This window comes from Hippocampus guttulatus, chromosome 3, assembly GCF_054856545.1.
Source record: "Hippocampus guttulatus isolate MCC_2025c chromosome 3, RoL_Hgut_1.0, whole genome shotgun sequence".
NCBI classification, from domain to species: domain Eukaryota; kingdom Metazoa; phylum Chordata; class Actinopteri; order Syngnathiformes; family Syngnathidae; genus Hippocampus; species Hippocampus guttulatus.
This window is the reverse complement of record NC_141263.1, coordinates 9,020,974-9,309,331: the sequence shown is the minus strand read 5'-3', so window position 1 is coordinate 9,309,331 and position 288,358 is coordinate 9,020,974. Positions and strand designations below refer to the sequence as shown.

General features: G+C 41.2%; 10 protein-coding genes and 1 pseudogene across 19 annotated transcripts in view; 5 read left to right on the top strand and 6 right to left on the bottom strand.

Moving 5' to 3' along the window:
- Positions 1-13,826: 13,826 nt before the first annotated feature.
- On the bottom strand, positions 13,827-31,094 carry LOC147207384 (CD151 antigen-like). The gene is made up of 8 exons (XM_086107276.1): positions 30,943-31,094; positions 28,548-28,632; positions 25,536-25,727; positions 20,796-20,870; positions 16,785-16,889; positions 15,304-15,462; positions 15,093-15,179; positions 13,827-15,007 (listed from the first exon to the last, which is right to left on the bottom strand). Exons 2-8 carry the CDS (start codon positions 28,629-28,631, stop codon positions 14,948-14,950), a joined length of 762 nt encoding a protein of 253 aa, XP_085963402.1. The 5' UTR covers position 28,632; positions 30,943-31,094; the 3' UTR covers positions 13,827-14,947.
- A 1,833-nt stretch (positions 31,095-32,927) lies between these two features.
- On the top strand, positions 32,928-37,113 carry LOC147207383 (transmembrane protein 138-like). Its single transcript, XM_086106565.1, has 5 exons — positions 32,928-33,103; positions 34,309-34,790; positions 34,924-35,095; positions 35,668-35,743; positions 36,590-37,113. The coding sequence occupies exons 3-5, from the start codon at positions 34,970-34,972 to the stop codon at positions 36,700-36,702; spliced, it is 315 nt and encodes a 104-aa protein (XP_085962691.1). The 5' UTR covers positions 32,928-33,103; positions 34,309-34,790; positions 34,924-34,969; the 3' UTR covers positions 36,703-37,113.
- On the bottom strand, positions 36,473-53,769 carry cfap70 (cilia and flagella associated protein 70). 6 transcript variants are annotated; one of them, XM_086106559.1, is made up of 27 exons: positions 53,676-53,769; positions 52,561-52,654; positions 52,098-52,284; positions 50,776-50,871; positions 50,436-50,521; positions 49,445-49,636; positions 48,706-48,888; positions 47,801-47,895; positions 47,283-47,373; positions 46,656-46,793; positions 45,682-45,816; positions 45,314-45,388; positions 45,141-45,232; positions 44,890-44,950; positions 43,372-43,554; positions 43,120-43,251; positions 42,376-42,504; positions 42,044-42,215; positions 41,863-41,952; positions 41,584-41,790; positions 40,875-40,981; positions 40,523-40,660; positions 40,216-40,377; positions 40,008-40,097; positions 38,346-38,447; positions 38,124-38,171; positions 36,473-38,013 (listed from the first exon to the last, which is right to left on the bottom strand). In XM_086106559.1, exons 2-27 carry the CDS (start codon positions 52,630-52,632, stop codon positions 37,915-37,917), a joined length of 3,162 nt encoding a protein of 1,053 aa, XP_085962685.1. In that variant the 5' UTR covers positions 52,633-52,654; positions 53,676-53,769; the 3' UTR covers positions 36,473-37,914. The 6 variants fall into 6 exon arrangements, with proteins under 6 accessions (XP_085962685.1, XP_085962686.1, XP_085962687.1 ...); XM_086106560.1 differs by having other exon boundaries at positions 53,609-53,747; XM_086106561.1 differs by having other exon boundaries at positions 41,863-41,978; positions 42,082-42,215; positions 52,561-53,756.
- Positions 53,770-55,286: 1,517 nt separating this feature from the next.
- ddb1 (damage-specific DNA binding protein 1) lies at positions 55,287-93,212 on the top strand. The gene is made up of 27 exons (XM_086106715.1): positions 55,287-55,433; positions 56,411-56,559; positions 56,869-56,985; positions 57,682-57,903; positions 58,231-58,345; positions 60,109-60,206; positions 60,988-61,146; positions 65,289-65,372; positions 65,559-65,675; positions 71,924-72,026; positions 73,972-74,047; positions 74,130-74,238; positions 75,202-75,380; positions 75,854-76,017; positions 76,921-77,028; positions 78,696-78,903; positions 79,085-79,180; positions 79,605-79,716; positions 81,852-81,975; positions 84,190-84,354; positions 84,840-84,934; positions 86,434-86,604; positions 87,867-87,976; positions 88,543-88,712; positions 90,275-90,377; positions 91,253-91,376; positions 92,626-93,212. The coding sequence occupies exons 1-27, from the start codon at positions 55,373-55,375 to the stop codon at positions 92,707-92,709; spliced, it is 3,423 nt and encodes a 1,140-aa protein (XP_085962841.1). The 5' UTR covers positions 55,287-55,372; the 3' UTR covers positions 92,710-93,212.
- A 19,162-nt stretch (positions 93,213-112,374) lies between these two features.
- Positions 112,375-231,488, bottom strand: tspan4a (tetraspanin 4a). Of its 3 annotated transcripts, none has more exons than XM_086106553.1 (8): positions 231,351-231,488; positions 208,849-208,928; positions 162,549-162,740; positions 146,974-147,048; positions 127,424-127,525; positions 122,511-122,642; positions 115,733-115,816; positions 112,375-112,840 (listed from the first exon to the last, which is right to left on the bottom strand). In XM_086106553.1, the coding sequence occupies exons 1-8, from the start codon at positions 231,472-231,474 to the stop codon at positions 112,772-112,774; spliced, it is 858 nt and encodes a 285-aa protein (XP_085962679.1). In that variant the 5' UTR covers positions 231,475-231,488; the 3' UTR covers positions 112,375-112,771. The 3 variants fall into 3 exon arrangements, with proteins under 3 accessions (XP_085962679.1, XP_085962680.1, XP_085962678.1); XM_086106554.1 differs by lacking the exon at positions 231,351-231,488 and adding an exon at positions 210,092-210,340; XM_086106552.1 differs by lacking the exon at positions 231,351-231,488 and having other exon boundaries at positions 208,849-210,342.
- A 3,062-nt stretch (positions 231,489-234,550) lies between these two features.
- On the bottom strand, positions 234,551-237,302 carry LOC147207379 (uncharacterized; annotated as a pseudogene).
- Positions 237,303-238,460: 1,158 nt separating this feature from the next.
- On the top strand, positions 238,461-247,328 carry taldo1 (transaldolase 1). The gene is made up of 8 exons (XM_086106577.1): positions 238,461-238,575; positions 241,881-242,004; positions 242,155-242,262; positions 244,404-244,535; positions 244,701-244,876; positions 246,401-246,598; positions 246,679-246,824; positions 246,892-247,328. The coding sequence occupies exons 1-8, from the start codon at positions 238,476-238,478 to the stop codon at positions 246,922-246,924; spliced, it is 1,017 nt and encodes a 338-aa protein (XP_085962703.1). The 5' UTR covers positions 238,461-238,475; the 3' UTR covers positions 246,925-247,328.
- A 3,316-nt stretch (positions 247,329-250,644) lies between these two features.
- On the top strand, positions 250,645-260,952 carry LOC147207377 (uncharacterized). 2 transcript variants are annotated; one of them, XM_086106546.1, is made up of 14 exons: positions 250,645-250,785; positions 251,284-251,474; positions 251,593-251,697; positions 251,841-251,979; positions 252,938-253,088; positions 253,632-253,764; positions 255,798-255,950; positions 256,373-256,410; positions 256,494-256,523; positions 256,622-256,788; positions 256,884-257,323; positions 257,465-257,561; positions 260,014-260,141; positions 260,656-260,952. In XM_086106546.1, the coding sequence occupies exons 1-14, from the start codon at positions 250,654-250,656 to the stop codon at positions 260,927-260,929; spliced, it is 2,178 nt and encodes a 725-aa protein (XP_085962672.1). In that variant the 5' UTR covers positions 250,645-250,653; the 3' UTR covers positions 260,930-260,952. The 2 variants fall into 2 exon arrangements, with proteins under 2 accessions (XP_085962672.1, XP_085962673.1); XM_086106547.1 differs by having other exon boundaries at positions 260,014-260,266.
- Positions 260,953-261,109: 157 nt separating this feature from the next.
- Positions 261,110-279,593, top strand: LOC147207376 (paired amphipathic helix protein Sin3a-like). The gene is made up of 22 exons (XM_086106545.1): positions 261,110-261,549; positions 261,670-262,716; positions 265,064-265,274; positions 266,050-266,229; positions 266,860-266,966; positions 267,088-267,406; positions 267,528-267,779; positions 267,859-268,011; positions 268,228-268,383; positions 268,501-268,587; positions 268,673-268,791; positions 268,978-269,203; positions 269,302-269,418; positions 270,090-270,328; positions 270,434-270,617; positions 270,703-271,288; positions 271,385-271,554; positions 273,094-273,267; positions 273,339-273,425; positions 273,588-273,682; positions 275,728-275,935; positions 276,222-279,593. Exons 3-22 carry the CDS (start codon positions 265,086-265,088, stop codon positions 276,435-276,437), a joined length of 3,864 nt encoding a protein of 1,287 aa, XP_085962671.1. The 5' UTR covers positions 261,110-261,549; positions 261,670-262,716; positions 265,064-265,085; the 3' UTR covers positions 276,438-279,593.
- A 94-nt stretch (positions 279,594-279,687) lies between these two features.
- Positions 279,688-286,345, bottom strand: LOC147207375 (cellular retinoic acid-binding protein 1). Of its 2 annotated transcripts, none has more exons than XM_086106548.1 (4): positions 285,953-286,345; positions 284,478-284,656; positions 284,206-284,319; positions 279,688-279,957 (listed from the first exon to the last, which is right to left on the bottom strand). In XM_086106548.1, exons 1-4 carry the CDS (start codon positions 286,020-286,022, stop codon positions 279,907-279,909), a joined length of 414 nt encoding a protein of 137 aa, XP_085962674.1. In that variant the 5' UTR covers positions 286,023-286,345; the 3' UTR covers positions 279,688-279,906. The 2 variants fall into 2 exon arrangements, with proteins under 2 accessions (XP_085962674.1, XP_085962675.1); XM_086106549.1 differs by lacking the exon at positions 285,953-286,345 and adding an exon at positions 284,772-284,915.
- A 1,307-nt stretch (positions 286,346-287,652) lies between these two features.
- The window catches only part of LOC147207374 (solute carrier family 25 member 44-like), a 3,850-nt gene continuing 3,144 nt past the window's right edge, over positions 287,653-288,358 (bottom strand). Inside the window, exon 4 of the mRNA XM_086107637.1 lies at positions 287,653-288,358. This exon is cut by the window's right edge and continues 1,125 nt beyond it. The gene's annotated coding sequence lies outside the window, so the exon portion shown is untranslated.

Here is a 288,358-nt window from a genome sequence, read left to right as displayed (position 1 = left end):
AGAGGGTTCAGTCAGGTACCTGTCACTTGGTGTCTGCAACATAACAACATTACGGTGTCAAAATATTCAGCATTCTTCATTCTGACCAGTTAAGAAATGAATAAACATTATTTCTCATTGAACATTGCTCACAGGAGAGTTTGGGATTAATATACCACACTATAGAAAGTTAACACTGTTCAGTTCCGCGGAACAGCAATATGGGGACATTCTAAAACAGGCTCTCCAGAGTTAGGTTAAGACAAAAGTCATGTCACCTGAAACACACTCAGGTTTTTCAGGTCTAAAGAAATATGAGGACATGACGACTGAAATCATGGCGAGTCCATGTTTCTGATTTATAACTTCTCCTGTGTTTGTCAAAGAAAGCTGAAAACTCAAACCTAGTATATCATGATAAGAAGTAGTAACCTGTTGTAAGGAAGAAGTGGATCTCTCATTCCATTCTTGGTCTCCAGAGGGTTCAGTCAGGTACCTGTCACTTGGCGTCTGCAACATAACATTACGGTGTCAAAATATTCAGCATTCTTCATTCTGACCAGTTAAGAAATGAATAAACATTATTTCTCATTGAACATTGCTCACAGGAGAGTTTGGGATTAATATACCACACTATAGAAAGTTAACACTGTTCAGTTCCGTGGAACAGCAATATGGGGACATTCTAAAACAGGCTCTCCAGAGTTAGGTTAAGACAAAAGTCATGTCACCTGAAACACACTCAGGTTTTTCAGGTCTAAAGAAATATGAGGACATGACGACTGAAATCATGGAGAGTCCATGTTTCTGATTTATAACTTCTCCTGTGTTTGTCAAAGAAAGCTGAAAACTCAAACCTAGTATATCATGATAAGAAGTAGTAACCTGTTGTAAGGAAGAAGTGGATCTCTCATTCCATTCTTGGTCTCCAGAGGGTTCAGTCAGGTACCTGTCACTTGGCGTCTGCAACATAACATTACGGTGTCAAAATATTCAGCATTCTTCATTCTGACCAGTTAAGAAATGAATAAACATTATTTCTCATTGAACATTGCTCACAGGAGAGTTTGGGATTAATATACCACACTGTAGAAAGTTAACACTGTTCAGTTCTGTGGAACAGCAATATGGGGACATTCAAACACAGGCTCTCCAGAGTTAGGTTAAGACAAAAGTCATGTCACCTGAAACACACTCAGGTTTTTCAGGTCTAAAGAAATATGAGGACATGACGACTGAAATCATGGAGAGTCCATGTTTCTGATTTATAACTTCTGCTGTGTTTGTCAAAGAAAGCTGAAAACTCAAACCTAGTATATCATGATAAGAAGTAGTAACCTGTTGTAAGGATGAAGTGGATCTCTCATTCCATTCTTGGTCTCCAGAGGGTTCAGTCAGGTACCTGTCACTTGGTGTCTGCAACATAACAACATTACGGTGTCAAAATATTCAGCATTCTTCATTCTGACCAGTTAAGAAATGAATAAACATTATTTCTCATTGAACATTGCTCACAGGAGAGTTTGGGATTAATATACCACACTATAGAAAGTTAACACTGTTCAGTTCCGCGGAACAGCAATATGGGGACATTCTAAAACAGGCTCTCCAGAGTTAGGTTAAGACAAAAGTCATGTCACCTGAAACACACTCAGGTTTTTCAGGTCTAAAGAAATATGAGGACATGACGACTGAAATCATGGCGAGTCCATGTTTCTGATTTATAACTTCTCCTGTGTTTGTCAAAGAAAGCTGAAAACTCAAACCTAGTATATCATGATAAGAAGTAGTAACCTGTTGTAAGGAAGAAGTGGATCTCTCATTCCATTCTTGGTCTCCAGAGGGTTCAGTCAGGTACCTGTCACTTGGCGTCTGCAACATAACATTACGGTGTCAAAATATTCAGCATTCTTCATTCTGACCAGTTAAGAAATGAATAAACATTATTTCTCATTGAACATTGCTCACAGGAGAGTTTGGGATTAATATACCACACTATAGAAAGTTAACACTGTTCAGTTCCGTGGAACAGCAATATGGGGACATTCTAAAACAGGCTCTCCAGAGTTAGGTTAAGACAAAAGTCATGTCACCTGAAACACACTCAGGTTTTTCAGGTCTAAAGAAATATGAGGACATGACGACTGAAATCATGGAGAGTCCATGTTTCTGATTTATAACTTCTCCTGTGTTTGTCAAAGAAAGCTGTAAACTCAAAACTGGTATACACTGATAAAATGCAATGACCTGTTGTAAGGATGAAGTGAATCTTCCACTCTTTTCTTGATCTTCAGAAGGTTTCATCAGGATCCGAACACCTGGTGTCTGCAACAAAGCAACATTGCAGTGTCAGAAATATTCAAATTTATTCATCCTAATTAGTTAATAAATTAATAAACATTGTTTTTCATTGAACATCGCTCACAGGAGGGTTTGGGATTAATATACCACACTATAGAAAACTAACACTGTTCAGCTCTGTGGAACAGCAATATGGGGACATTTGAACACAGGTTCTCCAGAGTTAGGTCCAGACAAAAGTCATGTCACCCGAAACACACTGAGGTTTTTCAGGTCTAAAGAAATGTGAGGACATGACGACTGAAATCATGGAGAGTCCATGTTTCTGATTTATAACTTCTCCTTTGTTTGTCAAAGAAAGCTGTAAACTCAAAACTGGTATATAATGATAAAATGCAATGACCTGTTGTAAGGATGAAGTGGATCTCCCAATCCTTTCTTGATCTTCAGAAGGTTTCATCGGGATCCGAACACCTGGTGTCTGCAACATAGCAACAGTGCAGTGTCAGAAATATTCTAATTTATTCATCCTGATTAGTTAATAAATGAATAAACATTGTTTTTCATTGAACATCGCTCACAGGAGGGTTTGGGATTAATATACCACACTATAGAAAGTTAACACTGTTCAGTTCTGTGGAACAGCAATATGGGGACATTCGAACACAGGCTCTCCAGAGTTAGATTAAGACAAAAGTCATGTCACCTGAAACACACTCAGGTTTTTCAGGTCTAAAGAAATATGAGGACATGACGACTGAAATCATGGAGAGTCCACGTTTCTGATTTATAACTTCTCCTGCGTTTATCAAAAAAAAGCTGTAAACTCAAAACTGGTATGTAATGATAAAACGTAGTAACCTGTTGTAAGGATGAAGTGGATCTCTCACTTCCTTCTTGGTCTCCAGAAGGTTCAGTCAGGATCCCGTCACTTGGTATCTGCAACATAACAACATTACGGTGTCAAAATATTCAGCATTCTTCATTCTGACCAGTTAAGAAATGAATAAACATTATTTCTCATTGAACATTGCTCACAGGAGAGTTTGGGATCAATGTACCACACTATAGAAAGTTAACACTGTTCAGCTCTGTGGAACAGCAATATGGGGACATTCAGACACAACCTCTCCAGAGTTAGGTTAAGACAAGTCATGTCACCTGAAACACACTCAGGTTTTTCAGGTCTAAAGAAATATGAGGACATGACGACTGAAATCATGGAGAGTCCACGTTTCTGATTTATAACTTCTCCTGCGTTTGTCAAAGAAAGCTGTAAACTCAAAACTGGTATATAATGATAAGACGTAGTAACCTGTTGTAAGGATGAAGCGGATCTCTCACTCCCTTCTTGGTCTCCAGAAGGTTCAGTCAGGATCCCGTCACTTGGTATCTGCAACATAACAACATTACGGTGTCAAAATATTCAGCATTCTTCATTCTGACCAATTAAGAAATGAATAAACATTATTTCTCATTGAACATAGCTCACAGGAGAGTTTGGGATTAATATACCACACTGTAGAAAGTTAACACTGTTCAGTTCTGTGGAACAGCAATATGGGGACATTCGAACACAGGCTCTCCAGAGTTAGGTTAAGACAAAAGTCATGTCACCTGAAACACACTCAGGTTTTTCAGGTCTAAAGAAATATGAGGACATGACGACTGAAATCATGGCGAGTCCATGTTTCTGATTTATAACTTCTCCTGTGTTTGTCAAAGAAAGCTGAAAACTCAAACCTAGTATATCATGATAAGAAGTAGTAACCTGTTGTAAGGAAGAAGTGGATCTCTCATTCCATTCTTGGTCTCCAGAGGGTTCAGTCAGGTACCTGTCACTTGGTGTCTGCAACATAACAACATTACGGTGTCAAAATATTCAGCATTCTTCATTCTGACCAGTTAAGAAATGAATAAACATTATCTCTCATTGAACATAGCTCACAGGAGAGTTTGGGATTAATATACCACACTGTAGAAAGTTAACACTGTTCAGTTCTGTGGAACAGCAATATGGGGACATTCGAACACAGGCTCTCCAGAGTTAGGTTAAGACAAAAGTCATGTCACCTGAAACACACTCAGGTTTTTCAGGTCTAAAGAAATATGAGGACATGACGACTGAAATCATGGAGAGGCCACGTTTCTGATTTATAACTTCTCCTGTGTTTGTCAAAGAAAGCTGTAAACTCAAAACTGGTATATAATGATAAGACGTAGTCACCTGTTGTAAGGATGAAGTGGATCTCTCACTCCCTTCTTGGTCTCCAGAAGGTTCAGTCAGGATACCAACATCTGGTGTCTGCAACATAGCAATATTACAGTATCAGAAATATTCTAAAAAGTATTCTTCAGTAACTGAAGAAGTATGAGGGCATGACTGAAATCATGAAAAGCAACATTATACCAACCATAGAGTGTCAGAAATATGTCGTAGTTATATGACTTTTGAATAAATTGAACTACTTTTTTCAGTGACCACATTCACAGCACAAGTACTGTGTAGTACAGTACTCTTTATGGTACTTACCACTGTACAGCTCTGATAGCTAACAATTTCAGGACATCAGACACGACTGAGTTCAAATAATAAAGACAACACCCGAAACATACTCTTTCAGACTAAATCAATGTAATGACTGAAAAATGTGGAGTCCATGTTCCTGTCTTTGAATTTCTGTTGACGTCAAATAATCCTCTAAAACAGACACTTGTGTTAACTTTTAAAAGGTAATAAACTGTTGATGAAAATGATATTTCACTCACCTATGAAATATAATGATTTACTTATTAGATCTGGTTGTCTACAGGTGTATATTCAGGCATTACTTACCAGTGCTCTCCATGCCCACTGAGAATCTCCATAGTCATAGGTTATTTCATTCCCTGCTTCGATATTTTCAATTGCAAACAAGCAAAGATGAGGTTTATCCTGGATTGTCAGCTTTTTCATTCTACAGTTTGGGCCTTTGTGAGCATCATTGACAAGTCGACCTAATGAACCATCTTCATGGGAGGAATCAATGCTGAAATTGAACAATGAAACATGAAATGTTTTTCCAGTAAAACTACAATGTTGTACAGAACCACATGATGTTTTTCTAGATCTTGACTTACCACCATGTGCTTCCTTTCCATTCAAAATCAAACAGGAAACAATTTTGCTTCTCTGTGTACTTTTTCTGTCTCTTGTCTCGTTCATAACTTGAGATTAACTCTCCACGGTACTCAACCACAAATAACCCCTTTTCGATTGGTTCACTTGTAAATACACCACGTCCTAGGACACGAAAAGTTGACACTTAAATGTTGATTAATACAATCCAAATCAGGCTTACACAATGCAGTTAATCAGATATTCACAAATACATGCAGACCAAAAAATAAAAATTTAAAGAGGGGAAAAAACATGTTTAGTGGTACGATAACAAAATAATTCCATGTAAAACTAAAAACAATTATCAGAATCGCTGATAATTTTCTTTAGCAATTTGTATCAGCACAAAATAATGTGGCTCCTTACATCAGAGTTGTTTACATTGCTTGCCTTCAATTGAACAGAATGTATGGAATAGCAAAGAAAAATACCAGCGGTTTGACCGACAGTTTGACTAAAGTGATCATCATAAGTCAAGTGAAGTACCATTTTTCCTCAATGGATAACATTCGAAACCTAATTTCAGTTCCTATACTATTCCACTCCAAACTGCATTATATGGTTGAGGGAGAGAAAGAGAAGAGCAATAAGGTCAAAAAAAGTATGGGCAGCAATGTTGGTAATGCATTACCACCATAGTTTTTATTTTGGTCACAGGCAACCTAATGCGGCTGCACAGTGTGCGACTGGTTGGCACGTCCGCCTCACAGTGCCTTCTTGTGTGGAGTTCTCCCCATGGCTGCATGGCTTTTCTCCGACTACTTTGGTTTCCTCCCACATTCCAAAAACATGCAACGTAGTAGGTTCACTGAACTCACTAAATTGTCCCTCGTGTGATTGTGAGGGTGAATGGTGGTTTGTCTGTGTGTCCTGTGATTGGCTGGCACCCAGTTCAAGTTGTACCCTGCCTACTGTCCGAAGACAGCTGGGATCGGCTGCAGCACAGCCAGGCCCGTATTAGTATAAATGGGTTTGAAAATGGTTGGATGGGATGTTTTTTTTAATCTGATTAACTGTGCGTTTCTATTTTTGTTATTTTCTCTTTGTAAATACAAATGCAACTCTAACAATTGTGGGAGGGAAAGGATTCATCTAATTTCTCTGTAAGCTGTCCTGGCGTTTCACACCTCCGATCTCCAATCAGAAATCCCACTGAGCAATATACACCACTGCACATAGAAAAGATACATTATGACTAAAATAAAAATTAAGCAATCAACAATAATAGTCATAATGATAATGACATACATAATTCCTGTGACCATTCTTTCAGTTTTAAACTAAGTAGAGACCTTTGATGGGCAGTACAAATTGCTGATAAAAATGTGGATTTGTCAAACAGCTACCACAGCCTTCTTCAATCAGGTGAAATAGGCATTGTGAAGGAAGTTTGAAGGCATCTAATTTTCCTCGACTATTACAGATAGTATGCGTTTTTTATGAATTGTGATATTTGTTGAAGCACAATATTTTAACAGAAGCCGAATAATTTCTATTTCTATTTTTTCATTTCAAGATATTCCTAGTTCTACATGGCAATACAATATTCTCAAGAATTGAATGATAATGGCTGCTAAACATTCTCTTAAAAAGTACTTCAATTATTTTTGCTCCAATATGATCAATGGCATAAAAAAAACATGCTGTTGTTTATTGTGATATTTTTGGGGTAAATACAATGTGCGAATAACATCTGTCACTGTGACAGGCTTTGGTTGCAGCTCTTGTCATGTGCGTGTGGTAGCCATAAGAATTAGATAGCAGGTAGATTGATAGCATACCTTTATAATCATTGATCCACTGGGCTTTCAAACAAGGCTTGTCGACTCCAGATAAAATAAAATGAGCAGCCTCAGATTCAGGGCTCAGTCTGGCTCTTCTTTGTGACATTATCACCACCAGTAAACATCTACAATGGAAAGTGAGAAGAAGTCAGCCAGACAAGCAAGCACAATACAATGGCAGCACTTATTTTGGCTCAGAAAGTACTGAGCCAAAGGAATATTATTTTCTTCCTCAAATATACAAAAATTGATTTCATCAAACATTTGCTGGTCAGATTAATAGATTCGGGCAAATCATTTGTCAGGCAGATAACAATGTAAAATTAAAATAGAGTAACACAATATTGTCTTGACCAAATGTACCAACAAAGCTGAATTCTGCTATAATTTCATTGCAAACGTTTGTTTGTTTTTTCATTGAAACGGTGTACAATTGAATCAACACAAGAATAAACAGTGTAAATACACCAGACTTAGCATAAAGGCTAGAAGTGCATGGCCCACTTTCATTAGGCTACCTGTACTAACTAATTTCAATTAACTGCAATCAAATAAAACAAATACTGCACTGAAATAAACATTTGGCACCAAAATCAAGTTCCACAGACTGTGTTGTCAAAGATTTAGAAAGGTTTTCTAGAACCTTGCCTGCAGGACATGTCCACATTACTTTTACTGGAAGCTTATTAGCATGCTAACGATCTAGCTAGCTAGCTAGCTAGCTGTCTAATTGAATGACATTACCTTTGGTGGGCACTGTTAAACACGGTTATATTGAACAAAGTCTATGTTACAGTAAGATAAACGAAAAGGAATTGCTTACCAGGTGGTCATCCACGCGTGGTCGTGTTTGTTTCAGAGAGTTTAATAGATATCTGGCTGTAGGATTGTCTGGCTGCTTCACATGTTGGGTTTTGTGTGACTGCTAATTGAAGTGACTTACCAGGACGAGGGCGGGGAAAATGTGTGAGTCAGTCCGAAAAAGATGACATATGAGGTCCTGCACAATGACGTCACTGAAAGTGTGTTAAAAGTGTGTTAAGGTACCGAAGTTGGCCACTAGTTTTCCAAATGAAAAGTGAGTCGAAAGTTAAACACACTTAAACACACAATTTCTGAAAATTGTGCTCTTTCAGGACATCACTTATTTTTGGTGTGGGAGTATCCTCGTGAGCTCTAGAGTAGTGTAGACTGCGTGGAAATATGAGGACGCGAAAAATGTCCTCATTTTTCCACAGGTCCTCATTGTGAAGGTGTGTTATCATAAAATTGTCCTGAGATGTCATGAATACAAACACACACACACACACACACACACACACACACACACACACACGACAGCAGGCTGTCACTGGATCTTTATATTAAACATAAATTGTGCTTGGTGGTGGTATTAAATGTAGAGTACATCATAAATCCGTTTCCTCCGGTGTTACAATACTAATACATGACAGTAAATGCAGTTGATTATCAGGTGTGCGATAATTCTTCACTTTTTGCTGAATCTAATGCCGGCCCTAAACTTTTAATTGTTCGCATTCTATAATCTTTTAATGCAGAGTTAATCACCACAGGGAGCTCTGATCAAATGTGTCAGAAATATTGACCTTCACGGTTTTTTCGATCGGCTAAATCACGTGCACTTGCAGTAATTAAGGCTTTCAAAAGCTATCGAGTAAAGGCACAAAGAAGCAGTTTCAGTAAAGCCCTGCCACTATCATTATTTATGATTTAAACAACCCACAGGCGTAATTAGACCAGCTGATGGAGTATGCAAATTGGCCGCTGTTTTCTGCAAAGAAACATTTTGCATTTGCAGAACAGTAACTGTATTTAATTATGTTACTTTGTTTGTCACTGTTTGGACATGATAACATAAAATAACTTAACAGAAGGGAAACCCATCGTGAGATAAGTACAGGGTGTAGACCACCTCACTCCCAAAATCAGCTTCGGATAAACTCCAGCTCATGCTCAACCCTAACAAGGATTCACACTAATAAGAAGAATGGTCCACTGTATAAGGAAACCCTCTTGTAGTGTTGTGTTTCTGAAAACTGGTTATTTTTTATTTTTGTCCATTCATTTGTTGAAATGTTGTGGCCCAGCTAAGGAAATAAAGTTTGTCTATTTTGTATTCTTAGCTTAACATCGTTTCTATTATGTTGGCAGAAAAAAAAATCGGATCAGAAAAAAACGTCCCAAAATTGCTAGTTTTCTTCACAGTTTTTAACTTATAACACAATATTTATTTATTTTTCAACCACCAAGTCCTTTTATGTATATTGGCCAATGTTTCTAAAAACAACAACAACAAAAATAATAATAATTTGTTGTCAAACTGCACAGGTATATAATAAACAGGAAATACAGTCCAAGAGAAACATAAAATGATAAGCTGATGATACAACTACAGGTTCAGTCATAAAGGCCTACGGAGGGTAACCATAACTACGAAGAGACCTGCAATAAACATCGACTTGACACATCCGAGCTAGAATGTAGAGAAATGAAGAACTTGTAAAAATCAGCTATGGCTTATCAAATAGGGGGAACTTAGATGTCATAAACACAATAAACTCAATAATCTGCTAAATGGAAGAAGAGACATTCAACAGAATATAAATACATTTTTCACTGGTGTCCCTTTGCTCAATCAACAATCTAGATGTTACCAGATGCGATGGATAATCAGAATGGATAATCAGAATCGGCAGCATGCCTGGAACACCCGCAGTCACCTGTCCAGGAATGTATTCAGTAGATAAAAAAACAATTGACATTCTCACCTAAGCACAGTTTGGGGTTGCCAATGAACTGAAAGTAATGTTTTTGTAACAATGGCGTACCGGCAGAAAACCCGCAAAAGCATCGGTCGGACATAACTCCGAGGCAGATGAGCTAACTCCTCACTTACCGTGTTCTGCACCACTATCATCCTATTTATACATTTGTCCATGCTTATTCCAAAAGTGGGTTTACCAAACATGATCTACACCTTCACCCTGAAGAAGGACCATCTGCTCAGGCCATCTTTAGAAAGTCCGAGACACCTCTGGACCCAGAATCCCGTGCATCCTCCTGAATCGGATATGACCCGAAAGGCGACGGAGGGCCAGATGTTGAGCGCTACGCTTCAGGGAGCCGGCGAGCGCTGAAGTGAGTCTGACTGAACAAGTGAGTGACAAACTGAGCGATGTGGTGTGGATCTGCATGCGGGAGGATAAGAGTCTCCTGTCAGCACACCGGAGCCGTATACAGCAATAAAGTGGCTCCTCTTCAGCACATATGCAGATACCACTGACAAGCAAGGCTTGAAGCCAAGAGGCAGCTCGGGGACAGGTTTTAATACACATCTCGAACATTTTCTTATTTCCCTCAGCAACTGGCTCACACGTCGAGAGGAGTGCACATTCAAATATGAAGTCACTACTTCAAAAGTAAAATACGGTGGAATTAGTCAGAAATATACTTTGCGGATAAAGCGAGAGAGCAGATTTTTTTTTTAGCAAGCTTCTGCTGCTCAATCCGTCATGGAAGACGTGTTCGAGGCTGCGTTAATCACACTCTATTAATTCATATCTGCCTGCTATGGCCATTCCGATATACAAAATGCGCATTTAGACATCATATAAGCTTGAATTTGTGCACAGGTGCTTCGCACATGGTAAGAAGCTCTTCAATGATGAAAGAATTATTTCAGGATTGTTGTCTTTCTTCGTGAGGATTATCAGATTAATTTCAATTCTATCGGTGGCCCTTGACAGCTAAAACAGAAGAGCCCCCCCCCCCCCCATGTTATTGAGACAGATAGCCCAAGAGTCTTGCTGCCATCTACAGACACACGATGACATTTATTGGCTCTCTGCTCAACTATACAGGTCATCCAGTCACACGGCCAGGGCAGCGAATCAAAATGAGACGTCTGCACTAAGAGAACAGTTCATACGTAGAATAAGGTGGCGCATGCACACGATGAGTTGTCTTCATCTTGCTTTCAACTGCAATATTGCCACTGAGTTTACAGAATGAAAACCACAGCAACCCGACCAATGAGTATGTGAGTAGTTAATGTGAGAAAACCCACACATGACGAAAATCAGCATGCTTATGATTGTTGTGTCCGATGTACCCGATAAGTCCAACACGGCACAACCCACACAACCATATGTTGATTGACAATCAATCATGAGTCTCCGTCTCTTCTCCAAGCTGAGGGGTCTGCTGTAATACCAAGACTGTGTTAAGAAAGACTCCCTAATCTTAAATACAGCAGTTTATATATCTGGGTAATTCACTCATCAGCCAAATGAAAAATAGTTGAGGAACGCAACTCAAGCATGCTGTTAATTATGTCAATACTTAAGCCGAATTACAAATGTACCAAAATCAACGTCTGATAGTGGATATTCTCATGTATGCATCCGTCCATTCATCCATCCATTGTCCTCGGCTAACTTAGGTTCAATCACTTCAGCCACTTCGTCCAGCTCTTCCAAAGTGGAATTTCGAGGTGCTCCCAGGCCACCTCGGTAGCCTCCCCATTGCAAGTGTATAGTTAAAACAACTCAACTTTCCACAAGACGTTGCAGTTTATTTATAGGAATTGTTCACAATGTGAGGTCACAGGTCATTAATTTTGCATTGATGTTGATAGGCTTGAGGTCCTGGATCTCTTTGACCTTGCAATGTGTACAGAATGCAAACAAGCCACAGAGTTGGAAGCACCCAAAATGTTTAGCTGAGTATACTGATTACATTTGCATGGTCACAGACGACTAGAATGTATCCCAATGAGATACAGTATACAGTATATCAGGTCGTGGAAAGGGAATTCACGGTCAATTCATCGATCAACCAAGTTATTTTATAAACATGACTTCTAATAGGATGAGAGAATTTATCAACAAATAAGGTCTAAGCTTTTGTTTTCAAGACACACTTGTATATAACAAATGTTCTGTCTCGCAATAAATGGAAATGGAACTGCTATGAAGTCGATCAGACCCAATGTCCATGATCTCAGTCAGGTTTTTAAAACTCAACCTCATGTCAACATCAAAGGCAAAGGTATGTTGTGTTATCCTTGACAATAGGTCAGATGAGGAACAAATATCTAGACTTCGCTTAGCCTGTCACCAGCGATACACAAAGAGCGACGCACAAAGATTCCCGCTGGCTATTTGTCGTGCAGGGATGCAGAAATCTAATCAGCTTCCAGGAAAATAAAGAGCGAAGGGGAGGCAAAGGGTGCAAAAGGCTCTCCTGTCTGAAAATAGCATACCTCTTATACCGGAGATGACGTGCAGCCAACAGACAACTGCATGGGCAGCACTGGAAAGATACTTTAGAAACGTCATAGGCCGGCATTATTAACATAGCACTTGTGTTAGCTAGTGTGTTAGCTGTCACAGAAAAGAAGACAGCCTGTAAACAGACAGCGTCGTGCACACCTGCCCAGTGAGGAAGACGGGGGAGATCAATGGCTTTCATCAGCATGGAGCATTACTTTGGGAACACTTGTTGTTCAAAGGCTTCCGATGTTGATTCGAAGCCATCACGATTAGATGACAAATGAAGTCAAAGGGAGGGCAGATAACCTGTGTGCCACGGCTGTCTTCTTGTTGGATGGGCCCTGATAAAATTGCCATGCGTGGAAGTACGTTCACTACGATGAGCACATTAACTGCGACCTCCCGCCATGAAATACAAACACGCCTGCTCGTTTTGTCAACTGCAAGGACAATTGGGATTTTGCTGTGTGTGTTGTGTTCCCCCACTGTTGCGGAGCACAGCAACCGAGATTTTCCTTGTTTTAGTTTTCAAACTTCACAGTTGAAACCAATTTTTCCACTGTAGGCACAGGGTGTAATTTGATTTCCGACAGGGGAGTAATAAAGCACTCAGACAAGCTGAATTTCAGACAAACAAATTCTTCACACAAATATGTATGTGCCCCTTTTCACATCATTTTGAATGTGTAAGGGTCCATTTTATTTCCTGATTCTACTAGGAAATGGAACTATTGGAAGGGAGGTAATCCTGAATAGCCGCCGGGCATTTTTAACACACACTCACCAGCTGTTGAGTTGATGGAAGTGTGGAGGCTGCCGCCTCCCTGTGTTTGCACCCAAGCACTGCTGCAGCCGCAGTAACATTGTTAGCATGACAAGAGGTCACAACAACACAATACGAATATAAAGCCATAGTATTGGCCGTCGTGGAATATAGGTATTGCGGTAGGGCGGCAGCCTTCACGGGAATGACTCACAATATGAACCGACAGACCCGCAGAACAGTGACATTAGGGAATTGTTTAATACACTAATGTACCTGTAAGCCTGTGACAATCATGTAGGGGCCACTGCTTCCAGGCAAGCTGGTCAAAAGACATTTTCGAGTTTGTTTTGTTAAGGGAGTGGTCCGACTTTGCCACTGACAGGTGAAGGACACTTAAAAGTCACTGTTACACTGCACATTATTGACATATTTTGGTTTTGTTTTGTTTTGGGGTTTTTTTAGATGGAGGATATTGACCCTTCTGTCCGGATAAACTGCTTCTAGCTTCCGACTTGGGGAAAAACAACAACGACAACAAAAACTGAAGAAACAGATGGATATTTATGAAATGGATATGTATTCTTGGCTAAGACAGACGACATATTTGTGATCAGAAATTTTTGAGGAACAAGGTTATTGATGCAAAAGAATGTCAAAACTGGATTCTGAAATAGTATAAAACCATAATATTGATCATATCTTAAAATCAATCTTAAAAAGACAATCTGCATACATCATTGATTTGTCAGGGTGCTTGGCAAAGCCACAGTAGATGCGCACAGAGGTCATTTTTGGTATCAGTGGTAGACAAAAAAAAAACAGTAAAATATAAAATCTGCGCTTTCCCTTCAGGAATGTTGGAAGGCAATACTCATTGTATCGCATCAGCCTTGCACATTAGACTAGACATAAAGTGTTAAAATGCTGGCACTATTGTGTTATTACAATGATGGTGCAGTTTTGCTGGTGAGGAAGGTGCAGTCAGTGTACCGTCAGTCTGGCAGATAAAGTGTCCTTGCCAACACGCTGTGGGGGTAAAAGACTGGTCTAACCGTGGCACGTTGCTATATGAAGACACATTGACCACTAAGGGCTCAATTACAGTCACAGCTCACAGGTAAGAGTGCTCCAGAAAATAGACATTTACAAAGTCAAAAACAGTGATACAACTTAGTGTTGACAAAGGAAAAGGTCACCATGGAACACGTTTCAAATGCATGAGTGGTCAGCTAACATGGAAATGGGATGCTCCAACTGGACAAGTGGGCTTGTTAAAACGTGGAGCTGGTGCTCCTGGCAAAAAGAATTTCTCTCAACGGGCAAGTCCAGCCACCACACTAACATTATAAAACATTCACATCATTGTATCGTACCTTGAATTTCCACACAGGGTATCCCTCACCAAATTAAATATTCAGAGGCAATAATCCCACCAGTTGTTGGGGTCTTTTTTTTGTCTCTTCCAGTTTTTTTCTTAGTGCTGTAATTTTGAGACTCTAATTTGAATGTCTAATTACTTCTTGTAACCTTAATTGTTTTTCCACCCGACCGCTATGACAAACTCAGATGCATCATTTAATCCCTCACCTCCCTCCGCAAGAAAAGAAGCGATGAGATATTTGAGTATGTCAACGAGGTGACTTCCTCCGTCTCCTCTGCTTCTTTAGTATGGCTCAGACTTGAGACGGCAGTACAGGCAGCACGTAAACACCATCCCTATTATCTGAACGATGCGCAGAGATGGAAATAAATAAGTAAATCCATGTAGTCATTCATTTTGTGTTTGGAAAAGTGACGCTTTTGCATACCTGTACACATGCAATTCCAACACCCACCGCTCCGATGATCTTGAGGTGGTCCTGGATAAATTTCTCCAGTTTTGAGATACAGCCACCCTACATGACAAATGAAAAAGTCCTCATGCTGTAAACAGTAAAGTGCGAGTGCAAACGCATGTTATGTTTACGATTATTTGATTATTAATGGCACTGTGAACACCAGCACCTGGCGAAGACTCACCTCAACCTTGTAGATGTTGGAGGGGTGCCCCCCACGTCCACACAGCTCAGATGGAGTCTTACAGCAGCTGTCGGGAACCACCCGGCCATTTCCATCGCTGGAGCGGATCCAGACACTCTTCGCCCAGTCGGATGAATTGTTGCTCCCACAGCACTTGAACTGATGGGGAGACGTACACAGAATACATAATCGCACATTAGGAGAGAAAATGAAGGGGAAGAAAAAAAACCTTGACTTCTGATAGCAATTATGTTCCAAAACCCACCGAAAAAAAGTGAGCTGCTACAATCAAAATCTTCAAATGATATATGACCATTTTCTCTCAAAAACCCCCATGGCCAATAATCCATTAATCGCATGCATCCATCCATACATCCATTCATTGTATATGGGGCATTTTCATATAGTTTGATTAATAACGGGAAAGACATGCGCCCCTGAATTTACTTTGAAAAATTCAATACATTTTACAGAAACGAGTACTGTAATTTCCGGACAGAACACGCTCACAGTAATTACAAGCCGCAACAGCTATATGTAGCAATAAAAAACACGAACAGGCGATGTTGTCATTCACCAATGCGATGGGACTATGGGTAGCTCTATTGGTGGGTTGAAGCTTGGCAGTAAAAATGCATACATAACCGCGTCACATGACAAGTGAGCGAGTGGGAAAAATACGGTTTTCGTATTATTGGTTGTCATCACTCAAATGGTAATGATTGATTCTAAGAAATCAAAGAAGACATTCTAAAGTACTATTTTTCATTTTTATGCCAGTTCAGTACAAATGTTATCACCAATTTACGCATAAATCCAAATACAATACCGGCAATAAAACTAAAAGGTTGATTTTACTTGCGACTGTGGTGTAAAATAGGGCAGGGTAACAATTCAGATTTCCAAAATCGATTTGATTTGATTCACAAGGGCCCGATTCAATACAGTTTACAATTCACAATTCAGGTCGATTGATTTGCAATTCGGTGAAGGATTTTACACAGTACCAATTTTACTTTCATACGGAAGACATTCTCAGAAAAAGCAAAGCTGCAAATAGTAGAAACTTCTGGCTCTAACTTGGTGCAGTAGAAAAAAGAAGAGTATTGATCTTAGGAATTGAACCCAGTGCAGTTCCATTAATCATGCATGTTTCATTGAACATGTCTTGATCAAAACAATAAATAATCATTTAAATCAAGTCCAACCACAGGGCAGGCTATGTAAATAGAGTGGCCATCATGACCAATACTTCTGCCGTGCTGTTTTAATACACTTCTCTCGCATTGTGACGAGATCTCGCATGATACGAGAAACCAAATGATTTCATGGGAAAAAGGATCGATTTATGGTTTTATGAATGGACGTGAAAAGGAAAATCAATTTGATTTGACTAATTGATAATTTTATCCCCAGCCCCGGTTGTAAAATGATCTTAAAGTTTGTGCTCGCGCTCAGGGCCCCGGTAGGCAAATAGTTACCTCTTGTTGCAGTTTATCCACAGCACTGGTAACGTGCTCATGAGTCTTCTGTTCATACTTCTGGATCATGGTCTCCCTCAGGTTCTGTTTCAGCTCCTCATTTAACTAGCCACAGACACAGATAAATGTACACACAACTCACAATTGAGCCACACGATTCATCACAGTCCAGCACAGACCACAGCTGGTAATAAATGAGTTGCAACTTTTAATTTTGGTGCAGATGAGATTAATATGCTGTATTTGTGATACATGTTGTGAACAAAGGATCTAATACATGGAGATGTAGTAACGGTCTGTGTGCGTGTGTGTGTCTGTCTCTGTGTGTGTGGGGGGCGGGGGCAGTATGTATGTTTTGTTCTCAAGAATGCTCAGTGGCAGAGCAGGGAGGTCTGGAGGGACTCAGTTTCTATGGCAACAAGCCAGTGGGGAAACCACTGTAAATCAAAGCATGACAGCAATATCAAGGCAATGAATGAGGGGAGGAAATATAGAGGACAGTGAGATTAGAGGGACGGGAGAGAGAGCAGCAAAAAGGAAGCGGCTTGCGGTTCAGCACCTGTTCACGCTTGAGGAAGTGAAGTATAAACAACAATTAAAGAGTCGACACACCTCATTTGACTTGCCGTGATTGGTTATCTCTGTCGTGTTGGCATTTTACCAGCGTGTAATTCAAGCTTATTGGACTTGTCCAATAATAAATAGTAAAACTGAAACAAGGAGCAGATAAAAAGTGGCACACTCACATTTATTTGCGCTATTTCCCCTACAGTGCAGCAAGCAGGTCATTGAAACGCAGACTCTTTTTTTTTGGTGGCTGCCACAATATTAACAATGACTTGATTTAGTTCTGATTCACAATGGACAAAATAACACAGAAAGTGTGCCTTTTGCAAAGTCCAGGGGAACAAGTTCTTTAAAACATGTATCCTCCTGACTTATAAAGCTCTCTCTCTCTCTCTCTATCTATCTCTCCCTTCTCTTTCTCAGAGCAACTGACCAGACATTGATTACCTCCGTAACAATGTGTCAACGAGTGAAAGGAGGACATAGAAGAAAACCGGAGACATTACACAAGCCTCACCTAACACCTGTGGCCCACTATTCAATCTAAAAGTAAGAGGACTTCAAGGCATTACCAAAGGGTTTACATGTGCCCCTTCTAAAAATCAACCTTGTCCTTGCTCGATGGCATCACCCGAATACTCCCAAATAACTTTTCCTCCAGCATGTGCGGTCATTCTCATAGTTTGTTCCAATAGTAGGTGCTGACCTCTGGTGTTCTATGCCGTGTACTGCAACACAGAGCAACAAATTGCTTCTGCGTGTGCATCATATACAGATTTTCTTTTGTCAAAGATGTCTCAACATGTGCACGAATCACTTCATTTCTGATGACTGCTTGAGAGGCACGTATTTGACCTTGTATTTGTTTGTTTGTTTTCAGACTTTGTTCTAAGTGAGAGGTAAAGAACTGAAAGCATCTTCACCAGTATAAGATCAAGTGCTGAGTGCAGCTATCAGTTGCAAAAGAGAAGAGAAATAAAGCTAGAAATGTCACCCACATGCACCCACGTTGTTTCTCTCTCCTGTATAGGATCGCTACGGCTGCAGTACTATTACCTTCGACAATGATGGATGGTGGTGAGTAAAACAATGCCTTTGTGCAGGCATGTGTGGTTTATGCAAAGCAGCAATACTTCCAATAGGACGAAGCGCTAAAAGACATTACGTGTCTGTAGAAAGCCAAATAACGAACAGGACAAAGCTTCTTCTTCAAGCAGCATCGCAGAGCAGACCTCATTTACAATTTAATTGAAAAGGATCCAAAAACATGAATAATAATTTTAGGAGGTACTCAGTTATTTACTTTCAGAATACTGTACATTGTACTGACGGAAAGCTAAGCAGTGTTTTTGGAAGGTAATATTGTGAGTTTAATTCATGCACCACTACTTTTGTTGCTGTGATGGTTAATTATATTCCCTTTTTTATTCAATAAAATCCTCCTTTGTTATTTTCTACAAACACTCATAAAAATAAATTGAGCAGAAAAGAGGACGGCAATATGACTCAACAATGCTCTGTAGCTTGCCAAATGAGCCATACAGACTTCTGTGAGTGATTTAGATGTTTTACCGCCCTCACTAGTTTTCATAGATGAGAATTGACTTTTTTCGTGTCAGAGTCATAAAAAGTGAATAAAGAAGACGGCGCTCTTGGCAGAGTTCAGTGATTGATTGTGTGCAGCCAATGTGTGTATTGTAAACAAGGAATTTAGAATGAGCAGCACATTTCTAGACCGACAAAAACAGTGAGGCCTTCAGACTCGTCACACTGTGATACCGGTGGAAAATAATATCGTGCAACTTAATGCAACATGAATGCAATGGGGGGAAAAAAAATGTCCAGGAACCCTGATGTCAAACTGTGCTGACGAAAGCTGTCAGCTTTAGTTCTGTTTCACATTTAATACAGCAAATAAGCACAGCAGTTTGTTCAACATCAAGTGGGCGAAGTATTACCATGTTCTCTTTAGGTCTTTTTTTTTAGTTTGTTTTTAAGGAGCAGTGAATACAATTTCAACACGATTACCTTTTCAGTATCATCAATTGAATGCATTTTTAAAAAATTGAATTATGTCTTTTAAAAGCCTGGCATTTCCTTCCCGCAATGGACTCGTTTTAAAATAATACAGCAGCTGCTCCGCTGACAGCACTACTGACTGCATGTCAAGATTAACATGGGGAACTGTTGCTCAAGCAAACAGTGCTTAACGAAGGCACTAAGTACTCGGGGTGGACAATTAATCGAAATGCAATCAGGATTTCGATTTTGGCTTCTCTCAATCTTGGTGTGAGATATATCCGAGGATGCACTGGGACACATCATCAGTGATGTGCCTGAGCTCTTCGGAGTTCCGGGTCTTCCAACATCATACCCCCTCCCTCGGGTGACCCAGCCAGGGTAGATCAGACCCCAGCTTGTGTACCAGTAGCATTGTCCAACAGATAGCTCTTCCTGATCCAGAGTCATTTCGAGGATTTCTCTGATGCCTCCAAGGTGGCCTTGATGGCCTTCCTTTTCTCTACATCTGTGTTGCCAAGTGAGCACCTTGCACACTTCAGTGGGCTCACAAGCGTGCCTTCCAGCCTCCTCTTTGCCATTGCTCAACTGGCTCCTGGTACTTTGACCGCTTCCGCTCATTCGCCTCCTCCATCCAATCCTCCCAAGGAACTGTCAGTTCTATCAATAGCACCTGCCTTGAAGATACTGATGTAAGCACGATGTCTGCCCTCAACTAAGTTGTTGTGACGAGGACTGGAAACTTGAGCTCTTCCGAGTACATCCTAATGTTGTTACAATGTTGGAAAAAATACTTCTTTTTGAAAATACTTCCTGCTGTCTGGGGAACCCGCTTTTACAAAAAAAAAAAAACAACATCGGTAAGGCCGCCTCGTGCCGAGTGGACAGTGGGTGGTATGCAGTTCAGAAAATGTATGGATGAACATCGGGTAGGATATTAATTTTGTTTGATTTAGTGTTTCCTTGTTTATCAGTCAGAGAGCTTCTTCGATTGGCTACATTCTGTCACATCACAGTCTGCGGAGTCAGCTAGCTCAGGAAAACTCGGCTTCCCTCACACACATGACGATTTTTGGTCAGAAATATTGAACACATTCATTATTTAAGATTGTTGGGCCTGACTAGTTTTGGACAAATTGGGGCAAGCCCAATCGCCTTTATGTGTTTATCTGGCCTAAATCGCCATATGAACATGACAACATAATTAGTTTCAACATGTAGATTTTTAATCAAAAATGAGGAATGACTACAAACTAGGCCTAAAAAGTAAAATAATAATAATAATAAATACAAATTAATAGGGTAAACGATTCGATTTGTTAGTGACAGCCCTATTGCAAAGCCCAAAGGATGAAAACAAACCACTTTTAATTTAAGAAGGTGTATTGTCAAATCATGAAACGAGATTTTACAGTTTTCAATTACCTGTCGATAGTAGATATAAGCCAGGACACCAGCCAGGATCTCCAACAGGAAAATGAACAGCAGCAGGACAAAATACTGGAAACAGATAAAAAAAAAAGGTACGTAATATAGCAATGCATATTCAGGGAATAAGTGTGTGTGTGTGTGTGTGTGTGTGTGTGTGTGTGTGTGTGTGTGTGTGTGTGTGTGTGTGTGCGCGCGCGCGCGCGAAATGCGAATGTATGCGTGTGCATGATGAGCATGGGTGCGTGTGGAATAATAAGCACAGCATGAAAAAAAATTAAAATGAAAGATACTGCTCATAGACTGTAGAACAAGCTCAACAAATGCAACCGAGTGAGTAAGAGAATTTGTTGGCTGCAGAGGCGTCCTACTCCAGAGAACTGGTCATGATCATCTTGCAGGCATTTTAAGGTTACAGTGTAATTACTGCCAACATGACTCAGCAGGCTGATTCACAGGACTGCATTTCAACTTCCTTACCTTGTGGGTCTGACTTTTCCTGAGGCTGAAGCAGATACATCTGGACATTAGGTTTGTTTTGTCTACCTTTTTTTGTGTGTTTTAAAGCATTGACTAAAGCTGTTTCACCACACTTCAAACGCATTGGTGAATTGGCGGAGGAAACATACAATTATTGTTTGGCACGCAAATCCCATAGGTTGAAAAGAAGACCACACAGCATATGAACGTCGCACATCATGGATTTATGTGATAGATCATTGATCCATTCCCCTAATGAAAACAAGCAGAATAGAAACTGAATGGATGTTTTCACCTTTTGAGCCTAATCTGGAGAGGCAGCATGCTCACCTCATGCTTCTACGGACAGGCACTATCTGATGCACACACCTGTATTGCTTCATGGCACGTGATTTTTTGAGAGAAATGTGATACGTATAAAATATGTCAGTCTTCTGAGCGTCATCTTTGAAAACAAGTCATGAATCAGTCTGCAGCGCAAATAGGGCTGTAAACTAAGCAACCTAACAATAATACAATACAATACAATACATGCTGAATTGTGAACTATGAATCTGAGCTCCCATTCACCTTTTCTTCAGCATGCAGCTCTATCAATCGAAGGCCTTACTTTTTAAAATGTATTATAGTGATGATAATCACTTGAGGAAATTCAATTTATACTCTGCTATATGACAGAAATATGTTACACACTGCACACACAGGAGCAGACCACACAACGAGAGGCGTCATGATGCAGTCAGCATACAGTTTAGCATTTCACCAACACATTGTAGCAATGTTTTGCCAGCTGAGTTTCCAAAAGTCCTTACAGATGAGGTATTGCTTCCTTCCCCCAGGAGAGCTGTAGGAAAACAGCCCGAACAATCAAGACAACTAATTATGATACATGGTACCTATTGAGTAACCTCAAATTAACAACAGAGCTCTAACAAGAGTTTGCAGTCTTTGCAAGAAGCAAATGTAGACAACAATAGTTCCTCCTCTCCCCTAATGATTACACTGAATGATTTGTGAATCTGCTGACACATAGCACATCCTTCTTTCTGTGGGTCAAGGGGATAAATTAGCCTTTGTTCTTCCTCTTTCATTTGAAAGAAACTATCTTTTCATAGCCTCACAGCAGTAAAGTGACAAGAGTCAGCTTGTTACGTTTCAAACCTGTGACATGTTGATAACAGAAGCGCATATCAACAATGACTGCTGCTGCTTATGTAGTCCTAGGAAAGGCAGAGTGCATACCCCCAGCAAATACAGGAAGGAGCCTCATGAATCAGCCTCTTTCCTGCTTTTTTTTTTTTGCCCTCTTTAAAGATCTCAACAGCATCTCTCCTTGGCAACAAGTTCATTCCGTCACTGTGATTCATCGGCCTAATCTTTGGTCTTCAGGAAGCTAGGGGCATTTGAAAATACACAAGATAACCACTGACACAACCCAACAGTTGTAAGAAATCACATCATCAGAACAGCTTAGGGGACTTATGCTACTGTTTACACAACAAAGTCCCTTTAGTGATGTTTTCCTCTAAACCAAATTCCATTTCAGGTAGCCATTTAAATTTGTCAGCCAACAGGGATTCCCTGTTTGTTTTGGCTGGTTTAAAAAAAGCATAAGGCCAGAGATAATGCGGAATTAGTATACCACTTAGAAATCAATTTTAAGTTGTGCAAAACCATTAAAAAAAAAACAACAACAACAAAATCATTTCGTGTTAGACACATAGGTCCCTTGGCAAGGCAACATGCAAAAAGTATTGTGTTCATAGTCAATCTATTCGGTCATGACAGATATTAACACTGTGGTCGGCTCAGCAAAGTTGATAAAGACTAAACACTTTAAAAAATAATTTTTTTTAATTATTATTTATTATTATTATGATCAGATCATCAGCAAGCTCTGCAGAAGCCTGACATTGAACCTGTTCATTTGAATCAAGTGCGTTGCAATAGGGAGAGATGGAAAACATGCAGGACAGCGGCCCTCCAGGACCTGAGTTTGACACCCCTGACTTAAGGGATGCATGAAAAGCATCAGAAAGACAAGTATCAGACCGATGTTAGGGAAAATTCCATCACTTTTCTTGGTCTGATGCCAACAATACAATTCACTACTAAGACAAGATATTTATTTTCAAAATGATGGACACGCTTTTGTTTTTTCTTTTTTTGGGGGGGACAAATATTCCCCTCCATGAGCCATCACCTTACCGTGGTGGAGGGGTTTGTGTGTCCCAGTGATCCTAGGAGCTAAGTTGTATGGGGCATTATGCCCTTGGCAGGGTCACCCCTGGCAAACAGATCTGAGGCGAGGGATCAGACGAAGCACGTCTCATAGACCCTTTGTAATGGATGAAAAAATTGGATGGCATTTTCCGTTGCCCGCACGTGGCCTGGAGGTGGGTCTCGTGAGCGAGCGTCTGGTGGCCCGGCCTACACTCATGGGGCCCGACTGGGCTCAGCTCCAAGAGTCAACGTGGATCTCCCCTTCCTATGTGCTCACCACCTATGGGAGGGGCCAAAGGGGTTGAGTGCAAAGCGAGCTGGGCGGTGGGGACATTGGCGGCCCGATCCCTGGCTACAGAAGCGAGCGCTAGGGACAAAGAATGTATCCTCTCTTGCAGGGAAAGAGACTGGTGAAGAGAGGGGCAGAGCTGTCAATCGATCACCACCTGGTGGCGAGTTGGCTCCGATGGTGGGAGAAGATGTCGAACCGACCTGGCAGACCCAAGCATATTGTGAGGGTTTTTTGGGAGCGTCTGGCAGAATCCTCTATTCAGAAGGAGTTTCAACTCCCACCTCTGGAAGAGCTTTTCCTACGTTCTGTGAAGGCGGCGGACATTGAGTCCAAGTGGACCATGTTCCATGCCTCTATTTTTGAGGCATTGAGCGGAGTTGTGGCCGTATGGTGGTCGGTGCCTGTCGTGGCGGCAACCCCCAAACTCACTGATGGACACCGGCAGTAAGGGATGCCATCAAGCTGAAGGAGGAGTCCTATCGGGCCTTTATGGCTTGTGGGACTCAAGAGGCATCTAATGGGTATCGGCTAGCCAAGCGGAACGCAGCTTCCGGGGTCGCCGAGGCAAAAGTGTGGAAGAGTTCGATGAGGCCATGGAAGCTGACTTCCGATCGGCTTCGACCAAATTCTGGTCCACCATCCGACGTTTCAGGAGGGGGTAGCAGTGCACCATTAACACTGTGTATAGTGGGGATGGGGCACTGCTGACCTCGACTCGGGACATTGTGAGTTGGTGGGCAAAATACTTCCGAAGACCTCCTCAACTCCACCATCATGCCTTCCTTAGAGGAAGCAGAGTCTGGGGACTCTGAGGTGGACTCTCCTATCTCTGGGCTTGAAGTCACAGAGGTGGTTAAAAAGCTCCTCGGTGGAAAAGCCCTGGAGGTGGATGAGATCCACCAGAGGTTCCTCAACGCTTTGGATGTTGTGGGGCTGTCCTGGTTGACACGCCTCTGCAACATAGCGTGATCATCAGGGAGAGTGCCTCTTGACTGGCAGACTGGGATGGTGATCCCTCTTTTTAAGAAGGGGGACCAGGGGGTGTATTTCAACTACAGAGGGATCACTCTCCTCAGCCTCCTTGGTAAGCAACAACTGCTACTCCCATCCTGCTCCCGTTCAGAATGACTCCCATTCCCGTATCACTCCCATTTTAGAGGTCAGCTACATTAAAAATGGCTGCGCATCTGTCCAAGCTTTTTTTTCGACTGGGTAATCCTGCGTCTGTGAACTTTTTGTCCCATACCGTCCCCAATCCTGTGATGAAAGATAAAGTTCACACCCATCCAGTGAGAATCCCGTGGGACTCCTGTCAACCTCTAGCGAACAGATGCTACAGACACGCTCACATATGCAAGCCCACACTTATTTTTCTGTGGTTCAGCAACACTTCTTTGCTGCCTTGGTGCACGTGATTCATACAAATTATTCTTGCGCATTCAAAGCACACTTTGGTGCCCCAAATTTCCTCTTAGGTGCTTGTAATTGTGGCGCAAATCTAATGTCCCTGCCTTAAGCATGCAGAATGCCAGGGGTCTGAGTCCTGATTATATTTTAATTGATGTTATATTGAGTGTACTTTCTACTGCGATAGCTCAAGGGTTTTTTTGCGATTTATAGTGATACCAAATGATTGCCTTGTCCTAAACACCATTTTCCATTTGGTGGTTCATATGCAGACTGCTGTCATGTTGGTTGTCGTGTGGATGTTCAATACAAGTGCACAGTGTGCAGTCTCTTACCACTCGCAGTAGCCTTCTCTGCTCCTTGAAGGTGGCACAGCATCCCAGAACGCCTGTTACCATGACAATAGCTCCAGCGAGGACCAGTATGTAGGCAGAGGCAGCATATGTCATAGAGGGGAGAAGGCTGATGTAGTCGCTCTTTTCAACCAAAGTCCAAACACCCACAGCCATCACAACACCCCCAGCAAGCTGAGAGAAGAACACAACATGAGTCAGATCTCGAGAGGAGGAGGCGTCTGACACTTCTGAAAGTCAACAAATGAATGAGTGTGAACTGAGATACTCAGGATTCATGTCAACACTCATGCTGTGGAATTAGGGTGACAGAAACGATAGACAGTCACTGCCACTGTGAAAGATTTATTTTCATTTTAGGGCTGAAACAAGTCCAAGTAATTTGGGTACCTTTTTACCCCCCACCCCCACGTTAAAAAAAAAAACAAAAAACAAGAATTTACCCCCCCCCCCAATTTTTTAAATAAATAAATAGATAGATACTCTTAAGTATTTAATTTTGCTTCAAGTACCCCTTTATTTATGTGTACACTGTCAGGAAGAACAAGTCAAGTTAACAGCAGCAACTTGTTCATGCAAAGCATGACGGTAACACGCCGCCAATGCGGTGAGAAGGCCAACTTTTAAATAAACTTTACCTTACTAATTGATATATATACATCAATGACTTGAGGAGGAGCAGTGTGGTTTTCGTCCCGGCCGTGGAACAGTGGACCAGCTCAACACCCTTAGCAGGGTCCTCGAGGGTATGTGGGAATTCGCCCAACCAGTCTACATGTGTTTTGTGGACTTGGAGAAGGCGTTTGACCGTGTCCCTCGGGGAGTTCTGTGGGGGGTGCTTCGTGGGTATGGGGTACCGAGCCCCCCGATACGGGCGGTTCGGTCACTATACCACCGATGTCAGAGTTTGGTCCGCATTGCCGGCAGTAAGTCGGAATCGTTTCCAGTGGGGGTAGGACTCCGCCAAGGCTGCCCTTTGTCGCCGATTCTGTTCATAACTTTTATGGACAGAATTTCTAGGCGCAGCCGAAGCGTTGAGGGGGTCCGTTTTGGGGGCCTCAGTATTGCATCCCTGCTTTTTGCAGATGATGTGGTGCTGTTGGCTCCTTCAAACAGGGCTCTCCAACTCTCACTGGAGCGTTTCGCAGCCGAGTGTGAAGCGGCTGGGATGAAGATCAGCACCTCCAAATCTGAAACCATGGTCCTCAGTCGGAAAAGGGTGGAGTGCCCCCTCCGGGTCGGGGAGGAGATCTTGCCCCAAGTGGAGGAGTTCAAGTATCTTGGGGTCTTGTTCACGAGTGGGGGCAGGAGGGAGCGAGAGATCGACAGGCGGATCGGTGCAGCGTCTGCTGTGATGCGGACGTTGTATCGGTCTGTCGTGGTGAAGAAGGAGCTGAGCCAAAGGGCGAAGCTCTCAATTTACCGGTCGATCTACGTTCCAACCCTCATCTATGGTCACGAGCTATGGGTCGTGACCGAAAGAACGAGATCCCGGTTACAAGCGGCCGAAATGAGTTTTCTCCGCAGGGTGTCCGGGCTCTCCCTTAGAGATAAGGTGAGAAGCTCGGTCATCCGGGAGGGGCTCAGAGTCGAGCCGCTTCTCCTCCACATCGAGAGGAGCCAGATGAGGTGGCTTGGGCATCTGATTCGGATGCCTCCTGAGCGCCTCCCTGGTGAGGTGTTCCGGGCATGTCCCACCGGGAGGAGACCCAGGACACGCTGGAGAGACTATGTCACCCAGCTGGCCTGGGAACGTCTCGGGATCCCCCGGGGAGAGCTGGAAGAAGTAGCTAGGGAGAGGGAAGTCTGGGCTTCCCTGCTAAAGCTGTTGCCCCCGCGACCCGGCCCCGGATAAGCGGTAGATGATGGATGGATGGATGGACTTGGTAAGCTTTTACTCTGCAGTTGTTCCCGGCAGCATATCGCGGAGCAATGGCTGACTTGACTGTCTTCCAGATTGTGTTTGGGTTTTTTTACATTTATATTGCTATCACAAATGGTTGTTACTGATGTCAACAACGCAATCTCATCCTGAAAAAACGTTCAACCACAAATTAAGATCTACTAAAATAAATGAATAAATAAATAAAAGATCCATATCCTGAGATCTATATTATTCTTATTCTAACCAATCGGTCATTATTAATTTTGATTTACTTGTTTTTTAAAAAAAACAAACCACAACAACACACAAATACCTTTGAGAGCCTTGAAATTAAGTGGCCAGCACCCCCACGTGGTGACACGAGGTACTGTCGTAGCTCTGACACTGGTCGTTTGTCAAGAGATTTCAGTAAATGTACAGTTATTGTACAGTACTTTGTCACATAAACAATGTACAGTTAAACTTTCATTTATCCAATCCTTAAAGGGCATATACTGTTCTTTAGCAACAATTTATACACCATTTGTGATGACATGGAGAACAAATGAAATATTTTTGAATGTTCTGGCATGCCGGATGAGACACTTTCACAGAGTGTAGTGACAAATATTGATATAGATGACCAAATTATTATTATTAGTACTATTATCATTATTATTATTATTAGTAGTAGAAGTAGTAGCAGTAGTAGTAGTAGTAGTAGTAGTTGTAGTACTGTAGTCGTAGTAGTATTACAAAGTATAACTTGCCAACTGATGCACCATTTTTAATTCAGATATGATTCCAAGATATGTTTCCTAGGAAAGCTTGAACACAAAACCTCAAATTTGGCTTTGAATGATCCTTTTTTTCTGCCACACGAATGGGCTGTTTGCATTGATTTTCTAAGATGGAACTGGCAATGATTTTCTTAAAATACACTATGAAAGGCTCCAATATGGTATGATTAATATGTGTATTAAGTAGGTCAACACATGGAAAGTTTGCCACAAAATTGTCAAATAATTGGGTAAAATAAAATGATTGGACTATCAAAGTTGGGTATTTAAACCTGAAAAATGTAACTGTGCAGAAATATATTGCATAACTCTTATTGAATGGAGACTTACCCAAAAGAGGACATTGAATGTGATCAGAAGGTATTTCAGGCAGATGGTTCCACATGTTTCTTTCTTCTCTTCACGTGCACCCATGCTGAACAATAAACAAAACACATAATAAATGAGGATGTTAAGCATTTGAGGCTTCTTTCATGAATAAAAACATTTGAAATGCTCGCTGTGGCAGCGAACGACGAACAACACTACTAGCATTTCATTGCCATTTACATTTTATATACAGCACAGCATGCATCGTCTGAAAATATATGATAAATTTTTCAATATTATATTGTTTGAAAAAAGGGAACAAAAGAGAATGCAAGTACACTTAGCATAATGAGCGGTTGCACAGCTGCTGCCGTTTGCATGGAGGAATAGGAGATCTGTAGTGACTCAGTTATACCGATTGCTTTATTCTATGTGTACACAGAGATTCATGAGTAAGCATTCGGTACAAGGTCATGGGGCTTTTCCATGGTGTTTACCACCTTAGTTTGAATAATACCAGCTCACAATTCATGTCTTGAGCGTGTCATGACTCTATGACATTGCCAAACCTAAAATACAGGAGGCCTTTGGAACGGCAGGACCTGAATGGTGAAGCCCATTACGGAAGAACCCTGTTGGCTAACACCATTTTTAACCTCACTGCACCTTGTATTTGCTGATTCCCTAGTCAAGCTCAGACTTGCCTAACTGCCTCTTATTGTCTCTCTTCCCCTCCCTCTTCCTACAAATGGTGCTTATCAATTCACATAGAGCACAATAGTGAATCTGTCGACCATCTGTTTGCATGTGCCTGGAAATTAAATTCAAACAAGCGCTAATGTTTTCTTTATTGATTTGGGGGGGGGTTTGCAATTACTTCAAAGACAATACAGTCGGGTAAAGAAAGCAATGTATTTCGTTTGTTTCTCACAGGTCCTGTAAAATCTTTATTGTGGAAAAAAGCAGGTGATTTGTATTGCAAATCTTGAACTCTAATACTGTACTAACAGTGACTTTTACATTTTACATGCAGTCAATAACCCTTTTAGAACCCAAATACTGGGAGTATTCATGTTTTTAAAGTCTTATTGGCTTTTTTTAAAGGATGTAGGATATCCCAGTACTTTTTGTTAGAATTTTAAAACAAAGATGGCTATTGCCCCAAATAAAAAGAAGACAAATAATAATCTGAAAAGTTGTTTAAGAAACATGCTTAAAAATATGTCGACAAAGTTAAGTGATGGAGTTTGTATTATTAAAAATTACATATTGTAATATTTTTGTGAAAACTGACATTGGCTCCAAATATCAGTTATCAGTCTCTCAACTACTAATAATCAGTGTCAGCCCTGACAAAACCATTACCCTATGTCTAAAATAAGGAACCAGTTAAAAAGAGTCTTGTCACCGCTTTGAGTTTTATACACACTCAGTACATAGGTTATGGTTCTTGTTGGGCAGTTACATTTTGTCCACCTGACATCCTTGTATCCATCTTAATGAATATTTCCTGTCGACAGACTCCACACACTTTTGGTTAGAAAAAAAAACTAGGTTGATCCCACATGACAACATACAATCAAAAGTCATCAGTTTTCGAGTATCAGTTCATCATACAGAATTAAGTACACATGAACAATATATGATTCGATAAGTACAGTACCTCAAAATAAGCAAAGATAATGCTCAAAATTTTGATAAAACACTGTCATATACTGTAGGTATTAATCTAAAAATGTTTATTGGTGTGTTTTGAATTTGCAGTGGTGTAGAACTGCACTGCATCCTATTGAACATCCACACCTTTATAAATGCACAATGTTTTCATCGATGTCTTGTATCCTCATTGACATTGTGTGATGACCGGAGATGTGTGTATCGTAGAAATTGCTCTTATTTCTACCCAATAATAGTCCTCGGGGAGCATCTGGGTCATTCCCTGTTCTGAGGATTACTTACTAGGTTGTTAACAATGATTTATTTCAACTCACACTTAATATGGTTTGAGCCTCACCTGAACGTCCCACTTGTTGAATGGTACAGTCCTGACGTCTCCTCTAGACTTTAAAATAGTGTGAGATGATATTATGTTGTATTATTATTTTGTCTTTCGAATGAATATTGACTGCAGTTGGGTTTTAAACTATAAACGACAAGAAATCTTAGCTAAACCCCTAACGGGCGCACATCACGGAGCTAGTGCCAGTGGTGTTACGGTATTTAGAGCTAAACAATATATGTTCATTTTTCAAGTATACATCGCCTGCGGGGCAAATATAAGTATGTTAACTATAAATTGTTACAGACATTATATGTGTCATTAGAGGGCGAAAGGACGGCATTTCTGCAAAGGTTGAGAATCGAGAATAGTCATATCCCGTTTGAGGTAAAACGAGTAAGATTCGCGTTCACTCACCTGTTATCTATGACTGCAGTCCAGACAAAAGTTTGAAATGTACACACGAATTCGAAATGTTTCCGGTTTCGTTTTTTTTTTTTTTTTTTTTTGTCCCCTACTTGGCCCTTTTGTTTCACAAGTCTGTTCAGTGAACAAAAACTCGAAGCACACAAGCTCCACCCCAGGAAACCTTCCCGGACAGAGTGCGTCTTTTTCCTGCCCCGGGGCTACGTCATTAGGCTAGCTCAGGCCCACGGATTTCAAACTCAGCAATCAGCATTATGTTCCTTTTTTGTAACATTAAAATGTAAACAAACTGCTCAGAACATGTTCACGAAATAAGAAGACTACCCCCAAAATGCACGATAAGCAGAAGTTACATAGCAACTTCACTTAAATTTTTACTTGAACCTCGAAGAATTTCCAAAAGGAGCCTGTAAGGATGTCTCAATACTGTGCATAATGGTTGTTCGGTCTTATTTAGCAGTATTTAATTTTGTGATCGTAGTTTTGAGTTGTGTAGAAGTGCATGAGAGTGTACTAATTATGACAAACTATTGTGACAACTGAAGCAGGAGCAAACTTGAACGGTCCATGCAGAATTGTATACTGTAGTCAACCTTACTCACCACTGGATGGCAATGTTTTTCTTCAAGCTGCTCGCCTCATCCACTTCCATGTGGCATTTTGAATTTGGTCACCAAATAGTAGTAGAAGGTCAAGGACCACTTGACTAGCCCTTGGCCTTTTCTAATGTAGCTCGTCAGTAGTGGCACTTTGTGATTTCCTTGAAGTTGCTCTTGTAAAAGTTCAGTGATCGTTTGAAAATGTAAACACTTTTGCTGAGATTTTAATAAAGGTACAGTACAAAATGCAATAAAGCTTTGAATACTTATCAGTTTCACGACTGTCATGACTAATTTCTGTGTGACATAATGGACATCAACGGTGTATTCAGTGAAGACAGCTTATATTCATCTATAGCTATATTCATGTATGTGAAGATTCTTCACAGAGAAAATAGATGGATATAAACTGTCTGGTAGCTCTTCACATCAGTACCTCATGCAATAGCACTCCATTTCGAAAAGGTTGGTGACCCCATTAGACAGTATCCAGTATTATTATTGTGAGCGGTCATAAATCTGTCCATGTTATGCACTTTAAATGTAATACAAAGGGCGGGTACATACCACTTAAAAAATCACATTGAAAATTTAAAAATAAACATTTCACAATAAAATAAACACATTTAAAAATCATTTTACCATTCCATCTACATTATTTAGTCATTACTGAGGTGAATCTGTATTTAAAGTGGTGACCTTCAAAATTGTTTGCATTTTATCCACTTAGTGCAAAACGGAACAAATAAAACATTTGCTAAAACATCCATCTGATCTTATCACTTAGTATGCCCTGTGTTTTGGAGCAGGGCATGTTATATCACAGGTAAACATACACATTTGTGTTAGTGTTGCCATTTAGATTTAGAGGATCGTCATAAAGAATATAATCTCAATAACGGCAAAATATCTGGGAATTCTAAAACATTAGTTGGGAAAGTACTAAATTGTCAGCTCAACCACAGCTACATGCTCCATCACAGAGACCACAGATTTTTTAAATAGTAATCACAAGAATACTTATGTGCTGACACACACACACACACACACACCAGTTAGAAAAAAATGATGAGATTAAGGATAAACTGGATGACGTTATGAATAAATTTAAGTGTTGTCACATTTAAAATTGAGCATTTCTACCCCTTTTATCTGCAGGGCCCTTCCTCACTTCCTGTAGTCATATTTTTCATCAAATTGTTTATGGACATGCATACCGCTAACCTCTGTTCTTCTCCATTAGTCACTATTTGGTCTCTAGGTTGTTGTTCTGTGTTGAAGAGGAGGCCTAATCTCCCGCACACCTGTTATGGCTGTGCCAAGCTATTAATACATTTCCTGGATGGGCCTCATAGGTCGAAAAGAGGATACACCAGGTGTCGGTTGGGAGACTGTCATGCATTCATCCTGGCTCAGAGGATACAGAGAGGTCTGAGAAACGTATGCATAAGACCTCACATATGATCCCAGAGGCAGCAACTACAGTGAAAAGTGGACCTGTTTTTTCAGATGGCAGATGGTGATGAATTGGGACTGTTATTCTTTTAACGGATGTAAGTACATCTATACTCATGTGTTATCTTTTCTTTATGGAATATTTAAAATCTTCGTACAAGGGAGCGTTCGACGAATGCATTCAGATAAACAATTTTCATTCATCCATCTGCTCGTGTCTTTCAGTTTAATTGTCAGTGGGGCTTTTAGTGGAATATGACTCATATGTAGCTATGTGTATTAGAGGTATTTTATTTCGGTTGGATCTATCAGACATTAAAGCAATCACATTTTTACAAACATCAGCTGTCAACAAAAGGAAAGCGCAATCGCAAGACTGCATGGAATATGTTCAAACAAAATAGGTCTTTTGAAATGTCTTCAAAATTTAAAGCTCACTTTTCTTTGAAATTGCTTTGCACATTTGCGTGATGCTTTAGTTAAAGACCTTTTATTATTCTTGTTTATAAACTGCTGTAAATGTGTTCTGGTCAAGATTAGGTCCAGATGTAAGGTCACGCAAGATCATACTAAACAGTTTATTAATGTTGCTGTTCGTTTTGCAAAGAAGCTGACAGAACATAAATCAGCAGATATCTTTCAAAGAAATGTTGGGTCCTTCACACGACATGATTAGAAAGTTGTATTTCGGCCTCTAATTTATCGCCGTCAACCGCATCTGACTTAGCAGTTGATGTATTCAGATTGTATTGACAGACGTCATGAAATGTCATCAAACCCCCCACACAGACACATTTTTCACCCAGTACTGGGTCCTTTATTGAAAGTTTGTTTGTTTGTTTGTTTATTGAACATAAAACATATATACAGTAATAATTTGACAGAAAATAAGGTAGATAAAAAAAGTAAAAAGAAAGAAATCAATCTTCATTCAACAGTTATTATGTTCAAGGGAGTAGGAAGAAGTAAAAAACGTATCTAGTCCTACCCCGTTATGTGTTTATATCTAATAAATCATTTTTATATCAATCAGAAAAGAAAAAAAAAGTCTTGATTATCGACTAATGTAGCCAGAAACAGTCATCTTTCTCTCTCCCTCTTTCCTGTGTGACAGTTTGGAAGGACACAGACTCAATCTGTGCGTGCGTGTCCGCGTGTGAATTTTCCAATCAAATTCAGGACAGCTCATGAATAAATGCAAATCTGTAAGAGAATGACATTTGCACTATGCAGTAAATATGATTTGCAGCATGACACTCACAAGTAGAATACAAATGTGTCTCCCATGTGTCATTTTGCACAGGACCCGCATTTGGCTGCAGATGTCTCTCCACGTTCTATATGAAGAATTATTAAAAAAATACAAATAAAAAATGAAAACTAGTAGAAGTTTGCCATTACTGGAGGCTTCACCACCACCACCACACCGCCTGAACTGATGCGATACTCCCAGTGTCATCCTTGACATGTCAGCAGTCTATTCCAGACAGTTCATCCAACAAAGTGACCCCATTACCAACCAAGGGAAGGTCTCAATGCGCCTCTCAAACCACCACGAGGTCCGATTACAGATTGTTGTTTGTACATAGAGATCAGTGCAGCCTTGGATCCATTGTGGAATCAGAATCCGCCCGGGCGCCCAGCCTGTGGAACGGAGAAGCTCCAACCCAGCAACTACTCATTGGTGTTGCTTATTCAGCTCAGCCTGCTCTCCTTCGACCTGTTTGTCAACTCATTCAGTGAGCTACTTCGAGATGTACAAGCTGTCCAACTGGTACTTTTTGTGTAAGTCCAACAGTGCAGTGAAACACGCTAGAGATGATTCCAGAACGAAAATTGTTGTACCCATCTGATAATGACAAAGCCCTTCCATGTTATAAAATATCTACTCCCTTCTTTCCTTGTCTTTCATTTATAGAATTCAGGACATTGCCATCTTGTTCAACCTCATCATCATTCTCTTGATGCTGTTTAACACCTACGTGTTCCAGGTCGGCCTGGTAGCCATATTGTTGGAGAGATTTAGAGCTTTGCTAATGCTTTCTGCACTCTATTTGACCTTCAGTGTAATACTCCATTCCTGGCTCATGGTGAGTGGGAGCAGGTATTTTGCAAAAATATGATACTGCTAACATGAACTTTCAAACCAGTAGGCCTACCAATTAAAAAATGCTTTCGCGCTCTATTCTAAAAGTGCAGTGAAAAGATTGTACCTAAGGGAAGGCACAGTTTGTGACACAGGGTTTGGGTTAATATGAGTTCATCAACTTTGCTGTATTGCATCGGTTACCATTGGAGACCAGACAATGTGTTTTTTTCTTGAACAGGCTTGAGACTAAGCCACCTATGAATGTTGTCTGTAAACCTCAAAACCAGAAAAATGCAAGTTGTTTGGCCACAACAGCAATCATGTATTCACATGTAATTTAGTCCAAACCTTGCATCGGCATTCAATCTGATCAGCATCTGCCAAACTATAAATTGGTTTCAACCACTTTGTTGTATTCATCAAGCCTTGCGTTTGAATGCAAAACAACGTTAGCATTCAAAATGTTTCAGTGACTCCGACTATCTGCTCATTCCACATCTGGTCTTTGTATTGTGTGATTAAAAGCAATGCTTGAGAGCAAAGTCAAGAGTGATGTTTTCTCCATATTTTCAGAATCTGCGATGGCTAAACACCAAACGGTTTATTTGGACAGATGGCCTTCAAGTGTTATTTGTGTTCCAAAGAGCTGGTAAGAATGCCAATGTCCCTCATATTTCAACCAAAGTGAGACACCTCATCACGTAACGACACCTTTCAATGCTGTTTGTTCAGCACGTATAGCTGATTCTAAGCATTAACGTGAAACAAATATACGGCTGGTATTCCAAGGTTACTAAGCCAATTTTAAGACGTCGTGTCTTTCTCCGCATGATTCATCTTGTATTCATGTTCACTGAAGGCCAGAGATAGCAAACTTGGGCATCACCAACGTTGTGTGCAGTTTTTCTTGATATGAACAGGTTCATGCAGTGACCCTTTTCATGTAATTTGGATTTACACGTGCAAGTAATGTAATACGTGGATCAGTAAATGAACTAATGCAGTCATTGTTCTTTCCATTTGATCCTGCCCAAAACATATCATACCCTTGCATCTTGGTTTTATCTGCACTCTGTTCTGTGGGCCGAGCGCTTTAACGTCAGGTTATTTACTGCCCACATAAATGAGTAAAACCCAACTCATGTTTTGAAAACGTTCTTTTCCAAATCAAAACTGTACATCAACTCTCTGGAAGGGCCATGAATTTTAATGATAAAAGTATAAAAACAATATTTCAAAATATTTGTAATGTGTCTCTAGCGGTCATGGTAAAAAGTGCCACCTAATTTGTGGCAAAGCATTGGAGTGAAAAGCTGATATACAAAAAACAGTAACTCTCAGTATTCGCGTTGATGACAAAATGAGATTTTGTTTTGGATTGGATTGGATACAACTTTATTGTCAATTTATCCCCCCCCCACCAGAGATACTTTACATCATAGTGTGTTTAAGAAATGTATTTCCCCGATTGTTATGTTTTCAAATGTCTTGACAGCATCTGTGTTGTACTACTACTTCTACAAGAGGACCTCGGAGTGTTTGGGTGACCCTCGCCTGTATGAGGATTCAGCGTGGCTGCGAGAGGTCTTTGCACAGGTCAGGCAGTGACCCCCACCCCTACCTCCAAACACAAAAGACACAAGACTCTCTCAAAATCCGTAAGATCAGTAGCATGTGGTAAATGGGCTTTGTTCCTCAAAAGCTGCTGCATTTTATTTTGCAAGAATAGCATATCCTCTGCCATACTGAGCCGGACTGAACTTGCCACACACCACAGGAATTATGAGAGTGAAAAATGTTATTTCAATGTGCCAAAATGTGTCCATATATTTTAAGTCTTATTTTGTTTTAAAATTTGAATGCCACGTTGGGACTTCTCAACAAGTTTAGTCTCATGTCTTTTTTTTTTTGTCGCATACTTTTAAAGACTGCATGTATTTCCATTGGTTTTATAAACATACAAATCATAACATGTATGTTGTTGTGTTTGTTATACGATATTAAACTGTTTTATTTTGATGTCGGTCGCTTATTGAACACTCATCGGAGTTAAGGTTTGGCTTCAACCTGGATTGTTTTGAGCAATATGAGTTCCATAGCCCTTTTTAAAATTGTGTGTGAACTCCCACAGTGATGCTCTCCAACATAACTGCAAGCCTTGACACAACCATTCTATCATTATTTAGAATTTCTATCATTGAAAATATTTTTGTCAGCTCTCAACTAATTACCATTTGCTTATCTTATTAAATCATCTTCACAACACACTGTAATGACATACATCACTGAGCGTTGTGCGCAAAATGTTTGTTCTCATGGCTAACAATTCAAGTATTCCTCTTTATGTGGCTTCTATGAGAAGAATGTGGCCAGTAAATGGGACCCGCTCGATAAACACTGCAGAGAATGTTATTCGGTTGCAGTGAAATAAGACGTTCAACTCCTGCAGATTTATGAACTGTCACCCTTAAATCAATGCCAAGTCGTTTAAGCCTTCCATCATTTAAGAGGATCTGAAAAAACTGTCAGGGATCGCCTGTTGTATGTGAGGGAGAATCTCTGTTTTATGGCGCTGGTGATTAAAATTTAAGGGGTCACATTTCGTCTGCTTTCCATCCTTTTTTTTCACCATCTCAGATGCTAAGGACATCTTCGAGTAGAAAAGAGTCTATTTTAACAACAAAAATCTGATAATTCCACTTAGATAAACAGTACATAGTTTTACAACAGTTCACTGTAGCCGAAAAAAATGTACGGTAACTTCCATATCATGGACACTGGGGTTTTTTTGTGTTTGCTCCCAAGATTGAAACCTCTGTGTTAAGAGTCTGGTTCAAAGCATGACGCCAGGGGACGAGTTTGGGCCTGATCCTGCAGCTCTTTCACCTCCTTGTGAAGTGACGTGTTCTCCAAGTTGAACTGTTAACCGAGAAAATATAAAGATCACCAAGAAAATAGTCAGATTTGGGCTGTAAAAAGAAATGCACAAACACATCTTTCAAGAAGAGACACAGAGGAGTCTAACTCACCCTGATAGCGTATTTGTAGAACAGTGTCGCTTCCTCTTGTCTGTCAAACTGAAATTACAACATCACACGAGTATTGTGGCCGTGAAAAGGAAATTTCCCAAGTTCAGAGAGGTGATAGAAGTGCATATGTTCTCTGATCTGAGGGTAAACCTGAGGTCTTTTAACTTGAAAAAACAAATGTCACAGGAAACCAACACCAGACATAGCATCATTTCCACTCACCCTGAGGCAAATCAGCGCCAAGTAGGCCCACACCTCGGCGTTCTGGTTGTTCAAATGGTTGGCCTCTGTCAAAGCCTCTTCAGCTATCCAAAGTTCATCCAGCTATAGACTCAAGACACGTCAAGACACTTTTAACACAGTCTTCCTTTTTCCTCATGAACATCAAAGGAAAATAAATAAATAAATACAATTCTATACAGCTTCACAATGAAAATCTGGACAACAGTGATCCCTCGCCACCTCGCGCTTCAAGTTTTGCGGCTTCAGTGTTTCACGTTTTTTTTTCCAATCATATTTTTATTTTAAAATGCAGCCATATCGGCAACCATATTGCAGAAAGGCGTAACGTTTCGCGGTGATGCGGTGAGAGAGAAGCATGCATGCCAAACAATGAGAAGATGTGACTCAGAAGCTTTGAACATGCCCATTCAAACAAGGGGCGTGAATTTGTCCGGGCGCAACATCGACGAATGACAGCACAAGTGGATTTATCCTGTGTGCTGACTGGCCACGCATCATCAACAGTCTATTGACTGCCTCGCATACTGTATGTGTCCTGTATATATTGTGTCTAATATAATGTATATATTGTGTCCTCGATAACTTTTTTTGTTTAAGCGATAACTTTTTTTGATTAGTTAAGATGCGCTCCAAGCGCTTGCCTCCACCGAATGCGTAAACCCGCTCGTTGGAGATGACAGCATCAATAGGGTCACGTTGGTTCAACGGCGGCGGCGAGGAGTTGCGTCAGTGCCTCCAGCAAAATGTCAAGTGAGAGGCGCCTTCCATGCCACCAACACAATCCTTTTCGCCTCTCTAAGAAGGCAATGTTGATCAATGTTAATTACTGTATAAGGTTTTATAATTAAAGATTTAAGTAAATACGTGTGCTGTTGTAATTTTTGTCTCAAATATGTTAAGCATAAATACGCTTTACATATTTTATACATGCTGGTATCTGTGACTGTGATATTTGTTGCTTGCAACAACATCAATAATCAAACAGACAAGGACATAACTGGTCTGTGGTCAACTGCTTGTAGTCTCAGACCTTCACCAACAGAGAGTGCTAACATAGTGCTAACATACTGTGGAACCGTGAAATCCTGGTTCACATTTAACTGTTTGCAAACATTACATCCACATACACGAAAACTCCGAGGCATTCAAATCCTCTTTCACGGTTTTCCATTTTTCGCGGTGGTGTTCAGTACCAATTAACCGCGAAAAATGAGGATTACTGTTTTAAATTAATTCATTTTTGTAAATCAAAGTTTAGAATATATATATATATATATATATATTTTTTTTTTTTGTATACCAAAGAAACATTTGTCAGACAGGAAAGCAAGTGATTTTCTTCCATCCATTCTCTGCATCTGTATTTATCTTTCTAATCACGAACTCTTATGAGAGCAATTTGATCTTATGCATAGAAGCACACAAGCTTAGAAATTAATTGCAGTGCGGATTTTGTACAACAATAACTTTTTGCAAAATGGTGTACACAATTCTCCCAACAGCACGCAATATTGCAAAATTTGAGGACGTGGTTAGTTTTCCCTGACAGATAATAATCAGAGAGAAAATAATATAGTTTGTAATACCATACGTAATTTTTAGCGTCACTAAATATTAGTAAGACTGGAGATGGCTTTTTACCCGGTAACAGGAGATACCCAGGCCCAACCAGGTGAGGCAGGAGGGAGATTTCTCACAGGCTTGCAGGTAAGTCATTTTAGCTTGCTCAAACTAAAGAGAGCAACAAAAAAGGGCAATGACGATTTGAATCCGTGACATCAAACCAACTGTCACAATCTTTCAGCAATGAGCCATGCAATGCCTGGCATATACCGGTATTATGCCTAACCTTTCTCTCCTGTAGATAGATGGATCCCAGGCGTAGAAGCACAAGGTGTGTGTCTAATGGCTGCTCTGGGAAGTCGAGGCTCCGTTCATAACTCCCCTGGGCCTCGGCAAATGAACCACAGAGGTAGTGACAGTGACCATCCAGAGCCCACATATCTGCAACCTGCTCGCAGAGTGAAAAAAAAAAACATGCTTCAGCCAACACAATGTCACAAACGTACGTGGGAAAATGTGACATAGTCTGAATAAATCACGAGCGATTATAATTCCAAAAGGTGTGTTTGAATGACACCAGCAGGGGTCCCTACCTGCTCTACCCCAAGCAGCGCCTCTCTGAGGGTGACAATGGCATTGCAATACTCAGCTCTGAGCAACTGGACACAAGCCAGATGAAAATTGTGATTGCCCTTTGAAGACAGTTCCTTGGAAAGGGCCCGCTCTGCCATCTGAGAATAGAGAGAAGGTGCCAGACTAACTGTAGATGTTACAAATGGATCTGTGACTTTCCCCAGGTTTTTGTGTTCATATGTTGAAGAGAGATCACTTAACATTTTGCCCACGGGGTTACAACATTACAATAAAAGTCAATTCTTCAATTTGTTTTCATCTATATTTGATCAGTGTGAGTCTTGACAAAAGAACTGCTGTGTGCTTCTTTACCTCCAGGGCATAATTGTGCAACAGAAATTCAAGGGTCTCGGTGTAAATGGATTTGGAGATGACTTTTTCTTTCAGCTCACTCTGCACGGTGTCACCATTCTCAGTGTCTGGGAGAAAGAAAACGGCCATTGTAGAGAGAATGGTGCCTCGCTACCGCTCAAATCTTTTCAGGTTTACAGAAAAGTTAAAAGACAGATGAATAGTAAGCAACCCGATATTAATGTCTTATGTTTATCTATCTATCTATCTATCTATCTATCTATCTATCTATCTATCTATCTATCTATCTATCTATCTATCTATCTATCTATCTATCTATCTATCTTTCTATTTTTTTTAATTGGAGTTTCAAGTACTGTATCTTGAAAATTATTTACCGGTACTCAATTAAGTGTAACTTAATAGGGGCTTTTTTTTTTCAAAATGTACATCTGCTCAGGGTGTATATTTTATTTTTAAGTAATGCACTGCTTTTTTATTTTGGCCGCTTTCTAAAGCAACCTAAATGTAAATATAATACAATACTGTGTTGTATGAAAGTGCCGTACATCAGAAATTACAAAAGCACGAATATCGGGAAACTATTCACCCTTTCATACACCAACAATGATAACTGATAACCTGGTAATCTGATAGGCTGTCCACTGTAGTAACCACTGTTCCTGAAAGTGTTAAAATAGAAACCGTCCATGTGCCATTAGATTCCTACCACTATGCTTCATATTAGGAGAGTGGCTTGTCGGTGGAATGGTCTTGTCTTCTTCCTGGCCCTTCTGCTTTTCACTTTCCTCATCTACATCCGACTCTTCCGTCTTTTGTATCTGATTGCTTGCTTCTTTTGCTTTCAGGAGGCTTTTGGCCTCTAGGAAAGCCCTCTCAGCGAGGATGGATTTATTCTGGGTGTCCTGGACCAAACCTGGAAAGCAAATGAGAACAGAATGAGACTTCCTTCTGCATGCATCTCCCCAGTTTCAGGGCTTAGACCTACCCAGCAAAGTCCAGGCTATCAAACTTAGAGGCTCTATGCTGGTTGCTCGTTCCAAGAAAGTCTCAGCCTGCTCAAAATCATTAAACAAGGCTGCCAGCACACCACACATCATCAGACTAAATGACATAAACAAACAGGTTCTGAGTTAGCGGTCCTATCTTTAGCACACACATTTGAATACCTGCATTCAACATGAAACCATGACGGCCTCGCTCTGACCTGGGCTGGTGGGATTGCTGGACGGCAACAGCATCATGGAAACACATTTTCGCCTTCATGTAATCTCCGGTCTGCATGTAGAGGTTTCCCCACTCAAACTTGTAAGAGGGATCACGGGGATGCCTAACAACGAGCTGCAGAAAATTAGAAACACCATTTATAGACATTTTTGGCTTGCTTCAGTCATCAGCACTATTGTTCAGAAGGGCAAAATACTTTGGAATCTGAAGTGACCATGCATTTGAGCAAGAGGTTCTAAATTAGAGTTGAGTTTTATTTAAAGTGTAGTTGCACCTCTTGGTAGTAGCGAACAGCTTGTTGATAATCCCCAATGAGCTGAGCCTCTCGGGCAAAGTGACTCAGATGAGAGGTACTCAAATGGATCTCCTCAGGAGAGTCGTCCTCATTTCCATTTGAATAAATCTAGTAGGGAAAGGATTAAAGTAGTTATAAAATCATCTGTGTATGTGTGCAAATGCATGTGTGTTGCATGTGCCAACGTTATTATACTTAACGAAAACTAACGGGAAAAAAAATTACAACTAAAATTGCGTTACCACTGTTGTAAACTAAATAAAAAATGAAAATTATTTTTCAAAAAATGAAAACAAAAACTACATCTTACATTTGGAAGACTATAATCAAAGCAAGTTTTAGTTTGCTTCTTTGTCAATGAATGTCATCTATGAGCCTTCAGAGTTAATTTAGATGTACCGTATTTATTTTAGTATTGCTGTATGACTGTACAAAAGAAGGAAGGTTGCACAGTCGTTTGGGAATTGTAGTTTACTATGTCACATGATACTGAGTGACCTTTTTTCTTATTATTCTCGCACTCGACAAACACTGAATACAAACTAAACTGAAATGAAGCATTTTAGAAAATAAAAACTAATTAAAACAAACAAGCCTACTCTAAAAACTAATTCAAACTGATATTTTTCCCAAGTCAAAACAAAATAAAAACTAATTCTAATGATTCCAAACTATTATAACCCTGGTGTGTTCATGTGGTTGGGAAAGTGTTTTTGTATGTACTTTGTTGAGAGCAACATGCATCTCATCCACCAGGTCCACGTAGAGCTTGCTGACGAATTCATGCAGATCCTGTTGCTCAGTAAATGTGTCAGTCTGCTGCATCTTGTCACGCACAAACCTCACCACAGTGGGCTGCACACAACAAGCACACGTACACAGTCAATCACTGCATAAAACGTGCAGACGCCAGCACACCTGGCTGACACATCTATGTTTTGAAAGTAAAATGGTGACATATGGAGTTATTCGGACCTTTATTTGCTCTTTGAAGGCAAAATATCTCCCGGACACATTAAGAGCTCCCATGAGCTGAGCCATCATTTGCTCTCGATTGCAATCATTGGGCAGTTTGAGTCGCGTTCCAAACAACTCCTCATACTGCTCCAAAATATGTTTTACCACATTGCCCACCTGCTTGTGAAAATTCAGCACTGCCTGTATGAAAGCAAATGTGTAAATACTTTAGTACAGGGTTGGGGCAAAGTATGGCCCCCCACGCCACATATAGCTCACTCTATTCCTGCCTACCAAACACATGCTGTACATTATCAAGAATACGGCAATATTTTTTGCATTAATGTAGCCGTTTTTTACCCCCAAAGAAACTGTCTAGTTAAAATGCCTTTACCATCATCATCATCAATATCCATCCATTATCTGATCAGCTTATCATCAGGAGGTTTGCAGGCATGCTAGAGCCTATCCCAGCTGTCTTCGGGCAGTAGGCGGGGGGCACCCTGAACTGGTTGCCAGCCAATCGCAGAGCACAAATAGACAAACATTTGCACTCAACCTCACACCAAGGGACAATTTAGAGTGTTCCATTAACCTGCCATGCATGTTTTTGGAACGTGGTAGGAAACCGGAGTACCCGGAGAAAACCCACACGGGCCCGGGGAGAACATGCAAACTCCACACAGGATGGCAGGAGCCAGAATTGAACCCTGCACCTCTGCACTGTTAGGCCGACGTGCTAACCAGTCAACCGCCCATCATCATCGATATTATTATTATTTATTTTATCATTAAATAATTATATACATTTTATCATTAAATAATTATTATATTGCTATACTGGAAACAATAACAGAAAAAGGTATGAGTCAAATATTTTACTTTTTCTTAACTAATTGGTTAGTTATGATTAAATTAAATAATATAAATGTGAAAATAGAATAATAATCTTTTATCATCAGACTAAACAATTTTACATACACTTTCGATCCCATCACCAAATGGTGTGGACAATCTGTCCATTTTAAAATATGAAATGTGGCTGGCTCTTTAGCACAAAGGTTGCCCCGCCCTACCGTAGTTTAGTAGGTAAAGAAGATATGAGTGATGACTAATAGTGTTTGCGTACAGACATTCTCAAACAGTCCAAAAACATGTACAGTGTGTTGGGTTCGTTGAAGTGTGGATCAAATCCATCCGTAAGATTAACTGTTTCAGGACTAACATGCCTAACAAGTCATTCACTTCCTATTGTGCAAAAAGTATTGGTAAGCTGAAAATGTCCATTCAAAATCCCTGGAAGTAAGCGCCTTTATCAAGAAATGACAAAACAAAGCCATAAACCCTCCTCTATCAAACGTTTCAGTTGGCACAGTGCAGTTAAAAAGCCAAGACTTCTGTACTTGATGATCCATCAGTGTACCCCTTTGTATCCCAGTGTACCTGCAAATTCAGTATCAATTCAGTTTAAAAGGTGTTCCCCAATACTTTTTGTCCATATCGCGTATGACCAGATAAATGGTGTCTGTTATTTACTCGTTCAGCTTTGTTAGGTCCTCCAGAAGATGGAGGTCTCGGAGGGATCAGTGCTCTCACTCTGCAGGAGATACAGAAATATGCATGTTTTTACTCACTCTCCCAACATCATGTATCTAACTTGCAAAAATCTAGCATACAGAGTATTCTATCAAAATTATTTTACTGCTCATATTCTGCAACAACTTTGCAAAATATTATATGGTTGAGGTAAGAACTCTGGATTTGTAATCTGGAGTGTATTACAGTACCTTCTTGCCAACTCTTCGGAAGATGTTTTGGGGATTAGTGCATTCGTCAGTGTAATTTCAATCATAACATATGTCCTGAAGTCTATGTACGCCTGCCATTAATGAATAAGAGATTGTGTCATGTTGAGGGTTCATTTCAAGAGTCATCTTTTGGAAAAGATGCACAAGCTTACTTTCCTGTCTGGAGGGATGTGATCAGCTCCATTCAAATCAGTCACGCTTGCCACTCCACTCTGATTGCCAGTCGCCTGGCACAATATCGACCACACCAATTAAAATAAATTGGCGGTAAACTACACAAAATGTACCTGTTGCTTCTAATGGAGATTAATAGATATCAAACAAAGAGGAGGGACACAACCAACTGCTCATGATATCTAAAGAGCTAATACTTTATCATAGGCTAAGGCCTTATGTTTTCACATAGTTATTGTAGGCCACTACTGTATATTTTGTACCTATTACTATGTAGAACAAAACACGGAAGATGGCATCACTTCCCACCATGTGAATAAATTATGAAATTCCTAAACATACTAACCTTAACATGTGCCTTGGTGTCCTTGGCCTTTCCCGTGTTTGTCTTTACAGAGCTTGTAGCTGTTGCTGTACCAGAACGTTCTTTGTTGCCTCCAGGCTTTAACTGCTCTTTCAACAAACTGACATTTCGCCTGGTCTACAGAACACAGAAAAAAAGTTTATAACACATCATTAGAATATGAGGTGTATTTTAAGTACTGTGTACTTTGGTTTATGATCCATCCATCCATTTTCCGATTTGCTTTATCCTCACAAGGTTTGCGAGGGGTGCTGGAGCCTGTCCCAGCCGTCTTCGGGCAGTAGGCGGGTGACACCCTGAACCGGTTGCCAGCCAATCGCAGGGCACACAGACACAAACAACCATCCAGACTCACACTCACACCGAGGGACAATTTTGAGTGTTCAATCAGCCTGCCATGCATGTTTTTGGAACGTGGGAGGAAAACCAGAGTACCCGGAGAAAACCCACGCAGGCCCGGGGAGAACATGCAAACTCCACACAGGACGGCCGGAGCTGGAATTGAACCCGGTACCTCTGCACTGTGAGGTTGATGCGCTAACCACTGGACCACCAGGCTGCCTTGGTTTATGATGTGAGAGAATATCCTCATGCAACATTTACACAGGAAGGGGGTAAGTATCAGATTGGGTCACATTAGTGTTGAGAAATGGTTCACAGTGATGAGTGGTGAGTCAGCTGATCATAACTGTCATAAGTCTGTGAGTACTGTGTATCTGGCTTGAATGCTCCTCTGGGTGAGAGTACCGGTAAATATTTCTTTTCTTGGGATTTCATTAACTGGATTGACTAACAACAAAAATAACTAAAAATGAGAACCAGATATTGAATGAAAAATGATGTCAATAAAAGTTTGCCGAACTGGAAATATTATTCAAGACATCTTGAATCACGAATAGAGGAAGCTCAATTCAAAATTTTAATTCATGAAACATTTTAAAGTGTGCTTCTCGTACCTTGTTAAGTAATAAAGTGCTCGAGTAAGGTTGAATACTGTATGCTCCTCGGATATGGGTAACTCCTGGATACAATAAGCGGCCCATATCAATAAAGGCCACACCATGGCAGGGGATATGTGGGTCCTCTTCAGCTTGCTACACAGAAAAAAAAGTATCATTCATTATCAGAAAAGAGCCACGCAGTGGTTAATGCTGGCACACACTGGTGCAAGCGTTCACTGCTGGCTTTGTTGTGTTTTCATGCCGGTCTTGCTGATATCACCAGCTCCCACCAGAGCAACAAAGCATGAAAGTTTTACTGGCCGACTGTGGCTCAGGTGGTAGAGCGGGTTGATCAGTGACCGAAGGTTTAACCTTTTCAGTCCTCGCTTGTTTTCATGCTGGTGTCATCAGCTACCAGCATGCTGGTCTTGCTGGTGACATGAGCAAGACCAACATGCTGGTTTGGTGTCATCAGCTGGTTTTATTGTGTTTCCGTGCTGGTTTTGCTGATCATGAAAACAAAACCATCATAAGGAGGTTATGTTGGTGAGCACCCATGCTGGTCTATGCTTCGATCAAGGTGCTGCATTAGCTGGTTAAAGCCACACAACACATAAAATGTTCCCATCCTAGTCTCACCACCTTGGAAGCTGCTCCCGACTTTTCATTGGCAATAGTTGACTTCATGATCTCAAGTGGCCAGAATCTGCTCTCTGTGATTTTCTGACGCAGCCTGAAATCACAGGCAGCATTGCAATACATCATCTCGCATCTTAATGCCAACCTTATTACTGCACACACATCGTGTCATATAATACGATTTGCACACACATCATGTCATATAATACGATTTGAATGGCATAGGCACACGCAGAATAATGGGACAGCCCATTTCATCAAACTAGTCTTGCATTTGGATTTTGCTGCCTGTGGTTAACGATCAGCCAAAAGATAAGTCTCCTATGCTTGCATCTATCTGCTTCAATGTGTTATTTGTAATGTGATGCTTGTGAAGTAAGCGCATAAAGTAAAACAATTTCAATAAGCGACTTTTGAGAGTTTCAACAATTCACAGGGAGATATTGAATGAGAAATGAATTTGGCAATACCTATACACATCATCCCTCAGATGGGGAAATAAAGTTCTGTGTGAAGCTGACCTGGTAACTCCTTCGGCATTCAGAAAACAGGTCATTTCTGTGTCCCAGCTCACTCTGTTGAGTAAGGTCTCTGCTTCATTACGGAACTCACGGTCCTGTAGTGGACATTCACACCTTCAGCCTTGTGGTTTATTTTAAGTCATTATCTTCTCCTCTATACTTTGAAATGTCTCCTCTAAATTCTAAGTCAATAATCAAATGAATCATTGATATCTTTTGACATATACCATGTGTGTAGGCATAAGAATGATGCTCTAGTCTATAGCATCCATTCGTAGTAGCGGTTTTTGATTGACAGTTGAGCTTGGCATGTTTTTGTCGCATTGAGTGGATATGCCTGCAGCATTTTAACATTCCTATCATAAACAGAAGTGAGCCATTGTATAATTTAAACATAATTCAATCTTTGAAGAAGCCTGGCATTGTTGGTTTCAAAGGCACTTTTGGAATTAAAGCCTTGCTTTATTTAATCAACTGTTTTGTTGTTGCTGTTGTTGTTGTTTTTTATTGCCCTGGTCGGCCAGGCCCTTCCATATTTCACAGTAAATTCTAATTGTAGTTCAACGGTCATCATCACCCTTCTATTTTTCGGCCCCTACCCACAAAAAACACAAATTTAAAAAAAATCACTTGCTAAGAAAGCTGAAGTCTCACAAGATTTGTTGGAGTTTTGTGTCCTTGAGTGTTTTGAAAGGCGCTTATAAATAAAATGTATTATTATTATTATTATATTGTGAAATGTCACACATGATGATGATTGGCTAAGTCTTGACTGTGATGCATACTTGGTTAAACTTGCAACTGTGGGGAGTTTGACTTCAGAGGTTCCACTGTACTGAATGCATAGCCTGGTGAATAGTACTATCTACTATATTCGGTATTGCCTGAATTTGGGGGTAGATTACCTCTAAACCAGTAAGCTCGCCATCTTCTTGATCAATGGGTTGGGTGTGGAAAAAGGCCCCAGGCAAGAAGTGGTTCCCTGGAGCGAGCGGGGCATGATGAGGTCTCTTCCTCTGTCGGCCATTGTCTTCTCTGTGGCCCCCGGCCTTCAGCTGTCCTTCGCTAAACAACAAGAGCTGGTCTTTCTGGGAGGCAGAGGAGCAATTGAACACCAAAGCAGTTACTTTTGTAAGTTGCAGGAAAAATTGCGAACCGTTTTTCATGACAATATTAATACTGCAATACAACAGCAGAATTCGAATTGTTACCTTCGCCAAGTACAAAGCGCAGGCAAAGGGTTCTGTTGTTATTCAAATAAAATGTTTATTTCATAACTTCACAAAACTTTGCACAAAGGTAATGCATAAGCCAAGGAACAACCTGTGAAATGTAGGCACAAATACTTTTCTCAATGAATTATTTATTTTTGGTTGATTCCCTATGCCGTTAAAGAAAACCATTCACAATTCCCTGAGCAAAAAGGCTTCAATCGTCCTCTATATACAAGAAGTAGCCTGCCAGCTACCGAAGAGTTAGTCAAACAGATACAAGTCATGAGAGACACTTTTTTTTGGAGGGGGGGCTGTTAAGTGTTGAGCCTCGGTGAAGGTGTGCGCACTGTTGGGTGTCATTCTGGTTCATACCAGGCTATTCTGTACTGTAAGATAAGAGGGTACATAAAAAGCAAAGGGTCACACTCACCTCTGCGGTATATGGGACCTCCATTATAGCAGTGCATATATACGGAGGGGCGGTTGGCCCAAAACCTTGATTAAATGTGTCAGGGAGCGAATAGGCTGTCTCCAAAGACACCTTCATCAGGTTGGAAGTTGCAAGTTGCTCTTCAGTCAGTAATGGAGCTGACGCACTTACACATACGTCCAAAATGGGGTGCTGCATGGGTAAAATGTCTTGGATTATTGTGTGAAAACAACACTAGAATGTAAAAATAGCAAAAGTGATTTCCTTCCAAAACGGAGGAGGTCATTTTGTAATTGATGAGAGTCTGATGGGTGTGAATTTAACCAACGTAGTGTGTGTGTGTGGGGGGGGGGGGGGGGGGTGATATGCATTGGGTTCCTTGCAATAATTTGTGTTTTACTAAATCCAATCAATGTCAAACAGGCTGTAGTGTGGTATGGCATTGTAAAAATTTAAGTTGATGATTAAGGAAGCAGCAAACTTCTTCTTAGGATATGCAACAGAAGGCATCTCAATGTGTTATGAAATACAAAGCAAACACTGTGTCTGAATACAGCATTGGGTTATGTCTAATGACAATAATAATCATAATAATAATTTCTTCACTCAGCCCCAGGTGGGGAATAGGCAATCCGATCTTTAAACATCAATTGCGAAAACAAGTCTCTGTTACTGAAAGGAAACGAACTGAAATCACTGATGGTTCATAACTTTGTCATTTGAGAAGCACCTTTTTAATACTAAAAAGAATGTAATTATCGACTCATGCCACACACTCTATTCAATTTTTACTCACACACACTACAAATTGAAATAAAATAACCATAATATTTAACTATAATTAATTATAACACAGTTGTGGAAAGTTTATGGAGTTTTAAGTTTATAGACACTCATCATTTTGGTTAAATTATTTAGCTGCAACAGCGTGTCAAAATGAATGAAACACTTTTCGCCATGATCAGTGCAGTTCTTAGCAAAGCTAACTGACCTTGGCAATGAGGGGTGGGACGGATCCCTTCTCTGGGGCAGCGTTCGTTGCATGCAGTGCCACTGTGCATGAGAAGCTGCATTGACCTGTCCGCAGAAAGTTGTTAGTACACAGCCTAGGATTCTCCAGGAATCAAGAGACTCTTTACTCTTTGTGTATATTACTTAGTTGATATACCATTCTTTTAGTATCTCAGAAAGTTGTACAGCATCTCCCGATGCCATTTGAATTAAAAGATCAAAATGTCATACTTATCAATGTTGGCTGTTATCAAGTTCACGAATCAATTAAAAAAAAATCATCAGTAAAATGAACAAGCATATTAAAAGCATCCATTTACCTTGCAGCAAAGGCAGCAGATCAATCACTGCCTGGGCCAGGACTATTGACTTTGCCTCCACTTTTTTCTTCTCTGGAACAACCTCTATCAACGTCACTGACAGTAACAAAATTATTCACACAAACATACTATTTTGCTCACAATCAAACTTGAATTGTTCTTGTAAAAACTACTTGAATGGGAATAATTCTAATAATAATAATAATAATGCATTTTATTTATAAGCGCCTTTCAAGAAACCCAAGGACAATGGTAACTGTTCCATCCATTCCAAAATTAAGTAAGAGTTGTATTTTCCTCTTTTGGGGGGGTTGTGGGGAGGGGGTGTTGCTTCTTTTTTTTTTTTTTTTTTGCTGTTATTGCTGTATACATTTGGGTTTATCATCAAATGATGAAGAGAAGAACATTTTAGCTTTTATTACACAATACTTAAACCTTAGAACAGTTGTCAAACTCAAGGCCCGCCGGGGTTACGGTATATGGTTTCACACCCATAACGGTAACTACAATGTGGCCCGCGACACAAATGAGTTTGACATCCCTGACTTAGAAGGTAACAGCCGTTGTTTAAACCCAATCACCACACAAAACAAAGACGAAGCTTTATCAAAGTGATGAATGGGCTCATTGAAAAAAGTGCAGGTAGTTTCGTTGCTTGGGCCTGCATGTCTTCTTCTGGGGCACGGTCATTGATATTTGTTGGTGTAAGATAATTACCCAAAACACTGCCAACCAAGGAGTTCATCAGGGGCAGGAAGTGAAAGGTTTTGGACTGGACAAATTAGTCTCAAGATTTAAAACCAATCAAACTTTTTTTGTAGACTGGATGGAGCCATTCCTTAAAACATCTGAAAGAGGCTTCAGTGAAAGCACGGAAAAAACATCACAAAAGAAAATTACTAAAGTTTGGTTATGTTGGACGGCCACAAACTTAATACTGTTATAGCAGGAAAAATGAATGACAAGAAAGCCATTTCGGGCAATTTTAAGTCCATCTGTTAAAATACTTTAACCGGAAAAATGCCTTCCTGTATGGCTGCTAGGCCCCTTTCTAAATAAGGCTGTCTACATTGTGTGTCCAAATCAAAATGCCAATATGGGTACCTGGAAATAAAATTGAAAATGTTGATCTCTTATGTCATCATCTTTTTATGTTAAATCCAAATCTTTTCAGTCCACAGCAAAAATAAATTACTTGGCTCCAATACTCTCGAAGGGAAGTACAGTAATAGTGGAACAGAACAGAAATATTTGAGCTAATTAAGTGTGTCATGCACTGGTTCAGTAAAAAAAAACAAACGGAATGAAGCAATATACAGTACCTACGACTGGTTTATGAGGTATGTCACTGAGAGCCAGAACTGCATTGCAGCAGGGAAAACTGTGGGTGAAGTCATACTCAATGTATTGGGCTGCAGGATCAACTGTACGCTTTTCAGACTCTGCCAACATCGTACCATTGATCTCCATCCGAAGAAAACTTTGGATATTTCCAACCTTTTTTCCATGCTTACAAAAAGAAGTAATTTTGAATTAGGAGTGGAAGTACCAATTTAATAAGACTTAATTAACGTTATTGTAAAAACAAAATGTAATAATGTTGTCCTGAAATCAAGGGTGCTGACACAATGCATAGCACGATAGTCAGTAGAGTGTTAGTGAAACAATGATGAAACAAATCTCAAAATGATACAAATCAATGGAAAATTGCATGAATAATGGCCTCTCGGCTAATTGTTTAAAGAAAGCAGGATCTGATGACAACGTGAAGCCGTCTTTACTCACCATGTTAGTTGCACGAGTGATAGTTATTTTGATGTCAAATACATTTTCTGACTCCATACCAGACTCCATCATTCAAGTCAAACTGTGAAACGAACTGAGAATGACAGTTATAGAAATTAGTGTGACTGTTAGTGTCCATTGATCCATCCATTCATTATTTACTCCACTTATCCTCACGTGCAGGAGCCTATCCCAGCTGTCTTTGGGCAGCAGGCAGGAGACACCCGAAACTGGTTGCCAGCCAATCGCAAGTCACACATACACGCTCACAATTACACTTAAGGACAATTTAGAGGGTTCAATTAACCTGCACTGCGTGTTTTTGGAACGTGGGAGAAAACCCAGGCAGGAATAGGGAGAACATGCAAACTCTACACTGAGAGGCCGGAGCCCAGATTTTAACCCTGGACCGCTTGACTGTGAGGCGCATATGCTAAACAGTTGTCTACTGAGCTGCCCAGTGTTCATTTAATTATTTTGTATTTCATGATGTCCTGATTTTAATCATATGTGAAGCTACTACTATACAGTTGTTAACATAATACCATTCGATATTTAATATTTAGAGCATTTTTCAAAAGAAATAGGTGTTTTTTTATTTATTTAACCTGTTCCAAAGACAAACTATTGCACGTTTTAGTCAATCGGCATAATAATAAGAAGAATTGAAACACATAAATACGCAAACTAAGTGTTAGAGAACGTCAGATGCATAAACATAGCAAAGCTGAAGAAAGTTTCCCGAAATTTTACTAAAAGTATACTGCCTCATCTACAGAGTCCTAGTTCGTTCTTTGCCACGAACCACGAAGGGACAGCATTTTCGGTTCTGCGTTTTATTTACGTTCCTGAAGCCGTTGCCTATAGCAACAAATGTTTTCTGTCCATTGCAATTGCCGCATCGCTTCACGTACAAGGCGAAGTTGCAGCTTGCTTTTGTTGGGATGAAGGATGTATTTTCCACAAGTTATCATAAAAACTCTCTTACATGTTTTCTACAGTGTCTCGCGCTTGGCATTAAACAACATTCACGAAGATCATAACTCACCAAACAAATGGCATGCCGTCAAACGTAACTTTTTGTGAATGCCACGCAAAGTAGAGAAAAAACTCACCCAACAAACAAAAAAAGAAAGCCTCGCTCTATGGGGTGCCTGGTGCACCTTAAAGGACACCTCTCTCGCACTTTGTTTCCTCTCCACAATCTTGCACACTAATCTAACTCGTGACGCCACTCCCCAAATGTACTCTGACGTCACAAAGATACATTCCGCAAAGTGGTAACTATGGTGACAGCTTCCGCTGTAGTGCTGAACTTTTCTTTTTCCTTCTATATCAAGTTCAAGGTCAAGTCAACTTTATTGTCAAATGTGCTCTATGTGCAACACACAGCACAGATGACATTTCTTTCCTCTCAACCACAGGAGAGAGAGGTTATATGTCATGTTATTTCCCCCACAAAAGGCAAACACTTCAACAAATCCACTTGTGCTATAATGGCAGAGGCGGTATAAAGGTACTGTACTCACAAGTAAGCTGACTTGTGAAACACAACAAAACGGTAAAAAGTATTGATTCAATTACTTTAGTAGAGGTAAAAAGTACATATTCAAAAATGGACACAAAGACAACTAAAAATGAGCCGTCAAGTATATTCACTACCCATTGCATAATGGAAAAAAAATATTCTCTGCAATTTCTCTCTGATTGATTTGTGATGGACAACCAGATGTATGACAAAAATGCTGTTTCAAAATGTCTTCATACATTTGAAGTACGTGCTATTTTTGGTAAGACATTGCATCTAAAAAGATTCACTATCCTCCCCCGACCCCAACAACAAAGGGTTTGAAGCAAAGGACAAAATAACAACATGCTGTAGTTTTCTTCTTGTGTAATAGGCACTCTTGCATTAAAAGGGTGGCACAAAACTAGTGAACAAGAAACCAACATTAAGTGCAAAAACTAATTTTGTAATTTTTTTCACAAAAAATATTCTTGATGTTCTATATTTGTCCTGCGTATCATTCCAAGTCCGCAAAAATATTAGTATAGGGCATTTTAAGCCCCAGTGTCACCCCCTTACTACCCCCATCTTTCGTGGACAACATATTTTGAATGTTTATTAGGTTTTTAAAATAATTCTTTTGGTTGAAAAAAAATCACCCTAATGTTTTTGGATGGTCACAGCAGAATGAATTCTGAAGTCAACAAAAACATTCTGTCTATCAATTTACAAAAAAAAAAAAAGCATAACAACTAATCAGGAGAAACTTTCATCATAGAACACCCAAATCCGTTATCGACGCCGTTTGGCTGTCGGCAATGACACGGCTCACTGACGGACTCACCGTACTGTTGATGCCCACCTCTGAATATTATAATGTTATTCACCTTAATAATGTAAGTTGCAAATATTTTTGCTCACTTGAAAAGTGCAGAGCTTCAAACAAAATGTGCTCTATCCTGATGTAAACACCATGAAATAAAATCTGGAATTCTGAACTTGCGTCTGATATTCCTCTTTTGATCCGAAACCCAAATATTTTCAGTACACAACAGAAACAAAGAAATTGAGCTTGCCATTCCACTAGTTTTGTAGGGAGCTGTAAATTGCAGGCGCACTTAATTTCCTCCATGTAGCCTCCGTAAGGAAGGGGACGCTGTAGGCTGTAGTTGCTCTTAGCTCGCAATGCTAGATGGACGCACGGCTCTGGTAACAAAGTACTTCCGGGAGTTGTAGTTCAACGATTTTGTCACTCGCGTGAGCGATATAACACTACTTTGGTGTTTATCTGCCACTGTTGTCAAGATGTCATACAACTACGTGGTTACAGCTCAAAAACCCACGGCGGTCAATGCTTGTATCACAGGTAAATATCCCGTGTTGCTGTTTATCGCAGCAATAAGCTTGCATGTTCGCTGAACTCCCGCGCTGCACGTCCAAAAAGCTCCACACAGGCCTGTAGTAGCTGATAGCTCAGGGGGAGCTAAGATCTCTTTACTTGACAACTTTGTCTTGGATATACGTTTCATACTCATCGTGCAATGTATTTGCATTGTTTGGTAGCTTACATGGGAACCGGGGAAACTGTTGATTGGAGCACTTGTTGTTTAACGTAACCTACTTGCAACTAAATAAACAAACCTAGCCATTACTATATCGCTTCACAGGCACTTTTCATCTTCTTTGAAAAAAATGCTGTTTATAGCCAAGTATTAATTTAAAGGTAGAGCCCTATTATCGTCGCATGGAATGACCGTTTGATTGACAGCCTTTCACGAGTACCAACTGACTATTAAATCAGTCTGCTATTTTAAAGAATTCGACCCTTCTCTGTTTTGGCTTTAGTGTCACCCTCTAAACAGAAGGTAGCCAGAATCTGAGCTATGAATGAATATGAAATATGCAGCTTTATCGTGACGTTTAAGGAATGTTGCAATAATGCCTTAAGGTTTGCGTCTGCAAATAGATTTTGTATTAATCTAGAATTTGTTGTCTCATTTGATTGTATAGTCTGCAAATAACAATAGCAGTCAAACATATGAATAATTTTTATTCATGTTCTTACATCTAATAGCTGCCCCAAAAGGAAAAGCATCACATTTCTCACATGTTTGGCAATCCGTTGTTTCATATTTTGTTTTGTGTAAACTTGTGTTGATGGCAATATCAATTTATTAAATATTTCTCATATAATTTCATTTGACAACAAGCAACAAAATAATGGCGGATATTCATCCAGAAATGATCCATTGTCAAAATAAAACATTTCAGTCTTACTTTTGTCTGCTCATACAAACATAAATGAGAGTGTAAACAGCATGTTATGTCTTGATGATTTTACAGGCCACTTCACCTCTGCAGAGGACCTCAATTTGCTAATTGCGAAAAACACAAGATTGGAGATCTATGTTGTCACAGCTGAAGGACTCAGACCCGTTAAGGAAGTGGGGATGTATGGCAAGATTGCTGTCATGGAGCTGTTTAGGCCAAAGGTACAGATTTGTTTCACCTCTTTTTACTGTACACCCCAGTAAGTTGTGTCATTGTCAAAATGCATTTTACCTGGCAATCAAGTATTCATTCATATGCACTTCTCTTGTGTTAAGATGCCATGTGTAATATTTAGATATCAGATACACGTATTTTCATTTTGTGAAAATGTTTCACAAGCAAAGCATTGGAGGAAATCAAACGGCCAAGACTAAACATGTTTTTCAATGTTGGATCAGTTATAGGTAATTAAACTTGAATTACAAAGTCCCAGAGTAGTTTATGGTTCATCACCTTTTTATGCTCTGTAGGGTGAAAACAAGGATCTGCTATTTATTCTCACATCGAAGTACAACGCCTGCATCCTTGAATACAAACAGAATGGCGAAAGCATTGACATCATCACTCGTGCCCATGGGAATGTCCAGGTGGGTGATCGTTGAAACAAAAAAAGGTCGTCTTGATTCAGTCACATGGATAACATGTACTCTGACAGAATTGTGATAGCACCAGTCCCTATAAAGTCAAACTTGACTGATAGTGCCCTCAAAAAGTATTTAAACAGCAACATCAATTCCTTTATTTTTGTTGTATACCGAAAACAACCAATTGTACTGCACACATAAACAAGCAACCTCTTGTGGTCACACGTAGGGACAATTTAAAGTGTTCAATCAACCTATCGTGCATGTTTTTGGAATGTGGGAGGAAACCGGAGTACCTGGGGAAAACACGCAGATAAGGGGAGAACATACAAACTCCACACAGGAAGTCCGGGGCGAGATTCAAACTCATGACCTCTGCACGATGAGGCGGACATGCTAACCAGTCTACCAACGTGCCGCCCCTTAAGGAATTTTTCCTTTCCACAAAATTCAAGGATACAAAAAAAAAATCAAAGGACTTTTTAAAAAAAATTTTATACCCACAACCTCTGGGATTTAATTCATGCCATGTCATGTAATTAAATCCCAGAGGTCCTAGGTTAGCCTGTAGGGTTTTAGAGATACTCGGCTGCATAAACGTACTAATAGTGTCGTCTTGTAATATTCTTGTAATTCTTCAAATGTTTTTTTTTTATCCTACTCACATAAAGCCCTGCAAATGGACTTTTTTTATTACAGGATCGCATTGGGCGGCCCTCAGAGACCGGTATTATTGGAATTGTTGACCCAGAATGCCGTATGATTGGCCTGCGGTTGTATGATGGGTTGTTCAAGGTGATCCCTTTGGATCGAGACAATCGTGAGCTTAAGGCCTTTAACATCCGACTGGAGGAGCTGCAAGTGATTGATGTTCACTTCCTGTATGGCTGCCAGGCCCCCACTGTGTGCCTCATCTATCAGGTATTCTTTTGCAAAGTGCTGTTGTCTTATACAGTGCAGTAAATGCCATATTGATTTAAAATATCGGAAATAAAATAAAAACAATTTTTGTTTTGCAGTCTCTAATTTTTGCGTATTTTACAATAATTTTCACTTTACTACATCGGCTAAAAGATTGCGGATTGTGGATCATTTAGGGAACTAATGAAATGACTGGTTGTCGACCAAATTATGCTTTTGTAGTTGCAGTTGCCGAGGTCTAAATCTAAGTTAAAGCGTAAAATTTGGTGGATTTGTCTGAAGATGCCTCTTAACCTCTGTCTTCTGTTGGCCTGTGATATAATGCAGGACCCCCAGGGGCGCCATGTCAAGACCTACGAGGTCTCTTTGAGGGAAAAGGAGTTCAATTCGGGCCCCTGGAAACAGGAGAACGTTGAAGCTGAAGCATCTATGGTCATACCAGGTTCGTGCAGTCTTCATTTTATGCCAAACATAATGTTTTGCATTTAGCCCAAAAAGTTCAATTTTGGTCTCAATTTTGGTCTCATCTGACCAGAGCCCCAGGGTGGCTTCTGGCAAAAATGGGACTTTTTATGGATTTCTTTGCAACATGGCTTTCTGGACACGCCAGCAAGGCCAGATTTGTGCAGTATGCGACCAATAGTTGTGCTATGGACAGATTCCCCCACCTCAGCTGTTGATTTCTCCATTTTATTTAGAGTGATCATGGGCCTCTTGGCTGCATCTCTAATCAGTGTTCTCCCTAGTTGGGATGGATCTTTAGGGTCTTGGTCAGTTTGCAATGGTCTCACACTCTCTCCATTTCAATATGGCTGCTTGAACAGTCCTCCGCGAGATGTTGAAAACTTGTGGAATCGTTTTAAATCCCAATCCGGCTTTAAACTTCTCCACACAGTACCTCAGACATTACTGGTCTGTCACTTGGTCTCCATGATGCTTCGTGCACTCTAAACAGACCTTTGAGACAATCACAGATCAGGTGCATTTATACTGAGGTTGATTAAACACAGGTGGATCAGTCATTTTTGTCAACATTGGATCATTCAGAAATCCTCAGGGAACTTCTGGAGTGAGTTGTCTGCACTGACAGTTAAGGGGCCAAATATCGTATTTTATTTCTTACCAAAGTTTGAAATATCGTATTAATTTCATTCCAATTCACTGTTGCGTCCCACTTGGTGTTGTTTCCCCACAAAATCTAATTTGATATCTTTTTATGTTTGAGGCCTGAAATGTGGTAAAAGGTCAAAAAGTCCAAAAAGTAAAAGGTCAAAAAGTCCAAAGGCCAAATAATTTTGCAAGCCACTGTATAAATTTGCAACATTAGACATTAAACGTCATATTGGAATGAAAGTACTCCTTTTTCACAACCACCAGGGAGTGGTAAATCTCCATACACTGCAATAATTTTTTGTCATAATTTTGTATAATGGTCCCCCCAATTTTGAAAGACGCCCTCCAAAATTTGTGTTGTTCATGAGAAATTGTGGAATGTATTTTTCAGTTACCGTCGCTGATGGTGCAGTGTTAGAATCACCTGACTTCTGTTCGGGCAGCGTGGATTGGTTCCCACTCCCTGACGGTGTAAAATATATGTGGCTATTTTAATTTAACATTCCTATTGTTAAAAAATGCTAAAATCGCACATTTCTAGTATTTTCAACCGACCAAGTACAGTCAGCAAAGTGGAGCTGTCCCTCCATCTCCATACTATTTTTAGCACATCACGATACGAACGTCATGTTTTGTTTTCCATAGATCAGGACCCTAGCACACTGCATTAATTATTCTAACTGGTAGCTCAGTTTTATCCTTCTTTCTTTTCTTATACCCTGTGCACCGCAGAACAATATTTGTTACTATTTTGACTTTGTAATCATTCCGCCACCGTCTCTTGTATTGGATGAGTCGAAATGTTGTGACAACTCCTGCTGCTGGATTTATAAGGGAAAAAAATGGTATGTGCTATGCTGTTACACCACAACAGCACGTACACAATGAATGGGCTGGGCGAAAGTGTACAGTGTACACGTTCACATAGTACAGTGTGAAAAGGCCTTTCATAGTTATATTCAAATATTGTACTTTCAGTTAGTTATCACATTTAAGAATTTTACAAAGCAATCTTTCAACAAATGTCTGTAAAAGAGTCTTCATTGTGGTTGGCTACATGTACTGTATAACTTTGCTGTGCTTGCATTGTAGTGCCAGAACCTTTTGGTGGTGCTATAATCATAGGACAGGAGTCCATTTCTTACCATAATGGAGACAAATATTTGGCCATTGCACCTCCCACTATCAAGGTAATTGTATAAACTGTTTCATGATTGTGTTTTATGTAAATGTATTTTCTGTGCATCTTGGGAAATACAAGAATTACAGTTATGTCTTCTCGGTTAGATGGCATAGTTGTTGGGGTTTAGAAGAAATCAACAAAACGGTCAACCTGTCAGCTAGCATAAAGATTTGAACTACATGTGTGACACTTTTTCATTAATACTGAATTTCAGTTGTGAAACCTTGGCAAATCAAAATTTGTCACTCAAGGTTATTATGAATTGTGACTACTAAAAGTGTGAATGCTTAAAAACAACTAAAATGTTGTCAAACCTGGTAGGACATTTTTAGACATCTTTGATTTGATAAAATCTGCAGTTAGTCTGAAACAGTAAATGTACAGTACGTGTGGGGAAAAAAAATCGATAACTTCTCTTGCTGAAAGAATAACACAATGGTCGCATAAATATCTTGAATCTGACAAAAGTAAAAATAAAAATGTCATGAAAATTAGTCATTGCTTTTGAATTGTGGTTCATCACAATTATTTTTGAATACAAATTCCTGATACAAGCCTCCACAAAAATGAGGGTAGCTTGAATGAGCTGTAACCCTTTGACGACTTGAAATGCCACTGTATGAAGGATTATTTTAGAAATCAACATGTAGAGTATAATTCTTCCTCATACCGATGCATCGTGGAGCCCATTATTTTCGCTCTTTACATAAGTTTGACCTGTTGAATATTTTACCAGAACCATCTTGCCTGTAGCTTCATTGACAAATCATGTTTGTGTTTGACTGCAGCAAAGCACTATAGTCTGTCACAACCGAGTGGACCCGAATGGATCACGTTACCTACTGGGAGATATGGAAGGGCGCCTTTTCATGTTGCTGCTGGAGAAAGAGGAGCTAATGGATGGAACAGTTGCCCTCAAAGACTTGCATGTGGAGTTGCTCGGAGAGGTGCTCTATTTCATTGTTACAGTGATCTCCCGTTTATCAAGGGGGAAACATTCCCAATCGCTTGTTAAAACACACTTTTTAAAATATTCCTTAGCAGCTATTCTCATGCTTACTGTCAAGAATTGACACATAATATCACTTTGAACAAACTGAAATTAGATTCTCACTCGCATAGATTTCCAAATACAGCACAAGGCTAAGCATGTTTGCTTTATTTGTCACTCTCAGTTAAAGTTTACTTTACAACTGGCACATAAAAAATAGAATCAAATGTTCAACCAAACAGTTATCTCGCTAATTTATTGCTAACTTTTAATAATCCAATAAAAATACAAATGCCATAAAGAGGCTATAAGAAATTAGCATTGATATTGCCACAAATATCAACCTTTCAAAACAGTTGTGTTTGCTACTGTAGCACACTAAGCAGCAACATATTCAAACTGGATACATTACTTACGTGCATACAGTATATTTTTTGCTCTGGGGAGAACCTACTGGAGTTTAGTTGGGGACCTTCTCTCCTCTTCCTCTTCTATACGCTGAATGCCCTCAAATAGACCTCTGTGCTGTCTGGCATGGTGCGTGTGGCGCAACAACTTGCATGTACAGGATTCAGTACAGTGGTACCTCTACTTACGAAATTAATTGATTCTGGAAGAAAATTCTTAACTCAAAAATTTTGTAAGCAGAGATGCGTTTTCCATGTAAATGTCCTAATTCGTTCCACCCCCCCTCAACCCCTCCCCAAATTCAGACGCATGTTTCCTAAGGCATAAAAATGCACCAAAATATGTAACAAATACATGTTAAAATTAGATTATTGCACAATAAATGAGAGTTGTGCATAATGTAAAAACCAAAGAATAGAGTAAAGAACAAAAATGATGGTCATTTAACTTTTAACTGCGTCCTCGCCGTTTTTTGCCCTCTAGTCCATGTTCTCTCTCAGAAGTGTTTTTTGCCTGGCGTTTTGTAAAGAACTGATTCGAGGCTTTTGTCTGCTTTTGACAATCCTTTGAAAATGTCTAAGGCAAACATCAGCATAGTGAGCGATTGGCCGACTGGTGAACACTTTTTTCTGGGTGATTTACATTTACGTGAAACCATCCGAACACCTCATGGCTCGAGAGGCGAATGACGAGGACACTGCATAGACCAGTGGTCCTCAACTAGAAATGCTGTCGGTCCACTTTTTTTTTTTTTTTTAATAAGTCCAAGGTCCGGTCCCATGCACGGCGGTCATGGGGATCAGGGCTATATGCCCATTTAGTATGGTCAAGCCAAGCTTATACAAATGAACACTCCTCACAACCAACCAATAATGGGGTGCATGAAAATAACAATTATTCACTTTGCCAGTACACAGCAAATAATGAGAGGTATTGTGTTGAGGCACAGGAACTCTTTTATTTTGTTAAATTGTGCCTGCTTAATAATAGAAATAGCCCTTTTAGGGAAATAAGTCATTTTTACTTTAACTTTGTTAAACAGTAGTTGTCTTTTTTTCCCTTAATTTAACAAAAACAAAACAAAATACACATTTTACCAAAATAAATACTAAACATGAAAACAAAAATATCCTTTTCATTTGTACAATTCCCCTTTTCACATCCCCTCTGAAATCACTGAAAAATATATCAGAAGAGGAGTTAAGAACCATTTTAAATACTGACACAAGGGAGCACAGGAATGTGCAGTGCTGTTCTTCCATTGAAGGTGAATGCAATGTCTGAGGCATGCAAATATTATTTGAGGACGCCATTGTGATGTTCATTTACCATGTTGCGGTGTTCTGCTGTTAAACAGCTGCAAAGATCCCCGGGTAGATGGGAGCAAAACTGCACACAATCGAAACCTCCCGCGATTCGTCTTGTCTAATTGTCTGTGTGCGGCTCTCCTGGGCTGAAGCTGTGAGCACACTGTGGCGTCGCGCATGCGTCTGTTTCCTGACACAATCATCCATTTTGAATGCGTGTGTATTGGGATAGACGCGTGCTGACGCTTATGTATGGGCACACCTTAAGTTCAGAGGAGCCAATCAGCGCATCGTTATCGCCGACATGCCCTGCTCAGCCAGGGTCTCCAGTTAGTCAAACGTTATACACACCCAGTCGCGCTGCTGCGGTCCTCTGCAATACATCTGTTAGTGCACGCAAAGAATACAACGGATAATTTTAACAAGCGATCGCGGTAATGCGCAGATTATAGTCCAAAAATATAAAATGTATAACGTAAAAATCACTTTATAATTTATTATTTTATACAATCTGCCGAGGGTCCGGACAGAGGAGGTCTGGACAGAGGAGGTCGGCGGTCCGGTTGTGGATCGCGGTCCGCCAGTTGAGGAAGACTGGCATAGACACTTATTGATCGACACACAGTCACATCCACTAGAAGTCTCTCTTAGCCAATGGGATGCCAGGATGATGCTTGGTAATAGCCAATGGCAGAGCAGCTATAAGATTGTTGCGTTCAGGAAACTCTGAGCTGCGAGTAGCACGCCATGCTGCATTCTTACCTTTCGTATCTTGAAATTTCTTTTGAAACAAAAGGCAATATTTTCCTGTTCCTCCTGACGTTTCGTAACTTGAAAATTTTGTATGAAGAGACGTTCGTAAGTAGAAGTACCATTGTATTGTGAAAAACTCAATACAAAACCAGTGTAAATATATGTGATATTGTAACCATGATGTAGCAGTGGGTCATAGTACTGCTCTTATTTTGTCGATATGCGACTTCACTATGTTAGCCAACCTGCCTCTTCCCTGGAATTTCTCCCATCCCTTTTAAATTGCATGGCCACTATTTCTTTAGCTTGTTGGTTTTTCTCCAGCTTTCCCATCCTCTCAGGACTACTATAGCGTTTTTACTGTTTTATAACCATTACAGGATCTATTGGAGCTTTCCACACACAGAGGATGTGACAAATCATTCTCTCTTTGCTGCTTGTTGGGTGTCACTTCTCATTTTTAAGTGATTTAAACACTGGCTGCATGCCAATATCAAGCCTTAAAGCCAAATCTCGTGTGAAAGGTAGACAGATCTGGCTTGCGACACCTTTTTCTCATGATCTGCCATAGACGGCGAATAGTAAATGCTGTTTTGCTTGTCCTCTGAGTGGTGCTGGCGCTAGAAGCCATCAAGAGAAGTGCAACTACTGAGCTCGAAACAGATTGCTTTTTAAATCGTTGGCTTTATTGTTGGGACCAGTCTGCTCAGCCAACAGACAGCAGTATCACTGCATTGTCATGCAAGAGAAATATCTCACTCGACAGTGTATAGCTATTTTTGCACCTAAACAGCTCCATTTCAAGCACTTTCCACATCATATATATATATACTTTATCAAGGATTTTTTCCAAACAAACTTCATGTTCTTTCTTTTATTGATCCCACAATTTGGTAAACTAAAAGGATCTGATCGATTTTTTTTGACAATTCTGGAGTTCTGTTCAAATACTGGTAACTAACATTTTGCAGTGTTTCTAACAGGGCTGTGTAGAATACAGGTTAATTCAATGTAGGAATTTGTATTTGAATTGTAGAAAGTGGAAATGAATTCAGTGCAATTCAAAGTCATTCTCATCACATATCATGGAGAAGGGGACTTTCGACACACATTTTTCTTCCAAATAGAAGTACAGAGACTCATATTAAATCTGCATTTCCATAATGTTGTACAGTTTAGCAATATTTCTTAATTTTAAAGTAATACAATGAAACAACATTCATACGATATTAATGATCGGTTTGATCTGAGTATGCTTTTAATGTTAAAAATAATTACGACACTTTACTAGTTACTATAATTACAGGTAATTGTGGGCTTAAAGTCCTTACAATAATATTTGTATGAAATTCATGTTGTAAATAGGCTTATATGCGATAAAATTTCATTGTTAAATACACATGCATCATGAATTTCAGGGAATTTAAATTCTACTTCCTGTAATTCGAATTTCAATTGCAAATTGCTTTTTGTTTGCTACCTTGATTCAAATTCAATAAGTGAATTGGAATTAAGGGGTGATGCTGAATTCAATATTTATTTTCATACCACCCTGGTTTCTAATAGTGCCAGTATTTCCTATTCACGTAGACATTATTATGTTTTGTGTTGTGTTTCTCTGCACTGACAGACATCCATTGCTGAGTGTTTGACCTACTTGGATAATGGTGTGGTCTTTGTGGGATCGAGACTGGGTGACTCCCAACTGGTAAAGGTACGCAACTGGTTACCTCTGTTCCAAGGAACACTTAACCTGTTGTTATTCTTAAAACCCTAAAATAATGAACAAATAATACTGCCATATCTATGTTCCTTAAAAATATGCCAAATGTGTTTCGGTCCTCTCCCTTTTCCATTTCATTCTCTTTAATCTTACAAATACGCTGTTTTTCATCAACAGCTCAATGTGGACAGCAATGACCAGGGCTCATATGTGGCTGTCATGGAGACGTTCACTAATCTGGGGCCTATTGTGGATATGTGTGTGGTAGACCTAGAGAGGCAAGGGCAAGGCCAGGTGAGTACGAATTCCTATACAGTATTACACTGCCACTCATCATTCATATTTTCATTCGTGTGGAGGCTCTCAAGAGCATTTTGGTGATTGATGATGCAATAATGATGGTGTGGGAAAACATTTTAAATTTATTTCATAGCAAAAAAATAACTTTGTGAGCTGCACTAAAAAAACCTTCAGCAAATTGCATTTTTCAGATATTTTCACCCTAACCTTATAGTCGGCTCGCAAAATTGGTGGGTTGAGTTTTATCAGATTAGAACAGACCGCGGCATTATAAAGTCTCTAACAGTGATAAATAAATAAAAAATTGAAACGGATACTTTTATTTTGAAAGCATCTGTGCGCCTCACCAAAGGTATGAATTCTAAGGTTGTTTTGTGTTTGTGTGTGTCTGAAAGCAATGATTTATTTAATGTTAGCAAAATTCTAATCTCCTGCCGGGTGAATAGAAAAGTGGGATTTGTCATAATAATGATTTAAGAGTGCCATATAAAGTATAATGTAATCTTAATAAGGATTTATTTTTGTTTCCTAATTGGAACTACCGTATTTTCACGACCATTCGACGCACCGTATGGTTGGGCGCAGTCTCATTAATGGGTGCTATTTCTGTATTTTACACATAGACAAAACGCACTGTATTATTGGGCGCAATTTTAAAGTGGTAAAACATACGCCAGCTTAAACATACGGCATGCATGCGCGCACGCTAAATACACGTTAGCTTGTAGCATACGGTAGCGTGCCAAGACATACAGATACAAGCTAAAAACACGTTTTTAAAAAGGCAACGAATCAAAACGGAGTTCCGTTGTATTTTATTTAGCCATCGTACAATGTACTCACGTTTTTCGATCAATCATCACCCAGAAATCCATCAAAGTCCTCATCCTCTGTATCAGAATTGAACAATTGTGCAAGTACCGACCGGTATTACATCAAAAACGCCGTGTTCCCTCTCGTTGTCAGTCACTCTCATTGCCATGTGGCTCCGCAAAAATGATGCCGGCTTTGCCAAAAACTCGAACAACAGTGCAAGCAGACACGTTCGTCCAAGCAGCCACAATCCATTCGCAAATTGTGGCGTAACTCGCCCGGCGCTGCCTCTCACTCTTTGTAAAGTTGTGTTTGCCATCGATCATTCATTGTTCCCATGCCGCTCGCAACTTTACTTTGAACGCCCGGTTGATGCCGATGTCCAGCGGTTGGAGTTCTTTAGTCAAGCCTCCGGGAATAACGGCAAGCTCAGAGTTCATTTGCTTGACTTGGTTTTTCACCGCTGCTGTGAGATGGGCACGCATGCCAAAAGCATAACCGATGGCTTGAAGTTTGAACTGAGCTTCGTAGGCGTGTCTCTTTGTAGAATTTATTTTCGGGGGTTCTTAGAAACCAAAGCCGAAGTTGTTTTGCAACAATGCACATAGCCACACTCCATACAGGTGTTGGTACCTGCTTGTAGCGTCCCTTTAGCGTCCACTTACACGCCCACCCTTCACTCATTGGCGGACTGCTTCCCCGCATGCCTGTCACTCACGTCTGCCTTTTCTCTCTCTTTCTCTCCATATATGTATATATACACGCCCACCCTTCACTGATTGGCCGACTTCTTTGCCGCATGCCTGTCCACAGTCACTTCCGCCTTTTCTCTATATAAACAGCGTGTCGGCTGTCAGTCAGGTTTTGGAACTCAGCGCATAGACAAGACGCTCCGCATCATAAGGCGTCCTGTCCATTTTGGAGAAAATTTTAGACTTTTAATGGCGCCTTATAGTCGTGAAAATACGGTACATATATCACACCTGTACATGTAGCAGTTATGATAACAATATAATATACTGCACTATATAAAGATAATGAATCTATATTGAATGCAATTGAGGTTAGCTTCTCTGTGTAATCCTTGCCACTTATCCACCTCTGCTTTGAAAGTACAGTAAAGCCCACATATTCACTGTTTGGTACCTGCAAATTAACCTAATCTCAGATTAGAAATAAATAAATCTCCACCTATTTAAGAATTTTCACAGGCCGGCCTGGTCCCAGTCTCCCTCGGACAGCCCCCAGTTTCTCTCCGGAGAAGCCTCTGAAAATATGTTTCTTTCTCTGACACACAAGTTTTTATTGTTAATTGTTGCTCATGACTGATAGAGGCACTGGGTCATGAAATGTTTTAGCCACTGTGGGTGAACAGTATAAAAATGTCAGAGCCACATTCGAGAGTAGTTAGCCATGACGTTGCTTGTTTATGTCATGGCAGTGTTGCCTGTTTCGCTGTTATCTTGCTACGTATGGCATGCATACATGCACACAGCTTGGGCTGTCACTAGTTGTGGTGCTTGGGTGGGTGATAATAGCATGCAGCTGGTTAATTTCATGTTAATTTTTTTCCACCACCTCTATTACCGGTGGTGTCCAAATTACAGCCCGAGGGCCATTTGCGGCCAGCTGTCCCTTTTTTTAATGGCCCACGGCATATTAGAAAAAATAGCATTGGGAGTTGGGATGGTGCGATACCCCTTTTTCATATCCGATACCAATACGGCAGCATCAAGGATTATTGAGACCAATTTCATACCGATCAGATTGTTTTTGTTACTTTAAAAGTTGTTCATGTTACTTTAAAAAAAAATGCTTAAAAAATGCTACTACTTCTACTTCGAATAATACAAAGCACTTGTGTAGATATGCAAAGAAAATATTAAAATTAGAGCTGTCAAACGATTAAAATATTTAATTAAAAATGCAACTGTCATAATTAACTCAAATTCACTAAAAATTCATCGTGATTACTCACGCATTTTTGTGTTTGAGTTTCTGAATTTCCTTTTATATTTTTTTGTCCTATTTTTCCCCATTTTAATGCTCTCATCAACGTGGAATCATGAATCCGTTTTCTATGTGCAAAATGCAAATATTTACTGAAATAACAATTTCGATTTTCAATTTTACATGAACATTTTTCACTTGGAGCAGTTATTCACACATAATCTCTCACACAATATTACTGTCCATCAACAACAGTGGAAAAAAATATTTTGTCACACAACAGCTCCTTTAACAGCTCTTTTTATGGAATCAAAACAGAGCAATATAACATTATAAAGTGCACATCTAAGGTAAACTAGTACTCAGCCTATAGTGGATTTAAGCCATGGTTGCATACTTCGTTTTTCTCAAGTTTGCTTTGAACACAGCAGTCAGGCTATGTTGATTCTGTTGGTCCTTCTTGCGCGGAAGTCTCTCTACGGTTTTGTGGAGACATCATTTCGGATTACTACACTTGGTTCGATGACAACACCGGATACGTTTTATTTTCGCTAGGTCGCTACGACTGCACCGCTGAACTTTCGTTGTCATGTCACCGCCTCTGCGCACTGTCACTGTCAGACGAACACAGAGAAGCTCCACCCGCTTTATTTATATGGACACCGAACACCGTAACCTTCCACACAAAATAGTTCCAAACAAGTAACAATCGCGTCAGTGGCATACATTGTATTCGACAGGCTGCCTGCTCTTTATTCACCAGAGGCTCTTATTTCTCTCTCTCATTTCTCTCTTATTTCTCTCCCGAAACAATGTCTTCTCCCGCTTGGTATACTTTAGCCTTCTCCGCAACGTACAATCTCTACACAGCTTGTAATGGAGGCTCTCGCTGGCAATCTGTCGTGGAGTCGTTAGACGCAATGCGAATGATTTCAGCTTGAGTCGAGCTGTGGACAATGTTGACAGGCTTGCATGCAGTATCCATACATTTAGCTATGGCTTCAGCAAATTTGTTCTTCGTCGTGTCATCCATTTTCTTCGCTTTGAAATGATCCATAGCTGTCTGTCTGAGACGAGGGGGCGGAGTACTTCCATCAGCTGTGTGCTTGGCCATTAAGTGGTATTTCAGACTCGACGTGCTATGATGATAGCTCAGTTTACGACTGCAAAACAAACAGGTAACTTTGGTCTTGTCAGTGGAACAATCTGGTAACTTTTTACAAGTAAACTTTCCATTCATAAACTCTTTTAAGTATCCGTTTTTGGTGTCTCGCGCTGCCGTAGCTGGCAAAACAAACGTGCGTGGACCTATGCAGCGCGCTTGTTGTTTTGTTTCTTGTTTATTTATAGAGCAATGTAACATCCGCTGCGACGTGTGCCGCGTTAATCTCACGAGAAAAAAATTTAATCCCGTTAAAATTAATTTAAATTAATGCCAATAAAAACGCGCTAAACTGACAACTCTAATTAAAATAGTAATCAAATTTGTCTTTATAATGCCTTTTGAACAAAGCCAATTCCGTTTCAGCAGCAAAAATGTTTTCCTCCACTTTCTACTCCCCGTCAAGGTCGAATTTGGGAACAAAGTACATTTATGATTGATTTTGATCCTGAAATAAAAACTGCTTTAAAGGCTGTCATCTTATTTCAGAATGCTCTTGTTTTGGTTCTGACAATGAAGCTCAGAGCAGGGGCCGATCTAGTCTAGTGGCATAAAGGACCGCGAGCCACTCCAAAATCCAATCTATATGCCTTAACATCTTTAACAGAAAGATCCAATATAGCAGTTTCGTGGAATAAATATGATTGCTTGATCCATGATTAATAAAGTTGAGGAATGCCAAAGTGACCCTTGCATTCTTCCAATTTCTCTGTATGCAGACACAGAGGAAAAAGTTGAGAGAAAGCCTGCCATAGAGAAAGGCTTGACAAAAACAACAACTGTATGCTGTACCAAAACAGGACAGTATAGCTTGTTCCAAAGGCGTGTTACGCACCCAAGTAAACAGCAGCCATGGCCCTTAGATATGACTAGCTAGATACAACTATAGGGCTGAACGATTTATTGCATTTGCAATATATATACAAGTTTTCTAATTCGAGAGGTTGTGATTTGACTGTTCATTATTGTATTGAGAGCGAACCAGAGGAGGAGAAGGCAAAGCGAAAGCTGACGCGCTCGCCTTCAGTGCGGTTTACGTCTCACGAGACATTGAGGCGAGTATCTAACGTGCTTGATGTTTTTCCGCCTCATATAGTTAAAGTAAGACTTGCCTTGTCTTTGGTGTTGTTTCGGCTGCCTTTGTATTTTGGAGCGCGTGTCGTTAACAGTGGGTGAGCATCCACCGGTGCTGTCTAATGTATGCTACACATGTAAAATAAAAATAGTGTCTGTTTTCGATGCCTCTGCAAAATCTTTAGTCTGCCGGGGATGTTCGGGAATGAAACTTTACAAAGTTGAAACCCTTTCTACACCAGCAATCATCCACTATCTGTAGCGCCAGACATGCCTTCAATAAATGAAAAAAACAGGTGGTTGCATCCTCCCCTCTTATGATTTGAAAATGGCATCGCCGTGCAAAGTTGTCAAGTGGTCCAATAATAAGAGGATAAATTTGGCCATATGTTTCATTAAAACCCTTGTACTTTGTGTTAGAAAGCTAATCCATCTGTTGCTAACCTGAAAATGGGTCAATTCGGACCTAAACACAATACAAGGGTGAAACCAAAGTAAAACAAAATGGTGCTCTTTATTTGATCGTAACTTTGTTCCAAAACTTTTGTGGCTAATCTCTGTATTTCAAGATCCAATGTGACCTTCAGTTTCTTTTTGCCATTAAGTAGTTCGCGTGTTGTGGTACGGCCTGTTAATTTCTTCTGTCAGTCTTCTTTGAAAAATGGATTATCATACCTTCACCCCTGCCCTGTGGAGGTTGGCAGTGTTATCACTGACTGTTGTTTTTGGGTATTACTTCACAGCTCTCTTAAGCAATCAACACCTGAGCAACGAGAAACACCCATAAGTCACATGTTCCAATACTTTTACTTACTTGAATAGTGGGTGAATTCAAACAAAAAATACTCTGTCCTGAGTTGCTGAACACATCTTGATGTAAATGTCCTGAACTAAAACCTGAAATTGCACATTTTGACTGGTGGCGAAATTGCTGGGTTTTGGGTTACAGCTTACTCCCTCCTGTATGTCGGGTTGATGTTCAACTTTATGATCCGATCAATCCAAATGGAAAGAGGAAGGGAGTTCTTGACATCAGGGGTCTTGGATCAAAACAGTTGTCAGGTGTAAAGAGAGATTCTGCTAAAGTGGCATTAGAGCGATAAGTACACATCTTAGAAAAGGTGATGCCAACTTGTATTATCTGTTACTGTTTCTCTGCTGCTTGTAGCATCTCAATGCCTTTCATATCGAAGCTCATGTTTCTTTTATATTTTGTTTTGTTTTTTTGTTTTGTTGCCTTCAGCTAGTCACATGTTCAGGTGCATTCAAAGAAGGCTCTCTTCGGATCATCCGCAACGGCATTGGGATTCATGAGCATGCCAGCATTGACCTGCCAGGAATCAAAGGTTTGTGGGTTTCGTCACCTCCATTTCAAGCCCTGACTTTATTGAGGTCTTAAGCCCTTACTTGGCAGGGGCTGCACCAGCTGTTTGGGTGCCCCTGCCCAACCACCAGCTGCTGCCTCTCTAAGCTCAGTATCTGAGTGTGAACAGATGGCTCTGTTGTCATGGATCTCGGCTTGGTATCATCAAAATATCTGAAAAGTTGCCATTTGAAAACATTTCATTTTAAAAAGCAGCAAGATTTAGCACTACTTTAAAAGGTGATTTCCCGTTGAGCGCTCGATGAAGGTTGAGTAACCAATAAGGCAAGGACATTTAGCCTCCCATCTAAAAGCCTAAAGCCTTTTATAAACTTGGACTGATGGATAACCGGTTGTTGGCCTACCTGAGAGTCCTCATGGTAGGGCTGTGTGGTCTAAATTAAATTACCGGTACTTCACCTTCACGATTTTGGTAAACATCGCAGTATAAGTGTCAAAATAGAATATCAGTGTCAAAATAGAATTGAAGTATTTATGACTGGTTTATACAGTTCCTTAACATAGCTATAATAGTAATGGTTGTGATTTATTTATTCTATCACACGTTGTTTTTTTTTTGCCACATCACAGGGTTTCGCTGTCATTATTTTTCCACACGAGTGTTACTGCAAAGCAATAAGTATGAGCCAGAATGAAAGAGTATTCTCACCACAAACATCCACTTTTTACTGAAGTGGAATTAAAATTAAAGTAAAAAATAAATGTAACTGATACTCTAAACAACTTTTCACATTCACAGATGATTGAAAGTAGTCTCCCAAGCTCCCTCCACGCCATATATGCCACGACACATATGTCGGATGTGTACAGATGAGCATTCATAGTGCACACGCGTTGGATCTAGTTGATATCCACTCACAAAAGAGGGCCGGCTCAAATTTGAAAAGATCGGACCGGTACTGGTTGCATTGTATTAAAAAAAATCTGATACCTGTTGCATATGGGCAAAAAAAATGGGAATTGACCTGCCATCCAAACATATCCTTACATTGGGGTTATTTTACACGTAATAAAAGACGCCAAAGTGCAATGTGCCGATTGCAAAGTACAACTGCCTTTAACTTCTTCTTGGGGTCAATTGGACCCCATTCAAAAAAATAATGAATGAGTTTGAGTTATCAAGGGAGTATTTATATATTCAACAAAACAAAGTGCCTGACATAAAAAATGATCGTGTGCATCCCTGATTATAATTTTAAGCTTGGAGGATGGTATTTTTTTTAGCTTTTATTTGAGCCTGCCTTTCAGATGTCCCTTTTGAGAAATGTCTGCCTCTGCTGCCTTTATGATATTGGAGTACATGCTATGAACTGGCTTTGTCAGAAGTGTTCAAATTGTTGCTGAAGGTTATCCGGTGATGGAAAACTGCATCACCTCCTCGCTTCAGTGTTGACTATTCCCACCTGATGTACTGTTTTTGGTCACAACTCTATCATATAACAGGTTTCCCTGACAATAGCAGTTGGCTTTCTGTGCTGCTGCTGTTGTGTATTTTCTAGTACACCACAGTATGTCTTATAATTGCGTACATGCCAAGTGTCAATTTGCCTGTCATGTGTTAATCATAGCAGACTTTTGTTAGTCCCAGGCAATTAGGTTCTTTGTCAGGTCATTACGATAACTTAAGTGAGCCACATAGACCAGTTAAGGTCTGCTTGCACTCGTAAGATTTCAGATGTTTATTGATCCATTTTGCCCTAAATGTCTTCAGCGCTGCCTGCTGCCTCAGAATTGAGACAGTTATTCACTTAACTAATCAATGGCACTCCGAGAGGGATTTGCAGTGTTTGTCTTAAAATTTTTACCTTTGGAAAAAACTGAAAATTCTTGGGACAGTTGCTGGATTTTGTACTTCTCTCATTCGTGAATTGATTAAGCTAGTAATTTTATTTTGAATTGTCTTGCAGGTTTGTGGCCACTCCGCTCAGAGGCAGGAAGAGAGACGGATGACATGCTGGTGCTGTCTTTCGTTGGTCAAACACGGTGAGCCATCACAGTGGAGCATGTCGGACTCATAGTGTCAATTAAGTCCCTTGTCTCACCTTAATTGTATGTTTTGTCTTAGCGTGCTGATGCTGAGTGGCGAAGAGGTCGAGGAGACGGAACTTCCAGGCTTTGTGGACAATCAGCAGACATTTTACTGTGGCAACGTAGCGCATCAGCAGCTCATTCAGGTTGGTATCCACACAGGCTCACGCATAAAGTGCGTGTCCCAGACGTCTGCCCATGACATGGGATTGTGCCCCATTTGGCTAAAATTGGCACTTGTTTGATCTTGAAGCCGTCTTTCCTAGACTTTGCTAATGCAGAAATGTTTAATTTTGTACATATCAAGTTAAAGAAATTGATTTTTTTAACGGAAGAGCTGCCAACCTTTAAAGATTGTCTATATTTTGTGATGGAAAATAAAATAAAAAATATGATCATATTTTCTTTTATTATTACGATTTTTTCTTTTTTTAAATTCTAATTGCATTTCTTTCATTAACATAGGTACTGTATACCAACAATTTTGTCCACGTGTGTATACAGTATTGTCACTCCTGAAATCTGCAGCCAGCCACCTTATACAGTACAAAATCAAAAATCAATCATACATATAGATCTGCTCAATAAATTGGAGGATCATAGAACTGTGTTTTCGTTATCTGTAAACTCTAATCATCAATACTGAATGAAATGTCCTTGTAAAATAATTTTTAAAAGCATGGCAACAAAATATCGATTACCAATACTTTGAAGTGCTTCTCAGTTGTCACGGCTAACCAGATAAGATTGAGAAGATAATTAAATGCTTGAAGCCTTTAAAGACTCAAATTTGAACTATGATTTTAGTGCAAAATACTTTCGGACGTCCCCTTTCTTGCAGAAAATTATTTGCAAGCATTTTAAAAAAGTTGGTTGAAGGGCATCACATTTTATATTTGCTGTTTTGAACAAAAATTGTAAGATTGTGGAAAAAAGCAATTAGGAAGAAAAATCTTTCCGGGCAAGCGCAATCCTGGCATCGAACCAAATGTAAACAATGAAGTTTTCTTTGAAGCGGCTTCACGTTCTGTCACCCTAACCACTTCTGACACTTGCTAGAGGTGCTGTGCAGAATAATATTTGAACAGAAAAACCTTGTGTACTTGCAGATCACATCCGGCTCTGTTCGCTTGGTGCTTCAGGACAGCAAGGCATTAGTGAGCGAATGGAAGGAGCCACAGGGCAGGAACATCAGCGTGGCTGCTTGCAACCACACTCAAGTGGTGCTTGCCGTTGGCCGTGCGCTTTACTATCTTCAGATCCTTGCTGGAGCGCTCAAACAGATTAGGTAGGACAATTTGACCTCCTGGTACATCGTTAGTAATTGTGTTATATAACCACCAATGTTGCTTGGTATATTTCTGCAAGCGTGATGGTAGGTTCACAAGTGATGGGAGCAAAATCAGGAATAGTTCAAGTAAAAACTTGAGTGATATTTTAGAAAACGTGGTTTCCTCGACACTGTATCACCACACTATAGTTCACATGTTCAGTTAATGTTACTGTATTGACTTGTTATATTTGGTATCATAAGCAATAGCTAAGATAATTCATTAACATTTCATTCATGAAACTGTAAGAAGGGCTGGCCGCTTTTTATGGATGCTTCTTGGGGTGGTTCGATACGGCCATATTTGCCACTCTGCCATACACGTTGGACTTTTGCCATGAACGCGATTCCTCTCTCCCAAATTTGCTCTGTCCTGTCCACATTGACACCATTCACAGTAAGGGTGTCCACGTCTTTTGTGTCTTGTTCAGCAACACAGATATGGAACATGAGGTGGCTTGCCTTGACATCACCCCACTTGGGGAGGGTGGTGGTGAATCACCGCTGTGCGCTGTGGGCCTGTGGACTGATATCTCAGCTCGTGTGTTGAAACTGCCCTGCTTCACTGCCCTACACAAGGAAATGCTGGGTGGAGGTGAGGGGAAAAACGGTGGCTGGCTGCACCGGCAGGAAAATAGAGAGGCTGTTTCTGGCTTCTCGGAGAGTACTGTCAACTTTTAGGGTGCCAAGTGAAGTTTAATGCCTTAATGGCCTTAACAAATCCACTAAAGTGAAATTTCCTTACAGCTCCCGCACTCTCAGAGGCAAGACAAAAACATCCCTTCAACCTTCACATAAGTAAAACCAGAGAGGCGAGGGAAATTGCTTTGTGACAAACAGCACACTGAATTTAGGCCAACAGCAATTTGGCACCTCATTTGGCATTTTATGTGATGGACCTTCTTCGGACATAAAAATTCAAGTACAAGTCAACGACTAATACTCTGCAATCCACATTTATGAACCACTGGAGGGTGCAGTGATTTTCTCCATAGATGCCCACCATTTAAGTATTTCATATTTTAAAGGAGAGAGAGCTTATTTGGTTAAACATGAAAAAATTAGCAATCTGTGGAGACCAAATCCCTTTATTGTGAACAGGACTTTTCTCTCCAATTAATGTTTCAACCGTGATGAATACCTCCTAATTACACAGCAGCACACAAAATTTACAAACTGCGTGCGTTTGTTGTGTGTGTGTGTGTGTGTGTGTGTGTGTTAATAGCTGTGCGAATAAAATCATTCCACAAAACGGATAAAAGATTATTCTTATGATTTCTAATTATTTGTGGGCATCCCAGTAGCAGTGTAATTTTATATTTCCCCTGAGATTCCATATTAATTTTGTTAGTTAAACATTTAGTTTGCTTGCCTCCTGGCTGAAAACTGCCATTGATTTGCAAGTCTAGACAATTTAGCCACCATTTCTCTGTGGTATTGATGAATTAACCCATTATGTCTCATAACGTCAATGTTATGTTATTTTGACCATCCTTAGAGATCATCCCTCGCTCCATCCTAATGACCACTTTTGAAGGCAGCTACTACCTGCTGTGTGCCCTCGGAGACGGCGCGCTCTTCTATTTTGGGCTGGATCTGCAGACGGGTATGTCCTTTTCACAGCAACAGACAAACATTTTTGAAAGTCAATTGAGCATAAGGCTAAGTGATGCAGCCGCCATTCTGACAAAAGTTTGGGGATGATAAATATACGACCAAATGTCGTGTCAGAAAGTGAGGTAATGGGTCTCATAACAGGATAATGACCCAAAGTACACAGCTAAAATCACCCAGGAATGGCTAAGCGCAAAACATTGGCCTATTCTGAAGTGGCCTTGGATGAGCCCTTCTGTGAAAGGAGATAAAGCATGCCATCTGGGTAAAGCACCCTTTAAACCTGAGACACTGGAACAATTTGATCATGAAGATTGAGCTAAAATACCTGCTGAGAGGTGGAGAACTCAAATTTAAAGTTACAAAAATCATTTGATTGCAGTGATGGCTTCAAATGGCTCTCCTCTTTCATCTATAGCTGCTTCAGACAACAAAGTGTATGCTGAAAAGTGGTGAAGATTGCACAACTGTCTGTGTCCTATGTGTTGTGTTATTTTTGTTATTTTGACTTCAAAATGGCGCCGCGTGAGTGGCTGCCTTTCCAGCAGCTCCTATATTTTGTTGTTCTACTTCTTCCTTTCATAACTTTGCTGCTGTGAATCGGGAATTTCTCCATTGCGAGGCTAATAAAGGTTTTCTTATCTTATCTTAAATGGTGGAGCAACAAAATATCAAGTTAGGCTTCCATCACTTTTATCCAGGCCTGTTTCATGAGTTGTTGTTGTTGTCGTTGTTTTTTTTAATTCTGTAGAATCACATTCAAAAACAATGCCTGATTTTCCTTGCTTAATTTACATTTATTTTTGTATATTGTAAAGTTATTTCTGTTATCACTGAGCGTTTTTCTTTCATGAACTAAGACGCGCAAACAAGTATAGTTCATACTATTGTTCATTTTTAGAGCATTTTTCATTATCCTTATAAATACGGAAAGGCACACTGTATTTTGCATCAGCGTGCTAAACATCAGTGTGGCAATTCAGGATATTGGACGGTCTTCCATTTTCTTGAGTGCAGGCATCGACAATCTCACACTTGTGTCATTTGTGGAGACATCGGTGTCTCAGGCGTCAATGATACTTTGGGAGCAGAGGCAATTTTATTACCGGCCTTCAGTGTACACCGACATAAACAAATATAAAGTCCTATTCATACTTTCCTCCACCTTTGAACTGCACGTGGACCACTGATGTGCACGCGGTTCCATTCATACAGTGTTTGGTGGTTCATGTCAGTATGTCCTCTTCACAGAGTCGAACTTTGTATTTCGAAATTAATATGCCGTTGGGGATGTCCAGACCACTGCGGCTATGTGGATCACGCACCAACACGAATCCTGACATGCAGCATGAATGGAACCACATGATCATCTGTGTGCACACACAAAGCACTTTATTTGTGAACGTTAAAATGGATGCACTGGCACAAACACCACCAGATGAAATATTTACTCGCACACTGAAAAAATGGATTGCAGTCTTGAGCCCTGTGAATTGTACCATACGTACCCCGTCACTGAATTGTTTGCAACATGACTGGAAATGTCTCTTCCCACAAGAGTAGGTACAGTATTTAGTGCTGCTCATGTTTAAATGGTGCTGCTGAGCCAAATTCCACTTGTCAAACTCAAGATAACTTGGTGTATTTCTTTTGCTGTAGGTGCCCTGAGTGAGCGCAAGAAAGTCACCCTGGGCACACAGCCCACGGTGCTGAGGACCTTCCGATCCTTGTCTACCTCCAATGTCTTTGCCTGCTCTGACCGGCCCACTGTCATTTATTCTTCCAACCACAAGCTGGTCTTTTCAAACGTCAACCTTAAGGAGGTCAACTATATGTGCCCACTCAACTCGGAAGGCTATCCTGACAGGTCAGCATTTCAAAGAACTGCAGATACTGATAGTCTGAATCTTCAAGCTTCCCAACCAAGTGTAGTCTTGGGAGCTTCAAATGTTGTAAACATAAACTTCAAACAAAAGCTTAAACTATGAAACATGTCATGTGCACTGTAACAAAAAAACATATTTGACCAAATCTGCACCTGGTTACAGTCTGGCTCTGGCTAACAACAGCACTCTGACCATTGGTACTATTGACGAGATTCAGAAACTTCACATCCGTACTGTTCCTCTCTACGAATCCCCCAGGTCAGTCTTTATCTCAGATTTAATTGAGTGAATTGGAATGTTGACCGTTTGGTTCATTTTCCCATCTGCTTTTTTCCGTTATTTTTAACATAAGAAAACCTTTATTTGTCTCACAATGGAGAAATTCCCAATTTACAGCAGCAAAACTATGAAAGGGAGAAGTACATCAAGATTCTATTATTCTTGTTTGTTGCACATCTGCTGCAATACCTTTTCCTCATTCTTCTGTGGACAGAAATGACTCAGTAAATTGTCATTCTCTGTTGACAGTCGTTATATTTAAGAGCACAGTTTCTTCCATTGTGACGGCCTCGTTTTGGTGCTATTTTGTAATTCCCACACTCCCTCCCACCTTGTTTACCAGCTTCCTCTCACAGCTCTTTGTGTGTCCTTCGACCTCTTTCTTCTTTTCTTCACACCCCAGGCGGATCTGTTACCAGGAGGTTTCACAGTGTTTTGGGGTTCTATCCAGCCGGGTGGAGATTCAGGATGTGAGCGGCAACACGTCTGCTGTACGACCAAGTGCAAGCACCCAGGTACTGTAGCTTGTGTTATGTTGGGATAATAAGCACCCAGGGGCCTACTGCACAGCCATGCTGACGAAGAGCAATGGCTATTTACTGTATCACGCAAGACTTTGAGCTTGTTAGGCCAAGCGGAAAATCGTGCCTGAAACTATGTCCTCAAACTATTTTATGTCAAAATACAAGATTTCTTTTTATTTTAGTATGCTTGCCATTTAAGTTTAGTTAGGTATGAATCAGTCCTATTTGTCAGTTCGACAAGGGAAATGTAACACTTGTGGCTATGACTGATTATTATTTATTCGTACATTTGATGTTGCTGTTGTGAATCATAACGAGGATTTCAAAGGATGGTATAGTTATGTAACTGAGCAGTTCAAGCTTTTGATCTCCTTCCTTTATGTGCCAGTTTCAAAAATCAGAAGCCCAGTTAAGAGCATAATAAACACACCTCTGTGAAAAATGACCTAAATCAAAATCAAAAGCATAGTTTTTCCTCACTGAAACCTGTTGAAGCCCTTGACTTGGCAGCCATGCTCTGGCATTGACAAATGTAAATATCGCCCTCCAATTATTTTCACTCTTGTTTTCTTTCCCTCATCTTTTCCAGCACTGCAGTTTAGACTTGGGGAGACACTTTTGAATTTTTCTCAACACAAAAGTTGCCCAAATTAATCTTGTTGTATCCAATAATTAAAATTAAATTATATAATGGACCTTTCAGTGGCACATCAAAAACATAGCTAATTATGAACTTAAATGAAAGCCTTTTTATGATGATGTACATACTACATTTCAATGTATGTCATGACGCACCTGTTGTGTGTGTGTGTGGGTGTGTGCACGCGCGTGTGTGTGTGTGTGCGTGTGTGTGAGGGATAGATAGATAGATAGATAGATAGATAGAAGCTCAAATATAAACAGAGATCAAATATGGGGAAACCCTTCATGTTCTGCTTATTGTTGACCTGCTTCACCGGTTTCAAAATCTCCTTTGATTTATGGTTGGAATCATTATCCTGCTGGAATTCCACAATTGCCCTGTGCAGTTTTCTGGCCACGTTTCGACTGGCTACTTGTTGATTTGAGGTGTATTTGAAGAATGTACTCCTCCTATTTCATCAGCTAAGCACGATACTTGACAGCTGGTACCGCATGCTTCATCTTAAAAGCCTCACTGTGCCCCCCTTCAAGCATGCTTCTTTTTCACTGTTCCCAAATACCGCATTGGTCTTTTCCGCACTATTAAAATTTTGTCCAGCTTGAAGGTATCAACTTTGAAGTAGGGCCCTCCTTCTTGGCCAGCATGCTCTCAGTTCATGGTGATGTAAAACTTGCTTCACTGTGTACAGTCACACTTTTCCAGCAGTTTCCGGTTCATGGCAGGTTAGTGGCTTGGTGGGCCTGGCTTTTTCCTGAACATCTTCACCAATTTCCATTCACATGAGGGTGACATCTTTCAGACCATGACAAAATGTTGGCACATCCTAATGTCCAAATGCTAATTTGTGCTGAAATACAACTGTCTGAACTGATGTTGGAATGTGACCTCATGAACTGCTGCAACCTGTGTAGATTAAAAATTCTCCTTCGCTCTTCACTGAGTTCCTTGTTTCTATTATTCTGAATGTTGGTGCAGTCAATTTGTTTAATTTTTCGAACATTTTTGTTCTGGCAAAAGGACTCTGTCCTATCACGATCATAGACATTCTACAGTCCCAGATTCACAAATTTATCTTTAATGAAAAAAGAATGGTGACAAGATATTAAAAAGGAATTAGTAAACGCCTTTTGAAAGAAATGCACCAATGATCAACCACTCTATAATCCTTTCAGCCTTTCTTAATGTCACAGGATGTTGTTTTCAGCCTGTCAAGAATCACAGCCAACCCTGTGGGACTATTTTATATGAATTTACATTTTCCTATCAGGTTGTACAACTTAATCATTGCCAAAAAGCCCTTTGCACGGTGACCACAAAAGCAGTTGACCCGATTTGGTTGCTGCACATCTGGTTCTGCAGATGGTGCCAAATCTCCGATGGAGCTCTTGCAGACAGAGATGTGAATTACTGTGTACCCCTTATTATGAATCTCTTTGTATTAATTTCAATACCAGTCGTATCTCATCAATCTGCATCCTTCCAGGCCCTCTCCAGCAGCGTGAGCTCGAGTAAGCTCTTCCCCAGCAGCACTTCTCCCCATGAGACATCTTTTGGCGACGAGGTAGAAGTTCACAGTCTGCTAGTTGTGGATCAGCACACCTTTGAAGGTAAGACAGCCAGCTGTACGTGGCTTTTTTGATCTCACCGTTGGCACCTTCATATGCTGCCTCCTCTCTGACGGTGAAATAATGTGCTCTGCCTAGAGAATAACTATGAGGTTTATCAGGTCAATCCGGTATGCATTTTCCTCAGCCTTGACTTGACACTCATTCATCAAACTATTATTTGCTCATACATATTAAAACGGGCGCATCAACAAATTTGCATTGACTTGCTTCAAGATTGACTTTATCCTTAACCTGCATGCGGTTTCTTATTTTCTATATGGAACACACAACCAATATTGCTTCATAGCTCAATGCTCACATGGGGTGGCATAAATTGCATAACCGAGCATTTTGGCTTGCTCTGCTTGAACTTTTCACTTTTTCCAATTGAACCCAGTTAAAGGGTAGATATGGCGTTGGCTCTGTTTTGTTTTGTAATGCAGATTTCAATGCACCCCACCTAGCTTTAAAAGACCCTCGACTTCACTGCATAAATTAGGACACACAATGTAAATAAGGGAACGGGTTATCAGTGTGTCCAAATACGTCCAATTATCGTTTGCTGACTTCATGACCCACTGCTCTGTAATACAAATTACAATAATCAATGTGAGATTCATAATATAATACTGTATACATTAATGTTGTGGTTTTATAGGTTAGGCCTATGCTGAAATAAAGGAAAATGAACCATGAATTAAGATGAAATGCAATTTATTGACTTTAATTAGTTGTTACAACTTTGACTTGCAGTGTTCACTATGACAACTTCACAAAATCTGACTAAACAAGTGTGGCGTAAACAAATCAGTAAGTCAAATTCCAACAATAATGCAAACATATCTGTGCCTTTATCAGCTGCGCTTTTCATATTTCATGAAACAATGGTATGTCAGCATACAGACTGCACTTCTTAACTGCTGAACTTAATCGGACATCACAAATAAAAATATAAACTATGCAAACCGACCGAAAAAAATGCTTCATTTTTTCCCCTTTTTTGTTTGTTTGTAAATTGCATTCTACTGCATTTGTGATATCGATTTGAATTCAATTAATTGTTCAGCCCTATTTTGAATCCATTTTCATCAGTCATGGGCAGAGCCCAATCGCACTTATTTGCCCTGTTGGCAAAAATAATAAATAATAAATGCAAGCGCATGCATATTGTAGAAACATTTATGTTTAAACTATGATTGTGTCATTGCATTAAATCAAGTCATTTTAAAGAACTGCTTAAATGGTCCATTGACTTCAGCATACACTTCTTGGAATGGCTAAATTCCTCAACTGCTGCATTATTGATATTGGCCATGTCAAGTATGTTTTATTGGATGCATAATTCCTCTGCTTCTGGCACACAAGGGTACTTTTTTCCGTGTGAAATACGCATTGAAAATGAAAGGTATCCTTACACAACAGGGGGAAAATAAACCTGCTTCCACAATGTATATTTTACAGTATTTTTCACATGCTTGATCTCACCAAGGTCAAAAGAGGCCAGTGGTATAGTAAATACCTCTATCTGGTACAAATATAGAAGAAACCTCCAAATGCTACGGCATGAGTTTTTTTTCCTCTTCCGTAGTCTTCTACACTAACTGGATGGGTTTTATGTCAGTGGCATGGTACCGTTAGTATTGTTACATACTGTACATTTCACTAACGACAGTTGATTGCGTTTGCATACAATTTCTAGCACGCCAGTTGTACTGGGATATTTTTTGGTGGTCAGGATGGGATAAATCCTTGACTGTGCCAATGGGTAGAGCTCAGGACCTGAAGCCAGTCTGGTTCTGGAGAAAAACCTGAGGCGAGAATCAAATCTATGAAAATCACAATCCAGAATTTGGATTTCCGTTTTTCTGTCTATGACTTCCTTTCCACAGTAAAGCAATTTGCTGCAAAAGCACAACATATACATGTCAATGACATCATCATAGCCCTGGAGAACCCACGGGGTCAAATTTGGCCCCTATAAATTCTGCTACTCAAATGCTGGCCTTAAATCCCAAAGGGTCAAATTTGGCCCTTATCCTAAATTAGGATTAAAGCATTGAATATTTGAAAAAACATACTGTATATTTTGGTGTTCAGTGAACATATAGCAGTCATTTAATGTATAATTCATCATTTTCCAAAGAAGAAAAGGGTTCTTGGGTTCTCCAGGGATAGTGCTGTTCTAAAATATTTTTTGTGGCGCATTCCCATCAGTGCTCCATGCTCATCAGTTCCTCCCAAGCGAATATGCCCTCAGCATGGTGTCCTGCCGACTGGGAAAAGACCCGTCAGTCTACTTTATTGTCGGCACTGCCATGGTCTACCCGGAGGAGGCTGAGCCCAAGCAGGGGCGTATAATTGTCTTCCACTACACTGACGGTCAGTATCGAGAAGTCTCTCTTTTCCAAGCCCAAGCAAACTAACCTGAATGTTTTTCTCAACTGTATGCCGTTTGTCTTCTTATCTGTCTCATTTTTCTTTGCTTTTGTCATACTACAGCCGGTTTCATTTTCTTCTTATCTGCTGTGTCCGTTTTCTTTATTCAGGGACACTTTGTCCTACAATGCTCTTGTTCTGCTCTTCACTTAATCATTGCTTATCACTTCTTATCAGACGTGTGGCTAACCTCGACAGCTTCCTCTCATTTGCTTCCATGCCGCGTCCTTTCTTAGGTATATGGCCTGCTTTGCACACTTGTGTGAATACTACACAACCCGTTGATTTTATTTTTATTTTTTTGTTTTCCTTTAAAAAAAAAAAATCACATCAATGTCACTGTTCACCCAATTGAGCTCTGCCTCATTAACATCTCGTCTAGGGTGAAAATGAACACTTTAAATGTTGGCATCCTCTCTTCCCTTTAGGAAAGCTACAAACAGTAGCAGAAAAAGAGGTGAAAGGAGCTGTCTACTCGATGGTTGAGTTCAATGGCAAACTCTTGGCCAGTATCAATAGCACGGTAATCATTGCTTCAGTATTTCAGACATAATACTTGGCTATTTTCATGCACTAAAATAAATTTTGTCTATTGCTTGGAAATTCATGGCACATATTTTACCATGGACTGGTGTGCAGTCTTGGGGGAATAGGGGATGGCAAGTAAGTTAAAAAAACAAAACTAAAAACTTTTTTTCCATTAGTTTTTGAGAAGTCCAGCAAAAAGACTGTTTTTAACACAACTTCCATTTTCTCAAAGCTGCATACATAAAGAAATTGTTTGCTGAACTTTTTAAATGCTACATAACATCTTCATTTTTAAGAAATATACCCACATGGACAATATTGTTGTTACCCATCTGTTAGTGAAAGGAAGGGTAACAGAAATAACCTGATTCTGACAAAAGTAATGATAAATACTTTTTACAACCCTGATCTAAATCATATTGGCCATCTGTGGAAGCAGCTGAAACATTCTATCTGAACACTATTGCTACAGTTTGCTCATGAGGTTTGGGCACTCCGATTAATATTGTGTTTGTACAATAGGAGTCAAGCAGCAAAGCCCACCCGTTTTTCGCCAATTAAGGGGGCAGCCATTTTGCCACGTTCTCTCTGCTGCAAATGACATCACAGTTGCTCAGGACTCAGGTTACAACCAATCACGGCTCACCTGTTTTCTGAAACTGAGCCATTTTCCACTTGCGCACGAAATTGGAAAAGAAGTTGGGTAGCCCTTTTTTTCCATTTTATTTTTTTGGAAGTAGTATTGACAAAAAAATTATTTTATTTTTGTTTTTTAACGAATGAACGAATGATACACTGATTGATTCGGTATGTCCTCAGTCCTACAATCATGGAACAAGTTTGTGACTGACCGGTGCTAGTGTATGTCAACTGGAGGGGTGGTTTCGAAAAAATACCTCCTCGGTCATTGTGAAGTTTAGAGTGCCATATACATTCATCTGGTATTGATTGTTCTGTAAAACCCCTGGCACAGTGTGAAAGAAATCACTGCCCTGTAATGCCGGGAGTTGTGGATAGACTAAAATGGATTCAAGCCATAAATGGAGCCTCGTCTTAAGATGAGAAAAATCTAAAAGCTGTGGCTTGTCAGTTTTTGGATTTCTGGAAGAATACGTTATGGCATACCTATTTATGATTCCTGCACAGACGGTTTTGAGGAATGCTGTACTCTGAAAATGTCCGCTATTGCATTTATTGAGCCGTGATTACAGGATGACATTCTTGATCCCACTGTGGACTTGAGTATTCACCCTCAAAATAATGTGAAATGCCGAAAGTTCTGAGCAGTTGCCTGGCTGTCTAATATGGATTCCTCTGTCAGACAAATCACACACTCCTGCTCACTGAGGCGCACCATATCCAAAACAATAATAGCCTGCTCTTCTTGCAAATTCAGCCACTACATCAAACAGCAGCACAGCTAAATGAGTTATGAGTTGGGCTTGTTCATAAACAAGCATTCAATTACTTACGTACTTGCATTGTGTGTTTCAGGTCCGTCTGTATGAGTGGACGGCTGAGAAAGAGCTTCGAACCGAATGCAACCACTATAACAACATCATGGCCCTGTACCTGAAAACCAAAGGAGACTTCATCTTGGTGGGAGACCTGATGAGGTCTGTCTTGTTGCTGGCATACAAAGCCATGGAGGGCAACTTCGAGGAGGTATGGTATGAAGGCACCATGAACTTTAAAAGGGTTAAACGCTGTATTTAGCAGAATGTATCTCTCGGGGGGAGTTCTTTCAAAACAAAAAACGGTGACAATATTTTTAACTCATCCAGTACCAGCCAATTCTAGACCAAGTCTGAAAAGACGTTTAAAAACGTCTTTGGGAGTGAATGAATTAATTAGCCTTTCAGTTAATTTTGCCTTGGTGCATTTCATCATGCTTGCTAATGGTTCCTTTACAGAATGTGTAGACGGGATGGCAATATGTTTGTCAGCATTGTAAGATGGTGTGTCATATTGTTACCATCAGGATGTGCAAGTTTCCAATTAATTAGAATTAATAAGAAAAAGTTTACATGAGGCAGAGTGCACACAGAACCTGTAACGCAGATAAAAAGCAAGCTCACCACTACAGCTCTTCAATTAAGGGCTACTAAAAGAATAGAATGGCGCCATCACAAAGAGATATTATTGTTCTTTGGACTGAAAGTTTGGATTTTTTGAAAGACATTGTTTGGTTACATATATGTGAGTCAGCCTGTTGAGTTAAAAACGGATGGCTATAATGTTTTGGTGCAGTAAAAAAATGCTGAACCCCAAGGTTAAATGTATTCAGTTTACTTTCCACCCATGAAACTACTTAGTCAGCCGTTTGTTTTATTATGTTCCTCCTGGCTTAAAGACCTTTCCAGAAGAGCTTGGGAAGATGATACAACACGGTTGTTTAGCTTTTGTGAAGTTTCAAGGCCTTTTGTCTGTTTTAGGATTCATTATGGATGCAGACTTTGATGTGGATGGCCGATGAGTATCTACCATTTTTAGCAATGACAGCATAATATATCCGCATTTTTAATATGTCAACATGATTTTGGGGTGGATTATGTTGATATTGGTGCACAATGGTATATAATAGCAATATAAGGTGCACTAGTAACTTGAGCAATGCAATTTTTTTTTTAATTATCTGAGCAGTCATGATTTTGCCAGACACCAGTGATATACACATTAAATAATGCGGAATGAAACATAGGATTTACTGCAGCAAAAATGAAACACAGTGTCCCTATCAGTAAAATACTGTTCATAGAGTATGACAGATGGGTTGTCAGTTGGTGTCATCAAAAACTTTAGAAAAGGTACAGTTTTAAAAAGGGCATGGTACTTTATGCTTGAAACATCCTGCCATGGTAAACTGACTTTTGCATGAGCCCATTGCTTATCCTCGGACAGATGCTCATGTCTCCCGTGTTTCATAGATTGCACGGGACTTCAATCCCAACTGGATGAGTGCAGTGGAAATCTTGGATGATGACAACTTCCTTGGGGCGGAGAACGCCTTTAATCTGTTTGTTTGCCAGAAGGACAGGTGAGAAGCTGAATCAGGGTCGAGTAATCACTTTTTTTTTTTCAACCGAGTTTGTAATGCAATACTGTAGTCGTTATTTTTCATAAGATTTGTCTGTATATTTCCATGGTAGTTTAACTGTTATTTTTGTGTAATATTACTGCGAGACATCCCAGTGAGAAGATTCACTGTCCCGTGTTAAGCATTACACGAATGATTGTGAAAAATGATGAGACTTGTGCCGCCACTTGTTTTCTACTTAATACATCAAGTCAGGCACTCTATCTCATTGACCTTTAATTTTGTAACGCATATCTCTTGCCGACGCTCTCTGTACTACTCACCTGGTTATCCATTTCCGCTGCTATTTTCTGACCTTTACAAAATCCTCTCAAATGTTTTGGTGCTCATGTTTGTCTTCAGATTAATCAATCACCTTTACGCACCTCGAGGCACTATCCTTTATTGCTTTTGGTGTCTTTTTCTCTCTCCCTCATTGGAATTCCCTGGCAATTTGTCCTTTGCCCCTTTTTCAACGTGTCTGCCCTGTAACGACTGAGATTATGACAACCCGTTCTTTCTGCCAGTGCGGCCACCACAGACGAGGAGCGTCAACACCTCCAGGAAGTGGGCCTCTTCCACCTTGGAGAATTTGTTAACGTCTTCTGCCACGGCTCGCTGGTGCTGCAGAACTTGGGAGAAAGTTCCACGCCCACCCAAGGGTCTGTTCTGTTTGGCACGGTCAATGGCATGATTGGTAGGCACAGCCGCACAAATATCAAATTCAACTCGACCTGGCGTGTTTGTGTGTGTTGACGGACTTTTTACATCCAAAAGGGAATAGTGGCGACCAAGTTGCAAATCATGTCTTGCGGTTTGCTAGAGTAGAGATGATGTGCGAGGTCTCATTAATCATCTTCATCACTTTGTCTCAAAGAACCTCGCAAGAATGACAATTAAATCTTTGAAAATGTAAATGTGATTGAGAGGCCTCCGGAGTGTTGGCTAGCAGATGTGAGACGAACCTTTTCGACGTTTTGCCAGCTTTTTTTCCTCCTCCACACCTTACATCTCGGAGGAAGGTTTAACGGGAAATGAGAACCATCTCTGTACACTTGAGTAAAAATGCTGCCATTATGTGTTCTAAAAGAAAAATCACCCTGTTAGCCTTATCGCCCGTGGAAACAGTTGAGACCGTGATGTATCTGATGCTTGTGGGAAAGGCCCAAAGGACAACAAGCACACACCAACGGAAGTAAACTTTCCTTGTTTACTTGCTTCAAGGAAGATATGATATGATCTACAGAAGATTGAACAATTTTTGGTCTCTGTCATTTCATGTTGTGCTTTATTACGTAGCTTTTTGCGTTGTTTCACTCAGCCCCTTTTGATAGTTGCTGATGAACTACGTACTATATTGAAGCAAAATGCAAAGCATTGTACCAACTTGTCAGGCCAAAGATTCCTTTCTAGTCTTGATTGGTGAGCCGTATTATTCCATCACAAACTGTAGTTGAGCATACAAATCCAATCCCAGGTAAAATGATACAAAAATTAAATGTGCGGGAACATCAATTCTGTGTGTATCTCTTTTTAGTGTGCACAACGTATGTACACAAATATCAAGTGATTGTTTAAATCAAAAGGAATATAAAATGGAAAGCCAAGTCCGGTGGTGTGGAACGTACATTCTACCTGCAGGTTGCAAGTATGACCGCAGAGAAGTTTCTTGATGAGATCAAAGCCAACCTTGTGGCATTTTCCCGTAGTTCAGGTACCTAGCTCGACATATTATGTGCTGTTGGGAAAGATGAACATATGATAAGTCAGTACAGTATGTGATGAGTATTATCACCCAACTCAGCCCCACTCTCATCATCTTTAAGCCCCCCCCACCCCCCCCCCCCCCAGTGTATCAGAAGAATGCCGAAGTTAGTGAACTTGTGTATTTTCCACCCCACATACTGCACCCCCTTCAAAGCCTTGCAACTGTAAAATTGAAGAGGAAATCACAATGAATTATTGAATGTCATGAAATAATGTTTCTTTTCACTCTCCATAAAGTACTTCTGGCATACGAGCATGAAAGCTGCATTATGAGGAACACTGTCCGTCTAATGATCCTTTCATTTATTTATCATGTGAAGTGTTTTGAGTTCTATTACACGACCAGCCGTGGCAAGGCTTTTTCTCTCCCTGGATGAAAAGTCTTTGTTGTTTTGATACTTTGGCTCGGTGATAACTGTATTGACGCACAGCACTCAGTTTAGTCCTCTCAATATTGTTTGTTTCTTCCTTCCTCTGTAATTTGTGTGCTAGGACTGGTAACCTCCTTGTCCGAGGGATGGTACAGCCTTCTCCTTGACCTTCAGAACCGCCTCAACAAGGTCATCAAGAGTGTGGGCAAAATTGAACACAGCTTATATCCTTTTTTTTCTCGTTCACCTGCATGCTTGCCATCTCTTACGGGACAGGATGCAGCACATAGACACAGTCCTCACACTTTCCTCAAGAGAACTGGAATTGAGTTGAAAAGGTCTTAAATGTATGTGACAGCACACTGATTTCAGTCGTTTAAAATTTGTAGGCGAGTTTTAGACCTCGCTATGTGATAGCTGATTTTATAATGTTCATATGGAGAAAAAAAATATTTGAGACCGAATGAAGAGTGCCTCTGCTGTTTGCAGTAATCGTGAATTCCATTTTCCCCCAATTGCTTGAAGGCCCAAAAAAATCATCAATTCCAGTAAATGGGGAAATGAACTGACTACAGTGACCCCCTCTATTCACAACGGTAGGAACCGAGCCCTACCACAAATCCGCAAGCAATTGACATGCCCCCCCCCCCCCAAAAAGCTTGAACTAATTGCCTATGGATGCTAAAAGTGCTACTTTTGTCCAAATGAAGCTTCGTTACTTATACGGATGTTCATCGGGACCATGCTGCCACAGGATGTACAAAAGCAATCAAACTGCAAATCCTGAGACCAAAAAAGAGCAAAAAGGGGAGCTCCTCGGGGAATATCGGAGGACAGGGCCCGCCGAAAAAAAAAACTGTGAATAGCAAAGTGCTAAACCATGAATGTGCACGGGTTCACTTTAGGTGATTATAATGAACATAGCTGATAGGAGTTCCCTTTCCTAAAAACTATCAGTCTACTGCATTCTTTGTCACATATTCAGGATGATTTTGGCAAACCCGAGGCGAAACAAGCTTTATTTATTCCCTATGTGAGTACCACCTTCAGGCAGAGCAGCTCAGCTATCTTGTATTCATTACCCTTGACATTGACGCACCTGGAGGTCCTTCCACACCGAGCGAAAGACGGATCAGGCCACAGGATTTATTGATGGCGATCTGATTGAGAGTTTCCTGGATCTAGGCAGAGCCAAGATGCAGGAGGTCGTCAGCACGCTACAGGTAGGCAGAATCTTCATCTTCTTGAGACATTCATTCAGATACCGCCTCGCCACAATATTCCCTCTAAATATCATCTTGGGATTGCTTTTCCTTGCCCAAATATTTAATTGGTTTGGAAATGTTGAAAGCTATAATGGGGCACTGATGTTGAAACAGCTTATGGAAGTGTCCAATCAGATTTCTGTCATGTCACCAATGTACCCCATATGCCTGAGGGAAATACTATATTGCGTGCTATCCAAATGGGGCTGGGAATTGAGGTGTAAATGATTGCACTCTTTTCCCAACAAGAATACGATCATATAACAATTAAAGGATAGTCGATTTATTCGGGAGTAAACATGAGTAACCTTACGGAAGCATACACAAAATAAAGAAATTAAATCCCTTTTTTCTCATATTTTCCGTCTAATTAAACGCTAAAGTGTAACACCTTTCAGTAACACATTCAAGACAAATGAAAGTTATTTGATTGATTCCCGACTGGAAATGTCAATCCATCTTTTCACAATTATCGTCGTAGGTTGTACGAGTACCTTTTTAATGATAAAAGAAAAAAAAGTGGCTGTGTGCACAGTACTAAGCCATTGCTATTAACGGTAGAAACAAAGTAACCCCACTGGTCTATAATAGAATCATGATGTTAAGGCTTTATATTTTACATTGAAATCACCATATGTCAGGTTTGGTTCTGCTGCTGTTTTATGCAATATTCTTCAATGTCCATATCTTGTCTCACTAGCCACTCTCATCGCTTATAATAGGCGGATATCTATTCACATGCATAGTGCAAACTCCTCCCACCCCCATATTTCTTTCCTTCGCATTTTGTGCACAATGATGGCATCTCTCAACAGTTACACACATTTGAGATTTCTCCTTCTTGTCCTGTTCAAATTTAAAATATGAATGTCACTGAGCAGGTACCATATGCTGCTGCCCCGTTGGCCTTGTTTGCTGGCTGTGGCTCCGCTCTGGGCTGATTAAAAAACATTGTTTTCTCTTCCATTTGGCTCCCAACTATTGATGAAGTCCCAAAGGAAAACAACCTCCTCCGTTGTTTAAAAAAAAAAAAAAAGGCACTTTTAGTTCATCTCATTTTGAAAGCAATAAAGGATCGAATTCCGCAGCTAAAATCAATGAAGCAAATCTGTCGTTGGCCTTCCGTGTGCTTGTTTACGCCATAACCAGCACTGGCGAGCTTTGTCTCACATATGACAGCCCGCTGTTTCATGTGATTCAATTCCAGATCGATGACGGCAGCGGCATGAAGCGTGAAGCCACTGTGGACGAAGTCATTAAGATTGTCGAGGAGCTGACAAGGATCCACTAGTATTTCATGCTCCACGGACACAGAAAGATGGTCCACTGGAGAAATGAATTCGAAAAGATGTCTCTGGGCCGGGCAGATTTGTAAATAATTATAAATAAAGCAATGTGTGCATGTTTGTCGGGGGTTGAATCCTTGAAGATGCAGCCGCATTGAACTCTTCATTAAAAAAAATAATCTCCTGGCCAAGCATTGCATCCAATGGAGTAGGGAAAAAATAAGACACTGGTGTGAATGTGTTTGGCTGCGTCGATGTTGAATAATGTTTGACTAAAATCGAGAAAACACCCATATTCTCATTGAAAAAGTTTTTTTTAGCACATTTGTGACAGTTTCAAGCAGGTTAGCAAGTCCTTTTCATGCCAAGAGTGAAATGTAACCGCTTTTCACATGTCTGGGGTTATTCAAGTCTGAACAACAACAAAAAACAGAAAATGATAGATTTATAGATATTTTGTCTTTGTGATGTTTTCTTTGTTCGAATAAACATTGCTTTAGAACTGTAAGCTGTGTGTGTCTGGGTTTCTTTGCCGCTTTGAAGAAATAAGTACAGTACTTTTTTTTTTGTAATATAGCCAAAACAATATTTTTATTTTTTCTCTCTCCCTTACCATTTGTAATTTAGCTAAATTATTTGACTATCTCCTCAATACATGTCAAGAATATTTTTGTAAGCCATTTGTGCCTTTGTGGATTCAGTTCAAGGTGCTCTCAACTGTTACTCGGCCTCGGCAAACAATTAAGTTTTAACCCCATAAAGATGCATATCCAGGCTGAAGTTTGTGCTAATTTGATTTTTTTGGAGGGGGGGGGGGGGTGTCATGTTTTACCAGAAATAATATAGGAAAGAAATTGCATAAAATAGTATTTTATACATGTTTCTATCAGTACCTGTATCCTTTTTCTGTGCTATTTTATCCAGTCACTTTTGTCAATGTCGTGAGAATGAATGAAAGTCAATTTAAATGCTCGGAAGAAAATTAACCGTCATTTAAAAATGGGGCAAAAGATTGCATTTCCTCATTCATTCATCTTGAATTTGTGTTGATCTTCAGGTTTCGATCAAATACCACAAGTGTAAATAATTTGCCAGCATTTTTATTTTTTTAAGTTTCTGCAGTTTAACTTTGTTGGTGCACACAGCTAGTGAGAGTGGAAGTTGCCTGCTGGCTCTGATCGATTTTCGTCCTCGTAGAGGTATGCCTTCATTTTGCTCTTGTGGATCCTTAAAGCAATTTTCTGTTCAGACTTTTTGAATCCTCTTTTCTCCTCTCACAGTGAAAACTATTATGGAAATTTCTAGATAAACTTCTGTAAAGCCATAGACATCATGTGTCTATAAAAGTAGGGCGAATACTTACAGGTGGAATTGTAACTGACAGCAAAGGAGACTTGACAGGTATATGAAATAGTTGATATGTCATGTTTCAAAATGAATACCTTGAATATAGTCACCCAGTTGTGCATATACAGCCATAGTACAGCATGTGTTGTATGTGTGCACACTGGTGATGTATAGCATGGTGAAGAAATCTGCTTTAGTCATAATTGTAATTGTGTCAACGAAATCCATCCATCCATTTTCTGATCCGCTTATCCTCACAAGGGCCGTGTGGGGTGTTTGAGCCTATCCCAGCTGTCTTCGGGCAGTAGGCAGGAGACACCCTGAACCGGTGGCCAGCCAATCGCAGGGCACACAGAGACGAACAACCATCCGCGCTCACACTCGCACCTAGGGACAATTAAGAGTGTTCAATCATGTTTTTGGATTTTGTGGGAGGAAACCGGAGTACCTGGAGGAAACCCACGTAGGCTACGGGGAGAACATACAAACTCCACACAAAGAGGCCGGAGCTGGAATTGAACCCGGTACCTCTGCACTGTAAGGTTGATTCACTAACCACTGGACTACCGGACCGCATATTGTGGTTTCTGACCCAGTGTTCATTTATGAGGGTCTGATGTATTTGCATTTTAGAGGAGGACACATATCTCTTCTGTTTTATCACGTTTAGCTCACCGCAGACGTGTGACTCACGGCTCAGACTGTTGAACTTTTCACCCAATCTCACAATGAATGGATTCGCTAGTCTTCCTCAAAGGATGGGAAATGCTGAAGTTACCGCGTCGCCTGACTTCAAAGTGTGAAATGAGCAAATTCAAATAAGAAATATAAATTAATGAGAATGTCTGTGACAATGTGCAGTCCCAGGAAAATAGGTAACAGTGAAGCAATTGACCTCGGCTAACTTTGACAACTTGCGTCAAATTGCTTTAGCCCAAATATGGAATGTCAGGGACTCGGCTTCGAAAGAGGACAACAAAGATAAAACGGCTTTGAGGCGAGCAACCGCGCTGACCTTGGCAATGTTTGTTCGAAATTAAACAAATAAATCTTGAGGTGTGTTGCAATGGCGTCATCTTGGTTTGAGTTTTCTTTGCGGTGTACTTTTCACTGTCTTCACATAGTCAAAGCACTTCTTTTGGGACCCAGAAAATGTGTGTAATGCATTACGGGACTTTTCTCGTTTGTTTGTCTTTGGGTTTTCGTGAGTGACTTCACTGTATATATTCTGATGCTCATTGTCAGTCACAATATGTCTTTTTATGAAAACAGAAAATGAAAGCCCAAAAAAAAGCACAAGAACATTTTGAGACATGCTCTATATTAGACAGTGATGATAACATAAATGTCTTTTGGTTTATTCAAGTGTACCTTTTCCATTATCAATACTTTTTTCACCACCGGTGAAGATCGCACATAAGGTTGAATTTCTAGCACAGACTCATAATGTCTTGCTTCAGTCAAGCTTCCTTAAGATTCGTGACCTTGTGAAATTTACCTTATTAATCTTTTTTAAAAGAATTGAAACAAATCATTGTCCAATAACTTATTTATGCAGAACTCCAGGCAGCTCCTGAATAGTGACATTTTGCTCGTAAAATTTGAGACTGCGCAAGTACATTTTTCATCTACTTGTGCTTGTTCGACCAGTAAAGCTGCAGATTTTTTTAATTGGATTTTTAAAAAAAATTCTGTTCTAGAAAATTATTTCTTGCTCACAAGCTTCTGCTCTACACTTTAGCCCATTTATCAGTAATATCGAGAAAATAAGTGCAGTGGAAATTTACTTTGCAAGTTGATTTAGTTTGCTCCCGTAAATTTTCTACTTGCCCCCTTACAGCTCCTTTGACCAATTTACTTCATTTATCTTTCAAAATGAAACATGTCCGTGATGATTTTAAAAGTGGAAACACCTGCTTTTGGTTTACAGCATTATTGTACATACAGTAGCGATGTGTAACATACTATCGATCCATCCAGTTCAGGGTCATGACGACCTGGAGACTTTAGGCTGGAGGTCAAATACACCCAAGACGTGGGGTGCCCAAACTTTTTGGACCGAAGATCGACTTTTCGATCAACCAACCTCCCGCGATCGACCCGTTACTGCGCACCCACATAACACATGCATGCCATGATGAGCAATAGCCTGACACGGAGGCATGCGATGCACTTTTGCAGCCTGTTAACTATCGTAGCTCACACGTACCATTTTAAAGTGCTTCACTCGGCCCTCTAGGTTCCTATTCTTTGCCCGTGCCCTCGGTGAATTGTGCACGAAACAAACTCTGAATGATAATCATGATAACGCTAAAAGATATAGCGCAACAGCTCTGATCACAAGCTGCAATTGCAGGCTGCTGAGCGCTACCAACTTCCGGTGACGCGCCACCGTAGGTTAAAGATTTACCTGTTTTATTTTATTTTATTTTTTTTAAATACTTTTTGTGAAAATGAGATTGATAGGATGATTAGGGTGCAGTGTACATTAACACAAAAAATATATTACTAACATGTACAAAGACACACAAATGTTTTTTTTTTCTCCTCTACACCCCTCGCGATCGACTTGGGACCAGTCCGGGATCTACCGGTTGATCGCGATCAACGTAATGGGCACCCCTGCTCTAGAATGACCACCAACACACATGAACTATAAAATAGGAACCAAAGAAACAGCCACCAGTTATCTGGGGGGGTTTGGATGAAGATGTAGTCGAAAATATTTTCATAGCCCACACTCGGCCAAAAAGCAAATAACAAGTGACATTCTGGTTCAGCTTGGTCGCGTGCTCTGAGTCCAATACAAATAATTCATTATGCTGCCCATGGCAACACTCGTTGAAAACAAATCCAATTAATGTTATTTATTACAATGGCCTTTTGTGCCGATGGCACATCCAATCCCTAATGTTGGAAAAAATAGTGTAAGACAAAAACATCAATATTTTATGTTGGGGGCGGGGGGGAATACGAGACCGCCCATTTGCCGCTGTTGTGTGGTTCATCGGTGATGAAGGGATGTTGAGTCGAATCCCAGAAGTCCTTTACATCTGCTTTAGTGTTGTTTTAAATCCTGTAATGTCTTTTATAAGGGGATACGACAGCCAATGAGCTTCTGTAAAGCGTTTGTCGATAGGAACTTATTTGTAAGTACCGGTAGTCATGGGACACAAGATAAGTATTTGCATAAACATGTCCCTTTATCCAATGCTAACTTCATTGACCTGTAAAACGCAGAATTGAATTTCTAATCCTTATAAACCCAAACCCAGATAAATTACGCATTGATTTAATATATTTTTCAAATTATCTGAAGGCAGTAGATGCGGGCTGACAATGAGCTTTGGTGTTCACAACCCAAAAAGTTTTGTCACCTGCACATTTCTATACTGTACAAGTCTGGACCTGGAGCAGTGGTTCCCAAGCTTTATCGAGCAAAGTCATTAAGTTCTTCAGAAACAAATCTTGTGGCACATCACACCACTAACAGAAGAACTGGAAAATGGACAGATGGATGAATAAAATAATGATGATCTGGTCTCAATCACAAATTGACTGTGTCATATCTGCCTGTTTAACTGAACATAACTTCCGATTGAATGCCAGCATGTAGATACATTTGCCATGCAATGGAAGAGCATTTACTTGTTCTGCCTGTCATTATACATCAGTGGCATAGATAGATGAACAATGATGTATTTGTACTGGCTAAATTATTTTCATACAAATGAAGTGAAATTAGGGTGGCACTGCAGTTCACTGGTTAGCACGTCCACCTTACAGTGCAGAGTTCCAGGGTTTGATTCAGACTCCGGCCTTCCTGTGTGGAATTTGCATGTTCTCCCCGTGCCTGCGTGGGTTTTCTCCGGTTACTCCGGTTTCCTCCCACATTCTAAAAACATGCATGGCAGGCTGATTGAACACACCTAGGGACAATTTCCTAGGTGTGAGCGTGAGCGTGGATGGTTGTTCGTCTCTGTGTGCCTTGCGATTGGATGGCAACCAGTTCAGGATGTCCCCCACCTACTGCCCGAAGACAGCTGTGATGTGATCCAGCACGCCCGCGACCCTGGTGAGGATAAACGGATTAGAAGATGGATGGATGGATGGACGAAGTGAAATCTCTCACTGCATGCTAGAGTATCACAGTGGCAGGCTGTTTGGTATTCATTGATATATAATGGATAAAGACATCAAAAATGAGTTTCAAGGCTTAAACTAATTCAATTCTGGACTGTGTTTTTAACTCTGACCAGTATATTGATTTTGAAGTGTAGGTGGATTCTAATTTCATAGTGGAAATGCCTTGAAGTCTTTTGGTTCAAATTCTGCTCTGGCATGTAGAAATAACACTCTTCACAGAGGGCAAAAGCCTTTATAGTGAACATTCGTGTTTCATCCTTGAATAATTTGCTTTGTACAAAAATTCAATGTTATACTTCAATGTTGTTGTTGGGGGCTCCTGAGTCCTGTGCTCACACACACACACACACACACACACACACACACACACACGCACACGCACACACACACACACACAGATGCAACATTAAGCATTTGAACAGGTATACCATGACACATACCTGTCAACTCATACGGTTTAGCCATAGTTCATACGGATTTTGTGGTGAATCTTACGTATATGGCCGTATCGCACAAATCATACGGATTCTGAAAATTTCCCCTTTTTGTTCCCCCCCCCCTGACAGGGAGTTCCGTTTGCTTTTGCCCAGAACGGTGCTCGTCTACTTAAATGCTTTCATTTCCGGAATACAACTCTGAACACAGTAATGCCACTAAGTAGAATGTGTCATGATTCGGTTTAGGGACCAACAGGTGGCACTGTAGGGCTCCCCCGGCATCTGCACACCTGTTGGTCATTTGGTAATTAGTTGGATAAAAGGACTCCTGCCCGAACACTCGGTGTTGGGTCATTGTTGCTTCTTGCTACTGTCATGTGTGTTGCTGTTTGCTCTTAGTTTCTGTCATGTTTAGTTTATTGTTATGTTTTAGCTTTAATCATGGTTTTTGTTTGATACTTTGGACTTTGTTTGTTTTGGATGTAGTTTCTTTGTTTTAAATACAATTATTCAAATACACCCTGCTCCTCCCTCCTGCCTGCTTTTTGGGGTCCACCACCACCTCGCAACGTGACAGAATGATGATTAGACATTAACCAGACATTGTATTATGGAGATCTACAATAAATATCATTGAAAATTTCGTGGGGTTTTTTTCTGTGCCGTTATTTTGACATAAAATGCTTTGGTATGTTATAAGGATTTTTTGCTCTTTATAAGGACTTTTTTGGTAGTTTATACAGGTTGGCACTCCGAAACGTTGACAGGTATGCATGACGGGTATTGTAGAGTAGATTAAACAAATGTCTTAGCTTGACAAGAGTGTTAGGTGGCGAGTGTGGGCACCTTTCTGTCTGCGACAGACAATGGTTTGCTAGCTGGTCCGCAGCTCGCTCTCCGGGGGCTGGTCATGCTGCGTCAGTGAGGCTGGCAGACCACCCTGAGTGCATTGATGCAGGTTCTATCTTCTCTTTCGGGTCTGACAGGTCGGTCGCCCTGGCCCGCATTTCCAGGGCGAGTGCCATGTTGCCCATCTACACTGTGCCGAGACAGAAACTCCTGACAACAGATGATTAACATGTCTGATTGACATTGTCGATATCTTTGAAGACATGTCTGTTGGATTTAGTTGCTTGTGGTGGGGTCACTCGAAATTGCACAGGCTTTATGTTGATGTCAACTCCCCAGACTGTCATCTCAAGAATCTCAAAAAATATGTTCCAACATAAGAAGGCATATACAAGATGTACAATTTTGCATGACGATGCAACATATAGAACAGTTAAAAAAAAACATTCAATAAAAATGTTTTTTAACCTGGGTTAATCAAAGTCTGGGGGATTGATTGTTGAGTCAATTTTAGGATTTCGGCGGAGGGCAAGGCAATTTGTGTGTGTGTGTGTGTGTGTGTGTGTGTTCACCTATACCGTTCACCTTCCTTCTATGATGGCTGTTCTTACATCCTGAGAGTTCAGACTGCTTGGCCGTGATTGGCTGCAGCTGATCTCTGGAATCTGAGATATTTCTGCACCCGGTGAACTAAATCGAGCAGTTACCATGCACCGAGATAGTGATAGGGTCTGTTATAATGTATCTTTGTGAGCAATCCTTGTTGAAGATGGTAGATATACAGTATAACTAAGAAAAGGGCTGGACTATTTTGAGAAAATGATATGAGTGGCATGCCAAGATTTCATCTCTGCATTAGCAGTAACAATTCAATGATTTTTGTGTTTGTAGGTGGCTTGATGGTTGACTGGTTAGTGCGTCAGCCTCACAGTGCAGAGGTCGTGCGCCTTCCTGTGTGGAGTTTGCATGTTCTTACCGTGCCTCTGTGGGTTTTCTCCGGGTATTCTGGTTTCCTCCCACATTTCCAAAAACAAACATGCATGGTAGTTTGATTGAACACTCCTTAAATTGTCCTTTGGTGTGATTGTGAGTGTGAATGGTTGGTTGTGTATGTGTACCCTGCGATTGGCTGGCAAAAGCACTACAGGGTGTCCCCCGCCGACGACCCGAAGACGGCTGGGATAGTCTCCAGCACACCCCGCGCGGCCCTCGTGAGGATAAGCAGATCAGAAAATGGATGGATAGATGGATGTTTTTGTTTTATGTATGAAATTCATGTTTTGTTGACCCCCCCCCCCCCTTGAACGCTGTCTTCTGTATGTATTTGATGATTACCGTACCTGTTCTGACTTTGTTATAATGTGTTTATTTGTACCCTGCGATTGACTGATGAATAGTCCAGAGTGTACCCCACCTCTCGTCCAAAGTCAGCTGGGAGATATTCTAGCTCAGCCGCGACCCCATTTAGGATTGTTATGATTCTGTCTGGTTACATTTGGTTTTGTTCCCTCATGTGCCCTTTTTTGTCGTCACCTGTTCTCGTTATCAGTGTGCCTTGTGTTTAACCAATCAGCTCCCTCAACCCTTTGTGTCTTGTCCAGGTGTTTCTCGTTGTCTCGTCACTTTGCTTATATTTGGTTCCCTGAGTTCTGTCAGTCTTGGTTGGGTCATTGTGAGTTGTAAATATGTGTCTGTGTGCTCAGCTCCTGTCACATTTTGTTTTAATGTCACGGGTTTCTTTTGTTACTTTGACTTCCTTGTGATTTCTAGGACTTTGTTTGAGTAATTCAAGTTCGTAATTCCAGGACTTTGTTTGAGTACTTCAAGTTCGTAATTTTCTGGTGTACTCCTGTTTGTATTTTTGTTAAATATATTTTGGTCACTCCATCCAGCTCCTCCTTGCCTCTTGCCTGCTTTTTGGGGTTCTCCTACTACTCCACGTCCAACCTGACAAGGATAAGATGTCTAGAAAATGGATGGATGGACAAAGGGTTCGGTGAATGCCTGTGTGAAAGCTGAGGCATTCACCGTACCTCTTATATGGTTAAACATCACTGTATTAGATTTAAACTGGTGAACAGTTCGAAAAAAAATCAGCGTAGTTAGATTTTTAGACAGATTAAAATTGCTCTTTCCAAAATTGCAATCATTTTTTTTCCTAGCTTTTTTTTTTCACAGCTTACCAAAAGTCCACTGATTAGCTCTAGTATGACTTGCCAGCTGATTATGATTGGCCTCATGTACAACTATGTGGCAACTTGTTTGTGCAGTTATAATGGCGACGAGAGGTATGTGCAGCTCGCAATGGATCAGTACTAATATCTGCAAACTGAAAGCTAGCATAGTCGGAATGATTAGTGCTGGCTTTTCTCTTTACCTTGTAACTATGGGCATAGTTCTCGAAGTGCTATTTGTCATTTTCTGCTGGTTTTTTTTTTAGTTTTAACTCTTCCATTTTAGCCCTTTATTTACACACACACGCACACAATTTTTTTTTCAAGAAAACAGGGGTCCTATGGCTCAGAAACTTGATGTGATAGAGAAAAATTGAGACACATTTTGTATTTCATACAAAAAATACTGAATAACACCAGTCAGACCTAACTTAACATAAAATGTAAAATTGCATTCCTCAGTGTTATTGAATCAACGTCATCAAATCAACACAAATCATTTTGAAGTTTAAAATATTTTAACTTTCTGTTGCTGAAAATGCCCAATTTGTGGAAGAAAAACGACATGCCTGACAAAAACATGACACACTTTTTTTGTTCAATCCGTGGTCAAGTTTATTTCTTACCTGCACAATTTCCTCCCCGTGAGCTGCTGTGAGGTTCTGACCTCACTGTTCGGAACCACTGAACCAAGTCCATTCCACCTCCAGGCTGTCAAAAATAGATTCATATCCGTTTGTATATTTTCACCATTTGATTGCACCTCAGCTCAGCTTTCATGTATTTCCTTGGACCAAAAGCAGAGTTCCTGTCACAGATTCACTGGAACTTGTCCTCAAAAGAAAAGATGTATTCCCCCCCAGGAACAAAATGGGGTTAAGCGGCATGCTTAATGCATTTGGCCACAGCGCAGTTGCCACTTTCTGTCACACAATTTCTTACTGTACAGTGATTCACCTCCTGCGGCAGTTTAGTTTTGACTGAGTTACTTTACATTGTTGCAGGTCGGTCATGCCCTCAGATGCAGATATGGTCAGAAGTTTACAAGCCCTCATCATCAGCATGATCGTATTCATTGTCTTTTAAACTTCAGAAAGATGTTTTGCAACCTCTTCTCTAAACTCGGCTTTTCCATTACATTGTGTTAATAACGTCATGTCTCTTATCACATTATCTCACTATGCTTTTGATGTTTGGCATAAAAAATTAAATAATGTGCCCTACATTGGAGGATGAATCTTTAAAAAATATATATACACTGGAGGCGTGCAAGCAGCCTTTCTCTGATTGCCATGTCCAGATGTTAATCTCATGCAAAAGCAATTATGCATGAATAAACTACATATTTTCCATCACTTTCTAAAAAAGTTTGGGGAAATGTAACTGGCTGTATAGCTGTGGACTCGCCTGACACGGTAGGTGCAGTTCCTACTCAGTGACCTTGTTAATTTGAGTGTGAATAGTTGTCTGTCTTTGGTATGCGCTGGCTGACTGGCTGGTCTAAGGTGCAGTTTGCCATTCGCCTTCCCAGTCAGCTGGGATAGCGCCGAACTCAATGCAGCACTGAACAGGATTAGCAATACGGAAAATGGATGGGTCGGGAAATTAGGACTTCTTGTTGGAGAGTAGCCAATTTGTATCCTGAGCAATGTCGATATGCCCTTGAGCAAAGCACCGCTCAGGGTGCTCGTTCGTGTGTAACACGCTCACATTCCTCCATTACTACATGGATCCTGTAGATACGTTTTTATAGTGTGTGTGTGTGTGTGTGTGTGTGTGCGTGTGTGTGTGTTTGGAGGGGGGTAAGCATGTTCATGTTGTATAAAGGGCAAAAAAAATGTCATTTGTCCTTCCGGAACTAACAAAGGGAATGCTTATAATTATTCTTAGCTGCCAGGGCACAGAAACTGAGCAGCCTCAGCACTATGTTAATATCAATAAACGATTCCAGGAAAATGCTAACATAAGTGCGTACCAAGTTTACAATGCCCTTTAGAACTTTGTGCTTGGTAATTTCAGAAGTAATGCAGACTTAAAGTCTTACCCACAAGCATTTTCTCCATATTTTCAGCGTATCATTTCTCTAGTAACCCACGACCAACCATCGCCAAATGTAATATGTTAATCTGTAAAATAAATGTAACTACATATTACCATACATAATTAAACTGCCTCATGTTCAGTGCTTCACATTAATACACACAATATGTCCTATACTCTGTCAGTAGTAAATGTGTAAATGGAGAAAATATTTACACACATAGTCAAATAATACGGGCAACAACAACAATAATAATAATAATAATTTATCCATCCACTTTCTAATCCGCTTATCCTCACGAGGGTCGTGGGCATACTGGAGCATATCCCAGCTGTCCGGACAGTCGGCGGGCGACACCCTGAACTGGTTGCCAGCCAATCACAGAACACTACTACTACGATTACCACAACTACTACTAATTATTATTCTGATAGTGGCAATGACATTGTGATTATACTGCAGTGGTGAAATGTTTAAGAGCGTGTTAGCAAGAGCATAGAAACTGTTCCGTTGTGATGGTTCAAGAATTTCTTTCTGCTGTCTTTGCAGTCCGTTGCTGTCCTCTTAGAGGCAGCTGCAAACGGGACTGTGACAGATGAGTCCAGCAGTGATTCAATTGCTGTCATGTAGGACTTGAGGGACAGCTCCTGGGGGACGCCGTCTTTCCTTCGTCACCACCGAAAGAATATACTTGGCTGGGCTTTCTTACAGGATGGAGTTCACGTTCAACCTCTTTTTCTGGTCTTGTGGTTCCTCGAGACATGTTGGCATGTTGAGCAAGTTGCTAATTACTATCTACTGTGGAAGTATGACTTAACATTCTACAGTTAGACATTTAACTTTAATGCACTGAACGCCTTATTAGATAAATATTGATTCTGAACTGTGCCGCACAGTATCGACCGGTTAGCATGTCCGCCTCACAGTGCAGAGGTCGTGAGTTCAGATCCGGGCTCCGGCATCTTGTGTGGTATTTGCATTATCTCCCATCCCTGTGTGGGTTTTCTTTGGGTATTCTGGTTTCCTCCCACATTTCCAAAAACAAACATGCACGGTAGTTTGATTGAACGCTCCCTAAATTGTCCTTTGGTGTGATTGTGAGTGCAAACGGTTGTTTGTGTATGTGTGCCCTGCGATTGGATGGCGGAAGCATTTCAGGGTGCCCCCCGCCTGCTGCCCGAAGACAGCTGGGATATGCTCCAGCACGCCTGTGACCCTGCTGAGGATCAGCTCATCAGATAATGGATAGATGGATGTTTCTGAAGTGCTCCAAATGATGTAGGTGGCATAGTTGTGTGTTGTTGTATTGTCTTTTTGGACAGTATTGACAATTTCTATATTGACAGTATGATTAGTGATTCTATTAAAGATCGATTACAGCAGACATGTCCCCACTAAAAGACCAGGTACGAAATGCACCTGCTGCCACTTGTTCGTGTCAAGTGGTCCTGATGCAAGAGTGAAAGTCTACTGAAAAAAATGTTTGCAGACTTAGAAAGAATAACCTACTTTGTCCTCTCCTTTCAATGTCCCCATTGATGTCCCAGTCCACTGCTTTTTTCTGTTTCTCCCCCAGATACCTGTGGGCCATTGAGTGGCCTCAAACGAACTTTTATTTTCTCAAATGAGAGAATAAAACTGTGAAGTGCAGGGGGTGTTTATCTCTCTCTGGACTGCACTCAGAAGATGAAACCAGTGGATTTGTGGTGAAACTACTTTGGCGATATACACACAAATTAGAGACTCGGTTCATGCAAGGGCAACGTGGCCAAAAATGGAGTCAATTTCTTCCACCGTCAAAAGACCATCACTGCTGTTTTATCTGCTTTACATGGCCCACTATTTGGCTTTAGGAAGATGGCAATAGGGTGGAAAGGTGAAGGAACAAGCACACAGGTATGTTTTATTGATCAAGCACAAGATGGGAGAAAGCCCGTGAACATGGGAATGAATAATGTATTGGAGGAGAGGAAAGGATGCAGAGATTTACTGAAGCGATGAGGTGAATTGGAGAGGCAACAGGGGGATGAGAGGAGACTCTGGGGTTTGGAGGAGGTTTTCTGTGTTGTAAGTGGACTAACCACACGTCCTGACTAATGGAGTCAACAGGAACTCTTGCGCTACAGTTGGAATTGGTGCACACATGCGTACAAACCTCTGCAGTCTGTGTCCTAGCAGCACCATCGTTCTGTGAATTCCATCCATCCATTTTCTATTGCGCTTATAGACAATCACAGGGCGTATAGCTGGTGCCCCAAACGTCATTACACACTTCCTTTTTCAATTTCCTTCCGGGTATCATTTAGACTAACACGAGGCCGTCAACATTTGAGAGCAATTGAGCTTTTGTTGATGCTTAATTCCAGTGCGGCCCTCCAAATAGACTTTCTCTGGCTTTGCGTGAACAACTGCTCCGGGAGTTCTGTGTTTACTTCTGAGGTGATAATATCAGGCCTTCCGCTGTGTGGTTTGTCAAAAACGGATCCTGTTTTTGAGAAACTTGCCATGAATGGGGTGGATGGGAGAATGCATTGGAGCAAAGTGAAGTTCATAAATCTTCACAAATTGATCCTAAATTTCGTTCAGGAACACATAACTTCTTTCCATGCGCCAATTTGGCAATGTTGCTCTAATGTCAGCAAGTAATGGGCAATGCATTTAAAAACTGTAAAGCCTTCGCTCTCGATACTGGTGGCTTTTCATTTATCCGAATGATACCTCAAATGAAATTGAAAACAGGTGTCATGGTTCTGTTTGTGACCAACCGGTGGCACTGTAGAGCTCCATCTGCAGCTGGATTGGATTGGATTGGATACAACTTTATTGTCAAAAGCTGCACACCTGTTGGCCATTGTGTCAAGCTCCGCCTGCAGCTGCACACCTGTTGGTCATTGTGTCATTAGTGTCTGTTTAAAAGGACTCCTGGCACGACCACTTGGTGTCGGGTCATTGTTTGTTTCTGTCATGGTTTCTGTTGCTGTTTCTGTTATTGTTAGTTTTTTGCTTCAGCCATGGTTTTTGTTTGTTATTTTAGATTATTTTTGTTTTCTTGACTTTGTTTGTTTGGGATTTAGTTTCCTCAGTATTTTGTTAATACAATTTGTCTAGTTCACCCTGCTCCTCCTTCCTGCCTGCTTTTTGGGGTCCTCCACCACCACGCATCATGACAAAAGGAAGTGTATATGACTTTGGGGTTTCATTCCCCAATCTTTATAAAGCCATGGCACATATTTTACGTTTGATAAAACTCATGGCACACCACCTAACAAAAATGAAGGAGAAGCAGCAGTAAAACAGGCCATAATCCATATGTCAGCACATGAGCCAGAGCAAAATTAGTAGCCGCATACAAGCTGTGGTTTGACCAAGTGCATGTCGAAATAATTCTTGTCAGGCTCAAGATTCAAACATTGCTACAGAGGGAAATGTTATAATTTCCGTGGGAAGGGAACTCTTGAGTAGAAAATGCTCTAGAACCTGCTGACTTCTTCTTTAGCTCTCAGAAGACACCAAAAGACCAGCATGCTGTAAGTCAGGGGTGTCCAAAGTCAGTCCTCAAGGGCCGCTGTCCGTTTTCCAGCTCTCCAAGGAGCAACGCACCTGAATCAAATCATCAGGATCGTTCTAATGCTGCTTCAGAGCTGGCTGATGATCTGATAATCTGAATCAGGTGTGTTGCAGCCGGGAGAGCTGGAAAACAGGCAGGAAAGTAGCCCTCCAGACCCAGAGCTGGACATGCCTGCTGTAAGTGTAAGGCTTGGGATGTATTGACTGCTCGTTGGATCATTTCTCGAGGAACACCTAATGATCTCTCGTGGCTAGGGTTGAACATCATTTAAATATGAAATTGACTCTGGTTCCTTGTTTCGATTCCGCTTCCAAACGATTCTCCATTCTTTAACCCTGGATAACCCAAGAACCTTTTTCTTCTCTGGAAAATGATGAATTATACATTAATGACTGCTATATGTTCACTGAACACCAAAATATATGTTTTTTCAAATATTCAATGCTTTAATTCTAATTAAGGATTAGGACCAAATCTGACCCTTTGGGATTTAAGGTAGCATTTGAGTAGCAGAATTTATAGGGGCCAAATTTGACCCCGTGGGTTCTCCAGGGTTAAGGAAGCAGTCAAAAAACTGGTTTCAATCAGGGGTGTCCAAAATTCTAACTACGGCCATCCATTTATTTGCAGCTCACACCATCGAATAGAAAGAACATGTGACAGTGCCCATGTGGTTTGCCTGCTTTGTACTATATTATTTATGTTCGACACTGGGTGGCAAGGCAGGAGAAGAGAAGTTCTTTATCAGAGCAATTTGGCACCCCAATTCAGATTAGCAGCAGGTACTGTGAGTGTGTGTGTGTGTGTGTGTGTATACAATATGCCTGTTGTGCACATAGGGGTGTCTGACTGCAGGTATAAAAAATAAATATGCTAATGCAGGTTAATTGCATTTGAGTTAACTCCACTGTTTATTTGTTCAATACATCGATGTTGGCAATAGACATATTTTTTAACTCTCCAGATTATGACTTGATTTAAATTCCGTGTGCTTGTAGGCTGAGGCTTAGAGCGGGAGAGCCCACAGAGCTTGTCAGTGACATCAGTCCATTAACTTCAATGCATAGTGCAACCTCCTTTACACAATATAATCTTGTGGAAGTGTTTCATTGAGGCAACCCTTCGTTTATTTGAACAAAGTTAAACCACAAATTCAATCGCAGCACAGGTGCGCACTTCTTTGTTGGATTACGGTGACAGACAGGGCATCCAAACGGGTCAGCGGATTTTTGAAACGTAAACGGTTCTGGGGGAGTCGGGATGTTTGTCCACCTTCCAATTGATTCTCGAGACTTGATGCTCATGTCACATCGCTGCGCCACGGCAGAGTTGCTGGAAATCATTGATATTGACTGACTCACATTCATACCTAGAGGCAATTAGTAGTCTTCATTTAACATGCATATTTTGAAAAAGCGGGATGCTGCCTTGCATCCGCTGAATGCACAACTGCTCTGTGCCTCTGACATCTCGCACCCACTACTGCGGCTACGGAGCGTGGTTTTGCATTTATGCAAATTACAAATATATAGACTGACTTTTTCATGAGCACGTGGATACTTCAGGCCAGGTGAGCTACTTACTCCAGACTGTTCAATCAATCAATCAATCTATCAAATGTTATTTCTATAGCACTTTTCACACATAAAAATCCAATGTTATTGGCCCCTCAAATATTGTTTATTTTTCTGCAAGAAGATCCAAGTTGAGATCATAACTGTTTGTGGAGGTAATCTTGCGAGTCATCTCCAGTGACGTCATGTACTACCAACTTGTGTGGAGGCATATTTTGCCTGAATTACCGTTGGACATTTTATTTGTGTGGTATATTGACGAGCATTCGTTTGCAATTTCCCCTGTGTTTTGGTTGAGAGACATGACATCTCCGAGCATTCCCGCACATTTGCTGTATGTTCTCTATAAAGTCTTTCCACGAACTGATGGGGTCAACGATGGTGTCAAGCTAATTTGCAATTCTTCCCACTCATCCTCAAACATATTCTGAACTGTGTATGCCTCTTTATTGCAGACAGTCGAAATGGCTGACTCCTCTTTTGTGGAGTGACGATTCACAAGCCGGAGGGTGTGAAGCGTCCTTTTCAAATATCGTTTTTCTTCTTTCATGTACAGTAGGTGCTATGAGACTTTGGGACGGACTTCATTTAATGGCTGGTCACATAAAGTGGATTTCAGTTCCAGAGCATCTCCGCCCATCACCAAAGCCGCAGCGGCTTATTGTTTACATTCACGCGATACGAGAGAAGAGTGGCGCTTGGGTCGTGAGCTGAGACTGCCTGAGGAAAAAAAAGAATGTTTCAGCATCCAAGTGATTTGTGAACAATTCACACATATGAGTTTTGCTCCCCTATCAAATATTTATTGAGGGGTTTGTAATATTACATCATTAACTTAATTTATCGTACTTTAGAAAATGGCTGAGTTGCATATTCGGCTTTTGAGAGACATAGAGTGGCTGTAAAAAATTTACAGCAATCGCATTGTGCATGTTGTAATAACGGTTTATCTACATGCAGGCAGTGAGACAGATTTTCAGGCCTGCGGTTCTGCCCAGCGCACTTTAGCACTTCACAATAGCACTCATAACTCTGTCACAGAGAAGTCAATGTTTATCATACCATCCACACACATCCAGAACCTTATTCAACACACTCATGATACAAGTCGGAACAAACCTACCGGTAAGTAAAAAGCAGCGTTTTGCCAAGCTTAACTGAATAGATCATGCCATTTTGATTTTCACTGCCTTGATTTGTTTGTACTCATAGTGTAGCTCAGGGGTGCCCATTACGTCGATCCTGATCTACCGGTAGATCTAAGGCAGGTCCCAAGTAGATCCGAGGAGTGTCGAGGAGAAAAAAAACAAACAACCATTTGTGTGTCTTTGTACAGTACATGTTAGTAATATATATTTTTGTGTTAATGTACACTGCACCCTAATCATCCTATCAGTCTCATTTTCACCCAAAAAATATTAAATAAATTAAATAAAGCAGGTAAATCTTGAATTTACGGTGGCGCGTGATTACGTCACCTCAAGTTGTTAGCGCTTAGCAGATTGCAATTGCAGTTTGTGATCAGAGCTGTTGCGCTCTATCTTTTATCGTCGTTATTCTCATTCAGAGTTTGCTTCGTGTGCAATTCACCGAGGGCACGGGCAAAGAATAGGAATCAAAGAGGGCCCATGCTATGATAGTTAACAGGCTGCAAAAGTGCATCGCATGCCTCAGTTTCAGGCTGTTTCTCATCATGGCGTGCGTGCGTGCGTGCGTGTGTGTGTGTGTGTGTGCGCACGCGTGTGCCGGTAAGGGTAGATCCTGGGAGGTTAGTTGATCGAAAAGTAGATCTTCGGGCACCCCTGGTGTAGCTGTATCGCATGCACAGACTTGCATTTGCGAGCTAATGGCCAATCAGAGTGGTCAGTTGGCACCAACAGCCAACCCATTTTTGTATACTGATTGATGGCCCATTCATTCAAATCCATCCATCCATTTTCTGCATCGCTTTATCCTCACAAAGGTCAGGGGGGGGCTGCAAACTCCACATAGGAAGGCCGGTGTTGGAATTGAACCTGTGAGGTCGATGCGCTAACCACTGGATCACAGGGCTGCCCTTCATTCAACTCATACAATACAATACATCTTTATTCATACAATGTTTTCACAGCAGCTGCATATCTAAAAAGATGACACGTCTCACAATTCTTTACAATTTTAATTTAGGTTGGCTCCTACTTGTATAATGAATGTTTTGAGCAATGTTCTGAGTGTGTGTTTAGAATAGATTTAAATGTATGACACCGTGACTGTGGATGGAATGGCAAACAATGTTTTCTCAGCCGTGTTGAGTGTTTGCTCTGATATGAATGTAATGACTTTGACTTACATTGACTGCAAGAATCACATTGTCTCTACTAAAGACAACTTGGTGTCAAATTTGCACTAAAATCAACTGTAAATTTTCTCTTGAAACATGCCGGTGATATAAATTACTTATGGTGCTCCAGATGGGCTGCTGACTAAATAGACGTAAAATGCATCATCACAATACGGGCTGTGTGTCGTTTAAATGGCATGAAAGGCAGGTAAAAGGATTGGTGGGGGGGACTCTCAAATCTGTGAGACAAGCCTCTCCTCCTCTTTCTTATTGGACTGATAGTCCTAAATGGAAGAGGCTAGGTGTAGCGTATACTCTGTGGATTGCATTACTGTCACATTTGTCTTGCTTGAAGAATAAAATACAAAAGCCCACATATGTCACCACACGAGCTGTGTTTGTGCCTCCTGTCATTTATGTAAGATGGTTGAAAAGATGGAGGCAGCAGGCAATGCTGTGGAATGACTCATTTTACGATGTATTCTCGTATGATTCTTACAACTGACCTCCGGAAGGTTGCAGCACCGGTAGGTGCTGCGAAATAACACCACTTTCAAACGCCTGCTCCTGTCTCCTTCGGGAAAAGAATGCTTTCATACATGCGGCTCGCAGCATATGTGAATAATTCAATTAAGGGAAGGCTTCGTAATGGTACACAGGGGCCTTGTGACTGTGATTTTTGCTCAAGGTATGTCCCAAAACAGCAAAAACTGCAGGAGTTAACTGCTAGCTGAGTTTGAACCCAAAGCTTTAGGAAATATTCCATCAGTGTGTCTGATGTGTGTTTAAAGTATGGATTACAGTTGACAGCCAACGATAGGAGGAAGAATTTACGGGAACTCAAAAGACCCGAAGGAGGCTTCAGAGTTTCCAGAGTACCGGTAATCTTTGTCATTGGAGCTCTTATTGGAGCTGAAGGGGAAACAGCCCAGGGCCATTTGGATGCATCCTGCTTCGGAATTTAAATACCTGTGAGAATGTTTGCATTGGGGATGCTTTGATTCTTCCGCTTCATGTCAATCCACCTCACAACGCCGCGTTTCATTCAGTACAGCCGAGGAGTTATTTTGGGTGCGAAACGGACTACATTGTGTTCTATTTTTCCCGTTTACACCAGCACTAGTCTTTGTCACGTCAAGGATTTCAGACGCCAATACAACAGGATTACGCACCAAAAGCCTCAAGCGTTTTGCGATGAGCAATGACACACTGACTGTGCGAGAGATCAAAACATTTAATAGACACCATCGCAGGGGACATGCACTTGCAGCACTTCAACAGTGCACTTTTCTCACGGAGCCTCTCCTTTTGGAAACACATAAAAACTAAATAATTTAAAACAAATACATTAAAAACACTGCTTAACACACGTCCGTTTATACGGCTAGGTAAAATAACAGAAATTAGTATTTGACACAGCAAATCATAGGAAACGCATTACACTGAGACTGTGCTTGTTTGAAAGTGAGCGGCTAAGATGCGAAGTGACAACGTCCCTGACAAAATGTCACCGGAGGAGGAAGGTCAGAAAGAACGAGAGGAGGGAAATTGCATCCATCCGCCTTAAGTGCAGGGACGTTGCAGATGTGCTCGCGGACGTCAGTTTGAGCGTTAAGCGTAGAAGGTTTCTACTTTGACTGCCTGACAGAACATCGTCATGGAGAACACCAGGCCCAGGATCTGGAAAACATCAAATATTCAAGATTCATATTCATTTTAAATGAGGATGAATCAATTCATACATGCTCAATTGCCACGTCATCTAAGTCCAGTATTTGAAGAGCTGTATCGAAGATTCAGTCTTTAACAATGGACAATTGTAAGTTCAACTGTTCGATCTACATTATCATCACCATCATCAACGTTATCATTAGGAATAGATGGATTATTATCCCGATTGATTACTGGCACCATTGTTTGTCAATACACTGAATATCAGCATCTTTTTTTTTTTTTTTTTAATCTGAAGGCCGAAAAGAGATTAGTTTGAAATGGGGTAACTGCAACAACTTTTTTTTATTGATGTATCGATTTACAGATCCATCTATTATCTGATCATCTTATCCTCACGAGGATCACGGGCGTGCTGGAGCCTCTCGCACCCTGAACTAGTTGCCATCCAATCGCAGGGCACACATAGACGAGCAACCATCCGTGCTCACACTTACACCTCGGGACAATTTAGAGTGTTTCATTAACTTGCCATGCATGTTTTGGGGATGTGGGAGGAAACCGAAGTGCCTGGAAAAAAAAACATGCAAACACGGGGAGAACATGTGAACTCCACACATCAAGGCTGACGCCCACATTCGAACCCTGGACCTCTGTGCTGTGAGGCGGACATGCGCACCAGTCATCACCGTGCCACCCATGTATCTATTGATTTACTGATTTATTTATCTAAATTTTCACTTAGCTATAAGAGAGGAGGGTGACGCGGTGGTTAGGGCGACAGGGTGGGCGACTGGTTAGCACGTCCGCCCCATCGTGCAGAGGTGCAGGGTTTGAGTCCGGCTCCGGCTTTCCTGTGTGACGTTTGCATGTTCTCCCCATGCCTGCGTGGGTTTTCTCTGGATACTCTGGTTTCTTCCCACATTCCAAACCCATGCATGGTAGGTTGACTGAAGGCTCCAAATTGTCCCTCGGTGTGATTTTGAGCACAAATGGTTGTTTGTCTATGGGTGTCCTGCGATTGGTTGGCAACCGGTTCAGGGTGTCCCCCGCCTACTGCCTGAAGACAGCTGGGATAGGCTCCAGCACGCCCTTCGTGATGATAAGATGATCAGATAATGGATGGATGGATATAAGAGATGATGATAATGACACTGTGAGCTCCCTGCACTTTTTGAACAAAGCTGTTTATTCCCGAAATGTCTCCAATTAAAAGAAAAACCATAGACATTTGAAAAATTATTTCAACAAATTTACTGGCGTTTTAACAAAGTAATTTTGCCTGCAACCCCTTTGCACCTTCGAAAAAATTGAATCTGTGTATCAAATGCTGTGTCCGGTGAGTCATGGCTCACACATCCCAGCAACAGAAGATTGTGGGTGAAATACGTCATTCTTTACATAAAAGTCGGATTGAGATGAGCTCGAGCTAAGCACCAGCGGTTTTATTCGTGTGGTCTACACATCTAAAAGAGAGTAACACCATGCAAGTACACAAGTTCATCACCATCATTTAACACGAGAGGAAGTAAAGGGTACACAAGCGTGTCGTAATAAATGACATTTCGGATGATTTATGATTCGGAGGTCCAGCAGGTTGCCGGTTAAACTGTAGGTTCAGCCATTTCGTCTCCCGCTCTCGATGTTCACATGGTAAAGTGTCCTTGAGCAACACACTGCAAGGATCTGCGATTCTCCCACTGCTTAGCTCAGTGACAAGTGCTCACCCACTCCTTCTGGTTTCTGTTCGTTTTTTTTTTCCTTTTCCTTTTTTTCTACTGCTGATCCTGCTCAGCTGGGCCCATTCGCTGCTGACTTACACTCATAGGCGGGGCCCTTATAAAAATCTGAATTTGATATGAAATGTTATTATTGTGCAGAGGCAGGCACGAGCTCTGATGTCTTAATGACCCTTTTTTTTTTTTGAAGCAATTATTTTTGACATACTGTATATATATAGTAAAGCAATAAATAATAGAACAGGTAGAGTTGGAAGTATTACACAGAAAACATGTTGGTAAGAATCTGGATAAAGGTGCAGATACAGTATTTTCTTCCTCTCCGATATGCCATTTTTAAAAATGTTTTTTTATTTTAAATGTCTCAAGACAAAACAATGAGCTGTCCAATCAATCCTTGTCAAGATCGTAGTCGAAGAGAACTGCAAATGATAAATAAAGAAATGCTTGAGCAGTCGTGGGGACTCAGCGTTCAATTATACAGAGATTTACTAAAATTACACAGATTTTTGTAAATATTAGCCATCATTAATGAAACACTAAAATAAACGTGCTTTTCCGTGCATATTTTGCACTTTAAGAGAGTCGTAATAGAGATTTGTATTTGCATTTAAGCTCACTGAGCCGCGGCCGAGTTCGCATATTTCCCAACAAATAGTTACTCTGGGGAAAAAAAAGGTAATGCATCATTTTGCATGAGCCATAATTACATAGATGCTCAAACAGTGTTACGTTGATTACATCTACTTTCTGGTTCATTTGGCTGTATTAGAAGATTCAAAGCACCGCTGAGAGTCTAATGGCTGACTACAAATGAGCATGAAGCTGCCGCAGAAGAGGAGACACGTGACTGGTGCCTTCAAGAACAGTGTTTCACTTTTTCTGTTGTGCAGGCATGTCACGTAGCAATCGGCTGCAAAGCAGATAAAAGAGTTTTATGGAGTGTCAACCCCCTCCCCCTCCACCCCCACCCTTCATGTGGTCTTCAGTGCGAACGCACCAAAGAAGTCTGCGCTTTTGCTATTCACAGAAATCCTGCGGCAGCGCTTAATTCAAAGGACACTGTAAATGTTCGGTTTATCGAACCAAAAGTCATGAGTGTCTGCATACAAGTGGAAATATCAAAAAGAGACACACAAATCACGGGAGTCCCTTTAATTACCTGAGTAAGGGCTGTGCATAGAGCAAAGATCCACAGGGCCACCAGGTTCTCATTAAGCCAGTCCTTCACCCGCTCGTAGCACGGCTGTTGACACACGCACACGCACCAACAAAAAAAAGATTCATTTCATGTGAGTCTGTTAGGGGAGAACATGTCGACGACAGCCTAAGGATATCAGTTACTTCATGAATCAGTGTTGCAGTTCTCTTCTAATCTTAATTTTTAGTCTTCCCGAGACATTTTTCTATCGTTCAATGGCAATATTTTGGAGCAGGGTATTTTATTATGTTCCAGCCTAACCGTGCCCCAGTGCATAGAGCAAGGTCCATAAAGTGCAAAGTTGCAAAAGTTTGATGCGCCGACACATTTGGGATGAAGTCAAAACTAGATTGTGAGCCAGACCCTCTTTAAGGTCCAACGTCAATGACCACTGACATCATAAATGCTCTTCTGGATGAATGATGATGTGAAATATTCCCACAGAGACCCTCAAATATTGCGGAATAGTCAAAGGTGTCAATAGTCTTTTGCTGCCAATTTTACTTCCAGTATGGTTAGCTATTCTTGATGTAGTCGGTTCAACGTACTACATGTATGACTGAAATGTGACTTGCATTCCTGGAGATGCTTTGCCATTGCTGCCACCTTTATTTGCTGCTTCTTTGTGGGTCTCGTGGTTTTCACTTTTGCTTTAGTCATCAGCGAGTGAAAAAGCAAGTTCTAAAGGTGACAGACTTGGCCACTGAATCACAGTGTGTTTAAGGCAATTATCCATCGAACAATTTTCTTCCTTTCCTTCCTGAAACATTTATCTTCTTGCTGTGCTCTACAAGTTGACCTTTCTTTCACCGGTCCAAACAACCTGAGCTACGATTATCTGCACTAACTGCACAACTGTCACAGTATTGTATTCTACCACTGATCACTTGAGCACTGCTTGATACTTTGCACATTGTCCCGCCATCTGTCAGTGGGTGGTACTACTGCACGACGGCACCCTTACATTACGGAACGCCTTTCGATACTTAGTCATAGTTGCTTGTTACGGATAATACGAGTGCAGCCCGTGATAGCGGAGACAAATTCCTTTTGTGTTCTACATACTTGGCCAATAAAGATGATTCTGACTCTGGTTCTTTTTTTTCGAAAATTTTCACCATCTGCGTTATATTTCAAAATCCTTTTTGAAGTTCTGTTTGAGCTAAAATGATATCATTGAGGAAAACTGCAGCAGTGCCCTTTTGGTCAGAGATGGACGGGCGTGACAAAAAGGAGTGGAGGTGTCAAAGAAAAGGTGAATGCAAGATTACAAGTGATGGTGGAATGATTTGCAAGAAAGGCTGGGTGGCAAATGTTTGCCCCAGGCAACATTTAGACATTGAGCTCTGGGTCGGCTTTTGATCCGTGCACTTACTTTGGAACAGAGTGAAGAATGGGTGAAGCGACTTCGACCATACAGCGCCGGCATTCTCGCTCAATAATTAATTTCTACAGACACAGATAGGTGACTGTACTATTTATAGCTGTTTAGCTCCTTCGGGTGGGGGGTCTTAGGCACTGGGACCAAGCACGACGTTTTCATCAGCTGTGGAACTCGTCGGCCTCATTACGGACCTAATGAGTACAGTACTAATGATCGGGAGTACAGGGGACTGACGGAGGACTTCGTGGACTGGTGCCTGCAGAACCACCTCCGGATCAACCCCAGGAAAACTATGGAGCTGGTTGTGGATTCCTGCAGGAAACTGTCTTCACCTGCACCGATGAACATCCAGGGTACGGACATAGAGAGGGTGACCTCCTATAAGTATCTGGGTGTTCTTCTCAACAATAAACTAGATTGGTCTAACAACACGGACGCTCTGATCAGGAAGGGATAGAGCCGACTCTTCCTGCTCAGAAAACGGAGGTCTTTTGGAGTTCGGGGGTCACTCCTTAAAACCTTCTACGACTGTGATGGCCTCAGCCATTCATTATGGCATAGTCGGCTGGTCAGGCAGCATCTCAGCTTGGGACAGACAGAGACTGGACTGACTGGTCAGGAGGGCCAGCTCTGTCCTGGGCAGCTCCCTGGACACTCTGGAGGAGGTCGGCATCAGGAGGATGCTAGCCAATCTAAAAGCTATGATGGACAGACCCTCCCACCCTGACAGCACTGGGCAGCTCCTTCAGCCAGAGACTGATACTCCGGCACTGCAAGAAGGAGAGGCCGTTCGTTCCTGCCTACTGCTCTCAGGCTATTGAATAGACAGACCTGAAAACCTGGACTCACCCCACTCACCCATTTTTCTTGTATTTATATTTTATAATTTATATTTATTTACATACTTTTGTTCTTCTACTTCTCCCTTTCATAATTTTGCTGCTGTAAATTGGGAATTTCTCCATTGTGAGACAAATAAAGGTTTTCTTATCTTAACTTATATCATCCAAATATGAATTAGCTGAATCAGAGCCACATAAACCAAAGTCACAATTTGTTTTGCAGTTGCCTGAAACAACAGGAACCAAAAAATATATACCGTACTTTATATTTCGCAGCACAAGGTACATTCATTCTCAGCAGGATCAATATGGAAAGTAATGCAGTGAGCCTGCTCCAGTGTTATTCATCAAACAGAACCCGGGTGGACCTCAGTGGTGTATCTGAAAATATATAAATCATGTTAGGGAAGTCAGAGCTGATTTGCGAGCTCAAGACGTCACATTTTCTCCAAGCCAAATGACACAACTGATATGTGTGAAGAATTAGCAAAGAAGTGGAGTACTGAGAGGATGAGGAGAGGAGACGAGAATAAAAAGAGATGCGACCTGAGGCGAAAATAGAGCCAGCAAATACCAAACAAGTCGCATATGACACCATGTATGCCAGGTTTGACAATAAAAAAAGGCGAGAAAGATAGATATGTGTTGCCAATCCATCCTCCATCTATCCATTTTCTGAACCTCTTATCCTCACTAGGGTTGCAGACAGAAATATAGAGACGGGAATGGTGTGCAGCAAGTCAGGGTTAATTAAGGATAAAGATGCAAATGTCTTGACTGTTGGGAGTTGATGTATGAGTAAAATGAAAGAGAAGGAAGAATAGAAGAGTCAATTGTGCTGGACTAGGAAGTAGCATTGACCTGTAAGGGGGAAGTTAGAAAGTCACTAAAGAGGATAAAAAAATAAAAAGGCAGTTGGTGCTGATGATATGCCTGTGGAGGTATGGAAGTATCAAGGAGAGGTGGCTCTCTGACCAGGTTGTTCATAGAATTCTCATAGGTGAAAAGATGCCTGAGCAAAGGAGGATTGCCCATTTTTAAGAACAAGGTTAATGTGCAGAGTTGTTCTAAGAGTATAGAACTAGTAAACGGTTATAAAATTATAGAGGAATGAAGTTGATGAACCACAAAATTAAGTTGTGGGAAAGAATCGTCGAAGCTTGACTCAGGACAGAAGTGGATATTTGTGAAAACCGTATGGTTTCAGGATAAGTACAGCAGATACATAATTTGCCTTGGGGCTGTTAATAGAGAAGTACACCAAAGGTCAGAGGGAGCTGCATTGCGTCTTTGTCGATTTCGAGAAAGCATATGACAGGGTAACCAGACAAGAACTGTGCTGTTGCATGAGTAAATCTGAAGTGGCAGAGACATATTTTGAATAGTACAGGACATGTATAAGGGTAGCAGAACAGTGGTGAGGTGTGCTTTGGATGTGACAGAAGAATTTAAGGTGGAGGTGGAAGTGCATCAGGGGTCCGCTCTCAGCTCCTTTCTCTTTGCAATAGTGATGGCTGGCAGATGAGTTCAGGCTGGAATCACTGTGTACCATGATGTTTGCAGATGACATTTAGATCCATATTAAAAAAGCAGGAAACAGGTGGGGGTACATTTAGAGAAGTGGAGGCATGCACCGGAAAGGAGCGGAACAAAGAAAGGAGCGAGCCAGAGGAGGAAGAGTGGAACTATAGCGAGAAAAGATAGCGAAGGTGGAGGACTTTAAGTACTTGGGGTCAACACTCCAGAGCAACGTTGAGTGGAGTAAAGGATGTGAAGAAACAGACCCAAGCAGGTTGGAAGAAAGCGTTTGGAGTGTTATGTGATAGAACAGTCTCTGCTCGGATGCAGGGGAAGGTCTGTGACGGTGGCCATGTTGTACTGATTACAAACAGTGGCACTTAAGTTATGACAGGAAGCAGAACTGGAGATGGAGGAACTGAAGAGATCTAATGGAAGACCTGAGAGAAGGTTGATAGATGTAGTGAGGGAAGACATAAAGGTTGTCGGTGTAAGAGAGGAGGACACAGAAGATCGCCTTCGATGGAGAAGGATGACACGCTTTGGCGAACCTAACGGGACACGCCAAAAGGTAAAGAAGAATCGTTTTGTGGTCGAGTAGTTTGTGGTGATTACCAGATGATAAACATTAGCCATTAGTGCAGGTGCTTCGCACTGCTGCTATTAGTATCTGCAATTTTGTGCTATTGAGCATTTCTTTAATAATTTCTGTTCCCTTTCCATTCCCACCTTGATGTATCAATGATTGTAGTGCATTCAAATTCTAAGATGCAACCTTCCCAGTCATAAAATAGTACAACTGTATCTGAGCAGCACTGTTGTTAGCAACTTTGCTACACAGAGCTGTAAAGATGGAGAGTGACTTGGCTTTATGCGTCTGAAATATTAATATTTCACATTTTCAGCCATAGCATGAATTAAGTTTATCACAGTGTCACTGTATTTATTTGGAGGACAAATTAATCACATTTTTCCATGAGTTCATTCACTCCTTTGATGATTATATTCATTGCAAATTTCATATGATCTCATGGCTTCCTCTACTTGTTTGTTTACCGGTACCTACAATTTTAGCATCTTCGCAACATGTGATAGCCTGATGGTGGTACCCATAAAAATATGCAGTCAATCATCTTAACATGGTGAAAATGGACCATTTGGGCATTGTGCAATGTCTATTTTGTTGTTGAAGCCAATGAGGACCAGGCTTGCTGGAATTTTACAAGAATAGAACATTATTTTAGAAATCTGTCCATAAGAGAACACAGTATTCCAGGTGGTAAATTTGGGATGCTAAAACTACACAACAATTCACCAAAATGGAGGTGTGATGTTAAAAAAACAACTAGGGAAGGGAAAGGACATATTGAAGATGTTAGCATGGTTGTTCAGGCTTAATTTTTTTCCATTCCTGTTTACAAAGCTGGAGACAGGCCACTGGGTTTCCCACTTAGCTCATGACTGAAAGAATGGCGCTAATGCCACTAAGTGACAAGTTAATAGGAAGTGCAAACAACCGGGCAATTTTACAAAGCAGTGCAATAGAGTGCAGGGGTGAAGAACATCTCGCAGGGATGTGGTGTTTGTTCTGAATGAATATTTGATACGAGCTGTTCTTACATATCTTTCTGCGGCTTTAATTGCCTTGAGTAAAAACCTGCTGCATCATGCAACATAGACTGGAGATACTAATTGTATTTTTAGGTGCTGTAGCCATTAACTAGAAGCACACAGCAGCATTAAATCATCCACAACACTCTAAAAGGGTCAAGTATGGATTTTCCATTTAGACTACATCAACAACCTATGCTGGGTTATCTATCATAAATTCAAGTCATGCAATTAAAAAAAAAAAAGAGGACAGAATCAATGCATTTCCATTCATGATCATCATGATTTTGGTAAAACTGACAGATAGCGAACTACTGGACCCATGCTGCTGCCACATCAGAATTTCAGATGCTGTAATCCCCAAAAAACTCTCTCTCTCTATATATATATACCTGTATGTATATATATATATATATATATATACACACACACACACACACACACACACACGGTGAGTGTGTGTGAGAGAGAGAGAAACTGTCTCGCTGCAGTGTTCAGGAAGTGAACCTCTCAATCGGTTGGCAACTCTGTATATAAATAGATAGATATAGTTACCGGTATTTGTTTATTTCTACATAATACAGCTGCGAATGATCATAACTGACTCACTGATTAATCATATGAAAATTATTCAGAGGTTGCAGTGGTGAGGGCACAGTCAAAACTCAAACACTTGGTTACGTGATTGTTGCACGACCCCTCCCTGTTACTTGCAGTAGCCCAGGGCGAACAATTTTTGTAAAACAAAAAAAACAAACATTTTGACACAAATGTGTCGAGTTGTATTTAAATGCTGAAAAATTGAATTCTCCATCGGCATTAAACAACGGACTTCAACGGTTCAATTCCCTGGATTCTTAAAAAAGTACAGTATCTCCTGCTGACCGTTTGTGTGGGACCGTTTGAAAAAGAATCCGCGACACAACGATCCAACCGTCTCACTTTTGGGATAAAGGCAGACAACTCCGTGGATCGTTGCCAGTCAATCGCAGCATACATGTGGAGACCATTCAACCATTCACACCATCACCGAGTGGGAGCTGAACCCACACTGCTCGTAGAAAAGTTCGGTGAGCGTATTCGCAGCCCAACTTGTAAGCCGTTGACTAACTTTTCTGCAATTCGGATAAAATTGAATGGAGTGGGGGGGGGGGGGGGGGTAGAACTGATGAAAGGCCTGCATCTTAACTTTCACATTTGCATATTTAAACCTTGCTTGCGTTTTCCACGATAGGGTTTTGTGAACCCAAAATGAAATCCACTTCCTACATTGCTATCTGGAGAAACAGCTCTTCTCTGAGATGTTTTTATTGTTTGGGGATCAAAGCTGGAATGAAAAGACTGAGAAGAAACACTCCGGTTGCATTGTCATGCCAGTGCTTACCGCGGTCCACCATGTTCCCGGGTTGTCCAGGCCGCAGTTGTCGCTATACTCCAGGCAGCAGGAGTCCGGCACACGAGAAGCATTGTAGACTTCAAACCAGTCCGTGTGGTTGGTCACTCCGCAGCAGCGGAACTGCAGACAAGGGAGTGTTTGTCAGTTTGTCACAATCACAGTGAGAGCACAGCTCATTGACTGGCTCTGAATAAGATCCGTTAATTGCCCCCCGCCCCCCAGTTCAAATGAGCCACTTTTCTTTCGCGCACATCTCTTTTGCTTCAAAAATTATTTCTAAACCCACTTAATTCATCACCTCTTTTTCTTCTCCCTTTGTGCTGCTACATGATCTGACAAGGTTTCACGTTTGCAATTATACACAAATGAGTGCATTTCATGAAAAGAATCAGATCGACACGTTGCGCTCTCTGTGGACTGTAATCCAGCTAACGAATTGCAGTGTCTCTGGCTCACCCATAAAACAATGACTGAAGAATGGATTTTCATCAAGAAAAAAAAGAAATTAAAACTATAGCGCACACAGTCCGACTAAATAATGGATGGATGGATGACCGAGTCTTTACAAGGGCTGTTTCTATCACATTTTTAGATTACCGTATTTTCACGACTATAAGGCGCCATTAAAAGTCTTAAATTTTCTCCAAAATGGACAGGACGCCTTATGATGCGGAGCGTCTTGTGTATGCGCTGAGTTCCAAAACCTGACTGACAGCCGACACGCTGTTTATATAGAGAAAAGGCGGAAGTGACTGTGGACAGGCATGCGGCAAAGAAGTTGGCCAATCAGTGAAGGGTGGGCGTGTATATATACATATATGGAGAAAGAGAGAGAGAGAAAAGGCAGACGTGAGTGATGACAGGCATGCGGGGAAGAAGTCCGCCAATGAGTGAAGGGTGGGCGTGTAAGTGGACGCTAAAGGGACGCTACAAGCAGGTACCAACACCTGTATAGAGTGTGGCTATGTGCATTGTTGCAAAACAACTTCGGTTTTGGTTTCTAAGAACCCCCGAAAATAAATTCTACAAAGAGACACGCCTACGAAGCTCAGTTCAAACTTCAAGCCATCGGTTATGCTTTTGGCATGCGTGCCCATCTCACAGCAGCGGTGAAAAACCAAGTCAAGCAAATGAACTCTGAGCTTGCCGTTATTCCCGGAGGCTTGACTAAAGAACTCCAACCGCTGGACATCGGCATCAACCGGGCGTTCAAAGTAAAGTTGCGAGCGGCATGGGAACAATGAATGATCGATGGCAAACACAACTTTACAAAGAGTGAGAGGCAGCGCCGGGCGAGTTACGCCACAATTTGCGAATGGATTGTGGCTGCTTGGACGAACGTGTCTGCTTGCACTGTTGTTCGAGTTTTTGGCAAAGCCGGCATCGTTTCTGTGGAGCCACATGGCAATGAGAGTGACTGACAACGAGAGGGAACACGGCGTTTTTGATGGATTACCGGTACTTGCACAATTGTTCAATTCTGATACAGAGGATGAGGACTTTGATGGATTTCTGGGTGATGATTGATCGAAAAACGTGAGTACATTGTACAATGGCTAAATAAAATACAACGGAACTCAGTTTTGCTTCCGTTGCCTTTTTATAAAACGTGTTTTTAGCTTGTATCTGTATGTCTTGGCATGCTACCGTATGCTTCAAGCTAACGTGTTTTTAGCGTGCGCGCATGCATGCCGTATGTTTAAGCTGGCGTATGTTTTACCACTTTAAAATTGCGCCCAATAATACAGTGCGTTTTGTCTATGTGTAAAAGACAGAAATAGCACCCATTAATGAGACTGCGCCCAACCATACGGTGCGCCGAATGGTCGTGAAAATACGGTAGATTAGTCTATCGATTTTTAACTTGATTCAGCAAAGAATGCGGTGTGATTACGCTTTTTTCCCCCTGTTTATTGGTTTTTAACCGATTGTTAATTGGTACTGTTTAATGATGAAACGAACCCAAATAAACAACAGTTATCACACAAGAGGAAGTGATGTTGTACTCACCGATTTTGAAACAGAGAGCTCCTTCTTGGGTAGTGATCAATGCAAAGGGCAACAAGTTGGACTCACATTTCTAAGGTTACTCAGGTTCAATTAAATGCCAATTACAGGTTATTGATATGGCAAATAACAATTACACCGGCTAATTTTTTTTTTTTTTTTTACAAAATTTTGTAATCAGGAATTAAGTGAAATTTTCCAGCTGATTTTTTTTGGGGGGGGCGCTGATTCTGTATATGATATGTAATATACAGTAACATATTTAGTAATATTTATGAATAATCTCTCCCAAACATATCATAGCTATCAATTACAATACATGGTGAAATCCATATTGTGCAACGGCACTGTCAAAATTAAAAACAAAAATGAAAATATTTCAAAAACCTGAAGGGCTCGAAAAATGACTCGAGACAAATCATTTGGGACACCTAAAGCCTGCTCTGATACAAATTTGCTGTTGACCAGTGTTATTTTTGAAAATTATGATTCAGTTACTGATTTTGTCCTTAAATGGGGCAAAATGTTGATGATTATGTTATTTTTCTGTTGAGGTCACGTTTGGTTTTGCTCCCTCATGCTCCCTTTTTGTTGCCACCTGTTCTCGTCATCAGTGTCCCTTGTGATTAACCAATCAGCTCCCTCAACCCTTCGTGTCTTGTGCAGGTGTTTCTCGTTGTCTCGTCACTTTGCTTGTATTTATTTCCCAGAGTTCTGTCAGTCTCTAGGGGTGTTCTCACAGCACACATTGCATTGGTGCTGCACCGACGTATTTTGTTGTGATATATCTTACACCGGTGTAAATTATGTGGACCGTTCACACGTATGAAGCGGCTTTCTAAAGAGAAGCGTGTTAACCCTGGTACAGCCCCACTTGCGTTCACACGACAGTTTCTGCGGCCGTGCAATACGACATTGAGCAGGGCATGCGTATCGTGTACTTCCTTTTCCCCGCCTTGTTTGTGGCATATCGAAAAACCATGGTTTATACTTCTCCAAACAAATCAACGCTGTGGTCTATCAGACACCGTAAAAGGATAAGAGAGAGAAAAGAAGGATGATGAAAATACAACAGAACATGAAAGCAACGCATTCCACCCGTTTGTAATCAACTCTTCTCACATGTAGCGAGTCTACTCCTGTAGCGTTCACACGTCCCATTTTATATCGGTGCTGCATTTACTCAAGGGGGTAAATTTTTAAACCACCTCCTGAGCAGGGTTACATTTGCTCCGGTTTAAGCTATTTTCAGGGGCTACACCGGTATGACTTTGTACGTGTGAACGCTCTACGGGGGGCAGCCCCGGTGCTACACTGGAGTAAAAGTTACCATGTGAACACCCGTTTTGTTGGGTCATTGCGAGTTGTGAGGAGTGTGCGGTATGTGAGTATTTGTGTGCTCCGCTCCTGTCACGTCACGTTTTGTTTCATGTCACAGGTTTCTTTTGTTAATTTGGCTTACTTATGATTTCCAGGACTTTGAGTACTTCAAGTTAGTGTTTATCCAGTGTACTCTGTTTGCATTTTTGTTAAATACATCTTGGTCAGTTCCACCCTGCTCCTCCTTGCCTCTTGCCTGCTTTTTGGGGTCCGACAACGACCACCATGCAAAACGTGGCAGATTGCTATCCAAAGCAGACGCAAAAGATCATCATTCTGCTTTTATGAAGGACTACAAAAATAGGAGAATATTTACTTTTGAAAGCAGAGGATTTAGACAATGTCCGGTTAAATAATGGCTCTAAATGATGAGTTGAGTCTCAAAATATACTGTATGTTGAATAATTTTGATCACCGATTAATCGATGCATTTTGACACCTTTCATCTTTCCACATATCCAGTCTATTGTTTCTCATTTTGTGGAAGGAGATGCTTCAGTATTCAGTGAGTTAATACTATTCGGGATGAACTCTGCTCCAGGGACATCTTCCTTATTATCTATTCAGTGACTCAGCATGTGTGAAGGAGGCTTGGTGGAGAGAGCTGTGGGAAAACACGAGCTATTTTTTTTAATGGGCTTTAGCTCAACTAGACTCAGTTTTTATGGAGCTTCTTTACTTATGCACACACACATAACAACAAACATACACTTATGGGACAACAGTGAAGTGCGATCATGCTTGAACACGAACGGTGTCAAACTGCTCCGCTTAAGACAGACCAGTCCCACGCCATCACCCTGCATGCAGCTAAAACTGCACATTAACGCCCACGCAGGCTGACACACATTATTGCATATTTTATTTACCATTGTCAGCGTGGAGGCTTTTGATCATACACGAACACGTGACTGCTGTGTGGCTTAACGCAGACACATAAACAGGCCTGACCTGTCATCATGTCCTAATGGAACAAAACTGCTCGCTGGAACGCTCACTCGTGCATGTGAAAATAAACCCAAAGAGCACAGGAGGCTCCGATATGTCATTTAATGCCTCCTGAAGGCATTCAGTTGCTGCACTATCAGCTCCACGCATCCTCACCACATTATTCAAAAATTACAAATTGCTTCTCCTTTTTCCGTTGAAATTGAAAACAAATATTCGGGTAAAGCACATCAAAGTGAAAGCTGGCAACAAAGATTACCTCTCCGAGAGGATGATCCATTTATCTGTCAGCTTTTTCACCACAGCCTTTTAAAGTTGGGGAAACTCGGAGTGTGGCAGAGATATACGAGCTGTTTTTCTTTGCTGATATATTTTTTTCTTTTGAACGTTGGTAAGTAAAATCAACATGGACTGTAAAGTGACACATTCTGTTAACTTCAAAAATGATTACCGGTACAGACCAAGACCTGCAAATGACTGATAAAAAGCAAGACATGTGAACAACGTATTGGGTAACATGATGAATCTATTTCTGTCGGATCCAACTACTGGTCATCGTGTCTTACATCAGTTTGAACTATCATCCAGGCGTTAGTCAGACCCACGTTGCCCTCTGTGCCAAAAAGCTGGAGGCCCTTCTTCAAATCCCTCTGGGCGTAGTGGTCGATCTGAGAGAAACAAGAGGGAAAATAAACATTCGACAACTTGGCTGTGAGTTTACTCAGCAGTGCAATTCACGAGATTCATTTGACTACCTGCAAACATAGTGGAGGCAAGGTGAAATCAACAAGACATTTACAGCTTCTCAAATAAAACCATTCATGATCGATTGTCATCATCCAAGGCTGCCCTGACTGCTTGAAAGTTTAGATAATGTATTTTACTTTAGAAGTGGTTGATTTTAAGTGATTCGTTCACCAAAAAATAAAAATAAGAATAAAAAATTGTCTCGCTGAATACAGTAGATAGCTTGATGGATGAAATCATACAATTATTGGGCATCAACCACATTCTACCAGGAATTTTCAAAATATTGATTTTAAAATCAATTTCAAACATCATGTGAACTCAACATTTTCCAATCTGGCTATTTAAAGGAGGACATCATCCCGATTAAATGTTACAACTGGCAGAGTGGGGGGGGGGGGGGGGGGCTTCGTGCAACTTCAGTTCAAGGGATTTAAATGTATTTTCTATTTTCTTTTGTTTTATATATATTTCAGCCGGTCAAATAATTAAAAAAAATCCTATTTACTGTAAGAACTTAAGTCGGTATCCCTCAGAGCGGCAAAGGTTTATGAGTGTTTGTGAACGTAGTGAATGTTGATTTTTTTTTTTCAGGGTTTGGTCAATGTCGCAAATGGTCGTTTGCCAACAGTTTTTCTAGTCACAAGGAAATATTCTGATTTTTTTTCATGGAATAATTCACAAAAGGATCTGAACTTGCCAGAACGTATCAATCAATCAATTCAAATCTATTGTAAAGGAATGTGAAACTAATGTGACTGTTTTTAAAATTGGTAAGTTTCTTGGTGAATTAATGATTGCTTTTTACAAAGGTTATGATACCTGCCCACAGGAAGGAGTGTAAGATATGGTGAACTATTTATCGCTGTTTTTCCCAGTGGAAACTTATGCCAACGAAGAAAGATACATTGTATTTATTCGGGCCATGCACCATATTGCAGGTTGTAGGGTTAGAGGGCTATATAGGGTTATACACACACACACACACACACACACACACACACACAAAAGCCGACAGCAATGGACAGTTAGGGCTGCGGAAAAAACCCAAAACATTGACACTACCCTACCCACTCTCAAGGACTTGCATTCCGCAAGAACCAAGACAAGGGCAAGGAAAATCCTAATGGACCCCGCACACCCTGCCCACCACCTCTTCCAGCTACCCCTTCAGGTAAGAGCTATCGAACTATGCACACCAAATCCATCAGACATTCAAACAGCTTCTTCCCTAAACAGTGACTCAAATCTATCGTGGCTCTGCATTTTTGTGGACCAGCATTACCGCACTGATCATTGTTGCTCCAGCTCTCTACGTACATGTCGTTGATCAATATTACACAGCACCAGACACTTTAAAGCGCTCAAGGACTTTCTGCATAATGGCACACCTAAAGTTGTACTACAATTACCGTATTGGCACGAATATAAGACGGTGACTTTTGCATTGAAATAAGACTGAAAAAGTGGGGGTCGTCTTATATTCGGGGTCTGGACATTATACCCATTCATGACGCTAGATGGCGCCAGATATCATTGAAGTGAATGCTGAACTTGACTCCCCAGGCCAAAGTGAACCCCTGCCACGAAGAATAAAAATAAAAATAGCGATAGCACGAAGAAGAGAAAAATAGCGGTATAAAGGAAAAGAGAAGAAATATAAAGAGAAGAATATAATAATATAATATAAAAGATAACAGAAAATGGAGAAACGCAGTGACAATCTGGAGAAAAGTGGGTTGAAGATCAGCCAGGTTAACCGGCAGCTGAGGAGAAGTTATGATGTAATTTACATTAAAAAAACCAGAAGCCATTCATTTACGAATGTGATTGCACTTTAGATTTGAATGAGGCAAAATAACATAATAATATTTTCTCTCAAATATATTGTTATAATCATTTGTTTCAGATGTACTGTAATTATTTTCTGTCTAAAATTAATTTGGTGTTCAAAAAGTCTTTTTTCAAACTTGAGTCTTGAAAAAGAGGGGGTATAATCAGGGCCGTCTTATTTTCGGGCCAATACGGTAATGCTACTGGTCGATGGTGCAACGATTATTTGCACCAACTGCACAACCATCATAGGATTGTAAGTACGGCACCACTTTACCTCTGCTTGATGACTCTGCACATACTGTACTCGTACAGCTCTCAGTCGGTGGTACTACTGCACAATGGCACCCTTACATTACGGAAAGTCTTTCTATACTTATATGTCATGTCTTTGTTTGTCGTAGTTGCTTGTTATAGCAATATGGGGTAAGGTAGCCTATACCGCCAGTGACAAATTCCTTGTGTGTTTTACATACTTGGACAATAAAGATGACATATATGCTAAGCAGTCTATATGTTTTAAAACTGACCTTCAACAAGGGATGAATATTAATTGTTTATCTGACAGTTTTGACCCAGAGGAAAAGTTTGCCAGCTGAATGTTCTGGTTACCATAGTAACCAGCTGAGCCCGAGGCCACTGATTTACATCGCACTGTCATTTGGACATGGTCGAGAGGTGAGTTGAACCACTGTTCAAAACAGCCACACTGGGGGATTTATATGTGACAAAAAAATAAAAAAATAAAACATGGGTGATGCTGCTCTTTGACAGTTCCTACAAGAAACTCAACTGCAAGGAAAACTAATAAAATCCTTCAAAATCATATTCCCTCAGTTTTTAATAAGGTTGGAGAGGAAGGCAGTCCAGCATATTGATCCAAAATCCTCTCATAGGCATGAAATTACATTTAGAATAGGTGAAGGGCAACTGAGGCATTCATATTGTATTCTTGACCATCAAATTGTTTGAAAAAAAAAAAGAACATTTCATCATTCACATATTTGTTAGGGCACGGTGGAATAAATTTGCTGCACGAAAAGAAGATACATTGCATTGCATCACATATTCACCAAGAACAAACAACAAAGATTTCTGTAAGAAGCAAACATCTGACCACAGCCGATCTTCCAGCTTGCTCGTATTCCAGTAAAAGCACAATTGTTTAGTGTATTCCGTTGTCACAAAGACCCTATTATTGAAGCTCTCGAAGGTCTTAGCGAAGACGAAATAATGATTTTATCCTCGGGTGCTTTGACACTTGTGTCAAAAACAACGAAATATACTTCTTCCTCTAACGCAGAACTCACTGGAATATGAAAGAAACTCAGAACAGTGCCGCTTGTTTTGACAAGGATATGGTAAGATTTTGGGAGAGTTAACCCCCCCCCCCCCCCTCCCACCGCCCGAACACACACACACACACACACGCACATACACTACAATTTGGAGCCCTGCTGACAAACATGTCCACAATTCAGCTTTTGCAAAATGTATGGGCAGATTACTTTATTTTGTTTTTTTTTAATCGTGCTTGTTCTGCTAAGTGTCACTGGTGAGCTGGTGCCTATCCCAGCTGACTCTGGGCAAGTGGTGGGAGACACCTTGGACTAGTTGTCAGCCAATCACAGGGTACAAATCACATACAATTCCCACTCATATCCACACTAAGGGCAGTTCCGACTGTTCACTGAAGCTTACATGCGTGTTGCCGCAGTTCCTTGGAGAAGACCCACATAGGCATGGTGAGAGAACATGCAAACAAAAAAATAAAATATAAATATGCATGCTGTTGCTTTTTAATTATTTAAAAATAAATACCGTAAGTACAATTGGAGTATATTCCGATAACCAAGAATAGGTTTACGCTACATATGTATTCTTTGTACATAATTCGAATACATTCTAACGAGAACAAGCTTATAAAAATCCCAACGGAAGCAACAGAGCGAGTATAATGTGTCAACGACAAAGTGAGAAGATTTCTTCATAGTGTTTATCCGACCTCTCCTTCTTTGCATTATTGTTGTTTGTGTTTACCTGCCTTCACATCCTGCAGACGTGAATCAATAGAAGCAGACGTGCATGAATGTAATTCTGACATCCACCCACCGACGCAAGTATCTGGGTCATCCTGTGGTTTTTTTTTTACCCTTCTCACCTTGCGTAACAACTTCAGGAAGAGAGGATGGATTTTCAAGAATTTCGTCAGGCTAGTCAATAAGGCCTGGAGACATTCATGTGTTTCCACAGGTGCTGCCCTCCCTTCCCCGCACTCCTCCCTGAGCCCTGAATGCCATAACTCATTTTCTGTCACGGATGGAAATCATTCAAATGGTGCTCTGTGGTGACCCAAATTAAGAATAAGAATAAAACTATTGGAATTCAATCGATGTCACACAGTGAGTGTGACCGTGCACTCAAAACAATGGCCTACGCTTACAGGATGCTATTAAAAATACAGAAAATGTGTTACTGTGCAAAACATTAATTAAACATCATTTGGCTGAAACGCTCGGAAAGATGGAGTCGAAAGAGAATTCTGAATGAAAGGATGATGCAAAATCGCATTTCTTGCAACCTTAAAGAGCAATTGTTCTGGTTTCTAAATAGAGCCTCGCTAAATGCTGCTTCCTGACATCACAACAGCGGCTTGTGGCAGGCGGCATGTGACGCAAGAATCTAGCTCGAGCAGCTGTTACATGAGATTCAAGCCGACTGCAAAAGCCTGGAGTTTTGCAAATGACAAAAGAAAGATGCTTCTAAAGTGGGTCATTAGTCAAGAGTGACTCCTGTGAAAGTCAGCCAGGCAAGCAACAGCCGCGGTTTTACTTTTAGCTTGGTATTGACGTTGTCCCCGGAACTTCATTTGCCTTTGACTACACCAGACGAGTCCAAGATGGTGCATCAATTATTCACATGGTAAGACTACAAGCAGAGATGCGAGATGAGATGAGATGAGATGTATATGGCGGTGTGAGGACTGACACAAAGACGTGGCTTTGAGAAAGCGATGGAGAGGACAGAACGTTGGCGCAGTGAACCACATATAAGGGGGTGAAAGCATTTATGTTCCGGGTCAGACGAACGTCTATACAGGCAGAGCAGGACGCATAAACAAATGCTTTTGCAAATTCAAAGCACTTGGAATTTAAATTCATATAAAACAAATCCTATTGCACTTCATTGCTGTACATCAAAACCATAAAATGTAAAGGTTGTTATGTTTCTGTCTGGTTCCATTTGGTTTTGTTTCCTCATGTTCCCTTTTTGTCACCACCTGTTCTCGTTATCATGTGTTTTTAACCAATCAGCTCCCTCAACCCTTTGTGTCTTGTCCAGGTGTTTCTTGTTGTCTCGTCACTTTGCTTGTATTTAGTTCCCTGAGTTCTGTCAGTCTTTGTTGGGTCATTGTGAGCTGTGAGTTTCCGTGTGCTCCGCTCCGGTCACGTTTTGTTTTAATGTCACGGGTTTCTTTTGCTACTTTGGCTTCCTTGTGATTTCTAGGACTTTGTTTGAGTACTTCGGGTTCATGTTTTTCCATTGTGCTCCTGTTTGCATTTTTGTTAAATACACCTTGGTCAGTCCACCCTGCTCCTCCTTGCCTCTTGCCTGCTTTTTGTGGTCCTACAACTACCATCGCGTAAAACGTGACAAAGGCAATGTAAGAATGGAGTGTAAAAATTAAAACAACAAATTTATAGCTTCATCAAAGCAATGCATTTACTGTACATTGAAATGGTACTGTGTGTAAAAAAAGGACAGCCCAGGTGAAAGAGCATACTCCCACACAGAGTACAAAAGGACGAGAAAAATGTCTCACTTTAGAAGCTCACTGCAAAGGCCGACGAGCCATTCCGAGCCATCAATGGCAGACAGAGTGGCAGATAAAGGCACCCGTGAGCAAACATCAAAACGAGTGATAATTTACTTTGTTATAATATGCCAGACTGCATAAAAAAACAACAATGTTCCCTTTTCTTCAAAGGATTGAGAAACATTTGAACATGATTGATTGATGGCTTGAATTGCTATTTTGACATGTGGAGGTCATTGATAAATAACTATTATAAAATATGTTTTTTTCCAAGCGAAGAAAAATCACTCGATGCTCACGTGATGCGCTGCCCTGTTTCCTTCCTTCCTCACTCGGTGGTTTTGTCCATGCATATTGGTGAGACCTGTGTCCTGTGAATACTTTAATTACATCATTGGCCCAAGGGAACCTTCCCTTGACTACAAGCCCATTTGCAGTCAAAGTCAAACTTTTCAAGGGTATTTCATTTGAGTGCATGGCACCCCCCCCAGCTTGGGGTATGGGTGTAAATCACTGGAAGTGTTGCCGTACATTTCAAATAGGGGGAAGCCACTCCAGTAGAGAATCCACATTATAGTCTTCTCCTGCCTCAGGACAGATAAGTCAATACTGGGGAACTTCTACAGCTTCACTAAACTCAAGTACAAACCTTTTTAACACGGGACTTGTAGTCCGCAGAGATCCTCAGGTAATGACCAGGGTCTGAAATAAAAGGCTCGACTTCTAATTCGGTCCTGGAGCATGGCAATAACACACGTAAATGTCTACTATTGAACAACTCATCGAAGTCATTAGCTGGGCCAAATGAGTTACAATGCCTGCACATTTCTATTCGCTGTTTCTAATCAAGTCATGCTTGCCGGCCATGAAAGGAGACGATCAATGGTGTAAGGAAGATGAGGGAAGTGAAGGAGCGGAATCAAGGAGACGTTGCCCGAATATCATTCATTTGATTGATTGACCGACTTATTGAGCATATCGACACATTATAAAATGTGTAAAACAAAAGAAAGAAAGAATGAAAGAAACAAAAAAACTTAAAAATCTCATCATTTAATGGAGTTTACCTGTTCAAAGTGAGCAAGTGGAAAAACGTATTCTGTCCTACCTCTTGTTCTGATATCATGTTCATAAACTCGTAGATTATCCATATACATCAGTGGTCCTCAACTAGAAATGCTGTAGGTCCACTTTTTTTTTTTAATAAGACCAAGGTCCGGTCCCATGCACGGCGGTCATGGGGATCAGGGCTATATGCCCATTTAGTATGGTCAAGCCAAGCTTATGCAAATCAACACTTCTCACAACCAACCAATAATGGGGTGCATGAAAATAACAATTATTCACTTTGCCAGTACACAGCAAATATTGAGAGGTATTGTGTTGAGGCACAGGAACTCTTTTATTTTGTTAAATTGTGCCTGCTTAATAATAGAAATAGCCCTTTTAGGGAAATAAGTCATTTTTACTTTAACTTTGCTAAACAGTAGTTGTCTTTTTTTCCCTTAATTTAACAAAAACAAAACAAAATACTCATTTTACCAAAATAAATACTAAACATGAAAACAAAAATATCCTTTTCATTTGTACAATTCCCCTTTTCACATCCCCTCTGAAATCACTGAAAAATATATCAGAAGAGGAGTTAAGAACCATTTTAAATACTGACACAAGGGAGCACAGGAATGTGCAGTGCTGTTCTTCCACTGAAGGTGAATGCAATGTCTGAGGCATGCAAATATTATTTGAGGACGCCATTGTGATGTTCATTTACCATGTTGCGGTGTTCTGCTGTTAAACAGCTGCAAAGATCCCCGGGTAGACGGGAGCAAAACTGCACACAATCGAAACCTCCCGCGATTCGTCTTGTCTAATTGTCTGTGTGCGGCTCTCCTGGGCTGAAGCTGTGAGCACACTGTGGCGTCGCGCATGCGTCTGTTTCCTGACACAATCATCCATTTTGAATGCGTGTGTATTGGGATAGACGCGTGCTGACGCTTATGTATGGGCACACCTTAAGTTCAGAGGAGCCAATCAGCGCATCGTTATCGCCGACATGCCCTGCTCAGCCAGGGTCTCCAGTTAGTCAAACGTTATACACACACAGTCGCGCTGCTGCGGTCCTCTGCAATACATCTGTTAGTGCACGCAAAGAATACAACGGATAATTTTAACAAGCGATCGCGGTAATGCGCAAATTATAGTCCAAAAATATAAAATGTATAACGTAAAAATCACTTTATAATTTATTATTTTATACAAGTTGCAGAGGGTCCGGACAGAGGAGGTCGGCGGTCCGGTCGTGGATCGCGGTCCGCCAGTTGAGGAAGACTGATATACATTATAATATATCTCAAAATAAAAACAAAACACGCTCTTCGTAACACCCGCACAGATAATTTTATGTATAAGTGTATCGTGAATCCTGATTTTAAAAAAAACAACATTTTATCGAGAATTACGTCAATTTTCAGAGATCATAAAGGTTTACACAATAACCATAAAATGCATTAATGCAAGACAGCATCATTTTTAACATGCATATAAAACACATACAAACAACCGTTCGCGCTCACATTCACAGAAGTCCTCAGATAACCCATGATGCATGTTTTTGGAATGTGGGAATAAAGCAGAGTCCTCGGACAAAACCAGACAACCTTGGGGAATACAGGCTAACCCTGAACCTCTCAGTATTGAGGTTGATGTGCGAACCACACCACCACTGTGCTGAACGCTGGTGTTGGTTATTTGATATAAAATCCTTACTGTTCTAGCTTGATGCATTTTCTGTAGTCCCCTGCTGTTATTGTCGCGGCAGCCCAGACAATCCTTGAAGGATCTTGTAATATCGCAGATGTTCACCCAGGGCTAACATTTGACAACACAAGGTTGGAAATAGTTTTTCATCCTTTGCCTCAAAACCTTGTTGGATTTCAAGTACACGCCTTTCACCCCTTAACTGCTTAATTAAATCCATGCATCACGAAAAATCAGCAAAAAAAAAAAAAAAAAAAAAGATCCGCACCTTTGCCGGTTCATCCCAATCTGTTATCGGTTTTCCCACACAGTTCCCCAAAGGTGCTGGTAAAGCAACGCACTCATCATACATACAACTGAGCTCTTTGTGATGTCCTTAAGGAGCATGAATATTTTAATATTTTGAGGCCAGAAGCACAAGAGATATGACATTTCAGATTTTTGTTTTTTCACCAATTAATGTCAGAAAATGTTAAATTTTTTGGAAAAAGAGAGGCAATTGATTAGACGACAGTTCAGTTGCACCGATTGCAAGCCAGTCCCATACTTGGAGCTTGACTGTGTCACGTTCCGTATTTGACAGCAGGGGGCAGGCGTTCTTGCTTGCCGCCTGCACACCTGCCACCCATTTGTTGACGATTGCACCTGCTATATCTAGGTGCTCCGACAGTCAACTCACTGCCGGAGTATTCCACGCCGTGCCATTTGCTATCGTCTATTCCTTCTCGGTTAAAACTCTGACTTACATGACTATTTACTATTATTGCGTGCCTTGATATTCCTCTCGTGTTTGATTAGTATTTTACTTAAGAACTTTCTCCTTGCCGTTTTTGTTTCGCAAGCGTTTTCTGTTATTTCCTGGTCCTCTTTTTGACCAGCGTTTTCTGTTGCTTTGTTATTATTTCCTGGCCCTCTTTTTGACCAGCGTTTTTGTTGTCCGTTTAGACGGGGATTTTGTGTTACAATAAATGTCATTTTTTATGACAAAATTCCTTTTCTGTGTCTGCTGTTTCGGGGATCCACTTACCTCTAGTAGTTGTGCACGAAGCGATTATTCTGTCGCTTCGGGCTCAACGTGACAGACTGAGACCCAATTTAGGGCTACATCCTTTGAGCCTGCGTTTTAACGGCCAAAGCTACTCTGATACCATACAAAGAGTCCTTTAAGTCATTAAGTACAGCCAAAATATGGAGCTTTATATATATATATATATATATATACAGTATATATCATCTATGCTGCATGTCATACATAAAGCATATTTTACAATAAAGATGACCTTGACCTCCATATCTATATAAATAACAGCCATCTCGTTACCTCTGCGTCCTGCGTCCTAGATGCATAATTTTACCTCCAGATGCACAGTTCCAAATACTGTGCGTTTTGGGGACACAAGGAAATTTCTCAGTAAAGAAAGAAAAAAAACTACGGTAAATCTTTTTTTCCAGCAACGATCGCAGTTTGACAACGCCGCCATTGCTGTTTTGATCTCGCGTTAAGTAATCTCGCGTGATGAGATTTCCGTTCGAGATTGGCGAGATCGGCCTTTACCTCGTGGAAAGAAGACGATTGCCAAGTTGTGTCACGTTAAAACAAATGTTGCGAACAAGTGTTGCGAAATTTTATTGCGGAGATATCATAAAGTTGACTTTGAGAGCCTTGCATCATTGGAAGCAGAGTAAAGAGGAGAATTTATGAACTCAAAGACTGAAACATGGAATGAAACAAGAACCTATTTCTCAGCAAATCTTGTATGCCTGAATTATTCAAATTTTTGGAGCATTTGTTTATAAAAAATAAACCAATTATCAATGTATATTGTTGTTGTTTGTGTTATTATCTTATGCAATTGAATAAGTAGACCATTTCAGAATATGAAATTTGGGACTCTCTCGATGTACAATGGGACTCATACTTTTCTGATCAGCGAGTCCCTGGAGTCGCAGGGATCAAACTGTAAAATTATCACACGGATCAAACTACAATTATAACACACACACCATCGATCTTCCGGGGGCAACAGCTCTTCCTGAGGAGTCCTGAGTCTTTCCCAGGCCAGCTGGGAGACATACTCTCTCCAGCGTGTCCTGGGTCGTCACCGAGGCCTTCTGCCGGTGGGACATGCCCGGAACACCTCACCAGGGAGGCATCCAGGATGCATCCTAATCAGATGCCCAAGCCTGGCTCCTCTCGATATGTAGGAGAAGCGGCTCGACTCTGAGCCCCTCCCGGATGACCAAGCTTCTCACCTTATCTCTAAGGGAGAGCCCGGACACCCTGCGGAGAAAACCCATTTCGGCTCGTGACCATAGGCGAGGGTTGGAATGTAGATCGACATGTAAATTGAGAGCTTCGCCTTTTGGTTCAGCTCCTTCTTTACCACGACAGACCGATACAAAGTCCGCATCACAGCAGACGCTGCACCGATCCGCCCGTCGATCTACCGCTCCTTCATGCCCTCGCTCGTGAACAAGACCCCAAGATACTTAAACTCCTCCACTCGGGGCAAGATCTCACCCCCATGCATTTTTCATCTAAAAAAAATAAATCTGTCTTTTGGACCTGAACAAATGAACACTCGTTGTGCATTGTGCTGATGTAAATTACAGCACAAAATATTAATGAGTAAATAAGGGCGACAAAGAGAGTAACATATCGGGTCTATCCATGTGGAGGAAGTTAACAATTATCCACGACTTCTTTTAGTGGGTCAATTAAACTATTTGGTATAGTCCTTGTTTTGACAAAAGAGTTTTAATTCCTCTTCTGCTGATATTGTCTCACTACACTGGAAACAGGTTAAAAATCGACTGCCGTTCACAGGAAGCTAGCTCACGCAGGTAAATAAACTTGCGCTCGCAGGGAAGGTCATTTGTTTCTTTCTTGTTTTTTTTTCTCCATGTCATTTGAGGGATGCCGTACAAACCTAAACATTGTCAAAATATTCAACATATAAGACGGACTTTTTGCCTTCAATTCAAATTACTAATGAAACTATGCTTGCAATTTCTCGACATTGTTATCTGCGGCTGTCCAACTATCACTGCGCACTTGTCATATTCATCCATGTTTCTACAAATACATATCTTGTTTTCTCTCATATGAGCACTTTCTTGATATGCTTAAACTTTACTGACGTGATTGGCCGGCGGTGTTTGTCCAATTTCATTTGGCATTCTATGGGAAATGAAAATTACTCAAGCTGGAAATTATTCGGAGTTGCAGCCGCGTGATATCTTTACAAGCCCCAGTGGTCGGACGTCTGTTGCTGCAACAGTAATGATGTGGAAAGAGGGAGCTATCACGCTTGAAATGGAACTGAGCTCGTGTTACAGGTGGGCTGTTTGAAGCTTTACAGATATGCGGCGCATAGAACGAGCACTCTGTCCACTAATGAATTAGTCTTTTTTTCCCCTCTCCTCACCAAATGATTCTACATGTTAAGCCCGGAGATGGGCTTTGTGTCGTCAATTGTTAACATGAGACCGAAGCAAACCCTCAAACTGCTACTCAGGAGGAGCCACGCTTGTCAACAAATTCCACCAGGAGACATCTTCTCTCGGAGTAAAATACATTTCAATCTATTTGCATTGTATAGAATAAAACCAATGAGTTTATTTGCCTACCTGATGCAGCCTTTCAAAAGTATACTGTACTGGATAGGAATTCTGAATTGCACATGGCATCATTGTGACACATACTGTATAGTTGGAAAAAAAAAGGGTACTTATATAATTTATATTTACTGTACATTTCAAATACATATCCTGTATGCTTGATGTCATTTTAATTCTAAGATAATATTATTATTGTAACAGTCAGATTTGGGGAGGGGGTAGACTGGTGAATTGTAATGAAGGAAGCAGTTTATAAGGCTGAGGACAGATGGCAGCGGAAGACAATTATTTTATAAAGAAGGAAAGAGGGACAATGACGTAAGGGTGCCCAGGGCTCGGACGAAGGATGGAGGATGGGTCGGCAAAATACACTAAAGTGCCCATCTCTAGTTATTAATGTGAAAAATATAATTTCTCCGATGAACAATTGACACACAGAGTTGATTATAATTGGAAGTGTGGACATAAAGGTAGTCAGAAATTCACATGCAGTCGATAAATGCCGTGAGAAGCCGAGAATTCCTGGGGCGAATGGGCAGTCGAACACGAATTTATGCCATTTCAAGAAGCGTATTAAACACGCTATCTACTATCGGCGGTGGAAATGCCCTGAAATATTTTTAATGACGGCGGGGCAGGGGAGGGTGTATCCGACCTTGTTTTTAAATTTAAACCTCTGCAATCACAAATTGATGCTGCTTTAACTTGCACATTCAGCCACGATCAGAGGCGGCCGACATATTTGAAAGATTTTCATCACAGAGCCTTTTGTTGACTCCTGAGGACAGTGTACCAAAAGTAATACTTTTTCAAGCATTGACTTTGTTTACAAGGGTCTAAAGCTTACATTTTGTTTAGTTCTTCTTTTTTCATTTGTGACTCATGGCTTGATAATGCAGCATGATTATTCTCATTGACAAGCCCTCTTTATAGTAATTTGCCTGTTTATATGGAGGCATTGGGATGGAAAAGTCTGCAACTCCAACTATTCTGCATTAATTGAGATTCATGAAAGGTATCTGCTTGGATCGATGCGTATCACAGTTTCATGCATCTGGATTTTTATGTGCGCGCGACATGTTCTGGATTTGCCCCTCGTTGTGTTTTGGGACAAAAAGCATGCAAGTCTTTGGACATGAGGCCCTTGCTATCTTTCTGTCTTTGTTCGGTTCATTGTTTGCTACATGTGTCCCTGTTGCTGTGTCATGTGTTCCTGGTGTCCTGCTAGTTTCCTTTTGCGGTTATTTTATCTCCGGTTTTGGTTTGTTACTTTGAATCTTGGTTCAGAGATGTTAATTTAGTATACAGTATATATATTTTTCATTATTCCAAAGTGTCTTGTTTTCCTTGTTTTTGTTTTCCTAGTTAAATAGTTTTTGAGAGCACACCTGCCTTGCCTTTCCTGTGCGGTTTCTGATTTGGTGCGTTTTACATGAGTTTCCTGAGCATACTCTGGTGTGCTGCTTCTTCCACAATTACATGTGTCGTTATTTCAAAGACAATTAAACAAGCCTTGTAATTGCGTCACAGGTCTATTTGTCAGAAGCAATGTTATAACAGAAACATAATACACACCATTACATACATAACTTTTTTATTCCCACTCAGCTCAGCTGAGTGGTCCTGTCGATTCATCTCACTGATATGAATAAGAACAAAAAGGACCCCTTGGAGCATCAAACTACGGTTTTGTATATTGTGACTTACATGGGCATAACTCCTGACCGCTTGCTTTTCACTGCAGCATTACCTCACCTTGACTTGTCCCAAAGCACACAGACTGCAAATCAAACCCTACAGCCTTGCTATGACACATTCTGGTCGAGGCGCGTTCAGAGGAAACAGCTCATGTCAGCACTGACCTCACGGCTAATGTCATGCAGAGGTGAGGACACGAACTGCACCAGCAGCAGGACGACAGAGACACTTTAAGATCAGTTTGTCGGTCTTGCCCTCTCCACTGGCATTTTGCGAGAAGATGAGTGGAAATAAGGTGAGCATGTGTTTCCAATGTAACGTTATAACTAGTTTTACATCACTGGTGTACAGTAACTGGCTTCAAATGCATCAATACCGTTACATAAGGATTTGATAGACACCTCAGGGTAACTTCTCTGAGCCATGACGCAGGCACATGCTGTGATAGCGTTCTTGTATTGATCAGTTCTGCGTCAGCGCTTTCAATTGGTTTCCATCTTCTCTCATTGTGCTCTGTTAGGAACCTTTAAAATCGCTACAGGCACTTTCATGAGTGAATAAACTCAAATGCGAAATCCTGCAATACCTACCAAGCTGTCAGCAAAAAAAAAAAAAAACCAAAAAACCTATCTATCTATCTATCTATCTATCGATCTATCTATAATTCACAAGAATGAGGTGAAATGGTTTTTGAGATATTATTGGAAACCGTTTTTGGTGGTAGATGGGCTTCTGTTTTTGTTTTGTTATGTTTTTTTAGTGCGACTGTATTTCTCGCCCTGTGCATGTGTGGGTTCTATTTGGGTGACGGCTTCCTCCCACAGACCAACAGCATCAAGGTAAGGTTAATTGGAGATCTCTAAATAGCGTGTCGCTGCGGGTGCGAATGGTTGCCGTGTCTATGTGTTTGGTCTTTGATTGGCTGCGGATCTCTCACCCTTTGTCAGCTAGGATAGACCCCTGGAGAACCAATAAAGATATAATTGGAGGGATAATTGGCTTTTTGGCCACATGTTATTTTCCAGTGTGAATACGGTAACCAATACGGTATTCACTTCAACTGACAGGAAAACTGTTACATTTTTTTTCTCACCTAAAAAATATGATTTCTTTACAAATAAGTAATGTAGATGTAGTGTTGAACATCGAACCCTCCTGGTAAGAGCCCCGTTTCTTCCTCTTGTCTCCTTTTGGTTGAGGTTCTCTTTTGATTGTCTTCATTTCCTCAATTTCATTGCAATATTAACACAAAGCATCCAACTGATGGCTGTCAGAGGTAACCTGAGAGCCAGGTTGTTGATAAAAGTCTTGCTGACGGAGGCGATGAAAAACTGCAGAGTAAATTTGAAAGAGAGTAAAACCACTGACATTGAATAAAACCCACATCCATCAACTTTTCAATCGTGCACCACTGAGTCAGTCTTCTTCGATTTGCTCTGACACTACTGTGTCACACTGTTTCCACTGATGTTAACCTCACAGGATTTTCCATCACCCTTAGGAGCCAGCAGAGTGAAACAAATGGTTGTGAGGAAGATCTAGGAGCCGTTTGACGTCGCTTCCAGCTGCGTCATGAAGCCTTTTATCAAGCCTAAAGCAGGCGTAATAAAGCGGGCCGTTGAGTGTGATGATCCCCAATTCCTCAAATGTACTTGACCAACATGCACCTACTGCAGCACTCTTTATTGATTGATTGATTGATTGATTTTTTTAAAGGTAATGGCATCTGTAAGGCTCAGCACATGGCTTTAAATCCATGCCAATGGCTGGGCTGCTTCTCAGGAGTTACCATGGTGATGGAGCGGGAGAGCTTGATGATCACAGATAGATTAGCATCAGGGCTCTAAAGGTTGTGAGATAACATTATCAAATATAGGTTATGTCACATAAAGATATATTAGTATTGTAATGAATGCGATCATGCGTATGCTTGGGTAAATATTTCATAGTAACTGCAATTCATTGGAATGTCAGAGATTTTTCCTCACATAAGAGAATAATATACGGGAGGTGGGAAAAAATATGGCTTCATCACAGCATTGCAATATTTCCCCTTGCAATTCAATATAGATTCAGCAACTTCCACCCACCACAATTCAATATTGATTCAGCAAATCCTCTGAATTGATTCACCCCAGGCCAGCGAGGGACACTTTGCATGTGATTGGATGGCAGCTTCATTTAACACAACAACATGGCGACAAATGCAAGATTCTACTTTAAATCTGACATTGAGGTCATTTTGGATTCCCCTGTAAATTGCCTGAAAACTCCTGGGAAGCTCTGTTTGCACACAGATGACAACAGCATCTCCGGTGCTTTCATATGAAAGTACAGTTTTGTGGAAAACCGGCGGTTAAGAAGATGGTACAGACACGCTAACCATCCATCTATTTTCTCATCCGCTTATCTTCATGAGGGTCGCGGGCGGGCTGGAGCCTATCCAGCTGTCTTCGGGCAGTGGGCGGGGTACACCCTGAACTGGTTACCAGCCAATCACAGGGCACACAGAGACGAACAACCATCCGAGCTCACACTCACACCTCGGAACATTAACCTGCCATGCATGTTTTTGGAATGTGGGAGGAAACCAGAGTGCCCGGAGAAACCCCATTCAGGCATGGGGAGAACATGTAAACTCCACAGGAAGGCCAGTGCCGGAATCGAACCCTGCACTTCTGCACTGTGAGGCGGACATGCTGACCAGTCATCCACTGTGCTGCATGATACGCAAACCAAGATAGGCAATACCAACATAAAAACATGTCACAAGTCGCCATGCAGAAGCTGTACACAGCTGAAGACCAAATTTGGAATTGTTGATATCAGTACTGAGAGTGCCTCTATTTTGCTGGCAGTGAAGCCAAAAGTGAGGAGTTCTCCCTCAACAGCCAGATCTGACTATTAACTAATACACGAGGAAGCCTGTCGGTTCATGCAAGCAAGAGGTTGCATCAACATCAAGAAATCATCAGTCTTGGACTTTGATACCTGCAAGTCAAAGGAAACCATTTTGCACACAACGAAAGCGAAACACGGGCATGGAACTGAGAAACAGGTTTGCCTTATTGTCACCTGACCAGCAAGCCTCGGTAGATCACAGCACCAGTGAAAGATATGAAAGTGGACATTTTCAGCAAATGAGATCAGCTATGGACCACGAACCGATAATAAGGCACCAAAGCCATATCTGGCGAGAAACAGCTACTGTATGTAGCAGAAACAACACGAAGGTTCTGTGCTTTGACAATGACATGGTGTCTGATATTTCAGAAAAAAGTTGAGAGGATCGCTAATGTCGACTTTCTCTGACCAAATTATCAAGTGTACTGTGGGTGCGGCAGCTCCATGCACAAAGCCCACTGAGGCGCATCGTAGTTCCAAACGGGATGATAAATTAGACTTGTCCCGGCACCAAAATGATGTGCCCATTTTCACGCCAAGCCAAAATAGGGCCCTATGTCTATAGATATGTTTATTTATTTGAGTTTGAAGTTATTTTCATTTGAGATTTATTGATTGATTGATTTAATTCGGGTTGAATCTATTTGTATTTTATTAACACTATTAACTGTTTACTGTTAATTAAAGGTTGCCTTATGACATGCGGTGGTATGGTCATTTTGTACCTATGATACATGTGGAAGGGGGAGAAATAAGGTGTGTGTGGGGGGTTCCAAATAAAAATTCCCTTCGGGCCCTATTTGGTCTCAGGCAGCTTTGTTGGGTATGATAAGGCAAAATTAACTGTGGTGGATGTTTACAAATATTATTTGGTTTAAAACAATGAAAGAAAAGAATGTCCATGAAACTTCAGGCTCATTTGAACATTTTAAAACGTTCTACTTTTGTGTGATGACGAATGTGAAGTGAAAGTGGATGTGGGACAACATTCACTTAGTGCTTACTAACAGCCTTGTGGTAAGAATGTCTTTATGTCATTCATACAGTGAAGCTGAAGATAGATTGTAGAATCTGAGGAATACATTTACCATTTCAAGACGACTCATTGGGAATCACCAAGGTAATAAGAAAAGAAAATGTTGAGCTTTTGAGCTGAGATGGTAGAACCAGCCCAATAAAGAGCTCTCGGGTCTATCATGGTCGACAGCAGAATGGTCAAAGAAGAACAGTACATTTTTATTTACCTAAATTCTGCATTAAGGCATCTCACGACAGGCTTGGCCTTGGCTGCTGTCTTTGGAGACAACATGTTTTGCCTCAACACATAAATAATGCAACACTGGTGGTTTAGAATTGCTGCTGATTTATGAACAGCCCCCATAATTCAAAAGCAGTGCAGAAGCTGTGGTCATTATGTGTCTCTAGAGGACAATCGCTAACCCACATCCACTGTAACTACTGCTGCCTTTCAGGTGATTACAACGCCAGCAGGGTTTGGTGACTTTCAGCTCTTTTCTTCTCAGGCTCAAACAATTACGGCATCCTAATTATTTGCCACTTGAGCGCAAATCATGTTTACTTTAAGGTTATTAAACTGATTTTCCGGGTTTTGGGGGGACAACCTGAGCCATGTACTTTTGATTAAATATTTCATTGTCGTTTCTGACACCGTAAAATTAGTCACTCGAGGTCTATGAGAAATTAGTCTATAATGAAAGGACACATACCAGCACTCCCACACAGTTCATTTGTATTTTATAGCTAATTAGAAGATAGTCAAAAAAGTAGGAACTGATTTGATAACTGCTGCTTTGCGCACATTGATTTTCTTATTTCTAATCGTCTGCGTCGTGTTTATCAAGATTGCAGATGCTCGTGATGTGATGTGCCCTCTGACTGCGGTTCAATCGATTCAGCATCACAGTATCACATAAACGTAATCAGGTTATGGCATTGAACCTCAAGGCATTATGCACCAGTGCCATAAGTGTCTTGGCTACTGTACATCATCCCAGAAGTATTATGTGGACTGTCATTCCCCCAGCACCCAATATTCTCACACAGTCAATTGGACTGCCAAGATGGTGCATAATAGACAGAACAGATGACGCGTTCATCGTCAGGTGTGACAGTGGCAATGCCGTGTCAAAAGATTTTGCTCCTGCTAAAATTCTGCAACAGCAGCACATTTCAGTCTCCAGTGCATCAATTATAAATTACACTTCAACTTATGAGGACAGATAATTTAATCAAGGTCACTCGATCAGTCTATAATATCCCATATTAGCAGCAGCGATGCTGCCATTTCTTTCTCTATAGTTGCTCACGCTGTTAAACTACACAAGGACTTGATTGCGCATTGAAATTATCCAGCCGCCTTAATCGACAGACGTGCTGTAAAATACGAATAAGGTGTTTTTATAACGCATCGCGTGTGATGTTATGGAACAAATGACCTCCGTTTTTCTCACTTCCCTGCACCACCTCAATGTTGGATATTCATCACACGTTTGCTATTAAACAAGCCGTTCATTGAAGAAACATCGTTAGGTCACAGAAAGGCTGATGCGTTAAAAAATAATGAAAATAATTTGAAAATAGAGGTGTTTGACATTAAAACGTACTGTGCACATAACCAATAATGCACTTTAATTACGTCTAATGTGCAGTTACGGAAAGAAGATATTCCTTTCGGCTGCTTTACGGTGAAGAAAAATCAAACAAAATGGCACTTACCTTATCTTGGTAGATGAAGAACAGCATGATGGACAGGATTTCCAAGAAGAAAATGAGCAGAAGAAGGATGAAAAACTGTGGACACACAAAGAGAAGTGTGAGGACAAGTAGGTCACAGTCAATGCTGTGCGGGGGCACGGGGGGGGGGGGGGGGCATCCACAGTAGGGACCGCAGGCATCTGTGTTTAAAGAGTGAACAGAGTTTACATTTATGAGGATGAAAACCAGCAGCGTGATGGACTCTTGAACCGCAAGAGAAAAGAAGGCAAGTGTCAAGTAGTCAGCAAAGTAGGAGAGATTGAAGCATAAAAAAAATAACCCGGCCTTGAAATACAACTGTTTTACTTTTTCTTTTTGCTCGTTTGAGTAATGTGAAAAGAGCGCCATCTTAGTCACCACCAATCCCCGTCGATAGCATTCGTTCATATTACAGAAAAGATGAGTTGCTTGATGGGTGATATATCTTCTACCTGCGGGCGCGTGTGACTGCTTGAAACATTTCGGAGCACATCCATCAACTGCATACTCAGAATGGGCTTTAGAGCGACGCCGGGAGGTGTGAAACATTTCCCAAACGATAAAAAGTTCTAGACGGTCACAGAATGATGTCATTATCAGATGATAGATGTGATGGATCGGTTGCTTTTTCTTATGAGGCGTCTGTAGGAGCAAAGAGCTTTATTCATTTAAGTGTATTTATTTAAGTCTCCTGACAGCAGACGGATTACTTTATGGATAATATTTTATCATAAGTTAAAACATCGTCCCAATTTGTATCAAAGGCATGGGGGGCTTAAAATGGGCAAAACAATGACTGTCAAGGCATTCTAGAAGTGAAATCTGCTGTCTACTGTTGAAAAGCTCAGTGTCAGCCATGGGTCATTGCTCCTCCGACAAGATAATGTCACAAACACCCCCGCAGAATGGCTAAGTACAAAATACGAAATACTGGACTAGTCTGAAGTGGCCTTTTATATGATAATGATCTGAATCCCATATGTGCAAGGAGTTGAAACATGCCGTCTGGAAAAGGCACACTTCGAACCTGAGACAGATGGAGCAGTTTGCTCCCATGATAGAATTGATAAATTAGAGAATGGCAGACGGGTGAATGGACGGATGGATGAATGGATGTCTAGATAATATTCGATAGATAGATAGATAGATGTTTTCACACAGAAATGGAGAAATCCCAACACACTGCAATGTATCCTGTACCATTTTTGGCAATGCTAATAATAGTGGAACAGTACAGGGAATTGATTTTATAATAATGGAAATCATAGTGTACAAAATAAAATTGTCTTGTGGAAAAAAGGGGTTGGTGTGTGCAAATGCCAAAGATGTCAGCGGCAACAACACTGATGGATGAGAAACTGACTGGGCGTCACACTGATTGCAGCCCACACTGTGCACACTGCAGGTCCTTATGAATAAAATATGTGATTTTTGTAAGGCTTTATTTACCATTCTCCTAAATTGATGGAGTTGGCAAGAAAAAAAATCCCACTTCTGGATTGCCGGGTGGTTATTTAAGAAGGATAATATGCTCCATTGTGACTTGGGAATACGTATAACGTCTTACAGAATATTTGCTTTGATGACATTTTATCGATCCCTACAGAGGAGATTTATTTGGTAAACAGTAAATTACATGATGACACACTATTGTTTGACTGCACTTTTCTGCCTGCCTTTTGATGCGCGACTTCGATAAAAACATCAATTACACAAAAAGAAATTGTTTCACCATGTCTGTCTCGATTCACCCCTAAGAAAAACAAACATCTCTCTCCCTTGTGATTCTGTGAATATTTCACCCTTTAATTTGGTCTTTATGAGAAGCTTAACTCATCTTCTTTCGACCACAGGCCTTTGCCGCAGTAAGTGGGATCATTTGATAACGGACTAAATGCATCCTACTGTTATTGCTGTATATATCACAAGATAGCGATTGAATTACTGGGTGTACCTCAAGGAATCGTAAACTGACGGTTACTCTTATCAAACTGGATTGGATTGCTGCAATTAACTGAAAATTACCAAAATCCATTTTGGATCTCTGTAGAAAGGGTAATAATAATAAAACGAAAAACGGTGTTCCAATTTAGCCAACTGCAGGGGAATGGAATAGTTGTGTCCATTTAGGAATCCTAATGAATGTCAAATGAGGAGTGCAACTTTCCACTCAGGAATGTGTAGGATAAAACTGCACACATTACAAATTTGTTGACCAACTGCTTTTTAACTGTTTAACACTGTCCCGCAGGCCTTAAAGAGATAAAGCAAAGATCGGTAACCCAATCAATACAAGCAATTACAGTTAAGGGGAGCATGTTAAATACAACGCTGGTGCAAATTTATTTTCAATTTTATTGTTGGAGTCACATCGGAACCAACCAGACTGCAATTGACATTCATGGGACGTTGACTCTTCGTTAGACGAGAAAGTAGCCTGCAAATGAAATATGCTTTCAACAATACAATACATGCTGATTAATATAGCAATGGTGAAAGCATCCCCCCACACCCCCCAAAAAATGGTACGACCTTGTCATATAACGTCATCAATGTCCCACATGCGTACTACTCTTTGTGTTATTGAGTCATCCTTGTTGATCATGTTGAGACACCTATGTTACACCAGTGTACAAAATGGAAATTAGACTTTTTAATGTCGTGCACATAAATAGTTGGGTCTCTGTGGTGCCTGCCCACAGACTAAGTGTGAAATCAAACAATCAAGTCAATCTTCAGTTATCTTGCCCATTCTGTCAGCTGTTTTTCTATTCCACCCCAATGTAACAGTGGGGCTTTTGTGAATTACTCCATACCAAATATGTTTGGTTTTTTTAACTCATCTCAACTCAACTGTATTTATAGAGCAGTTTTAAACAGCCATCGCTGCATACAAAGTGCTGTACACGGAGCAACTAACATATACAACAGTAAAGCAACAAATCTGTAACAAAGACGGTAGAAAGCATCAAACAGCAAAACCAAGAACACATCTGAGTCATGCTGAGCCAAATGTCAAAGAATACAAGTGAGTTTTGAGGCGGGTTTTAAAGATGGGCAGCGAGGAGGCTTGCCGAATGTTCAGTGGGAGGCCATTCCAGAGAGAGGGACCAGCAACAGAAAAGGCTCGATCCCCTCTGAGCCTCAGCCTAGTTCTCGGTAACTCCAATAATGTCTTAAATTATTTTATTTACCGTTATTTTAAATTAAAAAAATAAAATAAAAGTGGTGGGTTGGGTGGATGGTTGGATTGATGAATTGATAGATAGTTAATCTCATGAGTGAAATTTGATTTGATAGCATTTTTCCAACCTTTCCATATTACAATTGTTTGTTACAAATAAATGTTACAAAAAGATGACTTAGCTTCAATCCCACCATCTCATTCACACACGCCTATCCACACACGTGGACACGCACAGGTTAATAATATTGATCTGATATGTTACGTCAACAGCAAAAAATACATTCTTATAATTATTTTGGGGGGGTTTGTTTTTGAGAAATTTTGCAAATAATATTGGTATTATGGCATTTACATAGTATAGGTGTGGGTCATTGATTACGGGAATTAGTGAAGTATTTACTTACAAGTTGTGGGCATTATATTAGCCTGCCAGCCCCTCATCTGGATGAGTTTAACAGCTTCGTGTTTCTTTTTAAATGTTATGTTCTTTGTAAATGTTACTTAAAATGAATGAAAAAAATCCTCACCAGAAGAAGCAGGCCGCTGGTGAACGTGAGTACAAAATGAGACGGCAAAAAGAGATTCAACCCATTGGATTATCAATCTCATGGAAGCAAGGCTCACTATTGACTCAGCAATAATGGGGCGGGATGAAGGTCGGCACACTGCATGAGAATCATCCATCCATCCACCCATGATCTGATCCACTCATCCTCACGTGGCTCGCAAGCGTGTTCGAACCTTTCCCAGCTGTCTTCGGGCAGCAGGCAGGGTAGACCCTGAACTGGTTGCCAGCCAGTCACAGGGCACACATAGGTAAACAAGCACTTGCACTCACAGTCACACCGAGGGGCAATTTTAGAGGGTTCAATTAATCTACCATGCATGTTTTTGGAATGTGGGAATACCCGTAGAAAACCCAGGCACGGGGAGAACATGCAAACTCCACAAACGAAAGCCGGGACCGGATTTGAATGCAGGATCTCTGCAGTGTGAGGTGGACGTGGTCACCAATCGACCACCATGCCTCCCACGAGAAAAATCTGCCCCTAAGAAAACATAAATTCACCATGGCAAAAAATAAATAAATGATGAAATGTGCAGAATTCCAGTGCGGAGGCCTGCGTGGGTTTTCTCCGGGTGCTCCGGTTTCCTCCCACATTCCAGAAACATGCATGGCAGGCTGATTGAACACTCTAAATTGTCCCTGGGTGTGAGTGTGGGCGTGGATGGTTGTTCGTCTCTGTGTGCCATGCGATTGGCTGGCAACCGAAACCGCGTCCCCCGCCTACTACCCGGAGACAGCTGAGATAGGCTCCAGCACATCCCCGCGACCCTAGTGAGGATGAAGCGGTTCGGAAAATGAATGAATGTGCAGAATTTTTGGTTCTTGTGATATTTTGATGAAAACATGGCAGAGACATGTTCTAAAGACACCTAGGAATTGTTGTCATCTACTGAAAAAAAATGCTCAACTTAAAAGGTCATTTGTTGTCATCTACTGAAAAAAAATGCACAACTTAAAAGGTCATTTGTTGTCATCTACTCCCACATTCTTGTCAAACTGGAAACTGTGGCCACATTTTTTGAAAAAAACACCATGACTTGTTTGTTGTTTTATCATTTTACTTTTATCACGGTTCGTTATTGAAATCTGTGCTCTATTAAGTGTGATGCTATCTGAAACTGAAATGGGTTTTTGAGTTGCGGTGACAATAAAAATGGCTACAAGAAAATGCACATATAGAGGCACTGCCTACATCACTTTACCCTGATCATGTAGGATCCACAGAAGTACAATACAGCAGAACCTTGCAGTTTACAAGTATTGTTTCTGTGTTTACAGTGAACGAATGAACAAATGATGAATGGCATTTTTATGATTGTGTCATGCATGTAATCGTACAGCCAGCCTGTATGGACTTATAAGACACCAAACAATCAAATGATCTGGCACCAGGCCCAAAGCACAACCAAGACTTGTGTCCACATCATATTATGCTATTTTCCAAGCTTTAGAAATAACATTTGTAATTACAAAAACATAAAAATCTAAAAGCTGTTAGATCTTTTCCTTATCTGGCCACTAGAATATGTCAGGGTTATTTTGTTTCATTAGACACGCACTCTCTCACAGCTGTTTTGTGGTTGTAGGGCACGGTTTACAAATCAGTGCCTCAAAGCAACTCGAGCAGTGCGATTAGCAGTGTTATTTCAACCTAACGTGGCTTAATTTGCAGAGCAACGACTTTGAAAGTCTATATGGGGATGGGCAATTAATTTTGCTAAGGGGCCACATGAGAAACTGTAACACTTGCCGTGGGCCAAGCCAACATTTTAACCTAAACTTTATCAATATTATTGTTATTGAATTGAGAAAAGGCTGTCTTGAATAGCCAATAAATTGTGACGTGTGCATTTTCATTCTAGTATGTAGCAGTGGCGTCTCGTCAAGTCCTTCAAAGCCTTCTCTGCTGGCCTAAACATTATCACATGCACCAGCCTGCATTGAAAAAGTTGGAGAAATGTATTAAATATCGGACATACATACAGTATATTTCCAACATTCTTTTTTTCTGTATTTAATAGTGTGTGTCTTGCAGTCAGTTGTAGGTTTCAATGTAAACTTCCCAACACCTTCAAATTCAGGATTGCTGGCCCCGAACTATTAAAATGACGTGATAGTTTGTATTTTTGGGGGGGGGGGGGGGGTTCTAAAAGAGTCTGAACCAATCAGGCTTCAGATTCAATATACACGCCTTCAAGAAGGCATCTGGGGACATCAGCACTTTTCCGACCTCCAATTGGTTCAGACCTACTGAAGAGGAATTCATTGCATGAAGTCACGAGCGGAGGACTGGACATGACTGAAAAAATATTTTCATGGTGGACTTTTCAAGGAAAGAAAAGAATATTTTGACTTCATGATCACTTTTATGGTCGGTGAGAGACTGTGGGCGGGTCGGATGTCGCCCCTGCACCATTCTTTGCCAAGGTCTGGTCTACATAATGCATTATCAAAACATATACAGTACCATATGTATGTAAGGTGCTCCAAGAAAGACTCCAGATATGGATTCATGCTACACAGTGAAAGTGAATGCCTTGTCGATTCACTAATTGCAAACTGACCTGCTGGCAAACCTTTGGGGGAGAATCTCAAGCTTACTATAAGCTGAAGAAACTCACCTATTCATGCCTATCCGCATTATCTTGTGCTCTTTTGGTACACCGTAAGATGCCACCCAAATGCCCCGCTTCCTTCTAAGGCATCATATTAGCGAAGGAGAAGCTATATGTTGGCCAGCAGCTGATCGCTGGCCAGCTTGACAGCGAACAGCAAACTGATGGAAGGTTTCAATTGAGTCAAGTCAAGTCAAGTCAACAGTATTTATAGAGCACTTTCAAACAGCCATCGCTGCATACAAAGTGCTGTACATGGAGCAATTTAACATGCACAATAAACAGTAAGACAAATCGGTAATAAAGGCGGTAGAAAGCACCAAACAGTAAAACCAAGAACAAATCTAAGTCATGCTGAGTCGAATGCCAAAGAATACAAGTGAGTTTTGAGGAGGGTTTTGAAGATGGGCAGCGAGGAGGCTTGCCGAATGTTTAGTGGGAGGTCATTCCAGAGAGAGGGACCAGCAACAGAAAAGGCTCGATCCCCTCTGAGCCTCAGTTTAGTTCTTGGTACTTCTAATAAAGTCTGGTCCACAGACCTGAGGCGCCGGGCAGGTGTGTAGGGGCGGATGAGCTCAGAGAGGTAAGGTGGCGCGAGATTATTCAGAGATTTGAAAACAAATAAGAGGATCTTGAAAATAACTCTAAAATTGAGATCCAACAGGCAGTTGAGGCTCCCTGTCTCCTTGTTTCAATTGTCATCCAATACCGTTTGCTTTCTTTAGAGTGATTTACTGTCTGACCAAATTCTGTCAGAGACACGCCACAGCTCGTCCTTGCACTTTTTAAGTTGCTTTCATTTTGACAGTTTGAACTTAGTGGCGTGAAAACATTCCTTCATTTTACAGATATGAAATAAAATTCCTGGTGGTTACAGTATCCCGTCGGGAAATAAAAAAACACCACCCGCCTACAACATTATAAAGATCTGCAGTAAAATGAGATCTACAGTAATATAAGAGCTGCATCAACAATTCCGTTGCAAAAACAACAGTTCTCGGTTTTGAGTGACACTGTCAAAAAGGTATTCATTTAACTCGATGTGTATTATTGTGATTTTAGTTTGCAGTGGTGTCAAGTCGGATCGGATCATGCTGAGAGCTGTGCTGGTAAATGGTATACCCGCACTATAAGCTACACCCATCATAATAATTACATTGTTAAATACATTCCCACTTGATAATTAAAACTGATCATTATGATCTTCACGCCGAATTGGTGCTGGATGTCATTTGATGAGACGCATCACAGTCTGGTGATTGACTCGCTTGACTTGCATGCATTCAGTTCCTACTCAGGGAGTGAATGTGAGTGTTAATTGGACATGCTGCAACTCCCTGAAACCCTAAACGGCATCGGCAGCATATAAGGAATGGATGGATGGATGGATACATCTGGATGGATATACTGCGGATTCCGTAGATTAGAGTAGATGGGCTCATAATGTCTGTGTATCGCTATGCAAAACACGAAATACATCGAATAAGAGACTGAAAACATTTCCCAGTAGCTTTTGTATGATTCAAGGGAAATGTGATTCATTGAGGGCCTGTTTTTGCAGCAAGGTCACAGCTCCAAAAAGTCATCAACGGATTTCGATAAAATTGACTGTGTTGCTTTTGTGTGAATCCAAGGGCAAATCTGATGAACTTTTCAGCAAAACATGTCACTTCAAACCAGGAAATAATGATGTCAACTTGGGGTGTTGTGATCAGGGCTTTATGCTGCCGATTCCGATACGATCCTCAATGAGTGAGATTGGCTGACCTTGTTTCGGCCCGCATCACATGGATTAGCTGCACATCTTTCAATTTTACAGCTGCTCGCAAATGTTTATTTTCTTCATCGATAATTATCTGTCAGTCACCTTTTCAATTAAGTGATTTATCTAATGATTGTGATTTATTTAATTCATCTAAATTTCCATCCCTTTGTGACACTAAAACAGGACATTATTTCAAACTGACATTGCGCACACGTATATTACGATTCAGTTATTGGTTTGTTCTGTAAGGTGCAGTGTTAAAGAAAAGTGGAGGGGACACTACACTGCACACAAGTTGGTCTCTTGTTGGCTGCCGGCTGCAAAGTACATACAAGCCCTTTTGTGATATGCAATGAAAGGCATTGATCCACACCTGCGCTGGTCACATACTTTTTTTATGGAAATCGAACGATCACAACCAGTGGCCAAACAATCGGAGCACCGCTAATACAAACTACCACAGAAACAGTGTCTGATTGATTCTTCAAAACCGGGAGCCGCTGGTTGAAAAGAGAAAAGATTTTTAAAGAATACTCTCACAATGGTGGGCGGCCCAGCGGTCGAGTGGTTATAATAATAATAATAATACATTTTATTTATAAGCGGCTTTCAAAACACTCACAGACACTTTACACTCAACAACAAAAACAATAAAACCACAAATAAAATTATAAATAATAAAAGGCGATGGATTTAAATTGAGTACTGAATGCGATTTTGAATATCTGGGTTTTGAGATGGGATTTGAATGTGGGAAGAGAATCAATATTACGGATGTTGGGTGGAAGTGAGCGCATCGACCTCACAGTTCAGAGGTCGTGGGTTCGATCCCGGCTCCGGCCTTACTGTTTGGAGTTTGTATGTTCTCCCTGTGCCTGCGTGGGTTTTCTCTGGTTTCCTCCCAAATTCCAAAAACATGGCAGGCTGATTGAACACTTTAAATTGTCCCAAGGTGTGAGTGTGAGTGTGGATGGTTGTTTGTCTCTGTGTGGCCAGTGATTGTTTGGCAACCGGTTCAGGGTGCCCCCTGCCTACTGCCCGAAGACAGCTGGGATAGGCTCCAGCACACCCCGCGACCCTTGTGAGGATAAAGCGGATCCGAAAATGGATGGATGACATTGGAACGATTCTGGTGTTTTATTTTGATTTATATTGTAGAAATGCTAAAAACATGTATTGACACATTTTCTTTTCAACTTGAAAAGGACCTTGTACCATTGACCTTTCATTTTAGGTCGACACAGTGAACTTAAGCAGATTTGTGAGTTTGAACGTAATACTGTCATTCATGACAAATCAGTTATAGCCACTGAGCCGCACATCTAAAAAGCTGCTTTTTGTAGAGCAACAATTCTTATGTGGAAAGCTCTAAATTAATTAGTGTACTCCCGCCAAAGCCAACAACCATTTGTCGCATTGACACAGGGTGTCCCTCATCAACCATCTCCATGCTAATTACCCTGATGTGGTGAGGGAGAAGGGAAGAGTCGTTCCCGAGAAGTGCTCTGCCACTCATTAACGCCAACTCATACCTTACACTCTCTCATTGTATTGACAGCACAGAAATTGGTCTGACCACTGGTGGACCAGCTGTCATGGATCATGCTCAAACTTAATCCCACAGAGTTTATAATTGCTTATTCCCGCTGTGCCATTTTTTTAAACAATCAATCCTTCTCTGCCTGCCCCACACCTCCTCATCCCCACAGAAGAAATATACAGGGTTTTCCAAAAGTCTTGGGCACATTTTGACATCTCGTAAACTATTAAAAATATAAAAACGCATCTGGTAAATTCATGGAATGTTCAAAGATGTTCAATGTGAGCACCATTGGTCACACGACACATATCAAATTTTTGTCAAACACGTCCCAGCATTGCATTGTCAATGGTTACAAGAGCTTCTGTTATTCATGCCTTCAGCTCATCCCCGTCTCTTGGAATAGGGGGCACATAGACCAATCCTTTCACAAATCCCCACAAAAAGAAATCGCATGGTGTGTTCCTGACTGGCTCTTCTGATCGATTTACGGGAGCTCTGCTGGAAAGCAGTTCGAACTCGTTCAATCACATCTTCTGAAGTTGAGGGGCGTCCCGTTCTTTTAGCTGGGCATAAGCACCCATCCTTTATGAATTTACCATGCCATCTCACTATGGACTTCCTCTCTGGTGGCTCCTTTCCGAATTTCCTGCGAAATGCACGTTGAACAACAGTCCATGATTCAGTTTTTGCAAATTCAAGCACACAAAACGCCTTTTCTGGGTCTGAAAATAAATTTTAAAAAATCAATAGCCTTACAAAAAACTTAACGTAATTACCTTTAAAATGGCATGACTTTGATCTTACTACCATTCATAGTTAAGGAGATATAGGGACTTCAAAAGACTTTTGGAACACCCTGTACATTGAAAAAAGTGCATAGTTTGGTTCTCCTTTGCGCAAAGTCCATTCCTTTCGCACACTAATAGAGACGTGACCCATACTATTTGTGCAAGCGTATGACAAGAACAAAGAAATTTCAAGGTGAAGCATCGTTTTAAGGTGTCTGAACTAGAGAAAACATGAAATAACATTCAAGCATCTTCAATGAACAATGACATCGATTTTTTTTTCTTTTTTCTTTTATGGAACTTGGAGCATCATCACGATTCTCCTGAAAGACAATATCAGCATTTGCAGTGAATTGTGTGTGAAACACGTCAACTGTAGCTGTTCAGTCATGTTGAGAAGTTCTATTATGAACTGGATAGGCTTCATGTGCTCTCCATACCTTTCACTGGAGTCTTGTGATTCTGAAATGGGTAACAAAAGTGTGACCACATTTTGGTTTTCCAAAAGAGGACATGAGGAATATGCGGCATTTGAAAGTAAGATAACAACAAGGCCTTAGGAGCAAATCGCAAATATTTGTGTTTTAATGAGTCTTTTGAATAGGTCAGGGGAGGCCAACCAGTCTGAGACTAAGAGCCAATTTTTTACTGTGTTACTGCAAAGAGCCACATCTTATACATGGGCATCCCGTCCTCGCACACACACACACACACACACACACACACACACACACACACACACACACACACACACACACACACACGCACACACACACACGTGGGTGCCCAATCATGCACTCGCACACATATGCACGCACGCCACTAGGAATAACAGCTGGAACGGCCTGAACATGAACGATAGCTAAAGACACAAACACACAAATCTTTGTTTTCCCCACCCATTTCCGCCTCCCACCCCTTGCGGTCGTCTTGGGACCAGTCCGCTGGCTCCCGGTCGATTGCGATCGACGTATTGGGCACCCCTGCCTTACAATCAGAGGTAATTCGCTGACTAGCTTAGAGCTTAGCGCCGTTGTTTGCGCATGAGCGGTGATGTGTCAATCAAGTAACGGGATTGATGATCGGCTGACGTAGTGCGTTCTGTGTATTTATCGCCTTTGTTTGAATGGCAGCACCATTGCCGAGGTGTTTTCGACGCTTGTCGTGTGAAAGCCCGGGAGCCGCATTGAACCAGCTAAAGAGCCGCATGCAGCTCGCGAGCCGCGGGTTGGCCACCACTGGAATAGGTCATGGCAGCGGCCTGGTGGTCGACTGGTTGGCGCGTACTCCGGTTTCCTCCCACATTCCAAAAACATGCGTGGCAGGTTCAGGGATCACTCTAAATTGTCCCTAGGTGTGATTGTGAGCGCCAATGGTTGTTCGTCGATGTGTGCCCTGCAATTAGCTGGCAACCAGTTCAGGGTGTCCCCCGCGGACTGCCCTAAGACAGCTGAGATAGGCTCCAGCACGCTCCGCGACCATTGTGAGGCTTGGCGGATCAGAAAATTGATGAATGGATGGGTCATGGGCTTCCATACCATCACTCAGGTTAGAGCTGCGCTCTGTAACCTAGAGAGAAGTGAAATTCCCTGAGAATACCACAACCCCAATCAACAAGAATATTCAAGATGAGATGATAAAATCCTAGTGGCTTTTTAAGGGAAAAGATTATATCTGGTAGCTCTACTAACAATGCTTGACAATTTTATCAATGAGACAAAAAACATGGCTTTTTAATGTAGTTGTTGCGGCAAGATTGCCTGGTTTGTTGAATGTTTCAAGACAAGCAATTTGTCATTTCTGTTGCTGTGGGCTTTGGGTAGCTCGAGCCTGGACTTTGTGTCTCATCATTTACTGCACTAATTTCTCAGGAGAACACATTTATCATGGACCTCTTCACTGGGTTGCCAATTTCACTTTTTTTCATCAAGCACTCCATGTTTTGAAAACAAATTTGAACCTTTCAAGTCTGCTCAATTAAGTCATCAGTTGTTTTGTCCTATACTAAATCTGTTTACCGTTGCACTGCATTCACGGAATTAAATCAATTTGCAAGTTTTGCTGAAAAGGAGGAGAGCCAATGATTTGAAATGAAATTGTACATTCAGACGTCTGATAGTAAATTCGTACTGTGCACTGTGTCATTATCTTTTCTAGCAGTGTGTGAAGGATGCAATTAAAACTTCGTATCTCATACAATGGACCAATGTTCCCTCTAATTTTCCTTGCGTCTCAGCAGTCACACAAACTCCCTGAGCACAATGGCACAACCAGTATCACACTTGTCCAATACCTAAGATCATAACAAGTTACATTGTGTAAGTATGTTAGAAAAACATTAAAACCACATCCAGGTATATTGCAAAATAGAACTTATCATTGAATAGCAATTTATGACAAATAAAATATGCCAGTTTGTTACTCTATTCTTACCACACACGCCATTTTTAATGATTAATTAAGTCTCAATACAATCCATACCAATATTGTTCCACATTATCCACTCATGGAAACCATCTTATTGTTTTTACTAGTAATAATCCATCCATTAATCAATTTTCTGATCCGTTTCAACCTCACAAGGGTCGCGGGGGGGGGGGGGGCTGGAGCCGTCTTCGGGCAGTAGGCGGGGGACACCCTGAACCGGTTGCCAGCCAATCGCAGGGCACACAGAGACGAACAACCATGCGCGCTCACACTCACACCTAGGGACAATTTAGTGTGTTCAATCAGCCTGCCATGCATGTTTTTGGAATGTGGGAGGAAACCAGAGCACCCGGAGAAAACCCACGCAGGCCCAGGGAGAACATGCAAACTCCACACAGGAGCAGGGATCAAACCCACGACCTCTGAACTGTGAGGTCTACGCGCTAACCAACGGACCACCGGGCCTCCCCACAAGTAATAATAGTAAAAATAATTAATAAAACACAAATATCTCTCGTCACCTGACCCTGAAACGCACAAACGGGCCTCACTAAGGTGATCATAACCTACGCCCATGTTTGGACTTAAATCGAGCGGTCCACGTGACGTCTTCAGCATCAAGTCAGTGGTGAGGCTGAGTGTGCATGTGTGTCAACGTATGCTTCAACCTAAGGTAGAACTATTGCGTGTGCACCCTCAGTCGCGTTACTAAAACTGGAAGGGAAGTGCGTATGGTCTGGTGTCCTATTTGTAGATTAAACTTCAGCGGAAATGAAGGACTGAGGGTAATTATGTAATGTGTGTGGTGTGCGCCAATTACCGTATTCATACGCGCAAACTTGGAGGGAATGTTGCAATGGGTCTTCAAATGTCAATTTCATCGAACAATTTAAGATTTACCTTAAAAAGTGACTAACTAGGGAAAATCTATCCGTCCATCCATTATCCAAACCGCTTATCCTCACACGGGTCGCGGCTTGCTGAACACCCTGAACTGATTGCCAGCCAATCGCGGGGCGCCTATAAACGAACAACCGTTCACACTTAAATCACACCTGGGGACAAATAAAGTGCTCAATTAACCTACAATGCATGTTTTGGGATGTTGGGAGGAAACCAGAGTACCCAGAGAAAACCCACGAAGGATTGGCAAAAAGGAGGGCTGGGCCTAACTAACAGTGTTAGTTAGCTAAAGTGGCGAATACAGGACTGCCTTGATTTCTGAATTAAATTTGTTCCTTCACCTAGCACACTGCCCCACGCAGTACGTCTCCCTTTCAAATATGGTCCAATCCTCATCAATGGCTTTGTAACGTTACTGGGTGCTGTCAGGAATCGAAACACTGCCATCTACGCCCATCCGGAGCATCCCATACATGCTTGACGGGTGACATGGCCGGTGAGTATCCTACCCATACCAGGACTGTGATGTTTTCAGCTTCCACAAATCGTGTACAAATTCATGCCACATTACATGGGCCAGGCATTATCATGCTGCAACCTGAGGTGATCGTCGTGGATAAATGCCGCAATGATGGGCCCCAGAATCTCATCACGGTATTTCTGCGCAATCAAAATGCCATCAGTAAAATGCCCCTGGGTTCAATGTCCATTACAAAGGCCTGCTGATTCTATCACCTCACTGCCACTTTGCGGCAGTTGGTCCACAACGTTAACCAACTCACCCACACGATGCATTACACACTGTCTGCCATCTGGCCTATTTCGTGAAAAAATAGATTTGTGAAGGGAACACCTCTCCAAAGGGTCAGACGCTATCAAATGTAAGCACTTTCTCATGCCAGTCAGTTACAACAAACTGCATTCTGGTCAAATGTCAAGTGCAAATGTCTTAGTTGAACAAGAGTGACTAGGCAGCATGTCTGCAATTGGCATTGAGATGGACGCCTGACAAGATTCTGATGGTCTCCACTGACACCAATATATTGTGAAGTAACGCTGCTGCATAATTAAGAAATTTGTGGCTGTGAGTGAGGTAAACTAAAGTACTTTAAAGAGATGCGTTTTTGTGTTACAAACTAGTAGGGCTCCCTTTCAACTCTGCCTCTTGCCCTCAGTCAGCTGTGAAAGATGATCATAAACAGAACAAGAGTCTTTTCTATTTATATTAAATGCTCCTTATATGTCACTAAGAATTATAGTCAACTATTAATAGTTTTAGTATCGGAAATTGCATCTTCAGTTTTAAAACCGAACAGCTTCTTGATGGATTAGGTGATGTTTTCAGGAGTTACGTGGCTTTATTTATTGGCTTCCCGGTACTGACATTTGCTGGATATAGACTCTGAAGGTCAAGAGCATGGGTCTTTTTCACACTTACGTGAAGACACACAGAGCAAAAAGGCAACAGTATTTGAAATCCACGCAGCGGTTTTTCGTGTAAAATCGAAATCAAGTCATAAAATGGATAATTTTATTGGATTATACAGTGGACACAATTAAGGTAGAATGTTTGCATTTATCTGAGCACAAGATCATTCTTTCTGACGGCCCTGCTGTCACCCTGAAAGTACCCACTTGAGACTAAATGGGAAACCTTTTGAAATACGTCTTGAGTGTGATGATCCGTTGAATCCCCATCTCTTGGCAAAGAGTGTCAATGTGTCAAATGTGCAGCAGGCCCCACGACGACAAATAACTCACAGCAAGCAGAAGAGGACGGCTTTCTTTGACGGCTCCCACACAGCCAAGGCAGCCGATCACCATGATGATGGTTCCCAGCGCGATGAGCAGGTTGGCTGCCGACAAGGACGGAAGGGACGCCGACAAGGTGGCGAAGTTGCCCTGGGTCACTGAGAGCCAAACGCCCACCCCCAGTATGCCACAGCCTCCAAGCTGCAGAGGGAACACAAGAGACATGACACTGTCAGTCGATCCGCAAACAGAAAGGCTCACATGTGATGGCTTGAAAACAGAGCAAGAGTGTCAGGTTAACAAGGGGCATTGTCTGTAACTGAAAACCTTAATCCTAAAGGAACTTGAAGTCAAACCAACAGTTCTTTGAGGACGACGCCGAGAACAAATTGCCACAACACATCTTGTTTAAAGTGAGGTACACACGTACCCATAATCGGACAAAATTTCAGCATTCCCCACCACCCCTCACAAACAGAATATGCAAAGGCTTGTCTGATGTCGCTCAAAGATTATTCCGGCCGATTATCCTGATGTGGGGTGTGTTAACAGGGATTTGTCCTACGTGAGGCTTTGAAAAAGGTCCGGGCCGACAACCGTAAATATTCAACATGTTCAAAAATTGTGATTGTAAATCCTTATGTGTTTGGCCAATACTGAAGTCGGCTGAGCCACGGGCTCCATGATTATGATCTGAAGTTGGAATTCTTGCCAGACAGTGTTGAAGGATCATTTGATTAAGTGTTTGTATAAAACCTCTCCCAAGTCATTCGCCACAAAAAAACCCCACACGTTGTAGTTACCAGATACATGTAAGTCAGCCTATCATATTGTATTCTTATTATAATCTAGTTAGGATCTCTCTTTCTTCTTTTTTGTATTTACCAGCCCACTTAATGACCCGTGGCAGCATGCCGCTGCCTCCCACAGTTAATTTTCTGCACTAAAACAGAGATCACCATAAAAGCAGTAAGCACCACAGGTGGGCCACTCGAGTCATACGACGATGAAGGACTTAACTCGACTCGAATCACTGATTTGATGACTTTCGACTTGTTTGGCAAAAACTGAAAGACTCGACTTTGATTTAAACTCCAAGACTTCACAAGTCATTCTGTTCAATATATATTTTTCAATATGGGGTGCCTTTTTTTGAAAGAAAAGTAAAGAAAAGTTTGTTTTTTTTAAATGACATGCGCACGGAACACCTGGCAACCCAGGCCACCAATAAGCTACAATATGAAACGAGTCATGGAGGAATTGCAGGGCCTATATAAGCAAAGCAAAGCACTGTGTGTTTTCTGCGCATAGTGAGCAACGGCCCTGACTTGACTTGCAACTTGCTCGAACAAAGTAACGACTTGACTGGCAACTTGATTTGAGTGGCTTGATACTTTTTGTCCGTAACTTGCGACTTGCTTAAGATTTGAAGGTGACAACTTCAGACTTGCACGTACTGTATGTGACTTACTCCCACCTCTGATAAGCATGCACTTGCACGAATGAGGTGTGAAAATTTGGTATGCGCCCCACTTGAGTTTCTTTGTAATTTTATAGAGTTTGACTTCAATGAACACAAAAAGAACAAAAAAGATTTTGCAATGCATTTTTACATCCCACAATAAAAAAAGGGGCGATCAATAACTCCAGGGACTTCATCAAGCTGCAATAACACCACTTCATTGAAATTCAATCAATCAGTGAGCTATTCGCAGCCTTTAGGGTTTTTTTTTGTTTGTTTTAATTTTTCTGTTGTTGCAAGTGTCTATCAATTTTGGCTTTTCTGCATTAGCGTCGATGAAATGTCTGTGACGACTCGAGCTGATCAATTGGCATCCCCTCACCACACACTTGTTTCCTCACTTCCTCAATCAAAGATGCATGATGTGCTGTGTAATGTGTTTGTTTGCCAACAAATAACAGTTTGCCAACATTTCCAGAATGTTATTTGTGAAATTGATTAAAATTTGATTGAGGTGCAATGTTGTCATGAACCACAATAGAGAAGCACTTTTCATTGGCAGTCCGTAGAAAGTAGCCGAAACTCACTGACAACATATCAGAGAGCGGAGGCTATTAACTTGAAAGGGTCCAGGTAAGGGAAATACATTTTTGTTGGAAATTATATTCCAGGATTCACAGTGATATTTGTTTTAGAAATTTGCACAAATTTTGTCACATCTCTGAAAAATAATACGATATTGTGAAATATTACATGTAAAGCATGTTCAAGAGGGAACAATGTCCACAGTTGGTTAAGAGACATTTGTCGATATGCTCAGCCCATATGTCAGACGCGTTCTGTAGAAGTAGCTCAGCAGATGACCGATCCAGCCATCCAATTTCTGTAGCATTGTCCTCATTTAGGGTCGTAGGGGTCGCAGGGGACTTTGTTCGAGAGGTGGGCTACTCCCTGCATTGATTGCCTTCCAGTTGTAGCAGATGATCCATCAAAATGCTAATTATGGACATTAGGACTAGTTGAACGATGGAAGGGCTCTTAAGAAAGGCACAGAAGTGTCAAACGCCTTGGGGCAAGAAGCCGACTCTGACGTCTCTCTTCTTGTGTATGTGTTGAGTTGTGTGTGTGTGTGTGTGTGTGTGTGTGTGTGTGTATATATATATATATATATATATATATGAATGTAAAAGTTACGAGAATGATCAGAATGTTTCTTTTGTTGTAATAAAACCACGACGGCGGAAGATGAGGGGTTGCCATGGCAATGGCAGCGACAATATTCTCTTCACTTCAAACCACTGTATTATCACGATTTTGAAGGCTCAAGGATAAAGGGAAACTACTACATCGCGTTACTTTATATGAAAAAGACTTGTTATGCTAAAATCTTGTGACAGAAAATTTGCTGTGTGCCGTGTGCTTTCTCAACCTTTTCCCTAAAAAGTCCCTCAAATGGAATGAAAGCGGGAGAACGGTTGTGACGTTTATTCCCCCCCCCCCTCAACTTATGTTTTTCTCAGTTTAACGAGCAATTTCAAACACAACAACAACAAAAACACAATTTCAAATTTGAAAGGAATTGGACTTCTTTGGTGCGTGTGTGTGGACATTTCGGAGCATGCTACATCAGATCTTTTTGTCATCTCTGTGTGCTTATTAGGCACGCCATTTTGTAAGGAACGCAAAAGGTTGTGGGAGGGAGCTGCATGTTTATAATGCACATCAGTTATGAGTTCAGAAACACACAAATACACAAACCATTACCATTTGTTCTACATCCCAGAGCCTCGAAGATTTAACGAAACGAAATACTGTATGAGATGACTGTTTCCCCATGAATTTAATGAGTTCTTTGACTGGAAGTAAGGCAAAGCGAAAATTAAAAGAGCTGATATGGTTGATTCCAGTTTTGCTCACAAGCCGCCGCAGCTGGGAAACTTCAGCGGATAGCAAATTAAGGATCTTGGGGTGAGTGTGACTCACAACGAAGGCTAATTACTACGCCACAGAGTGTGTGCTTTCATGAAGATTGGCTACCGAGTGATGGGTGAAAGATGAAAGGGAATGCCGGGACTCGATGACGGTGAACATTTTCCAGGTCATATGCTCATCAGAGAAGGTATTATCACGTGTGTGTTACTCATATTCTGCAAACGCGGAGCACATGTTCACTTACATTACGAAATGTCCTTCCATACCTATTTGTCATGTCCTTGTTTATGATGATACTAATGCAGCGTGTTATACCGGAGACAAATTCCTTGTGTGTTCTACATACTTGGCCAATAAAGATGATTCTGATGTTCACTGAAGTCAAACACGTCTCCATATCACTTTCGCATTTACAAAGATATACTGGTCAAAGAAAGACAAACAGGCAAGTTGACCCTATTTCTATTACTTTTGCTTGCGTCACAGCTCGGTGACCTTGTTTCATCTTTTATCAGGGGATTTAATTCATCCTCTGTGTATCAGAAAATAAAAATCAAAAAACGTGCATTGTGACTATGCACATTCACCTTCATTTCAAACAGCAGCCACTCAAACAACAGGATTTACATGCTCACGGGTTTGCAGTGTGCCAACGGTTGCCGTCCTTTGGGCTGCTTCCAAATGTTTAGATGATGTGCTGATTAGTGCTTGTAAAATTAAACGTGGTAAATGAGCTTCTGAGCAACTTGATACAGGAAGACAACATTTTGAACAAGATTTACACTTCAAGGTTGAACTGACTGAATTCCAGCTGGAAAATGCCTGATGCATCTAATTTGGTGTTCTCAGATGCGCGTCAAGCCTCGAATATCATCCATCCGTTTTCTATTGTCACAAATAATTATTTGCCCTCGAAATGTTCTGGTTGAAATGTCTACAAAAACATACTTTAGTCAAAGATACAGAACATTTATTGCATTAGTCTGACAGGAATATAATGGAAAAGATTTCAGGCATTATTGTTCACTGTTTTTGACACGTTGTACGAAAATATATGGAACGAGAAAACGAAAGCTAATCATTCGGTCAGGGGACAGGTTACCATACGGGCCTGAATTGAATGTGAGCAGCTGTCTGTCTACAACACGGGCCTCGAGATTGACTGGGAATCAGTCCGGGGAAGACCCCGCCACTCGCCAAAAGTCAACTTGAAGAGCCTCCAGCTGACTTGTGACCCTGAGTAGGAAAAGTGATGGTGAATGGCTTAACCATTCAATCCCTTTTAAACCTGCTTCTTCAAATCTTGCTGATCATTTGGATCAGGCGTGTTGGAGTAAGGGAGACACATAAAACACACAAGACAGTGGCCCTCCAGGACGCGAGCTGGACATGCTTGCTCTAAAGCGTTCGACTTTAAAATATTTATATTTTCTCAGGCTGTTCCTGCTGGGTTTGTCTGTCTGGCTTTCAGATCTTTCCTTTTTGAATAAATATGCCGTCCAAGAAATACTGTGCATCACTCCAATAGTGGACCATGAAATACTTCAGAAGAAGCAATTCATCTTTATTCTGGAGAAGAAATACAAAGAGTTAGACCCCATTAGCTAACTGTTTTATTTGAATGATAATTACATAAGATTCTGGAATGAAGAGTTGCCAATAATATTTTTCTCAAGTGTGCCCTTGATTTTATTTCATTTATTTATTTGTTTTTTACATTTAGACCTCTTAGATGGTAAACATGCCCTGATTAGAATGTTACTTTCATCGAACAACCTTTTTGGTGATTATCCAGGTTCCTACCTCAGGTTTTCAGCTGTGAAGGGCCTTGAAAAGATAAAAAAGTTTTTTTTATTCATGTTCAATTCCAGATTCTCTAGAACATTTTTGAGAAAGTTTTCTTCATGTCAGGTGGATCTTTATTTCGAATTTTGCTTCTGTTTCTATAATGGTAGCAAAACAATACGAATACAATGATATTATGTTGGACCTCTGCCAAGAAGGTCATATTTTGATTACTTTTTTTGTGAGTGAGCCCAGTTACGCAAAAACTACTCAAAGTTCTACACAAAGAATTTTCTTTTATTTTTGCTGGCAATAGAATACATGTTTGACATTGTCCCTTTAATTAGAATAATGCACAACACGATCATTTGGCGCTAATGCAGATGAGGACTGTTCAGCGTTGGCTTCCCTGAGTACCACAGTATTGTTATTCATTCATTCATCTTCCGAACCGCTTTATCCTCACTAGGGTCGCGGGGGGTGCTGGAGCCTATCCCAGCTGACTTCGGGCAGTAAGCGGGGATCACCCTGAACCGGTCGCCAGCCAATCGCAGGGCACACAGAGACGAACAACCACGCACGCCCACACTCACACCTAGGGGCAATTTAGAGTGTTCAATCAGCCTGCCATGCATGTTTTTGGAATGTGGGAGGAAACCGGAGCACCCGGAGAAAACCCACGCAGGCCCGGGGAGAACATGCAAACTCCACACAGGGAGGCCGGAGCTGGAATTGAACCCGGTACCTCTGCACTGTGAAGTCGATGTGCTAACCACTGGACTACCGGGCCGCCCCCACAGTATTGTTATGCATATCATATTTCATGAGAATGAATATCCTCGAGTTGAAATCAATATTTTAATGTGTCCCAGACAATCTTGGCACTTCCGGAATGGGTAGAACTGAAGCAACCCGTATTTCTGAGAGCTCTTTTCTTAATTGAATGAGCTTTCATCATGTCTGTCTTGACAAAAACACAAAGAACATTTCATGATGAACATTATCCATCCATCCATCCATTTTCCAAACCGCTTAATCCTCACTAGGGTCGAGGGGGGTGCTGGAGCCTATCCCAGCCGTCTTCGGGCAGTAGGCAGGGGACACCCTGAACCGGTTGCCAGCCAATCGCGGGGCACACAGAGACGAACAACCATGCACACTCACACCTAGGGACAATTTTTAGCGTGTTCAATCAGCCTGCCATGCATCTTTTTGGAACGTGGGAGGAAACCGGAGTACCCGGAGAAAACCCACGCAGGCCCGGGGAGAACATGCAAACTCCTCACAGGGAGGCCGGAGCTGGAATTGAACCCGGTACCTCTGCACTGTGAAGTCGACGTGCTAACCACTGGACTACCGGGCCGCCTGATGTACATTATTCACTCCAAAAAGAACCAGTAAAAAAGTTAAAAGTTCTCAGTTCCCCAGAAATTCTCAGTTTTGACATTGTCAGAGAGGTATTAATAAACGTTATAATACTGTATGTGTATGTTTGTGGTTGTATTTTGCTGGGTTGTTGGCCTACTGTAGAGCTGCACTACATCAATTATTGGCAGTATCCTGTATGTACTAAGGGTGGAATCTAAGGTTTTGTGCAGGGAGGCGAGCCAGAAGCCCAGTGAGGGGTAGCGTGTCTATCAAATTCACAAACACGTTGAACTCGACCATTGTTCCAGCATCAAAAATCATGATGTGCCCGTTTTGTCAGATGAGTCGGGGGGTAGGCAACTCGGTGCGCCGGAACGCCAAGACAGGCGGAATACGGCCCCAAACATGATAGAGCAGACTTGCGCTGGCACAAAAGTGAAATTACATCCGTTTTTACGCCAAGCGCACGGGCGCCAGTCTACCAAAATAGGACCCTTAAAGTGACAGCAATATCAGGCTTATTTACTGATATCGAACGGATACAAGTGACGTCATTTTTTCCCCCCAATATTGGGTCGATATCTAGTGGTCCGATAGTTGTCGTGCATCCCTAATTACAATGTCACATCGAGCCACCGAATCAATTCACTTAACAATGTACTTTTCTTGATGTCATGAGATACTTAACTCAGATCTTTTCTCAGTGGCTCCTTCATCATGTAAAATCAAACCAATTTGGCAACAGGGTGTCGAAGCAACGTAATTCCATTTCAAGATGGACCTACAGGATATAATGCAGTGATTATAGCTTTGGGTTGTGTGGAAAAAAGAATCATTGTGATTATTATTTTATACTGTATTAGAACTATTATTTATTGACTTTGTCAACAGTTGCTGTAAAAGGAAAACAATATTTGCAAAATTATAATCGAAGTTTGCAAGACCTGGCAGAATCGGTGATGGGTCCCCACAAGGATGTGTCCCTCTACCGCTACACAAATAGCTCCTAAAGCAGGGGTGAACAATTATTTTCCCGGGGGGGCCAAATTAGAACCAGAAAATATTGCGGAGGGCCGGGCCAAAAGTTAGAAATAGAAATAGAAAATAAAGAAGATAGCACAATGTCTTTGTATGCCAGTAATAATGTAACATTCTCCTCCACCATCACACTCAGCACCGGTTCTCCTCAAGGATGTGTACTGAGCCCCCTGTTGTTCACGCTCTACACATTTGACTGCTCTCCGACTCTTATTAGCGGTCCAGTTTGCGGAAAGTTTTTAACATGATAACAATCAAACGATTCTAGGAAATGTTCATTTACTCGAGCCACAAGCAATTCACTCCGAGCATGGAAATTGCCAGAATCGGACTGAGTAAGAATCGCTTCCTTGTTTTTCAAAGTCTCGTAGATTTGAGTCTTTCCGACTCCAGGCGTCTCCTGAATGTTTCGTACTTTGTTACCCGCTTCGTTTAATCAGATACATATCACTTTCCCTTCCATGGTCATTACTCTCTCCCTCTTTCTTCGTCTTCCCCTCCCTCCCTGTGCTCTGCAACTTGAAGTAACTGCGCCACCTGGTGTTGAAATACCTGTCATTACAAGTCCAAACGAAATGAATGCAATCAAACCTTAATTGTGCACCAATCTTCGGCGAGCCGGATTAAAAAGACCAACGGGCCGGATCCGGCCCGCGGGCCGTAGTTTGCCCACCCCTGTCCTAAAGGCACCCAGCTGTCACGCTCTTGAAATTTGCAGATAACAACACAGTCATCAGCCTCATCAATGGCGGCATAAATTTGCATATTAAGCGATAGCGCAGCGGCTGGTGCCGTGGGCCAGCCACTGTAAATACTGAAGATGACAGTGGACTTGAGGAGAAATCCTTCACAACAACTTCCTCTACACTTTCCTGATGGCCCTGTGGCAACTCTTGAGTTCCTGGAAACTACAGTCTCTCAGGACCTGAAGTGGGAGTTAAGATCAAGAGCGTTACTACTGTATTTGCATGAGCAGATTGCCACCATTTTGTTTTTCTCGTCTCTGTTGCGTTATTATTACTGCATTGGTCATCACTGCAATATGGATAGCTGCACTCTTCCGTTGTTGATCAGTATTACAGCACAATTACGTTTTCATTTCATGACCTTCTGTGCTATGTCCAATTGTGTATCTTCAGTCTAGATTCTGTAATGTACAGTATGATGTTTTTGCTATTATTATTATTAGTTATTTAGTTATTTAGTTATTTATTTTGTCAAAGTGACATTAACTACCGGCAATCAATTCCTTGTGGAACACACTCAGCCAACTACATCATAATACAATTGTCATGATTCTGTTTGTGACCAATAGGTGGCACTGTAGGGTTCTCCCTGCAGCTGCACACCTGTTGGTTGTTATGTCGTTAGCCATTTAAAAGGACTCCCGACACGACCATTCAGGGTCGGGTCATTGTTTGCTCTTGGCTACTGTCATGTTTGTTTGTTGCTGTTTGCTGCTGTCATGTTTGTTTCAGTCAGGTTTTGGTCATTGTTAAATTTTATCTTCAGTCATGTGTTTGTTTGATACTTTGGACTTTGTTTGTTTTGGATTTAGTTTTCTGAGTTTTAATACAATCTTTCGAGTACACCTGGCTCCTTCCTCCTGCCTGCTTTTTGGGGTCCACCACCACCACGCAACGTGACAACAATGAATGTTAAATTACAAAACACAAAATCTGTAATCATTGCATTGCATACCTTTACCATTACTGCTCAGCTTGCCTATTGTTATATCTGGAAGTTCTTCTTCTTAGACAGTCATCAGATATCAGAGATGATGATGATCATGATGATGATGCATCTCACAGCTAATTGGGAAAACAATTTCACAGTCAGGCTTGTTGTGGGTGAGCAGCTGCATACTGATAACAAGGTGCTCCTCCACAAACGTTTGGCTTGCAAGCTACCAATTTGTTCAATGCAGAACTTGCCCTTTTAACGTTGTCATTCGGTCGTCTAATAAAGGCTGTTGGACACCCACAAGCCGACAAACAGTGCTACTTTAACTGATTTGTATTTGTCCTTACAACCCATCCACTTCAGTGTGTTTCAAGCTGTAATGAGACTCGAGATTGGACCTTTTTGTCCCTGCTGTGGCCTCTGCACAAGCCAGCCACACTGGTTTTTATTTGACAAATGTAGACAATAAATATTTGGACATCTATTTACCTTGTAAAAAAATGGAATTTGGTATTCATTCTTTCCTTGTCGTGAATCTTCAATTTCAACTTCACACTTCAGACCTTAATGCACACATCTGTTTGTGTGCAGATTAAATGCGTTCAGACTGTGGTCACATTGGGAAACATTAGATATGCATTTGATCTTTGACAAACACATTGAGTTATCTTGTGAATGAAATACGCTCTGTATAAAAAAAAATTTAAAAGTTGCCTTGCCTTGGACTGCGTTGGAAAATTGGCCAAGTCTGATATATGCAGGTCAGACTGCCGTGAAAAAATACGATGTGTAAAGTAGGGGCAAAAATATATATATATGGAAATGGGCCATTTTTTTGCAGCATGTGTAGCTTTACACTGCTCACGCTCTACGCTATAAGCGTGTAATCTTAAGTGTTGTGCTCACTGAACCTTGGCCCGAGGTTCAGTGAGAGCGAGGTTCCCCATCTCAGAAAGCTATACTGAATTCTGACGGGAGCATGTTCGCCTCCCCATGACCATCCCTCTTGTGCCTGCAAAGTATGCAGACAGTCAACTGCATTGACACTTATTCTTCATCTCTTTGCTACAACACACCTGGGGAAAATGGCACACTTGACCTACTTTCAGTTATAAAATTCTAACAGCGCCTGTTCATGCTGGAAAACACTGTTCCTGCACTTATTGGAGAGAAATACATCAGAAGTGTCCCTTTCTGGTCACCAGATAGATTTCATGGGTGGGAAGATGAGAGCAAAAAGTGCCAACGAGTAATGTTTCAATTTAAAACGGCAATCAGCCTTTTGTCATGATACCCTGACCTCCAATGAGCAGCACCTTTTACTTCTCTGTTCAATTCACTTACTTGACACTGTGCTGTGAATGAAGAAGGCGCTTTCATTCCATCACCAGTGTTTCAGCGTTGTGGGATTTGAAAAAAAAAACTAAAAAAGAACCAAGATGATCTGATCATCGTTACATCTCCCCACACCGTGTGGATCAAATATTAACCATGGAAGTCAATCTGCACAGCGAGTAATTCACTCTCAAAGTTCTCCCCGCTCTTTAAAATAGGATAAGGTTTTCTTATCGGTCAAATTTAATCTCAGCCTGAAACAACATGAATGCAGCAATTACTAAATACACAGAGGAATGTAGTTCGGATAACAATGCCTACATCCGATGCTGCTTTGACATGAATAAAGTATAATTTATATACACAAAGCATGATGTATATTAATGGTCTATTAAATTATGTACACACTTTTTTCCCCTTGACGTCTATGGTGGGACCTTTGCACATAGATAATTCATGAATGTAAATTATCTACGTGTTCTGCTCTAATGTCCAAACAGACTCACATTTGCATTGTAGTCATGAATATCTTTTAATCGCGCAAAACTGTACAGGTGGATGAATAAATATACGTACCGGAGCCCCCATCAGATATTTGAGTGTGCAGTCATGGCATAGCAGTTCTCTCATGCTATACGACCTCATGCTAAATACAAAGAAATGGAAATCACGGCACATCATCTCCAGAGACGACGTTATGTACCCTTACGAGGAAGTTTATAAATTGCCATTACACAAGCCAGAGACTCTTTGCTCATGCAACTCCAAGACTAGAGTTTTCCATGGCTTACCAGCACACCATGTGCTGTCATGATGACTTCTGAAGTGTCAAATTATTCATGAATAAGGCAACACCAAAGTACTACTTTCAATCAATCAAGTATTTGAAGACAGATTGGCAAATTATTGAAATGTTGAGCAAAACTTAACCTTCAAAAAACATTCATCGTCAGCCCCATAGCAGTGAACTGGTGAATCAGAGTAGTTGAGTGCAGAGGGGTTATACATGTCGCGCGAATCCGCCGCATCAATCAAGGCATACCATTTGGTGGGGCTCGGATTTTTGGGCTATGGTAGAGGTTCTAGTCTTGCGTCTGATACAGTATATGGATGTCAGTCTGTTGAAAAGTTGACAGTTCTAAAGACTTCTTGCTCATCACAACAGCCTGAAGCCATAATACAATGCAGATTTACCTCTCTGGGAAATCACCAGAGCAACACATGGTGTGGGGAAAAAAAAAGCAGCCTGCAGCAGACTTGAGGAGAAAGTCTCAAGCCAATGCCTCCCTGCCCACCCACTGCTTTTCCCAAAATTCATATTCACTACACTGCCATAATCTGCTTAATTATCTATATGTCATGCTTTTTTTTAAATGCCCATCAGAACATAATTACTGGAGCAACAGCGTCCATTGGAGAAGCTGTGTTTAAATTTTAATGGTGCGTAAATAGCTGTGTGTCATGGATCGTTTAAACTGAAGCAGAAACCTTGCTACCAGCACGCCTAGTTTAAGTGGTTGTTGACTTCATATTCACATTGTAAGCACTCAATAAGCCTCTGATAGTATGTCGAAAAGGAAGACAGGTCACTCGCTGTAAGAACCTGCTGAGCTCAAAACACTGCCTTCAACATTCCACTATAAATAAACTACTAGAGAATAGAAGACCCATGGAACATGGAAACGGAAAAAATGGAGGGCGGGGGGGGGGGGGGGTGTTGGACGCTGCAAAGGGTAATCAATAAATCTCTAATCTCACAAGTATTCCCTCCTCCAGCTCTCTGTGCAGATGGAAACACACACGCATATGAATCCTGAAACGAGCACACGCACACACATGCATGCCTCCAGCTGCCTACGGGCCTGGTCTCATTATACAGACTGGGATTGGGTGAAGACAGACTGATTTGTTGCCGCGGCGCCTGGTTTGCCAGACATGGTGACAGCGAGTCCTCCACTTCCACTACAAAGTCAGAGTGGAGGGACAGGTTTCCAAACACATAATATCCTTTAGCTTATTTCCCTTATGTCAAACGTGGGGAAAATGTCGATACATCACACTAAATATCCTAAAGGTAGATGTACTGTACCTTGTCATCAACTCACTGCAGAATCATATGATTGATTGATTTTACTGTCTAAATACTGAGAGATGGGCTTTTCACATTATTAGTTTGCTTTTTTCCATACATATATATTATATGTACATACACATACACACACACACACAAATACAGTACAGTACATACATTTGCAGAAGAATATTTTTTGTTAGCTATGCGGAAAGTTTTCTAGAAATGATTTTCAATGGGGCGGCCCGGTGCTTCAGTGGTTAGTGCGTCAACCTCTCAGTGCAGAGGTACCAGGTTCGATTCCAGCTCCAGTGCTCCTGTGTGGAGTTTGCATGTTCTCCCCGTGCCCGTGTGGGTTTTCTCCAGGTACCTCCCACATTCCAAAAACATGCGTGGCAGGTCAATGGAACACTCAAAATTGGGGTGAGTGTGAGCACGGATGATTGTTCGTCTCTGTGTGCCCTGCAATTGGCTGGCAACTGGTTCAGGGTATCCCCCGCCTACTGCCCGAAGACGGCTGGGATAGGCTCCAGCACCCCCCGCGACCATTGTGAGGATAAAGCGGATTGGAAAATGGATGGATGGATTTTCAATGGTCTTCCATTTCCAGGGATGGCGCTACCGGGGGCTTCTCGAGCCCGCTCAGTAGTGACTAAACCCCCAACCTGTTTTTAAAAAAATCATTTTAAGTACATGTATACATTATTTTCACAGCTCCGCAATGTATTGTTGAACCTAGCACCGGGAGAGATAGAATCTTGGAGCCATGCCAGCCCAGTTACCTCAAGCAATTTGTCACACACGAACATGAATGATTGGAGTGCAAGACGCATTCCAAGTGCGCACTTCACAGTGGTGATCTGTGATCACCCTGTGGCCAATTTTACATCATCCGTAAGCGAAGATCTTATAGACGCCCTGTGCGCGCATCAGTCTCCTGCATGGACTCTGGCAAGTCTATTTGTGTGTGTGTGTGTATTTATACTGTATATTAATTCATTCGTTCGTTCATTTTCAGAACCAGTTATCCTGACGAGGGTCGCAGGCGTCCTGGATATCTGACGGTCCTAAAATAGCAGTGAAGAGCTGTAATTTAGCGATGACGGGGGCACGGTTAAAATAACGATGATTGATCGACGGCCTGATGATGACAAATTTGGTCAGCTTGAAATAATGAAGGGCTGACGATGACGGATGGACGGCCCAGCTGCTGGCGAATGACGGACCGGCAAAATTTACTGGCATACCCACTTTTGCTGAATTGAGTGTGCACCTGTTGGCAAAAGGATGTGAAAGTGGCAGAAATGGCTGTATTTAAAAGAGCATTTTGCACTTTAGGCAGCTCAGATGTTTTACCCCAAGGAACATTTGGGAGCATATCGCAAAGCGCAAACTGAAGCTTGAAGTGAGATAACTTACTGGAAGTGTTCATGGAAGAGTCAAACAAATATTACTCAGGTAGAAAAAAATAAATCTATCACTCTGCCTTTCATCATCCTGGCTGCGCCCAGTTAGTTGAACATCTTTGGCAACAATTTGCATGAGCAACCATGCCAACCTGTTTTTGCATGCACAAACCTTTAATAAAGCTGTATCTAAGTGTTCAGAAAAGTGCCCTTGTATTTCAGTGTGAAATAATTACATTGTAATCCAAGTCCTCTACTGACTCGAAGAGCACCAATGGGCAGCACTTAAACATGCGTCCGGTGCTATAAACTGCCCTCATTCAATGATGCCTTTATTTGACTGTGTGGAGTAATCATCAGGCCACACAGCAATAGACACCCACTCCAGCACATGTTGTTGAGGAATGGGAGCTGTCAATTTGCTCTTGGTCCTCCTTGGACACAGGTTCTTTTATCTCTCTATAAGGTGGAAGAAGACCCAACACCACGTTGTCTTTTCTTCAGTTTATCACAACGCAACACGAATCGATTCGGGCTCCTGTGAGTCTCAGATTTCATCAGGAAGCCCCGAGCAACTACAGTCACACGTATATATAGGCATAGTATGTTAATTAGGGGCGGGCAGTCCTTCCCCTTATGTAAAAATCAGAGACAAAGAAAGTCAAGCAAAGCTCGATCTTGACATGATGACAAAGTATAGACCACTGCTGCTGGTCCACAAATCTTGAGATTAGGGTTCCTCTTCGAAGGCACTTGACAGCCTTCAGGGACTTTTATGAGGTGGTGGAGGCAAGAAAATCCTTGGGGGGCTGTTAATTAACCAAGGGGAAATAGGATCTAAACTTCACACTACATTCTTTGTTTTAAGTACTTCAGCAGATGTTCAGGACAGAGACTAGTATCAATAGTTCTCATAGCAAGGTGAAATTCCTCAACAATGTTCTACTACTACTTCTAGCGGAATAATTCCTTAACAAATGTCCACCCTTATTTTAAACAATGACCACAAACATTAACTGACACTGTCACGGTTGATTTGTTTGTGGACCGACAGGTGGCTCTGTAGGGCTCCTCCTACAGCGGCACACCTATTGGTCATCATGTCATTAGTAGCTTTTCTGTTAAAAGGACTCCTGGCCCGACCATTCGGTGCCGAGTCATTGTTGCTGCTTCCGTTGCTGTTAGTGTTTTGCTTCTGCCAAGGGTTTTAGTTTGTTACTTTGGATTCTTATTGTTTGCCAAGTTCACCATGCTCCTCCCTCTTGCCTGCTTTTTGGGGTTCTCCACCACCCCGTGACACATTCATGACAAATATTGTGACAAAAACCACTCATTGGCCCTCCCCCAAAAAGGCGAGGCCATCACAAATATTGGATTATTGGCATTTTGGGAGGATTGTCGTTAAGGGTAAAGTCAGGAAGACACACAACATGAAAAGATAATGAGCCGGAAATGTTTTTTTTTTCAGGCCATCGTTTGGACAAATGTCAGATTTCAACACCGACATTTTACTGGACCTGCCCCCAGCAGAAATTCAGGAAAAGCTCAAAGATTTGTGCTTTGGTAGATCGGCTGGGCAGTAGGCAGATTTTTCGCATGCTTAATTTATAACAATTAATGAAGCAAAACTTGCAATCAAAGCTCAAATGGCGGCTCCAAAATGTATTTTACACAAACATGCATTCTGTTGTTTTTTTCTTCCTTCCTTTCCAATTATTTCTTAATTTATTCTGCGCTGCACCCTCAGATCTGCTCTATGTGTATTTAGGCTTCCCCCAATTGAAAATGTCCACAGAGCTGGTGCATCTCCTTTGCTCATTTCATCATTTTAGTTTCTTTTCAATTATGGCTAAATGGGATTAGTCGCTTATTATTTTTACCAATTGTTAATGTCAATGCAATGAATGCAGTGCTTATTAGTTAGATTTCAAATACACACTCGAAAGCTTAAATGTGTCATTGGAAGTAACTCGAGTCAGAATCATGAAATAGCTTTTCTATAGTTGAATTTCAATACGAAAGCAGATCATGTTAAAGAAAGTACACTGCAGGACTCAGAAAAAGTTGAGGATGTTCGGCTTTCAAGTCAACCGCCTTTACAAGTGAACCTAATTTGAGCTTCTCTAAAATTCTGAGTGCCTGTGGCCAAATGTTCGGTGTGTCAGTAGTGTTTGCACAACTTGCTGTTCTCTAACAAGGAACTGAACAGCAACATTCACAGCAGGTCTTCCATTCGTTCAAAAGGTTAGAGAAGGTCAAATTAGGGTCACCTGTAACGGTTACACTGAAATTTCACCCCTGACTTTTTTGTGAGTATTGTATATGACTGTAATAATGATTTTATTTTTCAGGGGATGTTTACACATCACTGTTTTAAACAAAAGTCTTCAAACAGTTAAAAACAACATTTCAAAAAGTGGATGATTTTGAAAACAACAGCGTCAATGTTGATGTGCACTTGTCGACTCGTTTTAAGTGGTCACTGCCGTCATGCGTAAGTATTTCACCACCAAAATAATAGTGGCCGACAGTGCTCTTGCAGCATGCTGGTAACAATGCTTCATTTACCAATTACTAGTCACATCAACAACCGGCCTGGTATGCATATATTACAGGGCTTTTAATTATTTTTGCAAAAAACAATGCTGTCATTCTTCCCCCGAACGGTGCCTTCAGAACTATTTGGGAGGATTTGTTGTTGGCCGCATGTGGCGTTATGAAACATGAAGCATCGCTGTGTCTCCCGGCTTTGAGAGCTCGCTGTTGATGTACCACAGAGTTCTGACAAAGAGAAGGGTTAAAAAGTGCAACAGAGCCATCAGTGAGCCGCAAGCAACCCGCTCTGATTTACTCTTCAACACCGCAGGCAATTTTAACCTGAGACACCAGCTTTTTACCAGTGGCAAACGGTGCATTTGGTCCCTGGGCCTACAGTGTGGACCAACATGACTTCACGTACTTCCGATATTGCAACTATCCTGTCACAGTCATAGAAAGCAACAACACTACACAAAAAAGTGTCGCAATAGTACGCAACTGTACCAAGTAGGGTTAGGGCTCAAGTGGAGCAAATCTGAATCAATACTTGTCTAGATATAAATACTCGTATCTAAAATTTGACAAAACCCCCAAAATAAATTAATGAGAATACATCAAACTTATCAGAGATCCATCCATCTATTTTCTGAAGGGTGGTGTGCTGGAGCCTATCCCAGCTGACTTTGGGCAGTAGGTGGGGGGACACCCTGAACCGGTTGCCAGCCAATCGCAGGGCACACAGAGACGAACAACCATCTACGCTCACACTCACACCTTGGGACAATTTAGAATGTTCCGTTGACCTGCCATGCATGTTTTTAGCACGTGGGAGGAAACTGGAGCACCCGGAGAAAAGCTAGAGACCCGGGGGGAGAAAATGCAAACTCCACACAGGAAGGCCACAGCCGGATTGGAGCCCTGTACCTCTGCATTGTAAGGCCGACGCACTAACCAGTTGACCATCTGCATTGTGAGGTCAACGTGCTAACCACTGGACCACTGGGCCGCGGCCTGGTCAGAAATTTGTTTTGCTCGTGGAACTTGCAATGACCAACGAATCAGAGGAGGAAAAAAACATCTTCAAATGAAGGGAATAGAAAAACAAGTTTTAGAATTTAGGTTGTAAAAGTTGGTCGGGGCTTCTGAAAGAGTTGAAGCCAGTGGAGAAGGCCTTGCTGCCCCTGACCATTTGCCATTTTTACTCACAGCATGTTATTTGAGCAATGCAACATTTCGACTCTTGGCACCTTTGAGTTTTCAATTTTGGATCAAAAGGTTTCCTCTCTTAATAAATAGTATGATGTGACAACAATACATTAATTATAATACCCAGCGTCATTAAGATGGCCACATAAAATGAGGTGAAAAAGTATACTGTATGCAAGTTACCAATTATATGAATAAACCCCGGCATCATAAAACATGTACAAGCAACAGATAATATTGTGCTTAGCCCTGCATGTGCGGAAACGAAGGACTTGTTGCCATTTGCCGACTAAAACTGTACCTTGTGCGTCTTGATCTGCCAGTTCTTTTGTTTTGCCTCTTCACTGTACTGTGTCAACAACACAACAAAAACACACCGTTGCCTTTGGCAGGGAACACGAGCATTGCACAAAGGAAAAACACCCATCTTTTTGATACTTAATAACCTAATATTGCATTCAGTTCAGTGGTCCATACGACCAATGAAAGGCACACACACACACACACACACACACACAAAAAAGACATTCTCATGAATTAAAATCTGGACCAAGCTTTGAGCTACATAAGAAGCTCTTCCATAATGTGCGATCTTTGTGTTCTCGGCTGATAAAGATGTTGTAGAGGGGAAAAAAAAGCACTTCCGCAGGATGCTGTCTGGAAAACAAATTTCTGACTGCATGAGATCAAACACACGAGGAGCGAAGTGAACAGGAGGGCTTAGTGAGAGAGGGTAATAGAAAACTCAGCGGACAGTGACCAATGAGACGTCTACGGGGGGGATGTCGTTGGCATAACAAAGCAGAAGTGAGGGAGACAGAGAAGGAGACCAAGAAGAACCACTGTGGCATGACAAATTATGAATGTCAAGCGAGAAGGTGGGGTAAAAGGAGCGAAAAGGGGACAGAGTTGGAAGGCCAGTGCAAAAGACAGAGAGTACGGCGCATGACACAAAAAGAATCTGTGAATGTCAAAAATTAAAGTCAAGATAGTGGTGACAGACTTGTGATCAAAGAAATGTTCTTTGGCCATCAAAAGACTGCTCTTATGTCGTTTGCATTGCACACGCAGGGTAAAATGTTGCGACCATTTTTGTTTTTGTTTTTTTTAATGTTGCAGTGGCGCATCGGCTGAGGGAGTTGTGATGGGCTCTGGTGTCAGATGGGGGCAACTGGAGAGACAGCCTGGACACTCAGGGCAGGCAGGTATTTTTTTTTTTGATGATTTATTTGCTCAGCAGGCGAGAGTACATTAACGACATTCATGAACATTGCAATACTCACAAAAAAAAACCCAACAAAAAACCTGCAACTGCACTACAATTACACTCACATGGTTTATTTCCATCGCTGACTACCATCACATTAAAATTACAAAAAAATATATATTTTTTAAATCATCCAATGAGTATTTGAAAAAAAAAAAGTATGTGTGTTCTCCCTGTGCCTGCGTGGGTTTTCCCCGGGTAATTCGGTTTCCTCCCACATTCCAAACACATATAGGGCAGGTTTAATGGAACACTCTAAATTGTTCCTTATGAGCGCAAACGGTTGTGTGTCTGTGTGCCCTGCGATTGGCTGGCAACCAGTTCAGGGTGCCCCCCGCCTACTGCCCGAAGACAGCTGGAATAGACTCCAGCAAGCCCACGAATCTCGTGAGGATAAGCGGATTAGATAATGGATGGATGGATGGATGGATAAATAGGAGGAGGGTTTTACTCCTTTTAACCGAGCCTCATGGGTCAAAGTGGAGAGCATTTTTAGCCTACTGTCGAAAATAGCGCCTTCTCTAAGCTTCTGTGTTAACATCATTTTGAGCCATGACAATCCCATCTAATTAGAAGCTTGTGTTTTCCCACTCCAAGTAAGGAAAACTCCTTCAAGAGAAGCTTTTGTTCGATGAGCTTGGCACAGTCACTGCGGCTTAGTTTATGAAGTCACTGTTGGGAAACAGAAGGGTACTTGCTTGTTTAGGCTGAAACAAATGATCTGTACAATATGGCCAAACATGTCTCCAATTCCTCAACCAAATGTGAGAGTCCCAAACTCCCTCACGTGTTTACATGTTCCATGCTACAACTACACAGGGCCATTACCAGTCCTTCATTTTTCCTCCCTCATTATCCATTTGACTCCACTGACATTCTAATTCCTGACGTGTTAATTGTATTGGATTCTTTCTTTAGCACACCTCCCCTCTGTCTCTACCATCCTCCCTCCCCCACCCTCTCATCAATGACTTTTCCCAAGAGACACCTTCATCATGTCATCTATCCTCCCTCCACTAACCCGTCTGCCCTACATCTTGTTATCACCTTCCGAGAGGAGGCTCTGGTTGCAGACCTCCCTTCTCATGCCCCTCCTCCCCACATTTTGGCAGACCTCAAACCCCCACCGTTAAGCCGGAAATGTCATAATTTGTAGAGTGGAAAAAATCAAGAGACGGTCATTATTTGGCAAGCTGGGGAAGGAAACTGGAAGTTGCTTCAAGTTTAAAAGACTACATTAATGTACTATTGTCAAAATGAATATTCTTGGGAAAAAAACCAACCCCGTTATCAAAACAACTGAATGTGACTTTTGTACAAACTATTTACAGTTTTGCACGTCTCTATAAGAGCAGATTGTGTTACTTGGCTGCTAAGGATAACTAATAATTGTTAACAGTTTTATTGACTATAAACAGTCGTCTCAACAAAGAATAACTGTTTGACCAAGATGAAGTGTTTTTTGTTGCTGTTGTAAGTGTCTTGACTTTGGTGGATTTGAGTCTGGGTAACATAGTTGGAAAAACATGGCCTTTTATTGAGGGAAGAGCTGTTTCCTGTAGTAGTCCATCAGCATTGAGAAATGTCAGCGCTACGCGGTTAAATTGAAATTCGTCTGTCTGGGCATTGGTGGTACATGAATGGATCTGTGGGAAGCAGAACACCAGTTTGTCAAAGGACTGGATCAGCTCAACGAGAATGAGAAGGAAGAAATCTATCTCAAAAATGTAAATTTGCACATATACCGCATTTCCGATTGTGTGTTCTTAAGGTTTGCAATAAAGCACCTTTGAATTTGAACACGTTATTTTGAAACCAGAAATAGAGAATACATTTATTTTGAAATGATTCAATGTATTCCCTGCCTGAAGGTGGAGGTGTGAGGTCGGTAGAGACGTGTGGATGAAGGGCTTGAGAGGTGCATCAAGACTGTTGCCCTGCTTGAGCAACAACAACACCCGCCACCGCTTGTTTACATCATCATCTTGTCAAACAGCTTCCTCAATGTGGGAAATCCTCTCAGTTGCTGTGTGGGTGAGGGGGTGGACGAAGACATAAAGCAGGCTCAACCAAACCAATCTCGCTGTTAGAAGTGGGCATTGACAACAAAAAGGAGAATTTCACACTTTTCTGCTCAGCCACCACCCAGGCTGAAGCAACAATGGAAAAGGGAAGGTTGTGCACTGAATATTTCAGAAGGCCTGTGCATTTACTCCAGGGCAGTGGACCAGAAAGCAAGGGGCTAAAACATGGTGGCTATGTACAGACTTGAATGGCTTCGGAGTCAAAGTGGTAAACGGGAAGAGAGAGATGCATTGATCAAACAGAGCCCAGTCAAGCCAGGGGGAGCATGTGTGCTTCTGCTACAACCAGGTGCTGTGCCTTTCTGAAATTCAGTTGCAGCCAATGTTTATTTTATGGTGAATATGGCCACGAGAGCTGGCGCTACTTTTAGAATGTCTTTCGATAGTCCTACTGGTAGAACAGCCAGTGACAGTGACAGTCTAATTTTACTCGGAGAACATTTCCTAGAAACTGTGAGATGGATTATAGATCTGTTAGCAAATGCCTGAGGAAAAAGATTGTTCCAGTAACAACGAATCGCCAAAAAAAGACCAGAGAAAAGGAAATCTGCCTGAGCTCTGAGTAATTGAAAAAATTCAGCTCAACGAGCGATCAATTCATCAATTTGGACATTAAGTGGTCTGTAAAGAAGTTCTCGGACTTGCCTCAAATTCTTGCTACACTTTCAGAGAACAACAGTCACAGTTCATCCTTTCCCACGCCCCAGGCCATCTGACACCAATATGAGCCGCATGAAGCTTTTAGTACTTTGTAAAACCCTCCGCTTCAAAATGAGACTCAGCAGGCTTTTGCTGAGTAGAAAACAAGATGACATCAATATATGTTGAGAAATTGTATATGTTAATGTTGTTGGGATGTTCCGGTGGGTGGGAGGGGGGTGGAGGGGAAGGTTCGACACACAATGGACTACAGTTCGATTCAAATTCCCACTCGTCATCCACATCTGCAACGATGGACAGCGGGCAACTGTGAAAATGATGCCTGTGATGGCGAGTAGGCTTGTCTTGACTTACAACACCTCAAGTCTATACTGACAATGGATTAATCTATGCAAGGGTACTCAAATACAAATTTTAAAGGGCTGTCAAGATTTGTCCTCAATTTTTACAATCTTTTTTTTTTTGTTGCTGTCAGTCAGGTCGCTTGAAATATTCCTGTAATATTTACAAATAAAAAGTTATTTTCATTAAAAACTACAACAAAAATATGAACCAACATAAAATATCACTTCCAATTTGACAATCTGAGTAAAACTGAGAGATGTATTTGCTTCATTTGAGCTAAAGGATATCTTATTTCCTATTTTTTTCCTTCAAACATTTGTGGCCATCACTGCAGTGGCCAAAGGAAGTCCACTCTACATCTTTCTGTGACTCTCCCAATCTCTATTGTAACTTGCTGGTGACACTCCGACACATTTAGCTCAGTGGCCACTTCCGTCTGAGAACGTCCTGTTTGAAGCATCACAAAGGCAAGGTACTGTTGTCTCATTGTCATGATTCTGTTTGTGACCAACAGGTGGCACCGTAGGGCTCTCCCTGCAGCTGCACACCTGTTGGTCATTATGTAATTATTGCTTTAAAAAAACTCCCGCACGGTGTCGGGTCATCGTTTGTTTGTTCGTTGTAGCTGTCATGTTTGTTTGTCATGTTCTCGATCATGTTTTAGTGACTGTTCGTTTTTAGCTACAGCCTGGGTTTTGTTTGATACTTGGGATTTGTTTTGTTTTTAGGACTTTGTTTTGGATTTATTGTTCGTCTCTGTGTGCCCTGCGATTGGCTGGCAACTGATTCAGGGTGTCCCCCGCCTACTGCCCGGAGACGGCTGGGATAGGCTCCAGCACCCCCTGCAACCCTAGTGAGGATCAAGCGGTTCGGAAAATGGATGGATGGATGGATGGATGGATGTTTTGGATTTAGTTTTCTGTGTTTTTATCAATACGATTCTTCATGTAAACCCTGCTCCTCCCTCCTACCTGATTTTTTGGGGTCCATCACCACCTCGCAACGTGACACTCATGATGTCAAAATGTGAGCAGCGTAATGAGGACAGCTGGGAATTTCTTGGTCGATGCAAGAATCAAACACCTTTTATGAATTTTGCGTTAAGCTCCTCGTTAGAGAACAGCAACTTGTGCAAAAAGTACTGAAACATTGACCAGTTGGACATGTGCATTCAAAAGCCTAGAGGTCACGTTAAGTTCACCTGTAAAGGTTTGAATGTATTCTAGGCTCGTCCTGAAATTTCACCTGAATACCAAATATCCTGAACTTTTTGTGAGTAATGTAGGATATATACTGAATCAAATATCCAACTACATTTCTGATTTGATCGTGCCCTGAAAAGGTTTGCAATGGATGTAACATTGATGCTTCTCATCCATTTGCCAAAGGCCCTCTGTATTTTAGGTTCATATTCAGAAAGTGTCGGTATCTGAAGAACTGAGATGAGAGACTAATTCATGTGCCCCCCTCCCTGAATACCAAATTACTCTGGTAATTATCTAGATGAGAAAACGTCAAGAGTCTATTTGCAGGTGAAGGGAACAGATGCAAATATCACATTTAAATTCTCGGCAAGTATCACTTGACGTGTTTCATACCACAATTTAGTTTAGTTTATTTGATGCATTCAATACAGTTTCATAATAATTTGGTCAGAATTATGAAGAATCAGAGGTTTTATTTTTGCTCGCAAGGAGAGTCTTGACTCAAATTAGAAGTGTATTTATCAGGAGGGTGTCTAATAATTGCTGGTCAGAGAAAGATTGCTGACAGATTAGCATGCCTCAGTAAGTAGCAGAGTGCAAGGATAATGAGAGCGCTGAATGGGCTTCCTGCATTTGTACATTGTCTCTCTGTGTACTACGGAACTTGCACAACATCAACCTTGAACAATGTGTTTAGTTTTCTCACTTAGCCCTGGTGTCACCTTCAAGTATTTATAGGAAATGTGCAGAAAATCTTGTACTGAACAGAGGCTGTATAGCAGCATCAGATCAAGGTGCTGGGGCAATTGCACTCGAGAGCCTTAAAATACGGTCATATTTTGGTTCTTGTTGCACATGCAGGCTTTTACGTAAACACGGCCCGCAACCTTTTACGGAAATGCAAATTTCATGAGGACATTTGTGTTTGGGCTGCATGTTTGATCTTGTTAACAATTGACAAAGCTGCCTTGAAGGCCCTCTGAGGTCTCATTTGTATCCTTGCTTGGCTCGGCCCAAGGTCCCGACATGAGAAAAGCGCGATAACAACAGTTGTCCATTGCGAAACCATTTGATCAGCACAAGGCCTAGTTGAGAGTTTCACGGTTTCCGCGACAAGAGCAGACATGAAGAAATGCATCCTGTGAATATTTAGGTGGAAACCTTTGTGCACATCCATACAGAGGCAGTTTCTATCGCTAATCTCTGTGTTATGTAATCATTATGTTTAAAGATTAGCCACCATGCCAGATCATATAGCAGGGGTAACAAGAAAGTGCATTTAATCACAGATACCTTGGGAAGGCAAAGAGGTCCAGTTTGTGTTTGCTAAAGGCCAGTGGTCCGCCAGGTATTACCAATCAATCATTTGTCAAATGAGTACAAAAGTACAAACCAAGCATTCTGAGTGGGGCACTTTTGTATTCATTCTTCGGAGCCTCGAGCCATTATTGTTTCTATGTGAATGAAGCGCACAGTCATCTGCGCCATTAGCTGTCTCTCATTCCCACACGGATGACGGTGATCAGGAGCAAGGGTTCAGATCAGATCAAATCAATCTTGTCACAAGATTGATTGATTGTCTTTCGAAACCAATAACCACATTAATGAGTGACTCTAAAAGACCGGCATTTTGAATCGCATCCGGCGACGTCACAATGACTGAATCGTTTTATTTCCAAATCGGGATTATTTGGCATCAAATAGGTTCTCACAGCACGATTAAGAATGCCTGGGCGCAAGCCATGCGGTATTTTTTTTCTTTGCCTTTCGACACCTGCTGTTTCCCCACCTGTTCCTGCAACCTCCGCCTCTCCCCGGCGCCTCCACTCCACTGCCAGCTCTTCTGGCTCTGCACCACTCCACGTGCACGTGCAGGTCCCAAGGTACAGAGGCATCCGCTGCTTTGTGCAACCTACCCTGTTTGGACTCTCTGCTGCACCACTATGCGGTCCATACCGCTGCAATTGGAACTCAATTACACGAACAAGGGCAGAGAAGACAACGCGACCCATAACCCCTCATCTTCTTTCATTCTCTCAATCCTCTCTTGGGTTGGTGTTCGTTCCCTGCTCCACATCACTCTATGCCCACCCAGTCTTTTTTTTTCTCAAGCCATTTGGATGTCTCATTTTGCTTTTGTTCGGCATCCTTTAAATACACCCCCGACATGGCTTCCTTGCTTTCTTTCTTTATGTGCAATATTCCATTAGATGCTCCAGGAAAATTCTCCCATCCATATTCTTTTCACGCTCAATAAGCAGATGGAATTTTTATATTTGTTGGTTTAATATATATATTCATCATTTAATCTTGTAGTGGTCTAATGTTTGAATTAATTTAAAAGATATGAGTGTAGTCTAATGAATCAGTCTCAGTGTAGTGTTAAAATTGGCTGATGGCTCGATAAAAAAATTGAATTCTGAATCGATTTGATACCACTGATGATTTGTTGTTTCTTTGAATTGAATTAACTTGAATATTCGAGCTTTGGAGAGCTCTTGTGTGTTATTACATAAAGAGAAGATTTATAAATACATTTCTTTGGTTTTTGATCAACTTTTTTGAAGGAAATGCCACATATACAGTACTGACAAGTAGTGATTGTTACTTTACACAAGAAACTCATTGCATCATAGCCTCTCGAACTGAGTCGTGCCATATCGAATGAAAACGTTCCACTTTAAAATGGTCCGTCCTTGAATCGAGATACGTATCAAATTGTCTTTTATTGGAGAGCTGCACACACCAATTATCACAGTGTCACTTATTGTGTGTGCGTGTGTGTGTGTGTGTGTGTGTGTGTGTGTGTGTGTGTGTGTGTGTGTGTGTGCGTGTGTGTCCATCCATCTAGTTTCTGTCTTGCTTATCCTGTTTAGGATCATAGGTGCTCTGGATCCTATCCTAGCATAAAGGTTCACCTTGGATTAGTCACCAGTCAATCGCAAGGTGCGTCCAGAGAATGAACTTCAGTATTCATAATCCCATTCACACCTGTTGACGATGTAGCCCTACCTGTACTGTACAGAGAATTCGAAGTTTTCAATTAACCAAAGAAAGCATGTTTTTGGAATGTGAAAGGAAGAAAAACAATGCAAGCACTGGTAGAACATACAAACTCCACAAAGAAAGGCTGTTGCTGACATTCAAACCCAAAAACTCCAGGCCCAGGACATAAGATATTATAGTTGGAAGTCATTGACGGTTATCTTATCTGACAATTTTGGAGTCGTTGGACTGACGAAAACAAAAATTAGAAGCACAGGAGAGCAGATAAGATTTGTGACCGACCAGTTCCACCTTCACACTTGCAGTTAAAGTTCCAAAGTCAAAGCGTTTTTTCTCCTCTGTATAATGACTACCGGTACTTTGAAATAGAAAGCAGCATATGTGCACTGTTTTCAGGTTTCTCACTTGTGGTGGCGTGCCTGGGTGTGCACTGTGTACTAGCCACACGTACATTGAATCTGAGGAATGGGTTGATCTACTCTGACTCTTTGCTGGAATGCACAAATCGCTTTAAAAGGGAAGACAGGAGAGATAGAATGTTTATCCCAAAATAGACCCTGCTTTGAATATTGTTGCGAAATTTTTGGTTGTCGGGACGGGTGGAGATGGTCAAAATAATCCAAAGTCACTTGGTTAGTTTAAGATTCTGGCCATGCTGCTGGGACACATGAGAGACACAAGATTTGTGTGTTTGTGCAAGTGCAAGCGAGGATGAGGGGAAAAAAACCCCAGCAATATTCATGAATGCTTTTTTTTAATCTGGTTTACAAAGCGGAACATATGTAACGTTTTGTTTTATCAATCGCAGAAACTGTGAAATGTCGCCTTCTCCACTAACTGTTACTGGAATTTGACGCGCTTCTATTTAGCTCATTTCCATATAAATCACAGTGGCTGTTGATTCACTCTGTTGCTCATTTTTCAGACATGGTAAAAAAGCAAAACAGCTATTAGTGTGGGGGCAAAATATTATGTTTGGCTGCAGTTTCAGCAGACACAGAAATGACAGGAATTTGTAGTGATCTAAAATGCAGGGTGGACAAATGAATGGATGGAGATACTCTGTATTTTATAAAGACAACTCTGTGTGATTTTAACCATATTTGGACCAGCAGCCGATCAGTGCAGGGCAGAAGAATTATTCTTGATATCTCTCTGCCAACAGAGTGAAATCAACAGAATAGCATGATAACATCATTGTAATTAAATAATACATGTTATTTCTGCATATAGCTGGAATAAAATATGACGACAATAATGGGAACAACTAGAAACATCACAAAGATGAATACGATTTATATACCGTATTAAAAGAGTGGCCTATGTAGGTTTAATAATGATGAATAGTGATAAAGAATAATGGTGAAGAATAAGAAGGTGTCGTTTCAAGCGATGAATCTGGTCTTGACTCAAAAGATTCTTGCACAATGCCATCAAGTCATTACCACTCTATTGATAGGATAATCCAAAGATTTAATTGGATCCATGATGTCGGTAAAAATGTGCAGTGGGCTAAGGGCTTGTTAGTGACAATATTTTCGATTTGGATCTCTTCTCCAACTAAACTGGAATCCAATCAGCTCTGTTCTCTTATCCATTCTTAAATTTTGATACAGCTTAGGGTCGTGGGGATGCTGCAATCTTGTTCTGTCAGGGCCTTCACAGCCTTCTCTGTAGGCACAAATCACAGACTTACATTACCAACTTCAGTGAAGTGGAAATAATTTATTTCTAACAGTCTTTTGTCTTCATTTCACTACATATGTCTCGGCGGTGCGGCTTCCAGTCCTCTGTGGGTTCATTTGCTTGTGGTCCAATCAGATTTCAACTTCAATGTGCTGCCATGCACATATTGTTTCGTCCAACGCCTGCGGGACCTCGAGTGCAGGCGTCGACCACAAACATACCATTAAAATCGCTGTTTCTTCTTTTCGCCAAATGATTGTAGATTCACAGCTCAGTAGGCAGAAGGCCCGGTGATGTGTGAGTTTCTCCGTCCTTTCATTGGTTCAGCTACGATCGCTTCTGATTGGTTCAGCTCGATGTGCGGCCAAAGCTTGATTTACGATTGAGGATGATATCGGACCATGATTGAAAATTCACTTTCACTGCGTACTTTTCAAGAAAAACTGGACTATATGAGGCTATTTCAAACAACACGGCTTTGCAGAGTGACTTGTTTACAATCCGGATTTTTATTGGGGTTTTTTTTGAGGGAGTGGGGGGCAATTTCAGAGCAGTTATATATGAGCGGACAACTTAGCGTACACAGACAGGTAGGAGCTTCTGCATTAGCATCTCTGGTGAGCACCATGTAATTGAGTGGTGAGTACGATGATATTTATTTATATAAAGTTTTCATAGTGATCAAAATAGTTTGTAAAGTACTCTACTGTAGTATAGTACTTTATGTAGTACTATACTGTACTGTACTGAACTGTAGGGGTTTGTCGTTCTGGAGGTAATGTATTGAAAGATGAAGGCATCTTTTTCTTTTCTTTTAGTAATATCCTCAAATACATAGTAGATGTTATATGTCTGGTATATGTTCTTGTTTAATGCCACACATTAGCCTCTTCCATATCGATGTGTGTGGGTGAGAGTGCTGGAAGGTAGACTATACATACAATCGTCTGTGAATCTGCAAAGGCGTTTTTAGGAACAGTTTTGTAACACGCTGGGCTGTGTGAACGTAGACAAAGTTATACAGTGTTTTCTTTTTTGTTCATATTTTGATGTTATGGCATTATTAAGAGGTTGATCAGGTCACTAAATACCCACTGAAGACTCAGGTCCAAAACTCACCGCCCGCCACTGCAATTTAGTATGAGAGCTGGGGTGTGATGCGCCGTGGTCTGATCCCTTGTCAGTCACAATGCACATACAGTATCGACAAATTACCATTCACACTCACAAGAAAACCCATGGGCATTTTGAGTCTATGAAACATGTTTTGGAATGTGACAAGAAGTTGCAGTAAAAGCGATGAGGAGAACATGCAAAAGCCATTCAGATTCAGTTGAATCTCACATTCGATGCATTCCAGTCGGGAGTGCGCAGCACCCTAAACTTAAGCAAGCGCCTGGCATGAAACCACTCTGTCAATTAGACGTGTCAAAAAGTTTTTTTTTTCTTTCCTTCCTATTAAATCAGAGTTGGTGTGGTGATGGAGCTCATTGGTTCCATCTGGTCTCCATCTGTAATGAGACGGGCTGACAGCAGGTTCACTCTTGGACATATGCATGGATATGCCTGGATCTTCAACACGTCACAGCTGTCTTTTGGATTTTATTCATGTCTCACGTGGTTCACTGACTAAAAGTAAGTGGACCTGTTCGCGCAGATTTTACAACCCTATGACTCGGTGGATGGATTGCCATTCAAAGAATTCGTTAATTTCCTGGAGTGGGCTGCGGTTCACGGTGTACGGAATGTGACTCAATGATCCATCGACGGCGACCAAATTGAGAGGGATGTCTGTAGTGAAGTGCTGATTTCAACACCCGCATGCTGTTTTTCCACCACGCCGCACATCACTTTGACACACTCAGCCCTCAAGTGTCCTGTATGAATATTTTAACATTTTCACAATTCAGGTCTGTCAGCATGGATTACTCAATGACCATTAATTTTAATCTCACTTGTGTTGTATAGTAAGAGAGTGCTTTGTTAAGTGAGGCCTCGGATCTGTGAACCATATATGATCCTACAGTGAATCAGCTTATTTTTATGCCGTAGTTCGACTCACGCGGTAACCAATGGGAGGCGAGCCCCACACAAAATAAACCCGATCTCCCATAAAGACAATAAATCAAGTCTCTCAAACACATCGTTCAAGAGGTCCCGATAGCATGGCAAGCCGTTTCTAGTCGCTTGCCAAAGACTCAAAAATACAATAGCACACATTTGAAATGTCACAGGGTGAAATTGATCTAAATTACCAGACAATCAAAATAATAAGATATCCCGCTCTCTCCCATGATCATTTGCACTGTGGTGCTGTCTGTCATCGTACCACGGTGGGCGAACCACTCTCTGACTTGGATGACCAATAGCTGAGATGTTAGCCAACTATCAACAAACGACAGCAGCAGACTGCAGTCGCCCCAGCAAATGGCAAAAAAATAAATACTGTTAATCCACAAAAAGTGGCAAACAGACATTTGTTTCACAAACGTGTGTTGGTCTGATCTATGCTATGAGTCTGTCAGCCAAAATTGGACGGCATTTCAGCAAAGTTCACAGCAACCTCTCCCAAGACTTTCCCGAAACAAGCAGCCTCTGTGAGGGGAAGGTAAAAGAGCGGAAAAGTGCTGTCCAAAAACAAGACTCGGCTTATTAAATAACAAAGACAGCCGTCAAGGGAAGTATTCTTGAAAGTTGCACACGACCATGTAAAAAAGCCCTTTACGGGTGGTGAGCTCACTAATCAGGCACAGTCATAGCCTCCTGAGTGGCATTACTATTATTTCAGGGCTTTAATAATAAGATTCTATCTATTGTGGCCGATGTCCAGCTAGGTGTGAACACTGTGGTGCAGAGGGTGTGCGTGCGTGCGTTCATGTGTGCGTGCATGTGTGTGTGTGCTGTCGGCGGATGAGGTGAAAGAGCTGGAATTGGCGCTCCTGGTTTTCAGTGGGACAAATACTCTAGTCATAGAACCCTGATTGTTGTTTCCACAAGGATAGTGTTCTTTTACAGAAGAAGAAATTTTAGCATCGCTTCCACTGAAAACCAACATCCAGAGATTTATACAAGAAGTGCTTGTTGGGGGGGGGATTCTGCTGTCTTCTGGTGATGCACCTGCGATGCACTCGGGATTTATTGCCGACGGTACAGTGGATCGGTAAACATCTATATTTGTGAACTATCACTGGATCATCCAACAACAGGCCCTCTGTGCAAAGGCCGTGGGATTAAATCGTGTCAAACAACTATTGCTAAAATCATCAACTCCATTCAGCGTTTTCCAGGAGGAATGTTCGGGGTACTATGCAGCGCTCCTTATTCACACTCAGCTCAAATGGCTCAGCAGATGTACAAATACTCTCAGTGTTTTCTTTCCTCGCTTAGTGACATGAAGACTTTCATCGAGATGATAAGGGAGAATACAGCGTATTAGCAGGTGATGCCGATTGGCTGGTGAACCAGGCTTTTCTGGGAGATACAACTGAAAAAAATGAGGTAGAGACCAAAAACAAAGCATGAAATATGATCAGTGCTGTCTCGGCATTTAGAGCTAAATTCCCTTCCTACATCCAGCAAATAAAATAAAGAGGAAAGTGCTGACACATTCCTTTGGTTGCAAAATGCTGGACAGCCACCCTTCAGCAGAAGAAAAAAGTCTGAAATGTTATCCACGCGGGAGCAGGAGATTTCAGACAGATTCTGTGACTTTGAGGAAATTGGAGCCCTACGTGACCTTTTTAACCATTACGTTATTCTGATTGACTGTCGAAGTTTTGATCGAAGCATGCACTTGATGGTAAATGCGGAGGGTATTTTGACAAAATATTTTTCTTTATTAGAAATTGGCAAATGCAATTTACATGTTTTTTTTTTAACTACAATTTATTAACCCTTTCAGGGACAGCGGTTACGACATTGGACAGCTTAACATGTTATCAGGTTACATGTGCCTGAAAGGGTTATTATATAATATAATATATTATTTTATACAATATGAGTCCTGTATTACCATTGTGCTATGGAAATAGAATACACATGTTACAAAACTGGATGATTATTGGATGTAAAAAGTACAAATCACGTAAACGATGTAAAATATTTTCACTTGTGAAGGACAACTTGGGTGGCACTTTTTCACCAAGCTGCTTAATTATATTGCTCCTTAAGGTGTTCTCGATGAAAGACAAAACAGCATGAATGCTAAAACTCCATTAGCAGTAATACTTTATAACTCCCATGTCACAGAAAAAATTAAAAATAAAGTTCAGTGACAGAGAGTACGGAAGAGGTTAGGGCCAATGAAGAAAAAAAAACAAGGTTGGCAAGATTCTCACTTTTATCTCAGAATTCTCACTTTAAAGTCAGCATTCTGAGAATAAAACCTCAGGTTTTCTTCATGTGAATTTAAAAGAATAAATAAAATAAAATAAAACGAACTGAAAGCATATTCATTCATTTAACTTTAACATTATAAGTTCCTGGAGTTGGAGATCACTTTATCCTTTCAGCAGATGAAACTTTGAACTTTCGACATGCTTTATTCACTGAAAAAAAACGGTGTGTTTAATTTATTCAATTTTCATTTCGTCAAATGGCTACACAATGTAAATATCATCTGGACACACACACACGCACATATATATGTATATGTGTATATATATATATATACATATAAATAATATGAATGCCCTTCTGTGCTGTGCACTATCCTGTTACATTCATGCAAGCATGCATTTTTGCGCATATGCCTACGAACTGTTCTCGTCCATATACTGTAGTCTTTTAACTCCAACCCACTAAATATAACAAATCACGCAAATTCTCGGGGGCAACGCAAAGTTTCAGAAACCTGAATGTTCTCCTCTCACGAAAATTTGGTGTTTCAATTTGATCACCGACCCTTACTGAAGCAGCATAATGACTGTCTGAGCAACCTTTTTTCTCTGTGTGGAGGATATATGATGTGATTTTGATTAACCTTTCAGAAATACCCCAGTGTGTCAAGGAGAGACATATTTTATTCCTGTCGGAAATTATATTCAACATGGAGCATTTTTAAGACCTGTCTTATTTAGAATTTACAGCACTGTAAGAGTCTCCTCTCTCTAAAAGGCTGCAGTGGCAGTCATTACACAGATGACATTATTCTGTGTTGTTTGGCTGACTCAGTGCAAAATGCTACTCGGAACCGACAAATTTCTCGTCAACCAGCTTTTTTTTCAATAATGCGGGCAAGAAACACCCCAATTGAACTCAAATAGAGGTTTATTTTCTTGGATTAAAATATAGGCATTTTGACTTTTATGAAATCTTAATGTTGAACAATGTTAAAACATAAACAATAGGGATCATCGTCGACTGTACAGTGTAGATTTTGATGATAAAATCAGGTGCGGCTGCTGTGTCAGCTGCTCTCCTGGCCTGAGACTCATTCTCCCTCATGCAGCTGATGACACGAACAACGGGAATTGGCCATGGTCTCAGAAATGAGGCAATGTTTGGGTATGTTATAAAATGCTGATTCTTAACTTATTTACAAATGTCACGCTTTTCAAACCCTTTTAAATGCATGTTGAGAAAAACCTCTACAATAACAAAGCCTGTACTGAGTTGCTTGAGTGTTGTTCGGCTGACGTGGTGAAAGAAAGTCTGTACTGTATGTCCTGACACTGACACTGACAAAAGCATTAGCACATCCCTCACTGAGCATTACTATTCCATCCACTCAGGCCCAGGGTTAATTTGGAAAGATGATGGAGTATTTGGTGAAAGCTCACTCACTCATTAAGTCGTCTCATATTTGAATATTTAATATTTACAGCTAGGCGGCCCGGTAGTCCAGTGGTTAGCACGTCGGCTTCACAGTGCAGAGGTACCGGGTTCGATTCCAGCTCCGGCCTCCCTGTGTGGAGTTTGCATGTTCTCCCCGGGCCTGCGTGGGTTTTCTCCGGGTGGTCTGGTTTCCTCCCACATTCCAAAAACATGCATGTCAGGCTGGTTGGACGCTCTAAATTGTCCCTAGGTGTGAGTGTGGGCGTGGATGGTTGTTCGTCTCTGTGTGCCCTGCGATTGGCTGGCAACTGATCCAGGGTGTCCCCCGCCTACTGCCCGGAGATGGCTGGGATAGGCTCCAGCACCCCCCGCGACCCTAGTGAGGATCAAGCGGTTCGGAAAATGGATAATATTTACAGCTAGAGGAAGATGGGTAAGATTTGAGCATGTGACAGGTGCAGTGCAATTTTGGATCACCGATAGGAAGTTTTTGCAGAACTTGTACAGCAAACATTTCTGAAGAAAAAAAAAAGAGAGAAACTGAACTCAGGGACTTTTCATCACCGCTAACAAGTCTCTGAGGCACCTTGGAGGTATTTTTGACCCTTCTCACAGTGGAAGCACCTGCAACACAACAAAAAAAAAAGTCTGGCAACTGACTGAATTGCTATGAGTAGTTAGTGTATCTGCAATTCATGTGGGCAGGTGACTTGGAGTAGGTTTCAAATTCCCACGAGCGTTGTCCAAAAAAAAAAAAAAAAGCCCATGCTGTACCAACTTTCTCTCCACTATCTGCTTCCAGGTGCTTTTATTTTTGCCTCCACGTAACCTAATCTCACAGCTCCTTGACATCACCTACCTTGAATCTATCTCCAGTATATTTGTGCAGGTGTAGGCGCCCAAGGACAAGTCATGTTTCTCCAAGTGACTTATTACGATGTAATGTATTTAAATTCTTACACGTTAGTGGTGCTAGGTTGCATCTGTAAGCGGTGCCTTCACAAAAACCTGTCACAGCTTCGAAGCCTCTGAGGCTCTGCATTTTTGCAAATGTGATTAAAGGTGACGGGGACATTGGGTTTCGTTGTAATTAAATCCTACGAGGATTACTTTCATTTGTGTTGTCTCAGTCCAGCGAAAGTGAAGCTAAAAAAACTTGAGAGCAATTAGTCCTTTGCCAGTATTTTTACATTGAATGTTGGTTTCACCTTGTTTCAGTGTTGTGAGAAGTAAGCCAGTTTGTATTCCAGTTTCATGTGATTTAAATTGTGAACATTTCAAGTTGATGTCATGCAACGCGGATTGAGTGGGTAGTTGAGCTCAGAGAACTTGATGTTGATAGCACTAAGAATCAACATTTTACCTTTTTATTGAGTAGGGGACAGTGAGACTCCCATTACCAGAGTCATTCGTCTTTCTTTGTGTTTTGTGTAGAATTTGCAGGTGGAAATAAGGGAAGATCGGCTACTCTGTGCTATAACAACCAAATGAATTTCTGACGTGAGAAATGTATTCTGCGAGAATGATTTCCCAATGTCATTTTTTTGCCTCAGAAAGCCTCTCATAAGTGAGCTGCATGCCAATATCTTTTTGGGAAGTGCTGCTGTGTGTCTTTGGGGGGGACCGTGTGGATTTCTGTGCCCCCCCCTAAAAAAAATGGGGGCAAAAAGAGTGCCCCACATGGCTGCAACCAGGAGAAGCCGTGTTGATTCTGTCTCCCGATTTTTGCTCTCACCTATGGAAAGCTCAGGCCTTGTCTACATGTCGCATGGTAGTTTGCAAACGGGAGGTCTTTTTCTGCCATTCAACACGATGCCAGCATCGCTTCTTGTGACTTAGCACGCTGTATACTCAGTTCCAATGAAGTCCCGCGCATGGTGATCATGTGCACTTCAAATTGTTGCCAACCATTAAACAAAGAACATGTTTCCGCCGTGCAAAATGCTTTTCTGATCAGTTGTGATATTTGTGGACTGAAGGGCAGTCATGATGGAACGGCAAACTGCCTTCTCTAAACTGTTCCCACAAAGTTGGAAGAGTAGGAATGCTGAAAAATTAAGATTGAGGGAGCACCTAGTTCAAGCCATGATGATTTCATAAACTGATTAAAAGAGGCAACTGATTCAGGGTGTCCCCGCCTACTGCCCGAAGACGGCTGGGATAGGCTCCAGCGCCCCCCGCGACCCTAGTGAGGATCAAGCGGTTCGGAAAATGGATGGATGGATTAAAAGAGGTGCATCTAAAGACTATATTTGTATTTCATAGTCCACTGGTCAGCCTTTATGATCTCTCTGAACCAGGGAAAACCTGAGGTGAATATTCAAGTGGGAATATTGGTGTATTGTGGAAGTGTGAGTATTTTTACATTTATTTTGCCCTAAATGTCCATCTGAGCGTCCTACTGTGCCCCACGAGGACGATTTTGATTTGAGAAATAAAAACACAGAAGCTCAAAGAGCTCATAATGACATAAGGGGGGGGTTATGTAAAGACTGAAGACATCCCTTGTGTCCTGGCTCCATTTCCAAAAGCCAGAGAGAGCATGATATTGTTGCCTTTTGAGTTGTGTGCACAAACATGCCACAGTCAGCAAATGCAAATTGTGAGCTTGTCATGCCGCACACGTCCCCCTGTCCCGCTTTGAATCGATGGATTGTGTGGCAGCTAGGGCTCAACAGGGCAGGTCAGACACATCTCAAATCAGTAGAAGTGCAATTTCTATTGATCTGGTAAAATCATGGGAGACGGATGCAATCCATTCACAACTCTGGCACGCTCTGGATTTTCCACTGGGCTCTGACCTACATTATGACGACAAGTAAACACAACTTCAGAGAACATGTCTTCAGGCTCTTCCTACAGCCTGCAATCCTATCTCTTGCATCTCTGTCCCAGAATCAGCCACTGTTGAAAGGGGTCTCACCCACCTACCCGAACCCTCTTCCAAAAGTGAGCAAAATCCCCTTTGTGCTGTCCAAATTCATTCAGAATTAAGAATCTGGTCTTTCTTTTCCACTCTGAGCTATTTACAAGGCCTGTGGTAATTTCCAGCTGTTAGAGCTTGCATATTTTTTAGCAACTTACTGTTGCAATTTTATGCAAGAGTCATCAACCTTTACATTTCGGTGATAATCAGCATTCGTCTTGGGTTGCATACGTTGCTTATTAGCTTTGTTGTTTGTTTGTTTGGGAAGAGGTAATATTTCCCCCCCTAACACACTTGGCCAAGGTTTCAGCATATTTAACACTTCACACATTGGTACTCCTATTTTTCTGAAAACTGTTGTCTCCCTCTGACTTTCTTTTCAAGGGTATGATGTACGCACACAGCAACACAAAGCGCAGCTCTGAATGAATGTGTTTCTATAGCAATTTCTTTTCATCGCTTGGAAATGAAACACATCCCAAATTTTGCATCAACACTGCAGTACTGTACTCGGAATGTGAAAACAATATTCAACATTCTCCAGACGATTTTCACCTTTATTTAAATTTCACAAGAGAGAAACTCACTCGTATTGATTGATTTAAAAAAGGATGATAATGCGGAAATGCTTGTTTCTGAACTCATGTATGGGATAAAGGCCTCTTCACGTTGCACAGCTGCCGAATGCAAAAGCGTGATCATATTTGAAATTGGGTGATAAGCAATGGAATAGGTTTTAGCCTGGTTTGCATGTGAAAGCAGCTGACTCAGCATGACTTAGATGTGTTCTTGGTTTTGCTGTTTGGTGCTTTCTACCGTCTTTATTACCGATTTGTCTTACTGTTTATTGTGCATGTTAAATTGCTCCATGTACAGCACTTTGTATGCAGCGATGGCTGTTTGAAAGTGCTCTATAAATACAGTTGACTTGACTTGACAGCGAGCAGCCCTTGCCTTGCTTAGAACGTGGGTGAGGAGACGTGACACAGGGGAAGAATGTGTGGCTATGCTATATTTCATTTTAATATAACATGCTGAAAATGGGTGGCCCAGTGGTCGACTGGTTAGTGCGTCGGCCTCACAGTGCAGAGGTGCAGGATTCCAGGTTCCGGTAGTGTCGACTTTGCATGTTCTCCGGTTTCCTCCCACATTCCAAAAACATGCGGTACGTGACAGGTTAATGGAATCCTCCAAATCGTCCCGAGGTGTGAGGGTCAGCGCCGATGGTTGTTCATTTCTGTGTGCCCTGCAATTGGTTGGCAACCAGTTCAGGGTGTCCCCCGCCTACTGCCCAAAGACAGCTGGGATGGGCTCCAACACCCCACACGACCCTTGTGAGGATAAGCGGATCAGAAAATTGATGGATGGATGGATGGATTAAAAAAAAGCTTAAATCGCACATTTCTAGCACTTTTCACCAACCTGATCAAGCAGTGCCTTGAAATGCGCTACATTCAACTTCCACATTTTTATCAATGACTCCGAGGCTGGAAACAACTGTTTTTTTTAACTCTGAGGAGCAATTCTGAGGAGCAAATTTTCACAGGTTAAGCCGTGGGACCTGAACCTTGGGGGTTTTTTTTATCTATAATTATAAATTAAACAATACTTCTATTTTCTTGTTGGTAAAATAGAGAAAGCGTGTGGCCAAAATGTAGGGAGCATTTCGTACCAGGTCAGTAACATTCAAATGTTTAATTTGATCCTAATATCCTCTTTATTCTGATTCACGTCCTCTTCCAACTGCCATTTTTTTACATGGTTCGATTTAAGGCAGTGGTTCTTAACCTGGGTTCGATCGAACCCCAGGGGTTCGGTGGATCGGTCTCAGGGGTTCGACGGAGCCTCTGCCATGGAGTTTAAGGCACACCCGACTCAACATGTCAATTTGTGATGACCGCTTGGACATCACTGGCTGGTTCATTTTGTGCTCAGTTAATAAAATGTATACTTATGGTATGTCTTGACATTTTATTTAGTATTTTTCTGTTTTTAATAAATGTGTTTTTTAAGTCTTGAATTTGTAAAAAATAAAAAATCATATTTTTATTTTTCACTAATGAAGGGTTCGGTGAATGTGCATCTGAACTGGTTGGGTTCGGCACCTCTAACAAGGTTAAGAACCACTGGTCTAAGGCCGTCTTCCTCAACTGGCGGACCGCTATCCACGACCGGACCGCCGACCTCCTCTGTCCGGGCCCTCTGCAAATTGTATAAAATGATAAATTATAAAGGGATTTTTACGTTATACATTTTCTATTTTTGGACTATAATCTGCGCATTACCACGATCGCTTGTTAAAATTATCCGTTGTATTATTTGCGTGCACGAACAGATGTATTGCAGAGGACGCAGCAGCGCGACTGTGTGTGTGTATAATGTTTGACGAACTGGAGACGGGGCGGCCCGGTATTCCAGTGGTTAGCACGTCGGCTTCACAGTGCAGAGGTACCGGGTTCGATTCCAGCTCCGGCCTCCCTGTGTGGAGTTTGCATGTTCTCCCCGGGCCTGCGTGGGTTTTCTCCGGGTGCTCCGGTTTCCTCCCTCATTCCAAAAACATGCATGTCAGGCTGATTGGACGCTCTAAAATTGTCCCTAGGTGTGAGTGTGGGCGTGGATGGTTGTTCGTCTCTGTGTGCCCTGCGATTGGCTGGCAACTGATTCAGGGTGTCCCCCGCCTACTGCCCGGAGATGGCTGGGATAGGCTCCAGCACCCCCCGCGACCCTAGTGAGGATCAAGCGGTTCGGAAAATGGATGGATGGATGGAACTGGAGACGAGCAGGCTGAGCAGGGCATGTCGGCGATAACGATGCGCTGATTGGCTCCTCTGAACTTAAGGTGTGCCCATACATAAGCGTCACGCATTCAAAATGGATGATTGTGTCAGGAAACAGACGCATGCGCGACGCCACAGTGTGCTCACAGCTTCAGCCCAGGAGAGCCGCACACAGACAATTAGACAAGACGAATCGCGGGAGGTTTCGATTGTGTGCAGTTTTGCTCCCGTCTACCCGGGGATCTTTGCAGCTGTTTAACAGCAGAACACCGCAACATGGTAAATGAACATCCCAATGGCGTCCTCAAATAATATTTGCATGCCTCAGACATTGCATTCACCTTCAGTGGAAGAACAGCACTGCACATTCCTGTGCTCCCTTGTGTCAGTATTTAAAATGGTTCTTAACTCCTCTTCTGATATATTTTTCAGTGATTTCAGAGGGGATGTGAAAAGGGGAATTGTACAAATGAAAATAATATTTTTGTTTTCATGTTTAGTATTTATTTTGGTAAAATGAGTATTTTGTTTTGCTTTTGTTAAATTAAGGGAAAAAAAGACAACTACTGTTTAACAAAGTTAAAGTAAAAATGTCTTATTTCCCTAAAAGGGCTATTTCTATTATTAAGCAGGCACAACTTAACAAAATAAAAGAGTTTGTGTGCCTTAACACAATACCTCTCATTATTTGCTGTGTACTGGCAAAGTGAATAATCGTTATTTTCACGCACCCCATTATTGGTCGGTTGTGAGGAGTGTTGATTTGCATAAGCTTGGCTTGACCATACTAAATTGGCATATAGCCCTGCTCCCCCATGACCGCCTTGGTCTTATTAAAAAAAAAAAAAAAAAGTGGACCGACAGCATTTCTAGTTGAGGACCACTGGTCTAAGGTGTCGTGATGTGTTGGTTGTGAAGAAACAGCTCTTCGACCAGAGCTGTCCTCACTGTTCACTTCGGAGAGCCCACGCATGATTGTCAGTTAGTCTATGACTACAGGGGGCCAAAGTTGCCACAGTTAGAGGCTAGAGCACACAGAGGAGGGAACGTGAACACTGAGAAAAAGCAAGGAGAGTCAACACGAACAAGCTCGTAAGGAATAGATAAGAAAAGATGGGACAGCAGGAAAAGGAGTTAAATCTGGACACATTTAGACTTTATTACAAAGGCAGAATGTAGAGCTTGCAAGCAAAAAATATGGCAAGTTATCTGGGTGCTGTTCTTTGTTGGGGGGTTTTTGTTTGTTTTATATTTGTTTGTTTTCACATAATTTAATTGACATCATTTACAATGTTTTGTTTTGTGTTTTGCAGTGATTCTGTCTGCTGTTAAAAGCTTAAATTTGTAAAAGTTCAATTGAAAACAGTTGAGGGCTTAGAATTTTTTTGTAGCTCCACGTAGAGGAAATAAATAATGGAATAATTTAAAAATAAACAAATAAAGCATTGCTCATATTTTTTTTACATTAGTACGCGCATGAGTCTTAGTTACTTTTAATGATAAATGAATTTCAGCAACAAGAAAATCAAAGGAGCCATTTGGGAGGCGAAGAGTCTTTTAAGTGAGCTGAGCCATAAGAGTCGGTTCTCCAAAATGAAATGGAATTTCCATTACTACTACGATGCGTTCAACTCATCATGCAACAAGTCTTATGCTATGTTCAGGCCGAACACAAAATCCCACCTCGCCCCCCCCCCCCCGCCCCCCGTGTCTTTCGTGGTCACTAGGGAACTATACGAGGAAAAAGGGCTCCTCCTTCTCCTCCAACAGAAAAAAAACAATATTTGAACCTGGGCGCCGGTGGTTGTGTGACTTTGCTGCTAAATGCTATTTGGTTCACAGTTCTTCCGCTTTAAATAAAACAATTCTTATTGAGATTCAGAAACAGCCACTTCCTCGCTCCCCATTCCCCACGCCTGCTCCCTTTTTGGCTCCGCCCTGGCAGGTATTCGATGCTGGCTACGTTGTATACCCCTTGGTTCTCAAACATCACAATGATATTATCCTACCTGGCTTTTATTTCACCAAGCTGTGTGTGTCTGTGCTCGTGCTGCTGCTGCTGTGTGTGAAGTAGTTAAGTACTGAGAGCTGGCTGTGTTGCAGAGCTCCATGTGACAACAGACTGCAATTATATATTTTTTCCTTCATCGCTCCAAAATCTCCACTCAGAAACTACCTGTGCAGTAAGCTGTGTGCGACGAGCTACATTCCTGATTGGCTGCCACATTCCATCGTTCTAAATGCGTGAACCGCACTGCCCCGCACGCATCCGCGCGACAGCGCAAACTGAATAGATTGTATATGGGATTGCACTTCCAGAAATGCTCACCTCGTGTTTGGTCTGAATGTAGCATGAGTGTTCTTGAAAATCAGCTGCACGAGGAACAAAGAAAAATAAACACGAAAACAATGATTAATTATCTTCGTTTTTCGTAGTACTGTTTTCTTGTGCAGTTCATTGCAAAATACTTTGCTTCGCCCTTTGTAATTTCTAATATTCCATTTATTGTTTGTATGATTAATACTTTACTACTTGTAAAATGTTTAAATCTTTGTTTTTTACTCCATCCTCTGGCTCATGTGCTTTAAATTCACGATGTTTTGTTATTTGTCAAAGTTAATATTTTGAACAAAATAAATATTTCATTCAAAGCATTTTAGAGTTTATTTATTATTTAAATAAATGTATATTTATTACCACAATCACAGAAAAGATCCTTAACCGTACCAATTTTGGGTATCGGTACTGATTCCCCGATACCGGAAATCGAAAACAAACCAGTTCAAATATGAAAGGTACACAACCCTACTTCACACGCCTATGTGACATAAGTGCACTGCGCCATGTTAATTAATACACGTCCAGCCCACCAAAGCTTTTTGGGACTGCCAATTATCAGGAAAACTCAGTTTTGCATATCAATGTGTTTTGATAAGACGCGAAATGCAAATGTTGACTTCCACACTGCGATGAGTATCTGCTGTTTTTGAGTGTTGGCGTCATCGTCATTTTTTGGTTTTGACTTGTGATAAGAGTGTTGTATGACGGCAATGAAGTCAACTCACTGCACAATAAGCAGCACACTGACATTTAGTGAACCAGGCAAGCACACCAGAAAAAGCAGCACTTTGGCTATTCAATTGATGCCGTGTGACAAAAGCCGCTTAATTCTTTTGAACACCATCTAATTACGTTATTACATGGCATGGGCTGTTTACAAATTTGATGATTTTAAAAAGTCATGGTTTCAATAACCGCTAATACTGGATGTCACTGCTAATGAGCTCTTCTTTTCTTTTTTGAGTGGATGTCTAACCAGGGCACAAGATGATTGGCTGCTTGTATAGTTGAGTAAACTAGCTGCATCTTTGGAGTTAATTGCCTCCAATTCACTTTTCTTCCTCTGTCTTACTCTCGGTGAGCAGGTATGCATGGAGGGGTAGGAGGAGAAGGGAAGGAACAAGACAAAAGAGATACCGCAAGCACGGATGGCTTACTCATTAATGTGCATTGCCCTAAAAAGTAAAATTTAAAAAATTGTCAACAGGTTCTAGTTAGCTCCAAGGACAACATGCGTAGTTTTTGCCTCGGCATTCCGCTTGGCCAGCCGGTAGACATCAGCTGCCTCTGGACACCCACAGGCCATAAAGGCCTGATAGAACTCCTTCTTCAGATTGACGGCATAACTTGTGAGCGTCTAGAAAATGAAAGCACTTGGAGACAGAGTCGTGAGCAAGGCTTAATTATCTGACAGCCAATTGTCGGCATGGCATGGCTTTTAAAGGCAGCTACGTAAACAAGGATGATTAGTGTCACGTGCTGCGCATGAGGGAAAGCCCACTCTCAGGCTGGAGACTGAAAAACAAAGCATACAGGACAGGATCATGACAACTATACGGTGCACTTTAAACTATTTAGCCATTTGCCTGAATGTTTTTTTTCCTTTTTTCTTTTTTTTTGAATGAAAGCATCCATATTGCTACTCTGCGTGCCCTTTTAATTGCCCCATTGATGAGATAGACTGATTGATCAATATACAAAATGAAGCAAAGCTTCGGTGTATGAGGGCTCTGAGAATTCTCGTGGATGGAGGATATTCATGCGGAATTAGGATGAGAGAGACGAGCTACACCCTGAATGGAACATCATGCAGTTAATCACCAGGACTGACCATTTCAAGTGTTCAAACTAACGATTTTTGGCCTGTATGTAGTAGCCAAAGAAAGCCCACCAAAGATTATTCAAACCCAGAAGTTGATTTGAGCCATCCCCTGTGGCTCTTCAAAGTTGTAATGTAGTGCATCTTCCTGTCAGTCATTTTCTTTCTACATACAGTTGCAGCTCATGTGTGGGTGCAGAGGAGTTTGTCAGCCTTCTCCAGTCAACATAACCATTTCCATATCGTCGTTTTGCCTTCAGCGCGGCAAGTCTGACCCACGTCATGAAAACATTCAATCGTAGCTTGACACAATGTCCCGGCTCCAGCGCTTGCCTCGAGACCAGTTAACTTTAACACCAATCGTATATAAGAGCAGATAGGCCGAGCTCAGATAGCATGCACTCGTGAGAAGACTAACACATGGATATAGAAAATAATAGAGTCTGACTTTGTAGAGGCTTCCTTTGTCGTCCTCTGATCTTCCCACTTCCCACTGTCAGTTCTGTTTATCAACTCTGCTCTTTGTGGTCATACTGAATAAGTGTTGTTAACACTTGAACCTCTACGCCTCCTGAAAAGACACCTGTTGTGACGTTAATTTGATACCATACATTTATACATCACATTTTAAGCTTTGCTGAACAGTGAAAAAAGCAATCAGGCAGCCAATAGAAATTGCACAGATTATGTTTGCAGGACAAACATTCAAATTAATTCCGAATTGAGGCTGAATCCAGAAAGCATGATGTTGGCGCCCATCTTAGAAATTGTATTTGAGTCATTTCAATTGGTCAATTACTTACTGATGTATGCCTACATTATTGGTGTTGATAGGTTGTCAGTATTCATTTTTTTTAAATGGTAATTATAGACCATCCAAATGTTTTCTTATCTGAGCTTGAACTGAATTTGAAACTATGACAAAGCAGAACAGGAAACATTTGACAGTGGGGCCAGGCAGGACTCTGCCATTCTACTTAAAAATAAATGAACTGTTCATGTGATTTGATCACTTATTCACCAAAATAACATTCACATCTAAATAGTCTCGATTAATATTTTACTAACTTGCCTGTTCCTTCCCTCCTGCTTCATATTTCCCTTCACACATCTACATTTATGAAAACTAGGGACGACTGCCACATCTTTGCTGTCTGTCCTGTCTGCCGTGTTTGTGTGTATGCAATATTTGTCCCTTGTATTACATTTTGTTAAATCTTAGAAGTATAATTCAAAACACACCATCAGCAGCTTCTGTGGTTTCAATGTGCGATTAAACATGGGTGTTGAGAAAAGCACTGTATCGGTATGAGCATGTTTAATTTAACCGCGTCAGGTTAAATGCATTGAAGTGGAAATCGTTTCACTGACTTTTGTCAGTTTGAAATTTTCTGCATTTGAACCACTGTTAAAATGATCTATAACTCAAAAGATTCCACATCACACTTTTCAAGATAGGTTAAATTGAAGTCCACATGTATTCACTTTTGAATTATCTGACAAAATCCCAATGGTGAATGAGGCTTGATTTGGGTGAACCTGAGCACTGGCCATCAGCAATCTGTATGACTCAGATAAGAAGCCAGGCTCCGTAGTGAATGCCTTTACCAGTTCTTACCTGGAGGTTTGTAACACGATTGGCTTCTCTGCAGACGAGAGGCCAGTAGCTCAGTGTGGTCAAGTGGTCAATATTTTTCTCATGGCGCCAACACACACACACACACACACACACACACACATGCACACAATTGCACAAAGTCGCGCGAATAACAAATTGTGACCTCTCCTCCACTGAGTTTTATAGCAGAAAGAAGATCCGCGAGTGAAGAGGTTGCTCGATGCCCAAGGGAGATTGCATCTGGGCAACTAGATTGTATTTCAGGATTCAGTTCATTCCATTACCACGAAGAACAGAACAATATGGCAAATCAAAAAAACAGTGCCAGCAAGGCAGCCATGGGGACCAAAATCCTTTACAAACTACGTGACAAGTTCGATGTGTTATGTCGAGGAAACTTGTGGCCAAAACACACAATAGGATCTTCAAATCTGATCCGCTGGGGAGGAACATGGCAGGTTTAACAGTGTGAGTGAAAGTGATTTGTTGCGGGGTTATCGGAGTGCCAGTGACACAGTCACACAAAACAGCTCAGAGAGCTCCACGGCTAACAGATACGATCAGCGAGCTACCGTAAACTGACACTCACTTAGATCTTTATGCTGACGCGCACGCTTGCACCGGCAGGCAGGCACAGCGCAGCCAGGTAAGGGTTTGCTATTATTAAGTGCATACAAAACACACTCTAAGTAAGCCAAAGCTTAATACAGCAAACAAGACGGCCTACACACTCACACTAAGCATCTACTATCGTAAGAAGTAATTGCTCGAGTCACCCACACAGCAAGCTTTGCAGACGTTGAAATCCATCATCTCCATCACTCTCACTCTCTCCTCTCACATCATGACCACATCCCAAAGAAGCAAAAGCTCTCATAAATCACTGACAAAAACAAGACATCCAAAGCAGTGTCAGAGTCAAGCAAGGTGTAAAAGAGTCGGTCAGTCAGCCACAGTCAATAAAATGTTGTCTTACCCAGAAGAGGAGGTTGAAGAAGACCATCCCATATCGCAGTGCCATCATACAACCTTCAGCCATCCTGCACCGCCGCAGTTCTAGGAGGAATATGAAGGAGAGGTCCAGGTAAAACACCACGTACTTCTTTCCTTGAGCGCAGCGGCCCTTGGTTGTCTGTGGCCCCTTTGTGGTGGTGAAGCCAAACGCAAACGGTGGCCGCTTGTATTCAAACTCTCCGCTGAAGCGATGGAAGCCAGAGGTGAACGGCGGTGTGTCCGGCTTGCTGTCCAGAGATGGACTTCGCCGGTACGGCGTCTCATCCGTGCTTGAGCGTCTCATAACACAAGTTTTTAGAAGCAACTACGTCACTCAGCACTGCGCGCAGTTCACAATGAGGGAGCCAAAGTCATTGAGGGGTGATCTTGAATGCTGAACGTGTTTTCAACCTATACTCTGGTTACCTCAAAAGTCGATCTAGACACTTTCAAATCCCGGAGCAGTTGATTAAATTATATCCCAAGCGTCATAGCTTGATAAGAATTAATCTGTTGGAGATAATAATCTGCCATTCACCTGATTCCTAAAGCCTGTAATGTCACTGCATGCATCAAGAGAGTTTGCATAATCCCGCCGCAACACCTGTGAAATTCTTGTGTGTTTAGGACCTAATCCATGCACACGCATCTGACCATCCCTGTTGCCTCCCAACTAATCCCTCAAACACAGGTGTCGCGCCCTGGCAGATAAGATGGTTAGCAGGTTCATCCGGGATCACTTTAATCACGCAGATGATAGGAGAGCTTTGACTTCCCCCGTCTTGTCAAGCCCAGCTGCTGTGATACAGAAATGTCCAACGGGCTCTCATGAGAAGTTGCTGATCAGGTTTGCGCTGCAAGTTCTCAAGCCTGCGCTCACGCTGCGTCTCAGAGCCCAGCACCAAGAGTGCGTGAGATGTGATTTTGCTGACATGCAGTGAGAAGAGAAGGATGCGGGCGTGGGTGAGAATGGAACATGAACAAGCGCACGACAATGGATAATGTACACGAGCAAACAAATCGCTATGGAGTGAACTCTCTAATCTACAGCCCTCTTCTTGTACCTCTGCCCTAACTTGCCAATTCTACCCAAAAAGTGCCTAGCGGTTACTCCTCCTCTCGCTTCCTCTCTGCCCACACAAACGGCGCATCAAGTCGTCTTCTTCGACTCCCTCACAAGGTGTTCCTCAGTGCTGACGACGCTTAATGAATTTCCAGACTCTCACTTGGAAGGCAAAGTGTCCCGTCTTCTGTTCCCTCCCTTCCGCGCTCGAAAGCGTTTGTCTCCTCCTCTCTAGGTGGGGATGGAGAACAAGACGTCCAGCGGAGTCACGGCTGGGCAGCGGAACGGGGGACAGTTTCTTCACAGAAGCAAAAGAAAGACTGCAGTGTTTGAACGCTGGTCCAGTCTCTCTGCCTGAAGCTCCTTCCCTCTCTATTCACGAGCTCCTGTTCTCTTTCTCTCTTGCCTCCCCCTGGTGCCCCCCCCCCCTTTCTCTTGTCCCTTCTCTCTCGATCGCTGTCCCAAAAACCCGCACAAGCAAAAGGCAGGAGCGGACCATAATATTCTAACCACTCCCCTACTATCAAGCGCAGCCAATCGGTTTCTTGCAGCCCCATCCTCCCTGGAGGACACGCCAATCATACCCGGCCATCTACCAGATTATGCACACGCATTCTAAGTGCGCATTTAGACAAAAAACGGTGCGTCTGTGTTGTTGACGGAGCCCCACCGAGAAGACTGCCCCTTATGCGCCAGTACTTCATTTTCTTCTCATCTCTACATCCTGTCTAAAATAATTCCACATGTAGATGCCGGTGTTGCGCACGAGCCCAACCACTCAGTGCATGCTTGGGTTCAGTCATGTTGCCTTCTTGCGCTCTCCCCATGGCCCGAGCTTGTGCAGCATCCGCGGTACTGCACGAGACAGATTTGCGCCCTAAAGTGAAATTCTGTGGACATAAATATAAAGTGGCCACTGCAGGTCACATTCACACTAAAATAAACGCTTGCTCTCCACATCTGTGTTAGTTGTCGTACGGGTCTAAAGGGATGTTTCAAAGCTTCTGAATTAACTCATGGTCTCATAAAATATGGAATGGTTTTCTGTCATGCCTCATCTGTAGATTGGATGCGGCTTGCACAGATGACATTTCAAGTAATGGTGTTTTCTCATGAAACATTCCTGGGCCCAGAGCAGACAGACAACCTTCGTGATAAAAAGGTAATTAGCAATTAGACGCGTTGGCCTTTTTACTGCATGAGGAATATAAATAGAAAAACCTGCTTTTTAAATTGCCAAGTAGAGGGCATAATTATGCAGATGAAGGAGATACATTTTTTCATTTGACATTTATGATCCATCGGCATTAGTTAACATTTTTAATAAAAGGGTCTTAACAAGCTTTGTTAAATGATGTGCACCTTTGAGTTTAAACAAGGGGGGAAGGGGCGGGGGTTAGCACTTGTATCACGTGATGCAGTGTACTCCAAAATGACGTTTTCGTTGTGGGATTGAGATAGCTCTCTGAGGTATGCTAAATCAACTACTGATTTGGGACACGTTTTTTTAGGTTTGGGGATGTTTCTGTTTGTTATCAGAAGCTGTGAAGAAATGTGAACTTGAAAAATTATTTCCACATAGATTGTGGGGGTTCCATATTTTATTGCATTCTTTGGACTCTGGCTTTTTGAACATGGATTGCATTTTGTATAGCAATAAAAAAAAAATATCGCAAAATACAATGACACAGCTCGCTTACAGACATTTTTGGAAAATAACAAAGTAACCAAAGCCAAAGTAAACCAAATTTGCCCTTTTGACTGGTCCAACGAAGAAAAATAGCAAGAAAACGCGCCAAAACAGTAAGATCATGCAATACATGAGGTTATGGTGACAAATGAAAATCCGCAATAGAGTGAATCTGCAAAAACCGAACTGCAAATTAGGGAGGGAACACTGTACACATAAGACAACGAGGCAGCCATATTTTAGGTATTTATTTATAATCTGTATTTGTAGTTGAGACGACATGAAAGAAAGATGTGTCCCATTTATAAATTGAATAAGATGCTAATTGCAATAATCTGCAGTCATTTTTTTTTACAAGATATACAGGCTGGGATCTTCTAAACAGAAGGAAACTCATTAAGATTGAAACTGGATCATCATTTTCTAACTATGTTGTCATTTATGTTATTGCCAAACCAAGCACACTTCCTTCGCCCAAGCAGTTATTTCATCTCTCACCGCTCTCTCTCTCTCTGTCTCTCTTTCCCTCTCTCCCTCTCTCACTCTCTCTCTCTCTCTCTCTGTCTCTCTCCCTCCCTCTGACTCACACACACACAGGCACAGTCACACTCACGCACACACACGATTTCTCACGTACTGAAGTGTGAAAACAGTAGATGTCGTAACTCATCAGGTGCAAATACACACGTTAGGTCGCAACATATTGCATAATGGCATTCATCGCTGTGGATAACAGCGATATTTCCCAGACAAACGTGCCAATGAAAGTACCGGTAAATGCCAGTGTCGAAGCAGGAGGCAAATGGACAGCCATACTCAGCGAGCTAAACAAAGTGCACCGTGTTGCTCTGTGGTTCCTGTACAGTCAGAAAGTACTATGAGGCTAGCTTGCTTTTAATTTTCCTTGTTTAAAGTGGAATACAAGGCTTCTGAGAATGTGTTAACTGAATTTGTTGAATGAATCACTAAATGCGACAGATTTCTATCAGTCACAGACAGCGGTGCGGTTCACTCCATTCGGACAGAGGGATTGTCATGTCTGTCTTGATTGTGTTGAGCTCCAGCTGGAGTGAAGGGTATTTCCCTCCAGCAGGCGCACATGTTACACCATCAAGCTTGGGTGGCTATTTAAGGACTTGTGTTATTCCTTGTCGGATGATTAATCTTTCTCACTGTTGCGCTTCAAGTGTTATTTTCTAGACCTCACGATACAATTCAGATTCACTTTTGTCTTCTTATTTGTAACTATTTTGCTATTTTACTATTGGTCTTGGTTGTTTTCATGTTATTGGATTTTTGAAATTTTGTTTTGCGTATTCTGTGTCCTGTCTAACTTTGCCTTTTGAAGCTCTTTTTGTTACATCCATTATTTACGTCTGGCTCCTTGTGACCAGTGCTTTCAGTTTATACTTTGTCGGTGTGATTTTCTTGAATAAAAATGTTTGTAATCGCACTTTGTCTGAGCCTGCATATTTGGAATCCTAAAACATTATTCGGTTCGGTGTAAACCTAACAGGGGTTCACTTCCTACTCAATAACAGTGTGAATGTAACGTTACTGCATGCCTTATGCACCCTGAGACTGATTAGCATCCAGTCTAGGATGCAAATTATCTTTTGCACAAAGTCAGCAGGGATAGGCACAAACTCCTAACGACCTGCAACAGGGTAAGTGGGATAGAAAATGGCTGATTTCCTGTCAGTGACCTTTGAGGTTTAATTGGGTTGTGTCACTTGAGGAAGAAAAAAAAGCAAATTACATCTTTCATCATAGAAGCTGATTAAAATATGTTGAAAGGTGGAAATTGAGATGATCAAAGTTGGTACCTACATTTACATAAGCCTATGGAGAACTCACAATATTACTAAAAGATGACCATGACAGTAATCACTGATTGGAATCCCGCAAATAAATATAAATTGTTTCATGCACTGAAAAAAAATGGTGTGTTGAATTTCCTCAATTTTATTTTGGGAAATGGCTGAACACAATAGAATCATCTGAATTTAGATGCATTTTAAAAGTACCGTATATGTATCGTCTACTTATAAAAAAAACGCACCTGGATCCATTTTATTGCATGCAACCACTTGACAAAATAAAATTGGGGAAATTCAACACACCATTTTTTTCATTGTGTGGTGTTTCAATCAGATGCAGCATGTTTCAGCACCTGAGATGGAAAAATGTTTTAATATTCTGAGGTAGTGATGTTCTCAGTAAGTTCTCCACTTGTTTTCTAGACATAAAATGCACTCATCAGAATATGGCAAAGAATGAGCATTTGTTTGGTTCAACTTTTGCTTTCTGAAATTTCTGATGTTTGAGACAGCTTACTGGAAACAAATAAGAATAATAGCAACATAATTAAAGACAGTCAGACGCATGAAGATTTCAGTTTTTCTTCATTCCTTTGGCTGAATTGTGAAATGATGCCAAAATAATTTATTTTAAATCTATCTTTTTCTCCCTGTAAACTGTCACGCTGCCCCGAAAATCTTTTGATTGTACCAGCCGACGCATACAGAAGGATGCATTTAATTATCACACATGTCAAACAGTTATGTAGCCTGGCATAGTTGTGTTAAATTATCTGTTCAACATGTTGCGAAGGGTGAAAATTGAAATTATTCTTCATTGAAACTACTCACCGGACAGATTGTTAAACATATAGAGTAAATGGTGTAGTCAACTAGAACGGTTCTTCAAATATCTTCGCCCCATTTAGGGTGCTCTGATCACGGTTATCTATGAGTTTTATGAGGTTGGTTGCAGTTCTACAGATACCGCTGACATCAGTGGAAGTGGTGGTGATACTACCATTAAGATGTTTGAACATTCTTCATGATTCATAATTTACTCGCCTATCAAGTATTCCGTTTCCACATTTAATGCGACACTATTTGGCGAAAGAGTTCATTGTGCCTTTCAAGAATTCCCCTCGAGACATGTGACATGCATCTGATTTTGTGCCCAGCTTCTCGTTGGCTCTGTACACTCTAGCAACTGCAATGAAACGCCAGGTCATTACACATAACCGAAAGTTGAAACCTCAATTGGAATTGGTCTCCCTTTAAAGAAGACCTGCGAGGAGATGTTAAATGAGATGATCAGTGTCAGAGGGCTGTTTAATTGGCTCTCGGGTTTTTCCACACCAAACTCTTCCAACGATGCTGCAATGAACCACACTTTGTGCAGCGGGGCGCATGCCCCTCGTGCTTTCAACCTATTGATCATTTGAATTGAGCCCGTGTATGTGAATTATGGTAGCATCAAGACATCCAAGCTGTTCACAAGATAAAACCATTACTTTCGCTCTGTGACGGCTTCCTCAATAAGTCCTCATCGTGAGAGCTAATTACGAAACGCAGACGATCATGCAGATGCCTGGAAATTAACAATCCAACCTTATCATGCGGTATTTTCATCCTCCCTATAAACTGATAAGAGTATTACAACCCTGTCAGAGGAAGTCTGTTCCAGTGATCTACAGCTAGCAGTATCTTTCATCAGTTCGTCTTTCTACTCGCATGTCTCCTCTCTCTGAGGTACAAGCATCTTGATGACAGACTGATCTGTGCTTCATATCTATAGTACGAGCGGCTCCGGCACCTGCAGATGCATTTGTGTTATATCTGCTATTTGCATTCTACGGCTAATCCCTGCTAGAAGGGGTGGCGGTGCTTGCCAGTCAACCCCTGTCCAAGCAAAGACAAATATGCTCTTGGTGTTTGTGTGTGCAGTATTTTTAGATTTGAAGAGAATAATACTCCCCCAAAGGAAAAAAGCACGGCAATGCTATAAACGTAGCTATATGCAGACCAAATATGCATTGCGTCCATGTGAAGACAGGGACAATACCATATGCATTATGGCCCACTAGACTGGTTTAGAAAGGAGACAACTATTTGACAGGCCGCTGATAGATCTTCCCCATTGCAGATGGCTTTAACTAAATCCTCTTTTACTGAAATGATCCAACCAATGCATTTTCCTCGATGAAACTGACTCTGGTGTGCTGCAACAGAATATAAGTGTTTGTGTAGATAATATATCCAGCAGTGTTGAGTGGAAATCAAATTGGATTGCCACATTGAAATTCATGCCCTGACACGCAGAACAGTTGGAAATCTGATTTACACAGCCAAAGTCAGACAGATCAAATGAAGGACTCAAATTTGATATGTGAAAATCAATTTCCATGTGTTTCCAGATTGCAAAGTATGAAATGTCTGCAATGCAACTTGAGCAAACTTGGAGGACGGATAAATAAAATACAATACATGCTGATTTTTTTAGCGCTTTCACAACAGCAGCAGCTGTAACAAAGCGCTTAACAAAACAGTTAACATAAAGTAAAATAATAAACACAACACATAACATAAAACACGGACAGTCGTGCAAACTTAAACACTTTTCCCTCATCTGCTCTGTTGTTTGAAGCAGTTCTAGTGGAAAGAGGAGAGAATCAAAGTGTCCTTCCACCAGTGGATCAGAGACGTCATGCTCAAAATGTGCACACGTCGGCGACAAGCTAAGTTTCAAAGTCAACAAGAAGCTGTAGCATCCATTGATGAAAAAAAACGGATTGGTTCAAAATCTGTGCTGGTACAGGCGTGCTGCCGAGAAGGCGCAACCACCAAGCACAGATTCTTCTCCTTTGACGAATGTCGTGACCAAAACACGCTGAAAACAGTCCACATCAGGTCCACACGATGAAACAACAAACAGCGTGACAAAAACAAAAAGATAAAAGCAACAAAAAAGCAAGGTTCTTGAAGAGCACTTGCCAAAGGCTGCCTACTCGGGTGCCATCTTGGAAAAAAAAAAGTCACAGTGTGTCCCATTAGTGTATATATGGTGTGTACTGTTTTCCAAAATGATCATGCATATAGCATTTAAGTCAAATGAACATTTTAGTTTGTGTGTGTGTGTGTGTGTGTTTCATTTTATGCTTTTTCCTACTGTTTATTTTTCTTCTTACTACATTTCAAGCATGCACTCTATGTAAATGATTACCAATGTTTGGTTTGATTGCTGTTTTTGCTTTTGTTCCTTTTATTTGATGCTTGGCTTTTTTTGTTTGTTTGTGTGAATTGGAGAGTGTGTTTAAAATACACAGTGGCTCCTATATTGTATAAATGTTGGAAATAAAACACAAACAAAAAAATAGTATTTTTCCTCTCTTTTTCGTTCAATTCTATCAACCACAGGAAGGTCTGAGCATTAATTTCACCGATACACTGTGAGTCTAACTAAAGGGAAAAAATATTCCAGGTCATCTGGTAGTGAAGTGGTACGTTCACTTGACTTCAGTGCAGGCTGTGTAGGTTCAGTTCCCAGTCAGTGACGGTGAGAATGAATGAATGTCTTTCTCTATACTGTATGTGCCATGCGACTGACTGGCAACCAGGGTAAAGTTTGCCTTTTTCTCAAGTCAACTGTACTGAGCTCCAACACCTGCCGCGACCCCGAACAGGATAAATGGTTAGGAAAGAATGGATGGATGATGTGTTCGACATTATTAAGGCACTGTTTTATGCATAATAGAGACCAACTTTTTGACCAACTTATTCAGTGATCAAGATCACTGAATATTTCAATTGAATTATCATACTGCTGGAAATGATTTGTGTGTGATTCAGGGAGCAATGGGTTTGTTCCAATAAAGTACTGTTAAAAGCAGCAGCTGTTAAAAAGCCACTGATGAGTGGCATGAAGGATCCTCCAAAGGCTCATAGTCATGAATAAAGCTGCATATCAGCATTCCCTAACATTGCTCACAAGGAGAAATGATTGCACTGGGCTCACGAAGATATGGATGATGGATCTTGTGTGCTACGAAATGTCTAGATTGATGGTGTTCTCGGTGCTTGGTAGATGGCCACCACATTTCAATGAGGCTGCAATGTTGACGAGGAGGTGGCGGAGTGACAATTTGGGCTGGAATAGTGTGGAGTGAGGTGATGGGCCGCTTTTGGCTGCCCGGCTGTAGATGTGTGACATTTCTAACTGACCAATTCCTGCCATGGTATAAAAAGAACCGAGTCTTCTGTAGCAAGATAATTATCATGCAAGATCACCACCCGCTGCAAATAATTCCATGGAAGCGTTAGCTGCTGTAGGCATAACAAGAGAATAACGGTGCAGCCACACATCATTCCCTGATCTCAACCCTACTGAGATCTTGTGGAGCATCCTCAAAAGGAAGATCTCTAGTATGTGGTGGGCAAGATTTCTGAGATGTGATACAGGCAGAAACTATCTATGGACTTCCAATTATACTGAGCAATACAACTGTTAAGGTGATATTGAAATTGGGCTGACTCAACTTCCATCCATCCATCCATCCATTTTCCAATCTGCTTTATCCTTACAAGGGTGGTGGGGGTACTGGAGCCCATCCCAGCTGTCTCCGGGCAGTAGACGGGGGCCCTGAATGGGTTTCCAGCCAATCGCAGGGCAGGCTGACAAAACTTGATTGGCAAAATATTTTGGGTCAAATTGTGCTCTTCAAATTATCTCTATGTAATAACAGAGATGACAGATTTTTTTTCTGTTTTTATTCTAACTGTTGTCCACAATACTTGTAATTTAAAGCACTACTTATGGAAAATAAATACTGTTCCCACCAAGCTTGATTTCTTCAATAAAATCTTGAAGCTAATATAATTGTTGATGAGCACAAAAGTTTATTCAATGGAAATTGCACTGACTATTGAGGAAAATGAAGAAAACCAGCATATGCTTAGTATTTTGGAAGAGTATTAAGTCAGCCTGAATGTAGTGAACTTTTTCAACTCTGACTTTGCGTGAGGTGGGTTCTCTCATATTTTCATTATTCCAAGTGTTTTCTTTATGATTACGAGATGAATAGCTGTAGAGCAGTCTGCTTTGACCCATCCCATCAAAACAATGTAAAGATACCAATGAAATCCCATAGTGAGTCCTGTGTGTGGCATTCATCTCGAAGACACAGAGCACTGGGGATGAGCAGGATATCTCTGAGGAGCACATGAAATGACTAGCTTCACGCCAAGTCAAATGACTCATTTCCTGAAATGACTAGTGTTGGGAAGATTACTTTAGACATGTAACTGGTTACAGTTAGACGTTAATAGTAGATCTAGTGCAACTATTTCAAAAAGAGTTCCCAAACTAATACAACCAACATTTACATTTGTGTTCATTTTAACTAAATGCTCTTAAATGTTAACCATTTTCATGTTTTAAATTTGTATCGTGTTAAAAATATTACAGCTACACAAACACAACAGTATAAATGAGAGCGACCTAAATCAGTACCACTGCACTTGCAGCAAAGATGACGGAAACGGAAGCTATGTTATCATCATTTCAAGACACAGGGAAGGTTGACCCTTACTTCCCATTTTATTGTGTATGTGTGTGACCCCCTCCTGAACCTGACAAGACTGAAATGAAAACATGGTTGGCAGGTGGTTTAAGGTTAAAATGTTGAAAGTCCTTCCATCCGTTTTTTTTTTTTTTTAATTCCACTTAGCCTCACTAGGTTGACAGACCCACTTAGGGCAAGAGGCGAGGTACACCTTGAAATGTTGACAGACAATCGCAGGGCACATGGAAACAAACCACCACTCATATTCACATTCACACCCACGAAATGTATAATCAAATGTATAATCCTCTGTTAACCGAACATGCATGTTTTGGGAAGGTGGCAGGAAGCTGGAGTACCACAAGAAAACCCACACAAGCATATTAACAACATGCAAACTCCACATAGGAAAACTGGAGCTAGGATTTGAACCCCCCCAGCATTGGAACATATAGTGCTAGAGAACATGGATGGATGGCTGTTAAAGCGTGCGACATGATGGACACTGTCGATTGTTCTCTTTTGTTTCTGTTTCAGTTCCTGCCGGAGTGGCGAGCGGTCCCTTCGGCGGAGCACCTGTAATGCATTGCAATCAGTGGACTATAAAAGGCCTTCAACTTCTGTGGCCACCTGTTAGATTATTCAGCCTTGCTCATGACTCTCGTACCAAGTGCTTGTTTACTCTAGCCTCACAGTCTCTCATCACGTTCTGTTCTTGCTCATGTAAGTCATGCTTTTGTCATATTCTCGGTTATTATTGTGCGTATAAAAGAAAAGAAACCCGCCGAGTGAAATGTGAAACAGATGACGCCAGAATATTGTGTTTAACCTCTTTCAGGTTAAACGGGGCTCTTGCATTGGTGTTCACATTTACAGCCAATTGTTTTGCTCTGACAACAAGTAACCAGAGGCAGTTAACAGCCATCATCATGCTATAGAATGCGGACAGAGGGGATGTTGTTCTTTGAAATGCACAGCAGGTGTGTCTGTCCAATTACCCACAACACTGTCAGCTGAACATTTGGTATGTGTTGATAACAAAAAAAAAAAAAAAAACGTCAATCTGTCAAATAATGCTTCTCACTTTTGACAAGAGAAAATGGCGATAGCTTTGTGACTGTGGAGGCAGGCAGGTAATAAGATGATTATTTTTATTATGGTACTGTATCAAAAATTATTGCTTTCTTCAGCACCCCAGACGATTAAGATAAAATCTGATTTGCACCTCATATTGATTATATTGGGGCATTAGACAAGCATTCCACTCTGAACATCTATCTGCAGGACAGTACAAGTACACAACTGGACTTGTCAGGGTTCACCTTTGCGCGATGTTGTGATCCCTGCACCATGCAGTTCAAAGGGGACTTATCTCACGTAATCCACCTCTTAATAATACCACGATCAGTTTCTAATTATAACATTCATCAATATCAAACAAAAATGCAATATAACATCGCACAACTGTGCCACGTAAACCATCTGGAACAGCCTTATTTTGAACGTTTCCTGACCCCGTCAGCTGTTTTTTTTAGACACGTCACAAGGAAGCAGTGACAGCTCAGACCAAGGCTGAAGTGACAGCTGAAACTGCCAGCTAGGTAAGAGTTTTTTTTCTTGACTAAGCAAAGACCATTGTCAAATAAAAAAGAAACCTTAAACCTATTTCAACTAATAAGAAGACAAGATGAGCATCATAGCACTACCCGTCACCTAGTTTTTCTCCAATTTAAAAACCTCAGCTGCACCGTCAGCACCTCCACCAGAAGAGTCTCGAGTGAACCGAAAGCCAACAAGTCAAGTGAGAGGTGCCTTCCACGTCACCAACAGAAGCCAATGTTAATGAATGTTAATTACTGTATAAGGTTTTATAATGAAAGATTTGGGTAAATATGTGTACTATTGTAATATTTGTCTCAAATATGTAAAGTCTAAATAGTATTTAAATATTTTAAACATGCTGGCACCTGTCATGTTTCTTGCTTGCAATAACAGCAATGATCAGACATCGTGGACAGCGGCTCTTCCATCCAGCTTAGTCCCACATGTGCATAAACATAACTGGTCTGCTGTCAACTGCCAGTAATCTCAGACCTTCACCAACAGAGGGTGTAAACATACTGTGGAACAACCGTGAAATATCGGGTCCTGTTTAACTGCATGCAAGCATTCCACATAAAAACACACAAATTCCTGGGGAGGGGACAAGTCCTACTTAGTGGTTTTTCACTTTTCGCAGAGGGATCCGGTACCAATTAACAAAAATTAGGGATTACTGTATATACTCGTATACTTACACTGCCCTGGTTTCCCTCCTGCCTCCCCCTTCATCCCTTGCATACCTGCTTCAGATCTTTATTTTCCTGCCTGGAAGTTGCATTCATATTCCAGCAACTAGCTCAAAACAGGAGACTTTCCCTCCGGCCACAACAATATCCACACGTTACAAAAAAATATATCTGCATCATTACATGCTGTTCATCCCTTTTGTCTGACACTGCATACTCCTCACAAACGGAACCCAAACAAAATTTGTCTTTGGCAGATTATTTCTTCATTGTAATAATGTTTCTTGACAATAAATTTTATGCCATTAGAAAGCATGTTTATTTCTCTTTTGAATGGTGTCACATGTGTAAACAACATGCATTTGTGGGATGAACAGCAGAGCTGAGTATGTGGGCTGGCTCATAATAAATTAATAAGTAAATACATACATAGAAAAGCAAAATCTCTGCTTATTTTGCTGTTGTTGCCATTGACTATTGTTGAGCTTCTGGTACCTGAAAACGTGGAGGCATGTTCAGTGATGAGTCCAAATTCTGCCAAGAGCATTTGGATCATGGGGTCAAACTGTGGAGAAGATGCTGAGATGAAACTTCCTTACTTTTTGTGTTGAATTTATGTGTGTACACCACCAGCCATTTGTTTTCCTAGTCAAAGGTGGCTGTCACAAATTTTGCTCTGACAAGCCTACCAGAAATGCTGACGTTTTGGGGCAGCTAGCTGAGTGGCTGAGGAAACAATTCCACTGGTAATGTATGGTGCATATAAAAAGTTTACACATTCCTGTCCAATGCTAGGTTTTTGTGACAGCCCCCAAGATAATTCATTAAAAAATATAATCTACCATTGATGTGGCCTATAATGAACAACTCAATTGAAAAAGAAACTATTCAATAGGGGAAGTAAAAATAAACATATACAGCAACACATAATCTTACAACTGGTGTTGTGGTTTTAACCAGTCACATTTTACTCAATGTTACATCAACAAACATGCTTCCATTTCATCTGCCTCTGATTAACACACAACAAATAAAGTGCTGATGTTCGAGAGGCCCCTGCCCTTTGATTCTGGGCTCGGGGCTTAATGTGTGGAGCCTGCACTTTCTCCCTATGCCTGCGTGGGTTCTCTCCAAGTACTCCGGTTTCCTCCCACATCCCAAAAACAAAAATATGCATGGTAGGTCATTTGGAAACTCTGTATTGTCCTTCGGTGTGTTTGTGAGTGTGAATATATTTGAAATACATACAGATAAAATACATAAAGAGAGTGAGTGAAAAATTAGCCATTCCTTCAATACAATTAAATGGAACAAATATAGAATTTAGGTTGTAAATATTGCTCCGTGCATCTACTGGTGTTTAGGTTAGCAGAGATCGACGGTGATAGATATTCAATCACTTTCTTTCGAATGTTGATGACTTCTTTAAGTGAATTTACTTCCTTGTCCAAACATGCCCCATTGAATATACTTGGCAGAAAAGTGTATTATCCTGCACTTTCTCCTACAATATAATATAGAGGAACATATTCTTCTTGCTATGAAAATGTATGAAGCATTATCCACAATACTTTTGTAGCTTTAATAATTACAAGCTGGCGACTTGAATAATAGCACATGTTGTAAGAGGTAATCGTATGCAAAGTTATGACAAAAATGAAGTAGCCTGCATTTTTAGGCAACAAACATACTGTAGCTCATCCTGATAAATAATTCATGGTGGTGTTAGGTGTTTATTATGTAGCACACAATAACTATTCTTTGAAGATGGATTGTCTTCTTTTGACATTACACAACTTTTTTTGCCAGTATGAGAGCCAGAAAGTCATGTCAAACAACAAACATAAAAAAGTGAACTTCATGAGTAAGACCAACAGCTGGGGAGGAAATTAAAGGAGAAAAAATGATTGAGATTATACACATGCACTTCTGTGAGCAATTTTAGAAAGCTAAAGTGGTGCTTTCAGCAACACGCTTCCTTGTAAAATATACACCACTAAAGGAGGAAGTAGCATTGGAAAAGTACACTCCTGACTTCCAACATTTTTGTGTCCATGGCAACTAATTTGAAGGCTGTGACAGAAAAAAGGTGCCTTGGTCACTTCACAGTGGAGACAAGACAATTGCATCGAATGGTAGCGTGTGAATGTTAATCACACGGACAACAATTTAAAAACTATCTCAACATTTGTCCTCAAACACGTTTCTGCATCACAGTATGAAAAGTTTTTATTCCCAATCATATGTGTAGCAATGTATGTATGTACTCATATACATTGTATGTATGTACAGAATGCCTGTGTGCATGTATTTGCAAGAGTTTTAAACGCGGTTGCCATCCCGTCTCAAAATTACCACTGAGTGTGCGTGTGTGCGTGTGCATGTGTGTGTGTGTGTGTGTGTGTGTGTGGGAGACGGGATAGATTGAAGCTAATTTCTCTTTTTCTAGCTTTCACTTGTTACAACAAACTCTGGTATAGAAGAAAGGTTTGAAAAGTAGGTAGGCAGTAGGCGGGATACACCCTGAACTGGCTGCCAGCCAATCGCAGGGCACACAGATGGACAACCATCCGCGCTCACACTCACATTTAGAGTGTTCAATCAGCCTGCCGTGCATGTTTTTGGAATGTGGGAGGAAACCGGAGTACCCGCACGGGGAGAACAAGCAAACTCCACACAGGAAGGCCGGAGCCGGAATCGAACCCTGCATCTCTGCAATCTGAGGAAGACGTGATAATCACCGTGTCATCCCCCAATACATAGCAATTTGTTTTATTTTTGTCATTTCCAAGATGGCGCCCGACTAGGCAGGCTTCGGCAAGTGCTCTTCAAGAGCCTTGCTTTTTTGTTCTTTTGTTGTTTTTGTCTTTTGTTGTGTCACATGTTGTTTGTTGTTTCATCGTGTGGACCTGATATGGACTGTTTTCAGCGTTTTTGGCATTCGTCAAAGGAGAAGTATCTGTGCTTGGTGGTTGCGCCTTCTCGGCAGCACGCCTGTGCCAGCACAGATTTTGATTGGGAGGAATGTCGGCGCCATTGACTGTCGGTGCTGGACAGGCCTGGGGCGCTTGTGTTTTTTGCGCCTGTAATGGGCAGCATTTTTCACAACCCCGTTTTGTTCAGTGGAGATGTCGGCGCTGTTGGACTGTTGGTGCGGCGGGATGGATGGCTGCTGAAGTTGAGGATGAGGAGAGAGGAGCGTTGGCGCAGAAGTGGATGGATAGGTGCTATAGGTATGTATGGAGTGATAGGAATGGAGAACCACTGAGGCAAATGCAAGAAAGGGGAGTGAATATGTATGACGTGAGGAAAATGCTGGGAGTAAAATCCGTTGAGTGGAAAATCGAGAGGCGAGTGTTGCAGAGAATCGGACATGTGATGCGTATGGGAAATGAAAGACTAAAAAAAGCTATGGTATTGGGATGGTGGGAGGAACTGGAAGGAAGAGGGAAGAAGATGGGGCGCAAAAGGAAGACGGTGTTATACTGGAAGAGAGTGATGAGGAATGCAGGAATGGACTGGACGGAGGTGGAAAGATTGATGAGTGACAGGGAAGGATGGAAGCGGAGAGTGAGCGAGCGAATGGATCACCTGTATAAATGGGAAAATCAGAAGGGTCACAGATATGAGGTGGGTAGGAACGAGGAGGGACTGGAAAGGAATGTTAGGAGAGTGAATGACGGGTTGGTATGTAGGTATGAGGGGTGCGGAAAAGTATGCAGGAGTAGAGCTGGTCTAACCATGCACGAAAAAAACGAAAAACGCATACACCGCAGGAACGAGGAACAGGTGGAGTTTGAGTGTGGGAAGTGTGGGAGGAGGTTTGGGTCGAAAGGGAATAAAATAAGTCACGAAAGGAGTTGCACGGGAGCAGCGTATGAGGAGAAGGGAGAAAGGAGAGTGCGGGGGGGGGGGGTGAAAGGTGGGTGACGAAAGCAAACTATGCCAGACACGTGAGAGGGTGTGAAAGAGTGGACAGAGAGAATGAGGTGGAGAAGGGAGGAGGGAGAAGGGAGGGAGCGGGCGTGGCGCGTGGAGGGGGGGCTGGGGGGGACGAAGGGCGAATGGGGAGGGGGGTCGCGGAGGGAGAAGGGTGGCTTGCGGGAGGTGTGGGAAGGAGATGTTGGCGGGGAACCTTGCAAGACACCAACGGGATTCGTGCCGGGTGTGGGACCCGGGAGGTGGGGCAAGTCCCTGACGGGGGCCGACTGCCCAGGATCGTGCGCAGAGCGCTGATGCGTATTTGGAACCGAGAGTCGCCGCTTGGAATTGAAATGGATTTCCATGGGACAGGAGAAGTGAACCAATCTCTTTTTTCGTCAATGGATGCTACAGCTTCTTGTTGACTTTGAAACTTAGCTTGTAGCCGACGTGTGCACATTTTGAGCATGACGTCTCTGATCCACTGGTTAAAGGACATGTTGATTTTCTCCTCTTTCATCTCAAACTGCTTCAAACAACAAAGCGTGTGACGGAAAAGTGGTTAGGACTGCACGACTGTCCGTGTTTTATGTTATGTGTTGTGTTTATTATTTTACTTTATGTTAACTGTTTTGTGAAGCGCTTTGTTACAGCTGCCGCTGTTTTGAAAGCGCGATATAAATCAGCATGTATTGTATTGTATTTTTTTAATTGGAGTCATCTTAAGTACCGGTAATGAAAATTTTAAAATTATAACTACATTTTTTATCAGGTACTCGAAACTGTATTGAAAAACATTTTCAAAGTAACTCTCCCAACCTAGAATATAACAGATGAGAGGTGAGAATGAACATGCTCAATCTTGCGCATTGAGGGGAGTTTCTAACCCTTGTGCATCTCGAAGACAATTCAGTGAACAATGACCAAATGTCACAAATACATAAAACATAAATGTACAAGAGATGTGTGGACATCTGAAAATTTGCAAACATATCAGAGGAAAGGGTATGTTCCAATTATATTAAAAAGGAATTAAAGGTTATGTAAAAATTAGGTAGCTCCTTCACCCCCCCTAGAGAACTAAAAATAACAAGCTGTGCAAAATCACTGTTGCTATTTTTACCACATACCGAGAAACCACTCGAAACAAATATTGAAATAGGACATATATAATAGAGGGCCTCATTAAGGAAAGTGTTTTGATGGCTAAGATGATATGAAAATAGATATGGATGTGAGGAGAGGAGTAAACATCAAGCAATGAAGGGGAAAAACACTGCTCTTTTTTTTTCTCCGTCAATCTTAAAGTGGGTGTTGAAGTGGGACTCAGCAGCCATGAAAGATTGTGGTTCCAGCCTGTGGTTTTCACTCTAGGCTGAGTTCTCATTGAGGAGACAAAATGGACCTATCAGAGTGCCGAGTTGGTGCTATACATTCTGAAAGGTCTGGTCCAACAATAAAACATAAAACAACAAATCCAAAATGTGTACCAAACACTGCTTCCAAACCAATCTCAATTTTTTAAGGTCGGTTCAACAAAGCCACTCATCATTTGCTTGTACTGCATATTGTTTAATAGGCATGTGTGTGGAAATTAATGTAATTTCAAAGAGATTACAAATGATAACAATACTTCATTCTGTTAACAACTATTGTTTGCCAGAACCTACAGTATCCCTTAAAGCGAACTCTTACCCTTTTCATTTCTATTCTCAGGCTAATTCTATAGCGGTAAAAGAAAAAAAAAGGGGGGGACCCAAATCCAAAACAACACATATTTTACCAATTCTCGGCTCCTTCCTACCTTGTCATGACTGCAGAAGGGAGGGGCATAAAGTGTATTTTCCAAAAATGAAGGTGCAGGCTTAACACAAATACGCCTGAAGGCGGCAGTACACTTCAGCCCTGTTTTAGCCATTTACAGTAGAGCCAGTGTTCATCTGCGGAGTGGTGCCACACCCGGAGAAGCCACAGAAGTGCACTTGGACAAACAAACCAACTTGCTGTGACTATTTAAAAAAATACTCCACACTTCCCTACTGAACTAAATGTTCCACCATGTCTTGTAAATACCACGCGCATGAGGCCTTATGGAATGTTATCCATTGAAAACACACATAAAGAAAGCATTGCTGCATGCAGCTTTAGTCTTGACCACAGTGTGCAGAGGTTGATTGTAAACAACGGGTTATTCTTGTAGCCCAATTTCTAAAACATTGAGATCTATCGCAACACCGCTCCCAATTTGAAAAACTAGAAGCACGAACACTGCTTTTTGTACGGAGTTTAGAATCTTTTAACACACAACTCACTGCTTTATACTCAATGTCTGAATGATAAACACACCCCATGCAAAACTATACACATTTATGGCTATTATTTACACTCTTCTGCCAATTGTTTGGCCACACTATGACAGGAGAAAATTGTTTTACATAATTACCGCTAGGTCTCTTTGCAATCAGCCTTCCCATCAGTGTGTACTTGACGCAAGGGTGCTTACTAATATGATGGCTTGTGTTTGTGCAAAATACCATTTGCATGAAGGTTTGAGTGTTAAGCAAAGACGTATATGTTTTTGCAAGAGAAGTGTGATGTTTTACCAATTTTGCGAAATGTTTTGTTATTTGTGTGAAGAATTTTGCAAAAATAGCCAATATGTGCCATAACCGTCAGAAAAAAAAAACTGTCACATTGCCAACTGTCATGAGCAATCACTTCATCACTTCAGGCACGCTCAAGCTGAAGATCTATGGAAGGACACAGGAAAAGGAAGCGGCCTCCTTTTTCTTAACTGTCTCCATGCACAACCTGGAAAGAGTCAAGTTGGGTTATCACGAACTTAGAGATTTTAAGAGTGGCCATTTGGTTATATAAAGAGCATGAGCTAAGTCGCTCTCACAAGAAATAAAGCGGTTTTCCGTCATTTGGTTCGAGCTGACAGCTAAATGTTCTGCCATGTGTCCAAAACATAATCAAATTATAATGAGTGTCAACCAGCACAACCCAGATACTGTAATGCCTTCCATGTATTATGCCTCACGAAAAAGCAAAAAAGATGATGAAAGATGATGATGAAAGTCGAAAAGGAAGTTCTCACCAACAGTAGCACCCAGAGCTCTGGACAGAAATAATGGGCCATGTGACACAGAACAGTCCATGTACCTTTGAATTTTCTCCAATGTAGTCATTCCTTATTGCAGACACAGGTCCATATAACACAAGAATGCACAAGTACACAAAAGAAATAACAAAACAAAAAATGAAACTGTACATATGAAAACGTGGACAAAATATTGTACCAATGCAATTTAACCTTAGAGGAGATCCTATAACAGCTCCACTCAATTAATCAAGGTTTCTCTGGCATCCACTGCCATTCTGTTGATATTATTTAATTATTAAGTACGAGATCTTCTCCTAATGGTAGCTCCCAAAATAACCAACAACTTGCTTTTTGTCTGCCTGTATGAAGTATGATGACTTCAATTATTCAGTATGTGTCAGTGCAGTGTGGATTATACACAAATCGGGTTGAGACTCGAGGCCCCACGCAGGGAACAAAACCTTTGTGACCATGTCTTAAGCCTGTATTGTATCATTGTCTGTTAAAATTGTCTATGAACCAAATGTTAATGTTCAATGTCTAAGACGACCAAATGTGGTCCATCACAAACTAATTAATGAAAAATGAACATTAACCACTGATGGCAATCAGTTCTGAATGTGCATGTTTCAGAGATGTTTTAAAGCAGGGTTGCCCATTACGTCTATCGTGATTGACCGGGAGCTCGTGGAATGTTCCCAAATTGATTGCGAGGAGTGTAGAGGAAAAAAACATTTGTGTGTCTCTGGGCATGTTAGTAATATATATTTTGTGTTGATGCACACTGCACCTTAATCATCCGATCAGTCTCACTTTCACAAAAATTATTTAAAAAAGAAAAGAAAAGAAAGCAGGTCATTTTTAACCTACGGTGGCGGGTGACTTGAGTCACTGGAAGTTGTTAGCGCTCAACAGTCTGCAATTGCCGCTTGTGATCAGAGCTGTTACGATATAGCTTTTATCATTATTATTCTCATTCAGAGTTTGTTTCATGTACAATTCACTGAGGGCACGGGCACAGAATGGGAATCTGGAGAGCCGAGAGAAGCATTTTAAAACGGTGCGCGTCAGCTACGATAGTAACAGTGCTTCGCGTGCCTCCACGTCAGAATGTTGCTCATCATGGCATGCGTGTGTAAGTGCGTGTGTGCGCGGTAACGGGTCGATCGCGGGAGGTTGGTTGATCGAAAAGTAGATCTTCGGTCAAAAAAGTTTGGGCACCCCTGTTTTAAAGTATACTGACACACAAGCACACAACGATCAAAAACATCAATCAGTCTTTAAAGGAGACATATTATGATTTACCACCACCCCCCCCCCCCCCTTTACATTTTAAAACAGTACCCTGGTGGCTCTAATATGCTCTGCTCAAAATATCTAGAATACCAAGAATCTAGAATTGTAGCATACTCAATGGACGCTACAGCTTCGTGTTTGCTTTCAAAACTTAGCTGTAGCAGACGTGTGCACATTTTCAGCATGACGTCTCTGATCCACTGGAGAAAGGACACTTTGATCCTCTCCTCTTTCATCTATAACTGCTTCAGACAACAAAGTGTATGCAGAAAATTGGTGAAGATTGCACGACTGTCTGTTTCCAATGTGTTGTGTTGTGTTATTTTTGTTATTTTGACTTCAAAATGGCGCCGCGAGAGTGGCTGCCTTTCCAGCAGCTCCTATATTTTGTTGTTCTACTTCTTGCTTTCATAGCTTTGCTGCAGTGAATTGGGAATTTCTCCATTGCGAGACTAATAAAGGTTTTCTTATCTTATCTTATCATCCATCACCTTTTAACAGCTCTTCTGGAATCAATTAGTTTTAGAGGCTTATGCAAATGAGCCACAGCTCACCCCACCGGCACGAGAACAGCTTTGCATCACCATGACAACCAGCGTCAGCGCTGTTTTAAGCCCCAAATGAGAATTTTACTTTTGAAGAAGTAAGCAAGTGCTTAGTACACTCGAGCCCACAAAAACAAAGTCAAAGCATTGATTACATTTCAACCTACCAAAAGTCACAATCTGAGCGACTGCTACTGATATAGCAGGTCTTTTTTTGGGTTCTTTTTTTGCCTAATGCTATGCCAAGAGGCAGTGCCCCACTAGTTTTTAGCTGATGTTGCAGTTTTTCTTTCTTTGCATACCTAAGTTACTTTGTATTCAATACAGAGTAGTAACAAAATTGTGTGGGTGTGTGGGTGTGTGTGCGTGTGCGTGTGGGTGTGGGTGCACGTCTGATATATGAATTTTCTATCAAACACAAATGATTGAGCACAACAAGTGAGATGGGCAGAAAATCAAGTGATTCAGTTGATCTGTTTATGAGCTTCATATGAATTATTAGAAATACATTTAAACCAAGAAATACATGAAAATCAAAACTGAATACCATATTTTGGGAACATATAAGACCGCAACAAGCCAACCAACACAAAAAATAGCTTTTAGAAGTCCTGGGCAAATAAAGTTCCTGTATGCTCCTCAAAAAAGAAAAAGCGAAGGGAAGGAATACACCCTGGAATGGTTGGTATTTCGAAATGTTGTTCTTATCCACAAGTTTATTTCTGGCTTACATCGTGGTCTCGGGAGACATAGTTTAGTCTATCAGAGCTCACAATGTCCATCATCATAACATGTTATCATAACATGTTAACAAAAGAAGATTTGAAAACGTGGCCACTAACTGAGCAGTGAAAGACCGTACTTGGTACTTACTTTTAAAATATATAACAACTGTGAACATCAAACTGTGAACTATTAAACTACTAAGATTCATGTTTTTGTACTATTTATGTAAAGCAAGAGCAACATTCGTGAAGAAATTTCAACCCAATATAAACAGTAAAATGGTACAGATACTAATCCTACAACTTCAGCCCACCAGCGCTTCCATTCATCAAAGTTAAAACTCTTAAACAAGCTCTCTCATACCAGAGCATCTACATAGTGAGACTTGACCAAAACATGAATTAAATGAACGGTGCAGTCTGAATTTTTAAAAATTGGTATTTACAATCAATATTATTCATTTTCAATAGTGACAAATAGGAAAATAACTTACCCTTAATAATGGCACACTCTGTGGATACGGGCTGCTCTCTCTCTTTCCTGCAGTGTGGCAAAACTTCCCAAGCTTTTTCCTCTCCAAAGAGTCTCTCTCTCCCTCCTACCACATGGAGGCACATGTGACAGACATTCGACCTGTAAAAGTAAATGCTGACATCTAGTGGCAGCTAAAAATAGGAGCACTTTGTGTCGACACTGTGGTACTATTAAAGTAGTTTATCAACTCAAATTCACCGAACGTGTGGAATATTACAGAGCCCCTAAAATGACGTGAAGGGGGGAAAAAACAACTTTGCGTTCCCTCGCAAAGTTCCCGAGATAACTCAAACTTTTTTTTTTTGCAAGGGAACGCTTTTTTTCTACGCGTTATGTACTCTCAGGTCATCTTCCGGGTGAATGAAAACAATGAACGTGGAGAGTTTCCATCTGTGGGCGAGTTTAAGTGACTTTGAAATTGGCTTTAAATACAAAGACATAATATCCGCTTTTGATGTTGAGTTTTCAAATACAGTAAGCCAAATCTGACATCTAAAGCAAGTGCTGAACAAAATAGTACTATTTCTTCGGTACTGGTTGACTTTATTCACAATCAATCGGAGCATTCCGGACAGCTACATGGTTACATATTGATGAACAGTAAATGCAGAGAACATGGGCTTCATTTCAGGGAAACAGGATGTTCATCTGGCGCCGAAAGAGTTGGATCCAAGAGGAGTGTTGTTAAGAGATGCAAGACGTTCTCAGCACAGCTACTGTTGCAATCACACACATAAAATGACACCATCATGTGTGTGGAGGGGATTTTCCATTGGAAAAGTATTCACACCAAGGAGTTTGTCTTCGTGCACTTTAAAAATAATTTACAAATAGCCACAGCCCATAGGGAGAGTTTCTCACGAGCAAAATATGACAATAACAGCAAGTTTCTTCACACTGAACTTTATTGGAAATATATTTGGGGCGTGTGGTAAAGTAAAAAGAGTAATAAGATCCTTGTTTGGAGGGCGTTTTCCAAGTGCTGATCCACATGGACAAATTTTGCATCATTGCAGTTCCTTTTAAATGTACTTAAAACGCACTGATGATCTCCGGCACCTAAATGCCACGTATACTGCGCGGCTCTTGTTGTGCTGAATTTAATTTTTCATATTTTTGTCTTGTATTGTATTGTCCTAAATAGTTTACTGGAGGAAAAAAAAAGAAAGAAACTTTAGTCATTGGAATGAATACAAATGCATCCATAGCTCATTTTCACACATTTGTTTCCTTTTCTTAAGCTATAGAAATCCAAGTGACGAGGGAGAACACATCATCATCATCACAGTTGTATGCTCAAGGGAGTAGGAAGAAGTAAGTAACTTATCTAGTCCTACCCCTTATTTTGTAGCAATTTGATTTGACCATTTTTCAAAACAAAGAAGAAAAGAAAAATCTACATATCATCAAATGCTTTTACCCTTATGTATACTATACTATTCTATTTATACACCTTTTGGTTTGTATATAGATAGTTATTCTTTCTCCTTTTGTATTTCAATTTTCTGATATTCATTATAATTGTCATTTCTTGAATACAATTGATAAGTTGATCAAATCCAAAACAAGAACAAACGGTTGTCTTACTATATTTTATAAGTATATCAAATTTATCTTTTTAATTCTGATTCATGTAGTTTTTTTGTACTAATCTTTCGAATTTGTTTTTGAACTCCTCCAACGATTTGCTCATTTTCAGGTCCGTTTCAAGCTTGTTCCACAGGTTGACACCTATTACTGATACACACCTTTGTTTGATGTTTGTTCTTGTTCTGGATTTTTTGTATTGATTTGTACCCCTTAGATGATAACAGCTCTCTCTAATTTCAAAAAGCTGCTGGATATTTTGGCAGAGGAGATTGTTATGTGCTTTATACATTAATTGGGTAATCTTGAAGTCAACCAAGTCGTAGAATTTCATTGTGTTTAATTTGATGAATATTGGATTTGTGGGATCTATATATTTAGACCTATTGATTATTCTGATTGCTTTTTTTTTTATAGTTTTAAAACAGGGAGTGTGTTTGTTTTACAAGCTTTTCCCCATATTTCTACACAGTAGGTCATATATGGGAGTAATAATGAGTAATATAATGTATACAAGGAACTCTTACTCAACACATCCTTCGTTTTGTGGAGTATCCCGATAGTTTTGGATATTTTTTTTATAATGTTATCTATGTGTGGCTTCCAGGATAGTTTTGTATCTATTACTAGTCCAAGAAACTTATTTTCATAGACTCGTTCTATTTCAATTGAATTTATCTTTATTTTAACTTGGTCTTTGATTGGTCTCGTGCCAAAGACAACTAACTTAGTTTTTGTTAAATTTAAAGATAGTTTATTTCTGTCGAACCAGTTTTTTAATTTTGTCAATTCATTTTCCACAATTTTCAGGAGTTGTTTCATATTTTTTCCAGAGCAGTAAAAGGTTGTGTCATCGGCGAATAGGACGGATTTGAGTTGATTTGACACCCTACAGATATCGTTTATATATAATATGAATAGTTTTGGTCCAATCACTGACCCCTGAGGCACTCCATGGATAATCTTCAGTAAATTGGATTTTTTGTTTTTGAACTGCACATACTGATATCTGTTTTCTAAATAACTTTCAATCCATTTATATGCTGTGCCTCTGATGCCATATCTCTCTAATTTATTCAATAATATAGTATGGTCTATAGTATCAAAAGCTTTTTTTAGATCAAGAAAAATCCCGACCGTGTATTCTTTATCATCTATATTAGTGGCTATTGCTTCCACAAACTCCATTGCTGCCATTAAGGTGGTCCGTTTTTCTCTGAAGCCATATTGATTTTCACTTAATAGCATGTGTTTACATATGAAGTTGTCAAGTCTGCGAGAAAATATTTTTCTAATATTTTTGAAAATTGTGATAACAGTGATATTGGTCTATAATTTGTAAAGAATTGTCTTTCTCCACTTTTAAAAATTGGAATGACTTTGGCTGTTTTCATTTTTGATGGAAAAATACCGTCTTTAAATGACAGGTTGCATATATATGTAAAGGGTCGCACTACAAATTCTATAATCTGTTTTACTATTGACATATCAATATTAAAACAGTCAGTTGACTTTTTACTTTGATATGTTTTTACAATATTTAATATTTCATTTTGATTCACAGCAGTAAGAAACATTGTGGAAGGATTTTTTTCTATGTATTTATCTATTTCAAAAGAATTTATTGGATCAGGAATTTGTTTTGCTAAGTTACTGCCGATATTAACAAAATATTCATTAAATTATTTTGCTATTTCTGCAGTTTCCTCAATAATGGTATTTTTGTCTTTAATAAAATACTCTGGATAATCTACTTTATTAGAGTTATTTCTAATTACATGATTTAAGATTTTCCAAATTTCTTGAGTGTTGCTTTTGTTTTGTTCTAATAATGCATGAAAATGGTCTCTCTTGCTCGTTCTTATAATGTTTACTAATTTGTTTTTATACGTCTTATATTTAGTTTCAGCTTCTTTAGTTCTGGATTTTAGAAACGATTTGTATAGATTGTTTTTCTTTTTACATGCATTTTCTATGCCTTTTGTTATCCATGGTTTACTTTGTTCATTTGACTTTCTGGTGACTTTAATTACTGGGAAATGTTTTTCGTAAAGGGAGGTTATGGTTGACTGAAATGCATCAAACGCAGTATTTGGGTCATCGTTTGTGTAGACCTCAGACCAATTTTGCTTGTCTAGGTCGAGCTTGAAAGCTGAGATGGAATGTTGGGTTCTGAGTCTTATTTCTGATGTGTGAGTAATTGGTATAGTTTTTCTATCGAAGTAATTGTATAGGACTGCAAAGACCAGTAGATGGTCACTTATATCAGTTATGAGAAGTCCACTTTCCTTTTTATGTTCAATCTTATTTATAAATATATTATCTATCAATGTGGCCGTATCAACTGTTATTGTGCTGGGTCTCAGAATGACTGGAAAAAGACCGTTGCTATACATTGTATTTATGAATTGTTGTTTTTTTGTGTCCATTTGGGTTTAATAAATTGATGTTAAAGTCGCCACATATTATTCGTGTTTTCTTGTCATTTGAACAACTCAGCATATCTGTCAGTTTTTTATTAAATGTGTCTAGACAAGATCCTGGTGTCCTATAAACGCAGCTTATAATAACATTTGATGCATTTTTAATGTGTATTTCAAGAGTTAGACATTCCATTAGATTCTCGGTTGTGTTTGTCAGGCTCTCAAGTTTGCTGCATTTCAGTGTTTTGTCTACATATATTGCAACTCCCCCTCCTTTTTTGTCTTCCCTATGAGTTGCATACATTTCATATCCATCAATTTTCATTTCACTTGTTTTTTCATCATCAAGCCAAGTTTCTGATATGGCAATTATTGTAAATTTATTAAATGTAGTCAAATATTCTTTGATTTTGGTGAAATTTTTATAAAGACTTCTACTATTTATATGTATCACTGAAAATGTATTTTTCAGTACTACATTTGTGTTGAATTGTTTATCAGTGTAATACTCTGAGTTTGTGATGCTGTGATTATGGTTGAAGAAATTATTGTCTGGGTCCAAGTTGTTCCCTGGGTCGAATGTCTTGTGTTCAGCGTAATCAAAGATTTTAAAGTCCATGTTTGTGTTGTTTGTTTCCTATCTCTATTTAGTCAGTTTTTTCTGGTGGTAATCAGCTCTCAGCATGTTGAAGTCGAGCCCGTTGTATTGGAGTACTGGTGCGGGGGTGGACGATGAGTTTGTCGTGCATCAAGTAGGCAATTTCCCCTCTTTCACGTGCCGCTTTTAGTTTTGGAAGCAATTCTTTTCCTTTTTGACGTACCATATCTGTGTAATCTTCATTAATGTAGATTTTGGTACCTTTTAAGTATTTTGCTCTCTGTAGTATCATTGTTTTGTCCTTATATTTTTCAAACTTCACCACGACTGGCCTTGGTCGAGGTCTTCCCGATTCGTGTCTCCCCATGCGGTGGGCTCTTTCCACCTCGATTGTCTCCTTTAATTGCAGTTGCTCCTTAAAGATTTTCTGCACTTTTTGCTCCGTTTCGGTCCACGTTTCTCCTTGCATTTCTTCAATTCCATCGATTATCAAGTTATTTCTTTTAGATTGTCCCTCTAAGTAGTCCATCTTGTCCGTTAAAACCAGCATACTGTCACATACTTTATAGATTTCAGTTTGCATGGTTTTGCAATGGTCAGCTGCATTCGTTTGTTGTTTTTTAATGTCATCGACCTCCTTTTGGGTAAAATTAAGACTTGTTTTCAGTTCTTGTACTTCCCTGGAGAAATTGTCGAGTCGTGTGTTTGTTGAGTCCAGAATCATCTTTACAAATCCTTTGAAGTGATCCTGTTGTTGCTGAATGAGTGCTGTGAACAGTTCTTTTTGTTGCGTGAGTAGTTCATTGACTTGCGTAAGGGTCATCAATTCTTCGTCCTGTTTAATATCTTGTCCCCGTTTGGGCGGCATTTTTCGGGTTTTGTTGCAAGCCGGCTGTCAGCTGGTTGATGGGGTGTGCTGTGGTCTTTCTGCCAACCCGGAAGTTGGTGACGTGGCAGTGGGCCTGTGGCCTCCCCTGACGGCACCGCCGCGATGTTCGAACTTTTCCGCCGCTGCTGCCGGATTAACCGTTCAGCCGGCTGGTCTCAAGTGGTGGTAGCTCCAGCTGCCGGCGCCGCCGCCACTGGAGTCCCGAAGAATCCTCTCGCCCAACCACGCCCGCTGGCTATCGCTTGCTCGCGCTGCCTCGGTGATCGAGCGTGCCGTGCATCCGCCACATTATATCACACATAATGTGGTGAAGGACAAGTTGTTTCTTCAAGTAATATGAAATTTGGTGTTTAAAATTCAATTTAGCTGCTTATTTGGGGGGTTTAGTGAAGATGGGTCATTTTGACCCGGAGGACACAGAGTGTGTACAGGAAATGAGGACAACAGGAGGATTAAAGGGAGTGAGGAGAATCGTTTCATCAGTTCCTCGGCTGCATTCCCTTTCACAACGGCGCACAACAGTGCAAATGCCCTCTTCTACCTGTGCTAGTGAAGCAAAATACAGGAACAAAGAAAACTCCACCCATCCGCACAGTTAGACTGCGCCTTGACCCTCTCTGTCCATTTTTAAACGTGTCTTAAAGCACATTTTTATTTGATGGCTTTTGACTAGGAATGAGACTTGGCATTGCCTTTTTTGTTTGTTTGTTTTAGGGTGTTTACTGTTTTTATTTTCTTCATTTATAGTTTTTATTGTCTTCTGTTTTTTAATCCATGGACAGCATTTAGTGTGTAGCGATGATTGATTTTTTTAAGGGCTCCAATACTGAAGTTGAGTTGAGTTTGGTTATACTGTACTAGATGTCATTTTTAAACTGGCTTGAAAAGTATGTGACAATACAGTACATAATACAGCCACCAAGTTAGGCTTCTGTTGCGAGCGAAAGTGTGGGAATCTCCGATAGCCAAACAAGCAAAAGGCATATGGGGGTTCGCACCGCAGAGATGGCTTTTATAGCACACGTAGTCGTTCCTGATGCTTATCTCGACTCAAAAAGCTTTTGCTGTTAATTGTCCTGAAACAGCCGCACGCCGCTTTGCACAGACACTCAGTCAGTCACAGGCCAATCCATTGTAACATTTTTGCCTTCTTTTTGAAACCTTTAAAATGTCATAACTTCTTTAATTCGTAACATTGACAATTATAAACACAGTTTTGTTCCTTGATATTCCAACTCTTTCTGGTGAAATTAGTCTTGCTTAAAAAAATTTTTGATTTGATATTTGTTGTCACGTCCCTCTGTGATTTATAGTCACAGACGTTCCCAAAAAGTGTTACGCTTCTCTTTCATAAACGTAAGAAATAAATTGTGTTAAAATGTACAACAAGCAAAATGTATGTAGTGTAAACCTCCTTTCTTAGAATCACTCCGTAGAATTTGAGTGGGTACACCATAATCCTACAGCAAAACGGCGCGCGCGTCCCCGGTGTCCGCTTCCTGGATGCGCTGCGCGCTCCGTAACTCTTGCATTCCGTTTTCGCTCACGTGTTGTGTGTGTATAAAAAGCTCGCAGTCGCTCCTCGCCATGCTCAGTGTGTCTCCAGACAAGCGGCGAAAAATGGAGTCGGCGCTCAACCAGCTGAAGAAGTACACCGTGGTGGTGGCCGACACGGGGGACTTTAACGGTAAAATACCCGCTTCCAACCAGCGGCTAATGCTAGCCGGTTAGCTTGCGTGCTAGATTAGGCGAGGATCGTTAATGTGAATGACCGCCGTGGCAATAATTAACCCGAGCCAGAAAGCTACACGCATGCTAGAATCGCTCGAGCAAGGCCCGTGTAGTTCCACCAGCCGACTCTAATATTGGTTGAATGTTTGTTTAAGATCCTCATTTTGTGACCGTTCAAGTTTAGAAATCCGATTAACCTGCTAAATCTGCCCCTCACTGATAAAGTGTACTAGCTGCGCACTTGGCTCAAGGGGCAGTTTAGATAGTTTTAGTGCGTCTTGGTAAGATGTATCTAACTTTTTGACATTATCCCATATTGAAATTTAGCGTATGAATAGGAAAAAGTGGCAACGATGTTTTACACGAAATATGTTTTGTTTTTATTTCCTGGTTTGCATTCCTTACCCGTGCACGGCTTACTTGCCTGTTCAGTTTCCAGCAGTGCCTTTTGATGAGGAAATAAGTGGAGTAATTCACTTAGCTTGTGATGCAAACGCAAAAAGGCTTGCACGGTCAGGATGACATGACAGTTTGCCTACAAGCCTGAATTTGAGAAACCAAACCAAACATGGTTTTATGTCAACTTCTCAATCACTTTGGAAATTCATAAATTAATTTTGATGTCCTAGATAATCTTGACTGAAGAAGGTTTAATATTCAGGTATCGTTGCAATTATGTCACTGCCAGACTACAGTGCACAAGAATTGTTTTAAATGAACTAGGTTGTTTCAAAATGCACAAATCATTTATTGATCTCATTCAAACCGCTAAACTAAACTGTCACAAGTAGTTGTACCGAAATAATGAGCTCAATGCAATTTGCTCATAAATGTTCTCATTCATAATGAAAGCGAGGCAAGTTGCATGTGAGTCAACAGGTAGGTTGTATGAGACTCAAGAGGTAGGTTAATTGTTCCTTCTGCCATTTAGTGGAAGAGCATTTATTTGTTCTGCAGCTCTGCTTGTCACTCTACCTCGCCGGCATAGATAGATGAACATTTGTTGTAAATACATTTTAATTTTCACTTTCAGACTAATCAAGTGATATTCAAGTATTGCCTTACTGCTAGTGGTGAAAAGAATATTGGGAATCACAATATCAAGTGAGTATATCTTATTTTGCAGGCCTGAACACAGACCTTGGAAACTTTGTCACAGAGGAATTTTAATTGTGAAAAATGGCAGCCGATAGCTAAGCAAAGTAGTCAGGAGTCAACCGGTTTCTTGTTCATTTTTATTTAAATTGTGATTTGTGCACAAAGTGTCATATACAATTTTTTGTAACAATTGTGGAAAGCACTAATTTTCAACGTGTTCACCTTTTTTTGTAATCATCTGAAATTTTACTTATAAAAGACAATGTAATAATGGAATTTAAAAAAAAATAATTACAGCAGGAGCTTGAACAATGGGCTCCAACCACTTTTCTTCTTAGTCACAGGGTTTCATTAATTACTAGTTACTTGTTTCACTTCTCTTTTATTATGACAAAATGCCCAGGACATGGCTAATTGTGTGGCAACCCCAGATACTTCCTTAACTCATATTTGTGGTGCAAGGCAGGTCTGTAGGAAATGTTGCAGTCCTCCAAGGATGCAACAGCTATTTTTTTAAGCGATTGAATGAAATATTTTCTCGCCCAAGACTTTTTAACTATTACACAGTTATCCAAAAGTAATATTAGTGCTCATATTTCTGATGAATAAAAGAACAACATCTTGACAAACAGATCCTACAAATTTCCATCAGATAAGCCAACGTTTATCCATGCATTTTATACAGAAACCAACGAAGTGGGATATTTCCCCAAGTGTGCATGTTTTTCACGGAACCACAGCATTCCGCAATTGGATGTATGATGACCATGAATTGGCTAATAATGTCTGACGTTGTGTATAAAAACCCATAAAAGGGGAGAGAATTGTGAACCATCACACCCGTCCTGTCATGCCAGTCATACACACTGGCAATGCCTCTGTGACAGCTACCGACAAATGTAGAGAGTCTGATCTTTGTAGCACAACTATTGGTATGTGATGTTGCACAACTCCAAATCAGAAAAGATTTTAACAGGCCGATATTTGGACTGTAAGTAATAATTTTATTGAAATCCATGATACACTCATGGGTTATAAACGCATTGGAACACTTGCCAAGAACAGGGATAGGTTTGTTCTCTGGAGAGTTGTCAAGCTCAGGCTGCCACAATGTAAAGCTGACACACAACACGATGGATGAAAAGGGTCGCCACTACTATGGCTATTGAGAAAGGCCTACCCAGCATTTAAAAATGTTGTTTTGTTCCATTCATTGTTGGAGACTATCACTGGCTATGTGTTTGATCTTTCGTTTGAACTCTGTATGGCTTGAGTAGCATATAAAGTGAACTTAAATCCAATCGTTTCATTCTTGGCGAATATATATTTGCTTCTTGTGATTTGTTTGCTTGACTGAAAAAGGTGGAGTGAGAAATTTAATTTACCCCTAGGGATTTAAACCACACAAATGAGTACATTTGTTCCTGTGAGTCACTGAAGCTTGAATTAAACATTTGAATACTGAACAACATGATATAATCAGATAAAGTAGTATACAGTTGTACTCGTATCAAAAACGTTCGTCTGCCTGCTTAGTCCGAATGAGTGGGTTTTAAAGAGCGCCGTGACAAATTTATACTCGGGATGGCGCCAACTCCTTTCAAGGAAACACTTTTGTGTCCATTGTCCAAGCTTGTTTAAACTGTGGTGTTTGATCATCATAAATGAGTACTGTACACCCAAATCATTTCTCAGAAAGCCTTGAGTTTCTTATCAGTCATTATTTTGTGTTTGACAACATTTTCCCGCTGCAGGCCATATGTCTAAATGTCCGCACATCCACATCACACACACATGGTCTGATGTGGATGGGGTCAGTCAACCATTAAAATTCTGAAATTCAAGTTCAGATAAATTGATGAAACGTGTACTTGGGTAGTTTACTCATTACTTAACTCATGAAATTGTTGGTAAACACATTAAGACCCAGTCATACTTATTGACACTCATAGCAATCCTTGTTGACATTGACAGATTAGGTCATTCACTTGTCAATGTAAATTTGCCCTGCAGGAACCAATCATTGCTTCGTCATTTGCAAAGAGCATCGTGATCTTCAATATACGTGTGCAGGATGATATTTTGAACCAAAATGTGGTGGCTAATATACAAATTTGTTTGTTTTTGTTCCCCGCACCCCCTCCATTTCCTATTGTGTTGCAGCCATTGATGAATACAAGCCTCAGGATGCCACCACCAACCCTTCTCTGATCCTAGCTGCTGCCAAAATGCCAGCCTATCAGAACCTGTTGGATCAGGCCATCAAATATGGCATTGCCAAGGGCGGGTAAGAGCTTGAGTTCAAATTTTTGCTCTGTGTAATCGGCATGTATATACTGCAGGTTGAGGATCGTAGTCATGAAGCAGTTTAAACCATAACTTCACATATAATGGCAAAAGTGACAGACTGATGGAAGCATCTTTCCTTGCTGGTTAGAACTGAGGAGGAGCAGATCGCCAACACCATGGACAAGCTGTTTGTGAGTTTTGGTCTCGAGATCCTCAAGAAGGTCCCGGGCAGGGTCTCAACTGAGGTGGATGCCAGGTACATGCACATATTGCCAAGCTGCTTATTAGGACTATGAATAATTTCTAAAATGTACTTAGATTTTATATGGAATGTGAATCCAGAAGGTGACACTTTACTTAACTGAGCTTATTCCTGCATATTCGTTAGCTTGCCTTTGTTACCTGCTTGCTTTTTCCTCTCTTCCTCTTAATAAACTACAGTAAGCATACAGTGGCTTGCACAGCATTCGACCTTATGACCTTTTGCCACGTTTCAGGCTTATATAATATAAAATAGTTGTAAAATTCTTTTTTTTTTTTTGGTGAAGCATCAACAGTGTCCGCAATTATCAAGTGGAACCAAATTCATGATATTTTAAACTTTTGTGAGGGCATGCAATATTATTCGACCCCTTTACTGTCAATGCGCCCAGCTCGCTGAGGATTTCTGAATGATCCAATGTCGACCGAAATCAGGGGTGGGAAAATACGATTACTCCATATACTGCCTGTTTTAGATACGATCTCTACTTCAACACACCTCATTCAAATAATCAGCCCATCAGCAATCTCTGTAAAAGCCTGAAATGATCATGATCAATTGAATCGGATGTGCTGGAGAAGGGGAGAAATCTAAAGGAGGCAGAAGATGGCTCTTGAGGAACCGGAGTCCTGACCTAAATGACTGATGATAGAGTCCACCTGTGTGTCATCAATCCCGCAATGCAACTGCCCTGTGATAGTTTCGGAGGTCTGCTTAAAGCGGAAATACACTAGCATCATGAAGACCATAGACCACACCAGGCAGGTCAGCAATACTGGTGTGGAGAACATAAAAACAGGATTAGGATATAAATAGATTTTACGAGCTTTAAATATCTCGCATAGTGCTATTCAAGCAATCATGTTGAAACGGAGAGAGCATGAGACCACTGATGACATACCAAGATCTGGCCATCTGTCCGTGGAACAACTATTAGTCGCACACTGCACAAATCCGCACACTGTCCTTTATGGTTGGTCGAGTGGTAAGAAGAAAGCCATTTCTCAAAGAAATCCTTAAAATCCCTTTTGCAGTTTGACATTAGCTACCTTGGAGACGCGTGAAATGTGGAGGGTACTCTGGTCGGATGAAACCAAAATGGACCGTTTTGGGCTAAGTGCAAAATATTATGTTTAACCTAAAAGTAACACAGTGGTCGCCTGGTTAGCATTTCCACCTCACAGTGCAGCTGTGCTGGCTTCGATTCCAGCTCCGGCCTTCCTCTATGAAGTTTGCATTCTCCCCGTGCCTGCGTGGGTTTTCTCCGGGTATTCCGGTTTCCTCCCACATTCCAAAAACATGCACATTAGCTTAATTGAACAGTTTAAATTGTCCCGCGGTGTGGTTGTTTGTCTCTGTGTGCCCTGTGATTGGCTGGCAACCAGTTCAGCGTGATTCGAAAATGGATGGATGGATAAAAGTAATATAACATTTCCAATGTCAAACATGATGGTGGCAGCATCATGGTCTGGGGCTGCTTTTCTTGCGCAGGGACAGGGAAGATGGTTCAAATTGGTGGGAAGATGGATGGAGCCAAATACAGGGGGGGCCATATCGGAGGAAAACCTATTGGAGTCTGCAAAAGACTTTGAGACTGGGATGGATCCAAAACATAAAGCAAAATCTACAATGGAATGTTTCAAACTTAAACATATCAATGTGTTACACTGGCCAAGTCAAAACACCTGCAGCTGTAATTTTCAGCTGCTCCGGGTTGTTTGACTAATTTTGCGCGCCCCACTTTTCAGTTTTCTATTTCTAAAAAAGAAAAGTGTGATACCTGATTGATTTGTGCTCCACTTGGTGCTTATTCTTCACATACAATTAAAATTTTATATCTTTGTTTGAAGCCTGAAATGTAGCAAAAGTTCTCGGGGTCTGAATACTTTGGCAAACTACTGTACTTTTGTCACAACTGTTTGTTTGAATGTGTAGTTGTGCTGGACATGATGCAGGTAAGGTATGTCTGAGTGACAGTACAGTATTCCGTTTTGAACACTGCGTACCTGTACCATCTTTTATGAACTCTAAAGTGTGGTTTTGTTTTGAAATTGAGCCGTCTCAATGGATGTAGATTTTTTTTTTCCTCAATTACGACTGGTAACTATTACAATAAATGCAGTTGTATTTCACAGACTGTCTTTTGACAAAGAAGAAATGGTGGCCAAGGCTTTGAGGCTCATTGCACTCTACGAAGAAGCAGGCATCAGCAAGGAGCGGGTGCTCATCAAGCTGTCATCCACATGGGAGGGAATCCAAGCTGGCAAGTGAGTGTGTGCGTGTGGTGTGACAACTGCTTTGTTTTTGTTGGACTCTCGGCAGGATAAGACAAAACTATTGAATTTCAACAAGACCTGATATACAGTGTTGTGATGCATTTTTGTTTTGTTTGGACTTCCACTAAAATGTCACGCAAATGTGCTGTTTTTCAGGGAGCTTGAAGACAAACATGGCGTTCACTGCAACATGACCCTGCTTTTCTCTTTTGCACAAGCAGTAGCTTGTGCAGAAGCAAATGTAACGCTCATCTCCCCTTTCGTTGGACGCATCTTCGACTGGTATAAGGAGAACACAGACCGCAAAACCTACGAGCCGCATGAAGACCCGGGTATTGATGTTTTCTTTCTCTCCCCCCATATTTTAATTTCATGACCCATTCAATCGAGTGTCTCTTTTTACCTCTCATTTCAAATCACAAAGTTTTCTATTAGCAGTTTTGCCTTTGACTCTCAATTGCCAGCTCTAATCTTTGTCTTCTCGTCATCAATTTTGCATTGTTTTACTATGTAACTTTTTGGTATCATTGACAATTTACTGAAAAATAGTTTTTCAGATTCTCAAATTACCACCTGACAGGTTAAACTTAACCGCGAGTGGCAAAGCATGCCGTCTTATTTTCAATAATGTCAGCCACCATCAGGGTTTTAAAATTTGGTTTTACCGCCACATCTTCAAAAACAAACAAAACATGAAGCAAACTGCGGAAAGAAGACAATTTCAGACACAAGCAGCACCACGTCAAACCTTTTTTGACACTTGCAGAGGCTTCCATAATACTTGAAGTCTCACTGGCATTGGGCAGAATCCTCATACACTGATACCTCGGTTTTCGACCATAATCCGTTCCAGAAGGTTGTTCGAAAGCTGATTTGTTTGAATTCTGAAACCATGTTTCCCATTATAATCCAAGTAAAAAAAATTTAATCCGTTCCAAATCTAGAAAACAACTTTTTTAAAGCATTTTTTTTTTTACTATTTTACACCATAAACTGTATACACATGTAATACGTAAAATACTGTACAAACATCAGAATCATCTTTATTGGCCAAGTATGTAGAACACACAAGGAATTTGTCTCCGGTATAACACGCTGCATTAGTAACATTTTGTATGTTTTATTTTTACCAATTTTAACATTGTAACATCAAAATTCAAGTAACCTCTCTTTCTCTCTCATTGTGACAATTGTAGGTTACATTATTTTACACCTTGAACTAATAAACCTAAAAGTAATGTTTGTAACTAGCGAAAACCAATTTGGTCGAGAACAGACATTTGAAAACCAATGTTTGACTGTACCTCCAAATTTGTCACCAAGTAAAAATGTCACATTTGTTCAACCTTTAGCATTGTATTGTCTTCAATTATTTTCAACAATTAAGGTTGGTCAATAATTTGTATAAATGACACCCACAGGTGTGGACTGACCAATAGTATTGATTTGTGAACTGAAAATTACCAAATTGTGACACAAGAGGTTTTGGCCTGATTTTTTTTCTTCTTTTCTTTTTCATGATTCATTTTTGACTCGTGTGACTTCAACTCCGGAGTGACTTTTTGTCTGGAAAAATGTTTTTTTTTTTTTTTTGGTTGTTTTTTTTTTGGGGGGTGGGTGTTGTTTTTGTTTGTTTTTAAAGGATTATATTCTTAAATGGTATGCACATGTAGAGAGAGTTGCTTTTGAAACTACAACTACTAATTGTAACTTGCAGCTGCTAGTCTGGTCTAGCTGCTTCTCTGAGGGAATTTTCTGATGGTTATATGGTAGCCAAGCAATGTCATTTGTGTTTTTTGTTCCCGCAACTTCCTCATTCCCCTGCTCTAATTTATTTTTGTTCCCCTCCCAACCAGGTGTTCAGAGTGTGACAAAGATATACAACTACTACAAGAAATTTGGTTACAGCACTGTGGTGATGGGTGCTTCTTTCCGAAACACCGGAGAAGTTAAAGCCCTGGCCGGATGCGACCTGCTCACCATCTCTCCGGGGCTGCTTGCAGAACTCAGCCAGGACCACAGCACTGTCACACAGACGCTTACTATGGAAACTGGTACTGCTGTGTCAAGTGTTTGTTTCAGTGCAACACTCAAATTCAGGATTTCCGCATTGACTTAATTTTTGTTTCGACAGCGAAGAATTGCAGTCTACAAAAGGTCCACCTAGATGAGAAGGACTTCCGCTGGCAACACAATGAGGACCGCATGGCAGTTGAAAAACTGTCCGATGGCATCCGCAAGTTCGCTGCAGATGCCATCAAGCTGGAAACCATGCTCAAAGTAAGACTTAATTTTAATGTTTTGGGTCTTGTGCAGTTCCCTCACAAGTGTGAATTTGTCATTTCAGGAGAAAATGCTTCATGTTAAGAATGGTCAGTAGGGAACATGAGGCATATCCCCCGCAAATTTGTAAGAGTCAGGACTCTGCCTTGTTTGCTAGCTTTCACTTGAGAGGCATTTGAAAGCGCCAGAAGACCTTCTCACTCCCTCTGACCAAACTCGAGAAAGCTCCTCTATGGAAGGCCATCTCCTCTTTGGATTGAGCCAAGTTTTATGTGACCAAACATTAATTAAATGATACTGTTCCTGATGCATTTTCAGATATTTAATGTGAGAGGAATAAATCATTCCAGAGTTGCATTATTAGACTACTAGAGAGGATGACAAGCGCATTTAACCAGATAAATCCATTTGCTTTGACTGTCAGCCTCGCAGGAATGAAGAAATTCCATACTGCTCATCCCCCAATGTTGTTTTTCAAATAATAAATCAGAATTCATAGCAGTTTTGTTGTTGGTGTTCTGTTGTGTTTCAATTAAGTACTTTACACATGGATAAAATTGTTGGTACCTATCCTTTCAAGAAAAACTCACAAAGGTCACTAAAATAATAACCAATTGATGAACGTAATAAATATTTAATAAAAATCTCGCAATGCTTTATTTGCATGACCCTACTGAACTGCATTAAAAATGACTCTGGTGTGGACAAAAAGGAGCATCCTTAATATTTTCTCTGCAACAACATTTCTATGACTGGACAACACTTGTCCACCTGCTTCAGTGATCTTGGCTTTGAGAAGTGCCTTCCCAAAATTGTTGAAGGACCCATGACCAAGACTCCCAGCTTCCTGACATTCAGCAGTACAGTTTGTCCCAGATTCCTTGCTATTTCAGCACCAAACATGTATTCGAATCAGCCTGTGCTAGATGATGTTCAGCAGTCCCAGAACAAGGCAGCCTCCATGTTCACTCTGCACAACGGTGGGAAAATGTCCTTTGTATATGTCCTGGGGCTGCTTTGCGAAAACTGGTACAGTGTGTTTTTTAACCCTTTCATGATAACATAAGTTGTCCACTGAAGTAAACGCTGTCCCTGAAAGGGTTCATCTGTGCAGTGTACAAGACTAGATGGTCTGAAGCGAAATGTGCTACTCGGTGTCCGAAATCTCCCACCAAGATAATGACCCAAAACACACTGCTAAAAGCACTTATGAATGGCTCATGAGCTGAAACGTGTCAGGAAAAGGCAGCCTTTAAAACCGCTACAGCAGATTGCTCGCAAGGAGTGGGCCAAAATACCTGTCCACAGGAGCGCCAGCCTCAATGGGAGTGTGGAAACGGGTTTTATCATCTCACTTGTGCTTCACAATATTAAGTTCAAAGCACCATCCATTTTGTCCAGGCTGATTTCAGTATTATCATCTTTTATGCTGTTGGATCATATTAAAGCAATATTTGATTTTTGTTGGATAATACTTTGGCAGAAGAAATGGCAATTTTGAGGTATTTCAGTAAGCATTGGGGTTTTTTTCTTTAAGGGGATGGTGCTATCATTTTTATCCATGTGTATTTACAACCACGTCAGACAAACGCTGCATCAAAATCTTTTACAAGGGATACCAGTTGTACAAGCCCTCCTCCTGTCATGCAGCCTTTGTCAGTCCTCATATATTGCCTATGGTCCAGCCAGTTGAACTTCATTCTCTATCGGCCCAAATTTTTGGCTTAACTCCACCTTTTGTTAAGACCTTTCCCAAAAGGAGTTTTTACTTCTTCATTGATGCCAGGCGAGACTTTACCAGGTCCAAGGCTGGAGTTCATAAAAGGTAATCCTTTATAGAACTTGTTTGATAATTTGGGCTACCATTCATAATTCCTGATTTTTGTGGTGATTCCAGTGGGTGGTATAGTTTCGAGATCATATGTAAAATACTGCAAATATAATGTGTACACATTTCTCAGAGAATTGCTTGATTCCTTTTAAAACAATAGTAGCAAAGTTGGGATTTTCACAGTAAAAAGACTTCCAAGGACCCTTTCAACTTAAAACAAGTAGTGGTGGGGACTGAAAATTAAATGCTTTGTGCAATGTCCAATACAGGCAATGTCATGGAATGAAAATCCTTTTGTGAAAATGAAATGGGGTTTTAAAAAAAAAAATAAACTTTCCACATCCATTAGTTATGTTTCGTTGCTAGCCATCTGACCTCTTTCTGAAATTGAAATACAACTGTGACAGGTGTTTGGTTATATTAATGCACGTTCTTATCAAAACGAAATAAGGAAACTTTAAAGTTGATACTTGTGGTATACAGGTATGTGCCTATTATGTAGGATGCTGTAAAGTAGATTGTTTCCCCTTGTTTTTAGAATTTTTCAGCAGTCACCAATATAATGCTGTAATAAAATCACATTTGTGTAATTTCAATCAGTTTCTATTTTGTAATCATAAAGCCACGCAATAGAAACATACCAGACCTTGAACTACAGTAACCCAAAACAAAGTTTTACAACACTTGAAAACTGTTGTCAGGTTTTGAATCTAAATCCGCCTGTTGAAATAGACAGTGAGCAACAAAATTGGCAAAATCACAGGGCGTTTTAGGCCTATGTAACACATATCAAACTAAAGCTAAGCTTACACTATTGCATCTTTTTTTAACACCTCCTTGGTTGCTTGTTTTACTGCTATTTGTAAAACGTGTTGTTCGTGTAACTTGACCAATGGAACAAATACGGCAAGAGATGTAATTTGTTTGCCAGTTGCCATTTCTTCATCTGACTCAAAGGCTACTAAAACCACAAACACATAAAATATGCCATTAACCTAATAGGGTGATTAGAAATACTCACTATAAGGCACTTTTGTATTTTCTTCAGATCGCCTTTATATACCGTACCTTCATTCCATCCATCCCCTTTCTCTCCATTGTTAGGGCATTGAATTGATGAAAACCTCATCAGAGGCCTGCTTGGATGAGAGGCGCAACAAGACAACCACAACAGTTCAGTTGTGATTGATTCAATTCCCTGAGATTGAATTGACCTGGATGAATGTGCATACTCGTAAGCACAATCTCTTTGGTTTATCCAGTTCTGAGGCCCATCGATCGGTCAGCAATCACAGGGCAAAGATGAATGGTTCATTGTCAATCCATGCCCTGACAGCAGTACAATAGTCAGTGAACTACGACCCTGCCAATGACCACGCAGAAAAGCACAATTCTCTTTATTCCTTTTATTTTATTTTGCTTTTTTATCAACACAGCCGGGAGAATGAGAAACAATCTTACAGTTCTGGGTTCGACTCTCAACTTGGGCCTTCCTGCATGGCGTTCACATGTTTCTCCCACTTCTCAAGGTTTCTCATTTTTCCCCAGATGAGTTTATCCTTACCCTCCTTGGGGTTAAGACCAGGGGATTTCGTTCATATTTAACTGTGGGCATGTGAAGCCTTTTGAAACGTTTCTGTGATTAAGGGCTATATAAATAAATTTGACTTGCCTTTTCTGGGTACTCTGGCTTTCTTCAACCTCCACAAAACATGTCCTGGCCCCTGTCTCCTACATTCTTGTCATTCTGAAACACATGGTCATCTATTGTGCATTTTTCAGAAGAGGAATTGTCTCATTCTGTCGCATTTATAACACCGCTTGTTAGTTCTTAAATGACAGCTTTGTTTTTTTAGAGTTCGTTTTGAGATATATAGCATGTCTTTGTCTTGCAATGTAGCACTTATATCATGCTGTAATGGATTTTAGTGGCTAAAACAGCTGCTCTGTCTGTTTTCTGTAGGTGTAACAATGGTGTATGAATGAGGAGCTGCAATGGTTGATAGACTGACATTGGCAATTGTGGTGCAGAGGCTGGTTCTCCTCTGGATAGGGCCAGCCTGTGAGGCTTCCTCCCTGGGGCTCACAGTTCATGTTGTGCCCCTACAAAGCAATGGAGGGCAATCGGTATGCATAATTTGCTCTACTCCCTTTTTTTTTTTTTTTAAATAGGCTGTGGCAATGGTATTCAGCCAAGCTTTAGTAATCTGTCTTTTTCAAGTGATGGTTTTGCCACATCATCCACTTTTTGGACCCAAGTTGTTATTATTTCTAAACTACAGTGAAATCCCCAAAGCTGTTTCAAGTTCCAAATTCAAACATTTTTTCCATAGCAATGTGACGTGAATAATGAAAGTCGGGCAATTCTCACAAAAAGGAAAAAACAACAACCTATCTGGGAATTACTGTTATCTGTGAAGAAGATTGTTTCTTCCTACCATTCACAAAGCGTTCTTGGGAATCTTTTATGCAAAATTTCTCTTCAAATAAACCAATTACATTGAATAAAAATGTTTTGCGCAATACTCATCCATTACTTGAATATGAAAGCCTTGTTCTCAAGTTATATTTTGACATGCAATATTTGTGAAAAGTTGACATAGTTTCTCCTCTTGGATATTGCAGGTGAGAGCTCATTTCACCGTAATTGTATCCAATCCGTGCCCGCCATTAACCGGACTGTGTACTGAAGGGGTCAACTGCACTCTTCACAGAGCCTACTCCCCCTTCAGTGGTGCAAAACCTGGCTCAGGCTGGTGCGTTCGCCAGTGGGAGCAGGTGGTCCCCAGTCACTACAGTAGCTCAGTCAGTTTGAAGTATGAGACCTCTTTCAAAAACAACTGATTGATTAAGACTGCTAGCTTGTCTGTTTTTGTCATTGAATTTAATGTTATTTACATTTTCAGCTCTTAGAGTCTGTTTTTTTCTTTTTAGCTCCAGCACCACCTTTTATGTATCACTGAAGGCAGGGCCACATATTCGCGCAAACTCTGGGAAACTCAATCATCCCGCCTATGTTGCACTACCTCCCCCACTAAGGTAATGTACGCACACTCATACAGACGAGCATCCGGACTAACGCCTAAAAGTAATTGTTTAACAACATCCTCCCCGTTGAGACATTTCTATTTAACTTGCAATATGTGTGAAGATTACGATGACTTTTTGACATCTGGGAGCAGGGTCCGTGAGAACTGCCCTCACCACATACAGCTGTCAGTGAAAGACCTGGATGGAGACAGGGTACGATGCCGCTTTGCTGTGGAAGAACAAGGGGAGTGTCTCAACTGTACTCCGCACTCTTTTCTTGAGCTGGACAAGGTCAGTGCGACTTGAACATTCAACTCATTGAATGTAACCTATGATGAAAAAAAAAGTGACCACTACTCGCTTTGTCAATATAATGACTTTATATCAGAGTGTATTAGTTGACCAAAATAGCCGTAGAGGTAGACTGTTTATGGGATGACACAAAACGCACAAACGAGATTATCGACAGGGTCAGTGAATGGGTCAAAGAAGAGGACCTTTGTTTTTTGGTTGTTTTTTTTTTTTTGATTGTTTCACTGTTTGAGTCACTATGGCATCAATAAAATCACCCCACACAGTCATAGTGGCCCAACTGTTCATTTTTCATGAAGTACCTGTATCTTGCAAACAAAATAGAGACCAACACAAATAAGGCAATTACTTTTTTTTTGGTAATATTATTATTATTATTGTTGTTGTTGTTGTTATTATGTTTGTTTATGATGTTCATCTTTTCTTTTTTAAGTTTGACCATGGTGGATATATGCACGCTTCTGAGGGACAATGTCGTTTCCAAATATGGTCATCACAGCATTGTTAATACAAAAAAGTGTAGGTTTCCTCCCACACTCCAAAAACATGCATGGCAGGCTGATTGAACACTCCAAATTGTCCCAAGGTGCGAGGGTGAGCGCGGACAGTTATTTGTCTCTGTGTGCCTCCTGCCCGAAGACAGCTGGGGTAGGCTCCAGCGACCCTAGTGAGGATGAAGCGGATCAGAAAATGGATGGATGGATGGGTACATATTTGTGGAGTTCAAGAGAATGTACAGGCAGTATAGTGTTGTTTAAGATGGGGGAGACTATCACATAGCGGGATACAATTAGACCAAACTTCATAAAACAGCGAAGCATACAATGGATATGTGGTAAATTTCAATTGTGGATGGACAGTTAAAAGGCAAAGTGAAATTAATCATTTCAAACTTGGTCATCTGTCTTTTTTACACATTGTATCTCCAATTTGCTAGGATGCATGTGCTTTGACGTTTACTGGAAGCGCAACAGTTGGCCAGTATTTCATCTACATCATGGCAGAGGACTACATTCCTAGCCCCGAAGTGAGCCAAACCAGTGAGAGCCAACCCCTCAGCTCCATTCCGGTGCACCTGTCCCTCACTGGTGTGTCTGAAAATTCAACTGATTGTCACTTTTGGAGTTAAATCTGAACACTGTGTCCTTTTTTTGTATAGTTTTTCTTTTTGTTTGTACCGGTACTGAAAAAGGCAAAGGCAAATTAGCATGTCCGCCTCACAGTGCAGAGTTGCAGGGATCGATTGCCGCTCCGGCCTTTCTGTATTGAGTTTGCATGTTCTCCCAGTGCCTGCGTGGGTTTTCTCCGGGTACTCCGGTTTCCTCCCACATTCCAAGAACACGCATGGCAGGCTGATTGAACACTGTAAATTGTCACGAGGTGTGATTGTGAGGACGAATGGTTGTCCGTCTATGTGTTCTCTGCGATTGGCTGGCAACCAGTTCAGGGTGTACCCCGCCTACTGTTCGAAGACAACTGAGATAGGCTCCAGCACTCCTGCGACCCTTGTGATGATATGTGGATTAAAAAAATGGATGGATGAATAACGTAATAAGACGCGTCTCTTGGCTACGTTGTTGTCTTTATCCCCAAGTTACATATAATGTACTGTAACTTCTATTCATCTACAGTGGAGCAGTCATCCTCCAGCTGTTCAGATGAGCCTGTGACAACAGGAAAGACCCCAAGAAAACATGCAACATTTTATGTCCTGCCATTCGATGAAGTGAAGTTTGAGGCTGACTTCATATCCCAAAAAGAGAGGTGAGACTTTTCCGATCATTATTTATCATTTACTGTTTTTGTGGATATTATTTTTGAATCAGTGATCCATACAGTGTAACATACATGTACACTGAATGGAGTCTTGTTGAACACCTCTTAATCCACGAATTCTTTACACGATTAATTTAATGTAATATCTCTCTAAATATTAATAATTTAATATGAAGACAACAAAGATAGCAGGGACTCAAACAGCCAACTCCTTTGTCATCGATCAGCCCGATCTACCAACTGAGCCGCATGGTGTTGCCCTACTGATAGCTGGTGACACCGGCAAGAAACCAGCTGCCAATGTCACCAGCCATCACCTGCTACTGGCAAGGCCGAAGCAAGGTGCTGGTCTTGTTGGGAAGCTGTGGCTCTGTAAGTAGAGTGGGTTGTCCAGTGACTAAAGAGTTGGGTTTTTCTTTTCCTGGTGGCACCAACAAAACCGTTTGTCATAGGTTGGTCGATACAAGGGGGTCCCAATCTTTTTTGACTGACGATCTACTTTTCAAACAACCAACCTCCCGCGATTGACCCGTTACCACACGTGCAGGCATGCACGCACGCGCAGCCATGCATACGTGCGCATATGCACGCATGCACACACACACACACACACACACACACACACACACACACACGCCATGATGAGCAACATCAATAACGGCCCCTAACATGAACGAAACGAGAATATGCAAACGCCACACTGTGAGGCCGACGTGCTGACCAGTCGATCACCGTGCCGCCCACCTGCGTTTTCTTTTCTTTTTTAAATACTTTTTTGTGACAGTGAAACTGATCGGATGCTTTGGCTGTAGTGTAAACTTTCACAAAAAATCTCACTTACACAAGACAAGTCTAAATTTTCCAACGAGAATCTCATATACTTGTAAAGGATTTCCACCTCGATATTTTATTCCAGTTTACTTTAGTAATCTATATTGCATTATAAAATGCAGTGATTCCCAACTACTGTGCATCAGCACATTCAAGCGCATTAGGTGTGAGGAAACATTCATTTATACTTTTTTGGTCCCAAAATTATTTTTGAAGACTGCGTTGTTCTGTGTCATTTGAGTATCGCTCAAATCCAACTATCCACGCTTGCCACCTGGTATCGGCACTGATACCTATACCGCGTATCGTTATTTGCCCATCCCGAGTTCAGTCCCAAAGTCAGCCATTTTAGGTTGTATATGTGCGAGCGCTCAAAAGCCATTTTCAGAATTCTTCAGTCAAAAGAATGCCTAAAGGCAGGGCCAGAGTGAAACTCATTTTCAACTGTAGAGTATCAAGGCTCAGACTGGCCCACTTTGCTCCACGTATATAATTCAGTAAAGAATGATATCCAATTGTACACTCTTTTGTGTATCAATGTCAAATAGATGACCATTCCCTCCAACAATATTCATATTGCATTTTACATTTCCCTCTCTCCCTCTCCCTCCCTCTCACAACATGATTGTCATTGGCTGGCATTAGCTGGCGATGAACAGAAAACCTGAAAGAAGGAATGTGGTTGGCAAGGTCATGTGACTGCTATCGTCCTACATTCCATGTTAATATCTTGTATTTTCATGTCTCTAGTTCGATACTATAATGATATATCACCCAGCCCTACCTTAAATGACATACGTACCCATGCTATAAGTACGTAATACAGCGGAATAAGCACAAACGTCAGCATTTTACATTTGTACAACAAGATTAAAATGGTTCCGCGGGCTGTAAGGAAAAAAGAAGTGGGTTGTGTAGATGCCCAATTAGCGCAATGATACAGTTCGAATTTGCCAGACCGTAAATATTACCAATACTGGGCCTGCCTCAAGGTGACACTGTTCTCTAATATTAAAGGTCTCACCTTTACGGGTCTGCACAAAATGACACAATGGAATGGGAAAAAAAAGGAATATTGGTGTCATGTTGACAAGGCTCTTCATCTGTTTTGTATTTGTCTTATTGGGTTACACCTTGTTTATGTGATGTGAGCAGCAACTCAATTCCAATGGTCCTCGCTGTGCTTTCAGTGTTTCCGAAATAGCAGTTGTCGGCCAGCCTGGGCTCATCAAGTATGGCTTCTTTTCAATCGGTGCCATGTCGCAACTTTCCATGTCCTGGGTCCGTGGGGAAAACACTCTCTGCCCTGTTCTTCCTGTCTGCTTTGTCGCCAATTCTGTGAGGTTTGTAAACTGAACGGATGTAGCCACTTGTGTAAAAGTGAGAATCCACCAATGCATACCAGCAGGGAGAGAAAGCAAAGCAAGTTCCTTCCCTAACCCATCTACTCTGACCGACCATATATGTACTATACCAATGTTTGTTCAACCATAATGCCAGGCGACTGACAAAATATACATTGCTCCCCCTAATCATGGGGTGGGGGGTTAATTTGAACAACACACTTGAGTGTGGAATGGATCTTACACAATACACTTTTGTACATCAGATACTCTGAGCTAAATTGACACAGAAGTCTATAAAAACAGATGGATGTAAATATAACAATTCTATCTACACAAACATGCTAGTAAAGACACAACGCATTTAGTGAGTTAATTGTATGGTTGTTTAAAGGTCTGACCTGCTCATCTTGTCTTTCCAGTTTGCAGTCTGACCCTCACTGTGTGTGGCTCTTCCAAAGTAAAGCTATTTTTCTTCGTATCGTTGTTATTGTTTTCAGTATGTAAATGTATATTTAAAGCTTCTTCTCTTGTTAATTGCAGGAGAAACGAGGACCCTTCCTGATGGAACAGGTTATGAGAATTGCCGCACCTTTTTTTCTGGTTGAATTGTTGCAACGCTGCCATTTGTTTGTAGGCGTTCCTGAGAATGTGCTGTTATCTGCCTCCAGAGCTGATTTGTAATAAGACAGAGATGACATTGGTGCTTCCTGTTGGCTCACTGAGCAAAATCAACCCGACTGAGTTGCAGCTCAACAGCCCTGCTTGTCCCATCACCTTCAACGACACTCATCTCACTGCACGCATTGCTTTAAATGGCTGCGGCACCAAAACTGTGGTAAAAGACTGCAGTTATTCTTTGTTGGGTTTTTTTTTCAACTTTTTATTCTATGTTCCAAGCCAGAAACATCCTCCTCCACTCCTGTTTTCCAGCATGCTGATAGAGAGCTGGTCTACACTAACACCTTGAAAAGTGTGCGTCCTTTCTCTATGATCAGCCGTCAGCCCTCTTTCATCCTCCCGCTGGCCTGCCGCATCCCTGCAGTCCAAGCCAGAGACCCCGATTTCATCATCACCGTGCCCACAACAGCCTTTGATAATGCTGATGTTAGGCTAGAATTTCATTTGCCAGGGGAAGGGCCGATGGCAACATACACAAACAATCCACAATTCACCAGCCTTAATTTTATGCCAGGAGGGTTGCAACAGGATTCAGCACAAGTGCATCAAGAGCAACTGGGGTCCAGGATCAAAGAGCTGGACCTCCATTTGCTTTCCAACACAACTGTGGAGCGAGCTGAGTTTAGTATCAAACTCTGTGTGCAGTCTGAGACGGAAGACTTTGCTGAAAGCCAAATCATTATCATGAACGGGTCAGTAACATGTGACTTCAATGAACTACCTGTATAACTCCTGAATCACACACAGTAATTCACAACATGTGTGTATTTGTGATCCGTGTGGGCCGCCGATCTGAAACATTTTCTTTAAACTGTCACAATTTCTCTTTCCAGATGCAAAGCCTCCGACACAACAAAAGAGATTAAAGCAACACGCAATGCAAGAATCTTTCGGCTTGATTTGTCCGACCTCTTTCCAGCACAAAATACGGTCTGTACTTTTCTTTTACAGTTGCACATTTTCTCGCTGTTCTTTTAGCAGATACCATGGCGATACATGTGACCCGACTTACAAGGTTTTCAAGATCAGATTTTTTCTTTTTTTTTTTGCTTTGACTTGCAAACGCACACTTGAGATAGGACCGCTGTATCGTAGTATGTGACTGAACTCACTTAACAACAAGCGGCAGTTTGGCATATATAATGAGCAGTGGTGGGCAATATGGCAATGGAAGGTCAATCGGTCCATCACTGATGGACTCCCGTTTCGAAGGCAAACTGACGACTGACAAAAACCTTGAAACACTGACAGAATACATGCTGACAGAAGCGATATTCAGCCATCACCCAAATCATCATTAACATGAAAAGCAAAGGTGACTTTTGGCAAATAATGTTTTGCGACACACTGAGGCACATTAGCCCTGTGCATGCTACGGAAAAATTTGTGTGACCCCACTGCGTCATATTAATAGCCGACTGACTTTCATAATGAGAGGTTGTGCGTCGCAAGCTCCCCGCTTCTGCGGTGCTAAGGGCCAGCATCTAGCATCCTGGAAGCCCCAGCATCAAGCCCTTCCCTGCGCCCTCTTTCCCAAGGAGCACAGGAAGGCATGGGTAGACTTATTCATCAAGTACAACAACCCTCTATCTAGTGCCGCTGCCTTGAAGAGGATGTTCTTCACAGCCAGTGACATCCTGAGGACAAAAGAAGGCCGCCCTGGCCAGCGCCAACTTTCTGTCCCTGCTGGGGTAACCCAGTTACAAGGGACAGTTTGGTGAGAAGAAGCAAGAAGAGGGCTAGTAACAGCATAGGATTTATTTATTTATTTGTTTGTTTGAACGTGTTTCTAAATGAATACAATTCTGTGTTGTTACCCTTGTACACTTTTTTTTTTTTTAACTGGCAGTCCTAAAATAGCAGTGATGACCTACAAATTAGCAATGACGAAAGCGCGGTTAAAATATCGATGACGAGTGATGGACTGACGACTGATGGACTCGGGAAGGCCTGAAATAATGACAGGCTGATGATGACGGACTGGCAGGCCGGTCACTGGCAAATGATGAATGACGGCGAAATTTACTGACGTGCCCACCGCTGATACTGTACTTTGTAAATATTCTTTAAAAAATAGCTTGATGCTCATTGATTGACACACTCACTTGAAGGTTACTGTCAATGACTAAACATAAAACGAAGAGAATTACAGGTTATGTTTTTAAAGCAGCCACAGAGTCTCCGCTACCTGTATGCCAATATAGAATGGGAAACTCCATTGGCATAGGCGTGAAAAATGAGCGTTAATTTGGCATGTTCTTATTCTTTTATGCAATGGATGTCGCAAATAGTGACGCAACACTTGAGGACAGACCAGGTAACAATACAACCAGACATATATTCTTTACATTCTCCAGAGACCGACAAATATTACTGCCATACCGAGAAGCCGAAAGAGCACCTGACCTGAGCCTCGAGTCCAGTATATCCATACATGTGTCTTATACTGCTCCCTGGTGGTCAAGGAACACCACAAGGAGTAATTAAAGAGAAAGTGTGACAAAATACTGTATGTATTTTTAAGATTATATTTAATGATATCACTACACTACTGAATGTTTTTTATAAAATATAATACCTTCTTAAAATAATTGACTAAATCATGTTTCGACAGATTTTTTTTTTTTCTGCTGGCCACCTCTTCTTTGTTAAACAGCTCATTCAATTCTACCCCTGAAACGAAATTATTAAGAAATATTAAATAATTGGGATTTGGTGCAGTTTTTCTTGTTTCTTGAAAAAAAGACTTATGCCAATATTTTCAGAATCGTGTTATTGTTCCCATTAAAACAACTAATTTCATCAATGGCATTTCCATGCATTTCAATGGAGAAAAGATTGTTTTAGATGAGTGTTTTGAGTTACAAATGTGGTCGTGGAATGAATTACAGTAAACTCTAATCTAAAGGTGCCCCTGTACTGTTCTCTCGTGACCAGTAGTGACACATTAATGTTTCCGTTTAATCCACCTGATTAAAAAAAACAACAACTATTGAGTAGAAGTAGTAGCATGTACATCAGTATCAATGTTGTGCTCACGATTTGGAACTAATTTATGATACTGTACTTGCAATTGCCATTGTAAATGAACAAACATCAAAATATAGTGAATTGTAGTACCTTTTCAGATCAAGTGTGATTGTTTTTGGGTTTGGAATATGATGTCTGGTATTGTTTGTTTTGTGGGCTGCACTGTTCAATAAAAACAATGGTAAACACTGGACATTTAGTTTAATCTGGCCATTTCATCAGTTAACATATTCTAATAGCGGTTATTGAGAAATGCGTGCTTGACACACAAAGAAAAGGAGTACAGTTAAAAAAAAAAAAAGGTTCCAGAGTGCTCACCTTTCCCCGTACCCTTTTCTCTTATGTCATACAGATGTACGTTGAGTGTGAGGTGGATCTGTGCATCGCATTTCTTCCCTCTCACCAATGCGCAACACAGTGCGACCGGGGCTTGTCGAATGGAGCGGCTCCCAACATGCTGAACAAGGCCTTCACCGTCAGGTCAGGACCTGTGAGCCTTGTGGTAACCACACCAGCTCTGTCTACAAATGTTGTCACCAGTGCAGCAGGACAGACTCAAGTTCCTACAACTGCAGCAGTTGAAGAAGTCACCAACACTTCAAGTGGTACGATGCATCTTGAAGGCGCACCTCATTTTCATGTTTTCAGCATGACACAAGAGGGAATTTTGCACCTAATCTCGAATCAGTGTGGGTTTTCAACGGCTACTCCAGCTTCCTCCCATATTCCAAAGACATGCATGTTAGGTTCGGTGGAGATTCTAAATTGTCCATAGGTGTGAATGTGAATGATGGCATGAATGTGTACATCTGCCCTGTATGATTCGTCAGCCAGTTTGAGCTGTACTTTGCCCGTGTCCCAAGTCAGCTGCGATAGGCCCCAGCAAGTGCTATTTGGATGGGTGGATGAAAATGTTTTTGAATGTGACCTTGAAGGTATATGACCCTTCCCAGTGTTTAACATTTATTTATCTTTCCTCTCTCTTCTCTTGCAGCTCCAGAACAAGTCTCCTTCATGGCAGCAGGCTTGATCTTTTATATTATCTGCACATTTCTTCAACACGTCTTTCTGGAAACATTCATGTAGTCTCTGTCTGTCAAAAGAAAAAGTTGTGTAGTCGTAATGGAGTTGATTATGACAATAGGCATTCAGTCAGTTTTAGTTTTGACATGCCATTCCAAACACCACTTTTAACCTTTTATTCCAAAATATTTTTATTATTTTATCCCTGTCATTATAAAAGTAAAAAAAGGATCAAGCAATGGTAATAAATATTGTAATTCTAAATCGACTTAGGTGTCTGTTTATCTGTTTAGCACATTAATCAGCTTTTTCACCAACATAAAACACACACACACATTCATACCCTGTTTATTCTGAGATTGAAGTTAAATTCCTTGTCCAGAAAGAGAGACATTGTGGCGACTTGTTATTGACTCTTATTGGGGGACTGGCTCAAACAATATATGGAATTTGAAGTAGCCATTTTATTAAGATTAGGCACATTTTCTATCTATCCATCGATCTATTGATCTATCCACAAATAAGAAAGAAACCACGACATACGTTTTAACCAAGCAAAGTGTAAACTGGAAAATATCTCTTGTAGTGATACTTTGAATTAGATGTTTATCTTTACCTCCATCTTTACGCTGGATGTTTGTTTGTGACACAATATGTGTTCTGCGAGATTTACTAGCGTCCAGATCAGAGTGGACCTCTTCCCCGAAGTCAGCTGGGATTGGCTCCATCTCACTCCTGACCTGATTGAGGACGAGCACTATTGAACATGGACCACTATCCACATGTCTCTGGTTGAAACTGCAACAAAGTACAAATACCTGAGGATCATCTTTGATGACCCCCTGAAGTCTCCTCTGGCGCACAGGTGATCCTGAGGAAATGCCACCAGAGGATGCACCAACTGAGGAAACTGAACTCCTCTGTCAGCAACAAGATTCAACTGAAATATGTTCTCACTTCATTGAACCTGTCATGTCATTCTCAGTGGTCTGATAGTACCATTCCATCAACCTGCAGGAGAGGACCTGCCTGCACGGTCCAGTCCAAGTGTGCTCCAGGATCAGTGGACTCCCCACTTTCTCCCTGACAACTGTTCATGAGCAGCAAGTTCGCAGTATGGCTGCCCGGATGCTAAAAAGCCCTTCCCACACGCTCTTGCCAATATAAATCCAGCTGCAGACTATGGTGTCGCGTCTGTAGGACCCACAGGAGGAGAACCTCCTTTCTCCCTCATGCTGTAATCCCCTTGATGGTTCAGATATTTGTACCCCACAGAACTCTTATGCACTATTTATTAATTCTATAATACTCAGCGAAATAATGTAAATGCGTCCTGTAGATGTACCCTAACTTGCAGTATGCTCCAAACTTTGTTTAAATAATGATGCTGTTCTCTGTACCATGAAATGTCCCACAGGAGAAAATTATGTTTTCCGAATCTGAATATAATAGGGAAACTAAGCATTTCACTTGTGACCAAAGGGCCCCTGGTTTCATTTCTCCAAAAACAGTAACTAACATAAGATTAATTAAGAATGATTGTCAAAGCATTACTCATCTAAAAATGTGTTTATTGTTGTTGTTTAACACAGAGTAGAGCTTGCTCATGCTGTGAGTTGAGTCAAGCATATTTAGCTTTTTGAGATCTTTGAATGAATTTGTTAATTCTACGCCACATTATAGTTCAGTACAGGCCTGCGGTCTACAATCAGTTGAGAGTTGAAATCTCCAAGTTCCCAGTTAAACAGGCTCCGCGTCAGTCTATTTGTTTTCATCTTTTCAAGTAACCAATCACAGTAAAGTCTGGGAGGAGACTTCCTCCATGACAGACACGCCCCTAATGTTCAACGAACGCCGCTTCATACATACCCTGTTGTTAGCGGCGCCGACTATTTCATTTCTAGCTATTATCGTGGACAAGCTGTCAAACGAGCACGTCTTTTCACAGCCATCTTAATGCGCCGCTAAGTGTTACTGGAGGGAATCTTTCTCACTGGTGTGGCAGCGTCGTTGCTGGAGGCAGCCCAGCGAGGTAAGCTAAAGTAGCTAGTTAGCTTGTACTGGTGGGGGTGGTTGTTGTGCTAACGTAGCACACTAGCGGCTACATAACCTTGTCAAACAGGCAGAGTTTGAGTACTCTTTGGTTATTTGATGGCAATGTTTTCATGCATTTGTGTCTTCCGGTTGTTTGAAATGCGAAGTTTCTGTAAAGGCGGTATCGGCTTTGGAAGTTACTTGGAAGTAAGGCTAACGAGGCAAGACTGTTCTTCTGATCATGATTTCGCTGTCAGGCTAACACCAAAAGGTGGACTTGGCAAAACGCCGTTTTGCCCCCATGTAGTTCACAGCGTGCGCTGCAAAGTTGGGTGAGACAAGCGTTTATATGAGTGTGAAAGCGGTTGAACTGTGGACAACTGTGAATTACTGACCAAACGTAATGTTGTACTCGTAACGTGGAAGCATGCGCAAAAGTAACGTTATTTAGCCAACACATTCGGCTCCCAGTTTCCCATTTACGGAGGCGATAACTTGCCAAAGACAGACCGACATCTGTCCTTCCTATCGAGTGTTACCGCCAGCTCTTTCAGAGCGGCGAAGGCTCGTTTGCTCGCCATAGAACTTCATTTCAGGCGAATGCCAACGTCAGCCATCACACAAGCGAAAGCGGTCAGCTCGACGACAACGGATGAGTTCAAGTCGGCGTTTAGCTGAGAGGGGGAGGGGAAGTGGAACGGCCTCACACACAGCGACAACGAGCCAACCAGACAGAGAGAGCGACACGGCAGCAAATCGGAGCTTTTTTGTGTCTTTAGACAGCCACCTTCGTCGTATTGAACTCTTCGGCGTATTCGTTTCGCATTTGGGCGACGGTACTCGCTACTTGATATGAATCAGGCACGATCCCCGCTCGTCAACACCGCGCGCTCCGTTAGCGTGTCGTCCCAATTTGGTGCAGAGCCGCGAGTCGACTAGGCGGCACTGTGTTCGCCTGGAGTCTTCTCCCTCCCGACCCAAGGCTGTGACGTCTGCCTGCACGCCCAGGGAGCGTCAACAAATGACACTTTTTCCAAAGCCTATTCTGGTTGCATTAGGGCACGGGATATGAAATTAATCTAAATAAATAAACAAATAAGTACAGTATACTTGTCAATTACGTTTTTTTGTGGATGAGTATTTAATGCTCATCGGGGGTAAATTTGAAACTTCAAAACAAATTTACTGATGTACAACGACCAGTGGATGACATTGATGCCTCGTTTGGGATATGAGATCAGCACAGTTCACTGTGAGAAACGTCTGTATTTTGTACAACATACCTTTTTTTTCCTGCTGCTGATTATAAAGGAATGGACATTTTTTTATGAATATTTTATTTTTCCTGCTGAAAGCATAGAGTTTTGAGTAGGGGTCACCATCCTTTTTGTAAGAATTTGAGAGCGACTTGTTGGACACTGTTGGATGTGAATGTTTACCAGTTTATTACACACTTCTGAAATGAGAAATGTGATTGAATTACCTTTTAATGATGTTATTATTAATAGTTGATGCTTCAGTATTCATCTATGTGAAGCCACCGATCATGTTAATGATCTACTCATGAGGTCCTTGGGGGCTACCTGGTGCCCAAGGGCACCGCGCTACTGAGCCCTAGTCTTGAGAGTTCAGTTTAATTTTATGCTGTGAGTTTTAAAAATAATAATAATGTAAATTATGTGTTTTGGCTCAATAAAGGTTACAAAACAATATACAATTCAAAGCTATGTTGACAACATTTTGGTTGGACTCTTTTGTGACACGAGGGCTGCAAAATATACACAAATACCTCTCAGTGTGGTGCTCTGCATTTTTAAATGACTGTGACCAACAATGATTGACAACTGATTAATTCAATCCCTTACACAAAGTGCAAATCGGAATCTATCCTGCAATTATATACAATAGTATATAGTACATCCTGACTTATATTGCGCTTTCAGAACAGCTGCAACAATTGTTCATAATTAGCAGGAAATGATTAATCCGTTACAAACAGCTGAATTACACTTAAAACGTATTTGTGTATTATGATATGAAGACTTAGTATTGTGTTATGTGCTAATGCAGCGGATCATTTTCAGTTGGAACACATACTCGAGGATTCCCAAGTTAACTAAAAGGACAGATGAGCGCGTATAGATTATTTCTAGCCAGGTGCATTTCCACCCACTTCCTTCTACTTCTCAACTTCTCATTATTAGGGTCACTTGTGTTTTGTTTTACTCATACTGTACAAATCAGCTGTTTTAAAATTTAATTACTCTGTGTGGTCTACACAAAGCGAGTTTAGTTTTTTACAAAAATGTCCTTAAAAATCTCCTTTGCTTTTTGTTTTCCTGTAGCCCCTTTGAGTATGTTTAAACAATGAAGAGGCATGTGGAGGACCAGGAACCAATATTTGCACCCCAGCAACCGCATCACACCCCAGTCCAGGGCATTGCAGAAAGCTTCCAGCACAGGGCTTTAGCCCCAACAACTACTGTGATAGAGGCAGTCACAGACATAATGCAGCCGTCATCTGGCATCCAGTATTCTCTTCCGCAGGGTTACCAGGTATGATGCTACAACAGGCTTCATTAGGACCATTTTCCATATGTTGTTTGTGGGCATCGCACTGTTCTTTTGATTTGAATGACAATCAAGGAGAATGTTATTGTAAGCACTTGTATTTTGAGGGCCACTACCAGTTGCTTTTTAATCGCATGGAGCAATTGCCCTTGTCAAAGTAAACCCATAAACTCTTTCATCCCTGGCAAGCACACTCTAAAGAGTGTGATTATGGAAAGGGGTTCCTATGCTGATGGACTTTGTTTTTCCATGTCGCTCCTTCACCTACTAATAGTACTGCTAGTGGAGACCATGAACAGTCCTTTCTTTGAATCATTTCTTAGTTGGTTTGTGACAATTCTGTGTTGAGAGAACATTTAACTATATTGCCAGACAAAAATATTAATCATCATTACTGCCAGTTTGGGTTATAAACAAGCACCTTATCCAAGGCAAAGTACAATTCCCACACAATATTGCACTATGATCCACTATTTTCCCAAATAATCAACAAGACTACAAGAAAAACTTCAAATTGCCATTGAATAGTTTCAAAGAAAGCAACCCAGTGTTCTACAGCTAGTCTAATATGAAGCTAACAGGTATGTTTTGGACTCTGTGACAAATCCAGTACTTACACAAGCCCAGGGAGAGCTAAGCCAACACAAATTCAAACCAGGAACCTTTTTACCGTTTCACCCCATCAGTCCCAGTGCCCATGAGTCCCAGCGGTCTTCAAGCTGTTCTTTCTGACTGAGCACTAAACTGTCTTTCTCATGAGGTGCCGACAATGCCTCAGAGCACAAGTGGACATGGACTTAACAGTTCTGCACAACATGTTGGAACCCATGCACACAGCATAGCAGTCCAATCCCAGGCCCCTGCAGTGGTCCAAGGTCACGGGCACCCAACTGCGCCCATGACTTCAGCACAAGGACAGCAACAGTTTCAGCGACTGAAGGTAAGAAAAGATTAAACTGGAAAAGGAGTGCATCTGAAAACGATCAATGTGTATGCAGCTGGTTATGTTCTACACCAGTGGTTCTTAACCTTATTGGAGGTACCGAAACCAACCAGTTCATATGCACGTTCATCGAACCCTTCATTACTGAAAAATAAAAATTCAAGAAGTGTTCCTTCAGTTTAGCCAGTGCGAGACTAGAGTTGCTTAACTTGTCATGACAAATCATGCAGATAGGATGCTGAGTCCCGTCACATTCCGTATACATGTGAATGCATGTGGTACATATTCGTCCGACCACTTTGGGGTTTTGTTTTGTTTGGGGTTTTTTTTGGCTCAACAGAGTTAGAATGTATTAAATCATTCTAAAAAAAATCACGACGTACTATCACGACGGTCACACGTTGACTACTGAGCGAACTAAATTTCGCGCGGCACTGATTGTAATGTGATCAACTGCAGCCACTGATGACCAAGCAGGCGTGTCATAACTAATTGACATGTTGGGTCGGGTGTGTCTTAACCTCCACGGCAGAAGCTCCGTCGAACCCCTGAGACAGATTCACCGAACCCAGGTTAAGAACCACCGTTCTACACGATACACTGATTTGTCAATGATGTGTGCCTTAGGTTGAAGATGCTTTGTCGTATCTCGATCAAGTGAAGCTTCAGTTTGGAAATCAGCCTCAAGTTTATAATGATTTCCTGGATATTATGAAAGAATTCAAGTCACAGAGGTAATCTCTAATAAAATACAAAATGTTTCAAAGTGCATAAATATAGTTCTAGTTCTATTTTGTATGTTTTACATTTAACTTGCGGAATAAACAACAAAATCAACTTTTTTTTCTATTGCAGCATAGACACTCCAGGTGTTATCAGTCGTGTATCACAACTCTTCAAGGGCCACCCAGATCTCATTATGGGCTTCAATACTTTCTTGCCACCCGGATATAAAATTGAGGTTCAAACCAACGATCTGGTCAACGTGACGACGCCAGGCCAGATTCATTACATCACGCCTCATGGTATATCTGTTCAAAATATCCCTGTAAGTGGAACACCCAGCCAGCCCGGAAACCAGCATCAGCACCAGACGGTGCCACAGGCCAGCCCACACACCACTACTGTCACCCCACCTGTCCCCACCCAGCCTGCAGCAAATAAAGTCAACAAGGTATGAGCAGGTTCAGTTTGTCCTCTTAATTTAATTCATGTTTTAGACAAGAACATTTACTAACTTTTCTCATCGCAAATGTGCATAGTTGTCTCGTCAGCATGTGTTTTTGTTTCAAAAGGCCATGCAGTCTCCAGCCCACACGCCCACCAGCCAGCCAAACCCATCCATCCCAACTTACTCCTCACCGCGCTCACCTTCAGTTCAGTCCCACACACCAGTTAGCAGCACACCGTCTGGTGGGCCGCCTCCACAGAACAATCAGCCAGTGGAATTCAACCACGCCATAAACTACGTGAACAAGATTAAGAATCGCTTCCAGGGTCAGCCAGACATCTACAAAGCCTTCCTGGAAATCCTGCATACATACCAGGTCAGGACCCACTGAAACCTTTGTAGGAATACTATTGTGTATTTTGTCAAGTTAATTAATATGTGCCTGTTTACTGCAGAAAGAGCAACGGAATGCCAAGGAGGCAGGAGGCAATTACACTCCAGCTCTAACTGAGCAGGAAGTCTACACTCAAGTGGCACGGCTCTTCAAGAACCAGGAAGACCTGCTATCAGAATTTGGACAGTTCCTGCCTGATGCAAACAGCTCAATGGTGAGGAGTTCATCATCTCCTGATGTTAGCAATCTACATTGTCTAGAAATTTATAGCGAGTCGCTATAGCAGTAGCTGTTTTTGACTCAGGTTCAGGTCGGTTTTTGTTCCCTCGATGCATGCAAAATGGCTTTCTTTGTTCCCCAAGCAAGATGTGTCCTGTGAAATGTTCGTGACCTCTGTTTCATGAAAGAGTCATTTCCTTCCTCTGCTCAGCTGCTCGGGAAAACTGCACCTGACAGGGCAGAGTCTGTGCGGAATGACCATGGCGGTACAGTCAAACGACCCCTACCAAACAATAAACAGAAATTAAGCCACAATGGGCTAACTGTCAAAAGGCCTGGAGCTGTGGGAGTTTCACCACTTGTTAAGGTAAATGTGGTCTTCATATTGCCCCTGCTTTGTAAGATGGCGTATGTTTCGTCAACGAGACCATAATTAAAATAACATGGCAATTTAAAATGGTTTTGTTGATTTAATGTTTTGCAGAAGAAACCCAAAATAGTTGGGAAGGACCATGGCCTAAGTGAACTCGGAAAGCAGAGCAACAGCACTGAAACCATGTTCTTTGATAAGGTGAATATTGGCAAAATTGTCCTCATTAAATATTCTTTTCACGTGAGCATAAAGAAAGTATTTTTGACTCTCATTGCTAAAACAGGTCAAGAAAGCTCTCAGGAGTTCAGAGGCATACGAAAGCTTCCTGCGTTGTTTACACATCTTCAACCAGGAAGTGATTTCACGTGCTGAATTGGTTCAGTTAGTCATCCCGTTTCTGGGGTGAGTCCTCATTAACCTTTCTGATTGATTTCATGAACAGTAAGTGATATGGTCAGTCCTGTTGAACACCCTTAACTTGGATGGAATGATGCCGTACACCTACATTAGATGTGAACTTTTTAAACAATATATGGAGTTGTATTAATATACGGGTGTAAATCACACAAATTGTATCACAATTGACAGAAAATTCCCAGAACTTTTTACATGGTTTAAAAACTTCCTGGGCTACCGAGAGTCCAGCCATGGGGAATTGAGCCATGCGGAGAGTTTGCCGAAAGAGCGAGCAACAGAGGGCATCGCCATGGAGATTGACTATGCGTCCTGCAAGAGGCTAGGCTCCAGCTACAGGGCACTCCCTAAGAGCTACCAGCAGCCTAAATGCACAGGAAGGACGCCACTATGTAGAGAGGTCAGTCCAAAGGTGTTTGTTTCTGCCTGTCAGCTCCTTTTGGATTTTGATCGTTCTCGAGTCAAGGTTAAAGTCAGTCAATGAATGTCCTGTTTCAGGTTCTGAATGACACATGGGTGTCATTTCCATCATGGTCTGAGGATTCGACTTTTGTAAGCTCCAAGAAGACTCAGTATGAAGAGCACATTTACAGATGTGAAGATGAGCGTTTTGAGGTAAGAGGCCCTTTTTTCTCACTGTGCAGGATGAACTTATTTCCAGTCATTTGTTTTCTCTGGAACTTTCAATCCATGATCACATTTTACTTTATTCCAAAACACAAGACAAGTCTTCATACTGTATTGCGGGACTGTGTGACAGTACTTTGATGTGCTGCAGCCAGGAGTAATGTCTTTTTCAGTTTTAATTAACAGAACACACACCAGAGGTTCTTAAACTGGGTTTTCCAGACAGATCTGGGAGTCTCTGAGCTGTAGCCTGGGAGTCCACAAAATAATTGGGAATAAATAGTTGAATCATTTTTTTAAAAGTGCATTACCTCCATATGGGGCCCACTGCCCCAAGAAAAAAAGATGTACACCAATTAACCGACATTTTCTAGCGTTCTGACAAGTAAAACCTCTGATATGAGTGTGACGTATCATCACATGAATCTGACAAGCAATCATGGATGCATTTGGATACACACACACACGTATACCATCATGTACTGTTTGTGGCTTTTGATGCGGTAACAATTTAAAATGATTAGTTTTGGTAATTATTTTTGTGAAATGTTCATTTTCATTCAGCTTTTCATTTATGGCTTTGACGCAATTTCGAATGCCAACCCATTTTCTCACCGTTTGTAGTCTTTAATCAATTTCTTGTCATTGCATCCCCCCAGCTTGATGTTGTGTTGGAGACCAATCTTGCCACGATTCGAGCACTCGAATCAGTCCAACAGAGGCTTTCGCGAATGTCTGCAGAGGAGCAGCTGCGCTTCAAGCTGGACAACACATTGGGGGGGTCCTCAGAAGTCATTCACCGCAAAGCTATTCAGAGGATATACGGGGACCGCGCCCACGACATCATTGATGGTCTCAAGAAAAACCCAACTGTGTGTGTCCCCATAGTGCTAAAAAGGTGAATAACATGCATTATATTTAGAATTTTTATGAATTAATTAATTTCTGTATTTACTTGTTTTGAGCGGGAACTGAGACTTTGCATTTTCATTCATGGATTCAGGTTAAAGATCAAAGAGGAAGAGTGGAGAGAAGCCCAGAGAGGCTTCAACAAAATTTGGCGTGAGCAGAATGAAAAGTATTATCTGAAGTCACTCGACCACCAAGGCATCAACTTCAAACAGAATGACACCAAAGTGTTTCGCTCCAAGACCCTTCTCACTGAAATTGAAATGCTGTATGATGAGGTGAGAGATTGGTTGTCACACAAAATGAGTCTAAATACTTGCATGACACTGTCATCCTCAATAAACTTGTGGCTGTGTGCTGTAGCGGCAAGAGCGTGTCTCAGAGGACCCTGCCATTGCCCCTCCTAGCGGCCCACACATAAACCTGGCCTACGAAGACAGTCAGATCCTCGAGGATGCGGCGGCCCTCATTATTTATCATGTGAAGAGACAAGTGGGCATCCAGAAAGATGACAAATACAAGATCAAACAGATCATACACCACTTCATTCCCGATCTCCTTTTCGCCCGGCGAGGTGAGCTCTCCGATGTGGAGGAGGACGAAGAAGAGGAGGATGTGGAGGATATGGATGCAGAGCCAGATGGCGCCAAAAAACACAATGGCCTGCCGGGCAGCAGCCCATCAAAGTCCAAGCTCCTTTTCAGCAACACGGCCGCTCAGAAGTTGCGCTCCACAGATGAGGCGTATAATTTGTTCTTTGTGAACAACTACTGGTACATCTTCTTGCGCCTTCATCACATCCTCTGCTCTCGCTTACTGCGAATCTATGGTCAGGCTGAGAAGCAGATTGAGGAGGATGCACGCGAGAGAGAATGGGAAACGGAAATGTTTGGCCTCCAAAAAGAAAAGAATCAAAATACAGCCTTCCAGCTTAAGATGAGAGAGCCGAGTAAGTGTATCGTACTCGAATTGCACTCTAGTTTACAGTGATACTATGAAAGAATCGTCTAATCTCCACCGCTTACCTTTCTTTTTCTTGTTCCAGTGGACGTTGAAGTTGAGGATTACTATTCTGTCTTTCTGGAAATGGTGCGGAGCCTTTTAGATGGTAACATGGAACCAGCTCAGTATGAGGATTCCTTGAGGGAAATGTTTACTATCCATGCTTACATTGCCTTCACCATGGACAAACTCATCCAGAGCATTGTCCGGCAGGTCAGCATAGTCCATTGATTTTAATTTGCCATTTTCTGTAGCTCTACAATGAATATATCAAAGAAATAATAATTCGAGGGTTTGACATTAACTGCGGCCCGACTTGGTCAGTAGGTTTTCGACCTCCAAAAATGGGCTACAGGGTACATTGTCGGATTTGGACCGAAATACATTGATTACCGAGACAAACCACCTGAAACAGTATTATGTTCTGATGCAAGAAACAAAAGCAATTTATTCGTTGAAGCATTAACATTCATTTATGCAATTGTGATGCCTTGATTTTACTGAGTGTAGAACACAGTCATAGCCATGAATGCAATTGTACAGGATGAAGACTCTAAATGAAATAATCACAAATACTTAATATCCTGTATTTTGAGAATAGACAAGGCCACCTCAAAAAGGCTGAAATAAATTAAGTCAGGTTAAAAAATATCAGGGCGGCCCGGTAGTCCAGTGGTTACCACGTCGACTTCACAGTGCAGAGGTGAATTCAATTCCAGCTCCGGCCTCCCTGTGTGGAGGCCGGAGTGGAACTCCCTGTGTGGAGTTTGCATGTTCTCCCCGTGCCTGCGTGGGTTTTCTCCGGGTGCTCCGGTTTCCTCCCACGTTCCAAAAACATGCATGGCAGGCTGATTGAACACACTAAATTGTCCCTAGGTGTGAGCGTGCATGGTTGTTCGTCTCTGTGTGCCCTGCGATTGGCTGGCAGCCGGTTCAGGGTGTCCCCCGCCTACTGCCCGAAGACGGCTTGGATAGGCTCCAGCACCCCCCGCGACCCTAGTGAGGATTAAGCGGTTCCGAAAATGGATGGATAAAAAATATCATTACATTAATAGGTGCTATGCGCCCCCACTAATCTAAACATGGTGTTCGGATTAATATTATTATACGCTATAATATGAATTAAGCAGCAAAATCGTTCTTTGTCTATCTCGGGGGCAGCCATTTTGCTGCCACTTGTGGTCAACTGAAAATGACATCAGTGCTAAGGGCTCAGCTTGCGAATGTCGCACGACCAAACCCAGAAAACGGGTGAACCGTGATTGGTCGTTGCCTGAGCACATAGGCGCTGTGATGTCATTTTCAGTCGACAGCAAGTGGCAGCAGAAGGGAAAATGGCCACTCCTTGGGATTGACAAAAACAGGTGGATTTTGCTTTAATTTATATTCCACAAACACATTCCTAATCAGAATGCTGTGTTTTGACTAGTGGGTGCGCATATTATTGTAAAGAACATTTTTGACATGCCTAACCCCTTTAATGTTGGACCGCGAATTGACACTCACCATGGCATTGTTCTTCGACAAACAATAAATTATTGCTTCATTGATCCTGAAACAGTTGAGGCAAAATGGATTGCATGACTGTTGTGCAGCCAACAAAGAAGCTGTTAATTCAGTCTCATTTAGTTTGCGGTCTGAGGAACAACATGGTCTGCTAAGAGAAATCGAGCTATACCCAGGAAGACTTTGCCTCCACTTGATTGTTTCCCCAAGTGCTCCTTTTTATTGCAAAGTGAATGTCTTTTACAGCTCCAACACCTCGTCACTGATGATGCATGCGCACGGGTGATGGACTTGTACCTGAGCGAAGTTGCCAATAAAGCCACAGGTGGTTCCCTGCCCACTCAAGCATCCCGTGCCACAGCAGAGGGCACCTATCAGCGCAAATCAGAGCAGCTCATGTCTGAAGAGAACTGCTTCAAGGTACCGTAAACCCAAGTCAGTCCGTCCTCTTGGATGCACACAGTGCTCTCACCTTTTTCTGTTTTGTCCAGTTGATGTTTATCAAGAATCAAGACTCTGTTTGTGTGGCCATGGAGCTGCTGGACACAGAAGAGGAGAACTCTGACGAGCCTGCAGAGGCAAGTACTCGAATAATCAAGCAAAGGCCTAATGCTGACTTTTCATTTTAGTGTATGTAAATAGAGTGAGAGTCAGAAAGTCTTGGGTTAGCAGTCCTAGATTTGAAAATTGCCCTTGAACCTTAATTTCTAACTAATGCTCCTCTGTTGTTTACTCAACAGAGGTGGTCGGACTATGTGGGCAGATACCTGAACTCAGATTCAACTTCTGCAGAGCTGCGTGAGCATTTGGCCCAGAAACCGGTATTCCTGCCCAGGTGAGGCCCCGGCCATGTCTCCCTCTTGTCTGCTCTCTTTCAACTTCCGTCCTGATCCTCCGCTGTTGGTGTGCCAAAGTCCTCCTCACAAACAAGAGCAGTAGCACGTCGGCGAAAAAAATAAAGTCTGTCTTTCGGTTTTGGTGCGTGCTCACGGACAGACAACGTGGTCAGACAGAGTGCAAGATGTGACCACCATAATGAGGCCGCATTTACAATGAAAGGCTGTTCAGTTTCAGACCTCTGCCTCACACCAAGATTGCACTTTACATGGTCATTCTTTTAACAAAAGGGAATTTATGTATTCAATCATTCAGTTCCTTTTTTTAATGGGGTTTTATTTATAAGTTAAAATATTTTTTAAAAAGGGGTTGGCTTCGTCATGGTTTGGAATTCCCACTTTAGCAGACTTTTGGTTTGATGAGTCATTATGTGTTGAATTGAAGTGCTGATTTCGGTGTGTGACGTCACGACATAGCGAAGACGCAAATTTTGAGTAAAACAAATGGGTCGGACTTAATGTCATGTTATTTCAATTTTCTACAACTTACTTGGCCTGCGTTTGACTACTGAACAACGAAGACTCTTGTATCAGGATTTTGTGAACAATAGCTTGAACTTATCATGCCCTCTTTGCAAGTGTATTCAAAGCAAGAGTCGTGCACGTGACCTCATCTCTGTTCACAAATGTAAATGTTCACACATCCCTGTGTTACAATCCAGTGTTCCGTTTGTAAGGACTGGGAACGTGCACTCCCTTTTGTTGTTGTGCGTGAGGTTTTACCACCATTTGAGAGATTTGTGCTCAAGTTTTTTTTTCTCGAACTCTGGTCAAGCACATTTTCTGCATCACTTGTAAAGAGGAATAGGGTTTGTCAATAAAAATGATCATCTAAATTGTATACGCATATGGTGGTCTATTTTTTTCTTGGCAAGTTGTGCACGAAAGCTTTTCTGTGTCTGGTTTGTCTTCACGTTCCACATGTGGCAGCCTGTCTTGTAAAGTCTGGCACTCATTGAGTGTTTTTTGTCTTTTGAGATGGCTGTCCATAACCATATACATTTCAAAAGGCCTTCCAAAACCAGACCTTTGTGCTTTGTCCTTCTTTTTTTCAACCCATTGCACAAATTGTTTTCTCTGGCTTATGATTTATCATTGGGCTCACCTACATCTTATCCCCCGCCCCGCCTCCCCACTAAATCTATGAGAGGTCAGCAGCACAGGAGTAAAAAAAAATAAATAAAAATACTGCCCGTCTTCACCAAAAAAAACAAAAAAAACAAGTGGCAGCACAGATGCAGTTTCTTTTCCAGTTTTGTTGGGTTGGTTCTCATCTCATAATCATAACACTACATTGTTGTGACAGTATGTGAACATTTTAAGTATTCTCCGCTCATATTTTGGAACGGTATCCAACAAGGCAGCAATTCTGTAGTGTTTGTTTCTAACAGTTTTACCTGAAATTGGCCTGGAAAGACTGTGTCTTGTCTTTTTAAGTGGAGCCCTGAATGCAAAAATATGCCTCATGCACTCAGTCCTCGCTCACCCATACTCTCTGTGGTAAGTACACATTTCAAACTTTCATTCCGGTGGGGTGATTACTTTCTTATTTGCACAGTATTGGGCTCAATGAACACTAAAATGATTTTTTTTTTTTTTTTTTTTTTGCGTGTGGATTTTCACTGTGACTGTGCTACAGTCAGTTTCACTGTATCGGAAATATTACGACTGCTGCCTCTGCTGCTCTTATAGATCCCCCATATCCCGAATGATTTGACCTCCTATCTAATTCTGTTCCTCGGTGAGTTGCAATGCATGGGTGTAAACATTCTTCTTGAAAGGGACAGTCTTCTCAAATTTGACTAGACAGCTCTTTTCAGTGTGTATAAGGCTGTGAAATAGCATGTGACATGCTGAACGCAATAAAAATACATTTTGAACCTAACCTGTAAACATGATACACTTTTGATTTGTGTAAAATTCGGACTTGAACTGTTTGGAGTGATCCAGTCTGATTCCTGACAACCGCTGTTTTGGCTTTCAGGAACCTGAGAAGAATAAGGAAGTGCCAGAGAGGATGGGAACAGCTACAACAGGAGAGGATGACTACGGGCACCTCGGATGAGGGGCAAGATGACAAGAGCAAACTGAAGATGGAGTGCATGTTCAAGCTCAACTCCTACAAGATGGTCTATGTCTGCAAGTCAGAGGACTTCATGTACAGGCACACTGCTCTTAGACGAGCTCATCAGGCAAGTTACACACACACACACACACACACACACACGGTTTCTTCTTGCGTGTTGCTCTGCTCCTGAAGCAGAAACGTTACCTTGGCAATTCATCCGTCCATTCATTTTCTATCCTGCTTGTCCTCATTCGGATAGTTGGATCGCGCATCAGCTGCAGCCTTGGAACACAAAATGAGTCGGAACTAAACGTTTATGTGACAGTTATGTCAATGTATCAATTTGGCAATCGGTTGAACCTAAAGTCCATCCTTTTTTCTTTTTTTTTTTTAATGGGTGTATCCTCCAGTCCCACAAGCGGGTCCACAGACGCCTGCACAGACGTTTTCAGGCCCGGTTGGACACCTGGGCCACAGAGCACGTGACAAGCGACATGGCCGCCGACTGCCGGAAGTGGCTGATGGGAGAGGGACAAGAAGGCTTGCTGCCCTGCAGTACCACGTGCAATCCACAGGTCCTGCATTATCTCACTGTTAACAAGTACCGAGTCAAGTACAGAACATAGTAGGCAATGATCGTATCAGCGACCACACGGTAGGACTGTCTGTGGACATGGAATGAAACTTCATTCTTCACCCTGCCTATTCTTTTGCCAACTTTGGGCCGCTCTTTTCGTCACTTAATGCAGGTAAATTTCATACTTTTCCATGATAGAAAATCAGTTTTTTTTAAAAAACGTTTTTCAGGTCAGTCTGTGTGAGAAGTTTTCTTTGCCACGGGCAAATCCCTCCTAACTTCTTGTAAATGGATTTCCAGTAGCTTGGCATCTCTCTACAAGAAAAACTGAAGCTCGTCTTACTTACTTACGTCTTTGGGTCACGACAAAAATGTTGATTGCAGCTGTAAAAGTGGGCAGCTTGTGAATGTTTCCCTTGCTGGTAAAGGTGCACTCGTGCACGCTGGAGTCCACAGCTCTGCTAAGTTCATTCAATCATGACGAGCCAACCACTTTTTGTAAATGATGTCCATTAGTTGTCATCCTTGATGTGTAGTGCACTGTACGACACAGTGGCGATATTTAGCTCGATGCAGCTAAATGCAAAATGTAAAGTTCTTTGCTCTGTGTGTGTGTGTGTGTGTGTGTGTGTGTGTGTGTGTGTGTGTGTGTGTGTGTGTGTGTGTGTGTGTGTGTGTGTGTAATTACTACAATTGGTGGGGGGGGTTGGGTGAGGGACCTGTTGGTGTGTTGGCAGTCTGGTGAAGGTCAAGCCTTTATTTACACCATTAATTTTATATGCCCTTCAAGACTAAACCGTCTATACCTTTAAACCGTCTTTGGCATCGCTATGACTTAAGGTTTTAAAACGACTGACTGTAGCCAAACAGCATTTTGTGCTTGTGTGCACAGTGTCCGTCTGGGTTTTTTTTCCGAGTGTCCAGTTGTCAAGACTGAAATGAACCAACAACGGCTCGCTCTTTGTATTTACGTTTGTCCAAATGACCCGTATCTGTGTGACAGATGCGATGCATACGAATGTGTGTATTTTCCCCATGTTAAGTGTCGATGCCTCCTCTCACAAGTGTATATAGTAGTTCTCTCCGTGAATGTCAGCCATGCACAGTATTTGGGTCAGCTAAACCAGTCAGCAATACTTCTACCCCACTGTGAATGTTAATGGTTGTAAAACATTGTCTGCCCCCACCCCCTCCAAAGCTCATCCTAAAGTGCAAATATTGATCTTAAAATTGTAGCTCTCTCGGGATCATATGAGAGCAGTAAGTTTTTATTGATAATGCCCCGAGGCTTTGAACCAGTAGAATTGACTCCAACTTCCATGTGTCACATGCAAATACGGTACTGAATAAACCAGAACTTTACGTACGCTATAGAAAAAGACACCAATGCTTTTTTATGTCACTGTGTGACATGAAATCGTACGAAACGTTTCCTGTTCCCGGTAATATTAGCATTCCCCAAATTATTTCTATTTGCCGAATGCCAGAATAATGAGAGAAGGATAGTTATTCGAGATTTTTTTTCTCATTACTTCAAAGTCAGACATTTTCATACTGTACTGTGCGTGACTTGGTTCAGACATTTTGGATATCCTTCTACAAGCTTCGTGTATCCTATCTCCTGACAGAACTGGTGTAACTGAGTCGACTTGGTCAGCCAGCTTGCTCGCATGTGCCTTCTCAGCGCTGTCCATTTATCCGCAGTAGGATTGAGATCAGCTCATGGATTTTATTATCCTTTAAAATACCTTGTAATCAGTTTGGCGGCGTGCTTTGGGTCATTGTCCGTTTGGAAGATGCATTTGTACCAGAGCTTCAACTTCCCGGCTGATGTCTTGAGATCGTGCTTCAGTATTTCCGCATCGTTATAAGTGCACGAGTCGCTCCTGCAGCAAAACACAACATGCTGCTGCCACCCTCCATGTTTCCGTTGGGCTGGTGTTCTCAGGCTTGCACGCTTATCGATGCTCTTTATGGCCAAACAGCTCCATTTTATGTTTTGTCACACCACCAAAATTGAAGATCTTTGTCCCTGTTTGCATTTGATTGTCTTTCATCTGCCTTTTTAATGTTGCTTTTGGAGAAATGGCTTCTTCTTGACACCCTCTTACTAGCTTGAGCCAGCATCTACACACGGTCTCTTGCTTTAGAATTTGGGTTGATTTGGACATTTTGGACCAAAGCACGTTTATCTCTTGGTTACAGAACCCATCTCCTTTTCTGAGCGGTATGATGGCTGGACATTCCCATGGTGTTTCACTCCGGCATACAGTAATTGTTTGAACACATTAACAGATTCAACCTTCAGACTTCTAGACCAGTCCATAATTCTCTTCCCGACAATTTGTCAGATTTCCTTTAACTTTCGCATGATGTTACACAAAGCAAGTGTGTTCATGTGCGTCTTCAAATGTAGTTGGTGTCCGGCGGAATCCTCGTAATTGCAAAAGCATCGCTTTTTATGATTTCTAAAAATAACACCTACAACTGGGGATTAACTAATAGTAGAGATTTGTGGGCCAAAAAAAAACAAAAAACGTTTCCAAATTGTAACATAGTAGGTTTTGGCCCGATGTCAGCTATTTATTGATGGATTCGAAGTGCAATCTAATCAACTCAAATGTTGTCAATGAACCTAGCAGAAGCCTCCATCGCCTTATTCTAATCTTACTGTATGTGCCCTTCTCCACTTTGAAGAAAGTATTGGAAAAAAATCCATCCCTCATTATTCTCGCATTTAGCGAATTGAAATCATTTTGTGACTCTCCATTTACCTAGAACAGGAACATTTTAGTCTGATTTCATGTCAGACAGTGACGACAAAAATGTGTCTCTCTTTATATAGTGGATGGGAACTACTTCTTTCAACTATTAGTCGATACATTTTCCATAGAGGAGGGATTACTAGACTAGCAAACGCAGCAAAGTTTGACACCGAAGAAAAGATTTGCAACATTGCGGGGGGAATTGGCTACCTTTTTAAAGTGATGATTACTGAACCAGCTACACAGACAATCTTGGAGTTTGGTTTTTATTTTTGTATTCACTGTGTTCATTGTGAATGGAATATGCCACGTGGTTCCAAGGAGCTGATTGTATACAAATTCATTGTTCATCTTCTTTTACTGTGTCTGTTCTCTTCTCTTCATGTATATGTATGTGTTAGTCTGGTGTTTGCTATTAAACTATCCTTTATAGACAGAAATACGTTTTTTCCCCCCATCCTTTTTCCTCATGCGTTTATTCCATCCTATACTTTCACTTGAAAAACAGCGTATCCGCACATGAAATATTGCCAATTCGACGTTTAATGGAAGCTGTATTTTATTACTTCGGGATTTACGAGAGAAAACAAATATATGGCGTGCTATGAAGCACAGTGCTGCAAATAGATATTGGGATTATGCAGATACATTCATATCATTGTGTTTTTATGAATATATGAAACGGCATGGCAAGGCGGTTGGGGGCGGGGGGGGGGGTGTATATTTTGGGAGTTTTGCAGAATCAGTTTGCTCCTACGCTCTCATGTAGATCCTGGTGCACACCACATCGTCGGCTCCAAAAGTCTGAAATAGACAATTACAATATATACAGTATTAGCTTTAGTGTATGGTTTGTTTCATCTACTGTATATATTTTGCTTTGCGTTATTATGCATTGTTTACTTTTTTATCTACAAAGTTTGAAAACACTCAATGTTAAATGAACCACCTTCACTGTTTGGACAAAAAGTATCTGATATAAAATGGCAGTAATGATATTGATGGATATTCAATAACTGAGATGTAGTTTTAAGTGTTAAGAGACTTTTAATTTGAAACGGCTGCACAAAAATGTTTGCATTTCGGAATTTCACTCACGCTTTGTTGAGCAAAGAAAGGAACACATTTCAACATCAGCAGTCAAAAATGTAGTTTGGAGAAGGTATCTTTGTCAAAATGTTCAATCAATAGATGCCTTCATGAATGTAAATCCAAGGTGTGAGGTGGGACCAACAGCATGATTCAAACTTGATTTGACTTTCAGAAAACATTTCTGGAAATTAGTCTTGACAATTTGAAGCAAGGTTGACTTGCATCGACGTGATGCAGAAGGACAAGCAACAGCTCATGAGAGATACAAAGCATGTGCAAATATAGTGCTGGAAATTTGGTGGCAATGGTCTTGCCTACGACAGTGGTTGCCAAACATAAATAGACAAAGATAAATATGCACACCCTCTGACTAATACTTTGTTGCAGTACTTTTGGCTTTTCTTTACGGGGCATTTGTCCGTCTTCATGCGGTATTGTGGCGCATCTTTTTTTTTATTTTTTTTTATACACACACATTCTCAAACTGTCGAATTGTGAGCGCATCTCCTGTGCACAGCTCATCAGATGACCTCACATTTTTTACAAAAATCCAACTTTATCTTTGGAAAAATGGGAACTGACTTTTTTTTTCTTGAAAATGTCTTTTAGTATATAGGTTATTTATGGATACACGTGGAAGTCATGTTGAATTTGGCAAAAGGATTATGGGAGGATTCTCCCCTTTAAGGGGTCCCAGGGGATCCTAAAGGTTTGATCACCCGTTGCCTAAGATAGATAATGATTGTGGCTGTTGTCATGGAAGGAATGTAAGTATCTTGCTCAAGGCTACTTAAACCTCATTGAGCCCAAAAAAAGTGCTTTCCTTCACCGCGCTTCCCCAATTTCCACTCTTGATTCCATGAAAACGTCGCAGTGTGACTGGTCAGAATCCAGGGCTTGCGGTAGAGTTGCCCGTGTTTAGTTTGCTACGATTTATGGAAGTCCCAGAGGAAAATCTTTATGGCCGACTGCAGCACCACACATCATTATCTCAGGCAATGCTGCGGTGCAAAGCGTGCAAGCGGGTGCCCGAGTCGGTGACAAATGGAGCCGACACAAGTCCATCTGGCACCCGGCCAGTCGCCCAGGGAGGCATTAAGTGAAGCTAGCGCCAGGGTTCATTTGCATTTCTCCACACCGTGATCAATGAGGCCAATTCGAGGCCGTAGGAGAGCGAAGGATTATCAAAAGCACACATTTTCACCTGACTTTTTTCTCCGCTCGGACCGCCCATTCGAGACCTCAACATTCTAATCAAATGGCCTCAACTAAAACGGAGGAATGAGCTTCCTGTCAGGAACAATAACAATATATTTTGTTTCGACACTGCCACTTATCATTTTAAGGGTCAACTCAAAGTGGTCATTAAAGTCTGACTGAGGACGGCTGTAATCCACCATGTCCGCTGTCCAACTGGAAGCACAGCGAGCAATGAAAATATGGCTCGCAAATGCTTTGGAGTTATTTTCTGTTTTTAGCTTGCCATCCTGGAAATTGTCTCATTTGACCTGATGCTTGACTAGCTGTCGGTATTGTGTATATTATTACACACATTTGTCTTGTATTTGCTTTATCCAACTGCTGCTATCCAGATTTTGTGGCATGACACCACGGGTGTCAAACTGATTTTCAACACTGGCCAGTTGCCTTCAGGGGGCCGGTTGACACAGTAAAACCACATAAATGTATTATCGCTCAGGATGCCGGTTGTCCGTCTCTATAATATGCCCCGTGATTGTCAGATAACCAATCCGGGGTGCCAAAAGCTAGTTTTTGCTGCTCACAGCCCCCACCGGGCATACTACCGTGCTACCTGGGGATGAGAGTGTTGGAGGGTTTTAACCAGCATTATAGCAAATCTCAGTTTTGTTTTGTTTTGTGTTTTACATGACCCAGAGAACCGTGAATATTAATTCCCATTTCATTTGAGTACAACAAAACGGTGTAGTGTGGCCACAGGAAGCCGCCAGTTGGGATCTTAGCAGCCCCCTGCCTCTTCTCAACATTCATGTGAAGAGTTTCACCAAATTTAAAAAAAAAAAAACGTGTATTGGTACACCTTACTCCTCAATAAGGATGAGAATCGAAAAACAGTTCTTGTTGAGAACCAGATCCCAGACTTTAAATTTCTTGGCATCGTTTGCTGTTTTTGCAAACGATTCCCTCATCAATTCCAGTCGGGACCTATGATGTCACCGTGCACGTTGCATAGGAATATTATTTAAAAAAAAATTTTTTTTAACTGGCTAGCAAGAAACTTGGTGTCGAACGCTCTGAAGTCTGTTCACATTTTACAAGAAAGGATAACAACAGGGTAACTTGCACTACTTACAAATTACATGATTTCATCGAAGGTAGGGAACTGCTACTACTATTCTACCTCTGCAAGCTCTGCAGAAGCCTGATAACGATCCTGATCAATTGAATCAGGTGTGTTGGAGAAAGGGAAACATCTAAAACATCCACAAGAGTGGCCCTTGAGCACAGGATTTTGACACCCTTGCTGTACGCCGATACAGTATCTGCACCAAAATATTATGACCGTTATTATTGGTGGTATTTAAGTCATTGTTATTATACATTATAGTGGTGTTGTACTTCTTTCATCCGTCTCCTGCCTGGTCGAACTCGCACTATTAACTTAAAACATTTTTTTTCCCAATGATCCATCCCCAAGTGCCTATCGTTTTACAGCCCAACACTCCACATGGACACCCACACCCTTATCTTGAATTCAAAACAGATTCGGCCCTGCCGAAAACATACCATTGTTCCAAATTACATCCCCTCCCAAATATTTAAGTGATTGATGGTTAGTCACAGTCAGTACAGGACAGCTTGTCAACACACCCCTCTGTACTTTGTAGTCCATCTGGTCCATCATACCCGGGGGGGGGGGGGGGGGGGGCTTATGTTGACAGGGAAAGCACATGATGACTTTTCCCCCTCCCTTTAACCGCAACAGATTTTCCGACAAGACTGTCAATTTTCCGACAAAATCCATGCAAACTCCACACAGGAAGGCCGGAGACGGAATCTAACCCTGCACCTCTGCACTGTGAGGTGGACGTGCAAACCAGTCGTCCACTGTGCCACCCCCTTATACTCTTTCTTACCGCATTTTCCGCACTAAAAGGCACACCTAAAATCCTTCCATTTTCTTAAAAGCTCACAGTGCGCATTAAAATCCGATGCACCTTGTATGGTCATTACGGTAATATTTCGACCCCAAAATGGCTCCTTGCTCGCGACATGCTAACATCTGATCGTTCTGTTGATGTTTCCTTCAGCGTAGCTCCATCTAGCGGATGTATTGTAGATTGCGTCTTATAATGCGGTGCGCCCAATGTATGAATGACAAAATAGGCCATTCATTTGAAGGTGCGCCTCATAATCCAGTGCACCTTTTAGTGTGGAAAATATGGTATTATGAGAGCATTCCTGCCTTGCCTCACCGTTTCCCTGAATTTGGATCCACCTTTTTGCCGCCACTACCACAACAACCCGTGACAACCTCATTGATATGCAAATTGGATTATGTAGGCCTTTTATGAGACGGCACAGTAGATAATTGGTTAGCATGTCTTCCTCGCAGTTCTGAGATTTATAGTTCCAATCGCGATTCTGGCTTTCCGTTGGGTTTGGGGTATTTCCGTGAGCTCCCCCTTTCTTCCATAACTTGGCTTTCTCCCACATTCCAAAATGATGCATGTTAGGTTCATTCAAAGTAAGTTGTCCATAGGTGTACGTGTCCTGTAATTGGCCAGTGACTAGACCAAAGTCAACCGGGACAGGCTCCATTGTAATGTTATTCGAAAATGAATTCCTTTTTGATACAGGCAGAACTTAACATTGTCATCTTTGTCAAGGAAGACTGATACAGTTCGTTCGTGTGCATCGGAACAAAAGACTGTCTTGAAAAGAATAATATCAAAATAATAATGTCAACAGAGTACCAACCAGAATGAGTTCATCCCCTCTGAGCTCTCTGGTCCAGAAGGTTTTTGGCCCATTGCCGCTCAGTAGAGTCTGTTTGCAGTACATTTTGTTTTCCGTCTCCCAAGTGGCCAGACTCTGTAAAGGTGTGTATGCATCATGGCTCAGGTAAACATGTTTTGAGTTACTGTCAGTTCAGCAGAACATTTCTAGCTGTTTTTTTTTTCTTTTCTTCAATGAGGGTTTGTTTACTTTCTTGTTCACAGGATGAGTGATAGATCTGTCCACGAAATTACCTTACACTTTCTTCCATCCACCGTCTCCTCATTGAACTCCTCGCCAATGCGGAAGTTGATCTCTGTGGTCCGGATCGTGGTGTAAGTCCTGATGTAGAATTGCTCGCCATTCTGCTGGATCTCCACGTGAGGCTTGGAAGCAGCCGTTACGGCGAGCTTCCTCAACATTGCGTTCACACCTGAGAATACAGACGGACTTTGTGCCAAGTGTACCAAAGTACCTTACGAATAGCCTCCTGTGAATATATTAATAAATCCAATGAGGCATGGGAGGTGCATGCTTGGTACATTCACCTGACTTGGGTGCAGACAGCGTGAGTTTAGTTCCCACATCGTGGCGGCGTGAATCTGAGTGCGAATGGTTGTCCGTCTCTATACGTGGCCTGCGACAGACTGGCAACCAGTCCAGGTTGCAGTTTGCCTTTCACCCGAAGTGAGCTGGAATAGGCCCCAAAACCCCGTATTGAAAATGGATGGATGGGTGCCATGGCATCATAACCACACTAATTCCTCAAAGCAGTGCTGGGAAAGTCACTTTTGTTATGTATTGTACCGCATGTTGTTAGAGAGCTAGTTAGTTAGTTGGTTACAAAAGACATTCATTTTTCAATTAGAATTGCGATGCATTACTATTCCACAACATCCATCCATCCAAATTTCTGTACCACTTTAACTGTTTGGGGTTGCGGGTGAACTGGAGCCTATCCCAGATGGCAAATCCAGACGACACACTGGATCGATCGCCAGTTAATCACAGGGCACAAAAAGATGTAGAGAACCATATACTGTATACACACATTCACACAAAGGAAACTGAACTCACCCCATGTCAGGCAAATGGACACAATTTTCCACCACCTCACTATTTGTATACGTATTGTTTACAAGAAGATGGTCACAAACCGGACTCTTGAGTTGTAGAGAAGAAGTGTGCCAAATTTGAAGATAATTCATTTTGGAGACAAAATATGCTGTTAAGTAGCACAAAGTCTGCACTCGGAAAATGTTGAACACATGGGATGCAGTTAGGGAAAACATTTTTTCAAAAAACGGAGAGGAATGTTGGCCCACTTTGTCCCAGTTCGACTCTCCTGTCCATAACGATAGATTCAGTCCTGCAAATGAGCAGTAAAACTCTTAACCTTCCCTCTGACTTACTTAATGCACAAACTATTTGACAACTCCTGGAAAATTGCTTTCCACGCCGCACTCATGCATCTCATCAAGTCCTTTAAAAACAGCCAAGTAGGTTGTTGTATTGTAGGAGCTTAATTGAAATACTTGTGCTTCCTGCAACACATTCAAACCCTCTGCAAAATCATCATAATATTGCGAAATGTCGATTGCTGCCAGTCTAATTAGAGTATTCCAGGTGTCCTCATCTGCATTTGACCGCAAAGACCCCTCTTTCTAACTAACAAAGCTCCCACCTGAGGCCACTCAGAGCCCCAAAGAAGAAAAAAAAGCATTCTCACCCAGCGCCTTGAGTAACTCGTCAAAATTCTCGCTGCTTTTCATCTTCCAAGTGCCTGCGAAATTTGGCATATCTCCTCTTTAGTGCGTGCGTGTCCGACTTTGTCTATCAGTGTTGGTTTCGACTGCTCCTTCTTCCCTCCAAAGCGTCCTCCCTCTGTCTCTCCTCTTGTGTGCTTAATGATCCCAGGCGGCGAGCCAAACCCCCTCCACTGCCCTTGTATCACACATGCACACACCCACACACATACTTCACTCTTAATTGTGTCATTAAAGTATCTTTTTTTTTTTTTTTTGTTCCCCAAAAATAAGGTTTCAGTTAGAACGACTCATCCAAATGTACTGGTCATTTTTATGACTCACCAAAACAAACGAGATGTCAGATTTTCTACCCCGTCGCTACACTCCCATCAACTCACTATCTTCATTAATGTGACCATCCTCCTGTCCTGCACAGATGCACGCACGCACGCACGCACGCACACACACACACACACACACACACCATGACACACACCCCAACCCCCACCCCCACCCTTGAGAATAGCTTTCATGGTTCCTCCTCCAGGCTGCGGCCACGTCACAAATGTTCCCTCCACATCCATCTTTTTCGACAAAGTGCTCCTCCAGACAGGCTTTGATAAATAACGTGTGGAGTGGAGCGTCGAGCACTCTGTCTTCCCAGCAGGAAGCGTCAGCTGAAAGATGTCTTCCCCCTGTGTTGCTTTGCGCGTTGGTCTTATTTCTAGCGGCAAAATCATTTTGTGGAGGAAAAATGAGAAAGACAGGTTCAGCAGACAGGATGCAAAGCATAATTTTAGTGGATGTACCTCCACTCATCCAGAAACATAACTTTGGTGCGGACTTTCATCTTATCAACCAACATAATGAGCTATGAGCTTCGGTGTCATGAGGGTCACCTCCATGAGATGCATGGATGGCTCGGGGTTTAGAGGGCATTGAGGAGAAACACATGAGATGTTTTTTTTTTTTTTTTTTTAACTTCATCGAGATTTTTATTTTAGGGCAGCGCAGTGGAGTCAGCCAAGTCAAGGCAGCTTTTTATATCGAGATAGCTATAGATATATCACATTTCATTTTACAAAGCAACTCAATGTGCTTCACACATCGAACACCAAAAGCATTTACAAACAAGAGTTAACATTCAGAAGCGAAGCAGAGTAACAAAAGTAGTTTACCAAAATTACTAAAGAACATAGACATACACTGGGTGGGATGCGGAGAGAGAGTAAAAATTTACAGGGGGTTGGTCATCTGTTTATGACAGTACAGGCGTTTCCAATATATGAACAATGCACAGTGAACTAAAGTGGGATCTTGACTTTAGTGTGCCCCAACTTATGCGCTTTTCAAGTTCTGCCGTGACCTAGTTAATTTTTTTTTTTGCTTTGTAGTTATTAGCCAAAATTTGACTCGCAAGCAAGCTTCAGATCCAACTCGGAGCATAAATAGTAGGTTTTTCTGCACAAAACTCAGGCAGGTCAGTCCTAACTAAGCCTTGTTGCATGAACTGATGAAGCCTTCTCAGAGGAGAGGCAAAATGTCTTCTCAGGCAAATGGGAGCAGTCCAGTTGTGATTGAGTCAATGTCCTGAGAAAGTAATGCCCGAGAGACAATCTTGAAGCAAGCTTCAGATAGATGGGTGAAGTGAGAAGAAAAACAGCAAATGTCCAGGCACCAATTGTCAGTTAAGCAGTCATATTTACATCATTTATTATATTTGTCACTTTGAAAATGAATGAATACAATAATTATAAATGTGCAATCTACATACGGATTTGATCTTACAGAGATAGATGGCACATTTTGATAAATACCTATGCAAATTTAAGGGTAACTAGCATAAACCTGACATTGGGTTGTGGTATGATGAAGGCATACATTTGTTACAATCAACATGACTCCAAAAGCCATTTTTTGACCCAAATGTTTTATGATCAATACAATACTTTACAGTTGTTTTTATTTGCGATTTGGTACTGACCCCAAGTTTAGCAAAAGGTGCCTTTCACAATGTGACAGGAAAGTGATGCACAAACTCTCAAAAGCAAAAATGACCTCATTATACAAAGCAATTACTTCTGGTGCATGATTTAATACATGGACTTTTTTGATGTTCAGTAGTACGGACAAAAGTAAATTGTCATGGTAGTGCGCCCGTGCAAAGAATCTGTACAAAAAAAAAAATATAGCGACCACGTCACGCTGCTTGTTCTCACAATTTAGTCACGCAGTGTTAAGAATTTTTTTTTAAAATATACAGAATGATTTATTTTCAATTGTGAAAGATAACTGCTCCTTTCCTAAAAACAGCAACACCCAAATACAATATAAATGAATAAATTACACACAATACATTCTTTTAAGACCAGCAGTAAATGCACCAT

Excerpts from the sequence above, each read along its gene's own strand:
- LOC147207384 (XM_086107276.1), bottom strand. The coding sequence starts at position 28,631 with ATGGGTGCACGTGAAGAGAAGAAAGAAACATGTGGAACCATCTGCCTG. Across the intron at positions 15,180-15,303 it reads CCAACATCTACAAGGTTGAG|GGTGGCTGTATCTCAAAACT; the intron begins GTGAGTCTTCGC and ends TTTGTCATGTAG. Across the intron at positions 15,008-15,092 it reads TTGGAATTGCATGTGTACAG|ATAATAGGGATGGTGTTTAC; the intron begins GTATGCAAAAGC and ends CGCATCGTTCAG.
- LOC147207383 (XM_086106565.1), top strand. The coding sequence starts at position 34,970 with ATGCTGTTTAACACCTACGTGTTCCAGGTCGGCCTGGTAGCCATATTG. Across the intron at positions 35,096-35,667 it reads TACTCCATTCCTGGCTCATG|AATCTGCGATGGCTAAACAC; the intron begins GTGAGTGGGAGC and ends CCATATTTTCAG. Across the intron at positions 35,744-36,589 it reads ATTTGTGTTCCAAAGAGCTG|CATCTGTGTTGTACTACTAC; the intron begins GTAAGAATGCCA and ends ATGTCTTGACAG.
- cfap70 (XM_086106559.1), bottom strand. The coding sequence starts at position 52,632 with ATGATGGAGTCTGGTATGGAGTCAGAAAATGTATTTGACATCAAAATA. Across the intron at positions 50,522-50,775 it reads TCTGCTGCCTTTGCTGCAAG|GTCAATGCAGCTTCTCATGC; the intron begins GTAAATGGATGC and ends TTCTGCGGACAG. Across the intron at positions 47,374-47,800 it reads AATGCCGAAGGAGTTACCAG|GCTGCGTCAGAAAATCACAG; the intron begins GTCAGCTTCACA and ends CTGTGATTTCAG.
- ddb1 (XM_086106715.1), top strand. The coding sequence starts at position 55,373 with ATGTCATACAACTACGTGGTTACAGCTCAAAAACCCACGGCGGTCAAT. Across the intron at positions 56,560-56,868 it reads TGGAGCTGTTTAGGCCAAAG|GGTGAAAACAAGGATCTGCT; the intron begins GTACAGATTTGT and ends TATGCTCTGTAG. Across the intron at positions 75,381-75,853 it reads GGAGCGCTCAAACAGATTAG|CAACACAGATATGGAACATG; the intron begins GTAGGACAATTT and ends TGTCTTGTTCAG.
- tspan4a (XM_086106552.1), bottom strand. The coding sequence starts at position 209,169 with ATGAGACGCTCAAGCACGGATGAGACGCCGTACCGGCGAAGTCCATCT. Across the intron at positions 127,526-146,973 it reads TCTTCATCTACCAAGATAAG|ATCGACCACTACGCCCAGAG; the intron begins GTAAGTGCCATT and ends TGTTTCTCTCAG. Across the intron at positions 115,817-122,510 it reads CGGGAACATGGTGGACCGCG|CCGTGCTACGAGCGGGTGAA; the intron begins GTAAGCACTGGC and ends GTGTGTCAACAG.
- taldo1 (XM_086106577.1), top strand. The coding sequence starts at position 238,476 with ATGCTCAGTGTGTCTCCAGACAAGCGGCGAAAAATGGAGTCGGCGCTC. Across the intron at positions 242,005-242,154 it reads TATGGCATTGCCAAGGGCGG|AACTGAGGAGGAGCAGATCG; the intron begins GTAAGAGCTTGA and ends CTTGCTGGTTAG. Across the intron at positions 246,599-246,678 it reads GACGCTTACTATGGAAACTG|CGAAGAATTGCAGTCTACAA; the intron begins GTACTGCTGTGT and ends TTGTTTCGACAG.
- LOC147207377 (XM_086106546.1), top strand. The coding sequence starts at position 250,654 with ATGGTTGATAGACTGACATTGGCAATTGTGGTGCAGAGGCTGGTTCTC. Across the intron at positions 251,980-252,937 it reads CTTTTCTTGAGCTGGACAAG|GATGCATGTGCTTTGACGTT; the intron begins GTCAGTGCGACT and ends CCAATTTGCTAG. Across the intron at positions 253,765-255,797 it reads TTCATATCCCAAAAAGAGAG|TGTTTCCGAAATAGCAGTTG; the intron begins GTGAGACTTTTC and ends CTGTGCTTTCAG.
- LOC147207376 (XM_086106545.1), top strand. The coding sequence starts at position 265,086 with ATGAAGAGGCATGTGGAGGACCAGGAACCAATATTTGCACCCCAGCAA. Across the intron at positions 268,588-268,672 it reads AAACCATGTTCTTTGATAAG|GTCAAGAAAGCTCTCAGGAG; the intron begins GTGAATATTGGC and ends TTGCTAAAACAG. Across the intron at positions 273,426-273,587 it reads ACTCTGACGAGCCTGCAGAG|AGGTGGTCGGACTATGTGGG; the intron begins GCAAGTACTCGA and ends TTTACTCAACAG.
- LOC147207375 (XM_086106548.1), bottom strand. The coding sequence starts at position 286,022 with ATGCCAAATTTCGCAGGCACTTGGAAGATGAAAAGCAGCGAGAATTTT. Across the intron at positions 284,320-284,477 it reads TGGATGGAAGAAAGTGTAAG|AGTCTGGCCACTTGGGAGAC; the intron begins GTAATTTCGTGG and ends ACACCTTTACAG. Across the intron at positions 279,958-284,205 it reads GAGGGGATGAACTCATTCTG|ACTTTTGGAGCCGACGATGT; the intron begins GTTGGTACTCTG and ends TGTCTATTTCAG.